We start from the raw sequence: 283,466 nt of genomic DNA on the forward strand, positions 1-283,466 counted from the left end.
TCCAGCTGGGGAAGTTAATCTCTCGGCAAACTGCACTCCTTCTCACGGGAGCTGTGCCCTACCACGCCCACTTGCCCTGCCTCCAGGGTTTAGCTGGTGTTAGTTTGGCAGCACAAACCAGGGTAAAAGGGGAACTGAGGAAGAAATGGGAGCTGTAGACTCCAAGGAGCAACGTTTTAAGGACGTGGCCAGTGTTACTGAGGGTACGCCAAGAGGCACTGACTCTGAACACATCTGAACATGCAAAGGGTGACATTGAGGCTGGAGATGGGCCTGACACAGGGCTGGTGGAGAGGAACTCAGTCTGCAAAAGAAAGCAATGTTTCAACGAGCTGCTGGAGGTGAAGGGACCATGAAAGGAGCCTGAAGCTAGTCACGGGTGGATCCTGGGACAGTGGAGGAATGCAAACACATTTTGCACTGAGAGGAAGGAGACAGAGGAAAGTGGCACATGAATAAGAAAAACAGGAGAGGGAGACAGAATGGACACAGCAAAGACCAAGAACCTAAGTGGCAAACTGAAGGTGAATTAGAAAATTAGATGGATCTATGACAAAGAAGGAAGTAGAGAGTTGTCAGTGAGGAAGACATTCTAACTTTTCACTGGAAAAAAAAAAATTAAAAATTCCATCTGAGGCTGGTTTTTTTTTTTCCAAGTCTCACAAGTGGGAATTGGCCAAGTAGAATCAGTTCCACCTAAATGAACATGTCGGAGTACGGTCTTTCTCTGGAGGCCCTCAAAGACTCTTACATCTCTCCATTGACAATGCAGCTAACTGAAGCACTTAGAGGACTTTTTCACCAGTTGCTTATAGATAAATAAGATGCCTAAATTAAGTGGACAAATCTCATGCATTGGCACTAAGGGAAGTGAACTGCATCATTCTGATATTCTCACAAAAACCAGGCTATTCTTACAGCAACATAGCTAAAGTTGTGAAATACTAAGGGCTTGACTTCTTTTTGATCTTCCCAGACTTCCTCAGAAAAGCCCCCTCTGGAGCAGCAAAGCAGAACAAGGACGGGCAGAGCTCTTCCTTGCCCCTGCATCCCTCACTTCTTTCCTCCCTGCAGTTTTGGTGACTGTGACAGGGAAGGGAATCAGATGAGAAGATAGTCTAACATCTTTGCTGTTCCTTCCTCACAAGGGCCAGGGACAGAGCTGTTACACTATTTGGACAGGGTCATCTACTCATTGCAAGATTTCAGCACTGAATAATACTGGAGTGAATTTTACTCTGCTTGTAAGCACTGAAGGAGGTGCATCTAATTTCACATTGGGGTAACCGAGAATTGGAAAATGAGATTTTAGATTTGTGAAAATATCATATTGCTTTGGAAAGGAAAAGCAGGTCAGGTCAGGTCACTCCAAATAGGTGTTTGGGAGACTGGGTCACTCAAGAAAATTGCTGTTGATATTATAAAATATGGTAACTTCAGAGCAGCTTGGGCCTGAAAGCACTAAGCTCTGTACTGCTAAGTGTCAGAACAGAAACATCTAGCTAATTTTCATGGCCCAGAATGAATACAGGCACTATTTTACTGAATTGATGTGCTAATGAATATTATCTGCCTCTTTTGAACTCTATCTGGAGCTTTGCCAGTAGATTTGCAAAATTTCTGCACAGCCTCAAGATCCTGCCATTGAATGCAGATCAGTGTTATAAGACAGCATGAGGAGGGATGTTGGCTGCGGGACAGAAACATTGCAATGAAAGTGTGTGAGGACTTTCACAATCACTGTGCTCTCCAGGACTGTAACACTTGCTGAAGAAGCCACATCTAATGCTGAGCCTGGACCACAGCAATGTGTGTCTTTCCTTTCAACAGCAATAAATTCAGCTCCAGCCTGAGCCTGAAGGGAAGGAGAGCACTGCCTTGTGACCCCATGGCCACGTTACCTGCCTTGAAACAACTGGTGTTAATAGAGGAGCAACAATCCCCTTAGCCTTTCACCACCCTTTGTCCCATCTCACCCCCTGCCACTGGTAAATCCACATCAGTAAATTCACACCTGCTTGAAGATTACTAGGCAAATAATGCACATGCCCAGCCATGTTGAAAAGATCCTCTAGAAATGTAAACACATGTTCATTAATAAACCTCCAAACACTAGGTAATTAAAGCCTTGTTAACCCCGTGACTTCTGAAACAAACCCCTGGAATTCCTAGTGTTCACACAGCTCCCAACCCCGCACAGAGGGGCTCACTCAGACAATTGCTCCTACCTGCAGCAGATGCTCTTGGTATTTAGGCAACAGGATCCTTAGGGACCCTGAGATGTACTTCTGCAGGAGCAAGCTGTGTAATAAATTTGAGTGAAACTCAAATGACAGTTGGGATTAATATTGTTTGCATTGCAGTAGCATTAGCTTCCATGGTGGTATTGCTAGTGCAGCGGGATGTCTCTTTGCCATTCTCCCAGTCTAAGGGTGTGTTGTTCTAGGTGTTGTTTGAGCACTTCTCAGATAGATGGTCCTGGACTGAGCAGCTTTTTGTTTTGTGGTAAGCTCAGAAACACAACCTGAATGCAACAAAGCAGTGGAGGACAACAGTGATGTAATTATTAAGAACATGAAAATTGGTGGTTATCACACGCCAGGTATTGCCAGGCAGTGAAGGGTTTCGAGGGTAAAGACAGGTCACCAGTGATTGATAGATATGGAGGAAAAGGGAGGATCACTGCTGAGGAAAATGTGGTTAAAAAAAGAATATAGCTGTCATAGTATTTGCATGCACATAGGTGGAGCAAAAGGTCCCTGAAAGAAGGAGCACCCTATGACATTGTTCATTTCATTTTTTTCTTAGATACAGGTTACTTTTTCATCTGAAAGAGGAAAATTTCACCCCCAAGAGAGCTGGGAAAAGCTTATTTCTTTGTCTAAGGAAAGCAATTTGGAAGATTCAGGAACTGGTTCCAAATACAGCTGATATAATTTCTTTTTCTGTTTTACTTAACATAGTTTTATTGATTTGAATATATCATTAACAGAAGTAATTGAGGGGGCAAGGAAATAGAACTGTCTACTATAATTTAATTTTCTGTCAAAATCTATATACCTGCTGCACTCCCAGTTTCAATATTTCAGTGTATTGCCACTGGCAGACTACTCACTGAGAAGATTCTGCTTTATTGACAGCAAAACACTTGTGACTTGTCCTATCACAGCTGTGGAGACAAAAATACATAGACTTTAACACAATGCTTAGCTGCAGTTTCAGTAGGGATACCAGGACAGACTAAAGGAAATGCAAGACGAAGTTAAACCAACAAGTCTTTTCTGTGGGTCTGATCCTACAACCATTCACCTATGAGTAATCTTCAAAGGGATTTTGCCTGTATGAATGAGGATTTGGCTTGTCAGTAAGTGAAAGCTGTGGGGTTGGATTCTCTGTTCCCTGTGTTGAAAAATGCAACAAAATGGTCCTTTTTTTACAGTTGGGATGGGTCTGTTTGTTACTGTATAAAATGACTGAGGCACTGCAATTGCAAATTTAATATCACAAAAATTAGGAATCACATAACTTAGGACTGTAATGCAAGCATCAGTGCAACTCTGATTTTTGTATTGTGCATATTAAAACATCCAGTCCAGCTTCCCAAAAACGTCCAGAGTGCTTCACAGCCTCACCCTGTACCCTGGATCTTGCTCAGACCAGTGTGAGTATGTTAGCCTAGATCTTGAGTCCCACTGCAGGCTCTCTCTGTGCTTACAGTAACAGAAAGCAGGACAATACAGTGGAAATGAGGGAAGGAGAGGAACATTTGGATTTTCAGCTGAGGAGCTAGCATCTGCATTTTCAGCTTCAGAGTGGAAGATGCCCTGGCAGAGCCTGTTCCTGGGTGGTTATAGAGCTCAGAGGCAACTCTGCTTTGGTCAGGAGCCATTGGCAGTGAGAGTCAGAGAGCAACTCTGACAGCCGAACCAACATTAATGGAGGCAAGTCCTGTTTCTGCCCAGGCATGGGCCAGTTTGAAGTGGCTGATGTACTGAGGTCTGGAAGGCCTTGTTAGAGGAAATTGTCCATTTTTTATCCCTGAGAGGGTCTTGTCCACTATGGAGATCTAGGCGTTATTTCTTTCAACTTGCCTGTTGCCATTAAAACCAATATCTTGTGCTTGTTTTCTAAAAACCAGTGGGAATGTGCCTTATTTAGCCCAAGACCCTCGGAAGGGTGGGATGGGAGGGAACTCTGCTCTGAGACTTTTCTGCAGTTTACAGGACAACTACATCTGCAGTGTGTAGCTTTCCCATTTTCAGGATTTGACAGCCTCTGCTGGTTCAGAGAAGTTATTTCATGCTTACCTGTCTTTTCCTAGAAGTGTAAGGAAGCCCCTCTTAACCTTGCCAGTGAATCTGAAGGCCTGCTGACCACGGAGGGGCCCCTCCTGGCTACAAGATTTGACTTGCACTCATCTTTTCCCCCAGATGAAAGGACAGATTTTTTTGTTCATTTGTTCAGCAAGACAGGAAAGCATTCCTGGGCTCCCAGAAGTATGAGAGGTACTGGGTGCTACAGTCTCTCATGGCAGCTCCTGAGTGCACAAAGAGCATTTCAGAAAAGCAAGCAAAGGGTTAAGAACCCTGCAGCATCTCACAAATGGGATATGTGCTTTAATGGCTAAGTTATTACTTGCTTTCTTGTTTTCTTGCTGCCTTGAAAGATCTTTACTGGCTGACTCTAGGTAACTTAGTGTAGGAAGAGTAGCATATCCACAATGGCAATAAAAGGTAAATTGCCCTCACTATGTCTATTGTGATAGGTTCCATCATGAAATAAGACATCCTGAAGGAGCCTGACTCTGCTCTCGGTGGTACTGGCCCCTGCACCACTGCCACTTCAGCAGAACTACTTACAGTCTACACCAGGGCACATGAAATCAGGCTCACTCCCCCATGCCACATCTTCCTTTTCCTTAATGCTCAGAGAAAGTTTCTCACTTTTACGATTTAGTCCTTGCTGAAAGGCAAATGAGTGCACAGGTTCTCTCTTCAGCTTTTTAATATCACTTGAATCTCTATGGGTGGAGGGCAGATTTTCCCCTCCAATAAGGGAAAGGATTAAGAAACTCAGATTTGGCAGAGTAATAGAAAGAGATTAGAGAATTCAAATAATTGGTACGGGGCTACAGCTCAGTTCTCGTAGCACATGAAAATGCTTTAGAAAGAATCTGAGAGGTCAAAACATAAAATTACTTTCTACCATGTTGCTAGTTTTCCCTGGCTGCTGTAGAAAAGCACACTGGAGGACCATTTTCCCCTTCTACTTCAAGCAATATTGTTTCTCCCATTACAAAACCACTGCATAAAATTTTGTGGTATGCCATGTCTGGTTCTGCTCTCTCTTGCATTTCTGAGAAGAAATTGCTAACTACAAGTGCAATAACTCTTTGAAGTTACACTGCCATGGAAGGCAAGGAGTGGGAAGAAAGGCAGAGTCCATGTGTTGAAACCTGTTCTGGAACAGAAAATGTTCAACTTACTTTATTTGATCAGGCATTCAGAAACAAGTCTCCTTCCTTTTTAACACAATACTGCTGCACAGAATGATTTAAAATTGATGTGACATTATTATACTGCAGTAATCTTCCAAAATCCATGCTAAATCAAATGCTTTCAGCGTCCAGCCTCTCATAGTCCCTTGTAGCTCTGTTTTCTACAGTCCTCCAACTGCAGTAATTTCCCTATCCTTCTCTAGACAGTGAGTACTCACAAAGCCTGGTGCCTGCTCTCTGTGAAGGTTAAGGGAACTGTGTTGGAGCCCAGAGGCAGTCACATGTAGTGCTGAACATGACTCTTCTTTTCGCGCCACCGCTGCTCCAACAAATGAGGTGGAGTTACGCTGACACGCACCAGTGTAACAGAGTGCAGGAACTGACCATTCTCTCGTTACAAGCCGATGTGAAGAGCTGCATAGAGGAAACCATTTGCAGTGCACAGCAATATGTTTTTATTGGCCCAATAAAGCACAGGAAACATAGTAAATATTTGCAAGTGCCACCTACTGGCACTTTATCTACTATTTACATAAATACAGCTATTTTTCATTTCATAGAGCAGATGAAGAGCTCTAGAAATTGGATAAGTCTCATCAGCTGTCTGGCCAACAGTTGAGCAGACTTCAAAGCTAGACATTACAGTATTTTGTGCACAGCAAGGATATCGCACCTTTCTCCTGAACAGTTCAGAGACCTGCAAACATGAACTAAATCTTTGTAAATCCATGTGAAGCAGATGCAATCAGTGGAAGAGCACTCTCATTGCAAGCAGGACCCACCAAGGACAGTACTTACCAGTTCTTGGTTCCACTGTAGACCTCATGATACATTTCTTGTGAACGCTCCAGCTCCTGGAGCCAAGACATTGCATGAGAATATAAATTCTATTCAGGAATAAAGTGGTGTATGTGTGTGGTTCTGGAAGGCGGTGGTGGGAACCTGAAAAATGGGACTCCCACCAGCCTAGAAAGCAAAGAAACAAGAGGTACCTACAGCCATTTTTTTTAATCTCAGATGTAGGTGAAGGGAAAAGCTGGTTAATTAATTTGCATACTGGGGCTTGGCAGCATTGCAAGAGCTGAATGATGAGGCCAGCATCTCACAGGAGCTCTGTGATGCAGCTGGCAGGAAATCCCAAGCTTTCTCACTCCCGAAGTCCTGCCTGCAAATTGTGTCACTGATCAGTACATCTGATTTTTACTAATGAATCATACTGAATATGGGACTGGAGCCTCGGGTTTGTTTGTTTTGGTTTTCTTGTTTTCGTATTAATACTACTGTCGCTTAATGTGAAATCCCTCTATATGGCTTTTTTTCTTTCAGGGCTGAAATGCCTAAAATGTTGCAAGAAAGGATTTTATAGACTTTGAGAGAAAATTAAATTAATTTAATGATGTCAGAAAACGATTCAACATAACCATGAGGTTTTAGGACAAATTATTAGCCTTCTGCAAAAAATCCAACCAAAATTTATATTGCCTGCAAAGCTCACTAATGATATTAAGGCTAGGGTCTTAGGAACCAGTTTAAAAGAAATTATAAATCTAGATGAGCACATCTGAACACGAACCCTGCCATTTTCTCCAGACCAAAAAAAGATTTATTATGAGAGTTATGAAACTTTGGACCCTATTATATATTAAAGAATCCTATTTATGACCACATAGTTAGGTCTGAAATATTCTAAACACTGCTTTTGCAAGATTTATGTCTCAATCATTTTATAACTTTCAGGGGTGAAACTTGCCATTCATAACCACAGCACAGGAAAAAAATTTCTTCTAAATTTTTCTTAAACACAATCAATCACACTTCAGACCTAGAGAGGTGAAAAAATGTTATTTTTTTAGGCAACCCTCCCACCTACTGAAGGAGGTTGCGACCATGCTTAGCTTTAAAAATTACTTAATTTTAAAAGCTATGATTTTACATCCTCGCTCCCTGAGGTATTCGAGTTCATTATTTACAGTACTGTTTTTCAAATGTAAATGTCTAAGAATTCTTTGCTGTGAAAAGCAGTTGTTGCATGCTTAAAACAAAAAGTGACATTAAAAAAATTATTTTCTTGCTGGCTGAAACAGTATCTGATTTGAATAAAAATAATTTCAAGTTTTGCCATTGAAATTTGGCACACAGTGCTGCTTAAGATCAACAAAAAAAAGGAGTGATTCCCATGCCCTACTGTCCAGGGCTACCAGACATCAAATCTTTAAAGAATTAACTGGGAGAAGTGTTTTTGATATCTGAGTCACATACTCTATGGACAAACCTTAATTACTTGTCTCTATAGATGGAATAGATAGCCAGGATGTGGTAGCCCTGCATTATAGCTGATTCCAGTCATTCACTGCTGTCTTGAATTTAACTGCAAATGTGGACTTCATGCATTCCCCTGGAACACCATGGTAGCTGGTTTTTAACCAGCCCATGACTTCAGATGAGAGATTTCTGTGAAGAGTAGTCCATAGGTTTTACTTACTGTTTACTGCAAGTAAACATTTGGTTGAAAGAACCATCTCAGTCTTGTGGATTTGTGTCCTCCCTGTGTCACACTTTGACTCTACTAAGTTTATCTATTTTCCCATTGTGATACTACATGTATTCTCCCATGGTTTTCTTTAGAGACAGAAAATCCTCTTAGCAATCGGGGCAGCTGGATTTTGTAGAGTGGAAATCTGGAGTTCATCAGTGCCTCAGCGGATTCACAGACCAACACTTAGAAGGCAACAAGCAACCACTGAACATGTTTGGGCTAGATTGATTTCCATCACCTGAAGATCTCACCTCAGGTACTTTTATGACATTTCTCTTCTCTTACTGTGGGATCCTGGCCCCACTAACACCTGGTGTGGCTCTAAGGATGGTTCTACCAGACCTGAGAAGTTCACCGGCCATATAAAATCAATGGGCATGTTCTCAGAATTTCTAGATGAAACTAACCATTTCAGATCCAAGACAAATCTGAAATTGGGGTAAGGGAAAGGTCATTGGGTTTTTTTGGAAAAAAAAAGAGGAAGAAATTCCTAAAAGGTACAAGGAAATCTGCAAATTATTGTTCTGAGACAGTGAAAAAGTTTGGTTTAGGATTTTTTTAAACAAAAAAGACTACCCAGCTCTTACACTCAGGGGCTTTAGCTCAGTCACAACTCCTATGGTTTGCAGGCTCCCACTTAATGCCTGAAAGCATGAAATAGAGTTCTCAGTGTTTCCAGGTAAAAGAAATCTGGTAGCACTAGGAAACTGGGTCACAACATTTGCTGTGTGGATGACCTGACATGCAAAGTGAGGTGTGTTTGAGTGCTAATGGCCACGTATCTGGTAACTACGTGTTTATCAAGTGTAATCTTCTAGTTTAGGGAATTTTTCCATGGTAGAAAATGCTGATTTTGAGCCCACAGTTGCACAAAAAACAGCTTCTGTATTACTAAACTAGGGCACACTAGAAATTAAATGTTTTTGGGGCAGGGGTGCAGGGGAAAGAGGTTAGGATTATGGCTGTTAAATGTGTGTCAAAATCCCACAGCACTATGAACCAGATCCTACACTTAACTCTCACACTTATGCTGAAGGCAGTATGATTGGCATGGTAAAGGTTTCCATGAACTGTGAATATACTCTTGTAAGTCTTCTGTTTGGTTGTTCTTTTCTCTTGTTTGTATGTTTTATTATGCAATGAGTAGGTGATAATAACGTTGTTAATCAGGCAACATCATCAAAGTGTGAGGTTAGGTGTAACAGCATGTCAGTGATGCAATGTCCTGACCTGCAGCTGCCTAGGCCATAGTTGAGTGAGTTTCAGAGACTGCACAAGTAGGGATTGTCTCTAGTTTCCTTCTCTTCAGATGAGTATCAAGAGTCTTCACTGATTCTTCGTAGCTGCTGATTGGTATCATTGACCATGAAGTATTGCTGGCATGTCTGGAAACCTCAACAAGGATGGGCAAAACAGTTCCTAAGGCTCCATTCTCTCTTGCAGAAGACCCCAAAGATAGTATTGGGCAACTGTTTGCTGTCCTGAGGGCTTGATTGTTCATAAGCATTAGAGGGCTCTAGCTTCTTGCACATCCCTGATCAGCGTGTGCATCAGGACACTGGTTGTACCCACTATGCAGACAACCCTCATAAAGTGTTCCCGTGTGTCACTTCTACCCGTTCTCCTACATTCCTTGTTTTCCTATGACCACATTCCTGCAAGGAACAGAACTGTTAGACGGGAAGATGAAAGGCAATATAGCAAGCATTCACAGCCTCAAAAATAAAATAACAAATGATGGGACCAGTTTCCCTGACAGTGTAAAATGGCATATCTCTGCAGACTTCATCTGGCCTATGGTTTGTATTTGAACCTGGCATAACACCTCTCATTGTACGTCTGAGTTTTGAAATGACTAATTTATTTACATGGTAACTATGCCCTGAGCTCACTGCAACAGAACCAACAGGGAAGCTGCCCTGGTTCTCAGGGCAGAAAAGGGTTGAGAATTGCAGGAAAACAGGCAGCAGGAGACTTCTCTGAGGTCAACTCCCTGGTGATTAAAGGCAGGCCAGAAACAACAACAAAACTTCCAGCCACTGTTTAAACAGCAAAGTCCCATAGCAGAATTCCAGGTGAGATAGTATGGACAAACAACCCTTGCATTGTCTCTGCAGAAGGGTCCAGTGGCAGCTATGAGGTGTTGAGAACATTTGCCTGTACTGGCAGGACAATGCATGAAATCCAACAGCAGAATGTCTCCTACATGCCATCTGTACATGGCCCAGTGTGCAGAATCACCAATGCCTCCCCTGCCAGACCTGCAAGGGGAACCTCAGTACTCCAGCAGGGAGAAGGTTAGACTGAGCTTCATTTCTGAAGTAGATTTAAGTAGGTCAAAGATTTACTTTTTTTTTTTTTTAATATAGAGTAACACCACCATAATTCTTAACATAGGCATAATTGTGTTTGGACAAAAATGCTTTAATAACTGTGTGAGATGTGACTGCCTGCGATAGCAGGGAGCTGGAGACAGTTTTTTGGAAGTGTGGTTCCCATCCCTCATCAGATATTTCATGTGCCTGTATGTCTGCACCGGTAATTAAAAATAATCAAGCCTAAAAGTCTGCACAGTTCCCCATTTACTCTTGCAAAACCATAACCAGCTTTCCCTTGGAAAGAAACTACAGCCAAATGAAAGTGATGTTGGTTTCAAATCGTATTAACTTGTAGAGCCTCGTGCACAAAAGGACCACTCACACAGTTGTTCCTATGAGGCATAACACAGAGTTTGGCCCTTTTTAGGAAACTCATTACTTAACAATACATTATTGTGTTTGATTGAATTGGCACAGATATGCTTGGCAAGGCTGCAAGAAGAATCTGTGTTGTCATGCCAAATGTTTTTCAACCTGTGTGTGCCTGTGTTCAGGTTTGATAAGGTTATCCGTGGTGCATATGCTTCTCATCAAAAGGTTACATTCTTGTACTGTCCATACAGGCTTCAGGGAGGTTGCATTTGATGCTGAAAAAATCCATCTAGAAAGGCAATTCTGCCCTAGCCCAAGGCTAGATCAGGCACCCCTTGCCCTATTCTGCTTATGTACCTGTGACTTGTACTTCCCTGGCTCCACCATCCCTCCAGTTCAACGAGAAAGTGGGATAGTGCCCTGCTCATCCTCATCTTCAGTCTATTTTGTGTGGTACTTAGGGAGGCAGACATGTGGGTTTGCATATATTTGGGCTTGATGAGGTGACTGAAGCAACTCCCTCATACCTTGTATACAAGCTTTAACCACTTTAGCCACTGTACCAGAAAAAAGGGCCTTGCCTTTCTCAAAGGTGTTGTGGAATGAGCCTGGACCCACTGCTGTCCATGTGCACTAGGCACATGCTGAACATGCCTACTGGCCATGTCTGACCAGAGGTCTTAAAGAGAAGGCTCTGCCTTTGGGTAGGGACAAGCTATCCAGCTCACCAGTCTTTTGTCCATATATACACTGATGTTTGTATTTAGGCATCTACTAGATTTCATGGGCTTTTTGCAAGCACGTCCCCGGCTGGGGACTCCTGGTCTGTGGATGGATTTCAGTGCTGCAATTTGTGGTCTTATTTTAGGTGCCACTGCAGGTACTCCAGTTCTCTTCCCAAAGCATGGATACACTGGAAAATTAGGGCTGCCTGGGCTGCCCGTAACGCCTGATCTAACCTGATCTGAACACAGGTTTTACATTGGCTTAACATAACTAAATGACTTTTTTTTTTTTTTTTTTTTTTTTAGATTGTAATACTGGTATAATTCTTACTATATGCACAATTATGTTAGGCTAAAGATTTCTTAATAATTATATCTCTTCCATGTACAAAGGAAATGGTATTGGGAATTCTGTCCACACTGGGATGTTGTACCTCTTTGACTATGTCAGACTTATCAAAACAATACATTTCTGACATCTTTTATAGACTTCAGAGTTGCAACAGTCCAGTTTTTGTGTCTGGCACTCTGATGTACAGTGTGCTGCATTTTGGAAGGACAAATGCACATTTCTGTCACTAGAATAGGACTCTTTACAGTCATGCGTGGTTGCAAAAGGTCAAGTTTGCTAACTTGACATTAGTTTGCATCCATTTTCCACCGGTTTCTTCCTTCAGTCTAAAAATGTTCCAGTTTCCAACCAGCTTCATTTTGTCTGCTGTCTCCATGAATCTTCTTTCCACCATTTTGTCTTCCACCTCCATTTTGTCTTCATTGTATACAGATGCGGAAGTGCAGGGAGTATCCTCGGTCTTCCTGACTCCTCTTCTTCCCATTCTCTATTTCTTTCTTCCTGTTCTCATTCCCTAGCATGAGTGAGAGAATCCCTGGCAGATTCCCAAGTCTCTAACCAGAATTTCCTTCTACCATTTTGCAACGTCTTCCCCAACTATTTCCTTACCACCCTACCTCTGACTGATTGTCTCTTTCTTGGCAAAATGCCTCTCTGATGTCAAGAAGAAAATAAAATCTCTGAATCTATAGTATTAGTTCTTACCTAGAAGGTTTTGTTTGCCAGCCTGAGGACTAGAAAATATTTTTTTTCTGTTTTTAATGCTATATCCTGCAGAAAAGCATTGTTAAGAAACAGCTGGTTGTTTAGGAACAGATGCTCTTCCTATGCAGTAATAAGAGCTTTCCTTCCTTCGTTGAGCAAGTTCTTTTTCCTCTGAAGGACTGGAACAATATTGACTCAATAAGCCCACTTCTGTAAAAGTTTCAGATCAAGGTCCTTTGTGAGTTACTAGCTTCAAAAGCAGGTGATGAAGAGGAAGCAATCTCTGAGTCATACGCTGACTGGACGCATGGTTCATGATGCCACCTCTGATCAATCTGCATAAGCAGCCATGGCTGGAAAGCACCTTTCTTGACCATAGCTTTTCTTGGCCTCCCCTCAGTTATTTGGCTGAACACAAATATCTATCTGCCCTTCCTATTTAAACAACTGCAAGGAAGACAATTGCTTTGGATGCCTTATCAATGTCTGTGGCAAAAAGCTGTGGAGGAAGATGGTAGTGTCTGCACTGCTGCAACCTCCTATAACAACCCTGTACATCATTCTGCTGTAATCCTGCACAAGTGAAAAAGAGTGGGGGCAAGGACCCTTCTCCTCTCTGCATCATTGCTGGCATTCAGACATAAAGGGAAGCTCCATGCCTCCCCCCTGAGTGAGAGCTGGGCCACCAATTCATGTCAGTCATGTTCTGCATGTTTATACATGAGAGTAGCAGCAGTTGCTGCTCTTTGAGCTCCCACAGCCTTGGTAAAAATGCCTTCAGGAGCAGCTCCCTCTGCACCTTCCCCCACTGCTGGATGTGGCTTAGAGCCACAATCCAGCCCTTAGACTGCAAATGGCTTGGAGCGGGGATTATGCTTTTCTTTTATGTTAAACAAGAGCAACCCACACGGAGTGTGCTCATTAAAAAATCATGTTGTTCAACACTGATCCCTTGGGCTATAGTTAGAGCTTCGCAATATAACATGCAAGAGACAGGTTGGATTCTCAGGCCAGCCAGGCTCAGAAAGGGATAAGCGGACGGCAAAACAGCGTATCAGAAGAATAAACCCCACACCCATGGTGGAAAACCAAGGCAGCCTTCAATAGGAGATGTTCTTAACAATATAGCTGCTTAAATGAATTTAGAAAGGATCCTAACAGGTGTGAAAGAGTGGCTGTTTCTGTCAACCAGAAAGATAAGTTCTTGGCCATGCTGCATCACAAATCACATTAAAACCCAAATTAAATAGTACCTTGTGCCATTACTAGAAGGTGTATTTCCTGGCCTTCCCTGCCCAGGAAGCCTACCCATCTCTAAAGAGCACATGCATATGTGGATAAATGACACAAGAAAGAGAAAAATGACTAAGTAGCTAAGCCTGTTGTGCATTGTATTAACTTCATAAATGTCCCTAATGATTTTGCTATGGGTGAAGTGCATGAGGGAACTAGCAGAGATAAAAGATATTAGAGTGCATAACGATTTAAGGATTCCAAGCGTAAAATAGATGCACCACTTGAGCTGAAAGCAGAATGATGTCCTGAGAAGAGCATTGAGACTTCAGGGTTTTTCTATCCTAAATATTACGAACCTTAAGTGAAGAGAACAGGATGCCATGCACAGTTGCTGCTCCAGATGTTTTGACCAGCTTCAGCCTCTCTGGGCAAACTCTTCCATGTGAGATCTTCCCATTGTAGCCTGTTGATTTGGCTGCCCCCACAGTCCCCCCATCCAGTTGCACAGGGCTATTTGCAGGAGAGAGATCTCAGGAAAGAACCGATGCACAAAGGAGGGAGGAACGAAGCCTGCTCCATTTGAATGGGGGCTACAAAACCATTTGCATTAATACTCCCTGTATTCCTTGGTACATCATTTGGGGATGACATTTGTTAAGCAAATATCTCTGCATCATGATAATGATGAGGCAGTTCAATAGTTTGAGCCTCAACTCTCTACCAGCCTGAGCTGAAGGAGGCAGAAGGGAAACTTGTCCATTGTTAAAATTTCAATTGTATGATTCGCTTTTGGGATAAAAAAGGCTGAAGCTTTAAAGCAGCTGGCAGAGACACAGACATCACAGAAAAGCAGTGTCTCTACTGGGTTCAGGCTGCAAGATTAAAAGGGTACATGTGACAGAAGGAGAGTTGAGGCCGTTTACAGCAGCATTTCTCTGCCTTGGTCTACAGAATACCAATGATCTATCAGATATTCAGAGATGATCCTCAGAAAGATTCTAACTACTTAAATTTCAAAAATAAAATCATTTCCCGTAAATTCTTCCCACTCATGCAGGTAAGTATGCCAGGGAATTGGGGGAAGGAAGCCAGAGGTAATAAAAGAATGCTCAGAGTGAATCCTATTGAAATTAGCCTGTAAATGAGCAGAGTTGTGACAGCGTTGCATGGACTAGTCCATGGCTGTCCTTTGAGGAAGTCAGATCGCAAAAGGCTGAGAAACACCAAGCCCTGCAAACAGTTCAGCATCTGACTTGATCAACTCCTGGGAGTTTCTTTTTTCCTCCAGGAGGCTTTTTGCATGGAGATAGCTGTATATTAAAGCCCAGATCACATGCTAATGGCCTGATCCAATGTTTGTAGCAATCCATTGCTTTTACGGCATTCCTCTTTTTCCTTCTCCTCAGCAAGGTGGACGCAAACCCTGCTGCTTTCTGTGGGCTCGGTCTGCAGGAAAGGAACTAGCAACTTTTTTATGGGAAGGCAGGGAAAGGAAAAGGTGACCAAAAGTCTCAGCTTTATCCGTTTGCACCTGAACAACTGGGGCCTGTAGTGGCAGAGCCTACAAGCAGTGGGGATGCACATGAAGGCACCACTTGCCCTGCAGAAATTTTGCTGCTGGAAAAAATGACGGACTAGTTAAATTACTCTCTTTCACTTTGCAGTGGAAAGCTGGCACGTTACCAGCACACTGCCCTCCTGCCTGGACAGTTCTGACAGCTGGGGCATGTAAACCATATTGTCCTAGAGAAACAGCCCGTGCTGCCAAATGCTCCATGTCACTGACGCCAGCTTTGGGACCAGCGCAGGAGAGGTCCTTCCTGAGTCCAAACGGGATACAAGGGACAGCCCCCCCCTTCCCTTCTGGGAAACCTCAGGCACATTTTGAAAGACTTCCTTGCTTGTGACTGGGAAGATAAGCATTTGGACCTAAATATACCATCAGTTTGGCCTGCCATGGTACCATCTGGAGATCATTTGTAATCACTATAGTTCGTGGGTTAGCGCACACCCCTTCCAATAGCTGGAGGAGAACTGATGATAACTACCATGAAAACCGCGTCTTTATTTATAGCAATACTAAGAAAGTGCTTAATTGGTTAAAAAGCTGCAAAATTGCTTTTCTTAATATAGACTTGAGTTCAGCAACAAAATTGGAAATAATTATCAGGAATCTCTTTTAGAAATACAATATTTTATTCATCTGGAAGTAAGTAAGTTCCTTACTAGTGCATGCCAAGAGGGTAGAGCGGTGTCCTTTCCATGGAGTTCCCTTTCCCAGGTGTTATTTTATGCCTCAAATGCTAAAAGACATTTTGCTGCTGCTCAATGGGAGAAAGCAAGCTTGTAGTGCGGAGTATGCAGGCAGAAGTGAACCAGTTTTTTCCAGCTGGAACTAGGTTGTTGCTATAGCAACACCCAAATGATAGACAGATTTTCTGAATGTGCAGTGGTCTACTGTGATAAGAGAGCTTCCAGGATTCCTACCAAATAGCTCCAAACTTGCTGGAGTGCAATAACACCAAATGCCACATCTTTGAAATAACACAAGCAAACAAAAACCAGAGCAACGGCAAAATCATTTTTTCATCTAGCTTTCAAATAAAAACCTCACTTAACACATGGCATTTATATTCCTAGACAATATCTTCCTGCCAATCTCTTTTTAGTGCACTGGCGTTCCAAATGACAGACCACACTCCAAGTTTAACACCACCTACGGGCAGATTCAATACGGTGGCATGCAAAGTCTTGTGTGCACAAGACGCTAGCTCCTTTGGAGTTTTTTTTTAGGCTGCATGCTGCCTGCACACCAGTGAGAATCCCATTGAGTCAGTGAAGCTTTGCAAGAGCACACCACTGTTCATGGCTGTATTTTGCAGCACAGAGACCTTAGAAACTAAATGGCTGGACACATGGCGGAACAAATATTATATTCATAAACCAAGCAAAGAGAAGTTTCCCAGGGGCCACTTCCATAAAGTATAAAACATACCTGCCTCGCCCATGTCCCCCGTGCACACACCGTGCACATGGTTTTCATTCAAAGCAGTTTCCTCCTCTGCTCTTCGTTCTTGCTCTGCTCCAGGGGAGGAGGGTCCAGGATTTTGGATTTCCAGGAAGAAATCTCTTCCTGAGCACAGCCGGGGATCATGAGCATTGCAGAGACATTTTGGCTGTGTCTCTTCATCATCCATTACCTCTCAGTGGGAGAGCTACTGCACCGTCTGCAGTCTGCAGCTGATAGAGTGTGTTTAATGTCCTTTTGCCCCCAGTACCCGATCCCTCCAGCAGTTCCTCTCCCTAGGAAGCTGCTGCCAATTATATTGGTGAAATCTTCCAGTGAACTTAGCCTGATTTCTGTAAAGGCAATTTCATCCCCATTGAAATGTATCTGTAAATCCAAGACAGAGGTTTTGACCTGTTTGTGTGTATGAAATATAGTCTGTACTTAGACTACCTTCACCAGCCTTAGATCTGTAACCTAGTTATTACTAGTGACTTTATTCTCACAAGAGATGGGAGACATAGGAAGGTTTTAATGGCAGCTTTGATGTAAAGGCAGCCGGTAACTTGCAGACCTTTGCACAAATGTTAAATGAGAAGTCTTGGGTGGAGCTGGAAGCCCAATTGTCTTCATTTCAGGGCTTAGATCTTATGCATACAGCCCTTCTGCTACTAAACATGCCCAGATAATAAAGAAGAAAAACTTTTCTACACCTATATGTTAAAATCTCACTGATTGCAAGAGGAATTATGTGTGCAGAAGGGTGTCAGAAGCAGAAAATGGCATGCAGATCTAGGTATGATAACAGATATATAATTTAGGAATGAATTAATAAATGAAAGAATAACTTATAGTTATAACTTATAGTTATAACTTAGAGTTATACACATTTGCTTTGGGGTTTTTTTAGTTGTCTTACTACTTAAGATTGCATTGGAACATGTTTTTCTTCTTGCTTACTTGGCTTATACAGCTTTGATAATGTCCTGCAATAGGGCTCAGCTAAATGAAAAGTTGAATTGCCTTTATGGTTCACAAGGCACTCTGGATAATTAATTACTCAGCATTTATGGTTTGGCATGTGGTCATCAATCATTCAAAAAATTCACATTTGTAAACATATCCTTTGCAGCTGGTCTTCTTATGTCAGACTTCAAAATGACTAGTGGAGATATGAGACCGCTATAAATGTTTTTCTTTGAAATTTACTGGTTGTGCTCCGGTTTATTTCTTGCGGGAAAAATTAAGCAACAGATGTGGGAGGACAGGAGCTCTAAGGAAGAATGGTAAAGCATCTTGAATGGTTCTCAAATGTACTTTCTTTTTCCCTTTTTGTTAATAGATGTTGGAATCCTTAACTGTTCCTTGTTGTGGCTTGGGTCTGTGAGCATTTGTTCTGGTTGCAGGGTGGCTGTGTGAAAAAGTTTTGAAAAGTCTGAGGTGAGACCTGTGGCAGAACAGGAAGAAAAGCTAACCAACAAAGTTTGCCTCCATTCAGCTCTGCTCAATAGAGGAAAGAAGTGTAAGAACCACAAATCCTGAAAGAATAGGCTTTATTTTTTATAAGAAAGACCAGCAGCTTCACGGCTTACAAAAAGAATTCTTAATACTCTCCATTGTAAGACTTAGAATCATCTGGTCATTACACAGCAGAAATCACAACCATCTGAGCTAAAATTTTTCATGCTGGGGGTGAATTTTGATACATGAGACAGATGTCCTACAGCTAGCTGATTCCCTCACTGCACAGTCCTGATTCATCGCCACCCAGGGCTGCTCAGTGCCCTGAAAGAGGCAGATATTCTGTGAGGAAAAAGAAATGCCTGCTCATACAATCAAGGACCACATGATCATTCAGGCAGATTCATCTTCAGGTTGCTTGAGTGATCTTATTTCTACCATTTTCTAAGTTGCAAACACTTGCCATTTCAACCTGTACAGTTTTTACAAAGTGATTGGCAGTCACTATATGTATGCATATATGTACGTAAATACAGAGTGTATACAGCATCTGTTTTTACAGGTGATACAGGAAAAGGGGACTAAACACCATTCCTATTTAAATTACAGTGTCTGTTAGTTTCACTTGTGCTTTTAAAATCAGATGCCAGCTACCATGCCACAGGGTGGAACTTTGATCTGCCTTAAATGTAGGCTTCAGCTATAGAGCTGTCGAAGGACGTATATTTAGAATTAGAAGGACCTCCCTGGTTGACATGAAACATCTGCATAGGCTGTGCTGAAAGGGTAACTGCTGTAGGGAAGAACTTCTCCTGGGAGGCCATGACCAAGGCTTTTGACCAAGAGTAGATGCAATTGCTGTGACTGCACAGGCTCCACATGCAGATCAATGTAAGTCTCATGCTTGTTCACTTTGACCTACTGTGGCAAAGAGATTTGTGTATGGCAGTTGTCATATCCCCAGGCAGCTCTGCCCCGGGGCTTGTGGCCCTGTCCCTTTGTCTTTCTCTTTCCTCCTACCCTCCTCAGGGTAGCATACTACCCTGTCACTAGGGTAAGCTATGACCCCACACACCCAGTATGTATTTTCCAATCCTGTTTTGGGTAGTGGAGGAAAATAAGTCTTTAGTACAAGTAGTTTTGTGGCTCAATAATATATTAAAAGGTGAGCAAACTCAGAGGTGCCAGTGTTGTTAGCACCTTGTCTTGCATCATCTAAACCCCCAGTCTGTCAATGTTGTATGCATGCTCAATTCCCACCACTTTGGGAGCAGAAGGGAGCCAAGAGTGGAGTAAGGGTTAGAGTGAGCCAAATTCTAGACACCGAAGAGTCACATGCAGCACGGACGCAAGGCAGGCCACGCTCCCTAGGGCTGGGGACACAGAGTGCTATGCTAAGACAGTGTAGATGCAGCCTACGCTGTCCATAGTAGAAGCAGGGAAATTCATCTTATCTGCATTTATCTTTGCTTGCCTCGGACACTGGTATGGCATGTTATTACAGGCTCATTTCTGCTGCAGCTTAGGGAAGAGGAAGGCATCTGGAAGACTGTCCTGCACAGGGACAGTTCTGCTAGCTCCAAAGTCTGGTTCATAGTGTCAGTTCTTCCCTGGTGAACAGGTTAGGCGAGCAGCGTGCTCTTAAGAGTCTGGGGAAGCCCCATGCAAAGGAACACCTGGACCCATCAGATCAACAAAAAATCCTTGAGTACCACTGTAGGGTGTTTTTTACTTACGTGGGATGGAGGTCAGAAGTGCATAGCTCATGCTGCACAGGACCCAAAGGCTTGGATGCTTGGAAGCAGTACTATGGTACGCAGAAAGAAGAATGCAGGGGGAATAAATCAATAGCACTGCATTATGTGTTATGAAAAACCTTCAGAAAGGTTTAACATAGCTATATAAACGAATGCAGTGATTGAATTTCAGCATAAATTACACAGTCATTTACTTCTCCTACTGATGCACATGATAGGGAAAGAGATTTTGCATTGCTAAATACAGACGGAATGTGAGGCAGAGATACTTTTGTATACCTTGACTAGAGCTTGCAGTTTACAAGTCAAGTCTCTCTACTGTGTCACTTACACTCAGAATACCACATGTTTACCTGCCATTTAGGCCTGGCCTGTGTTAGAGAGGCTTTATCCTGCTATAGCTATTTTCACTAGCACACAACGATATAGGCTTTTTTTTGTGTGGATGTTTGTTTTACATCTATTTCTGGAAGCTGCAGTTTAGGTGTAGTTATACCGGTATGAAAGTATCATTTGGACTAGAGGAACTCATTTGGCAGCCTGAAGCAGAATAAGCTCTACCACTAGAAGCACATCTAACTGGTATAATTGCACTGGGACCCAGGGAAGTAAGAGTGGCTTCTTTACTGGTGCAGTTAAAGCTGCAAGACTTGCTCCCCCAGCACACAGCTCCCACCGCACTCCCTGAGACCACTGCACATACTCTCCTGCTGCCTTTTCCACTGGTAAATTGTCTGCCCATGTTCTGAAGGACACTGCTTCAGCTAGAGCCTTGCCAAGCGCACAGCGCCTCAGCATAAAGAGAACAGACAGGAGAGGATTTACTTTAAATTGAGCAAACTTAATTACACAAGGAAGACAACTTTTCTCAGGGACAATGATGCTTTTCTCATGGCTGTCCTGGTTTCAGCTGGGATAGAGTTAATTTTCATCTTAGTAGCCGGTATGGGGCTGTGTTTTGGGTTTAGGATGAGAACAATGTCGATGATACACTGATGCTTTGGTTCTTGCTAAGTAGCGCTAAGCTGTTGCTGAATAGGTGCGAAGTGGCGCTCACACCGGTCAAGGACTTTTCAGCTTCCCCTGCTCTGCCGGGGGCACAAGAAGCTGGGAGGGGGCACAGCCGGGGGGAGGGCTGACCCAGACTGGCCCAAGGGCTATTGCATACCATATGACGTCATGCTCAGTATATATAAGCTGGGGGAAGAAGAAGGAAGGGGGGACATTGGGCGTGATGCTGTTTGTCTTCCCCAGTAACCGTTACGCGTGATGGAGCCCTGCTTTCCTGGGGATGGCTGAACACCTGCCTGCCGATGGGAAGGAGTGAATGAATTCCTTGTTTTGCTTTGTTTGCGTGCACGGTTTTTGCTTTGCCTATTTAACTGTTCTAATTTATTTTGCTTCAATTATTAAACTGTTCTTATCTCAACCCACGAGTTTTCTCCCTTTTACCCTTCTGATTCTCTCCCCCATCCCACGGGTGGGGAGTGAGCGAGCGGCTGCGTGGTGCTTAGTCGCTGGCTAGGGTTAAACCACGACAATGGCTTTTTCTGCTTTTGGGATCCTTTTTGCTTGATTTATTTTTACATTCCTTTTAAGTATGTGTGTGGCGCCTGAGGGCTTGGATTGGGACGAGTCAGTGCTACATATACTTGGCTAGCCTAAGCCATGCTCTGACATCTCCTTCACTTTCTCAGAGCTTGAGTTTGAGGGTTTGGGTTCTGGGCACTCACCTTCAGCTTCTGTGGACATGTTTGAAGAGGATCGTCCCTGGGACATCCTGTGGTCATGCTGAGGTCAATCCTAGAGGCCAAATGTGTATGTACGAACCACAGCAACACCTCCTTTCAGTGTCATTTCTCACAGAAGACCCAGGCTGTTGGCTTTGCCAGGAAACTCTCATTCTCATCAGCCAGTCCACTTTTAAATCTGTGAACAACTACTTTTTTGTTGGTCCATCTCTTCAAAGCAGCATTTAAAAACTATTCTCTTACAAAACTTCCTGCCTATGGAGATATGCTTAAGGGGAGCTCCAGTTCCAGACTACAGACACCAAAATTCTGATATCTACATGTAGGTGTTTATATGTAAGTTAGATCTCTAAACTCCCTCCCTACTCAGTGGAGAGCTAGTCAATACAGTGACGGAGCATGGGGAGAAATTTATCTCATCCTGAAATAAATGCCTATTAGCTGGTCAGCTGAAGCACTCTCCAGACTGCATTGAGTGCACAGAGTTAAAGGAGAAAAGAACATGGTTAAATCAAACTGAATACAATAGCTACAGAGACATTTTTCTTGACTCTCAGCAGAGACAGCATTAATTTGCTAGGCTTATCATAGTCTTGTGGATGCCAGAGAGGTGCAAAATTACTGCAAGAACTAAGAAACCAACATTTCTGTGGGCCAACTCAAACTGTTCGGTGTGGGCACAGATTTAAGACATCTGAGAAAAGAAAGCAAGCTCCAGGACTCAGAAGCTCGGTTATATAGACATGAACATTGTTTTTTTTCTCAAGTTTTTCAAGTTCACTCTCCCAGATTTTTGCCAAAAGTGTCAAAGACCTGTTCCTAGCAATAATCAACTGATTTGCAAGCCCTGCAGTGTTTAAATGAATAGTAAAGTTTTCAGAATTTAGGGGAGGGGGAGAAGGGGCTGTGTCTGGAGTATTTGGAGATCAAGTCCAAATCTGTAGTACACTGCATGACGTCCTGGAAATCTGGGGATAGACTCCCCAGAGTGAAAGGAGATGATCTGTCTTGCTTTGCTTAATGTCATTCATTAGCACAAGTTTTGTTTCATTAAAATGGATTCTCAACTCCTGTATGAAAATATATTTGTAAATACATATTCATTTCCCGGTCCAGCTCTTTTGAATGCATTAAGAATTGTTCCTAGAGACATTATTATATGAAGGCGTCTCTGAGGACTCTGAAAATAATCAGAAACAATAGATGAAGTGAGTAGAGAGAACCCACTCCCAACAGACTGCACTCCACACTCCCTGAAATCCTGTTCTCCGTGGAATACATACGTATTCCCTATGGAACGTACGCGGTGCTGCTGAACTTGCTGCAGGTACGGACTAGGTCCATAGAAATGCTTACTACCTGATACTGAATCTTGCACATTCAGTAGTTCATGCTCTAAAAGCAAGGAAAAAATTGATTCCCTTCTTTGCCCTGACCCCTAACCACTGAAAGCTGTACATAGCCCACATCCAGGCTTAACCCCTTCAGACATTTCACTATTTGAAAAGCAAAGCTAGCTGTTATTGTAAAAAATAAAACATCTACACAAACTGTTTCTTTTTTATTCTTTTTGGCAGAGAAAGAAGAAAAAACACACCCACTGTTCTAAAAGGTAGGGTAAGATGTTTGCAAGGGGCTGAATTCTCTTGTGTTAGGACACTGCTGATTTCTTGGCTAGATCTTACTCTTCTCATCTGAGGGGTGGCTACTGTGTGCTGCTTGTCTATTACAAAGCAACAGTAATGCTCAAATGCCCTAAAGTATGTCAGAAATGAATTTCATGGAACAGCTAGAGTTAATTTTTATTCCTTGATCCAACTTTGAATAAAGGCTCACCTAGAAGACTCCTGCATTGTGGCTGCATCTTTTCCCCACCAACAGGGATGGAAACAACAAATGAGTTTTTCAGAGATGTCAGAATGGGCATCAGTTTCTTCAGATTAAGGTGTTCATCCTCTTGTTTCAGGGACAAATGCAAATAAAGCACCTGAAACGATGTCAGTGGAATGGAAAGAAAACTGCAAGTGTAATTCATGGCTCTGCCTTTGAAATCATGTGACCATGCATGAAATAGGATGTCTCTGACTTCAAAACATATTTTCTCTTCTGAAGATCAAAACCCTGTATTTTGATTTAGTATATATAGTACCATAGATTGGTAACTACGTTTGTACAGAATCAAAAAAAAAAAAAAAACAAAGCCCAAACCCAAACCAGTTATGATCTTCTTTTAACTCTATTGGACAAAGTAACATGGTGGGGTCTTGAATGTCTTCTGTCACCATAGCTGCTCTGTTTCAATACAATCGAAGTGGAAAATGCCTCGCAAAAGTACCTGCGTCACCTCCATCTCTTACAGCTCTGTGGTACTGCCAGGGATGTGGCAAGATGCAGCTGCTGCCACAGACTTGCCAATTCCTTATGTGATACCCAACAGCTGTTGGAAGCTGTGTGTTAAAATTCATGCTGGGATTTGAATTTCTATATAATCTTCCTCAGGAAGTGAAAGCTGCAAAGCAATCTTTATGTCCCCTAACTCCCAGCCTGTGCTCCTATATTAAGCAGGATTCCACTTTGGCTAAGAACATGCACTATGCTATACCATTTTCTTTAATTCTTTTTCTGAACAAAACTACATTCTGGCATGCGATCACTCCCTCCATGAGCCTGCTCCACGTGCAAGTGTTTTCAGTTACAAAGCACTCAGATTTATATCTTACGTAAAAACGCACAGCTTCAGGAACACATCTCAGTGATCTATGCAGATTCAGGAGGCCGGCAGCTTTCTCAGGACCGGCAGCATCTGTATTCCCCTGCCTCAGCCAAACAACATACAGAGGGCTCAGCTCCAACACCATAATTAGAGTTGATGGAGCTGATTTCAGCCTCCCGTTCCATTTTCCAAAAGGTGCTGAGGGCCTCACCACTGATTCTCCAGCTGGAGAAGTGAGAACCCAGAGACAAGGTGCAGAGAGGAGCAAACAGGGAAGCTGTAGGTAGACCACTGGTCCCCAGTCTAAGCACATCTCTGCCAGAAAGGTTCCAACAAACTGCAGAAAATTCAGAAAGGGCAACAAAAAATTATTAAAGGACTTGAGGGATTCATTTCTAGAGAAGATTAAAAGAAATAAATATGCTTAGTTCAGTATCGCTAACTGACTAAAGGGGAATTGGATAACTTCATACAAGCATCTGCAGGTGCAAAGAAACTGAGAAACCTTGTTTAAAATGATTTAAGGAATAGCTAGTAACAAAAGAATGGCATTGATCAAAGGAAATGTAGACGAAATTCTTGGAAGTTTTTTGTAACATTGGTTGTAATGAAGCGATGGATCACTGAATTCTAGGAACTGATGGAAGTCCCCTTGCTTTGACCATTTAAAAAAAGACTGGAAAAAGCCTCCAGTACTCATTGGGAATGGACAAGATTAATAAAGTCATAGGGAAAAATATGTACCTTTTTTAAGAGGTAGGAACATACCACTAGGAAGAGGGTGTTCCTGTGTAACAGAGGTGCAAGGAAGGCTGCAAGGGCTCTCTCGGGCTCTCTCAATGTACTGCACCAGGAACTGAGCAGTTTGACTCAGTCAGTGTGCTTCCTTCCTCACTCTTCTCTCCCTGAGGCTTCAGCATCTGCCCTGATGTGTCATAGTTCCTCCCTTTGCTACCTGAGAGAAGTCCCTTTGGCATGTCTCAGAGTAGCAGAAGCCCACTACCCTCTGGTTGATCCAGGTGTGAGTGGCCATGAGACAAAACCTTTCAGGCTTGTTGGTCATATAACAACAAGCTCCTTTACCCAAGCAGATTTCTGCTGCTGGGATTAATGCCAGTCCCAGCAGTTCACATTTCAGACAGGAACTCTGTAGGAGGATGAATCCCATCCTGTCCAGCAGCCACTTGGATCCTTTTTTTTTTTACCTCATGTGGCAGTAAAGTAAGCCTGATCAGCGGAAGGACTATACTGGACAGCTGGTGCAGAAAGATGCAAAAATAGAAAGTGCCCTTTGTTGTGGTGAAGGAGTCCAAACTGCAATAAACAGAACTTGTGTTATCATTTTAGGATATGTATGTTACCAAATGACTAACTACAACTTCCTTCCTCAATACCAACAGTTGTTCAAGTTTGAGGATACAGGCTGGGGACGTTCAGCTCTGCTGAAAAGGAGCTGGGGGCCCTAATGGGGAGCAAACCAAACAGGAGCCAGGACTCTGCCCTTGCAGCAAGCCATATCCTGGGCTGCATCAGCAAGAGTACAGCCAGCAGATCAAGGGAAGTGATTATCCCACAGTACTTGGCACTTGTTAGGCCACAACTAGAACATTGTGTCACGGTTTGGTCTCCCCAGTTCCAAAGAAACATTGAAAAAGTGGAAAGGATCCAGAGAGGTGTCATGAAGATGATTAGAGGATTGCAGAACCTGACATGATGAAAAGTTGAAGAATTTGACAATTAAACACTAGACTAGTTTGTCCAGAGAAGTGGTGGAATCCCCCTCGCTGGAAACACTCAAGGCTTGGCCTGACAGGGCCCTGGGTAACCTTATAATCAGAGGCCCTGCTTTCAGCACAAGGCTGGACCAGAGGTCCCTTCCAGATGAGACTTGGCAAACTCACTTGAGTTATATGGCGAACTTAGATGACTTCTCTCATACACAGATGATTCTTATTCATTTCCATTGCAGAAGACAAGCATACCCCTACATTTCTTTCTATACCATTCCCTTAATTAGCTTTCTTTTTAAGGTTACCTGAGCAAAGACCTTTGAAATTTCATTTGTTCCTTTTTGAAGGACAGGTGAATTTTGCTTTCTAAGGTCCAAAGGAATAGCTCTCCAGCATGAGGTCTGGCCATATTCCTATGAGTTCCTTGTAGCTGGTTTTTTTTGCTCTGGGATGGAGACACATCTCCATATGCATTTGGCCCTAAAAGAGGCTTTAACATAAAGAACACTTTTTCTGTCCCAAATGGGGTTAAAAAAATGTTACTTCAACCATTTGTTTGAAACAATAACCCAAGCAAATTATCCAAAAGCATTCAGCTATGAGTTAATTGTAATGTTTGGTTTCAGCTTTGACATCTTGCCTTTATTATGTCTTTTTCAAGTATGTCTTCACCTTTTTGCATAGGAAAGGAAAAATAAATTTTGAAGCAACAAATTTCTATAGGTGATTTCAGCTACCTCGGTGTGAATCAGGAGATCTGGCAAAGCTGACCCTCTCCTGTGAAGTTTTCAAGCGTCAAACAATACCATTTTCCAATGCTGGACCAAAATACTTTTCTGAAATATTTCCAAGCCACTGAACTATGGATACTGACTTAGCAGAGTAATCAGCAGAAGTTCAGTATATGTTAGAAAGATACAACAGTTGTTTCTTTAAATGCTCCTATGGAGCCCTGCTGGCCAGGAGCACTGCATCCCACATATGAGCCTTTGCATATAAAAGATGACTGTGTCCTTTCAAAGAATAAAAGTGTGAGCTGTGAAAGAGGCAATCTACACACTCTAAGTTGAACACTAATGAAGTTACCTAGTCTGAGAGGAAGAGAGTGGATGCTCCATCTTCCTCTGTCAAGCCAACATTTCTATGGGCTTTAAAATTCCACACTTAATGCTGATATGCATCTTTGTAAAAGTGATATTTTTCCTCCTGAGCCAAGCATATTTACCAACCCCATGACTTGCATTTTAAACAGTTAGAGATTTGAATGCTTTAAAACAAACCAACGTGTTTTAGGTAGTTCTTCGATAAACAGGATCCAGACTGGGTCCTTACTTATAAAGAAGTAGCTATATTAACTATGCAACCTTATTAATTTGAGTGGACTTGCATATTTGTAAATAAGGTAGAATTTGGTAGAATTTGGACCATGTGCTATAATAACTTGTTGTTTAGCTGTTCACAAAGTTCCATCCCGATGCTGAAACCAAATCCTGGTACAAAAGATTTACAGTCCCAAATTCCGCATGCCCAAACATTTTCAGAGTCCTAAACATAGCTGCTTATGCTGCTATTCACCTTGCAGAAAAGCTGCATTCAAACATAGCAGGTTAACTGGAAAAGAAAAGAAAAGAAAAGAAAAGAAAAGAAAAGAAAAGAAAAGAAAAGAAAAGAAAAGAAAAGAAAAGAAAAGAAAAGAAAAGAAAAGAAAAGAAAAGAAAAGAAAAGAAAAGAAAAGAAAAGAAAAGAAAAGAAAAGAAAAGAAAAGAAAAGAAAAGAAAAGAAAAGAAAAGAAAAGAGAAAAGAAAAGAAAAATGAAAAAGAAAAAAGCCTAATGAAAATCTGGAGAAATAAACTCCTCATTTAGGAAAAAAAATGAATAAAACACAATTTCCATAGGCTTATAAGCACACATGCATCTGGGGATTAGTGAGAAATTTAATTGTCAGTGTACTGCCTTTGAGAGCTTTGCCAGATCCCATATCTTTGACTGTTCTGATTTTCTTCTAGCTGGTCTCCCTGCCTGAGTTTCTCATGCAGCTAATTCCTGGACTAAATCAAAAGAAGAAAGCTTAATTTTAACACCCTAGAGTCTTTGCAAGTGACTTTCACACTGGAACAAACTTGGAACTATTTTAATATGGAAGAAAAGCAATTAACTTTGTCAGTAATTTTTTCACTTGCATGTTTGGTATTATTTCAGCTGTGCTTTTAAATGAGTTCTCCACACCTCACTTTGCTTTCTACTTGATTTGCCAATGAAATCTGATCTCAGTGTTCGTCACATCACAACGTCTTTTGGAGGAGCTAACCTGAAGACAGATTTTACTACTAGCTGAACCTACATAAGTCTGATGGAATGTGATACCCAGCCACTTTGCTACTCACTTGGTCAATAAACTGTAATCTCCTCTGAGGCTGCAGACAAGTTGAATGATTTTGAGAAAAACTAGTTGGTTTCAACAGAGTATCTGTGCACTACAGCAAATCTGTGTGCTTTTGGGCTCAGTAGTTTGTCACGCTTTAATCAGGTAGGGTTCATACAGTAATAGACAGTGATGCCATTTTACTGTTTGCGTAGCTTGTATCCCTGTATTCCCAAACAGGGCTATGGGCTCCTGCAGGATTAGTAAGCCAGTGCTGGGTGCACTGCAACCTGGGAGGCACCCTGAGCCCAGTGAGTGCTAATGAGGAGGAAATAAAATTCCTCGCACATCCTAGACTTCAGAGTGTGTCTTCATCTCTGCTGCTGGCTGCTGGTGAGTAACATGGTTCTGCATCACGCCTTGGAAAAGCAGGGTGTCAGGACACAGCTAGGAGACTCAAATCATTACAGTCAAAGATAATGAGGCATTTCTAGCTTTGGCCTCTGGCACAGACCAGTAGAAGGGTACCTGTGGTAACATCAACTTTAGACATGAAAAAATGTCATGCCCAGTGAAAATCACAGTTGGTAAAAGTACATTTTTTCCCAAGTTTTGTATTTCCCATTTGCCTTCTGTTTGCAGGGTCTTGAAGGCATAGCAGCCTCCCTCCTTTCAAGACGTTCTTCATAGCTGCAGAGGCTAAGATTGTCTTCTTTTTGTGAAGCTGGAAGTGAGGAGTGCTTGGAGAAAAGTGAAATTTCCCTGATGCAGCCACACCTCATGCCTCCTAAGTGCAGCCCATGCCTCATGCTTACATTGCCTCAGCAGTCCAATGCCGCCAGCTCTTTCCTGGCTGGCCCATCTCTCCTGTCAAAGCTCAATACTGACAGTCAGTGGCTGCTCTGGAGCTCTTCATTATTCCTGTGTCCTTCCACCTGCAGCAATGCACCCTCCCCTCTGATTTGCGAAGTCCAGTTGTCCGCCTCCACACCCCACCCCTCCAGCTGCTGCATCTCCTCCACTGCTCGTCCCCATTCAGCCAGCAGGCTCAGGGCCTGATCCTGAACCCTCATGCCTCCTCAGCTTGGGGTCTCCTTCCATTTGCTGAAATCTCTGGGCTGTCTCTCATGTAAGTGCTGAATCGAATCTGTGCCTTTCCCAGGAAGATCTTGGCCACATGTCTTTTCCTAGATTTTTTTCTCAGGGAAGAATTGCTGCTTGGGAGGGAGCTGATGGACTGACTGCCACAGACCCTGTTTCTTCATATCCCTCACAGCCCAGAGCAGGAGGCACACAACTGAACCCTTTACCACCCAGCAGCTCTTTGGCTGCATTCATACCATATCTCCGTCCCAAGTTAGTAATGGTCCATGTGCATTATTTCTCTTGGTTAAGTTCCTGTGAAGTGTGCACTCCATCCTGCTTCTGTAGGAAGCATTTCCCTCATAATGGATGAATAGCTCATTTATAATTAAACTGAGCACAGGGACAGCCCTTAGTTTGGTTTGTCTGCTGTCTTCCTATTCAAGCAGCATCAAGGTAAGAGCAGGCAATGGCTCTATGGAAAAGATGTTAAAGCATATCTTTATCAAGTTCAAGCATTGCAAACATGCCTTGGGGGAGGAAGGGGATATCTTAACTGAACAGACCCCCTGGAGTCAGAGGCATAGGAGGAGAGACATGCCCCTAGGTGGAGATCCTCTTGGTGAGGGACATGCACTGGACCATGGCCTTGTTTAATCATTTGATCTCACCTAAAAGAGCTGCAGAAGCATCCTGGCAGCTGCAGGGGTCACAAAGGATGTCCTGGAGCTGGGCTAGCCTGTAAGGTTTCTCTTTATTTCTGTGCATCTGTCTGGAAATGCAGCAACTCCACCATTGGTTTTTGGATCACAAAAGTCAAGTCTGTCTTTCCTTTTACCTTCTCTTTTCTCTGGTGATCAGAGTGATTTTAGGACAACCAGCAAACTACAGATGCTCCATTTCCCACTGAAACAATAAGCCATAAAAAAAGCTTGCTGGAACATTCTTGCAATTCCCAGGACATCCCTCAAGACTTTGAGAGTAACTGAGTGCTTCCACCCTAAACAGCAGGTACCACTTTGACTGCTGGTAATGCAGGACATCAGCTGAGAGACATGTCCTCTAGGGATCAGCATTAGCCAGTGTTTCTTGAGTGTGCTGCACAGCGATGGGGAGAGGTTCAGGCCTCCCGCAGGTTTGTAACAAGAGCCAAGAGGGAATATGATTTTCCAAGGCTGGCAGAACACCACTTCAAAGCAAAGGCTAAATAACCGATGCTCCCATCTAGTGGTGAAACTGTACCGAATGGCTAAGACATGTCAAGCATCAACCTGAGCTTCCCAGGGGATGTGGAGTTGGATGGACCATGCCACAGGACAGTGCCACCCCTGGGAACTTCTGTAGGGTTTTGCACTCTGTGATAGACACCCATACACATTCAAAAGCTCAGGAGAATCCAACTAATAATCTCAGTTAAACCTACAGCATTAATAATAATACATAAAAAGATAACATCAGGATCAAGGGTTCTTTTAAGGCAAGGGAAGTGTGGACTAGCATTCTCAAAATTTCTTAAGCAACTGTCACTGAAATGTAAGTGTCCACATTATCTTGGCTTTGGTTCCTAAAGCATGGAGGCCCCTTTCAAAATGTTATCCAAAGTTAGTAATTAGCAACACATTATCATTTGTGTTGTTGTTATGTTGATTACCATGTAATTAATATGCTAATGTTCTAATACGCTGCTGAACGGATAATTATTGGCCAGAACAAAACCACTTTTTTTATTTTTTTTTTAGTTTACATCTGAAAACTTACAGTAAGAGGTGAACAATTACCATATGCTCAATTTGTGACATTATTGGGAGTCACCCCATGACACTATTGTAAATCACTTCACGAGGTCTGCTCAGTTCTTCCTAATATGCGTATTTTCAATTGTTATGCTTGGAAGCTGAGCAGATCAGCAGGAAAATAGTGCTGTTCTTCTCACTGGATCTTTTTTTTAAAGGCACAGCTGTTGCCTACAGGATATACCCAGAAGCAAAATTCATTAATGATGCTGAGACAGTACTTTGTCACAAGAATGAGCTGTACAATTGGGAAAGCACTTTAAAATATCACCTCATGTTAGACTGTAATTGTCACTGCTCTGTTTTGACTTCACTGCCCTTTTTTACTATACCTACATGTAATAATGCAAATAGCAAAATAGTTCTAACGCCAGTCTCAGATGCACTTTCCAACAACATATTTCAAAGCACTTCACACTGCCATAATCCCCATTTTGCGGAGTCATAATTCCCAAATCTCAATCCAGTACAACCTGTGATAGGGCTTAACATGAGCCAAAGGACAGGACACTCCCTGAGAGGACAGAGGATTCTGGAGTCCATGTCTACTGTAGGTGAAAGACAGAAAGGCAGCTCTTCTGATAAGCAGCAGGACTTCAAGCAACAGACAAAGCTTGGCTTGCATTTCACTGGAGGTCAAAACCGAGAAGGGACTACAAATTTATTTGTTAACCTGAGTGGGAAGGAGAGGGAGAAACATGGATAGTGCTTGGCTAGATGTTAGCTGAATGTCTAGACTGTTCTCTCCAAAAAGCTAATCCAGTATTGGCAAGCCATGAATTTAATGACTCCATACAAGATCCAAAGTGAACGCACAGAATGGCTTATGACAGGTTTATTAATGAAGGATTCTGTTTTTATTGATAGGGATGAAATTAATCCAATACTAGGCAATCTTTGAGACAAATTCAACGAGAATTAATTCAGGTTGACTGAAATTAAGCAAAAAGCATTGCTAAAACTATTGGTATGATGCAAGTGCTGCTAAAATCCATTTCCATCCAAAACATAGCTGGCAGCGTATGCATCTTATGTGGAGGTTATACACCTGTAAATGAAGGAAGAGTCTGTGGCAGATGAATGAGAACCCACAAACCCAGTGGGTGGCTGTCACAAGAAGTTATGCTGCCAGGGTAAAAGAAAAATCACTCTGCAAAATGAAAGCAATGCAAAAGAATGCATAGGTAGCAAAGAAACCAGAGATGCTGCCTTAGTGAAGGAGGAGGTTAAGGAAAGTAAAGACCGTACCAGGACTTATTTCACCTTGTCAGTAAGGTACCAGGTGTTACTGGTAGAGATTATTCCTAGGATGAAGTGCCACTGCAAAGCCCAAGCAGAATTACAGTGCACCAGTCAAAATAATGCTTGCAAAAGTGCATAAGCAGTCACAGCTTTCAAACCTTGCACAGGTGTCAACCAGAGATTTTTTTGATAAAGGACAGAACTGCTAATCATCATATTAAGAGTGTCCATAAGCACACTGCACGCACAAACACATACGGACCCAATATTCGGGTTGTATAAAACTGCCATTCCTGTACTAAAAACCTGAGAACTTCAGGCTGCCAGGATACAACATGATGCAAATCTGCATCATGCTCCAGACAGCTAAGAAAGGAACAAGTGCATCATCAGAGTGGAATATTTTCATCCTGTTCTTTTAGTTTAGGATAACCCTAAGAAATTGGCAGCAAGATGTGCTACTGTTGTTGCATGTTCAACTTAAAAAGATATCAGGGATGGCAATTCATCTTGCCAAGTTTTTACCTTACCTTTCAGAAGTCTTGGTAACACTAAGATCTGTTGAAGATTGGGTTTCAATGGGATGCTGGCAGGAATCCACCTTCATCGAAATGAAGTAACTAATAAAATTTCAGATGGATGCATCCAAGCAATGACTTGTGGCTCCGTTACTGCAGGTAGGGCAGTGAGTGGTTTATGTATGCATCTCTTCCACCTTTACAGTAATAACCTACGCACAGATTGAAAAAGAGATGCATGCAATTGTGTTTGGCTGTGAGGGTTTCCATCAATATGTGTGTGGGAGAAAACTGATTGTGGAATCTCATCATACGTTACCCATGCTGGCTGTATTGCAAAACCATCTGAAAACCCCAATCTATAAATATTTTTATTCCTATTTGAATAATGTGGCTTGTTGTTAAACACCAGGGCTCTAAAATACATACTCTAAGGAAATTTCAATTTTATATTAATTTAACATATCTTATTATTATTTTACCACTGTTAGGAAAGGGGAGGATGTAAGGGATCCAGAAGGGGTGGTGCAATAAACACATTTTGATTCATTTCAGCACAAAATTGGTATTGCTGGTGACAGAGAATCATCAGTAAATAAAATGACCTTGAAACCACCAATTGCATGAGGCATTAAAAAGAGGGAAGACATGAAAAAAATGACAGAGCATTTGACTGTTTATTTTCACCTCCCCTGCATTCCCCTGTCAAAAGATGAAGAACAGAAAAGCATAGCATCTGTGCTAAGGAAACGTCTATGAGCATTAATTAATTATAATGCTAGTCCTCTGTGTGCTGGATGTGGTGTCACTCTCTCACAAACACTTTACTCGTTCCTCTATCATCAGCTCAATTATTTGAGATGTTTCTCGGCAGGTGTATATGACACGTTCTTTCAAAAGCTTCTTTGTGATGAAATATTCTCAATGGCTTAATGCATATTCCCTTATACCACAAACTGTTAAAAGCCCAGTCACATCCCCAGTTCAAAAACCCCTTGGTAACATTCAAGCTAACAATACAGCAAGAGCCAGCCACAATGACAAGAAAATTTGTGACTTATATATTGACACCAAACAAACCACTCAAAAGCATACCACAGCCTAAGTGGGTTGAAGTCTATCCTTGCCTCATCCTCCAGCTTTAGCGTGAAGAGTGTGAGGTTGGGGTAGGAGCACTTGGAAAAGAGCAGGGCAGTGTGACTTGGAGCCTCCTCTCTAGCCAGTGTGGCTGTAGGAGAGAGCACACGCTTGGCACAGGTTGGCAGGCTCTGAGACAGCACCACTGGCTTGTAGCTGAATAACAGCAACCTGCTGAATAACAGCAACTACTAAGATCAATAGGAGAACATTGCACTGCGCTTGGGGTCCTATTTTACTGTGTGCCAGAAAAAACTCTCTATGCTTTAAGGGTCTCTCATGGTTCAGGTGAGACCTTTAGCTCTTGAAGAGATTTCCCTTTACCTTTGTCCTGCTACAGCCAAACGTCAGTTTTAAAGAGAGGGCTCAGCAGACACCAAAACCAAATCACAAATAACCATATATATGTCAATCCACAACTACTGGTATTGCAACTCCATCCTTGGTACCTGGATGCATGTGGCTTTTTTGCAAATAAAAATACTCCCCATATTTAGAGTAAAAAAAAAGAAAAAAGATAGATACCTTCATCAGTGTTGGCACATTGGGCGTACGTTATGTGTTCAGACACCAGGTTTCACAGCCAACTTCCACAAAGGCAGGTGACAGTGCATAGTACTGAGAGATAGAGCCCCCATTTGTTTCACACTCATACCTCATTAAAATCTTACCCTTCCCCATCCACTGCTAGAGACCAATCTGCTCCCATTGTACAAAACCATGAGAAAACTGTAAATGAGAAACCTGGCTACAGATATTCAGGAAGCCCCCTGCCAAAGGTTGCTCTATTTAGCCACAGTGCATTGTATATGTTTTACAGATGTGGAATATAATTAATAGGGAATATTACCTATCTCCATTTTTAAAGCTGTTGTTTCAAGATGATGTCACATACAGACAATACTCCCTGGCTAAATTATACTCCCACGGCAGCAGGGAGGGAAGAAATTTAGGGCTATTTTCTATACAAGCCCAGGTCCCATCGCCTCATTTTGCAATAGAAATGACATACAAGTAGGCTAGCTTGTGCTCAGACCCTTGTCTTATTTACAGTTCTTTTGTACTCTTATTTTCATATATTATGGGGCAGTCAGACCAAAAACATGTTGTTGTTATAGCCATGTACAATCTGTTCTTCCTGCTTTGTGAATGTTTACTTTATAAGGTTGTTTGTCAGCGAGACAGAGGACAAATAGGAGAAGCCCATTTTATACTGCTAAAACTAAATTCAGACCTGATAGGGACACAAAAAAGTGGTGCCGCAGTTCTTCCAGTTAGGTGTTTGATCCTGCCTCTGCGTTTGATCCTGCCTCCATAGAAAATAATAGCAAATTCCCATTGATCACAGGGTTAGAGAGCAGGGCTTGACTTCAAAACATCAGCTGAACTGCTCTCTGGTGAGTGGTGACATTTCTGACCCTCAAGCCCTTCATTAGGATGGTATGCTGTAAGACACTTTGCTTTTTAAAGAGTTTGCTGGCTTGTTTCATACATAATAAACTTACTGTGCAAGCATGATGTTCCTGCTGCTAAGGGAGGTAGCCCATGGATGATATACATCCCCACGAATTCCCGGCAGGAGTGTAGATGCACCATTATAATGCAGGTATATTTACAACTACTCCCATCCTGTTTGACACTCACTAGGCTTCTCTGTTTGCATTCCAGCATACAGGATTTATGTGCTTCTACAGTATTTAAATCTCAGTGTGCTCCTGCATCATCTCTGGTGCCAGGTACTCTAGCATATTTTCTTGGTCTTACAAATGCACCTTGGTCTTACACAGACATATGACTTCACTCATACCAGGATGTCCCATAGTCCCAGAACTCAGAGTCACCCTTTGCCCAAACCCTACCTGCTGTAATTTTACTTTGAGTTTACAACTTACTTCTTCTGGGACCATGTGATAGTTGGAGCAAGAGGGCATTGCTGGAGTGGAGAAAAACAACCACTCTTTCCTTTATCAAATACAAGAAATATATAGATCTAAATGGAACAGGACTATCAAGTCAAACTCACATTTACCATAATCTTTCCTTACCACTCTGAAGCTTTCTTTATCTTTAGATCAAAGCCTTGCCTTGCCTTGCCTTGCCTTGCCTTGCCTTGCCTTCCTTTCCATTCCCTTCCCATCTCTTCTAGCCAGTCTTCCAGCTCTCACTTCCAGGGTTTTTTCCTCTTTCTCCAAATTGCTGGTGAACGATCCCAACCTTAGCAACACTTCCCACTGACTTGACCTGTTCAGACTTTGGTAACAAACTCAAATAATTGTCCAGTTATTTAAGGCATAGCAGCCAGTTATTAGCCCAAGAGGATTTCCATGTAATGAAGAAACACAGATGTTCCAGCAGTTCCCCCTTATTAGGTGTGTGTCATTGCTCTTTTAGTCTTCCTCTGGCGGGCAGATGGGCCAAATATTCCAAGGGCTGCAATCTGATATAGATATGTATTCATGGTCCCTGATGAGAAACAGAATAAACTTTATATGGAGGCCCCAAATTGATACCATTGTTTGTTGCAAATTTCCCAGATGTTATGATTCAAATGTTTTCATGATGCAGGGAAAAACAGCACTTTCCCTGCAGTCAGAGGAACTCAAGGCTTTCCAATTACGGTCACATACTCAGTCTTATTAGCACAAAATTTAATTTGCGTTAATCAGACTGAGGTGGGTAGAGCGCGAAATTAACCTGACTTTCATTTTGCATCGTACAGTAAACCAACTTGGTGAAATCACTGTAGAAATCTGAGCTGTGAATGATGGACAAGATGAAAAAAAAAATGGAGAATAAACAGTGTTGTGTAATTATCACTGTACTAAAAGGGACACAATATTCAATTCAGTTGTTGGGAGAAATGCTTTACTTCCCTGGCAAATCAAAGGGTACATTGCCCTCAGCTGCACCCATGTTTTGCCACTGAAGCTGAGAAGAGAGTTTGGACCCAACTATTTTTCTTTAGCATCCCCTCTATTCTGAGAGCTATCTATGCTTGGTCGATCCTGCCAACAATTTTTCAAACTGTTACTTTTGCCGGAAAATTACAATTTATTGAAAATAGAAACACATTCGTTTCAATGAAATTTCCATTCTCAGTTCAAGCCTCTTGTTCAAAATCCAGAGGGAAAAAGAAGCATTTACTAGACACGAGCCAGAAGCCACAGAATGTCCACCTGGGGTATGAGCTTCAAGTGTCTGTTCCTAGTGAGGAAGAGTAAGAACATACACCTGAAATCTTCCACATCCCAGAGAAGTACACTGATGACTGGCTCTTCTGGAAGTGTGTTTTCCCTTGAACTTACTCAAAAGGCTTCTGTTTCACCTCAATGGAGAACAAAGTCTTGACATTTTCTTTTTCTTTTCTTCTCTTTTTTTCAAACCAGAACTCTATTTTCCAGCCAAGGCTAACATTAATTCCCTTTTCCCAACTCTCTGGAACCTTTCCTGTGTGGCTAAAATAAATGTCTGGGAGATGGAAGCTGTCCTATATACTGGAACCACAACTGCCTCCACCTGAGCCATTTCCTTATAAATAACAGGAAAAATAAAACAATGTTTCTCAAACATTGGTCTCCAACCTTTTCAGTAAGATTTTAACACTTTTTCTCACCCCTTTCCATAAGCAGAGAGATTTCTGTCTGGGAGCAAACTGCAGATTTGAGAAGGGTACTGGCACAGCAAGAAAGCTGCAGAAAAGTTTGGAAGATAAAAAGGGACAGGTTGGGGGGTGGGGGAGAGAGAAAGACAGACAGACATCCATTTCCTTCGACGAGAGCATAGAAAACTGAGAAACAGTAAAGTTCACTTTTGTGCGGGAAGACCTGGGTGAGATGAGGACTGGGGCAACTTCAGCTGGGGCACGAGAATCAGGAAAAAGGGTATGTGCTTACAGCCGTGGTGACACGTGCCCAAATGCCACCTGCCTCCTGACAACAGGAAAATCCTGCTCCTGTTTATACCCAGTGCTATATACAGGGGCAGAATGTTCCCTGCACAAAATGCTCTTAATTATTTTTTTCAGGAAAAGAGTAAATTTTATCACCAAGTGGGAAACACTGCTTGCTGTTTACTATCTTTAAACTGTGAAATGTGCTGGAAAATAAAGACTTTAATTAAAGTTGTCTTTTCAATGCCTATTCCTTGCAGAAAAGTGACACCATTTCAAAACACAGCTTTTCTTGTATGCCTCTATTTACTTTCCCATTTTTCATATAATAGCTTCTATTTAACCAGTTTCAGCAACATATTTAACATCTTTGCAGATGTAACTGCAACACATTCAAGTGCTTTGCAAAGTAGAATAAAGTTGTATGATATCTTCTAGGTCTCCAAAAAGGTGGGGAACACAAAATAAAGCAGCCTCAAAGTTGTTTTCCCAGATTAACGTCAGAACTCCGGCCTTTATTATTTAAACAAACCAGGTAATGTTTGCACTGTAAAGTTCTGATCTGAAAATACCAAAGCAAGATAGGAACAGGTTTTGCCATCTCTTCCTATTAATGGTGGAGGGTAAAAATTGCTGACTTGTTTTGTGACAGTAATTGGCTAAAACTCACATACAGTGCTTTTAGCTGTCTTAAAAAATGTATTTGCATATTCAAAGTATGATACATAGCTTGTATGCATGCAAATAGCCATTAAACCACAGCACTGTTCATAGTTCTTTATTTGTCTTAAAGCGTTTGGAAAGTATGCATGACGAGAAAGGCTTTGCTACACTGATCTATCTGCGCTCCCCTGCAGCGGAGAATGAGCCATGGGTTTTTTAGGCTATGTACAGCAGAAAGCCAAGCAGCATTTCCCAGTCCAGCTACAAAGTTACATGGAACAGTGTACTAGCAATAACTAGCTCTGGAGCAATGAATAACCAGCAACCGAGCTACTCCTGGGAAAGCTCCCTTGCATTTTAAATCAACAAGAAAACAATGACCCATTTTCAAAGCATAAAGTAATTCCTGTCAGAAAAGTAACTGTCTTGGGTGGTTCCTAACCGGGTGAAACTGGTGTACGTGACTTCTGCAAAGCTGCCATCCCACTTCAGGCTACGAATCCTGCCCTGGATTGCGCCTGATTCGAGAGACGCTTCTCTGCGTGCAGGAACATTGCACCTTGCCCTTGAACAGCAAGTGCCCATGTTTAGTGGCCAGATGACACTTGGGGGGACACTTGGAGTGGAGGCAGGCACTGAGCATGAATCTTTGAGAGCTTTTCAATCAAATGGTATAGGGGCACCTTTTTTGGACCTTTCAGTTACATCCGACAAACCCTTAATGCATGAAGGTGAAGGCTGGCCGTGGCAATGAGGACAGCCCGAAGGATCTTCCAGATCCCTTCAGGTACGGGGGCCCTAAATCAAACCTCCCCAGCGGTCAGTAGGAGGTCAGAGAAGGGGAAGCGACAGCAAAACAGGCGAGCCCTCTCCTCCTCCGAGCAGGTGCACAACTTGCTGCGGCGCCGCGTGCTGCCTGGCCTGAAGGGATTAATTCTGGCCTTGCACGCCGCCCTGGCCTCTCTCTGCACAGGTCAGGCTGCCTCCGAGCAGGCACGTGCTGCAGCGGGCAGGCTGGGCAGAAAGGGCTATCTGCCTGCAAGGGTTTCAGGGAGTGAATATGTATTTGCCTCCCTGCTGATAACACCATCCCAGAAAATAGGTATTTCTTCTTTGGAAGGAAGTACCCCACTATACACTGAGAAAGCTGTCATTCCAAAACTAATTTTTTTCTCCATTCTCCCATCTTGACAGTTCAGCAGATGTGGCACGGCTTTTTCTTCAAAAACCTGCTACATAAAAACATGTTTATTTCAGTTAACCTCTTCAACCAAAGAGCCAGCCCACTGCAGCTCTTCAATAATGCCTCCATAAATCACAACCGCACAGAGTGGAGGCAGAGATTAATTCTAAGTAATTTTGTGTATAAAATTTGCTCCAAAACTCATCTATCTCTAGACGTTTATTTACATACACAGCATATCCAGGTTTTGAATTCCAGTGAAGTTTGCACTGACTGATTTTTAATAAAAATTGCCTAAAGGCTGCAAATTACTTTAGCATCCTCAACTTCCATTGAAAGGAAGTTGACAAGGAGTTAAGGCACATAGCACCCAATGAGTGCTACTAATAGTAATAAATAACAGGGGGGTGAAATGGACAGAAACTTCCAGAGCTTCAGCAGAAAAGTGGGTGAGATCATTGTTCAAGTTCATCAAAGCAAGCAGCCTTTAGGAACGTTTTACTGCCCATGTCCTGAGGATGCTACAGTCTTCTGCTTGTGAAGGCTTTGCGATCTCGTTAATGTGAAGGATGGACATTTACAATGTTTGTGATTTTAATTGCATGACTCTACCTATAACGTTCATGCAGTGCCACAGAAACACTGGCTGGAGGATGTCAACCGAGGTTGGTGGGACGGAGCACCAGAGGGGACAGAAAGGAGCTCCCTGCCCTGCTCACGTTGAAGTCCCCACCCTGTTACCCACTTGTTTTACAAATGCAGCTGAAGTTCACCTTTTTCAAAGCTTGGGGATGACTTCTGCTGTAATGTGACAATTGGCAGAAAAATCCAAGCTGAAGATAGCTTGGGCACTTTTGTCTTTTCATTTCAGCTCTTTACTGTTTCTTATGAATCTGGCTGCTTGACAAGGGGAAGTCACAGAGGTGACGCGCATATGCAAGGGATTGAACGGACAGGTGACCCTGGTCTGGTTGAAAGTCCATGCGGTGCACACGGAAGTCTGTGCTTCCTTCCTAAGGCAAATATGAGGGAGAGGAAGGCAAAGAATAGGCTGTGACTCTGCTTACCAGCTTCCACATCTGAGCCAGCACTGAAGGATAAGAATTATTTATTAATACAGGCCAGGTCAGCACTAAGTTAGCACTTTCCCTCAAGAGCAGAGAAAACTAGAAAGAAATTGTGTCCCTCATATCTTTGAGTGCCAGGGCTGCTTCAGAGATGGTGCAGCTCACAGTTGGTGGCAGGCTCCAAATTCACACCCATTGCATCTCCTACTGCATCTTGCTGAGACGCAGCAAACACTGGCCTGCAACTGGGCTGGCTCATCAGACACACGTGCAACAGGATGAACATTTTTTTCAGAGATGATCTATGCCATGCTGGCAGACACCCTCCCCTTCTTTTTTTTCCCCTTCTGTTCTGTGCAAACAAAAGGAGTTCTTAGAAACACCCTGTACACACACCAGTACCCGTCAGCCAGGATGCAACAAGCCCTCTGAGCCCAGCCCAGTGTACGTACGCATCTGAAACTAAACCACCTCACCACTGAGTCAGGGAGGATTTCATCAGGATGTTTCTGAAGGGCAAAGAGACAGCTTGCTTTGGAGAGGAGGCAGTTCTACCAATCACCTGCCACGAGATGATATGAGAAAAAGAAACCAGGCCACACTCTCTCCTAAGGGAGAGTTGTTAATTGAGCTCTGTAGGCTCCGATCCTAAATCCATGTCTGCGTCTGAACAGCTACAACACCGAAATGCATCTGAGGTGCGCAGAAGCCAGCAACAGTATCTCCAGCTTATTAAAAACCTGCTTGATGATTAGAAACAAAAGGCAGGTCAGCACTAACAAGAAGCACGGCATGTGACGACCGCAGGTCCCTCTGGGCGCAGCAGGACAGGAATGCCCGGTTGGAAGAGCCTGACCCGGAGGCAGCGCTGCTGAAGGGCTAGGAGGTTCCCCTCCTCCCGATGTGAAGGGAACAGGCGGCAGCGTGCTCTTTCCTTCCCTGCCCCAAACGGGGATGGCATGCACCCCCGAGCTGTCTGAGGGTTTGCAGAAAGAGAGCAGTAACCCACCTAACGTGTCCCCTCCAGGACTGATGGCAGAAAGCTATTTTGGGGAATCGTGAGAAGCGGGAGATGCACGATCTGCAGGTACCCAGGGTTTACTCACGAACGTAACCTTAAGAGCACCTCTTCTGTTCAAAACCTGAATAGGTCCGAAATAAAATTGCAATTTCTTGGGTGAAACTCAGCTTTGGTAAAGTCAATGGAAAAATTCCCTTTTACATCAGTGGAGCCATATTAGCCAAGGATATATTTTGAAAAGGTTGAATGAGTTTGTGCCAGGGCTTTAAGGTTCTTTGTGCATTGTACCCTGCCAGTTTAAATGATGACTATGAAGATCTGTTATAAAACTTTTTCCAGGAGAGGCAAAAGCTTTCTCTGTGTCACAGTTTTTAATATACTGTGACTCTTACTCATAGTAAATTAGGTTATTTATCCCAGTTATTTATATGTACTGCTCTAACACTGTAACAAAACAAAGTGATAGATGCACCTATACCAGTAGTCAAACTCAATAACAAAGCAACAGCAACTGTGTGTAACTTTACCCTATTGTTATCAATTTATATAAAAGACAAATTCTTCAAGCTGTGAAAGTGTGAAAGTAAATTCTTTACCATTCTGGACTTGCCAGCAATTGCTTTGTCCTCTGATCTCAAACCCTTCCACAGGCTGCTCCGACATCATGGGGGCCTGATGCTGATCTCACAGACCTTATCCCAATTCACTCTCCTGGTTTCCAGGGAAGCTGTTCTTTATTACACCCCTGAAATTGAAGACAGAATCAGGGCAATGGTCAGAAATACAGAATGCAGAGCTCTTCCATTCTGGAGTCCAGAGTCCAAGCCAAAAGCAGAATGTCAAAGGCAGAAGCAAACCTTACTGGATTGCAGACTAACTCCACCTGCCTTCTGCAGCTAAATTTTACATTTAGATGTGTAGGGACGACTCCCACTGCAGTCAATAAAAATTGTGCTCAACCAGCGTTATTTGTCACCAATCCAGCTGCCCATTCTGGAAGTCTTTTGCTGAAAGAGAAGGGAGTCTTTGGGCTCTCCTGATACTGTGTTTAAACTATCTCAGTTTCCCATGTAGAATATCTTAGTGCTACCAGTTTCCCTGTAATATTCACTTAATTTATGCTATTCATTTACATTCCATTCCAAATTGAAATTCTGTTTCACTGGTCTATTAAAAATGAGCCCAGTAAAGAACAGCACATTTTAAAATAGTAACAGATGGAGAAGTCTGTAGAGTTCTACAAATTTAGATTTCTACTTTAAAATTAATTAAATAAATTAAAAAATCTAGTAAGCAGTATCTACCTTTCACTTTGTTTCTTAAAACACGTGCTTATGGTTTATTGTATGAGCCAGCACATCATTTTATAAACAGATGCAGCAAGCCTGGGCAAAAAATTACTGGGAAAATATCCATCCCTTAATTGCTAATTGTGTTTATAAATTTAGATTTTTTGAATGAATGCTATACAGGACTATCCCTCAAGCAGCAGTGCGCCCATAGAACCAATCTGTGCCTACATCTACATCGCAGTCCCTTTCAATAGCATTTTTGTTGCCTTTATTGCATGTATGTAAGAACACCCATTTGCATCACATCGTATCACATTGATAAATGAGGATTTTCGTATTTTTGAAGAAATTAGCTCTAGGTTTGAAAGTTGTTTTCACAATGTCCTAGGCTGAGGGGGGAAAATGGCATTTTTATTCATTAATTGCTTTGCAATTCATGAAACTTCTCAGTTAAATGGAATACATAAGTGGATGAACTTCTCTGGGATTTACAATCATTATTTGCTTTTGGCATGGAGTGTTATTTCAACAATCATATTTTTAAACTGTTAACCCATTCTTGATTGCGTTCTGTTTTTCACATCCTTGTGATTTTTCTTCTATTTCCAAGATGTTACCTCTTAATTTAGAAAATTGCATCTTTTTTACTTTAGTACTAATTGTTTTGATTTCAACACTTGTTTCACAGCTTTGAAGACATGCCTTTTGCAGGCATGTTGTTCCAATCACCTTACACCTTACAAATACGGGCACAAAGAAGCTACAGTCTTGGATGCATTTACACAGATGCTTAGCTTAGAGCACAGATTCAGCACAATAAAGGCTATCGATCATCGCACTGATTATTTGTAAGCAAAGACTTACTTAGACTATTTGCAAAGTAAACTACTATTCAATCCGAACAAAGACAGTAAAACATGCTTTAAGGTATTTTTAGCTCTTCAGCAAGCTGAGAAAGGATAGCAAGGATTGCACTGCAAACATTTCTCTTTCTCTGTGCCTCTGGATAGACACTGGAAGTACGACAGGGGCGATCAGTGTCGTTCGGGTCCAGCGGCGTGAGGGAGTATTTGCCGTAGTTCCTTCAGCATCTGTTTGATCTCTCCTTCCCTTTGTGCTCGCTGATCTAACAGCCCTGTACCGCATTGTTTTTCTACCCGCTTTATGAGCGAGTTAATGCGTTTCTTCTCAGGAGACCTTTAAGCTTAAAATATTTCCTTAATTAACGGAGCCTAATCTTAAAGAGCCAAAGCTGGCTGCGGCGCTTCCACGCCGCGTGGGTGCCAGAGTCCCACCACCCCGGCTCTCGGGGGCGGGCCGAGTAAAGGACCATGCCGTCAACTTTCCGGACCGGTCGCAGGGAGACCCCCCTCGCCGCGCCGGGGTCCCGCTGCCAGAGCTCGGCGGCCGCCGCCGCGGTGCCGGAGCCCCGAGGCGCTTTCCGTGCGGGGCAGGCCGGGGGAGGCGGGCCGAGGCGAGGGGGCTGCCGGCCCGGCCCCCGCCCGCTCACCTCCCACCCTTCCCTCCCGCTTTGAACTTCTCCGGCGGGCACCCCCGGACGTGCAGCGCGGCCCCCCCAGCCGCGCCAAGGCGGGGGAAGGCGCAGCGCGGCCCCCCCATCCCCGTGGATGCCCCGGCCCCACGCACTCCCCCCACCCGCGGCAGACGCAGCGCTGCCCCCAGCCCCCTGCCCACGCCCGGGAAGGTGCGGCGCTGCCCCCTCCCGCCGCAGCGCCCGCCCCTCCCGCCGGGGCCGCCCCGCCCGCCGCTGCCCTTCCCGAACAATGAGCCGGGACAGCGCGGCACGGCCCGGGGGCAGCCCCGGCATGTCCGCCCCTCCGCCGCCCCGGCCCCGGCCCCGGCCCCGGCCCCAGGCAGGCGGCCCCCTCCGCCCGGCAGCCAGCGCAGCCGCCCGCCCCAGCGCCCGGCTCCGCCCGCGAGGTAGCGGGGGCGGCCCCCATCCCGGGAGGGGCCGGGCAGCGGCGGGGGCGGCCCCGGCGGGCGGCGGCTCCCGGGGGGGCGGGGGGGCGGCTCCCGGGGGGGCGGGCAGCGGCCGGGGCGGGGGGGGCGGGGGGCGGTGCCGCGCCGCGGCGAGCCGCCCGCTGCCCGTTGTCAGCTGCCGGCGCCGGTGCCGCTGGGATCCGGCGGGAGCCGGGGTGCCGCCCGCCCCCGGCGGCTGCCCGCGCCCTGCGCTTTGTGCGTGCGGCGGCCACCACCATGCGGGGGGAGCGGCAACTCGTGGGAAGCGGCGAGGCGGAGCGCCCGCGCCGCCCCGGCTGCTGCACCTCGGGGGGCAGGCACCCCAGAGAGCCCTGAGCGCCCCGGCGGTAGGTAGGGGCACCCCGGGCGGAGAGCGCTTTTATTTTGGGGGGGGGGGGGAGGGGGACGAGGGGGAGGGTTTCGACTGTGCAGCGTTTGCTGGGAGGAAAATCCTATACGTGAAGTCGTACGGATTCTCAGTGGCATAGCTTAGTGGCTTCTTGGCTTAACAGTTTTCAGGCGGGGAGTGCGCAGGGTGTGTTTTCAGCAGGGTTCGCCTGCTCAGGAGAGGTTGAATAGATATGTTTAGAGAAGCAGCGCTTTCCAGGAATTTAAATGAGACCTTTTTTGGGGGTTGCTTTTCAAGGCTGTTCTATTAGTTCTATATTTGCTTTTGCAGATTGCGCTTATAAATAGTTAGGCAGTCGTATTAGCATGTAAAAATCGATATTCTCAAAGGGGAAAAAAAGGTCTCTGCGAATTTACCTCTAGTAAGCAGTGTAGATCGCTGTTGTGGTCTGCTTATATATTTTGTCGGGAACATTATCATCTCTAATACTCAACCACCATTTGTAGTTTATTCTGTCACGCTAATGTGTTTCAGCTGATACTAGAAAAAATTTTGATGAGGTTACTCGTTGAAGTGATTTAGTTGATAACTGTTGGAGTTAGATTTAGTCATCTCCTTTCTTCATGTGGAGAGAAATGTTAAGTGATAGGCAGGAGGCAGCAGCAAACCTCAAGGTTAAGGTTTTTGCTCGTTTTTCAATCTGATTTTCCTTTTTCAGTCTTGCAAACTTTCTCAACTTTAACTCTTTGCAATGAAACTTTCCAGGCGTGGTGTGTGCATCCAGGTAATTTTAATACATATATATGTATGTATCTTTTTTTTGTTTGGAAAACTCATGCAAAAATAATTCAGCTGCTTTTGATAGTGCCGGACTTCTGGATATGGGGAAAGAATTACTACGTTTTTTCCATTTAAAGATGAAGCTCTTGGAGGTTTTCTTAACATTTTTTATTATTATTATTTTAAATTTGAAGTGTAGTTTAGAGGTATTTTTTCTTTATATGTACTTTCTGCTTAAAATACTGTTTGACTGGAAATGCTGTGGTGGTTATCTACTGGTTTTTCACGTGTCTTGCTAAGACCAAGAGCTGCACTATTGAGAAAAGATGAGCTATTTGTTGCTGAATGAGAAGCTGTGATAAAGGCTCTGGAGGTGAGGTCCTGCCTGTGTATTCAAACCCAAGGGTGTTTGGCACTGATTCTGCAGCTGACAACAAAGGGGCGTCTTGGCAGACACCTCTGCTGAAGCAGGCAGGGCTCCACTTGCCGTTTGCTGTGAACGTGCTGGATTTGAGATCTTCTAAGTGAAGACTTTGAACTATTTGTAGGCAGAAGTCTTCGGTGATGGAGTTTAGGACCTCCACAACTGCCGATGTGGTACTTGGAGAACTCTCTTTCTTCCACAGTTCATCTGGGCAGAGGACAGGATTTCCCAGCATTGTCCGCACTGCACATTCAGAGTTGGAGGATGTATACAAAATGTTAGAGGTTTGTTGCAAAGTTGCAGACCTCTACATCTCTGGTTTGTGATGTGTTTTCTATGGAGGAAAGGAAAAGAAAGGCCAAACAATAAAGAAGGTGTTATAAAAACTTCGTAAAAGGAGCTTAAAGGGATGTTAGGATTGCATATTTAAATGTCCCAGTGGAAAGACGTGGATAAAGTTATGTGTTCACCTTATCTCTGTCCTTCTTTGAAATCTGCAAAATGATTGTTAGATGCCCTCTTAGATTAAACATAGAGTTGTGCATAAATAAAATCTGGAGATACCGGTTCCTGATTTAAACTTAAGAAAGCAAAATAGAAAATAATTGTAATCCTACAGAATGTGATTTTTTTTTTTCTCTATTTCAGATTAGTGAAATGAGAGAAAACAGCATCCTGTTGGTAACATCCTAATGATTGCATTGCGCATTGATGCTGTGTATGTTAGTTACTGCATATACTAGTGGAGCATGCTGGATTTTACATAAGTTGTTGGAATGCTACTGGTCCACCAGAAATTCTATGCAAATCTCTCTGCAGTAATTTTCAGTTTGTGTTATGGGAACTTCTCGGTATTTGCTAAGCAATTGGCTGGCCGTCTACAGGGAAGTACTTGGGCATATGGTGTTGGCTCATTTTCCATGTATTTAGCTACTAATGACATTAAAAGAAGCCAAAATGTATGAAATACCTCTCTAATATTAATTATCTTGCTAAGAAATTACTGCAAATGGTATTAAAATTGCAGATGTATACAAATGCCGTGTGATCAGGGTGAAGGCCAATCCAGGGAATAGGGTCAGTGGGAAATCTGTTGGGTCTGCGAAGGTCTGTTGAGATGCTGGTGCTGCTACAAAAAAAAAAGGGCTCCTGTGGCACTGTAACTTTGGAATAAAGGCGTAGGGACTTGATTCAAGGAATGGAAAATCTGGCTTTGGTGTTTTTTTCATAGTGCAGAAATAATTTTTGTCGAGTAAGACTGTTGGCTTCCTCAGAGTAAAGGTTTACAACCCTTAAACAGCTCTTCCTGACACTAAACAATATCCATTTCATGCGTTTGAAGCGTGTTAGAAAGGCTGGCTAGTAACATTGGGACTGATGAATGAAAAAGAAAGAAATTTACAACATCGGATACTTTTCTTTAAATTGTTTCCCTCCTCCTTAGTTATTACCAAGCATTAGACTGCCACACTTGAATATAATTAATGTAGTAAATGGTTTATTAGGCACCATCTGAACTTTTGTCTTGTTTAATTATATGAAGCTTAGTGCAGTGGTCTGTGTACAATATTCAGCCCAAATAATTGCTTTCAGACTTTTATCTGACCATGGTTATTTTTGGAGCAGCTGCATGCATGGCTTTTTCGTGAACTTTGCACTTTTTAGGCTCTCGTTTGCAGTCATGCCGCTACATTTCCAATTTGCATAACTAAAAGCAGTTGCGTTGTGATTTTGCTGGTAGTAATTCAGAGCAATTTGTCTGCATGCCGTCATATGGTAATATGTTTGGGTCTTCCTTAAAACTCTGTCGTTCATATTTAGGTATCCACCAAACCATGACACAAATGGGAAAGTTGCAATTATTTTTTTTTTCTGAAAGTTTTTAAACAGTTGCTGAAGTTAAGAGTATTTCTTCCAGTGACATTGTGTGTCTTGAAAATTATTTTAAGAATGCAAAAGTAGCGGCATGGGATGAAATCTGCACCACAAAGAATTTACAGTAAAGGGTTCAGCTACAGCAACCCCTGCTTCATGTGCTTAATCGTATATGTTAATTCCATAATAAATGGAATTTATTAGAACTCATGCTGTCATATTTAGGGTACAAGATCATATGAAAAGCTGACTACAACTACCATATTATACCTTTGAATAAGGTAAAAAAACCCTGATGTTTGTTATGGGTCTTATGAGCATTTTGTGTTTTAGATCCAGTCTTTTCTATGGTACAACCATAGAAAACTGATTTTCTTCATCAATAACACTCTGAGAAAAGCAATTTTGAGAAGAAATTCATACTTATTTTTATTTGGTCTGAAAATTTTACGTAGACTAGAAACAGTGCTTCAATAGTTGGTCCTGAGGGCAAAGCACACCAAAATCGTTATGTTTGTTGGATGCATTTTTCAAAGATTGACTACTTCCAAGAGGATAAAGTCTTGAAGAGTTAAATGTCAGGGAGCTGTTGCCAGTGTTCTTGATGAGGGTCCTTGACCTTGGGAACTTGCTCCTGAGAGATGCTCCAACAGAGCCTGTTTGTCCACAGGCCTTCAAGGCCCCCTTCGACGCCAGTCACTTTGGAGAGGCCAGATCTTCCATGTTGCTGAAGATGGCCAGAGGTTTGGTGGGAGCCGGGGAAGTGGAGCGGAGCTGGGCTCTGGGATGTGGTGGCCTGGATTGCTGTTACATTTCATTGGAGATGCAACCTTACATTTGCATGTGTGGTTGTGTGTGTTATTGCGTTGTGCTTTCTGGAAGGTTGCACTTCAGAAATCTAAATGTAAATTAAAAGTAAATGTTATTCATGGCATAGCTCTGCGATTGTCATCAGAATAGGATTCACCACAGGTTTTGTACAATCCACTGTTTATTGTATTAAATTGTCTAACTACTGTCTGAGATTAGGGTGTTTTATAGTTAGGGTTGTGAAGGGACTGCGAGTGCTCTCTGGGGACTGAACGTAAAATCACATGAACCAAATGGCTGTTAACTGTGGAAAGGAAAGCTTTTGTTCTTCCCTTGTGATATGTATCTGTCTGGGTGGAAGATATGTGGCCCAACACGTGGATTTGTTCTGCAACTTTGTGAATTCATTGTGTCTTTGATGGAGCCAAAGGTCTGGAGGGTGTAAAATTTGGTGAGGGATCTTTATAGGATCCTTAGTTTAAAGTAGCTCTGCTAGGCTAAGTTCTGCATTTAGTTTTGGTAGTGGAGTTGCCTTTCAGTCCATCACTGGAAGGGCTACTTTTGGTCTGGTCACTGTCCTATCTGTCCCTCAGCAAAGGCTCCGATCCTCTGTCTGTGAAATACCAAGTTTGTTCTACCTGTGATGTTCTGTTTGAGGGATAGGGACCAAAGTAAACACCTTTTGTGTATAAAAATGTGGTGATGTGCTCTACAATCGTGGTCCAAAATGCCCTCGGTCTTTGCATAACCGAGTAGTGCAGAACTTGACATTCTTTTATGAGGCTGATTCCTAGATAAGAAGATGCTGGTTCAAAGTGCAAATCTGAAAAATACTGTAGGTATTTTATAATTCAGTATGCAGAGCAGGAGGTGTTTGGCTCTGGAGTGGCAATGGGGTATCAGGCCATTCGCCCTTACGCTGCGGCAGTGAATGGAGGTCAGTAACAAATGAAAGCTGTTACCATCTGATGGCTGTTTAGTCACCTGTGAAATGTGGTTTCTAATAGACAGGTTTCACATCATAGGAGAAGCTATGGCAATTAGATGAGCAGAGCCAGTCCCCTTGTCGAAAGACTTGTTAGAGTGGCTAACAAGCACATCATGCCCCATCTCAGCCTAGACCGATCCCTCCAGTTAAGTGTTTCCAAACACAGCGTAGGGACCTGTGATTGCTAATCGTGTTCTGTCCACTGGTGGAGAAAGAGCACATTTTATTATCAGAGCTGCTGGCCCGCCTCTCCTAGAAGGGCTTAATCTGTAAAAGCAGAAAAAAGTAGAGCACGCAGCAGCATCCATGAGGTCCTGGCTCCATCTGAAGTTGCTTGCAAAATGTTCCAAGGCTTCATTGGGTTTAGGATTTCATCCTGTGGAAGCGTTGTAGAGGGCACGCTGTATCTCCCAGTGAAGCTAATCATGTCCAGACTTGATAGTAGTTACTGACAAATTGGCTGAGAAGTCAGTGATTAATTTTAACAAATGAGTTTTCTTTGAATGCAAGCTCACGCATGCCAATTATAACAGTATGCCTATGATAAAAATAGGGATTTTTTTTTTTTTGTCTTCAAGCTTCAAATCTGCTGGTGACTGATTATTTTTTCCAGTGTCATTGTAAAGGGGGGAAAAAAAAACCAGAAGTGCTCTTTCTCCCCCAAAATACCAAATAAATGTTCAAAGTGGTTGCAAATTTTTATTCTAGCGGCTAAGGAGTATTTAACATATTCTATTATACAGTCTGGAAGGCTCTAGTGTCTTCAGTGAAGTACAGGCCTGATACCTAGCCCCGTAAAATCGGGGAAAGGTCTTGCACTGCCTTTAAGTAGGCTTTAGATCTAGACCCTTGTGATTCCTACTTTGTATTCCAGCTGCAGGCTCTTTTCAACAGGAGACAATAAACTTGGGTGGTAGGAAACAAAGCTCTTAGGAAACATACGTGAGTTGGGTCATATTTTGATGTATTGAAGACGCTGGTTTTAAAACAAAACCTGCTTGGGCTAAATATATCATGAGGCATTATAGAGGAAGCATTAAGAATAAGAGGAGCGCGGGAATTTTTTGAAGAAAGCAGTGTACGCTATGTGATTATTTTTTTTTTTTCTGAAGGTTGTGGTGCTAATGTAGAAATTGCGTTATAGCTGATAGACAAGAAGCATTATTTCTTAGGAACACAAATGTGGTTTATAGGAAAAATCAAGCAGTGACATGTTTTTAGACGTTTAACTTGGATATAGTCTTGCAGATGGATGCAAGACTGTGCTCTAACTACCTTGACTTCACACACAGACCTTTTATTAGCACAGCTGAAGGGCACAGAATATCAAGGGTGGTTTTACACTGATGAGTTTGCATGGCTGTAGCTGTGTGGTGTTGACATTTTCTTTATAATATGCCACCTTTTTTTCGGAAGCATATCATTCACCCATAAAACACGTGTTCTGATTTAAAGCATAGTTAAAAGGTCTACTTAGCGGAAGGAGAAGTTTTACTAAGTATAAAAATGATTGCTTTGACAAAATGGAGAATAATGTGGCATTAACAAAGAGAAGTCACTTTTCTTTTTCTTTCTTTTTTTTTGGTTTTGTTTAACATGCATAACTCTCGGTACCCTTAGATTTAAAAGACATTTAGAAAAGGACATTTAGAAAACTGCAAGTCCCTTAAAAGATTGTTTCTTTCATTATCTTGACAAACCTTGAAAAGTAGTTTCTGTGCCTGCATAGTGATTATGTTTCAGAAACAGTTCTTAGGGATTTTATTATGTGCTGAAACATATGTTTATAAAAAAGACTATAACCTGGTGGAAAAAGTGTCTTATAATAATAAACCTGTCGATGGGCCATATGCTGCCATCAGTATGTTTGAAAAAATAAATTCTTCTACAAGTGTTAAGTAAGTTTACAGCCCAAGTGTTAAGTTAGGGTCAGACTGTGACTGGCCCGCTGTGGATTGAGAGGGGGAGGAAAGTGCATGCAGATCCTCCTCATGCTCTTTTCATTAGCTCACGCAGCGGTCGGCGAGGTGGAGTGGGGTAGCACCCCTTCCCAAAGGGCAGTGGAGGCAGGAGCTCCATCGGAGACGGCAAGAAGTCCTCCTGCTGCAGCTTTCCCTGGCGCTCCACAGGCTTCTGCCGGCTCAGCGCAGGGCTGTGTGTTTTGTAAAACTTGGCTGAGCTTTGCATAGTCTCTCCTGAGAAGAGCAAACCTCTGAGGTAGATTATCTGCATTTAAAAGGTGACAGAACAGATATATGAAGCCAGTACAAATAAAAGAGCTCTGATAACTATGCAACTGGATGAGAAATGTGGAAAAACTTCCATTCTTACTATCTACTAGGTAGATCATTTATATTTTATGGATTTTTTTTGTACTTGTATCACCAATTTTGTTTTTGAATGTAGGTGATGTGGTTGTAGCAAAATCTTTTGTTTCTGAAGAGCAAAAGTAAGATGCAGTAGATTGAAGAATGTGTCATTCTCAAAAAGCGCTTCTGTGTGGGATCAGCATTTGGTAAACGTAGACACTTTCAAGCCTATTCTACTTTGGATGCACTCGCATAGATCCTGTGAATGGGAGTCATGCGTGTGTCCATCTCAGAATACGTCCCTTTGTAACTGAGGCATTTTCTGTGTAGAAACATACTTCACCAAGACGTGTTTTTAATGTCCTAAAGTTTTCCACCACTGATCAGCTGTGCACTGCTTGTTTTCCTGGCAACTTGGCAGGTGACAGTCGTTGTCAAAGGACATATTAATGATTAAGGAGAATTGTTTAAAGCAGTTGACCATGCTGAAGGCCGACTCAAGAGATGCATGAGGTTGCCATAGCATCTGTTATCAAAATCAAGATTGTGAACAGAGCAGTCCCCACCAGGAGCGAGTTCCTTACCCACAGTCTTTCCAGGGTTCATCAAAGCTTTTAGTTTGCTCAGGGGAAATTTGCTTCTTGAGGGCTGAGATCTTTCCTGTGGGTTTTCCTGCCCAGAAGTCTAATGAGGTATGTTGTGTCTATGTGTATGAGGCTCCCAGTCTGGAAGAGGGCCTTGGAGACTGAGGGAGTGGAGCAGAGAGAGGGAATAAGCTGCAGAAGCAGCACCTAGACCCCAGCACGGAGTTTGCTGTCACCGTGGAAATGGAAAATAGGTTGGATCAGTAATCCATGGAGGAGGGGGTACTTGGGAGTTATGTGGATGTTCCCTGGGATAATTTTTGTGCACATCGGAGAGTAAGGCTAAGTATGAATTGAAGGAGTAGTAGGACGACAGTAAGTCTGGGGAGGAAACCAGCTGTGCCTGGTGTGTGCTTACCTTTCCAAAAGAGGCACTTTGGTACTAGCAAGGCTCGGAAGCACCTTGGGACCATTTCTCTTCAGCCTGGTGAAATGTAGCTCCTCCACAGAGACTGTAAAGTCCAGTCAAATTCTTACACCCAGTTGGACCTGAGGGGAGGGTTCTGGTCTTCGGCACTGCCTCCTGAGCACAGCTGATGAGGTGATGGAGGAGCCTGCAGTGGACCAGGCTGGCTTGCCTATGGTATATACAAGCCAACATGTGGTGTTAACAACTGCAGCGCTTAGAATTTGCACAAACCCACATTTAGTAATAAAATAGCCTGCAACTAGTCAAAGGCACCAGTAGTAGCCAAGCAAATTTGGAATGTCTAAGCCAACCATTTTTAAGTTATGATGAGCCAAAAAAAATTAGGACACAGTCCAAGAAATGGAGAACACCTCACTTTTCTGGAACTCTCATATCTCCAAGATGACTTGGCTGATCTACTTCAAACTTTCCAGAGAAGCTTTCCTTGGCACAAGACCATGACTGTGAAATTTCATGTGACTGGGTTTTACTTTGTTGAATTTATGAAGGTTAAAACCAGAGTTTGTTGTAGAAAGCTAATCTCTCCATTAGAAATATTTCTGCATATTTGATATTCATTCCATCGTAATTTTTCACTGCTATTTCTTGTTCAGGCTGATTGTATTTTTTCTGTTTATTTTAGGTTTGATTTTTTTTTTTTTTAAAGGGTACATTCAGAGCAATATAGCTTGGAGCCAAATTGTGTGTGGCTGTGCACAGGCGTATGTGGTAAGGCAGAAGCATTAGCCCAATATCTACTGGAGAAGGAGCCACAGTTGGAGTCCTGCTCCCACCTGACTATCACTGGAGAGCTTTTTGGAGTGTCTGGTTTGAGAACTCCCTGTTTAATACAGCTTTTCTCTCTCTGCTTGGTAGAAGAGAATGTCTTTGTTGGCCTAGTTATACTCTCACCTCCAGGTAAAAAATATTTCTGTTTGATGGCCATCTTGTTATTCAGGGTTTTCCTAGTGGCAGCCCCTGCTGTGGAAAGCCATGAAGGTGGCAATAGCCTATGACTGGGATCAGCATTGTCCATGTGTGCTCTTGAGCCGCTCTTCACTGTGTCTAAACATCTGTAGCCTGAAACATCCAGGTGCCAAAATTGCAAAATTTCAGATAGGCATTAGAAAACAGAGAAAATGTTTGTGGGCCTGGAAGTGCTTTTTATTTTTCAAGTTAGGGGCACCTTAACTGTGAGTTAATTCTGCATAGGAGTGAGACCTGGTTGTGCACCAGCCCTTTGCTCTGAGTGCTGTTTTCTGAATGATGTGAATACCAAAGCATGCCATTGCAGATACTTGCTATTGCTAGATGGAACCAAATGAGCAAAGGTCTCTAAATGCGCTGTATTTAAAGACAGTGAATTAATTTGACTGTGTTACTTCATAGACAGAATGAGCAGAGCTCGAACAGATGTCAAGCTGGAATGAGCCCTCACCCCGAGGCAGGGGCTGAGAGTGTTTGAAGTTGATGCTCGACTGTATTTTTCTTTCCGGGACTCGAGTTTAAAAGCGCCAGGAGAGACTCAGCAGAAGTCAGGAGGTGCTGCTCTGGGAAGAGACAAGGTGCTGTTGATCACGGTTTGGTAGGAGTCTCTTTGAGGAAGGATCACCCAGCACCTGCTGAGCTCTGCAGTTCATGAGGCCAGGAGGTGCTCCATGTCTGTGCGAGGTGCGGTCTGTGTCCTGTTTGCCATCTGTACCGGTGCTAGCATCTGTAGCAGAGGGACATCACTGCTTCTTGCTTAACACGCCCCACATCAACCATACAATTGTCTGTCAAGATACAGTAGGTTATTATGGGTTACATCCTGAAAAAGTGTGTCTGCATAAAATACCTATCAGAAGGTTTTCTATTTGCTCAGGCGTTTTATTATTAGGAGCACTAAAAAGACCAACAGAGCCGGCTAAAAAATCAATCTGCCGGTATATAGGCAGCCAATGAGAAGAGTGCAGGGTGGGTGTAATGTGATCACAGCTACTTAAACCAGTGATCAGATATACTGCTACAGTCTGCAAAAGCTGCAAGCAGTAGAGAAACCCTGCTGAAAACTCCTGGACCACAGAATTAAAATAATTAAGCCTTGCAGTCACTGGAATATGTGTTGCTCTTGCAAGGTCGTCATGAGATAAATAAGGGCACAGCTAGAGCACACTGTATACGTGGAACTCTGCTTTTGTCGTGTGTGGCGCAGAGGCTCTATTTTTTTTAAAACAATAACTGATTATAGTTGAAAGTGCCCCAAGGATTCTTCAGGTGATGCTGGCACCAAAACCATAGCCATCAAAGAGGAAATGCAAAGCAAAATATATAGATATGAGGATGCATCTTTTGATTCCTGAGCTAGCTCAAGCATCACTGCACGGCACTGTAGTGCTCTGCATAGACTCCCTGAATGATTTCTTCAGTAAGCAGGGCCCCAATGGAGGAGATCACCTCAATGAATTTTTATCTTCTTGGCATTTCTAGAAATAGTGTGTCTGTGCTCTTCAGACTGCAGAGCTGCAAAGCTTTGAGTTACTACTGGTGCTACTCCATCCCATGCTTGCAGATGAAAGTTTCCAAGGAGTCTCGTAAACCCGTTGCACAAGCTGAGAGAAGGGATAGAAAACTGCATAGCCTGTAATACTGCAAATATTGTAGTATTGTCTACTGCTGCAGTAACCCCTGCTGTGTTTGGAAGGTCTCAGGCATACCAGCACCATGTCTAATCAGTCAAGCAGCCAATAGTAATTTGTAGCCTTGACTGCCGAGAAATTCAGCATGGCTAAGATAGACATCTGATCCAGCTCAAGAAAGTAAAGGCCTCTTTCTACAGTCATTTGCTTTTTGATAGTGCCACTTTAACCCTGTTTCTGAATTTGCTCACTTATTTTTCTAAGGAATAGTTAAAAAGTATGACACTTTAAAATAATTAAAATACCTCCCATTAAATCCTTGCTGTTATTTCCTTATTTACTGACTTTTAACATTTTCAGTAAATGAGGCAGGAACATTAACAGCCAGACAATGATACAGCTGTGCAAAGACCATAAAGCTGTTAGGTGGACACTACTGGAGTTTTGTGACTCAAAACTGTAGGTGCTGAGTGCACCCAGTAAGTGTATGTGATAGAGTACAACGTCTTCCTTACCTTACCACTGGATTAAAGTCAGCTTCCTTATGTGTGATTTCCCCCTCCCCCCAGTTGTTTGGAATCAGCTATAAAGCAGAAGTGTGGTCAGTAACAGCAGAGCAACAAGAGAGTTGCTCATTACACCACTGTCCAAGTTTCTCAGAAAGTAATATTTAATACCACATCAGTTCCACTGTGGTTTTGGGATATAAACTGAATTTTTCATCCAGATTCACTAAACAAAGCAGTTATATTTTTGTTCTTTGAAATGCAATACCTTTTTAAGCAAAAGATTCCCGTCATTTTCCATCCATCTGAAGTGAGGTTACAAAAGAGGAAAATTGCAAGTCCCATGTATGAGAAGTACTCAGGAGAATGTCAAGTGACTTGGAAACAAGCGTGCTGAATAAAAGTGTCATCAAGAAAAAGACAGATTGGGTCAAGACTTGCACCAACGGTGACTGGTTCTTAGGTCTTGGAGATGGTTCAGAATAGGGATGCTACTTCTGAAGTTTTGGAAATCAGGAGGTGGTTACAGTGACGTGGTGATGCTGGAGGAAACACACGACTGTAATCTGGAGTCATCAGTCACTGGCTGAAATGCTAGAGAAGTAGCAGCTGTAGAGGGAGTACATAAAGTACGTATTATATTAACAATGTTACATTTTCCAAGAAAGACAGTGCTTTCAGAAAGCAAATGTCATGTACTAAAAGTCTATTTTTTTCCCCTGATTCTCTGATGTCCAAGCCAAGTGAAATTGATTTTAAACTATAGACACCGATGCGCCTGTTTCTTACAACAGTGTGCTTGGCAGAAAAGTGATATATTAGAATTCACATGAACTTAGATTTTCTGACTCCTGGAAAGGAAACTGTATACGTTACCCACAGACGGAAACGTGGGCTCCTCTACAGTGTGCCCTTGGGCATGTTCTATTTAAGTGGCTTGAAAATATGTGATTATTCCTCATGTGCTTGTCCATACTCGGTTCCTTTGTGGAGACAGTGACATTTACAGTATCTGCAGTCAGGAATACTGCTTTTGCCATAGCTTTTAATGATTATCTCCATTCACTAAAAAAAAAACAACTAAATGGAGACCTCGGCATGGTGATGGCATGGAAGGTTTAAGCAGACACAAATTGTTACCTGCATGTGGTGATAAAGTTAGAAAACACTTTAAAGAAAGCAAGCTTTCCATTTGCTTAATCTGAGCTATACAAATTCTTTTCCTTTAATTTCTCTTCCCTCATGATATAAAACTATGTAAGTCTGCTCATTCTTTCATCAAAAATGATTCAGACCTAAGGGACACTTGTAATTTGGAAGTAATTAGTAAATAAGCCAGATAAATACTATCCATTGAGAATTGTGAAAGCACATTGGATAGGATTCTTAAAGAGCTGTGTCAAATTTGAACAATTAAAGCTTAAGAAAATTATCAGTAGTTAGTATGATAAGTCCATTTCATCATAAATTAGTTCACTGTTAATAATTTCTGCTGCTTTCGGAGCAATCTGAAGAGATTTAGCAATCTCAAAGTAGTTAAAATAGAAGAAAGAGAAAATCTGTAGAAGTACAGCATCATTAGACTATGATGTGGTGGTATCCAGCTACCTGATTTGCAATGCGAACTTGGGGTGTGCGCTGGCAGTCAGTGGGGTTCTGCATCCAGAGCTGGACCTCAGGTCTGTGGGTGTGGATACTCCCTCCTCCCCAACTAACTTTAAACAGTATTTCTTTTGGTTCTTCTGGGGCACAACATGTTGCCTGTCTGCTTGTTTAAGAAAAGCGCAGTGGTGCTCATTTTCTTATGCTGAAGTCAAAAACCCCAGCTTGTGTGGCTGCTACTGTTCACAGAATTGGGCTCTTTAAGTGGAAAAGCAGAATGTGAGGTACAAGATACGTTTGAATAAATGCGGTTTCTAAGTAGACCAGTCTACCAGTGCTCGTAAATTCATCTTAAAATCTTTCTATTCCTCTACTTAAATGTCACTTCAGGATTGTGAGATGCTACAGGATTCTGCGGTAGCTTTGTGTCAGCGCAGGGGTGGCGTAATGGGAATGCACAGAACTGTGCCATTCCTCCCTGGGAATAACCTGGTGTCTCTCACAACCGTCCAGGGTCTGTTAGAGATAATATCAGATTTCATATTTGGGGTTTTTATATCATACACTTCACTATAGTTACTAGAAGTACTATTAAATTGTTCAATGCATTAAAATAAAGTACAAGTTAAAATGAATTAAGGAAATATACTATGCCTATGTAGAGTTCCTTCTGCTTTATTGAGTTGGTAAATTTTGTTTAATCAGCTCACCGAACTGAGTTTGATGATTGGTAGGTTTACTACTAGTGGCAGGTTTCCTCCCAGGGGGTGTGGATTACCAGCACTTTGCTATACTACCTCATGTCCAAATACAAATTCACAAGAATTTTACTCTTTTACCACAGGAGAACAGGCACAACAAAATGTTTTGCACAGATACTGAAAAATCCGAGAAGTTTGGAGTAGATTGGACACAGCTGAACACCAGAACAAGACTCTTGTCACTGTTTGGCATCGTTTATGATTGCTGCCAGTATATCTTTTTGCATTTTTATACCCATATTTAGCATGAACTTAAATGCGTTTTTTTCCAACAGTTAAAAAAACCCCAACCTGATGAAAGTAGGAAAATTTTTCTTTGCTTGCAGTCATCCTGTGTAGTATACCCTATACCTGCTATAGCAGTTTTAACTGTTAGTAAAACATCTCTACTATATGCTGACTAGAAATATAGATGCAAATCAGGAAATAAAAGCAAGAATCATGAAAATGTTAGAAATGTTAAGCACTAGTTTTTAGATCAGACTAAATGCATTTTTTTCACTTATTTAGTGTCTGAATGGGATTGAAGCAGGACTAAACCCCATCAACAGAATAGGTTTGACAGGATTGGGTGTTGCTAAGGAATCAATCTATGTTAAAACAAAGATTTCTTTTTCAGAACAGTCTCTTTTTATGTTGGCAGAGAAAACCTTCTGATTGATTTAGGGCAGTGAATTGGCTTCACTTTATTACTTGCCCTCTGCCTTTGGCACTTAAAAGCTGCAGACATGGATTGGGGCTGTATTATACTAAGCAAGGGGCAAAACCACTTAAAAGTTTGTCTTCATCCTCACAAACTTTTTTCCTGATTCTCCAGATGGTTGGCTTGAATGTTGCTGATACCCTTCCTAAATGGCAGATGGTGCCATGGTAAGGGAAAACTCACGTTTTCTGGGAAGGCCACAAACCTGAAGAGAAGCAAGCACTGGCGCAGAAGAGGCTTCCCGGGAAAGCAAGCAGGCAGATATGCTAGGGGAACATGGGCAGACCCCAGCTACTCCTTGCCACAGCCAGGAGGGGGTCTGTTCCCATGGGTACTGAGTTGCCAGTGTGCAGCAAGGGAGGAGAGGAAAGGGAGAAAGAGAGAAAGAGAATTTCAGACGTGTCTGACGTCTTGCCGAGAGGATGCCTATGCTCTGTGCTGGGCAAAAGGAAGCGCTTCCTCCGCATCTTCTAAGCAGATGCGTCCGCATCTTCTAAGCAGAGCGTGCAAAAGATAGGCAGGGGGTTTGCATGTCTTGGCTACTTAAAGGCAGTCTTAGAAGGAGGGCTTTTTAATGAAATCAGTGATATTTCAAAGGCCTGCCTGTTGGCTGAAAACAGAAAAAAGACATAGCCAGCATTTGAAATACTAACAATTATTTTAATGAAAATGTTGAGAATCCCACCTGTTGAAGAATTGGAGAAAGGGAATATATTACATGTATACTGATTAGCTTCAGACTTCAAAGTCAGTATTTAAATGGAGACTTTCCTCTAGAGGTAAAGGCAAGTCAACAACCTCTGCCAAGTACCTCAGTAAGAACGGCATTCACTCTTTCACAGATTCATCTGTAGTAGCTTGTAGATCTGAAAATACAAAGTTTTAGATTCTGGTGTCTCTTATGATGGTGCAAATTAGCATCAAATGGTAATTCCACAGTTGTATCCAGTGAGGATGGGCTCAGAATCTTATCCGGTCATTTCAACTTTTATAACAAAAACAACTAATGCAAATAATCTTGCAAACTAGCCAACTCTGTCTTGCCTCTCATTTACCTCAGTTTCTCACTGTTTTAATGGTGTCGGATCTTTCAGAGACCCTAATTTTTTTTTCTGCTACCTTCCACCTTGTAAAGTCATCTGTACTTGCAGGGAGTGAATGGCTAGCTCTGGGAGAGAGGGCTTCTTGTGCACTGCACGTGAGCACTAATGACTGCACGAAGCGGAAAGCTATGAAGAATCCAATCAACAACCTTGATTTAATTGTCATTATTCCTCATACTGGTTTCATGATGGTAGTTCTTAGAAATCCTGTTTCTCTGCAAAATTTCCAGACAGGTAGGATTCACGTTCCAGTGGTTTGTGTCAGGGTACAAACAGCTGTATCTGCCACAGAAGAGATTTCTGTTGATCTAGTCATAGTTTAAATTAATATTGCCCTGAGCCGTGCATAAAACAGTGCCAGAACAGAGAAGAAAAAGAAAAAAAAAAAACAAACAAAAGAACTTAAATACTAATACCACTTTATTTTGCTTTATGAAGCCAAACAAAACATCCCAGCTAGTGTAGGTTGGCTTGTCATCAGCATAGTCATCTTAAGTATTAATATATACAAAAAAGAGGGAAAAAATTGTTCCAGTCCAGGAAACTTCAATTTTGGATTGTATTTGTAATGTAACAAGGGCTAAACTGACTTCATCCCTCAGTTTGGCAGGCCTTCTTCCAGGGTGAAACTTTTCATTCAAGCTTTTAGCCTAGAGCAAATTAGCCTATAGAAGGCATGTTGTTTGTATGTAGTATATAGAAATGAGGCATTAACAATGATAACTTTCTAAATGCTCTCTTGCAATTATGTTGCTAACATAAACAAATAGGAATTGGCACTGAGATGGAGCTGAGAAAGAGGGAACAATTTATTTACCATTGTTCTTTTTTAGAGTTTTAAAACAAGGGCTTGCTTGCTTTCTGGAACAAATGTAAAAAGACAAACTGGAGTCTAATAAAAAAGTTAGTAATAAAAAGCAAAGCAAAACACAGTGCCTATAGGACTTGTTTTATTGGAACATACAGTAGAAACATACTCTGTGGAGGTAAAATTTACTGCTATAATGAGATGCGGATAATCAGTATATCTCAGCAACATTGTTGCTTTAGAGTGGAAAATCAAAATTCTCCAACCCTTTCTGCCTGGAAGAGTTTGAGAGTTTGGTCAAGTTTTTTGTGATAGGATTGAAACAGACCTTTTGTAACTGCGCTCCCTGTTCATGCGCGTGTTAGTATAAACGTTTCCTTCTTTCAGGAAGCAATTCAGATTGCCCTTTTTCAGTGCAATTACTGCTGTGTTAAGTTCAAGTAATATAGCATCTAAAAACATTTATGGAGCAAAGAAAAGAAGCCTTTTATTCTCACCTTGCCAAGAGCAGAAATAAAATGAGCTGTTGTGCTGGAAGTGTAGAACTGCATGAGGATTTGTAACGTCCTGTTTCTCGTGGTTTAGTCTTGTGTGCAGCCTGAGATTTGTGTGATTTAATGAGACTGTGATTCGTTTATCCTGTCAAGCTTTAAATAAAAAACCCTCCAAGCACTTCCTTCCTTTTTTGAATTATGTGTTTTTGCAAATACAGTATCAAAAGCTGTGCCTTAAAAAGAAGCAGGGGGGGGGAGACACACCAAATACAGTTATGTATGTTGGCTGGCTTTTTTTTTTTCCTTATGCTTTATTAGACACTGAGTAGACTATCCATTTCTCTGCATCTCTCTTTCTTGTTTCGGGCCATTAAGAGACTCCTGCCATCATGTTCAGGTACACATGACATCAGAACATAGGCATGGGCTGCTCCTGAACTGCACTTTTGCAGGGGTAAAGGGATTAAAACCTTCTTCTGTGGACAGGGAAGGATGAGTCCCACGGAAAGCTAGGCCGTGCTTAAGACGGGCAGTAACTCCTGCTTGTGTTGTGGGTCTTCAGGGACCAACCGTGCCTGTATTTTGGAGCATCTCTGCATGGGGTGTGAAGCGATGTTCACAGGGTAGAAGAGGGGAAAATAGGTGCAGTTATTATCAATGCTAATCCATTGCAAAACTCAGTATGAAGGTGTCCTGGTGCATAGGATGGGAGGGGATCAAGGGCCATGCTCCACTTGCGAGGAGCGCAGTCGGTGCCACAAGGTCCCCTTTCCCATGCACAGGGATGGTGGGAAGCAGCACATTGACCTGGGAAGGGCTGCCCAGAAGGAAGGGGGGAAGACACGGTGTGGGTACTGCTGCTCACCCAGACCTCCCGTCTGTTGCAGGAGCGTGGTGGCCTCTTTCCCATCAGTTGCTTGGGAGAAACAGGGTAGGATGCTCTGGGCCAGAGCCTGCCCTCAGCAGTAGCAGGGCTCACCCAGTGCTTCCCAGGGGGGAAGGATGTGATCATTCTGGTGGGAGGAAGGTTTTGCTTCCAGTCTCAACGCCTTGGTGCTGAGGTGTCCCTGCCTCTGGCAGGTGCTGTTTTGCTCTTTCACTAGCACTGCGGACATAGTTCCTTTTGCGTCTCTCTGCCGCTCACCCCTGCCTTCCTGCCCTCCGCGCTGCTCTGCAGCCGGGCTTCCTTCCCGCCTGCCCCAGCCCCCCCCAGCCCTTTCTTCTTCCTCCCAGTTGTCGGTGTACTCGCTTCCTCCTCGTTGACCTCACCTCAGCAATAAGTACACTAATAAGGTAGTTATGTATGAACAGAGGATGCACAAGTAAGATGGCCTTGTTTCCACACCTGGCTTTTATCTGCGGCCAGCTTGTTGTTTCAGCCTGCATGCCTCCTGCAAAGGCACAGCACTTGGCTTCCCAGGACCCTAATGCTGGTCAGGGGAAACTGCAGTTCCTCTACAACTTGCAGTTTATGGGGGGGAGCAGAGATGCACAAATGTAGCGCAGAAAAAACAAGGGCTGCTCTGTGGCCTGATCTCCCAAGGCTTTGCCTGTGTAGAGGAACTACTGAGGTGTAAGAGTGTAGCTAGCTGGGATGGTGTATGCACAAAGCTGGATCCGTCTGTGATTATCCAGTGGCGTACTGAATTTCACTTTGGAAAAGTGACTTGTACTGTCTTTGGATATTCGCAGTGGTTTTATACTGACATAGATAAGAGTTTATTTTTTTTTCCCCGGTGCTTGGATCAAGAGACAGTGCTGTGGCAGCTGAAATATGACTGAAAACTGTCCAAACCAGCCAGCTGGTAGTTCTGCAAGGGCAGAAAAGATACCTTAGCTACTTCTCTACTGTGTGTGAGGACATGCTAGGGACTATGGCCAAAGTGGTGGTCTCTGCACCCATGTCCCATGGTGGAACCAAGCACTGCTGACATTTGCTGCAACTTGAAGCAGCCTTGAACCTTTGCATCTCACTGTGAACAGGGCCAGGACACGGCAAAGGTATGGCAAGAGCAAATGACAAAAAAAGGGGTCAGAAGTAAGTAAGGCTCAGTGAGGGGCTCCTTGAGAGGCTGTAGGGGCTGATTTGAGTTATGTTGTGAAAATTGCTTATTTTCAGCACAACTATGTGACGCTTCTGCCCCTTTCTAGTTTTGATTGAAGAGCCTGGAAATGATTTACACTGAAGTTGTTCTGAATTTCACATGCAGTGATATGTGGCACATTTCTATAGAAACCTTCAGTTATGATAACAAGACTGTGGTCAGCTCATAATTGGTCCGTAAAAGACAAAGAGGTTGCATTGTATCCCCTGACCTGAAATTTGGGAAGAAACTCTGGCTGGAGTGTTGAAACTTAGTGGGTATTAGAGCAAGAGCTGCTGTCACAGCTTGTAAGAAAAGATGCTGCAAGTTGGATAGGTGGAGGTTGACCCGAGAGGTGCAGTCAGTCACTACAAATACAAGTTTTCCCTGGCCCTTGATTCCGTGACGAACATTTCCATTGCCAGTGGGAAAGTCTGAATGTGAAGGCTAAGAGCTGGTATGGTTATTTTTACTTCCCTCCTGTCAGCCCACACTCGCATAACCTGTATGTGGTCCCTGGGCTGTGCAGGCGGCACTGTGGGCTGTAGGAAAGTGATAGCTGGCTTCAATGCCAGGCAGCTTGAACTTGATGATGGAGTGTGGAGAGTGGGTATCAGATGCATAGAAGATAGCTTTGACCTCCCACTAAAACCCGGAGATTTATGCGTCTAAGCCCCCATGCTCCTACAGAATAATCTAGGACACGTTCCTTGGCAGAAACCCCACTGAGCATTTCTCCAGCTGCCGATTTGCCAGCTCGAGTGAGTTTTACTGCAAGTCTCACTATATTTGGTAATTTTCTTACAGTCTGAGCTCCTGGAAATGGGTCATTAGTAAAAGAAAAAAAAAAAAAAAAAAAAAGACACTCCAACCCCACTTCCTTTAACTTGAAATCCTAGGTTTTATCAGTGGACCTGAGAACAGGCACACGGCCTGCCTGCATCCCCAGAAGCAAACAAGAACCTGAGACTCTGCTTTCCAAGTGCCCTGGCTTGGGACGCTTGGCTCACATTTAATGGGTGACTCAGGTTAGCAATACCATCGTTTGCATACCTCCCAAGGAATTTTCCCTAAAAAGATAACTAAATATAGGTCAAAAAGGCACTGAGCAATATTGGGGAAAAAAAAAAAAAATCTTCCTTCTGAGTTGTTTGGATATTTCTTCTTTGTTTCAGAAGACATTTTCTTATGTTGCCACAAATAATACTGAATGCAGCTTGACTCCTCTGAAAATAATGTTGAAGGAAAGAGCCAGATTTATCGGGACTAACAAGGAAGTTGTCCAAAAGAGATTCATTAATTAGGAGGCCTAATCACAGCCAATAAGACAAGTGCCCAGGCCATCAACAGACTAATATACATCTTTTGGCAGTCACCACTCCCCACGGGCTTGCCTGTCTGTTGCTGCCTACTGTATGGCTTGCACTGCAGAAATGATGTGATAATGCTAAAACCAATTTGGCACTTCCCACATGAGAGGATGAGTGTGTTTCCCCACCCTGGAAATGCAGCCTCCAGCTGTCTTGCCCTATGCCAGAGGTTTCTTAATACCCTGGAATTAGCTGACTAAGAGATGAAGCAAACTAAAGGAGCATTTGCTATCTGTTTAGGCTGTCTAAGCTTTCCATCAATAAAACCCTGGTCTGCTTCTCAGCCCTTTGGGAACGGCTGCCCACAGCTAACATTTGCTACCCCGAATAACCCCGAGGTGACCTTCTTGCTGCAAAGCTGCAGCAAAGAAAAACCCTGTTTAACATAACAGTGCACATCTTAGAACATCAACTTGAACCATCCTGACCTCTGAGCTGCTGGGGTCTGTACAAATTAATTTAATAATAGACAGTGTTGAAAGGGAGGAATGTTTCAAAGGAATACAAAAAAAATCTCCCTCATCCATCTCTTCTCATTTAAGAAATAGTCAGGAGGCCTACTTTAGAAAAATTAAAAATGCTCCTTGTTGCAAAACAATGGGCTACATAAGGGGAGGGGGAACACACTGATTTCTTGCATCTTAGTGTAGCGAAATGAAATTCCCCATAAATGGGTGCTGCTTTTGGAAAATCGTCCTTTAATTTCCACTGGGGAAGAGGCTTTATTTCCTGGGATGCTTCAAAGATACCCTTGGAGTTTGCCTTTCTTTTTCATAGCTGCTGCTAGTACTTCTGTTAAGCAAATAAATAAGTCTCCCCTTTCTGCCTACCTCACTGGTTTGTACCTTGCCTCATGTTCTCCATGGCTTTCATGCAAACAACCAGACTGGATAAGAAAAAAGCCCCTCTCCGTATGGTAGTTGGAGCTTAATTCAGTTAATGATTGAAAGAGCCCATCAGAAAGGAGATATGTAGGAAAATGAGACCTTTAGCCTCTGGGGCAAACACGTTTATTACTTCTGCTGTAGAGGAAGCTGGGTTGGGTTAAGTTGGGTGTTTTCCCCAGGTGCAGACTTATTCCTCTGGTCCTCCACAGCAGGAGCTTTGATTCCAGCGGTCTCATTGTTTGTAAGTGGGGAGGATTATTATGGCAGGGGTGGTGAAGTTGGAGACAATAAGCAATGTTAATGATAATTTTAAAATTTGTGTAGAATTGCTTTGATAGCTTGAAAGCTCTATGATGAGCATAGATGAGAGAGAAGTTTCTTTCTAAAGCATCCAGTGGACTTCAATAATTACACCCATGAAACCGCCTGGTTTTCTTTATTTAGCCAGCGTAATTCATTATGATCATCATTTCTGGTTTCCTACGCAAATGTTTTTCTCTTTGCCATTGAGATGTGCTGCCTCCAGGAACACAGGGCATGACCCCAAGCACATCCCCAGGTGGTACCGAGGGAGATTCCCCAGGTCTGCTGCCAAGGGGGTGGGGGGGACCGTGCGGAGGGGCTGCCCTCTCCTCCCAGACATTCCCAAAGCCGGGGACTGGGAGGTGTGAGAAGCTGCAGGGGCTGTGGGGGAGAGGACTGGATGTTTAGTGCAGAGAGCGATAAGAAAAAACGATATTTCTCTGGACTTATTGCAGCTTTCCATGCACAGCCTTGAAGATCCTGTGAGGTTGTAGGGGTCGTCTTGCAACTAATACAGTAATGACCTTGAATTCGCTTCCAGCTCAGCTGTACTGCTGGAGGACAAGGCTTTTCTTGTGAGCAAAAAACATTAAAGCAGCACAGAGATTTGCCTGCATAGCTCCAGTCTTCAAGAGATTTGAGTATCCTTTTTGAGGCCCCACTTGCAACAAGGGATTGTAGATAAGCTTCTGCAGTAGTTAATGTGTAAAGTTTTCGGATTTATTCTCACTGGTGCCTCTCCTTTTGTTCGCAGTGTTGACAAATATACTGGTGTATGCTGATTTTTTTGTTTTACACAGATAATTTTTTGCTGCATGAAAAAGGTAATAACGTGCATGCTCATATGTGCGTGCAGACCAAGACAAGTGTGCTTTTATGACCTTGTAAGTGGGGAAAAAAAATAATTCGCTTAATTTAAAAATAATTAATAATGCAACTCATTCCTTTTTCAAATTGTAACCTGAATATCAAATTTAGGAGTCCAGACTAATTCTTCATGCTGAGGCAGTCTGCTGCACCAAGCACATGTGATCACAGACAATTAGAAACTTTCATAGTTTCACACCTGAATTAAGACTAAACCCTTTCTATTTCTTATCAGCTTCTGGTTAGAAGATACAACAAAACTTGGAAAAATTGAGAAAACCTGAGATTGTGTTATGGGTTATGTTTAAATTGTGTTTGGACTTGTTACGTGACTCAGTGGAAAATACTAGTGACCTCTTCCTTTATAGCTTCGACTTCCTGCAAGCTTGTCTGTTAAAAAGATTCTGCAAGATGCTTCCTTTGCGGATCCTGAAAGAAACGTATATTCAGCAGGAGAAACATCTGACTGAGCAAAGACTAACGTACACAGTGGTTTGGAAGCCACGTGTTGAAAAGTGCTGGGGAAACACAGCAGGGAAAATGATAAAAAGGGATGAAAGGAGTTCAGATGGGCGAAGAATGCTGATTTAAAAATGCAAACCATCTGAACACTGATGAGTGGGCAGGTTGCAATAACTTCAGGGCAGACCTAAGTTGCACAACAGTCATACACTGTAAGTCGACTCCCACAGGACATCGCCTGCAGTGATTTAAAATTGGAGGGGGGGTGGCATCGAGATGCTGCAGAGAGCAATCTTGCAGCAGCAGAGTGCAAGTAGGAAATGGGTCAGTTGGAGTAATAGCTTTTTTTCCATGTGGTTTGTGTGAGCCAAGCCAAATGTGTGTGGAGCACAGGGTTATCGCACTCATGATTTTTTCTTTTTCAGTGTATTAGAAATGAATGTGTTTGCAATGAAATTTGGTAATCCAAGTGTGATATTATGAATCCTCTGTCTGTTCGGGCACTGCCTTGAGTCCCAAAGTCAGCTTGCTTTTTTTCAATGTTCTAGGCTTTGTCTAGATCATTAAAATAGACTGTGTTTGGAAATGTAATGCTGTGGCCTCACATTCCCAGAAGGTCAGCAGAAATGCTAGTCTGAAGTATCCCTGCTAATACCACCTGCGGTTTGTTCTCGCCTCTGCGTTGTGGTAGGCAGTCTCCTCATTTGTGCTGAGGCAACTGGATGTGTGACCGCACTGAGGTGGATTAAAGGGGCTGACCCAGTTTAAAAACAAAACAAAACAAAAAAACCTTCTAACATGTATTTCCTCACCCTGACCACCTGCTGTATCCATTTACTGGTCCAGTTTGTAATATGCCAGCCCCATACACAGGACTGTTGGCCACGGTGGAGGCCTGGTGCAGGAATGAGGGACAGAGCGGAGAATGCCTTACGTCAGTCTTATTGCTGGTTTCTTTTCTATGTGAAAACACAGTCTTAGCTACAGGTTCGGTCTCAACTTTGCACTCAGCTTTGATGTACTTTAGTAGCTTGTAGCAGGGTGATAGCGTATGGTGACTGTGTTTTTGGTCCCTCCTGATGGTCAGGTATAAGCAGGCAGTGTGTTATCAGAGGTGTGTAAGCTGTGTGTGCTGTTCAGATGCGGTGTGAGGAGATGGTGGCTGTTAATGAAATCCAAGCCTGTCCCCACTCCCGTTCCCTTTTTCTGATCACAGCTGGCTGGGACAAGTGGCTCTTAAGTCCCACCATTAAGCAGTCATTGAAACAACTGGGGTTAGGAAGAAAACTCCAGAAGAAGGGGCTTATTTTTAATCCAGATCAGGGAAGTGACCTGTCACTAAGTAGTACACTGAGTTACACTGCAGTGTAGCAACTGAGGCTGATGATGACTATGGTGCAGGGAGGTGAACAATAAGGCCAATGATAGGGGAGGGCCGGACTTTCTGCAGCCAGCTTTGCCACTGATGCCCACACCACTTGATTAAGCGAGTGAGTTCGTGTAAGGGCACAGTGTGCATGATGGTCCAGCAATGTATTAGTATATTTTCCTTGGAACACAGCTCCCTCCGTCAGACTTTGCTTCATTTTGGACCATGCATCCCTCCACTAATGCACAAGCTGTTGAAAATCCACAGGTATTAGTAGAGCACAGATTTCCAAGTCATGGTCTGACATTCTCTACCCACCTCCTTTATGTAAATCTCTATCATTATCCTAAAGGCGTGTATTTAGTTAGTTTTGCCATCCATCCCCCTTTTTGGAAAATGCCATCCCCTCACGCCTTGACATGCAGAACTCCTTCATGCCACCTCAGTGTGCACGCAGCATCTGTAGCAGAGGTACAAGTCACTCCTGTCTGGGTCTGATCCTGGGCAACAAATGATGTAGCCCACTGACACTGTGCCTGTTCATACCAGCTGAGGAAAAGAAAATGTTCCCCTCCGACCCGCTGGTGTGATTCTCTCCCCTGCTGCCCTTTGATGATATCCACAGAGCGCCGTCCTTTCCAGCCTGTGGGCAGAGGAGGACTGAGAGTTTGTACTCCCTGCCTGGTCTCTTTGGGGACAGGCTTGCTCACAGCCCCACTGCCTGAGGACTTTCAATGGCAAAAGAGAAGACAGCTAATATTGTCCCCACTGTGCATACAGCCAGGCATGGGTTTTGCTTTTGCTCTCTTAATGCTATGCTGAGTATAGCAGAAGCAGGCAGGCACATGATCTCCCTGAAGGCAGGATCCAGTGTTACTGTAGAAACTGGCCACCAGCTTCTTCTGTAGCTAGCAGCTGTCACTGTGTGGTTACAGCCAAAGCGTGTCACTTCTAGTGCCTGTAGGCTCTGGAGTTTGTTTCTGCTTCTGAATCCTCCGTCCTACAGCTTGGAGATTAATTCTGCGCATTCTATCACAGCGTGTTAAGATATTTCTGAATTCTGTCTATTTTTAGAACCATTCTTGATTAATATTTGATGTTCTTTCCAGGTTTCATTTTCCTTCACCGATACTTCAAGGCACAGAGGAGCTGGTAAAGGCATTGCCATGAAACCTAACTTGAAGCAATGGAAACAACTCATGCTGTTTGGGATCTTTGCATGGGGTCTGCTTTTTCTGGTGATATTCATCTATTTTACAGATAGCAACACTGCTGAACCAGTTCCGAGTTCCTTTTCTTACATTGAAACTAAGAGGCTTCTGCCCCTTCAGGGCAAGCAGAGAGTCATCATGGGAGCTATTCATGATCCATCATTCTCTGAAACCATCGATGGGAATGAGGTGGGACTTAATGAAGATCTCTTAGGTACATTTAAATCGGGGACTGGAAGTATTAAAAAATGGACTGATTTAGAAGATGCCTTTAGAAATGAAGATGAGTTTTTTCCATCCCAGATAGGGAGAAAATCAAAAAGTGCTTTCTACCAAGTGAATGACGATTATTTATTTGCTGCTGGTCAGCCTCGGTCACACAACCACCTTCAAGAGATAGCAAAATTCATCTCAGCCGATGAGGATAATCCAAAAGTAAATATTTTACAGAACAACTGGAGCCATCAGAGAAGAATGAGGAGAAGGAGCACAAAGCACAGGAGAAGCCAGATGCTTGATGAATCTGATGACTGGGATGGGCTATATTCCACAATGTCGAAATCCTTTCTTTACAAGCTTTGGAAAGGGAATGTCTCTTCCAAGATGCTAAACCCTCGACTGCAGAAGGCGATGAAAGATTATTTGAGCACCAATAAGCATGGGGTGCGGTTCAAGGGGAAACGAAACTCCAAGTTGACAGGAGACCAGCTATTCTGTGAGCTAAAAGAAAGAGTGAATGTGAAAACAATAGATGGCAAGGAGGCTCCCTTCTCCACTCTTGGATGGGAAAAGCACGTTCCCCAAATTCCACTGGGCAAATTGTATACACATGGTTTTGGGAGCTGTGCCGTAGTTATGTCTGCTGGTGCAATACTGAACTCCTCTCTAGGGGATGAAATAGGTGGGTGAAATGCATCTATTCACATGTGTGTATACGTACCTGTGTGTGTGTGTTCATGTTTGTCTTTCAAAAGGTTCATTCTTCTCAAGCATAAGTCTGTAAAGTCTGGTTGTTCTCTCTCACCAGCTTTACATGAATGTGAGCTTATGGACTTCAGTGAAGCTGTTCCCTTTCAGGACAGTATAACTGAAAGGAAAATCAGGCCTGAAGTAATAATTTGATTTAAAGAAAACAATGATGCCTTCTTATCACATTACAGCTTGTAGTATAAAGGAGGCACTGGTTTCATCAGATCTGCCATATTTGACATTTTGCTGCAATGTGTGTTTATTTCTTCAGCAGATTAGAGCCATGTTCAGGTTTTATTCTGCAAAGCTGTGTTGTACCTGTCTGTACTTTGTGGTGGGTCATAGAGAAACTGCTTGTTGTATTGCTATCCCAGACTGAACTTTGTCTCCATGCCAAGAAGCGGTAGCGCATCCTCTTCATCTCTTACATGCTTAGAGTTCACAGACATACAGAATTCAGAGCCTTGAGCAGCCTCATGCACTGAGGTCAAGTCCCCTGACCTCTTTTCTGAGAATGAATGTAAATGAGCTCCAGTGTCTCCACCCATGGTTTCCCCATTGCTGCACTCAGTCAGTGAGGTTGCAGGTGTGCTGAGATGTCAACGTCACACAGAATTCCCTGCTTCAAGGTGGGAGTTTTGTGATAGCTATTCAGAAAAGGATCGTGGAGCCATAAAACTAATCCAGGTCAGTTTTATTTTTTTCTTTTCAAAAATGAGTGCTACTACTCATGTTAACGTCTCGGTAGTTCTTCATTTTAGTAGTACACGTGCAGTATGCTAAGAGCGCTGAAAGGATGAAATCTATGTCTCAAACTTGCTTCTGGAGCAAGAAGAGTTATCTCCTTCAGCTCTTTATAAAAACCTTCTGATGTTCACTCATTAATCCTCCCATCTTCCAGGATTTCACATCCCAATACTTGCTTCATTGCACTGTATCATCTCTTTGGCACATATGGGTTTCCTTTAAATCACTGGAATATATTAGAGCTGCTGTCATTATCAAACTACTCTAGTGGGCTTCCAGCACAGCATGGGTGCCCAGCCGGGCTGCAGCTAAAATCACACCAGGGTAACCCTCAAGTTCACAGGAAGCCCCACTGATTTAGAAATCTTTAGGGTGAAAAAGCTTAACAGTTCCTCCCTTCTCCAATGTGTTATCCTTGTCTGAAACAAAATCTTCTGTCAGTGTTCCCCACTACACCCAGTTTACACCAGCATGGATTAGTGCTGTGCTGGAGAATCCATAGCACATTGTGGCATGTTTACATATTACAGCATGCATCATGACATATTTGCACACTCAGGTGCTGCCCAGGTGTGGACTTCGGTGTTTGACATGGTACCTGGGGCCCGTATGCTCCTGTGTGTACCCGTTTTCTTGGGAACACTCTGGGCACAGAAAGTTTGTGCCATTCTCTGAGGAAGAGCTTTTGATTTAATTGGGAAATTGTCATCTGATGCTGCCGAAAGGGGGGAGATGGTGTTTGGTAAGGCCTACTCAGAAGTTTCAGATCTCCTCCTACCTGTTGTACAGGAAAGTATGTGGGGCAGCAGGAGTCACAGGTTTTTTCTAAGTGTCTTCCAGGCCATGGGCAGGTACTTGTGTCTGAGCAGAGAGTTTGTCCCAGAACTGGGGGGGGGGGGGGGGGGGGGGGAGGGAGGGGAGCAACTGAGTGCTTACAGCCATCCTAGAAGGGCCTGGTGTGAACCTATGGGTCTTAGTGGTCAGCAGTGCGACTCCTCGGAAGTGCTAATATGCTGGAGACACCGTGCCAGTGTTTCCCACTTAAAATGGAAAATGGAAGCTCCAGCATCTGTTTGTATTATTATTCCTATGGGGAAGAAGTTATGCTTCCCCTGCAGAGTCCAGATAGTACGCGTTACAGGTGAGCTCTTGGCTGTGCCTTTCCACCTCCCCTCTAGTCCTTGAAAAAGTGAGAAGAGTCTGACTGGGAAGAGAAAGAGCAGACTGTTCACGATGCTCTTTTTCCCTGTGCATGCACAGCTGTAGGAGAAGACTATCCTCTCCCAGAGCTGGCACCAGGGCTGCCGGCTCTTGGTTGAAAATGCAAGCAAATTGCCAGTTTGGAGGCACCTTGGGTGGCTGGTGGTGCTGCTCTATGGAGTCAGCCTCGCACCCGTGCTGAGCTCCTCCGTATCCACAGAGGCATGGCAAAGTCAGTGTCATTAGGGAGTGGGGAAAAACACGCCATGCATGAGTTTTGGTTTTTGTGCCATGGGCTGTACAGCCTTGGTTGATGAAGTTGCTGCACACAAAAGGCTTTTATTATTTATCCTCCCAGAAGAAAAAAAAGGCTTAAGAGAGCAGCAGCAGAGGACTTTTCATGGGCCTTTAGCTCCCTCTTCTGTGGTCCTATTAGAAACGCAGACAGAAATGTTAATTTGTGTTCTGCCTTTTGCCCTTCTCCCTCCCATCCCTCCGATTGTTTTTGAGTGAAACTACATATGGAAATACTGTGCAAGTACAGCAAACACTCCCATCGTGATCATGCTATTTAATGGGAGACCCAGTTATTTTGGCATCATCAGGAAGGGATCCACATCAAACCCCAGACTTTTTATATCTTTAAAATGGTTATCTTCAAATACTTAATACGATTAAAAGCAATTGACTTAAAACCAGCTGTTACCAGTGTTAAGCTGTGTCCTGATCATGTATTTTATGGTGAAGGAAAGGTGTTTACTCTTGATATGAAGAACTAGCATGAATAATGTTGGAAATGCAGCACACTGTCTCTCAAGTTATGAACCATACAATTCCCATTTCCCAATCCGATTCCCAGTTCTCAGTCAACAGATTGTCAAAAAGTTGTCAGATGTACGTCCAAATTTATGTACTTAAATTCATAAGCAGGTTTCAAGTATAAATGACCTTTGTTTTTCTTTTCCTTCTCCAAAAATGTACCTGCAGCTTCTATTGACTTCACGTCCTCTAGCTCCTGTACAATCAAGATGTTTATGTTTAGGCAGGTGAAGGCTAGGTGTTGAGGCTAGGATTGTCCCTGCATAGGCACATAGAAAAAGCCTCCACTCCTTCTTAGCTTCTGAGGAGTTGCACTTGATGGACATTTGGCAAAAATCTCTCTTTTCAGACACGACATGTTAAAGCAAGGAAGTATGGCTGAGATTGGACTGCTAGCTTCATGTCACACAACGCTTTCTTGTCTGGAGTACAAGAAGTGTGAAGTAAAGCTGTGAAAGGACAGAAGATCCCAGTTTGATAGGATCAGGCCTGAACTCCATTGAAGCATGTTGGTTATCTTTGGAAACTTCTGCCTCCTCCATTTTTGAGCTACAGACAACCACATTTTAAGTGACTAGAGATAAACAGCAGCATAAAGTACCTATGGGTTAAGGCATTACACGCCCATTTTGGCCTGAATAATATTCTCTGCTTCCATCGATAGAAGGGATGAAATGGGGATATATATAAAGGGATATAATGTCTTACTCTCCCTCACACCTTTTGGGCTTTGAGATCCCCTTAAAAGAAGCACTGGGAGGGTGATTATCTTTTATCCAGCAGAGGCTTGCACATAGTGTCTACCCTTGACCTATACTTGACCTATAGCTGCTTTCTGTTCTGCATGACTCCGAGGTCAACAGCTCATGGGGAAACTTTGACAGTTGAGCTCTGTTAGATCTTTGCTACCAAGGGATCCCCAGGTTTCTGTGTGTGAGCAGGTTTGTGGGCTGGCTTCCCTACAGAGACACTTTAAGACTTGTATTGACCTTGAGAATAAGTACACGGTATGATTAATAGGTTTGGGGTAGTCCGAGATTTTCAGATATTATAAAATACTGTGAAGCACAAGCTTATAGTTAAGCGTTGTTATTCATTCAAATGTGCAATTAGATATCCTTGCAATTAACATGCTTTTGCATGGAGTAATTCTTTGTAAATTTTGCAATAGAAATAGCGAGCAGTTGCGTGTACTGGGTGTGCTAATAACCTTCCCACACTACGGTTATCCGATTAAGAGAAATATTTAGGTATTGCAAGCTAAATTAATAGGTGATTCTCAACTTTTTTTCTGGTAGATGTTAATAATGTTAATAACCTATGGCAGATGCAAGAGGATTTTTGTTTATGTATAGTAGAACGCTTATCATCCTTAGAATGTCAAGATTAGGAGAAATGTGTAAGTTTTACATTAGTTTAGATAATTTGTTTTATTTTACTATTCTGTATTACTAAGAAAAACAAATTACCCCCCCATTCATGCTCCTAGATTCTCATGATGCTGTTCTAAGATTTAATTCTGCTCCAACACGTGGCTATGAAAAAGATGTTGGAAATAAAACAACCATGCGGATCATTAACTCTCAGGTAAGATCTTCCTTTTGTGAATTCAAGTCAATGTCACTTCTGTACAATATGACATTAAATTAATAACTTCTGAGAAAGTGTTGGGTAATCTGGGAAACAGCTAGTGATTTAACAGTCATGATGTAGAGCAGGTAAAAGTTCGCCCTTGCAGGGATGTTCACGCTGCTGTCAGTGTAGAGTGATTGCAGTAGTTATTTGATATCCTTGTTTCAAAGAATTGGTTTGTAAAGTTTCTCGTGTGTCCTACATCTGTAAAGGCTCTGCAGGATGCCAGAGCCATCAGTACAGAAGACTTTCACCACACTGCCTCTGGGATCTTCACAAAGCCCAGGCTGTGGGGATCCCAAAGGTCTTTTCTCATATTCTCCGGTTCCCCAATTATTTCCTTGCTGGAAGGCAAAAGAAATGAGAACTGAGTTGTTGTAATACCTAACTTTAGGCAAGTCATCATTCTTTAAAAATTTGGAATGAACTAGTAAAAAACTTGAATGTACACTGCGTATTACACGTAAGGTGAGTTTGTTCATCTGAATGGAAACAGAAAATGGGATTTTTTGCATATGGGTGTCAACAAATAATTGTGCATTGAGCTATAGTGACACCTTATGGTTAAGAGTAGTTTTTCAGTTTTGGAAAAAACTGAACTCTGGTGGTGGGCAAACCAAGCCTCTCCGCCAAAAAGCAATAACAGAATTACTGTGAAATTTTATGACATATCGAAATGGTGAGTTTAATTAGTCAACACCAGTAGTATGGCTGGCCGTGTGGCATGCCCTATACATACTGATTCTTGCTGAATGAGAGCAAAATTCTTATTCATATAAATTCATTTTTTCTTCCTCTTCTTCGAGTGACTGCCCATGCAAAGTCTATGCTTGGTGCGTGCATTCTCCGTGTGTATAAGTTCATGTTCTTTGCCACCACAGAGAGGACTGTTCACTGTCGTTCCCTTCACACTCATTTTGTAGCTCTTTGTGAGGCTGTAGGACAGACCAGATCTTTGAAGTGATCTGGGTCAAATATGTCCCCTTTCTTTTGCTCAGGGGAAGAAAGCAGAAATATCTTACTCTGGATTTAGTGCTGAAATCAGGGTATCAGAGAACATTGATCTTAATGTCATTTATTTATTTTCCTTTTTTTTTTTTTTGGCTGTTCTTTGTTTTACTGTTAGCCCAAACATCCTGATTGCTGATCATGCCTGAACTCCTGTGCTGGGCAAGGAGGAGGGTTTATAAACTTTATTTAGTTGACTAGTCTCACTAGGCTCCCTGTAGGAGAAGAGAGAAATACCTCCAGGGAGTGATCTGAGCTTTGTTAGCTCCCCAGCGAATTCGGAGAGACTCAATGGGTAAAGTAGCTGTTCTCTGCTGTTCGCAGCAGGCTGGGCGTCCTCCTGACTCCCAGAGCTGCTGCAGTACGCTCGCACCAGAGTGGTAATGGAGGGTCCCATGGTCTTCTCTGCTGTGGTGTACGTTGCTTGCTCTCCACAAGGCCTCTCAAGAAAACACAGGACATGGCTAAAATTCAGGCCAGGCCAGCTCACACAGCTTCCTCACAAATGTTCGTATTCTCACCACCTTTCTGCTCTTTCAAAGAGGTCAGAAGCCACCCGTGATGCTCTGGCCACCTGCTGACAAACTGGCTTTCCCCTCCCTGGGGGAGAAATCTGCACAGCCCACTTGATAAAAGTTGCTTTCCCTACCAATACTGAAGATGGGTTACCCATGCAGGTTTACTGACCCTCCTTCCCTCCTCGCTGTTGGAAATTCCTGCATTCCCTTGATTAAAAGGCTGCTGTGGCTCTCTTCTTCCCTCATGTTCTCTGCTGTGAAAGCCCAAAGGACCTGAAGGAAGCCAGTGCAGCCACAACAGATATTGTTATTCCAGAAGAAACTTGTCTCATGCATATGAATGCAGGCTCACTAAGAGCGAAATTTGTGTGGACAACACCTCCAAAGGACTCTTGCTTACTGAAAGGCAAGTAAGAGCTCCTTTGTGTGATAACTGTGGAACCAAGCTTTTAAAAGCTTGACCTTTTGGTCTGTTTACTCTGTACTCTCAAAAAAGGAGTTTAAGTTCTCAGGCAAAAACTACTCTGATAAATGCAGTTGGGGATGCTGATGGCAGCACGACTAATTCTGTTCTTCTTGTAGAAGGCTGATGAAAAGTCATTAAGCTCAAAGTTTATGGTAGGAAGAATATTGCTATGGCAACAATATTATTTTTCTGAAGAAAAATATGCATAATCAAATATGGCTCATTGGATCCTAAAGGGAAATGAAAATTAGTATGAATTTATTTGTCTGGAATGTTGATTAGTTTAACAGCTGGAGCCAAATTCACGCTGTTTCAACCAATGCTGAAATCATTCAGCTCAATTTTGCCTGAGATTGGATGCACCAGGGATGAGAGAGATCTGGTTAGGCATGGAGGGTCTGGGAAGGGATGAGGCAGCAGGAGTGAAGAGTATGCTTCCAGTGGGGCGGGAGGATCAGGCAGAGTACCAGGAGATGTGTGAGAGAGTTATATGAGAGCAGTAGATCAGAACAATATGACAGTTACTTCAAAAATAGGCCTATCGCGTTCCTGTTCCTGGAATTATTTTTCTAGGTATACCAGCTTTTACAGTCGTGGTCTAATTTGCCTTTTTGGGGTTACTTGAAATGAGACTGTTGTGCTGTTGAAATGAGAAAGCAACAAAAGGGGGGTGGGGGGGAACAGGGGGAAAAAAAAAAAGAAAAAAAGACACTATCCTTGGGGGCTGTAGCCTTTCAAAGAAGGCTGCTCTTTGTCCAAGAAGAGGATCCTGTGGGCAGTCTGAAATACTGTAGCTTTCATTTTCAAGTTCCAGAATACACAGTAGTGTTGATAGACAATTATGCAGCACCTCAAGTGGTCCCATCGCATCCCTCACAGATGGAGAGTAATTCAGCATACTGCTACTTCAAACTGTCATGAGTGCTGTTTATGGCTAAGCTCATTTTTATATATTTTTTAACAAAACAAGATGCTTAAAATCGACCAGAATTAAAGCAGAACAAACAGCAGTGTGGGGAGGACTGTTCATTTTAAAGAAGGATGTTGTCATTTTTCTGGATCCCACTTGCTTTTAACGCTGTGCAATTTTTTGCATCTGTGTTTGCAGATTCTCACCAACCCAAACCATCACTTTGTTGACAGCTCCTTGTACAAAGATGTTATCTTAGTAGCCTGGGATCCTGCCCCCTACTCTGCAAATCTGAACGTGGTAAGATGTCTGTTTGGGCCTTTCTTCCCAATCAGTCTGAAAGCACTGGAGAAAATGAATGTATTTCGTACTGCAGTCTCCTGGTTCTCACTTGTCTCAATGAACCCCAAAGTCTGGTATTTCTGCATGAATTGGTCAGAATTGGTTTATTGGTCAAAAGCTTTTTAGTAGCCAGTGCCTGTACTGGAATAGACTGCTCTGAGATGCTAGGATAGAAGGATGATAGGATTTTTGATAAAATATTGCTATTTTCATATAATAATGAGTTTTCTGTGTGTTTGCCAAGGAGGGAACGTGGCTAGATTTCAGAAGGAGATTTTATAAGGAAAGGTGAAGAATTGCATCCATTTTTTCCCACCTTCCCCTCTACCTTCCCAGACAAAATACAACACCCTAATGAAAATATCTCTTGGCGCCTTCCCCATTTCTCAGGCCTCCTCCCCACCAGTCTTCCCTTTGTATCCACACCCCCACAGCCATCTGTGCCCCACCGTCCGCCCCCTCACTGAGAGCAGCAGACGTCCATCTGGTTGTCACTGGGGGAGTCTCTGCTTTGGCTGGTGCTGCAGCTCCAGTGGACCAGTTGATCTGATGGTTCTTGGCAAGGGGAGCTCGGAGCTGAGCAGGCTGCAAAGTAGAAAGTAAACCTTCATCTGCTGAACTCCCTTAGCAACAGATGCCAGAGGCTGCCTGCCTCCTACGCAGGCTGCCGTCAGGCTGCTTCATGTGCTGCTGCTGCCATCAGCAGGGACAGGGACACTTTCAGAGGAAGGTTCAACCCCTCGCCTGGGTCTTCAGCAAGGCTCTTTGAACCCCTTGTTTAATGCGGGCCTGTGAGTGGGAGACGAGGTTGGCTCATCCTGCTGCAGTGAATTGCTTATTAGGAGTCTCTGTATGAAGAAAAGAAGCAGAATAGCCCAGAGTGAGGACTGGCTTTCTAGGAGAAGCATCCACCAGTGCAGGCTGCTTTGCTACCTTTGCCTCTGTTCTGAAGAACCTGAATGCAGCTAGTTCACGTTATTTTGCGTGTGGTGTTCAAAACACGTTCGATACCATAAGATTAAAAAAAAAAAAAAATCTCATTTTTTTGTTCGCAGTGGTATAAGAAGCCAGACTACAATCTGTTCACTCCCTATGTACAGCATCGCAGGAAGAATCCAAACCAGCCGTTTTACATTCTCCATCCAAAGTTTATATGGCAGCTCTGGGACATCATTCAGGAGAACACTAAAGAGAAGATACAGCCCAACCCTCCTTCTTCAGGTTTTATTGGTACGTGTATCACAGATGAGCCTGGTAGACATGTTAGATTAAAAAAAATTAAAAACTGTAAACATGTACATTGCATGAGGATCAAGTCCATATACATGTACTGTTTGTTCTTGGTGCTCTATACAGAAGCAATGACTAGGTAAAACACACAGTATTGAGAACTATGAAATAGCTGGGTGAATTTAATGTTCTGCTTTCTTGCCCTTCACATCCATAGTATGCATACCAGATTTATAAAACATACATGCATCTGTGAGAAACTTGTATTATTCCATATTAATTTATCTCTTGAGAACCTACTCGATTCTGGAGTTCTTTCTTGGGATCATAAAGCAGAGATGTATCAGACAAGTGAAAGCATATGGCAGATCATACGAAGAGGATGAAATCACTGATGCGGTCTGACAGGCCAAGCTGTATTCCCTACACAGGTCAAGGAATGGGATTTCACATGCCCTGTCACGGCTTCCAGTGCTCAGTCTGAAAGTGCCCAAAGCATCCCCCTTCTTCTTACACTTGAAGGAATAGAGTTTCACTGTGTTTTTTGGTCCTTAGTATTTCTTGGGGGATACTTTGGCACTGTGCCCACAGTTCATACAACATAACAACTGACGCATAGGAGGTCCTGATATGAATGTCTAAAGCATGCAAGTAGTCAGAGTAGCAAGGCTGAGTCAGGGTCTTCCTTGCTCATGCTTCTAGAGACACAGAGGACAGTAGAGTTCCAAACACCATCTTCCACTTTGGAAACTCCATCCTTTCTTCCTTGACATTGTGTTACTGGTCTGTGTATTTGCTGCAGGCAGAAAATGCTGTTATCATTCTTTCTGTCTGAATCTGAAAGTGAAGATACTTGCATCCAATGTGGGAAAAACAGTTCTGAGGAGTTATCTTGGGCTCTGTATATAGTAGTGGCATCCCATGATATTGTGGAGCCCACCAGAGGCCTTAGGGAGGATGCTGAGGCTCTCAGGGGAATGACATAAACATGTCTGGGAGATGTCCATGTATGACCTGAGTGGGTTGTGCTTACCTGGAGCATGAGTGGAAAGAAAAGGAGGCCTTGTGTGTTGGAGGAGGATGCCTTGGCAGTTAGTTACTTCTTGAAGTGAGATTTTTGGAACCTGCTTGTAAAAATTCATAAGGAGAAGTCTGCTCATGTGGAATGATCTCACCAGCAGCATTCACATTTTGCAAAAGCATTTCTTGGAGTAATGAAGTTGCTGATAAAAATAGGTTAACAGCTGCTGATTATAAGAACAGTGAAGAGGACCATTGTGCTGTCAATGTGTATTTCCACCATATATAAGAAACACATCAAAAGCTTTCTTTGAAGAAATTGAGTTAATTTCACTATAAGAATAGAACAGTAATCTTCAACCCAAAATCTAAATGTTCCTGACAAAAAATATCCTTCAAGCAGAGAATGCTTTGAAAATATCAATCATTAAACAAGCAAAAGCATTAACAACAAAAGCTGTACAGATATATATACTCTGTGTGTACAGATGCAAATTTGCCTCCTTCACCTCTACTGGGAATTTTATTTATATTGTTCTTTTCCAAAGGAGATGCTTAGACATTTTGGTAATGCTGTTATTAGCTTTAAGAAAACAAGGCAGTAAGACAAGCTTATTGGGAGTTATACCCACCTCGTTTGATAAATAGCTCTACTGTTCTTATAGATGCATTTTAAATATTTTATTAGGGAAAGGCTTCCTATTTTAGTAACCTTATTGAGTGGATGTCTATGCATTGCATATGTTACGTAATAGAAACTGGGAGACAGCACAGAAATGCAACTGCGTATTGTCAAAGGTGGACATAAAGGGCAAGATAAAGCATAAAAGGTATAATACAGCTTGGCGGAAATCTGAAAAGTCATGTTGGTCTTCAGATCAGGTATCTCTCAACAACTCCTGCAGCAAATATCCAGTTGGAACTGAAGCTGGCAGACACAATTGAGCGCACCTGTATGAAAGGCGTATCCTGTATGTTGAGCTTCTACCTGATTCTTATAAAATGTATAAAATTATTTCCTATAAAATTAATAGAAAGAATGGATAAATGATGACCATCATAAAATATGAGTGTCTTAATTTCAAGAAGATAGGGAAAATGGTTTATTAAATGGCCACGCTGCTAATACCATTGTGCTCAAAATAGCTATATGAAGGAAGACAGGCTGTTGTTAAATAGAGGGTATAAATTTTCACAGGCAGAGGGACGTATATCCCTGAATCTAAGCTCTTTATAGCATGGACCATAGGGATTCTAATCACTTTATTAGAATAACTCATTGTAAGTCCATGTGCAATGCTCTGCAATTAGAACAAATACAGACTGTGCAAGGATCTGGTTTGTCCGTATTTACACTGGCAGAAAGTCAGGCAGCCTTCTTTGAGCTGCGGTTACTTGTGGAGGAAGAGCAGCAGTTCTTCACATCGCTGTTGCTGCCAGTAACATGGAAAAGGTAAAAAAAAAAAAAATGGTTCTGGATCAAGTGAAGCACTTTTGTTTAAAGCTTCTTAACCCTCTTTAGCCCCAGTTTACAAAATTGGACAAATGTATAAATTGAAACATGGAAACATCAGACTATTTCCTTTCAGGAATGTCAGGAACGTTTGAGGGTGGTCTTAGAGTGTTTCTTCAGTAATTACATTTTTCACCTGACAATTGTACCTATTTCTGCCGCTTAGCACTATTTATAAGAAACGTGAGTCTTCCCGAAGGAAGGATGCTTGGTGGAATGTGTTCTCACGGTATTCTTCTGCAGCAGTGAGTCACCATCCTTCAGCAGTGATTGGTGTCAGGGGAATCTTTTAACATTGTTAATAGCTGTATTAAAGTACTTAAGTCACAATATTACTAAGTCTCTTGGAAAAGGGGCCAGTGGGTCATTTGTGAGGAAGAGGTAGTCTCTTGCATGCTTTAGGGGAATGAGAGAGAGAGGAGGTAGGATCTTTTTCCCCTGGTTTCCCCACTGCGTGGGGGCTAGGAAGAAGAACATTTTTTGTGCTTCCTCTGGGGTATGGGATGCCCTGTCTTGGCATAACTCCTTCCTGGAGCCACTGGTTCCCCCAAACCCTATGTACATTAGCTCTGAGCCGGCATGTTGCTGAGGAGAGGCAATAGCACTGCAATAGCTGGTGGCTGCGGTGAGGGAAGGATGGTCCATGTCCCAGCTGAAGAGGAGGGGAGAGGAGAGGATGGGGAGAGGAGTGTGGCACAGAGCAGGATTGGTTGTGCTCTACAGGTTACGTACAAAATAAGGCACAAGTCTAGAATGCTTTAGTAATACCACATTTTGTGTACGTTCACTTACTGTTTTAAGCCTTTTAAATATGTCACTGCTTCCAGCCACTTCCGAAATGGTAACATACAACACGCACTATGGAGGTCTAAAACCAGGTGAGATGAGTATTACCCAACACGGATCAGCTTCCTCCAAGAACAGAGTTTCTCAGTCCCTCTACATCAGGTTCTAACCTGTAGATGTTCCTGTCTTCGGTTTTCTTCTAAACAGGGTGTCAGCTCACGGCAGCCCATCTGTCACCGGTGCCAGGCTGCACCGTAACAACGCTACATGCAGACCCGCAGTTGACCACAGTCTCTTCCACTAAATTTGTTATTACTTTAACATTGTTTTCTATCCAACCTAGTGATGGGTGTAAGTTCAGGACATAGTTGAAAGTAGGCTGAACTCATTGCCTGTCAAATTGCGGCCTGTTTGTTAGATATTACTTCCTGGGCTATACCATGTCTAGGAAGGATTAACTTGACACAGACAAGTCACCCTTTAGTGTGGTATTTTCTAGCTCAAAGGCTATAAATAATGACCAAGAAAACACAGAGACTGTTGTTTTGTTGTTTTTTTTTTTTTTTTGTGGGGAGAAGTTCACCAGGGTAAAATAAACCTTTTATTTTAATCTGTGAGTCTTTTTTGGCTTGTTTACTGAGACACTGATGTGGACTTTCCCTGGCTTGTAACTTTGCCTTATGTGGCATGTCATAGTTTAGCTGATGTCACTTCTTATTATAATTTATTTACTCTTTGTCTCCCTAATCTAATCCTTAGATGAGCTTTGAGAGCCCATTCTTGCATATTTTTGCATCATTTTTGCATCATTTTTGCAGCTGCCACCTTCATGCTTTTAAACAAAACTCTGCACACTATTCTCATCATCTTGCATTAGCATTAGGCAATTGCCATGGTGGCTTTTTGCAGTTAAATTTGTTGGTTCACATTTGGCTGAAAATTGGGTTTGTTAAATGAGTATTGATATGTTTACATCTCGTCTTGGACTTCGATCTACTCCATTTTTCTCAGAAGAAATGTAAGCATCCAACCACCAAATCTAGGATTTCAACTCCACTGGCAAATCCTAAATTGATGTGACTGTTATTAGGGAAGGATTTGCCCTATCTTTTGGCAGCAGAAGTAAGTGTTACCTGTTCACTCCCCACATTTTTCTCTGTGAAATATGAACTCAGTCTTCCTTCCCTCTTTCTGAACATATCAAAGCTCAGTTTTTAATTGAGGCTGATGGTATATAAATCGTCAGTCTCTATTTTTACCATTCTGCTGTAAGAAAACTGTTCCTATACCCTCCTTGGTAGCTTATGTAAACAACTTAGTTCTGACCTTATGTGTTTGTTATCTGAAGACCAAGACTAAAACTGCTTCCTTGAGTTTCTCAAGAGCAGCATTCTGTGTGCATTGGATGGGATGGTACATTAGCATTCAGAAAGTTTGGGGGCTTTTTAATAATGTCTAATTACATACAGGCTTCCCTATGAAGATTTTGCTCCTGTCTGTTGTTTACTAACTGGATTTGCTATGAATTTCTACTTACCATAGTCCGTCAGTACCCTTTGCTAGCTTACCTCTTCAGAGGTGATTTTACTTGAAATTCGCATTTATATAACCTTATATACCCAGCAGCTTTTGTCTTTTTAAAAACCTAGTTGAAAGCTCTGACTGTGGTATTATTTTTTTACTCCCAAATCAAAACATGGTCTGTGTAGAGTTTTACATTTTAGGTTGTCTGTGTAGGTGGTAGTCTTTGCTATGTGTTGTAGCTTTTAGTGTAACATATGAACCACTGAACACAAAATGATAACTAAACCCAGATTACTTTATTGTTGGGAAAAAGAAAGGCTTGTTTGAGGCTTTACAGTTGACATTATAGATTTAACAGTTACGCGTCATTAATAGCTGATAACATTATCTTAATCTTCATTTGCACGCATCGAGACAATAGTACAAGAAAGACTATCATTACACTGCAACATTAGCAGATCATTGTATGACTAAGAAATGTAAAATGGCTTCAGAGAGCATGTTGAATAGAAGAATGCAGCTGATCTCCAGCTCTGCTTAGAAAAAATATACTTGCATGAACTGAAAGAAACAATTCAACATATTGAGTTGCTTTTGTTACTGTTACTTACTCAGCTGTTTGCCAGCAGTTGGTGAAGGAACAGAATAGTGCTTACTCTTTCCAGCTCAGTTTTGTTCAAGTATTATCACACAAATAAATAATACCTCCAAATACATAAGCTCTAAATTCTTATTATTATAATAAAAAGCACTCTGAAATTTGAGCATCTTCTACTTCCTGAAATACAGAGATAAAAGAGCAAACTCTCCTCTCACAGCAGCCCAAATCACATCAAAAAATCTTTACTATTCTAGTGAATCACCCAAATTTGAATAATACATTTAAAATTATATTACTGGTCAGCATTTCCAGTCTATGCTCACATTACAGAATATATTATTGTGATTAATGTATGGTTTTTTGCATTCAGCATTAAGTGATAAATATGTCATTTTCTAGGTCTACTATACAGTGCGAGTATCTATACATCACAGGTGACAAATATTGCACAACTTATTTAGCTAGGCACAAGGCCATTTGGTGACAATTAAATTCCTTAATAAATATTTGGTTTTCTGTAAATTTAGGTAGTGTTTTCTTGTGGTTAGTATTTGTAATAGTTCATGAACTAAACAGAGGTAAAAGAACCCTTTTTTAGAAACATAGTATTTTAAAAAGCCAGACCTATTATTACTGTATGTTCCAAAGAATAATGGAGGCACATTTGGCCCAGTTTCAAGGAGTGACAAATTTTCCTGTGGTACCTGAAATCCAATCAAGAGAGGACAAACAGAGACTATAGAAGTAGACTAACGTATAGAGAACTAAATGCTTTATGTTTATTTGTAATGCTTTCAAGTGCACATGTTATCAAACATAAACTTACTGGTGTGTCTAGCTAAATTCTTTCCTGTAACTAAATTTGTGGTGTGTGTGAAATGAGACACATGAGTATAATAATCAGATTATGTGTTTTTAAATGTTTTCAGCATCTCTTACATTTTGTTAAAATGATGCTGAGTTCTTGCTGAATGTTCAATTACACTTATTATTCTAGATGCCTTTGTACAGCATCTGTTGTATTCAGGTATATTAAACTATATTTTATTTACTTGTAAACTAGAGGACATTCTTTTTAAATTAGTGTGCTAACCACAAAGCCTAATTGTACTGTACAAAAGATGCATGTTGGCAATTCAAAACCTCTTGAGTCATTAAAATTGCCAAGAACAAACTGAAAAACATTTTCTCCTTTTGATTAGAATCCATAGTATATGTTCATTTGAATAAACTCTCTGTGCAAGGAATTTAATCTTAATTTAATTCTGGTTTAAATGTTTTCAGCACAGATTGTAAAAGCTCAGGAGTTTATTTGTGCCAGTTGGACTACGTTTAAACTATACCCAACACTTCCTGACACCATAGATATCTGCCAAATAGGAAAAAAAAAGTAGCACATCTTTGTGAGGATTTTGAAATACTAATATATAATATTTTGAAATACATAATACTTTATTAGAATCTAACTTTGTACTGTTGTAACAAACTTGCAGGTAGACTGTTTCTCTGACAGCCACATCATTTCTTTGGAATAATACATTTTAAAATATTTTAAAAAGAATATTCTATGCTCACAATCCTTTTTTTTTTTTTTTTTTTTTTGTCCAATATGGTTATCAGGAACATTGTCATTCAACTATAAAACATTTGTAAAGCACACCTTTGAATGATAAAACATATAAAACAACTTTTCTCCACACAGGCAGAATTATTTTGCATTTTTTTATTTTCACGGTTGTAATTCAAATGGGACTTTTGAAAATCCAGCAAGGGTATTAGAATTAGATTAGAGTAGCCTATATAGAAATAGCTTCAGTTGTGATTTTGAATGTATGGTTGAACCAATCGTGTTTGCCAAAGCTAAAGTCATGCCAGATATACCCTGACTTCTTCCTTACTATGAAATTTAGATTGGATATTTAAGATCTAAACGTTTTAAAGCTTAAGCATCAGATCTGGAAGAGACCAGGTTGATAGTCATTTTCACACCTGCTTGCTGTTTTGAGAGTCATGCCTACAATATTATTTTTGCATGCTTCAGTAAACTTCTGAAAAAATTCAACAGCTCCATTTCCATCCTTGGAGATACTCAATACTGGGCTGGACAGGACCCCAAGCAACCTGATCTAACTTCAAAGTTGTCCCTGCTCTGAGGGGACTCTAAACTGCCCACGCAATTCCCTCCAGCCCCCTCCACAGATCTCATGTCAACATCTTCACTCAGACTGGCAATATTTCTGCTGGTTTGTACTGGAGCTTAACAGGTTCTTGACCAAATCCCCTAGGCATGATAGAAATACTGCTACTACTAGATTAATCTACTTAATCTAGTTTTTTACTGAGCTTTTTTAGGGCCCACTGATGAAAAGCAGACTTTGCATTTTGCCCCATGGACTTCTCTCAGCATTCATTCTAAGGAGTACTTCACTCTTTTTTGATATTTACATGCTATAGATGATAGCCTATAGCCTTTCCCTTTCAGGTTTTACTTTTTCTTAAGTTAAGTTGTGCATGTCCTCTGGTCTTCCCTAAATACTTTGTAATTCTCTGCTTTCGTTCCTATTCCCATATCTTAATCCTTATGTCTGTAAAAAAAGCCTTCTCCTCTCAGCTTAATCCTTGCACATAAAATTGACCTGTTCATGGTCCATGGCTAGGTCAGTCAGAGAGCAGGACTCATGCCACCTAGCTTTAGATGTCTCTGGTGCAGGTCTGTATTTGTGTTAATCAGCCTCAGACTTACTAGAGCAAAAATAGGCACCTCTTAAATATGGCTGTGAGACCTCTGTTCCCCTCTACATGTGACATTTTCATCCCCTACTGGAGCGCAGGTGGAACTCGTGCAGTACAGGTTCCGTGCTGCTACTCAGGCTTCCCCTACAGTCAATAGAAAGAAGCGGGAACTTCTGGGACATGACTTGTATGATCCATTTTTAAATGTCTGCTCTGGGATGAGTAGACATGTGCTGCTTCCTAAAAGTGCCCACTTTCTTCTACTGACAGCAAAGGAGCCTATCTCTGGTGTGGGTAACTGCACCCGTGGGTGCATTTGGTCAGATGAATCACACCTTGTTTTCATTTTTTCTCACAGTGCTCCTGGAAAAGCCAATTACATTATTTTTTCACAAAGCTCCAAAAGCTTCTGACCTAGAAAAGTGGAGGAGAAGGTACTTGATAGCAGACTCTATTTTCAGTTTCTGCCTAGTCACTGGAGGGGAACAACACTTACAGGGAACAATTCATCCCATCCTAAAGTAGATATCTAAAATAAGTCAGGTGAATTGAGCCCTACAAATGCCTGTCTCCTGCATTGTCTTTAAAGAGTGCTTTAGACCAGCTAGGTCGGAGATGGGCATGAATGTCTCGGTGAGATTAATTCTGTCCAGTCTATAAGGTGTTGGGACAACGATTATCTCATCATGCTCATTAATGTCTCCTTAGGTTGTATGGAAGCCAGTCTGTGCTGTTTTGTATGTAGTAATTGTGCATTGACTGAAAACTAACTTAAGGACTGTGAGCAAAGACAGATATTGAAGTGTATGATATGGAAATTCTTCACCCTAGAGGCTATCAAACAATTTGGGTTTCATTCATACTGATGCTGATGATCGTAGAGGAGTGCCGAGGTATGAAACAAACTTGCAGATGATACTGAATCAGGCAGTGATGTGAAAAGTACACAGACAAAAGAAATAAGTAGATAGGCATGTACTCTGTGGGCAATATAGGAATATACACATGTGGGATGAAATGCAAAGAGATTCAGCCACAGAAAAGAAACCTAGGAAGCGATAATACAGAAAGAGATGTGTAAAGATAACAAATGGGATAACAAATGAGAAGCGAGGTAGGACTTCGCAAGCAAAACAGGTTAACAGAAGGAAGGTCAAGTCAGCAAGCAGTCAGGTGCATACCTCTTCTTTATCTTTGTGATTACATCCAAAACATGAAAGTTTAAACGTAATATAAAAAATATTTGGGGGATCATGTAAGTGCCAAAAAGCTATTAGTAATTTCAAAAAAATTATAAGATCACTGAAGGTAACTGGGGGAGAGAAGGGAAGATGGGGAAACTGAGTTGTGAGGTAGATGAAAATATAGACAGCTTGGCACACTTATACTTGCTGGATACAGATGTCAGTAACTCACTGCAATGTCGTTATCACCAAGCAAAGAGAGAAACCACTCTGAGTTAGAGTGGTACTAAAAAACATGGGCTGGAATGCGAGACCCATAGCCCGGGGAGCTCTGTTGGCAGCCCTGTTTTAGGGACTTACGGGAAACAAGGCAGCCATGGCATTAGAAAGTAAAGAGAATACAAACCGAATATATCCTAGTACATGGACTGGTGTAAATGTCCTCATGGTTTAAACTGCTGCTGTTCTTTTAAAGACAGTTGATTCATGGTTTTTGTGAGCTTAGATTTCAGTAACAGCTCTACAACACTGGGGCTGTCCCCTGTGGAGGGGGGTTCACATCATCTAAGGCATGGGACAGAACTGAACCCATTTATTCCCTATTTTAGTGAGGATTCTATTCATATGAAGAAAACAGCTTCTTTTCTAAAAAAAGCTTTTTTCTTTTTCTTTTTTTTTTTTTTTGTTTGCCTTCCCTCCCTTCCATCTTTAGTATAGTGCTATCCCACCTTCTATTTTTGAACAAAACAGCATGAGCAGATCATTCCAAGGGAGAATCTGGGGGCTGTGCAGTTAAGTGGAGGGACCTACTTCCTTGGGTTCATGTAGACTGACTGTGTAATCCTGCATGCCCTGGCATCTCGCCCATAGGTGGCTGGGATGGGAGTCCTGGTTGTACTGCACCGTTGGTCTCTTTGGCTGGAGGTCTGTGGTGTTAGAGATGCTAAAAGAGAGAAAGTCTGGCACTGACCACTGTTTTTCCCCAGAAAAACAGTTTGGGCATTTGACATGTGCACCAGATCTGGAAGTCTCAGGAGTACTTCCATTTCCACCAGGACAGATAAGCCTCTGTAGCCCAGGGACACCTCTGTATGTGGTAATCTCTACGTGTCTTAGCTCATATTTCAGTTTGTTGACCCTAGACGCAAAGATGTGCTGTAAGTTGGCTGTTACCACTCAGAAGCTAGCGTGTCGAGTCACTGTCTTTCCTCCCTCAAAACATCATTGTCCAAAATGAACAAAAACTTGAACAGCCTGTCAGAAATTATGGTTATTTATGAGCAACCTAATATGAAATCCCAAGACATAGACTGGATGGAACAAGGCAGGAAAGGCAAGGAGCTAAACGAGATAGCCCAGTGTGCCTTTTAGATTGATTCTGGAGGACATTGATCCACAGATCACTAAGAACTAAAGTGCTACCACTTCTAAGTGCCCCATTAACTAATTTACAGGGAAGTCAATGATATTGCTTAAAATGTTGTCATTACTGAACCATACCTACAGTGATGTGGCCATCTTTAGTGTTATTAAGGAAATGATAAGAGAGACCCAATTTTTGTTCTTGGCAGTTCTCCTATCCCACAAATGGCAACTTCCTTTATTTATTTTAAGGTTAGCTGGGTAATGTGGCAGTGAAATGAAACACACTCTGGTTAAGGCTTGTACTTTCCCTCAAAGCCAATTTTCCTAAGACATTGGTGGTACAGCTTTTGAAACTGGCTCCAGGCTTGGCTCTGGGTGCAGGAGAGAAGTCATTTTACTGTCTGTTTCTGGACGTGGTTCGTTATTGCACGCATTTTCACCGTCTGTCCTCTGATTCAGCTGGATAACGGTTACCTTGGAGTGGCAGGTGGGCTCTCCATCATTGGAGGAAGGAGGTTGGCAGTGGAAAAGCTGACGAAAGCATTTGTAAAACTGAAACAACAAACAAACAAACAATTCTAGACATAGTTGCTAGGCAGGCTGCGATTCAGAACATCTCTGTAACAGCTTGGAGGCAAGGAAACACAGTTTAAGCAGCTTGTACTTTTTGCTCAAATAGGGATTAAATATTTTTTGCCATGAATCCATGTTTCTTCCTGCTGAAGACTAAAGTTCATTTAAATTTGTGGACTTTTCCTTTGAAATTGATCTGCTTAGCTTTTCTGAGACCATAGATGCTGTAGCGTATAAAGCTGTACAACAATCTGAAACATTTTCAGAACCTTTCATTTATGATAAAAGAAGATTTAATCACAGAAGTAATTGTTTTTCAGTTACTTCACACATCAGGCAGGGAAAAAATCATTTTGATAATCTAATGATACACAGCAGGGAGAACATAAGGTTCTTTTCATTAGCAAGCCATTGAAATCTCTTGTGTTCCCAAACTGCAAACTAAACTTCAGAAAATGGCTTTGCTTAATTAACAAACTAAAATAATATTTTTTGTTAATTCATGTCACTTGTGAGAATTACCCAAAACACCTTTGATACTTTATGATTCCAAAGCTATTGTACAGAAAAAAACAACAATTACATCAGTTCTCATTTGTAAGTGCAAAGTGAGCAGAATTAGTACAGCTGTCTCCTCTGGGAGTTGACAGTCATATTCAACAGACAGGGATACCAGTAATGCAACAAGTGCTTCAATACATTTTCTATGTATTTTTGGTTTTTAAGTGAAACCTTAAATAAAATGGTGTCCAATGCTTACTTCGTCATTATCCTTTCACATGGCTATGGGAAACAGAAAAGGATCCGAGAAGCTGTGATTGATATGAAAGTATTGCAGTTTAGACAGTGCTGTTGATCAATATCTGGTATCAGTCCCTTTTAAAATACGTGGCCACAATAGCAAGTTTTCCCTCATTTCAAAGCTATAAAGACCTTTTGTTAGTATGGATTTACAATTGTGCCATAGAAAAACAAAGTTTGCATAAGCCCACCTATCTTCCTTCTGAATCTGTCCTGTTCTAGTTTTGATCTTGAGCATGGGATAAGGAGAGTAACAGCATCTTAGGACTGCGCCTAAGGTCAAAGCGAACCTTTATTTGGCTTTAAACAGGAAATTAATTTCCATATGGCCTTTCTTAGCTGCTATTGACAGTGCTGCTGATAGTCTGCCTTTGACATACGGCGGGCAAAAATGGGTTGGCACTTTATGGATTGCTCCTTACTGAGTAGGAGGTGGTCAGGGGCTTTTACCCATGACAGTGCTGCTCTAAGAAGGAATTAACCTTCTTCAGCCTCTCTCCATGAGACTCTTTACAAAATTCTTAGAAGCTGTGAGCTTTTGTGCTACCATATAGTGGTATGTCCTTCTGGATGTATTTAGACTGCATTCTCGGTAATGTCTTCCTGCCTAGAGAGAGGCAAGTGGATGGAAAGTCGAATTGGTTCAATTCTAGACTAAGAAAGACCAACTTTGTAATAAGGTGGAGATGTTTCAAGGAGTGTGTTGATACCCTAATATTGACAACAATCTGAATGAACCATCCCAAAGTTGTCAAGGGAGGAAACATGGGTGATACGGGCCCATCTTCCTATTCTTGTTTCCCCTTGCCATGGTATACAAAAAAGGAAAGGGAAATCACTCAGATTCTTCATAGCCTTGAAGATTAGTATGTATGTAAATATTTGCAAGACACAGATATCCAAAAGCACAGAGGAGGATAGGATGGGCATACCTGGAATTTTTTTATATCTCCTGTACATGGCAGGTCTGAGTTTAGCTGTGGAAGTGGTAGAAGTACCAAGAAGAGCTCCTTAAAAACACCAGACAGCTGTTCTGTGTACGTGTGTGTTCTGTATTCTGCAAGTGAATGTAAAGACCTGGTCTGTCTTGCTAAATAGCTTCAAGAATTGATAATATACAAGGAAACCAAGAAAAGTTATCAGCTGACTCTAAAAAAATTAGCATGCAGCTGCATTAGGTCCCTGATTCTTGAATGGGATGTTTTGTGGACAGGATAGGGTAAATGGGGGGAGGGGGGAGAGAGCAGTCTTCTCACTCAAGGAGGCTGATGGGGGTATGCAAGCCCTTTATAGGCTTTTTACTCTTTCCTTATGATTGTTGTCCTACCCCATTGACTCTACAGGGATCGCAATCTTTATGTCTCAGGGACAAGTGAAAGCTGCTCTAATAAAAGGAACTACCATTCCACTTAATTTTACAGAAGTAATACTTCAGGTATGCAACACCACAGGAAAGCAAGAAAGAAAAACAGATTGGGTGACTGTAGGGAAACTTCTGTAAGAAAGCAGAAATCTGGCATTCACTTTTGTTTTCATTTTCTTCTCCAGGTATCCTCATCATGATGTCCATGTGTAACGAAGTGCACGTGTACGAATACATCCCTTCTGTCCGACAGACCGACCTATGTCACTACCATGAACTCTACTACGATGCAGCTTGTACCTTAGGGGCCTACCACCCACTGCTCTACGAGAAGCTTTTGGTGCAGAGGATGAACAAAGGTTTGCAGGATGATCTGTATCGGAAGGGGAAAGTCATTTTGCCAGGGTTCAAAGCTGTCAAGTGCCCTGAACAAAATAATTTCTCACACTTGTAGAAGAGAGTCCTTCAGAAACAATGTGCAATAAGGTACTACTGTCGTACTATAAACAAGAAGAGAATACTTGAAAAATGTATCTTAGACCAATCTAGTCTTGAGTCTATAAATTGTAATTAAGTAGCAGGCATGAGAAATACTTCTTTTCTGAGCCTGAGTATTTATTACCGCTTTGCAAATAGCTAAAGAAAAAAAAAAGGCTTAGCTCACAAAAGGTGCAAAGGACATACTTAGGCAGAAATATAATGTATTGTTGTGGGTGTGACTGTCAGAATTTGTCGGTGGTCTCTTATGCCACATATGCTAGACTGTAATTTTTTTTTAATGAACTTATTTAACTGTTAAACCTGACATTGTGAAACAACCTCTGTTGTTCATGCACAGAGCGGCCAGTTGAACAATGCAGTGTTTCTCATGGCTCCATGGGATTTTCACACTCTCCAAGAATGAAGTAATCGCTACTCCGAGCTGTGCAGTCATTGACTGGAGTAGACTTAATTCCCATTCATACGCAGGCTCAGTTACAGACCTCCAACTGTACAGGGGGTCTTATGGTGGCTATGAAGACAGTGCAGATGGGAGATGGCTGTACACACAGTTAAACCAGTTAAACTACTGGATGTACTTTTGATGCCAGATCCCCATGCTCACACTGACTGCAGAGGGCAGAGGGCAAAGAGAAATGTCTCATTTCTTCAGAGAGCCTATCAAGAAGGTGTAAGTGAGATGGAAATGATGCCTTCCCCTGGTCTGCACAGATAAAGAAGATGCAGAGAAAGCCCAGGGAGGCTGTGCAGCACTCACACATCACACTGAAAGCAAGCATTGAGGGAGCTCACCTTTCTGCAGCAAAGATAGCATTCGGGATTACAGACATCATTTGTTAGGTATTTCACTGGGATCCAAATCAAACTCACTTGTTCACAATTTACTGCTGTTAAGAAAGTATAGGGAGTTTTCTGACAAAAGAAGAGGATATCAGCGTTTCTTATTTAACGTTTGAAAGACTATACCCCAGAGAAGCTGTAATGCCTGCAAAAAACCTGACTACGGATTGCATATGGAGATAATTTGATATTTTCCTTCATAACACACAACGAGAATATTCTCTAAGGCACTTCTAAAAATCTGCCTGGTTGCTAATATATTTAAAACATTATTTTTCATGGCAAGACTTGAGTTTCAGATTTTCCGAGTGGCAGGAGGTTAATGTTTTGGGGTTTTTTTCACACAACTGTACCCTTTCTCTTAGGGTAAGTTTAGCAGGAACATATGTACACAAAAGCACAACTATATCCTACTCATGTCGATTCAGTAAAAAGGCAGACGGTTCAAAGAGGCACTGAAAAGAATATCTGAGTGGTTGTGGTGGAAGGTGTTTTTTGTATTTTGTCTTAAGCAACAAAAAGGCAATTGAAGAGTGCACACAATATTAAAGACTATTTCCTCTTCAATAGTAATGTAAGTGTAATCACAGAATCTTTTTTCTCTCACTCTGCTCTTTGGGTCTGATGATTTTCCTTCCTCAGAAGTGAAGAACATGTGTCTTACATAGGACTTAGCCTTCTTTTCCCATGTAGTCTCCTAATTTGGGCTTTATGATCCTCTTGAGATTCCTCTTATTAACAGAAACTATGTCCTGATGATCTAAAAGCTGTACTTCTGAGTTGCGTGGGTAGTTATGTCCATAAATCATTCTGCTACATGTCAAAATGAACAGGTTTCACTCAGCCTTAGATTCTGAATATATTACATACTGATTTCTTTTTAATGTTATGTATGGCAGCAACTTTTATTCTTAATAACACTGTTATTTAATCTTGTGGAGAAGAGATAACCTACATAGAACTAATCTATTTTTCCATGTGTTTGGTACCCTGTTTGCAAAACATGAAGTCTGAACAGTGCAATCAAACATGTTTCTCTTTCCTGTACTCTGGGTTAGCTACCACATGTTTGTAAAGGAAGGGAGTTGATTAGCTTTCTAGAACTAGTGAATATGCTACTTGTCCATAAGCAGGAAATTCTCAAGTTCTGAAAAGAAAAAAAAAAGTATATCACTTTGGTCTGCAACCACTAACCTTTAACTTTGATTTTCACAAAGAAGAAAAATACTAGCTGCACTACTCAACTACCCACAGCAGGATTATGTTGTATTAATTCCCTCAGTTATTTGTTTGAGACATCATAAAATGAACTGTGTAGTTTTAATTTACTGGACTGTGCGCATTCAAGCCCTCCAAGCAGAAATTTTTTCTTTGCTCTATCCTGATTTATATGGCAGTCAGTGCTCCTTCCACAAGTGCAAATGTTGGTGCTGTAGCACCATCAACTTAGAAGGTGCTGCAGAGCTGTGCTGCAAACGCTTGCTCACAGAGGAGGAAGACAGACTTGTGATGCCCATCTTCTTGAAAAAAATAAGGATCCCCTGGCATGGCTTCCCAAGACTGGTTTCCACTGTGATGTTTCATTGGTCTGGCTGCTCAAATACCTTGTGGCTGCTTAAAGAGATTTTACTCCCCTATCTTGTCCTGTCCTCCTTCGGTTTTTGGCACAACCCCAAGCGTGCCTGATTTACTAACTGAGGGCTCACCTCCACTTGCTGCAAGAGGGGAGGGGGCAGAAGTAAAAAGGGAACATGGAGGATCTGCAGAGGTGCTCCCCTCACCACTGCTTACACTCTGTGGCATTGGCACTGGTGGCTTTTATAAGAACCCCCCACGTATTTATGGGCGTTTCCCCATCCTTCGCAAGGGCAGAGAGATCTTTACAAAGAATCACATTCAGTAAATTGAAAACAATGAGTGAGTGTGTAGTAACACTGAACCATGTATCTTTTAATAATAATAACACATGAGAGTGCTGGTTTTAGATACATATACTAAATGCAGACAATGTGAAAAGAAATGTGTTTTCCCACACAGATCATGGGGGGTTTGGGGAAAAAGATACAGGCATGGCTTTGTAGCTCTCCCACGTGGCTGTCGCACCCTAACAGAGTGGAACAGCACTGTAGGTGAGAGGTTTGCCTAAACCCAGCTCAAGGTGCATCATCAGCCAAGCAAATGGCTCTGCTAGTGGACCCCTGAGCTCCCTTCACACTTGCTGCAACGATGCAGGTTTTAAATTTATGGAGTTTTGCTGACAAGTAGGAGTAAGTTGCCTTCAAAAGCTATCGAGCCTCATTTCTATGCCCTGGTGCTGTGGACAACAGTTGCACTTATCTGAAACAAACCAGAAACGCAGCAGCAGCTTAAGGAAATGTGCTGAGTTTATGCTGAATTTCATTATGCTCTTTTTTCCACTGTGAATTCTGTAGCTTTTCTGACTTGCGGTGCTCTATCATTTTATGCATTCAGCCTTTGGATGGTTAAATCAAGGTATTCTTCTGTTTATTCATGAAAAAAATATGAAAGATTTTTCTTCATTTTGAGCCAAAACCTTTTTTGCTAGAAAAAATTATCAATTGTTCCATTCCTTTATAGTTCTAAAGCTTACCTGAGCATAAACTCACAGCTCAGTCAGTCATTCCTTGGATTAAACTACTAAATCTTCTTTTCTTACCTTGCTGTGCAGTTTTATGTGGTTGAAACTCTGGTAAAGTCAGTGAAATCACAACGATACAAGAAATAGGTACCTTTGGGGAGAGAGAGGGCAGTGATTTACGCACTCTAATCTACACTCTGTACAAATTTAGCTAAATCATTGGATGTCTTTGGTCAGGACACTTTCTTTGGTGAAAACATCCACATTCTGAACTTGTTGCTGTAGATCTCTTAGCAAAGTCAGCAAAACTGAGACAGTTTTTTTCTTAAATGAAGACAAGAGTCTACACTCGATGGTTGCACAGACTGCACACAGTCATTTTAGAAATTGATTGAATTAAACAGGAGTTCAAAACACATGTAGACCAATCCAATCCATAGTGGGGTTTTTCTTTTTAATTTCCTTTTTCTTCAGCAGTTTTTAAGGGTGGAAAATGCCATTTGGACAGTGACACAGATGTACCATGAAAGGAATATTAAATGCATTGACTGCAAAAATAAATGGCTACTATTTTTCCCTTCATGCTCTGTAAATTGATGCGTATTGAATAAATGAAATTGTTTTTTGAAGTACGCAATTCAGAAGACTGTCATTAGAAAGCATCTGAATCTTTCCTGGGAGCTATCCTCTCACGCACAAGGAGGATACCTGATTTAACTGTTTGAAATTTAAAGTAGCCCATGTCTGGGCATACCTGCATCATTGAATGCATTTTGACACTGCAAATTTCTTCTCTCTGGCTTAGTGATCAGATTCAGAGTTTTGTTCTTGAAATAAGAGTTGTGTGTAAAAGCCTTACATTTATCCATATCATCTCATCACTCTTATAATATGTAGTCATTGAACTATTCAAATATAGACTGTGTACTTTTTTAATAGCTTTGAGAATTATTTTGTATGATGATTTTTTTAAATGAATGTGTTCTCTAATAACAAAGCTTAAGATTTTACAGGAGTCACATTTTTAAGCAGTGTTTGTATACATTTTAACACTTTTTATATTTTCTATTATGATTTTGTATATTTTTATGTATGCACAGTGTACAGATTTTTTCCTGTAAATAAAACATTTGTTTTCATTTGTTTAGGAGTGCTGGTCTTTTCATATTGTCTGGAGTGGATGACACTGAACTGCAGATGGCACAAAACAGGGAAGGTGCCTCTTGGTTCTGCCCACAATTGCAATGAAATCTCAAATGGAAACGGACAGATAGGCTGACAAGTAGCTTTCACAGTAAACTACGGAAAAGAGGCAAATATTGTGAAGCCAGTTTTATTCTAAAATGAGCACGCCTACCCGAGCAGGTGCTCTAGGATTCCCCTGGGAGATTATACCATACTGCTCTAGCTTTGGCAGTAAATTTCTTGGGATAGTCAAGCCTTCTAAGGATGTCACGCTCTGGTGACTTGACATTGTACTCAAAATGCTGGTAAACTTCAGCTAAATGGCTGTGACACCCGTTCAAGGAATCCAGCATCATGTCTTAAAGAACAAGAACAGACTTCTTTATCAATTATTAATTAAAGTGAAAAACAACTTACCAAAGCGAAAAAATAACTTGCCATTCAGTCTGTGATGAAATGCCATATAATTTAACCACTACAAGTCTGCTTACATCCATTAAATGTGAGGCATCCTGCTGCTTTTGGTAGTCTTTAAACTACGCAGTGGCTGGAGTTGGGCCAATGGAGGTGACAGTCACTGTTTTCATCCCAGGGAGTTACTGTGAGTACATGCTGACAATAAAGCCAGCTACACATTAGTGGAATGACAAAAGTTGGATTGCTGTGGCGTAAACTCCTGGCAGCCAGTAATCATGCAGCTCATCCTGTGTATTACACCACCTCCTGGCAGGCAGTGTTGAGGGGATAATTACTATATGTCACGATACGCAAGTAACACCTCTCAGAAAACTCAGAACAATAAACTATACTAGGGGATAAACTGAATGCTGGGATGCATGAACGAACCAACTAATTGATGCTTTTCAAATCCATCAACTTTGCTTTTACTCTGCTTTTTTTCATTTAAAAAAACAACAACAACAAAACATGATCACTGTATTCCATATGATAAAATGCTCAGTAAACGTCATTGTCGATGACATAGGAGAGGACATTCTTGTCTCATCACATAAAAACCCATATCTCAGTAGGAGGTTGAAACCCATGAACTATATTGTGTTAGGTACAGAGGACATCTTGCTGTACTCCCTGTTCTTTAGCAGTGACAGCTCCAGGAGGTGTGACATTACCTTTCTGGTAGTGTCTCAGGGAACCTGGAGGCAACTCATTTTCAGGTTTATTCCCAAAATTGGACTGCCGCTTTCTGAACAACATGCCTTTGAAGGAGGTATCTTTTCTCTTTTTGTTCATAGAAGTCAGTTGTGTTTCACTCGAGCAGCTCTGAGGGGTCGAACTTCATACAGGCACTTTGGTCTGTTTATCTGCATTATTAGCTCACCTGTTGTGATCTGGCTGAAGGACGTGTCCCAGAATGCCTGCTCCAACTTGCTGTCTTGACAGTGGTATGAACCCATCGAAGAACAGCTAGACAAGTGAGGGAGGAGCCAGCCTTTTGCTATAATCACACCTGCCACCTTCTTCTGCAGGAAACTGCACTTGTAGTGATGATTAAGTAGTGGCTTACTGGGGGACTGCTTCATCAATCAGTATGAACAGTCCACTAACACTTGTGGTTTGGCTGGACTTCTATTCTAGCTCTCCTAGCATCTTGATCTTTCCAGGGTGAGAAGTGGATAATTTGATTGTTTCATCCGAATAGCATGGATTTATCTGCTGCACCCCAAAACCTACCAATGTCCACTCCATACATGTATCTTTCCTTATTTTTAATGTTTAGATTCTACTTTCTTACAGTTGTAAGTTACTACAGATAGAGCACTTCAAAGAAATCACTGCACTTTTGTGGAAGTTAAGTACAGCCTGACCCCTGAGCTTCATGCCTTGATACCAAAGGCAAGTTAGAAGTGCATGCCCTGTTACTTCTTTTTCCTAAAAATATGCTAATATTCAAGTAAATGCTTATTAAGTTTGATGGAAATGCTAATTGAATATATTAAAATGACAGGGAACTAACTCTAATGCAGTAACATAGTGGTTTTTTTTTCCCTGGAGCGAGAGTAGCCACCACAGAACTGGCAGCCCAAGTAGGTTGTGACAAATCACAGGCGGAGGCATTGCTAGTGTGATTGCTGAATTCTTAAAAATTATTAAAGAAAGGGGTCCAGGGGAAGGAAGGAGAAGAGACAAGGAATGATGAAGCACAGCAAGGAAGCAGAAAGAAACAGCTAGAAAGATGTACCATACCAGATGCAAAGGCAGAACTGCTGCTTTTTTCCTAATAGTAACTTAATTGGTTTTGGCTGTTTGTTTTCTCATTTTTTTCTGCACATTTGGAGAGGAACCCAACTCATCTGTTGGTCCTCATCTTGCTGCTGTCAGGTTTAGTCTGGTGGCACGTGATCTTAAAATGAAGAATTAAGGTAGAGTCATGAACAGGAATTGACTTCTGCTGAGGCTCAGCTTCTTTGTAAACACGTGAATCCCACAAATTAAACTGAGAAAAGACTAATGCCAGCAGAGTTTTGGGGTTCCACTGCTACACTCTGAACAACCTCCTCCATGTGCTTATAGCCATCTGTATGATACCTGAAATAAGAAAACCCATTTCCTCTGGTGACCTGTTTCTCCGCATAGACAAATACAAACTGAATACCCTCTTGGTTACAGGATGCTGACAGATAAGGGATAATTACTGTAGCAACAACTCCTTATATGCTTGTGAGAGGACTCCCGAGGGGTTCAGGAGGGCAGGGGATAGACATCACAGCTGCCTTGGTTTTGTAGAAGCAGCCAGAGGGGAAAATTGCTACCAGTGCTGACTCCAGGCTGTGTCAGCTGCTGTTAATTGCCTTGTTCCCAGACAGTTGCCTGACTGCAACTGAGCTTCCTGATTAAAATATTTTGCTGGCCCACCTTCTAAACAGTGGGGTTTTTCCACCCTCAGTCCTGGAGTGCTGATGCATGTGGTGTACTGGCTATGTCCTGCACTGTTGCTACCATGTGCAGCAGGTATGTCTCCTGTGCAGGTGAGGTTCTTGGCGGGGTGAGGGGGGGATGCAAGAGGTTTGGGGGATTCTGGGTTGTCTTGTATAAAACTAGAAGACTTTTTTTTTTTTCTTTTAAGCATAGTTTAGTCATTCGTATAGCAGTTCAAGGAAGCGTAACATGAACATGCCTGAAGAAGCTAGAGTTCATGACTTGTGAGTTGTCTGATGTTTTGTAGACTAGGTGGCATTCCTGATCCAAAGTATCTATGCCTTGGATTAAGACAAGGACAGCAGGAAGAATTTTTGGCAAGTTAAGGCAGGAAATGTGAGATGTGTCTCTTGTGCAAGCTAAAAGTGCCTGAGGTTTACCCCTAGGCCCAGCCTTCCTGCCCATGAGGCACATGAGCCAGGAGGCTCATATAAGGCGCTATATCCTGAGCACAATGAGGACAGATGTATGGGCAGATGACCAGGAAGGAAAGGTGGGGAAAGTTCTGCTTTGGGCCTGTTTCTGAGCCTGTTATTTCAGAAAAGAGGACAGGAGGATTTGCTGAAGCTTCCTACTGGATCAAGCAACATTATTTTTCTTCCCTACCACTATTCCTCTCTGGAGGTGTTGGGTTGTTTTTCAGTTACTTGTTTTCTTCTATACAAATGAATTATAAGCTATCTGATGATCCTAATTTAGACTTTACAAATGCATGGGGCTGAATGTAGCTATCAGGCCATTAGGCATTTTAATGAGCAGCTGGAGCATCCCAAGAACAGTGGAGATGAGAAGAAAACAAATCAATAAGCTGTTACCAAAGTAATACTAACAAAGTTGTTCTATGGTAGAAGAGCAGGGAAAGCAGAAAAAAAAGAGCATACACCGATGTCTGAGAAACATTACCTTATTTTCATGGATATAGCATACTACTCAGATAATCCTTGATCACTTAAAAGTACTCTTTTTAGATAAGTCCTCATGACGTATGCTCTCATATAAAGTGAGAGATCAAAGCTGGAGGGATCATAAAGTGGGGATAGCTATTTTGTTAGAGGAAACAGAGAGAAACTTTTCTTTACCCATACTTCAATGTAACCAGCATGGCTGCTGAATTTCAAAGGGATTGGCTGTGCACAGGAAAGCACAATATTAACAATGCTACTGTGTCTTTAATGGCCATTGGTTTAAGACAGCACTGTTGCTTTCAGTGGTGTTTATCACTGCAGGAAAAAAAGACCAATTGTCATATTTATCTCATACATGCTCTTCCCTGGCCTTAAACAGAGCTACTAAAACCCATACAGTATACCAAAGGGGCAGCATATGTGCAGTTAATTCCTCCTACCTAAAAGAAACTTAAGAAGAGTTTCCTAAAGCAATGTGAGGAACAAGAACAGGCAAAGAACTTCAGTGAATAGCAACAAAATGGATCCTGCCTCTATTTCCTCTTCCCATTTCATTAAGTCAGAATTGTTTAGGGTTTTGCAGTGTGATTGATGGATCCTGACTGACAGAGGCAGCAGCAAATTTACCAGTCCCTACAGTAACATTTTACTTCATGATGAGAAATGAAGGGTCTATTACTACTGTAATATGGGATGAGTGACTCCAGATCATTTTGAAATAACTCCCGTTTTGCTGAAAGTTCAAAGCATAACAATATGAGAAGTATTTTGACACTTGAAAAATGTATGTGTTTATATAGTCAGAGTCAATATGCTGTTCTGCCTACCCAGTTTCTTCTTGTATTTTCAGTTCTTCACCCATGGACTCTGGATCAGCCCACAAAGATTAAAAGAAACACTCCAGCTGACTGTGATGGGTTTATGCTGATATATTCCTGCCCCAATTCTGCTATGACTAAAGTACATTAATAAATACTTGTAGAAATGTGATCTTATTGTGTTCTTTTTTGCTGTGGGTTATGAGCTGCCTATCCTTGGCTATGAGTGTAATGCATGTTTAGGGAAAACAGTTCTTCCAGATGTTCCTTACAGAGTTTCACTTAGGCTGAGACCAAGAACACCGCACAAGGAAATACAAAGCCGTATTTTCCTGAGGTTATTTTTGTAGTATGATACCATTGGCTGTCTTCCCTTGTGAAGGGAAGGGCCTTTTTGCTTGAGGGTGGGTCACTATCTTACGTTCTGCTAACAGTCATGCACACAAAAAAATTCCAGCAGCTCTTTGGCATTTTCCCTACTGAGTCTTCCTCAGCACTATCTTTCATTCTGCCTCTGGCTAAAACACAGGTTCTTACGAGCCCTCCCTTCCCCCAGATTCCCATACCACCTGCCCTGTTGCTACAGCTTCTGTTGTCCAACATGATCTTTCCATCAGTTGCTGGGGATGACATACTGGAGGTGCTCTGATATGGGAATGCTGAAAGAACCTTTTAATTACCAGATACACATCCTGCTGCTGGATGAGGGCTGTTGTTACAGAGCTTACAGTGCTCTTCAGGCAATGAGAGCTGCAGTGTGGTAAGTGGTGGGTATTAGGGATGGGAACCAAGTCTTTCCAGTTTTTTATCTTTATTTTGGTTTGCAGCCAATTAGGTATTGGTTTTACCCAAGACAGAATTAGAAATTATTGAGGGTGGTTTGATTTGTGACTGTGTTGTAGTAGCAGTTGTTTGGTTTTATGTATAAGTAATGCAACAACAGAACCAATTGGGTTGAGAAATCAGAATTTCTGTTGTGATGGAATTTTTAATTCTTCTATAACTTCTTTCTTATCTCGGACAAAACCAAAACAAATTATCAAAAAATTCCAGACAAAGCCTTGGATTGTCAAAATATCCAATTACAGGTAGATGCCTTCAAGGAATTATAGTTCAGCTTCATTCTGCCTGTTCCCCTATAAACTAGATCTCTTGACTGGGCTACATTTCACTGCATGTCCTCCCCTAGCTGAGCCACCGCTGTTCCTGCACTGGTGCATGGGGATGCAGTCTGGTAAGCGAGCTTGATCTGCCTGGTTGAAGGATAGTGTTTTTCACTGAAGATATATTTTTACAGGAATCAAGGTGTAGAAGCTTAGGCATGGAGGTCTGGCCTGAAATGGGATGTCTTGTCCTTATTTTTTTCCCTGCTAAAAATAAAATTGGCAAAATTAACAGCTTCTAATTTTGCAGAAACTACATTTTGCACCACGAAAATGCTTTAATGGGAAACTGCCTAACAAGTTACGAAATTGCCTAGTTTTTGTTTTATAACTCGTATAGAAATCCATTGATTTTGATGTTGGTCATCACTGAAAGAGAAGGCAGTGAAGGTGAAAAGGAAGACAAGTTACATATGTTTTTGGTTAACCTTTGAATCCTACTTGTAGTGTATTTCTATTGGCCTAAAGGCAGCATACACAGAAGTCTTATAAAGCCCTGGGTGAGTTTTAAGGTCTTGAGTAAGTATTTCCCCTAAAGGGATAAAATATTACATCTGAAGCAAGGTCATCCAGAAAGTACTTGGTATACAATAGTTGTATCCTGTATAATTGACACCTGCATATTTCTATACACCCATTTCTGAAAATCTGGTCCTAATTTAGAGTAAAGGAATTTAAGAAGTCCCTGTAGAGCTGATGTTCTTGTTTTCAGTTCAGATTCTGAAGATAACAACAATCAAGAGATTTAAGCACTGCAAACAAAACAGAAACAAGAAATAACTCCTAATGCATTGAAGTGTTGGTCCTCTACTAACATCCAGTGAACTCCTAAGAAGTTGTTTCCCAGGTGAAATACACAGTCCCAAGCATGATTACCAAAAGGGTTATGATTTGAATAATTGGTTTTTTCATTTGAATTTTTCATAATTTCAGAAAGCTAAAAGAGATATTACAAGGAAAAATAGAAGAGGAAAGCACTGTGAAGCCAACGTGTCATTCACCAGGGTGTTGCTTTTGCCATCGCATGCCCATGCCACAAGAGTGGCCCATTGCTTATAAAGCAAGGCAATGCAACTAATGAAAGATAGGACTGCTTTTGCTATGACTACACAATAGTGATGACAACTGGGCATATTCTTGGTCACAGGCATTTACACAGTATCAATAGCACTGACTACTTTTGAGCATGAGATTATGTATAGCAAACAGTAGTACTAAAGATGTTTGTAATTGTGTTTAGATTTGACATCGAGACGATAGCATAGAATTGAATATTTTCAGTTGGAAGGGACCTACAATGATCATCTAGTCCAGCTGCCTGATCACTTCAGGGCTGACCAAAAGTTAAAACGTATTATTAAGGGCATTGTCCAAATGCCTTTTAAACACTGTCAGGCATGGGGCATCAACCATGTCTCTAGGAAGCCTGTTCCAGTGTTTGACCACCCTCTCAGTAAAGAAATGTTTCCTAATATCTAGTCTGATCCTCCCCTCATGCAGCTTTGAACCATTCCCACACATCCTGTCACTGAATACCAGAGAGAAGAGATCAGCAAAGATGAAGAGCATAGGTCACTGGAGGAAATGAAAAGAATTAAACCAGTTCGGCCTAGCAATATGGAGATAGGAGGTGATCTGTTTGTGGTGTCCCAGTATGAAGAGAACACAACTACCAAAGAAGAAGGGCTCTTTGAGAAAATCAGGAATAAAGGTTTATAAACTGGCTACAAATAAATTTAGTTTGAAAGCAGTTACTATGCTAAACATCAGAGGAACAAAGCTCTGCAACACCTTCTACTTCAAAAGACAAGGAACCTCGAATTTGTTTTCATTTGGACATTGTCAAATTTCTGAATTGCATTAAATGATGCAGTTTATAATGAAAAGGGATTTATTCTAATGAATTACAGGCCCAGTATAGTTTTATGTTGTATTTTCCATACTGTGGCAACCATTATTTCCTTGAGTACAGCAGCTTTTTCCCCCTGAAAGAAGGACATCATGATTAAATCATAAAATAAAGTTCTACAGATTTGAATTAGACTCACTATGCAAGTTCATGAGGTTTTGATCCTCAAATTTCTCCTGCTGTAAAACTAGGATATATTTATCTGCTTTACAAGGATACTGAGGATTAAATCAATTAACAATATTTGTTTAGAAGAGGTTACATAAATGCCGAAAAATATTCTCTGACTAGGAAATCTCATTTTGTTTTTCTCTCCATCCACCTAATCTGAAATTATTGTTGCTTGAATTGTTAGCTGGATACATGACTGCAAAGATATACCTGGTAGACATAGTAAAACTCTGAGAAGTAATGTCAACTGACACAAAATGTACAAAAACATCCTGCTCTGGAGAAAATTTTAGTATTATGCCACTGCCACATCACTAGAGATTATTCAGTGATTGAACAGGAGAGCAAAATGAGAGGTTCTATTACCTCCAGGGTTACACTTACTTTTTCAAATCTTTTTCATCATCTGTTGAATTTGGTTGTCCTCATAAAGGAAATAAATTCTTTGTTTGTATAATCTGTTGCATTTCATTAAAGATTCTGTTTCCTTCAGCTGACCTATGCCTGCATTCAGCTTTGAAATGGTAAGTTGCAGCAAATACATAGCTGGAGACCTATCTGTAAAATGTGGACATATTATAGAAAAGCAGAAGCATTAGAATTAAAACAGGGAATTCTGAGGCTAAATTAATGCTTGATCTTAGGCAGACCAAGGCACGGGCTAAAATTCAGTCTGATCCCTGACCTGGCATTGCAGCTGAGATCACTGCAACAGAAGGTCCTGTAACATCTGTTCAGTGCAGCTTGGCAATGCTATTCTGAAAAGCAGCATAAGTTCAGTCTACCTGTAGATCCTGTTCGTCTTTGGAGGACCTTAACTGTCCACACCAAACTTGGAAATCAGTTCAGAAAAAGAAACCAAAATGCCAAGTGCTTATACTCAACTTCTAGATCACACTGAAGCAATGGCAAGTGAGAAACAGCACAGTCATTAATACCTTATCCTTTTTTTTTCCTGCATTTCTCTTAGCATTGACTGAGCTCTTCACCATCCATACTCTTCCTTGAGGACAGATATACATGTGAAGACAGCAAAGATATACTGCTTTGATTGAGTTTCTGCTGGTATATACTTGCAAGAGCGAACAGGATACCAAGGGTTCTTGCTTATAAGAATCTTAACACCTTTTTTTTAGCTGTGAATATACCACATTCCTTGCTTCTGTAGTAATCTCTGGATACTGGAAACTTCCATTTATCTCTCAATCTGTCCTGCAGGTTTAATGTTACAGGTGGAAGTATATGAAAAATAGCTGATTGTAAATGGTGTCCTGAAGCTCCCAACACAACTATAGGCTGATCACGATAGGAAAGTGCAAACAATTTGACTGAAGCTGTTTTCCCTGTACTGGAGAAAAGTTGAGATGTGTAGCCCTACAAATTCTTGGAATCCTTAAAAAGCTTGTTGTTTTATTGCCTTTTGGATAGTGACAGTGGTTTTAGAGGTCAAATATTTTCCTACAGATATTTCCCTGCTAGCCCTCAAACAGGTAGCAATGTTAATCTCCTGTCATTCAATCACCGCTAGGGTTTCCCTGTCTCTGCAATGACCCTTTCTATTGACCAGCTGTAGAAAGTAGCTGGTCAATAGAAAGGTGACTATGGTCTATAGCTGGTCTATAGTAAGTAAGTGTGACTATGACCCTTTCTATTGACCAGCATCACCTGCAAGGTTGTCAGGAAACAGTTGAGGCAACGGTCTCACTTTTCTAAGCTAATTTCAATGAAAATGCACCACAGTGGATGTGACCTCTTAAGCTGAGATTCAACTACATTTTTTTTTTGAAAGTTGACTTACCCAAACAGATCAACATGTTTACCTGCATCATGCCTAGGGGCCTATTCTAAATGACACTGATCACTCAAACCTCTGAAGAAATAGGTTAGTGATCCGAGTTTACAGTATATGTGGAAGAGACAAGAAAAGGCCTAATAAGTGTGTTATATGACAAGATTACTTTCTACATCATAGAATGATAGAATGGTTTGGATTGGAAAGGACCTTTAAAGATTACCTAGTCTAATTCCCCTGCCATGGACAGGAACATCTTTCACTAGCTCAAGTTGCTCAAAGCCCTGTCCAACCTGGCATCAAACAATTCCAATGACAGGGCATCCACAACTTCTCTGGGCAATCTGTTCCAGTGTCTCACCACTCTCATCATAAAAAAATTCCTTCCTTACATCCAATATAAATCTACCTTCTTCCAGTTTAAAACCGTTGCCCCTTGTCCTGTCACTACAGACCCTGGTAAAGAGTCTCTATCCATCTTTCTTATAAACCCCCTTTATATACTGAAAGACCACAACAAGGTCTTCCCAGAGCCTTCTCTTCTCCAGGCTGAACACCAAATCTCTCAGCCTTTCTTCAGCGGAGAAGTGTTCCAGCCTTCTGACCATTTTTGTGGCCCTCATGTCTGTCTTATGGTGGGGCCCCCACAGCTGAACACAGTACTCCAGGTGGGGTCTCACGAGAGAAGAGGGGGGGAGAATCAACTCCCTTAACCTGCTAGCCACGCTTCTTTTGCTGCAGCCTAGGATACGACTGCCTTTCTGGGCTGCAAGAACACATTGCTGGCTCATGTCCAGTTTTTCATCCACCAGTATCCTCAAGTCCTTCTCCACAGTGCTGCTCTCAATCCCTTCATCCCTATTCCATATTGATACTGGTGATTGCCCCAACCCAGGTGCAGGACCTTGCACTTGGCCTTGTTGAACTTCATAACATTCGCACAGGCCCACTCCTCAAGCCTGTCAAGGTCCCTCTGGATGGCATCCCAGATATTGCAAGTCATTATATAGTCCAAAATACATGTGCTTATCCTGTGTTTTTGTTCATTCATGTGTATTAGTTTCCAATTTTATTTAATATTTTGCTTGCATGAGAGGTAGCTTGACTGCCTGCTTCCTCCTTTTGCCCTGGGTCTAAAGAAGCGAGTCCTAAACCCTTCTGTGTTGTGGAAGCCAGTCCAGCCCCCAGAGAGCATCCACGTGGCAGGCGGGACAAGGCTGAGCTCATGTCAACATACTCAGCAAGGTTGTACCAAGGATGTAGCCTGGGGCAGCATGAAGGCTGGCTGGGGCTGCTTGGGACCCTAGTTAAATGCCCATGTTATTTGTGTGAACTGATCGTTTTGTCGTGAGCTGCGAGAGAAATTCCTAAAGTAATTTTGAACTCACTCTGTAAAATGCAGTTATACCTTATGACAGCAGCAAAGGTGCCCTTGAGACCTTTCTTCTCTTTGCCCCTCAACTTTGAAAAGTCATAACACTGCATATTGGGAGAGAAATAAAGTCAAAACATTTCTGAACTGTACTATAATATTGCACTTTTAGTGTAGTGTATTCTGCACTAAGAGATCATTTTGACTTGGCCCATTTTCATCTTAAGATCTCGGGTGTGCAATTCTATTTGGACAAAAGTTCTCACCATTTCCAGATGACTGAAAAAGTAATGCAGCATCACTTCTTTATGCTGGCTATTATTTACTCAAAGTCAGTCCAGCTACCAGTGAAGAGATGAAAAAACAGATCATGAGTATTAACATCTACATGAGTTTTAATGAAAAATTATAACAACTTATGATAATAAATCTTATGGTAAGCCCACGAACCTCTAGAGAGTCATGAACTAAACAAATGGGGTCTCTTTTCAGGACTTAATAGGTGTGTTCCAATTTGTGCATAAAATGAGGCTTGACACAATTGTCCCTGCATTGTATACTGTCTTTCCAGATCTGTAGTTTTGTGTCCTCATGCAGCTAAAATATTTTAGTTTTCTAAGTGAGAAAATGAGCAGCTTATAAACAAAAAACCAGCATTAACTTATCCACATACTCCTGCAGCTTTAAAAATGAAACATTACCTTTTGTTGGAAATACTGAAAACTGCACAATGCCACATGAAAATTGACTGTGAAAATACAGCTGTTATACAGCCAGATGGGAAATGTTAAGGTTATTATTATTTTTTTGATGACTATCATGTGTAGCTCTTTCCCAAAGTGCATATGCATTTCTCCCTGCTCAGTGCATAAGATAAGATCAAGAAGGACTGAAAAGGGTTGCTAAAAAACTGTATATAAGGCACAGACATATTATCATTAAAGAAAGAAGGACTCCTTGTTCCTCGTCTGGCAGCAGGGAAGTTCCAGGAAGGCCCTGGAAAAGGGGGTTGGCATGGGTAGCGACCCACTTGGTGAGAGGCAGGTGGTGGTGGTACAGCTTCCCAAGGACCACTGCAGCCATAGCATGCCTGGGGGTGTCTGACTTGTGATCTGAGGCAGCACCAGTTCTCTGGATGGTGTGCTATCGGGCATCCTACTGTAGGAAAATAATATGAAAATGCCTTTCCTTTTACTCACAGTTCTAACCTGCTGGGGAAACATGACGTCCCTGCTGGGTTAACTCCTGCTTATCGCACATCTGATTCCAACACCGTTCCCTGGCTTCTTCACAGCCTTTCCATAGAGGCTCTCAGTTTGGGCACAGGTGGCTATTTTACCTGGTGTGCATGAACAATGAAGATAAACCTGAAGACAATTCAATATGTGAGCAGTCCCACTGTAGCATCGGGGCTGTGTACCTGAGTAAGTGCTCACTCGTGAGAAGCATGGTTGCACATGCTGGGCTCAGGTCTCACTGGGGAATGGTCTTAAGTACATTATTATTATTTGAATCTCATTGTCCACCAGAAGAAAAAAAAAAAAAAAAACAAACAAAAAACCACAGACCAGAAGTCTCTGCAGTTGGCTTAGTTTGTTCTTTCTTTCTTTCTTTCTATTTAATTTCTCCTTCACCCAGCCCTCCCTCAATACATGATAAATTTGGAAAGGTCACAGTATTATTTATTTTCAAATAAGTGTGTATATTCTGTTCAGCATCATTTCTCCAAATCCTTGGGGATAATGACAGGGTCAGCTTCTCTTTTTATAAGTGCAATGATTTTAATACAAGAAGACAGAGAGTAGAAATCAAACTGCTAATCAGGGACTTCAACTCACATCTAATACATCCCTTCCCTCACACTCTCCCTCCTTACTTTTGCTTAGAGGCACTTTCTGACACCAGAAATAGCACATTGCTGATCACAGGGTTTAGGTGGGCTTTTTTCCTAATTGTAATATGCAGTACTAGATGTGATAGTCTGAGTTTCAGTAGTCCAAGGAGCCTTAGGTGTGCTACCTGAGCGACTAAATGTGTGGAAGCCCATGAGCTGCAGTGGAGCAAGGCTATTTTACATCAAAAAAGGTTGTGATTTATAATATCTGATCAGTGGCTTCCAAATGATTGGTTCTGTAGATCTTTGAGAGATAAAGGTTTAATTTGACTTAAATTTGGCTGACAGTAGCAATGCAGCAAATGTCTGTTTTCTCTCAATGATAACCTGAAGTTATGTGAAACAGCAAGTGCAGATTCAGTCAATCTCACTGTGTCTCATCGACAACCATACCGTCTCAAGCACTCATTATTCATATCTTGACTTCTGTATCAATAAAAAATGAACTTCTGATACATAAGATAAGGTTAACCTCAAAAGCTGCCACACCATTGTTATCCAGCTAATGATCCCTGGCTCTCAGTGCAGTATGTCCTCACGTACATTTACACCAGCCAGAAAGCTCTTCCATGTCAGGGTCCCTGTGCCTTTTTATGGAATACATGAAAGCAAGATGCCCCAAGTGATCGTCTCCACAACAGCAAGCCCATAGCTACAGGGAAGCTCCATATCTTTCAGGTGAATGCTTAATACCTGCTTGCATGTAATTCCTGAAAGAGCAGGTTTCTGTCAGCACCGCCATGGTGAAAGGAAGGTAGTTGAAGCTGTCATTAAAAATCTGTTTGGGGTGGCTGCATGGGTGGAAGTTTGAAGAGAGGCAATGTGAACTTGACAGGGAGCTGTGATGGGAGTAAAAGACACTGAGAAAGGTAAGAGAAGATGAAACAGAAAATCTGCACAACTACATTAACTGTACAACTATAAAGGACTGATGCACTGAAAGCCTAAGCATGCTGACCCTGCCCAGCTTGCTCCAGCAACTGGAGGTAGCAGTGTCAGCCCAGTTGGCATGGTACTTGGCTGTGTGCTGCATTTTTGGGGGGCCTGTCCTTTGGGGAGGGCTACCCCAGGCACACAGGGCTGTGTTGCCAAAGGCTAAACGAGCTATCCATAGTGAGAGAACAGGGAAAGCGGAGCCTCCTTCTCTACTGTCTCTCCCAGCTTCCCCCCAAGCATCACTTGGTCTCAGGCAGTTTACTGCTTTACAGCTTTGTTAACGAAGCTTAATGTCTGCCTGGCATGATATCGGCCCAGCAACAGTCGAGCTTAAATGGTGCATCTCTCTCCTCCTGGAGGAGAGCAGAGGAAGGAGAGCGGCATGCCCCACGCCATCCTGCCTGAGGGAGTCCCTGCGACTGGAAAGAAATTCACCGTTTCTCCCAGCGTTTTATCGCCTCAGGTCAGTGCAGAAGGCAACGGCAAAGACAAAACTTTTTCTGTGGTGTTCCTGGACCATGAAAGTGACTCAGGGCCTGCTTGAGAGTTAATTTAAAGGTGTGCTCTGCAGGAAGAGTTTTAAGGCTGACTCAGAGACTGGTGGTTCCATGATATTCCACACTGATTTATGATAGCTGGAATCTAACACCACAGCTGCAGTCAGCCAATGCTGCTTTGCAATCTTTGGGACAAGTACCAAAGCAAAAAGGTTAGCTTATGCACAGAGAACTAAAAATTAAGCCATATGTTCTCAGTGTATTTATAAGACGCAGGAGTAAATAGCCTACTGTGGCATCTTGAATCTGTAAAGAGAGGACCGTGAAAAATGCAGGCCAGCTGATTTCTGTGTTGGGAGGCACCAGCCTCCTGTGACAATTCTCAGCTAAGCATGAAGCCCAGAAAAGCTGAGTGCCAGGAAGAAGACAGCTTTTCCTGAGGTGTTAAATTTACAAAAAAGAATGAGAACAACTACAGAGTAGCTGAGGTGCTGTGAACGCTGGTGATGCATCGGATGAGGGTGTTACTATTGTTCCTGTTCTGAAAGGAAGGGGAACAGACGGAGGCATGTGTTTCACCCTTTTTGAGTGAAGCTCATTCCTCAGTGTCAGATAATTTTTTTTTTTTACTCTTAATACACAGTGGTACAGCAGATGAGAGCTGCAGGTTAATGCTAGGCATTACCTATTACTTTGGTTTTATGACAGTGAAAAGTATTTACCCCAAATCTGACTGAGCTCCTTTTCAGGAGTGATTTTTGTCATGATTTCTGCAACAATAAGGAAGCCAGCTATGAAAAAAACCCAACCCATAGAGCGACTACCAACTGGCAACTAATGATCCACCCTCTGAGACTGATTTGACTTTGCCCCCTTGCATTTGTTTGTTCAATGGAGGCAGCTGTGGAACAGTAGGCAGTGGGAAACAAATGAAATGTTCTCAGTGTTCAAAGAGACAAATCTAATACCTTGGTCTCACATGGGACTGGAGATGAAGGAAGGACATTTAAGAAACTGTTTCCAGTTCCCTGCTGTGGTGCTCCTGAATTGTTGCACAGCCTTTCCAGTTCCTGCTGCTAAGAAACTGCTTGCCTTGCCTCAAAACTGTCCTAGCAGAATCTTCCCCTTGTAGACAGATCATCCCACACTGATCTTTCCTTATAAGAGATGATAAACTGGATCCAAGGTAAACCTCGTATTGAGAAACAAGTTAAGCATTCAGAAGTATTTCCTTTATAGCTGAAAGAGACAGCTACTGCTGTGCAAGTGTGATGTGCAAGCACCCTGGTTTTATTCTTGCTAATCAACTTTTTCTCAACAGTGAGCCTTTGCTTTTTGCCTCAGCATACCCACAGCACTGTGACTGTCTCATAAGCCTTTGATGCTGCAGAATACACAGTTCTCAATAACTGCTTGGAGCACTCGGAGAATATAAAAACATCCTGAATTGTGTGTATATCTGTGGATGCCAGGTTGTCAACACAGGTAATTGTTCATGTGATTCTGTTCTCGAGACAATATGGAGGCACTCAAGGCTCTGTACTGCGTTAATGTGTTTTAGGACCCATATCTTTCCCCCGGTTTCCATACTCTTGCTATTTGGGATGTGCTCCATGTGTAAAGACAATGCCAAAATGTATTTGAGATCTCTGTTATAGGCTGCTCCAGTAATCACAGCATGGTCAGATGATCTCATAGAAGTCAAGGACCTCAGTCAAAGTTCTCAGAGAATAAAGAAGCAAGACAGATGCTGCTGTTGAGAAGTTTCCATAAGAATTGTAAAAGGTAAAGGGAGGGAGAAAAAGTTACTGTTTTTTTGCTTCAGCATTAGCACTTTTCAAATGGAGTTCTGTGTCTTTTCCAACATCAGCTCAAACTAGACTTTGGAAATGAAGTCCTAGCCTTGGGGGAGGCACTAGTACTTTTCCCTTCTGATTTCAATGAGGTTTCATGGCTTGCCTGAGATCTTTCCCTCAAACTCCAGGAGTAGACTCATTCCTTGTTTAAGAACTTTACGTTAGATGAACCAGACCAAGAATTATCTCAGGCTGTGGAAAAATTGGAATATTTTTCGTTGTTATATTCAGCTTTTCCCTCTTCTAGGCTCCATAATAAATACAATGCTGCTGTTGATAAATACAAGGTAGGCTCCAGCATACACTAAGCAAGAAAGGATAAAGGGGGTTTATTTGCTTTATAATACTATAATGAACATAATGAAGAAAGGAAATTGAGAACAACATCTAACATGTAATGTAATCAAAAAGATAAGGCACTTTCATAAACTATATGTGTTTTCCAAATTTCTTACTTGAAAAACGCTCTTAAAACTTCCAGATCTGCCATTATCAAACTTTAGAATCAGAGTTGTCAACACAGAAATATTAGCAAGTTCACTTTTGTGTACTGAAAATGCTATTTACAGGAATGAGGGACCTGAACTGGATCTAGGCATTTTAGAAGTGTTAGAATTGGCCTTGGTCCTTATGAGACAAAATTCATTATCTATTTTGGCATGTATCTGAGCTGGGAATTTAACACAAAGGATGTAGAAGTCCACAAAAACCGTAATTGCAATGACCATTTTTTTCCAACGGGATTTGTCATGAAAATGGTATTTACAAATGGTCTCCTCCTTTATACTGTTTTCAAGGTCATGAAAACCCTTCCTCTTCTTGTTCCTCTTTTCTCTCCCTCCATGACTCCCAAATGTTTGAGTATTCTTCTTGTAAATAAAAGCCGATACCTTTGGTAACTCTGCAGCATATAAATTAACGCCCAGTGTGTCCTCAGAAGAACACAAGCAATTTCAATAAGCAAACGTTTATCTGTTCTTCCTATCCAGCAATATATTATGTTGACTGCAAACACTTCCACCCCAAGACTCCAGTGATATTGTTTGGACAAGCCTTGAATGGCCTTCTCCCAAAGACACATCTATAGGACTGGTAGTCACAGTGGTCAAGAATGCCTGACAGACCCTGGAGAAAATACAATTTAAAAATAATATATGTCTTACCTGCTTATTCATAAGTATGTAGATAATGGGATTGCAAACAGTGCTGCTTTTTGCTAGGATGGAAGGTATGATGCTTGCAACTGGAGTCACCACACCTGGCTTACCAAATGTTGCAAGTAATGCTATAACTCCATAGGGAATCCAGCACACGAGATAACAGATAACTGTAGTGATCACCATGAACAGTACGTGGTATTCTCTTTTGCGGGCAGCGTTCTTGTGGATTTTTCCAACCTAGAGGAAGGTGAAAAAAAGATAGAATGTAAGAAGCTGAGCTGTTGGACTGATTGCTTTAACAGCCTGGGACTATTCGTCTTGGATCAGCAATGATAATCAACATGTAGTTCCAAAAGCAAAACAAACACAAACCCAAAAGTGAGCGAATGCAGTGGGAAGACTTTCGTTGTCTCCACCAGCCACCAGGGGAAGCCCTGCAGACATCGTGCTTCATGCAAGCATAAACCAGAGTCCCAGTGGAGGCTGGAGCAAAAGCAGAAAGGTGATGAAGTTAGCATCTAGTCCTTATTAGCTGGTAGGTCATCTCCAGTTGCTTTTCAGGTATCGTATTTTGTATAATTGTACAATGTTTTCACTCAAGTTATTCCAGTACATAGGACTTGCTTGAGATGGAGAAGCATTATGAAGCGCAAGTGAACCAGCAGAAGCATTTTCTGTTCGGAGTGTGGAAACAGCAGAGCAACACTAGGACTGTGCTTAGTACCTCTGTCCTTGGATGTTTTCAAGGCTTGGCTAGACAGAGCCTCAGCTGGCCTGGTGTAGTGTTGGCAATGGTGACGTTCGGAGTCAGAAACTAGAGAAGCCTTGCAAACAACATTTTATGAAGTTTTAAGCAGTAGGAGTTATCCTTTCTACACTATTTCTTCCAGGTAGTTTACCATTTTGATAAAAGGGCCTCACTCCTGATAATAATCAAAACCAGGTTTTTTGTGCTCTTAAAAAGCGTGCCAAATACTGACATAGTTCAGCTATTGTATTGGGTTTTTTGGGGAAATGGTGTAGAACTGGGTAAACAGGAAATGCAGATTTAAATGATCCATTTCAAAGTGATGGTACAACAGCCCATCTTGCTATCATGAACTTAGCAGCAGTTACAGTCTGCGGGCAAAACCAACTCTGTTGTGGAAGTATTTAAAGCATAATATGTGCTTCAAAATGTACTCTTCTTTGATCTGTTCTGGACTGAAGCATCATGCCCTTTTGGAGTCTAGAGCTCTAAGATGGAGGTTAAACGGTAAAATAACAGCCCATTTTTATTTTTCTTAGGAAACATTCAAAAATATTAACACCAGAATAGCAAGGCTGGTCTCCCTAAGCATCTTTGCAGCCAACAGGGAAAAGCAAACTGCAAGGAGGCTAGGTTTGGAGCCAGTCTCTCTCCACTGACTCTAGATGGAGCCTCAGCACACTGGTCTCCTGAGGTTACGGTTAATTCCTCAACTTCCCCCCAGCGTGTGTTTAGCAAACCCAGATGTGCCAGCAGGATTTCAGGAAGTATTCAAATGTTTAAAGTATATTGATTGAGCCTTGTACTCAGCCAAATGTAATTTATGTCCACTTTAAGATCTTTTTGCCTCCTGAACGCGGTACTTGAGAGTAAACTGCACCCAAAGGAACTAAGCCCCTGTAAAGCTACAAACATAAATAAGCAAAAAGCCAGCTCCCTGGAATGCAATGCATCCAAACTTTACCTAACACACAAAAAAGAGTTGGAAACGAATGGGTTTAAGCTGAGCAGGAGAACACTGATGTGCACAATTCTGTAAATGAATAGAACACAGTTAAAGGTGGAAGCCACTAATCACCCGAGTCAAATGTCATCTCCTGTTGCCTGGTGTACAACTTGCACATGCTAATGCAGTGGAAATAGTCAGAGCTTTACCTACCTCTTTGTAGTGTGGGTGCTTTTGCATAACATATGTGTTTATGTATCAGACTGCAAGTTAAAAACATATATAGTAACTGGGTAAGTACATATGGAAAGCAAAATAATATGGTGACAATGTTTGTTTTCAGTTAATTATGATTCTAGCCTTCTAGAGTGGTTGATTCTATTTGGAATTTCAGTAGAAATGTTCCTGTTGAAAGTAAATAAAACACACATCAACTTGGTCTGCTAAAAAATAACAAGTATTTTTCCTGTGTAGTCTTCCAATGATTTTCTGCAAAAAGGCAATTACAAAAAAATTCCATCCTTTCTGAAAACACTGGGGACTATTCTTTTTTTTGCAAGAACAGAACTTGTTTATCTCATAATTACTTTAGCTTGAGAAAAAGGATTAATAATAGATAATGGTCCAATCCTGTATTGCTTATTTGAACTACATTTTTCATGACTAATGGGAATTTTCTCTGACTGAAGAATCCAGGATCCCATGTTAGCTGCAGCTACTTTACAAGTTTAATATTAACTGAGGAATGCAAAGCCCCAAGCTAGCCATCGCATCCACAGCTAAAGATCTTCAATAAAGACAGAGGCACCAGTCAGCACATTTTCCCTCCGTGTTTAGATAATATCTCTGTCCTGAAGAGTTTGCAAGAGTTTACCCTCTGCACAGAAAAAATACAGATCAGAAAGAAGGGAAGGAAAGATGTGTGAAACTGAAGTGACTATGGCTGTGATTTCGGTATGTAGCCTTCTATTTTCACATCTTTAGCTTGTTTGCTTAGGAAGGGAAGCCTACATTGTCACTGTGTCTGCATCAATATGTTAATAAATCTGTCTGTCTGTTGGTCCCAATATCTTCCTTGTAAATTTGATTGAGGTTTTGAAACTTATTAGGTGGACAGAGGTCTTTCTTTGACACTGAGTTCTTCACATGTCACTAAAGCAGAAGGACCCCTTATTAATGTTCTCATCAAGAAGAAAAATGCAACGTGAAAAGAACTCAAATTAGACAACAGAGAATCCACTCTAGTTTAAGTTCTGTTTTGATTTTTTTTTGTATTTTTTCCTCTCATCTTGCTCTTCTGATAATTAAAAAGGAGAAAGCTCTGATCACAGCTGTTCCTGAAATAGGACATTCATAATGTGTCCCCAGTGTCTATTAAGAGTGACCTTCCGCTGCAGTCTTCTATAATTGAGTTTAAAAACTCATTTGTCATGAGACAAACCTATTGGAAAGCAAACTTAGTTAGCTGTCATGCTCATAGAGTCTTTCACTTCCATGTTTACACCAACGCAGGCAATTGTTTTGATTTTTACGTGCCTCATATTATAATCCTATAATATGATTTACTTACAGTCCAGATCCTGGGAACGAGCAAATTAGAACTTCAGGGTTTTTGTGAAAGTACTTTATTTTTTTCAAAAGTACATTTCTGTTCTCACTGTTGCAGAGAAAAGATTAAAAGTACAGAATTGCAGTAAGAAATGTGAGCAATGGACCAGAAGTGGGGAAGGATCATAAAGTATGTCCTTCCTTAATGCTCTAAATCCCAGGTGACCTGGATGTCCCAGCTTTCCAGAGAGAACAAGGATGGTATGATGAGTCCAAAGGACAAGTGACCTCTAGGCATCCCTTGTAATGAACCCCACATGTACTTGATGCTTCTCTCGATTTTCGTTTGATGTCCAGAGCTGCTGTAGCTGTTAACTGTATTTTATGCTTAGGTAACTCATCTGCTTCCTCAGTGTCAGTAATCTCACTTTTCCTTGGTGTTCTGGCTGCCAGAAAATTGCAGCACCAAAGGTACTGTTTTAATTAGATATGCCCGAGGATGGAGACGGCATGCCGATGGTTTGCTTGGCTTGATGCACAGGACACATGAGGTGCTGGAGTTGTGCTTGCACAACTGAAGGGGTGGGAGAAGAGTCGTATTGCTTGGTGCCTCTGAGCACGCTGCCAGGCTGTTGTGTGACTGTCCTTCCCCTAGCCTTGTGCCACGTCTTGGAAAACAGATATGAACTGTATGATCTTGTTTGCTATGCTCCTTCCATCTCTCCAAGTCACTTCAGCCCAAACACAGCTGCTCTGATAGTGGTGAAGGCAAGCAGCAGAGTCTCAGGGTGGTTGTCGTATCACCCTGACACATTCTGGGATATGTTAACGATGCAAGCAATGCCAGAGGATTTTGAGAAGTGTTAAACTGCTCTCTAGGAAGTGCCCCCAGGGTTTTGTTTTTGAAACCATATACTATATTTATGTACACACTCTTGGTTTCATTGTCTTTGCAGCTTCGCAGCCTACCTTTAGAAGGTGTTATCTTTAAAAGTTCTCTGTTTATAGGTGCTGCAAGGCCTCCAGCAAAATATAGCTCAAGTTCATGTAACCTACAGAAAAATTACAGATTTGCAGGTGAAAAAGCAGTAGACAATTTAACACTAAAATTATTCTCTTTCTTATTTTAAAACTACTGGACAATTTAACGCAATTGCTACACTGTATTTTCAGTAGTCAAATGCAAGTGCCTACCAGAAAGGCCTAGCATCTGGACAGCCAGCTGATAGAAGAGCATCGGATGGTGATGAGAAAAAATAGATTCAAATAATGTTCTAGAACAGCTGAGTTTGTAAAGCCCAATCTAAATGTGAAGATATAGGGTATATATAATATACATTTAAAATACATAGAAGATCTAAACCACATCTTAAAAATGACACAAGAAATACTTGTTCATTGGGATCAAAAGCTGTTTATTTAGGATGGCTGGAAAACACATCTTTGCTGTAAACTCAGCTGTTTTCTCTGGGACAAAGGCCATCTCCTGCCTGATTTGGGACTCCTGTTCTAATGTAGGGAAAGCATTATATTTAAAGAAAATAAGAGCATTGGGAGGGGGTGGTTGTTGAGGTTTTTTAATGAGAAAATGGTGTGTCTCCCCTACTTTCATCCTGGGAAGTAGCAAAAGTGTTTTGTTTTTTCAGAACTCAGCCGCAGGCAGCAACAGGCAAGCTTGTCTAATCTCAGGCAGAGTAAGACTGACACAATTAGCTCTCGCCTGGATTTGCCCTGTAGCCAAGCTGCATCTCGCATACATACCCAATACTCCCTTTCACTCTCCTTCTCCACTTAATCTGACACGCGAGTTAGACACCACTAGTTAGATGACTACAGCAGTGTGCTGAGCAGATGCAGTAGATGCGACAGACCACAGAGCGTGGGAGATGCCACAGGGGTATTCAGTGAGGAGGATGGCAGTGGTAGAAATGTCCTCAAAAGGGGCACGAGTGACGCCTTGCTTGGTTGGCCTCAAAAGCTGCATACCCTCCCAGCTGACAAGGTGTAGCAGATACATCGCTCACCAAGTGATGGACTGCAGTGCTATTTCATGCACCGGAAAAGAAGAAACTGGGGAGCTCTGGGCAGAGCATGGAAAATTTCAAGAGCGCTGGTCTAAGTCTGGAGGGGTCATAAACCACTGAAAAGGGGAGCTTACAGTAGGAAATGGAGGGGGTTAGTAAAAAGGGATGCAAACAGCTTTTGCTGTAACTGTGGAGCTTGTTAGGTTGGAGGTTCAGGAAAAGGACCCCAAATATCTGCCGTGGCAGGTATTTTGCCAGGAACCTCAGGGAACAGCCTCCAACTGGGTGTAGGCAAACGTGTGGGCATGTCACAACAGGGACCTGGGGAAAAGTCATGACCTAGAGGAAGCTTGGCTTCCTCAAAAGAGAACGGGTCTGTCCTTTTCCTTGCAGATGGCTAACGAGCACCTTTCAAACACATGAACACTGTTGTACAATGGTATGGGAAAGAATAATAATATGGCTATGGGCCATATAAAATGATTTTAGAGTAACAGGTTCTGGTTACCTGGTATAGGCATACAGGGGGTCAGTCCACACCTCACTGCTGCCAAGTCAACCACTCCAGTCAGCCTGTCGCTGGAGGGAGCAGCCAGGTGGCAACCAGAGCTGAGCCCACGGGCTTTTTCAGGCTAAACGCTGGAGCTTTCCAGCCCAGACAAAACAGGGCAGCAGCTCCCTGCCTCCGGGGAGGAGGTTTACTGCTTTTAATATTTTCCTTAGACACCACGTGGCTCCATATGGGAGAAGAGCCCTGGGCAGTGCTCTGCCCAAGGGGACAACCTGCCCCCTCCTGTGCCCCAGAGCCAAGAGTTTGACCTACTGCAGCCCCTGCTCTGCTCCCTCTAGATTTAGCTGGCCATGAGTTGTGGGAGCAAGGGAGTACTGGTGGCACTTCACCTGCTCAGAAGGCAGCACAGGCACCAGGAAAGACCTGAGGGATGGTTGTATACAGAGGGGTGTTTCTGCATCTTGCAGGCAGCTGCAAGGCCCACAGTGCCAGAGACACATATCCAGGTCACCCCTGTAAGGCATTAACATGTACAACTGTGCATACTCCCTTCATTCATGGGGAAGCTGGTTTTTTTATATATGTATAAGGCAAGGGAGTTGGGCTAAAATTAGCTATTAAGAAGAGAAGGCTTCAGTGAGAAGATCTAAGCTGATTGTTTTAATGAATTCCCCTGCGTTTTCTTTTTCGCATTTACCCTAGTCTCTCCTCCTTACCTAATGTAGTTATGTGCTTTCTCTCACAAAACATTTCCTTTGTATTTTAACAGCTCCCAGTCATTTTCAGTTGTGAACATCTTGAAAGGTTATGAAGAATATATGGCATCCCACTCATCTAACCACTAGATGGAGAGACGATACAGTAAGAATCCAGCATCCAGAGCCACGTCAAGTTGGGGACGTGTACATCATAGCATCTTAAAAATCAGGGGGGCTGTTTATGCGTTTTGTCCTTCAAGTCAGTGTGTCTTTCTCCAACTATTTATTAAGATGGAAAATAATAGCAGTTATTATACTCTGTGCACCTAAATAGTGGATGCCGTAATCGTCCTTTATCTAGCCCACTCTAAACAAGCAATATGGAAACAGGGTGCAAAGTGCTTTTTTTATCACAGCTGATGCATTATTCTTGGATCTGTCTTTGTATATTTTACACTCAAATAGCCATGTTTTCTTCACTACTTCAGAACTGCACAGGAAAGACAAGGCTATTTATGAGCAGCAGTGTTTGTTGCCAGCCTCTTTAAGTGTCAGTTGTAAGTGCTTGTTTTGACATGATTAAATATTCAACAGTACTACCAAAACCAGAGACAAATGAAATATTCATAATCATCTGAGGGAAGCCTGCCAATCTTTGAACATTTAGTCTACTACAATTTCTTGAAATTAACAGAATGGAGCTAGGCTTTGTAATGTAAAAGCTGCGGTAGAGGAAAAAGCTAGAAAAAGATCATTCTTCTTCCTTCATGAACGAGTCAAGTAAGACAGCCTTCTCTGTTATGTTTCTAACAAAAGGAAATTAGAACTGCTCTCCATTTATTGGTATGAATAATCCTCTACCAAACCCAGGAGTGTCTCAAACCAAGCAGTGATTCAAATATGAGTTATGATGAGCTTTCTCCTCTCCCATCTCTATGGATTCTATCCTCAAGCAAAACCAAGGAAAAAAGCAAAAAAAAACCCCTAAAGCATGAAAAGCTTTAAAAAGCTGTAGGAAACGGAAGCTCCAAGTAATCTACTTTTCAGCGTGGGCTACCCCAGAACTGATACTTTATGGATTAACACTAAGATAGATGAAATACTTTGTTGTTTAAGATAGACAACCATGGGAAAAGAGGGCTTACTCGCTTAAAAATAAATGCCTTCTTTTTCAGCATTTAGGTGGCTAAGTTCAAAACAAGAGTGAATACTGAAGAGGTGTACAGTGTCTGTGGAAGCAGGGACTAAAGAGAAACATCTGCTTTGGGTCATCTTAGAATCCAATGGCCCCTGACTCTACAAAGCGTTTACACTTATACGTTTACTGACTGAACTGAGATGTAAGCATGCACGTGAGCATTTTGCTCAGTTGGGGCCACATAATCAATTAACAGCAAAAATACAGAAGGTGGAAGCCATAAAATTACACAAGGGGCTTTACAGTTGATTATTTTAATGTCATTATTAAGTTTGGGAATTGAAGTCCATAGGAAGGATATTTTATCAGCTGAAGTCTGGCTTTATTGGGAATTTTTGTTGTTGAAATAGTCGTCTTAATGCCTCAAGGTGAAACGAAGCTATGCTTTAAATACAAAACTTAGGGCTTTGTACACTGCCCTTGAAGCATAACTGTTCTTGCTTCTAATATCAGTGAAGTTCTATTGTGGACTTAAGGAACACTATAATCCTCTTAGTTGCAGGATTTTTTCACTGCACTAGCTAAAGGGCTTTTAGCAGCAATTTGACTTACACAGTGAATACATTCCCATGCACTAAACAAGCAGCTCATGGTGTCACTTCCATCATATACAACTCATGTTTTATCCTGACCTTCTTTCCTCACTGTGGATTTTCTAGCATCAGTGGGCATGAGAAAATTAACAGTGTATTATGCACAGCTATCATTTGGTTTGCATTAACAGTTTGGTTTTAGAAAAAGAAGTACATTAGATACCCACACCTTCCCCAAGTGGGGGCTATCTTCTTTCTCTCTATAGCTACAGACGTACCCAGAAAGGACAATGGCTACAAAAACATGAGCGTGGGCTTCCCATGCACTGAGTTAGCAGGACACTAGTCAATTCCAGTGCAAGAGATGAGCATGCACTGCACTTGGCCGTGAGTAACAAGCTCAGCCTGCCTGTGAGTCAGCCTGTGCCCTGGGCTCAGCACCAGGCTAACACAGACGTGTGAGGTCTGGAGCTGCCTTGCATCCCACCAAGCTGGAGTACAGGCAAAGTGTGCCTGCCCCTACAGCAGCCAGGCCAGGCAGACCTGAGCAGCCACCCCCAGGAGCTGGGGCTGCTGTTACTTGTATGGGAACTGCAGGGCCAGAAGTGGTCTGCCTCTGGCACACTGTAAGGAGCCCACACCAAATGGAAAGGGACTGACCCATTGAATGGTCCAAAGGTATGACAGCAACAAGTAAAGCAATTCCAAAATGTTAAAACCTATGGCCAATAAAGAAAAAAAGTCCTTCTGAGCTGAAATAGAATCACCATAACACTGAAGAGCCACCAGCCCTGGCAGCTCATTTAAGCAGATATAGTGTATATGATGATACGCACTTCTCAAAAATGTTATTTGTATGTATGTCCTTCAGTAATTGTGGAACTGCACAGAGCTGCTCTCTCTGATATTGTCAGTGACACTTCTATGGCACTTACCTGCCTGAAACAAATCAAAGATGTGTAGAAAATAAGATCTGTGGAAAATGGAAACTGAAAGGGCAGTGAAGTGTGCTTGCTATCTGGAAGATATAGTTAGTTGAAAAAACTTGGGGATGAAAGAAGCATCAAATGTTATGTCCAAAGTTATTTAAACTCTAATTTTCTATCAAAAATATGATCAAAAGAAATTGTCTGCTATAAAATATTAAGGTTGATGGAGTTTCATGTGTCTAACATGACTTATCCTATTTTACAAATTCCCTAGATAGTTTCAGAGACTGTAATAAATAGTAAGTCATTCCCTTGAAGCCATCAGGTCTAATTTTCCCAAACTGATAGCAATCACAAAGTGTATTACTTGCTTGTATTTGATTGCTTGTCTAAGTCCATTTCTAGTGAGCATGTTATAACTGGCATTGACTCACACCAACTGACATCCCTACCAATGGGCTTAGGAAGACCATGTTGGCCTAAATTAGCCTAAAACCAGATTATATCCAATGGATGATAAAGAAACTACAAAGCTTTAAAGGCAGGATTCACTACTTTGCTTCCAGCATGGAAGGGGATAAGTCCTCCTTGATCAAGGAAGACACCTATTTTGGCCTGAAAAACCATTGAGTCAAAGCTGGCTCTGGTTCTGGGGGTTGTGAAAGGTGCAGTGGCCCCTACATAGGGGTTAGCACTAAAAGTTTAGAGCCCTGGAAGAACTGAATGTTGACAGGCCCTCTCTGATAGCAAATACCAGTTGTTTTTTCTGGTCCTGTCATTCAAAGTAGCTGAAAGTCAGTCCCAGGCCATAGGTAGTGTTGCAGTTCCCTGGATGTAGGTCTATCTGCACCTTTTTCAGTGAAGAAGGAGGTTTTGGTACATATTCTGATGGCCAAAAGCCAGAATCCTTTCTGACCTGGTGCTGAGCATCCAGACTGCCACCATCAGGCACCTGGCAGCAAGAACTACAAGGCTTGAGCAGATCCACTGTCCTCCTTTTGACTGCAGAAGCCTAGAAGACTAATTTGGCCTAATCTTTTGGTGGCTAAGGATATGCAAACTGAACCTCACCCAGAAAAGAGCAGAAAGGGGACAGACAGGCAGCTATTCCTATTCCCATTGCATAGTACCATGTAAACCTGGGATTTTACACTAGTATATGCCCAGAAAGCGATAACATTGCCAAAACAAGTATTGAAAAAGAGAAAATTATGTGTTTTTCAGGGGGACACGAGGAGAATTAGAGACTTGGCAAAAGACTGACACTGGACAGGCTCTGGGGAACTAACTAAGTTTGTTGGTGTCCAGGTTTATCTATCCCATGGTTAGAGGACTTTCATGGTAAAACATATCAACACAAGTGCAGGCTGCTTTTATTGTAATGGCGTGGAGCGGGTATTTCAAAAAACAGCAGCTTTTGTTGCATGGTTGAATTAAAACAGAGTTAGGTGATAAAAGGGATGTTTTGTCAGCAAATACAACACAGACTCCTGAAGGAGATTCAATAGCTGCTGAACCAAGTCAGGACTGAGAATGACCCTATACCCGTGGCTCATAATACTGGGTTCATCTATGACGGCAAAACTGAGGAATTCCATCTTGGGGAGGGAAAAACTGAAGGTCTGAAGGACACTCTCAAATAATAGAATAAAAATGCAGATAGTTTTGTAAAGATAACATGTAAGAATATTACTACATGTGTTGCTGCTTAGCAACACAACTTGCTATTGTAAAGGCGGAAGCTGCTGAGATCACTTTCAGAAAATCAAGCCAGTAATTTAGTTTGAGTCCTCTTTTTGAAAAGCTTGCCAACAATTTCTATCTTAAACAGATTTACTTTTCCAATAACCAACTTCTGGATTTTTTGGTTTAATAACTTCTGCAATGGCTTGGACTGACCTATGGCTTGGACTGACCTAGCAGCCCAGCTGAAGTTAAGGGAAAGGAAAAATGAAAACATATTTCTGTTTTTTAAAGCTGACTTCAGTGTATTTTGCATTGAAGGATTCTGGAGCAGAAGGGGAAAATATCAGACATTAATTCCTTCTTGTTTTCTGTGTACTTTCTTCCAGAGACAGCACCATGCAGAATGTATGTCTGCAAAATTGCTAATATGGTTGAACTCTTCAAAAAGAGATGAACTGACAGGTGTAAAATTTCTTTCCAGGTTTCAAAGTTACTACTTGATGCTAAGGAATAAAATGCTACCATCTACATAGGAAAGTACACATTGGCCCGCATCTAAAGGAAAAGTGTTTTCAATCAAAGGTGACAAAAAATAATGCTTTGAAAGAGTGGAACACTGATATAGCTAAAGCAGGAGATAACAGCCTGTGTAGTGTAATTGGCAAGGACAATAAATATAAGAGTCAGAGTAAATGTCAGCTGAGATCGGAAAACTTATTCAGCTGGAATCAGAAGACATTAAAACCTTCTCCGCACCCTTCAGGTGTGTTTGCCGTTTGGTTTATGACCTCTCCCTTCTCACTGAAAAAGGCAGTGTATGTATGAATGTGTATATATATTTGCATATATGTAAAAATGTATACACACCACATACTGTATATGCTATATATATGTATATATACACTATGTGTGATATATACACACACACTATACATTATATAATACACACACACACGCATACATAAGTGTGTGAAAAGTCTTACACAGGAGTCATCTGAGGCTGGAGAAGAAAGCTATGATGCAAATATGACTCACTGCCTTCTTCATCTCTTGATTTAGATTAACAACAACCTTTTCTACACTAAATACCAATACTTCTTCTGAATCTGGGGCGTGAATTTAAAAAAAAAAGTGCCAGGATAATGTTTTCTCTAAAAATGGAGTTTGGGTATTCCCCTAGATCCATTTTTGCATGCACGTATAAAGCTCTCACTCACATTTAACACTACTTTTCACCAGGCTAGCACATGTGGGTGAGAACTTGAGCTTTGCCTTCCTTTGGACTGGTAGCTGCTCTCCTTGCAGTGAAATTAGATGCTAAAACCTCTCAGGCATCAGCAGTCTTTCAGCACCTAACCACAATTACCCCTTTTCCTGGGAAGAGGTCAAGTTTTCCCACACTTTACTGCAGGATGCCCTCCCACCCCCTTGAAAATTTCTACTGACATATAAGATAAAGCAAGGCATCATTAAGGACATGTGGCTATGCCTTTGACGTGTAGCTATTTATATTTAAATAAGCCTAATATATGTGCTCGGATCTGCCTGTCAAATTCTACAGACTCTACACAGAATATAAATCCAAGGTGGTTTCAAAGCTCTCAACTCATTTGCATATTTAAAAATATAGCAATTATGCTGAAACTGGCCTGAAAGCATTCTCTTCCATACTCATGACAGACCCTTTCCCTCAAATTATTATACACTTATCATGGCACAGGTGTATTCAGTAAAAAGCAAATCAAACCAAAACAAACCCAACCCTGCAAAGTCTGGAAGTCTTCAATCCCTCTCCTCTCAGCGGGAGCCTCAACACCCTCTTGAATTTTAATCTCACTCTACAGCACATCGTCCTTTTTTCAACACAGAATGACAAGTAGGAGGGAGAAATGCATGTAAACGGCTAAGTTAGATGAATTAAATTTAAGCAATAAGACTGAACCTCAGGTGTGCACATTTTTTTTCCTCAGGAGATTGTGTAGCCAGGATTGTGCTGTACCTGAAGAAGTCAGGTCTCTCTAGCCCTCACTCTGATATGCCAGAGAGGGTAAGCAAGGGGAAATTGGCTTAGTGAGTTGTAACCAGCCTGGGTGTTTATAAACATTTATCTTAGCTCACAGAAAATGAAGATAAATTCCTTCTCTGTAGCTTGTGTATCACAGACAGTCCTCTATAAATTATGTATCATTTTAAGACTTCCAGCTAGGAAACTGTCATAAAGTTGCATATTTGTTTTAGGCAAGGTAAGCAGAACCAAACTGTTACAATTATATGAGTTCAATACATTACCCTGTAAGGCAGTCTTTGCACAGCAATTTGTGCTTGTGATTAAACACAACATAATCCAGGACTAAACAAGACTGAAACCCATACTAAATATTCTGTAATCCTCCCCCCAAACTCCCTACCCATTATATGGGGGAGTAGGGCAGCGTCTCCAAAACACGGTGTACATGCAAATACAGAACGGTCCCACCGCCTGCCAGGCATACCTAAGATGCAAGCACACGGACAGCACGGTGAGAAGGCACTCAGTTTTTAAGGGAGTTGTTACGGTTATGCAGTACATTAAAATATTTCTCTGCGTCTCGTCAGTTTGCACAAGCTGATGCTATATTGGATATATGTATAGGTATGGTAGAATCGCATGTATAGAGATGGCCCCAAACCTGTTTATTGTTAATAAAGATGGTACACGTATAATAAATATGGAAAAGTAGTTTTCAGTTCTTGATTTATTATTCATGAAGAAGCTCCTATACAAGTAAAACAAATCTGCTCTATGGAAAAACCCTGTTCAACAAACTAATTGCTCCACCTTGTGAGTTCAGAAGCTCTGTCTTCCGTGGCTATTCTAAATAACCAGAGTATGAGGTGCTTTGGCTGATTTTTAGATCTACCTAGAATAAATTCAGTTATTTAAAAAAAAAAACAACAAAGCAAAACAAAGCAACAAACAATTCCTTTTTCTAGTTAAAAGTTTAATTTCTGTCCCCACAAAATAAAAAACTCATACTGGAATTGGGATATTCATAATATTAGACCAAAGATTTGATGCTAAAAGGGGAAGATAGCATAAAAAAACTGAGAGGAACAGATCAGGGAATAGGTAAGGAACAAATACATGATTCGACATGGAGGAAGTAACATCCATTCTCTACTGCATATTATGTGGCCTCTTCTCGTGATTCTTCCATAGAGGTTTTCCTAGTCTGGTGCTACAAGCTCTGCCTTTGTAATGCTGCCCTTCCTGATGGCATTTGCACCCTTGTAGGAGAACAGTCACAGCTTCAGTCTGGGAACATCTACTCTGACTATCCCTCTAACACTACTTTGAGGATCACCTCCATGAAGCAGTGTTCCTCTTCGCATCAGGGCCCACCAAAAAGGGAAGATAGGGGGCCTGTTAAACCTCTCAGTCTGAACAAACACACACTGCCAGAAACTTTCTCTAAGAGGGGAGAATCCTGTTCACTGTGGGCAGCCAGCCATCATTCCGCATGAGAACAAGATGTAGGAAATTGTGGGTGGGAGTGACTTGTCCAAGCCCGCAACACTCATGATCATCATGACTTCAGAAAGGCAAGCTTCACTATTTGGAGAGATCTATAAACTTCAACAGCTTTTACAGGACTTTTAAGACATGCTACCCCCAAAAAGGGACAAGAAGCCACCAGAAAAACAGGTGTAAATGATGGGAAGGATTTTGAAGGTGTCAGATACAGTGTAAGGCAGCTGGAGGGCAGCAATATGACATGGAAAGAAAGGGATCAGAAAAACAAGTCCTGGGGTGCCAAATCTAAAAGCAGTGACCGGAGTCTATCCACGCCCAGTTGACTTGGAGACATGAGATCCAGCATTTATACGTTCTTAACATAAGCTTGTGATATACAGTACGACATGGGTAAAAACAGACTACGGCTCCTAGAAAATACAGAAAAGATGGGAAGCTGGATTTTAAATACTATTCCTTGTTAGAATTATGACTTAAAAGGATGGGCTTGCTGACAGACTTTCAATTTCTACCCCACATATACTCTCTGATGGAGTCTGTGGAAGCAACGATGCATGAAAACTTATACCTTATAGATACAAATGGGTGAGGGAGGATACAAATGCCATTTTTTGCTTTGTTTCAGTTTTACACAAAATCATGACTTAAAGTGGAGCCATCTAGATGTCTTCCCTGCAGAGTCAGAAACATCATTACAAAACAGAGCAAAGGAGTATGACAAAACATATGTATGCATGGGTTTTTTAGTAAAATTTCTCTGAATTATATTTTTACCAGCAGACATGATTTTTCAACTCCAGATTAAGCCAAATTTTGTCGTTTGTCTATCTTCTAAAGTTGGATATAATATTTGAAAAGGAAATACATGTTTTCTAATGCAACAGAAACACTGAAATATGCATCACAAAGTATAACAAACATGTCATAAAGTATTCTTTAACTAACTGAAAACAAATGCCAAATGTGACAGTCAGCTCTTTCTGCAAAATTTTGGGTTATAGCTGTTGTTACATATCGACAAATCTGGCATTCTGAAAGTTTATTTTACTTTGTCAGATGCACATTAAAATAAATAGCAGCTGGTGGAGGCAAAGGATTGGATTTCTCTGCTTTTCTACCATTTCATTTTCATATTGCCATAAACTACTCTAGTACTGTAAATTTCCTGTTACCTTGATGAATTTGTTTTACAATCTTTGCAAATAAATGTTGGGAATGCCATGAATTTTAATGCATTTAAAATCATACAGCCAGAGTGCTGGAAAGATTCTTAAGAGATTCGGCAGTGTCCATCACTCCCACTTCCCCAGTACGCAGTAAATGCAGGACAAGTATTCCTCGACCAGCCTAAGAGTTACTGTCTAATAGAAAGATATTTCATATCCCTGAACAACCTGCTCCACGATTTCAGTATTTATATCCTTACAAACCTTTCAGTAGCATCTGATATAAACCTTCATTTCTAGAAATTGCTTCCTTTTGTCTTTCCATTAGTGTAAGGGTGTGTAAGCACAATTAGTCCCAAGTGCTTTTCTTTAGTAGCAGTGTTTTTACATCTGAAAACAGTTCACATCTGTTCTCAATATTTATGTAACTTGGTTTAACAAAACCAGCACACAGAACAAAGCACACCTGAGGCTGGGTGTTCCGCACCTCTGCTCACCTGTCCCACCATAAGATCTGTTTGCAAAGGTATCGTGTTCCCAACCCCCCATGTTGATTGTGACTCGCTATTCAAATTAGATCCTTTAGACTGTACTGATTCCCAGCCTGTGTTTATCCATCCTGTATGATTTCTCCCATCTAAGCAAAACTCTGCACTTGCCTTGACCAATCCTGATGTTCACTGACAGTTTTAGACATAGATTCCTACTGCACCATCAAAATTGGTAATGAAAATGCTGAAAGCACTTGACAGATCTCCATTAAATGAGCACCTTACAGGCACTCCTTTTAAGACAGTATTTCCCTAGTTGCTAAGAGCATGTAATGTGTCAAGAACTTGAGTTATATCACAACTACAGTTTCCCTTCTATCCACTAGACCAGGTTACCTGTCAAAATGAAAATGAATACAGCTCATTTTGGCCAACTTTTGACCAACCCATGTCGGCAGTTCTGACCCAGAACATTCAACTGCAAAGGGACCAAAGTGTTTTTTAGACTAGTGAGAGAAAGAAAAAACTTAAAAAAGGAAAAAAACCCTCTACCTCCTGTTTGGTGTGGCCCACTCATAATTTAATGGGGTATCTACAGAAAGGAGGTAGTTGAAAATGTCCAGGTAACAGATCTTTGGGAAACAAAACTCCTTGGCTGACATTTCTGTAGTAAATGCTCAGACTGCTGGATAGCGAAGTTGGTCTTCTCTTATAAATCCTTATTTTTTCATAACTGGTGAAATTGCTCTTTCTTGTCATGAGCAGATATGAGCTCCAGCTCTCTTTTTAAAAATTATGTGAACAGCCTAAGCATTAAGAAGTTCTTTGAGTGTGAGAAAAACAGGAAGCCAGATAGAAAACTGGTGGGATCATGTGATGATCAAGGTATAAAGGATGTACTCAGGGCTGAGAAGGCTCTAGGGCAGACGTGTCATGAATTGCTTGCATCAGTCTTCACTGCTGCAAATGTTGGGAAGATCCTGTGAATTCTTTGTAGCAGATATGTTAGAGGACCTAGATCAATTTGCGGTAAAATGGAAGAAGTATTAGACCAAATAAATATGTTAGTGGATATTGGGGAGCCGGAGGGGAATGGGCTGCAGAGAGGGGCCAGGTTTGCACACACTTCCTAGACAGCATCTGCCATAGTCACTGTCAGGAGCAGAATACCAGGGTGACGGACTACCTGTGGGGCACCCCTATGCTCCAGGGGAATGACCAGGGGAACTGCATACAGAATTCAGCATAGAAGACAATGGTCTCTTTGCAAACTTTGCCCTACTATGTTTATAAGAAAAAATTAAGCTAGAGATTAGGAACACTTCAGCTATTGGTGTCTAAGATTTTTCTGGATCTTTAAGATTAATCCCCTTCCACGATCTACTTGTATTCCAGAATAACAGACGTTACATATGTCACTTTATGCTGAAGAGGCACTCCTGACTTCCTAATTTATTTCATCATCTATATGTACTTACTTGTTCCTAGAATGACATTTTTTACATGCATGCTATTGACATCAAGGAAACAAATTAATCCTCTTCTGAAGGCAATAGCCACAATTATTTCATCTTGTGGACATATAATAAAGAGGACAGACAAAAACGGATTTCTGAAAGACTTTTTTTTCCTCTCATAGATATTTTTGTGTAACTAACCTGAACATGAGGTTAGGCAGCTACTAAGCTTATCAATGCCAGCTAATTGTTAAAATTGCCTATAGCACAGAGCATTCATCTGAGAAGGGGGTACCTACAGAATATTTGCAGCTGACTTTGCAACATGCCACCACTGGTCTTCACTGAAACAAAGTTCATCAAACTTGCTTTAAGGCAGGTCAGTGATTTCTATAGAGACACCAGCATCACTTAGGGAAGAAGTGGCAGTTTTATAGCACTAATAGCCCAGCTAGAGACCTACTGGCATTTCTAGGAGAGAGCCAAGCGTTTGTAAAAGTGATGAGCTGTGTTAACTTCACCACACTTAGATAAATCCTTGTCTTTTCCCTGCAGAAAGAGCACGATACAAATAGTGCTGAGGCACAATTGTAAAGTATACTGACGCTGAATTATAGTGTTGATAGGGAAGAGAAATACATTACACGTTAAAAAGTAAAATGTGCAACTTTGCAAAAATTGGTTAGTTGGCAAACTCCAGTTTTATCTGTGAACTGTAATCATATGTAAAGTAAAATGTAGGAGACAACTGGTTTCTGATAGGTATACTCACTTTGGAAGGAAACAGTGAAAAACACCAATAGCCTATCACGTTATATTGCCTTTGATACTACTCTTTCTTTTGAATCTTGACAGCTCCAAGTGTTCCGAGCTTGTAAACTATCATTATTACGGCAAAGAAACAATTTCAGTAAGAAAACAGCTAAAGTAATTGTCGTGGTTTAACCCGGCAGGCACCTAAACACCACACGGTCATTTGCTCACTCATCCCTGCAGTGGGATAGGGGAGAGAACGGGAAAAAAGGTAAAACTCAGGGATTGAGGCAAAGACAATTTAACAGGACAGAAAAGGAAGGAAAAATAATAATAATAATGATAAAAGAATACACAAAACAAGTGATGCACAATGCAATTGCTCACCATCCATTGACCAACACCCAGCCAGTTTCCGAGCAGCCACAATCTGCCTGGCCAGCCTCCCCAGTTTTTTGTTCAGCATGACATCATATGGTATGGACTAGCCCTTTGGCCAGTTCGGGTCAGCTGTCCTGGCTGTGTCCCCTCCCAGCTTCTTGTGCATCTCCAGCCTTCTCGGTCAGCAGAGCATGAGAAGCTGAAAAGTCCTTGACTTACTGTAAGCACTGCTCAGCAACACCTAAAACATCAGTGTGTTATCAACATTATTCTCATCCTAAATCCAAAACGCAGCACTATACCAGCTACTAGGAAGAAAATTAACTCTATCCCAGCTGAAACCAGGACAGTAACCTCTTAGAAGATGACTGGGATATAAGATAGCTGTTATTGAAACTTTTGTTCTAAATAATATTGGTTTTCCCTCAAATTTGTTTCTAGTTTGTGGAGGGCGAGGAGTATAGCAAGTGCATTACTATATTGTTGTTACTCTGCTGCTGTACAAAAGGTAGCACTTTTATAAATTATTTCTGCAGGTAGCACAGATTTGTGGGTTATAGGGGAACAAGAAGAGTAACACAGTACTGATGACAACTGAAAACAGTCAATACAGATTCCAAATTTTGTATCCAAGCAGAAAAACTGTTACCATACTGTAATGGTTTATTTGAGTTATTTGCCACGCATTCTCACATACCCCGAGGGGACAGACATAAGGGTGCAGTAGCAGACTTTTATGAATTAAAACTAGATGATGGCTATTCTTTAGCATATTTTAATATTTCTGTGTGGTGGTTAAAATCCTGTTAGAGTGAAGCAGCAGTTTAGCAGATGATAACAAATTGGTCTTCTGCCAGTGAGACCAGTGAGACTGACTATATCTAAGAAGGTATCAGTTCACACAGCTGCAGGTTTTGTTCAGGAGCAATCTAAGAGTAATCTAATATAGGGGTTAAAGATATAGTGTCATTAGAATGATTCAGTCAGCAAACAGGATGAGGTAGCTATACCTTAACCTGTGCATTAATTTAGATGAAAGCAATTGTTATAAGCAACCTTTCTGTTGACCAACACTAACATGAACAGGAAAGAAAAGGAGGGAAAAGGATAGGAGAGGATGGAAGAGGAGGGGGAAATGGGGGGGGGGGGCGGGGGAGGAGGGGGGCAAGGGGGGCAAGGGAAACGAAGGAAGGGGAAGAGCAAGGGCAAGGGCAAAAGAAAGGAAGGACTCAGTGTGACACAGTCAGCTCTTGCTTGCTTATGGAATTATACATGGAAATTCAGAGCTGACGCCCTGCTTCTGAAACATTATTTGTATACACAGGGAATTCAGTGGGACTGTATACGGGCCAGGCTGCTTTCTAGTTTGGATCATATTATAATCTTGGAGTCTGGGTTATCAGCTTGAAGTTGTTGAGTGCCTCTTCCTAGGCTTCTCTTTCCCCCAAAAATATTTCTTTTTGGTCCCAATTAGTTATTCTCAGTGATTCAGTGACTGGCCAACTAAGTGATCAGTTTCTCAACAGCAGTTACGCCTGTTATCTTTTCCTCTACAAAGGGCATACTGAACAAGAAGAAATGTAGCAGTATGAGTCTGTATCCTTTTTGCTTGTTGATTTTTTAATTTAAAAGGTCTGAAAAATTAATCATAGGTTTTACTTTAAAGATAAAGGAAATGCTAAGCCACATTTCTGCCATTTTCCTAATCAGCTGTTTAAATTCATTTTGGAATGAATTTTCTCTGCTGAGATGAAAGGGTCAGTGCATTACATCCTTCACAGACAAATCTTTTCTCTTAAGTATTTTAATAAATAGGCTTGGTCACAAAGAACCAATTATAAAATAAATAGTAAGTTTGAGTAAATTAATACTGTTTTCCATTATATTTAATCTGGAATCACATTGCTACTTAACAGTGTTGTAGTTTTCCAGTTGGCCATAGAAAATGCCAAGACTAAAGGATTTCATACAGCACTTGGTATCCAATGCCATGAAAATGAAGTGAGAAAAAAAATTTTTTTTTCAAAATAAAGGTTGTCCTTTTTATCAATTGGAGAGATTAATCTCTGAATCAGGCTTTCCAGGAAAGTAGTAGAAACCTTCTCAATCTCCTTACATCAAGGATGGATGCATTTCTGGATGATGGACTTATGCTTTGTCAAACACGTATTAGTTTGAATGTGGAGGAACTCAGAGAAACATTTTGGCCACAGGCTGGAAGACTAGATAATCTAAGAATCCTTTCTGGAGTTGAATTCTTATAAATCTGTGCATAAGATCGCTAAAGTAAACAGGATCTGTGAATGTAATGTGAACAATAAGCAAACAAAACCAACAACAAAAATAATGTAGAAAACCCATCTTAAAGAAACAGAGCTTCTTGAGCTTTGTTTTCCTTTACAGGTTACATTTCAGAAACTGAAGACAGCTTCAGTGAAAAGAAGTGATTATGTTTAGAATCACAAATAGAGCTAATTATAAATACTGGTTAATTGCTATGATTTAACCTGGAAGGTAAGTAAGACCACTGAATCTTGTCACCAAAAATCTATGTACATGGCAATACCTTTGTTTACTTGTATGGCAGAGTTTTGACACATAGCCTGTTCACGAGGATTATCAGCATACCACAGCTCGTAAAAACCTCTAGTTTTTCATAGCAGCTATTTTAGCTTAATGAACAACCTTTTCTTCTTGTATTTCCTAGCAATTCCTCTTTATGTGTACAACTATGTCACAAGCACCAGAATGAAGGACAAGGAGTCAAAATGTCTAACTACCGTGAAATGTAGCACCACAATTGAAAGACGATAATGTTTGAATGCTGGTTTCTAAGGATGTTTCTCTCACTGTTTAATCTTTCCTTGAAAGCTACTTTTGTAGCTCTGATTGCACTTGTTACCCTTTTTTATGCCTCTTCTGTTCCTCCTACGTCCTTTTCAAACAGAGAATTTGAATTCCTTGCAGTATTCAAGCTCATACAATGATATAACAACATTGGAGGTGTTTCTCTCAATCCCTTTCATAGTACTTTCTAACATCTTACTTATTCTTTTGATTTTCCTGAACAGAGAACTGATTTTTTTCATGAAATTACTCAAACTGACTCCATGATCTCTTTGAAGAGTGGTGAGAGCACTTCATCATATATGTACATATACGTATGATATATGCTACAGTTACTTTTCTCTGCACAAATAACTGCACCTCAAGTGCTGTTATCACCTACTGCCCTCATAGGCCTTGTAAACTCTGTTCTTCTCCTCCAGCAGTACCATGGCCGGCGTTGCCCACCCCACCCTTGATCTGTGACACCACTGTCAAAGCTACTCACTCCCCTTGTTCTCAGGTTTCCTGCTTCAGACAATCATTGTTGGCCATTGTCCCTTGCTTTCCTAATCAACTGCACTCATTCCCCAGCTGATGATCTCCATGGATATTTACTATAATAACTGTTTGGTTTAACGTCTGCTAAAGGGGGCTGTTACAGAACTACTGGGGATGTCACACGCTGAGGATGGAGATTCTGCATCCCTGCACATGGCAAGTGGTCAGACCCTGGTTTCACTCTCTCAATCTGCAAATTGATACTACTCCCAGTTGCAAAACATGTTCTTTATCTTCCAAGGAAGAGGTTGGCACTAGTATAATATTCTGTTACAGCCTAATTTTGCTCTAGATATGCAGTTTTTACATCCAGGAAAAGCAACACAGGTATTTTAAATAATTCTCTAGATTTCCTTCTAATTCCAGTTTCAAGGGGTCCAACACATGTCTGGGACAGTTAGTATCTAGATAGAAACTATTGTAGCAATGATTCACTAATAAGCCCAGGCCCCTTCAAGTCAGTATTTGTTAAACATGGATATTGCAAATTCAGCTCACTTTTGAGCAACACTTTAATTTCTGAGTTTTGTGACAGAAGAATCCTTCAGAGTGCAATGGGTAAGTAGGGATGGATAAAGTCAGAGACAGTATGAAGCCTGTCCAGTGTGAATTTTATCACCTCAGAGAGAAAAGGATGATGTAGTCTTATAAAATTCCACCATTCTTCTGGAAAGACCAAAACTAATCGAGAAATACCTGGACCTCCCTAAGGAAAGGTCAAAGTAAAATGAATACTGAGTTAACAAGATGATTCAGCAGGCTGGAATCGTATTTCTTTTAACTTGACATTTAGACTGAATTAACATCCTGAACTTACTCAGCAAGCAATGGAGCTCAAAGCAAATCCATTTAGTTTTATATTGAGAAAATCCAAAATGTGCCAGGCTGACATGACTGAGCACCTACTGAGCCTTGACCATCTTGGAGCACAGAAGCATGACCAGGGCAGAAGAGCTTTTTCACTACTGGATATTGAAAGAAAACATGCAAAAAGAAAAGGCTCCCAGGAGTATTATGCAATTAATAAAAGGCCAAGGCCAGATTGCCAACCACTGTTACAAATTTTCTTCATAAGAGCTTAAAGATTGATGCAGAAAGGCCAAGTTGAAACGATGTGAAACTCGGTTCTTTCAACTTGACATTTAGACTGAACTAATATCCTGAACTTGCTCAGCAAGCGAGAGAGAGAAAAGTATCAGGTAAGGCCTTTAAAGGCTTTTAGTGAGTGCTTGCAAGCCATACCAATAGAGAAAGTAGAAAGCAATATCCAGGTGAATTAGTTGAGTGAACTTTCCCAGAGACATGTGTTTTTAAAGGCCCAGCTCCTACCGAAGGCATCAGAGCAGAGCGGAGTGTTACTGGTGTTTAACTAGGGATAGCTACAATCAGAAACTAGTGGCTAACACTCATTCTATTTTCTGTGCAAGGCAATGGCTTGTATGCAGTGCTTTACAGACTTATAACCAACCTTTAAGCATGTTCAATGGGATTGCTAATAGGAATAAAAAAATGCATATAATTCAGTGTTTGCCAGGTAGGGAAAGCTCCATTCGTCATAGGAGTGTTTGCTCAAATTTTTTTTTCAATTTAGGCTCAGAATACTTATGAATTTCTTTCTTTTCTACTTCTGTGCAGGTTAGTTTTATTCACACTTTGTTTATATTTAATCTTGAATAGGCCACACAGAAGTAGCAAGATTGTAGCTAAATGGAAATTTCTCTTTCCACATGTTTGGGGCAGTTTCAGGCGAAGTGTTACATTACCAGATAAAATGGATGTTACAGCCTTCTGAAACGCTGCAATGTTGTGCCTCTTCTGCCTCGTATGTGACTAGAAATAAAACAGTCCAATATTACCGAGATCCCCTTAGTAAACACCTTACATGCCTTTTATTATCTGAGAAGCTGTTTAGTTGACAGATCTCCCATTTGAATTTAGATTATCACTCTTAAGTACAGCAGAAGGTCTGGAATATACCCTAAAAGCAGCCCTAGCACATACTCAGCTGTGAATAATCTAGCTGCTTAGCAGATGTCAGTTGTACCACTAAAAGTCAAACAATCACCCATTCATTGTAAGCTCAGATGACTCCACCTCAAGCCAGAGACCGTTTTTCATTGTTTTAAGATGCGTATGGTGTAGACATTTTAAAAGAAGAACCATGGAAAAAAAGATGCTTAACGAACAGGAGAGAGAAGCCTCAGACCCCTGAATCTTAAAAATTAAGAGTGAATGTTCATCCTTTTTACTTTTATATCTTGTAATAACAAAGGAAGAATGAATAAAGGCCATAAAGGGGACAGTCGTTAAGTTACAATGAAAACTGTATGAAATAGAAAAGTTGGAGAGTCAACAGATTAAGCGTCATCTTCTTAAAAATAGCTTGAGAAATAGAGTAATACATTTTATGCCTATTTCTCCAAAGGAAACATTGGCTACTTATGATAATATTTTTTTCTTTCCTATCACTCACCTGTCCAGAGGGATATTGATTTACTACATAAGGATTCCTGAGATTTTTCAGTTGAAGATCTCTATAATTAAGCAGCTGAAGAGTTCATCTGACAACTGCATCACTAGTGAAGAGAAATTCAAATGAAACATGTGCTTGATAAGAAGAGATGTAAAACTATCTATCTGGTGTGATAGGTTGGTATCATTTCTCCTGGGAAGGTTCGGACAAGCGCTCCTTCAGTGAAGAAGACTCTTTGTAAACCTGAAGTGTCAGGTGCAAACTGGAAAGTACCTGAACAGTATCTCTTTTCTTCCAGCAGGACTAGATGTTTTGAAGAGCCATATGTTAGTATCTAATTAAAAAAAAAAAGCCTCAGCAGCCTCTACTCTAAATACTTCACAAGGACCGTTCTCACTCTGCTGGAAGCTGCTCTCCGTTGGGGTGCAGCGTGTTCGCCCCAGACCTGCCCAGGCGCAGCTGCCTGGCCCGCACAAGCTGCTTGGAGTCTTTGCTGCTGTCAAGGCAGCGGCACCACTCCTTTCCTTCCACTCCAGCTTTGCCTTCTCACCTTATCCCCCTGCCATGCGTGCAAAAATAAGATTAATTTTCAGTCAGCTGATTGCCCCAGTGTTTAATCCAACTGAGTTACACTGGGTATTGAGTCCTGTAGGATTATATTCTATCAAGACTGGGAAGTAAAGGCACTCAGAATACTGCCAATCTATTTTCATTGACTCAGATTAATAAAATGCTGCCTGAAATATAAGTCTGTGTGTTTAAAATATTATTGGCCCTATTTTTGCCATCATTTTTCACTTGTGACAGTGGCCCTCACTTTACCATCAAGCCCACTGAAATAAGTAGAGCCAGCTGCATAGTAAGATGTTTGTAAATTGAAGTATGACCCCAGTTTTAATCTACTGCAGAACACAGAAGCTCGTTTCCACTGACTCCCCGTGAGACAGAGCCAAGTAGTGTGCAAAGCAGCAACAATTTAGTAAAGGGGAAGAATTCCATAAATTATCCTGGCTGTTTATTTTAATAACAAAGGAAAACACAAGTATAGACCAAAAAAAAAAACCAACCAAACGAACTCCTGTAATAACACTGATTTGGATGGACTGTATGAATGTGACAGAATGCATAATTACAACGTGAAAATTAGTGTGACTTTTCAACACTTCTTTGCCATACTGATGAGGCTCAGTAAGCTGAATACCAGTATTTGCACCTTTACCCTTGTTAAACCCCAAGGGCAATGAACTATTATGTGAATGTGAGAGCTGCACATTTATTACCATACCACGCCATGCATACTGAACAAGGTGGTGAAGATAGAGAAGGTGGAAAAAGGTTTAGGTAGAACCACAGAGACCCCCTTGGCATTTTTTAAGCCGGCTGCACTGCAACAACAGAAGTGTTTCATTTGCAAAGAGGCAAATTACAGATCAATTAAGGTCAAAATTATTCCTAGTGTGTCATTTTTGCACTGGGAAACTGAATCACAAAAATGAAAACATCCTGTGGGAACATGCAAATTTGAGACATTTCTGGTGGTACCCAAGTTTCCCTGGGCTTCTCTCTTGTTCCTTGACAATATGCCTGACAGAGATCTAAAATGCCTGGGCTTTTAGTGCCTAGTTACCTCACAGAGCTATTTTATTCAGAACACTGGATCTCATAGGCATTTTAGCTCATCAGCTCCAAGGATTTCCAGGCCCTTTTGTTCCACATCATTTTGGCTAAGCAATTGCTGTTTAAGGGCACCAGGACCCTGAGTGGTTTCAGGGTCAAAAGGAGATTATTTTATTTTTAACATCTAAATGTCCCAGCAGAGGATTATGTCAAAATAAAATACTGCTGATTTCCTGATCTGTGAAAAATAGTGAGGTTAAGATTTGTGTGACCCCCCCTGCCTTATTGCAGGGGGATTTCTTGTCTTATTCCAGACAAGAAATCTCTCCATCAAAAAATCTCAAACTGGAAAAAGACCAGAAAGTCTATTTCCCAACCAGCTCTATTTAAAATACTACCCACAATTGTCTAAAGTCAATGAAGAAAGCCAGAAACTTAGATTCATGTGCACATAATGAACTTTCTTACACAACAAGCAGCCATTAAGGAAGAAAATTCCAGTTTTCTTAACACACATTAAAATTAAAATTAAACCTCCATGGAAAAGAAAGACATGGAATAGGCGCGTATTTTAAAAGCATGGATAGCTATGTCTATACTACTAAATAGAACCATTTCACCAAGTGAGATAAAGCTCTTGTCCCTGATCATCCATCCTGCTTAACTGTTGGCATCCTTGGCTCCCCAGCACAGATTTGCCTCAGCACTCTCTAAGACAATGCCCTCAAGCCACTATGTGAAAGACAGAAAGCATCAGTGACAGGTCCCAGTAGGTGGCATGGACAAGGTTACACCAGGTTTGGCTCCCTCCTTTCTACATAGTCCTCTGACTTGTGCCATAGACATGCACTCACCAACACCTCTGCTATATAGATCAGGGCATAGCATATCAACTCTCAGCTCCACACTGTAACAGCTCCACACTGCAAGAGCTGGAATGCAGCCCTCATGTCATTTCAGACACTTTGATTTGGGCAAATAAAGAAAATATGAACTACCATGTTTGAGGTCCTCAGGGACACTACATAAGGTCCAGAGGATGCTAAAGGCCAAACACTGTGTAGCACAGACACAGGCAGCTTGTACCATTTGCTTCAAGGCCAAGGAAGGTCCCTGACCAGGTAAAAACATGTCAACATGGAATATGCACAGTTATCTGCATGCATGCTCCTGGGTGCAGAGTCCACATAAGCATGAAAAAAAAAATTCGGCTTCTAGAGTGTGTACAATTTGAAAGAGTGACCTGTCCACTTCACATAAATGTTAAGTATTAAAGTATATACTGTGAAGACAACATAACCTCGCATCACTACCAAAATGTTGTACTTATTCTCATGTAATCTGTGATATTCATATTACACATGGGATTGCCTCCACTGAAAATAAATGTAGGTTTCATAGAGGAAGTATACATGTACCATTTAAGTCTAACTCTTTAGCCGGGTATAATATTCACCATAAAAAATATAGGATATAGTAGGTGATAAAAATACTAGAATATGATTAGTAGTTCAGTAAAATGAGTATCTATTACAGGTAGGTTAGGTCACCTTAGCTTTAGTGACATTAAGCTGAAGGTACAGGATCAGAAAACATTGGAGATGTAAGACAGAGATGAACTGGGCTTTCTCACCTTTTGTTTGTGGATGAAACAGCTTTAGTACCAAGTAGCTAGGGAATCTAATTTTTACCTTATTTTAATTGTGGTTAAAAAGTACAAACAATCTCATAACTTTATATAGTTTAATACATTTCTATTATTAAGATAATAAAAGCCTGACAGCTCAATTGCATTCCTCTGGCCATAAACCTTGAATACATGTTTATGCGGAGGTTCTCATGCAGATGTGCAAGTTATTCAACTGAGTTAGCCAAAACATCCTACTTAGCCGGTAGGATTAGAAACCAATGAAACAATTTATTAGAAACTTTGAAACAATGTTTGTTCTAGATTTTATGCATTTACCTTTCTTTTACATGTTTTTGATTTTCATTCTGTAAACACATAATCATTAATCGCATCCATTTCATATCTCTGTGGACTTGTCATGTCATACTGGAATGCCATCGTTCTTCACTATATGACTAAGTTCTCAGGTAGAATTCTTTCCCTCTATTACTGCCAACATATACTGCCTCAGGCACTATAGCTTGAGCTCTCAGGATTTTCAGCAGTGGAAGGGGGGATAAAACAAGGAACTAATGAATGGTAATAGCTATTACAAACCTCCATGGCCACATCCTGTAGTTGCAAGTAACACAGGACTAACATGGAGGTGCAATAAGAGTGGAAAAAGTCAAAGCAAACATCTTTGTTAACCATCTTTGCTCCACCAGGAAAAAAGCAGAACTACATTTTGGATTGGGACTGAAAACTTCACTATATATGTTTGGTTTACGTGCAGCGAATGAAGGCTCTCTGCTTTGACTTCCCACACGACAGCGCTAGCTGGGGACTGGCATAAACACTCTCACACAACAGCACAGTTAATGTGATACCAAGCGCGTGGTGGTCACCAGAGAAGGAAGCCCTTTGGCATTGCACATTGGTTCTTTTTTCACTGCACAGCAGTGTCCCTTTGAAGATACACCCTCAGAAGTGTTTCTCTGGGGGACAACGCCGCAGTGCTACATGTAAGACAATTTATTTTGCTCCAAGCCTTCTGCCAGAGATTCTGCCGGAGGTCACAAGTTGGTCTCTTAAGTGGAGTCAAACTACAGGAGAGTAAGTAAGTGTGGCTCAGTTCTCAGTGCTGAAATGTAAGTACACAAAAACACATTCTTTACCCTGCAGAACACCCTGTACATTTAACCTTTCCAGTTTTATAACTGGTGAGAAAACAAAAAATCTTATGCTTTTACTTATCAGGAAAACCCTTTACTTAAACCTGATCTGAGACATCATGAGTGCTCAGTATTGATGTACACCATTTGCTGTAAACCCAAAACTTGTGAGACCACAGCCTATTCTTTATGGACATAAAGCATCCAGAGATTAAAGCATCAGATCTTAAATTTCTATTAGCTTGTTATTAAAGATTGTGGCAGGCTTATTTCCTCCCTAGTTTATCTAAAGAATGAAAAATGGCAAACCCAATGAAATCCTATTTTCTGGCCAGCCATTAACTTGATTTACAATGAATTTGTACAGTGCCTGATTTATGCCAACATTGTATTACTGCTCCTCTGCAAAATACAAACAATTAACTAATGATTTACGCTTATGCAAGCACAGGAGAAAGACGATCATAATCTTTTCTCATGCCTGTTTCCCTTCCAGCATGCTCAGACCTCAAAAAATGAAGACTAATCTGATCACGTGTGCTTCAACAGTCAGTCGACACTTTTTAATTAGAAATACAGAGAACAACCCTGGGTGACCATACCCATCACCCATGAGCTAGACATGTGTCTATGCAAGACCTGACAGCAGCTGGTCTCTAAACACTTTGAAAGGTATTTTATGTTGGATTGACTCACCATACCTTTACTCTCCTACAAGCTGAGATGCTGAAATTCCAAGCCTTGCAGCTATACACAAAGAAAAAATGTTAGCTATCTATCTCCTCTATTTCTCAGGGTCTCACAGGGTTTCACATTTTTCTCCGCTGTTACAGAAAACACTGGATTTTGCACCCTTGGGACAGACTCCTTCAATAAAAAAAACGGTATTAATGTAGCGCACAAAACTGAAATCTTTTTACAGTTGAAAGCAGTGAACCCTCAAAATCAATGCTATAGTTATAGTGTCTTCGTGATAGCTACATAACAATCTTATCACCTCCTGGGCAAACCCTAATAGTTATGAAAGAGTACAAGAATAAGTTAGCTCTTTAAAAATTAAGCATGCTTGTAAATCTTCTTCTAAGCTAATCAAAGCAACTTTTTATTCCAGCAGGCTTCCCATTTAAAAAAAAAAAAAAAAATCATCAGCTAACAGGAATAATCAGTGCTTGCTTCATTGTAATATCATTGAACAGAAATGTAACGATAGATCTGTCTGAAATGTGAAATGCTGACATCTGAAAACTGCTTATGAAAGTGAAAACAAGTATTTTAAAGTCCTCATGAAATGAATGCCAAAATTCAGTGTCAAAATGCTACAGATTTTGTTTCAATAGTTATGCTTCTATTTTATATTATGACCTGGCATTAAATAACAATGATATAATGGCATTATCATTTAACTATCATACCATTTTTCTGAAAATCATTGAAAACAGGTACTATTTTTTTAAAGAGAAATGATTGATACACTGTATCCTCTTTTCAAGATGAAAGTGTTTCCTTGTTTTATTGTAATACAACAATTTACTACTTTTAGTGGGACTCATCTTACATGTCTGCAGCTGACAAAAGTTGTCTACTTTGGGAAAAACCTCCTTGGATGTGACTTTCTTTATTCACTACGGAGGGAATGTAGACAAAAAATTAGACTACACAGATGCTGAAAATGCCTTAAGTTCTCACAGTTTTCAATACTACATGCTTTCCTTCTGTAAAGTAGGAATAGTAGTATCATCATGGTCTGTGAAAGACAAGAGTGGTTACAGAAGTGATCAGAAAAATTTTAAGCAGAAACAGAGTTGATATGCTAAGAAGTTTACATTTATTTAAGAAGTTTACATTATGTAAGACCATTTACAGATTGTGTCCTGATTCGAAACAAATTACGTATTCAACAGAATTAATTAACTTCTCACGAAACGGAGAGAGCAATAATTTTTTGCCTTTTTTTTCCAAGTATTCTATTATGTTTTTATTAATAATTTTCAAAATAGCTGTCCCAGATGTCACCTCACCTACAGGATTCTGAGAAATTTCATCATGACAGAAGCCAAGAAAACTTGAGAATAACCAGATCTTCAAAGAACTGATCACTGATACATACTACATGCAGCCCAATGGATTTCAGTGTTCCTTGTCTTTGAAACAGCAAAAAAAAGTCAGCTGCTTTGCTTTTCTACTTGCAAAATGATCTAGAAATTCAGAGAAAACATAGTATTATATAGGAATGTCAATTGCTCTCCTAATTTAAAGCCCATTCTTCTACCAAAAATCCCAAATCAAACAATAAAACCGCATGTCCTGAGTGTTGTTATCACAGAATGTTCCTGTTATCACAGATTCCAAAAAATGACCTGTTACCAGCTTTGTGTTTTAGCTGTGCAATGACTTTCACATGCAGAATTTGGCAAAGGTCAAACAACTGCCCAGTAAGGACATGTTGAATATTGACTGCTGTGTGTCAGTTGAAGGCTGTACAGAAGACCTGGAAATACCAATTTTGATGATGCTGTTTATACAATTACATTACTTTGCAACACTGGATAATCCAGCAGATCCCTTTCATTACATTTTGCTAAGATTTATTCCAATTCTCTCAGCCTAACATGAGACTTATATTTTAATTAGGTTCCCATATCCTCATGATGATGTGACAGAAAATATCTATCAGTTCATATGCAAATTGAATCTCTTTTTGCTTGTGAATTATATGTAATTATTATATTTTTATGGCAAGGTTTAAAAAGGAAAGGTAATTATTTATCATTCTTCCTCTAGTCCACCAGAAGCTAGGAGAGAAAGTATACATGAAGACCCAAAGGAAAGAAATAAAATTTATGCACATAGAAAAAAAAAAAATAACAAGATATGGTTGTCTAATGAGTATAGCTGACTGTCTGAGCATAGATGCAGTTAGGGTCAAACATATTTGAAACTCAGTCAAATCCCAAATGTACTTAATCACATTTGAAAGACATGAGCTACAGGAACCAAAGGACCAGGTCTACATCATCTTCACCTGAATTACATTTCTCAGGACTTCTTTGTTTCATTAAATAACTAGAAAGATTTTGAGCTTTGTTTCTAAAAGAAGGCCTATGACTACAGACCTGCTTTTATTTAGGGCTTTTAGAAGATCGAGTTAATGGTACATAACTGCTTTACCGGTTTTCTCAACCTAAGTCATAACTTCAGTGCCATCAAAGATAAACCTTTAGAAAATTGAGTTTCTCTATAAATAGGCATATGAACCATATGAAGGAATGATGGAATAATTATTACTTTTCCATCCTACTCTTTGTATTATGTGAAGATAGATAGTTTCTTTTCAGTTTAAATCATTTAGCATTCTGCCCTAATGTGTTGTCTTCCCACAAACAATCATTTCCAAATGAGCTGGAGAACTGGAAACAGTCACAGGAGTGATCCTTCTACTTTATAATCCTTTCCTGACTACTTTAATAACAATGATGCAATAATTGTTTTTACAGATATTTTTAACTATTCCAAATAGTACAGACATAAAGCAGGACTAAGGAATCAGAAGTCATAAAAATCTACATCTCTGCTTTCCTTTTTCTCTCAGACTTTCTTTGAAGGCATGGGAGATTTCAAAACCACCACTGTTGTTTATATCCAATGCTTTAAAAAATACACTAGAGTCAAAATCTCATCACACAGAATTCAAAATTAGTTTCTTCAGGTTTATAATCGAGTCACAATTTCACTCTGGGGCAGAAGAGACAGAAGCACTTTCCTCCACTAAATTTGGTAATTTGAAGTCTGGAAGAGGAGTAAAAGAGAGAGGATCAGGCAGCTCTCTGCAGCATAACCCTGACTGGCCTTGTTCCCCTACAAGGTGACAAGACTCAGAAAGGTTCAGGGGATGGGATAAAAGAAGGTGATCTGGTTCTCCTATGACACATGGAAGTCAGAAATTATGTGGCATTTTTCTAAAGAAACACAAAGGTTGTTGTAAAGAGAAACAGTCAGGTAATTCCACTACCTGAACCCACATTTTAGTCACTAGTTAAACTAGCAGTTTATGCGGAATTAACCATTAGTAGGTGCCCCACAGGGTGGAAGACAAGGCATACCGGTAAAGCCAACTTCTATCTCATATGGGCTAGTCTTAAAATTTTCACAGAATATTTTTTTCTTGGTTTTTTTTTTTTTTTTCCAAAAAAAACAACAAAAAAGTCGAAGTAGAAATGGGGTAATGATGTGAAAGGATGTAATAAATGTTTTCGATCTCTATGTTTTCCTCAGTGTTCTCAAGTATAAAGAAAAAAAACCCAACACCGTAGTACCATCAGCTCAGGTCACAAGTCCATCTACTCCAGAACCCCATGAGACAGTGTGACCACTGGCCCTTTGCCCACTTTAACATATGGTCCGTGTGTTACTGAGCAAGAATTGCATGGTCAGATGTGTTTTACACTATGTGTTTGAGTCTTCATGCTTTGTTTACAATCCTTTTTATTGTTTTCCGTGTCCTACCTACATTCCATAAAGAGCTGCTGAGCTTTGTTCAGTCACAGCCTTTGATGAAACAAGACTGGCAATGAGATGAGCCTCTATGAAATCAGTCTGAAAACTTATCTTGAAACAATGTTCTGGGATACTTCTTGTCCTTGGGCAGGATTTTTATGTGCAAATGGGAGATAATGCAGACTGAAGAGATCTCTTAAAAGTTTTACTAATTTTCATTAGGCTGGCTCATATGAGTTCTCTGGGCCCCTCAGTGGAGGATTTTAATCATATTGTGCCTTCTGCGCTACGGTGATCGCAATGCTAATCTCTGCGATTCCACATTTGGGAGTCCACTTTTCAAAGTGCAAACAACGGACACCAACTTCATAAAGAACATTTTTCCAGAGAGAATAGAATGGTAGAGTCATAGAGAAGCATCATAAGCCAAAAACCAAAAAAAAATCTAATTGCATGAGGAGAAGTAAATCATTCTCAGTTTCCTTCCCTTGTCCTGTAGACTGTGCATCAATAAAATATATGTGAATAATATTTTGAGAGGGAGAAAACTTTGCCCCTTTCTACTTACAGGTATCAGATGCATCATCTCTAAAGGAAAACTTAAAGAAGAAACTGAATTTCAGCATCTGCAGGAGTGGAAAAACAGGTTTCATAAAAACAGGAAACAAGATCAGCATGAGTGAAAATATGGACTCAGAGGGAAGAAAAGTCTAATAAAATATTTGTGTTTCTCTATGTCTTAAAATCTGATGCACTGCCAAATTCCCTAACAGCTTCTGAAAGCACAGGTTTTCTTCAGCTCACCATTTTGAGCATTATTTTGCTTAGCACCTCTGAAATGCTCTCACTATTCAAAGCTAACACTTCCCTGGGACTTGTTCAACCTGCCCCACCTCTCGGGCCAGGCTGAGCTCGGCTCCTCTGAGTGTGTCGCACAAGGAGGGCAGCACAGGCCATCTGCAGAACCAAACTCAACTGTCCAGATAAAGCCATTCTGGAAAAAAATGCCATACCTTTAAAGAAAATAACTTGAGCAATTCCTAAGGGTCTTCAAGCTTGATATATGGCAAGAGCTCTGAGATAATAGCACAGTCATGCTGTAATACTGTTTAATGGCATTTGCTGTTAACATTATTCATACAGGGATGCTATTGACTTGTAATTCCTTGAAAAGATGATCTTTTATAAAACCTGTATTACTGAAATCCTTGTGCCTTTTACCATTACACAGATTGCAGATGACTTCATAGGATCTATTAATGCCTTAAGTGACAGAATGCTCCAGCACCTGACTAAATTTAGAGCAGAAAAAGAGAAAAGCAGACCTATAATTACTGTCCCTGCAAAGAGAAAATGCAGGCACTGTGCCAATTCTTGCATTAACTATCCCAAATCTATTAAGATATTTCTTCCACCTCAATTAATTTACATTGCAGTATTAATAATGCCGTAACTTCTGCACTCTTGATCTCATGGTGCAATACCATTAATGCTACGATGCTCTAACATAAAAACTTCTATGTATCTTGCAAAAATATGAAATGCATATTTTAGAAAATTTACCAAGCAGCTGAAGCTAGGATAATGCACTTATGTTTGCAATGCTCGCACATTTCTTCTAATATATCACACAGAGGGTCATAGAAGGACTTTAATCTATGAGGCCAGAACATTGCAAGATAATGAATTTTTTGCCCACAGCAGAAAGTAACAGCATTATAATGGATATAGTAACCTCTTAACTTTTTTTGTATTACCCTACTTACTCTTTGTAGTTTTATGTAAGAACTACTATACTTATATTTGCATATTACTCATCTCTTCCTTCAGTTTGAAACACAACATACTTTAGCATTTCATAATCTACCCTGTTTATTACAGAATAGTTAGAGGACCTCAGACTGAAGGAAAAAAAAAAAATCTGTATTTCAGTGACTGTGTCATGATATGATCTTTGGAAATTTATATATATGTCACAGGAAATCTATAAAATGCAAGCTTCCAGGATTATGGTACTGGAGGTACACACATCACAGAAAGCTGAGGACTGATGAGTTTTCTGATTGAGATTCTTTTCGCTGAAATAGAACTTATCAAGGAAATCTTTTACAAACACCAGGAAAGCATTAGATGTTTTGCGTAAAAATTTAGGGTTTAGCTATTCAAGACTTCACAAATGCTTGGGCAGCTGTTATGACCGTGAGTCATAACAACTTTAGAGAGGAGATACGATCTAATCCTGATTGGAGTTCCTTTGCATTTAATAAGCATTACTTCCCTAAGACCTGCCCTCCAACAGGTTATGCAAGATCAGGTTCCTTTCTTTTTCACTTCCACCATTTACAAAATTTCTCAGGGCTCTCTAACCTCAGCATTCCAGAGGCTTCTTGATCACTCTTGAAAGTACATGGAAGATGGAGGAGACAGGATTGTGGAAAATGCTATTCCTTCTCCCATTTTTTTCTCTGGACAGTCAATTAACCAATCATCCTAGTCTTCCACCCAGTCTACTCAGCCTTCATGTCTAAGTACAAAATGACTGTAGATTGCACATATCTTTTCTATGATACTTTGTTCCCTCAGCATGTTTGCCACCACTTCTTGAGACCCATCAGGCAGATCAGTGAGATCTACTAATACTTTTAATATAACTGAATAAAAAAAAAAAGGGGGGGGGAATAAAACAACACAAGTCTACATTTAGAACTAGAAGCTAAAACGCATGCTACAGAAGCTTCACTCATACAAGTATTTGTATGTTGTGGGTGATGCCTGTTGTCAGGAATGGCAGTGAGGGCTGGAGGAAAGAAGAGACAAAAGTTCAAGAAAGTTGTATCTTCTGTGTATTAGTAGTAGCACATGTTCCAAGATCCTGCTCCTTCCTTTAAGGTGATGGTAAAGGATACTGCTGCCCAGGGACCAGATATGGTCTGCAATGTCACTTTAATGGTTTACAATCAAGAGAGATTTTTTTCTGTGTTACTATTGCACAGCATTAAGATGAGTACTAATGTGTGATTCATTAAAGGGATTTTACTCGCTCACTCAGCACTCAACCAGGAAAAGATTTCCCATTTGGGCTTCAAGTGTTCTGAAAGTTTTGACAAATCATGTAAAAGGCACGACCTTAATTCTTTATGACTAATCAAAAGTAAATGACATCCACTTTAATTCTGTATGAGAGCCTCTATTCAGGGATTTACCTTTTTTTTTTTTTTCCATTTAACACCTTTAGTTAATTCATCCGAACATTTTAGAGAATTGCTTTCAAGAGAACACCTATACACTCATTCCTTTCTCATTATTCATTGTTAAACCATTTCATTACTGTCCCAAGAGTATTCAAAATTCATTAATACCACACCCATTGGCAGGGTCTTTTGCAACATTCGTTTTGGAGTATCTGCAGTATCCCTTAAACCAGTCAGAGGAGTGTCAGAGTAGCAGCAGTCATAGTAGTAGTGGTGGTAGTAGTATTTAAGGAAACTTTTAAACATGGCCTAGAATTACAAGGAGAAGCTGATCCCTGGGATAACTCTGCAAATTGCAATAGAACTGCATTACTGTATTTAGGTCTCCACAGATTAAGAAGCAGAAATTATTAAAATGTCATGATCAAAAATGAGGAAGAAATGTTTGCATGGATGTCTTATTTATAGACAGGTAAATGTGTGTTGGCTTAATTACAAATGCAACCTTCACCCAGATATCCTGTTTTTCCTAGAATACAATATTTTCAAACCACAAGGTCAGTATCTGCATGGATGTTATCTGGTCGTTCTAACTGTTTGGAGGTCTAGAGTGTGAAAAAAAAATCGGTGAAGACCTCCTGACCCTTCCTTCAGGCTTTCTGTGGTCTTTTCCATTTCATTTTGCTTTCTTGTTTTGCTCTCTATCATCAGTGCTTCCAAACTCGATAGAAGAGACATGCAACATATGTCTCAAAGTAGTTTCCACTATCAATAGCATACAGCAGCTTACCTGTTTAACAGCATAAAGGAGGCGACCATAGCAGTACACCATGACCATCACAGGGATGACCAAGCAGAATATGAAGAGACAGATGATATAGGATGTGGACTCAGCTGACTCCGAGGACCAGCGTACTGAACAGCTTGTACCTGCACCTTCTACCCCATAACTGCTCCAGCCGATCAGAGGTGGCACAGTCCAGACCAGGGAATAAATCCATGAGCCGCCAACTGCCAGCAATGCCTTCCGGTAGTCAGCGCTCCGCTTGTTGCACAGGGTGAGAGTGCTGTAGCGTTCATAGGACAGGACAGCCAGGGAGATCAGGGACACAATGCCTGCAATGAACCAAGCAATTTAAATGCTTACTTTCATTATTTTGTGCATTATCCATTTTAAACCCCAAGAAATGAGAAGCTTTTCTCGCTATTGCATATTTGAAGCAACAGTGAAAACTATTTCCATTATTCTCTATGCTTAAATGCCCACTGGACCTGGTTGCTCTGTCCATCATGTCAAATTTTGTTTAACTCGTATTTATCTTACATTGGAAGATTTTTGTACTTGAGAGCTATTCCTCTTCTAGGCAGGTGTTCAGATTTAGCTGTTTTAGTGTTACCCAGGGGAAATCCATTTTCTACATGAACTAATCAAATGTTGAAAGATTCCCTTGCTAAGAAATATTCAATTTTTAACATCCATGCGCATTTTCAAATATTGCATTGACTTTTATCTATGCAGAAGGCTTTATATTCAAGATTGGAAGCCCAAAAATGAAAGAAGCTTTTGTACTTCTGCCCCATCAGCTAGATATAGCTTCAGTTCTGACCACTTGTATATGGAAACAACAGACAACCCTTGGCATGAGTGATGTGGCAGGTCATAACTTTATTTACATATATATCATATAGGCAGTCAAAAAGTGATATAGGTTAATACTGAGCTCTAGGTGTCAGAGGCCAGTTATATCCTCCAGTGGAAGACTCAAAAATCTGGGTTGTAGGACATTTCCACTCTCTCAAGGTTCAGGGTCCTGACCCCCTCTACAAATCTTTATGGATTTGCATGGCAGGTTCTTAGTCATGACTTGGGGGGGAGAGCCTTGCAACTTCCTTAGAGTTCTTGGTGACACAACACTGGATACCACTTCCCAGGATTTATGACAGAAGGAACTTGTTGGAAAAAATTTGACACCATCTTTCCCAAGGGTTACAGGCCCCTCCTTTTGGTCCTGTAAGATGAAAAACCTGAATAGACCTATGTCAGTCCAGCTCTTTCCAGGATTTTTTTTTCTTGATCCTTGCCATTAGTAACAGCCAACTATACAGTAGCACTGAGATCTAGCCTGCCAAAATTCTCTGATTTTGAGATTAGCTTCCAGCAAATCTGTTAACAAAAAGGATGATCTTTAGGGGAATCCACAGCTGTAATCTATTTTTTCCCCCATTTAACTGTCAGCTTCTCCATAGCTCCTTCACAGGTGCAGGACAGAGGTGAGTCAGAGACTCCCCTGGGGACAGCACTAGTCTATCCTGTACCTAGGCAAAACACACCCCCCCCACATGCCCACACAGGGCACAGTAGCATCCTCTCCCCAGGCACAGCAATTTGTTTCTCTTTCCCCCACAATTCAGTCACTCATTTCCTAGTCAGCTGGATGCGGGCACAGCTATTCCTGTCATCCTGACAACAATTTGCAGTTACTTTGTGCAGAGCTGAGTATGGCAAAGGACCCAGGGGGAATGCAAGCACTGCTTGCTGCAATAGGATGACTTATTTCTCAGGGGAAGAGAAGGCAAAAGGGTGTGAGGAGAAGGCAACTTTTGATGAAGAAAACATCTTCCTTGTTAGAAGAGCCTACTAAATTATTTTCTCTATATTACTGGGAAGTCAGACCTAAAAAGTAGATACACTTACAGCTGTAAAATGACACACCTCTACTAAATTCAACTGAATTATACAATTTAAGAGTCTAACTTTAAACCTATTTTAAGGCTAGGCTATTTTAGAGGCAGGGGAGACTTTCTGATCATCCCTCATCTAATCTGATTTCCTACATAACACAGCACTTGAAAGCCCTTGGCCATAATTCCTGCATTAAACACATATCTCAATATAGAAAAAAAATAGTGGATTCTGAATTACAGACTCAAGAACAAAGAATCTACCACTCTCTTCTCGCTTCCAGCCCACACTTATTTATCTTCACTTTCTCAGCATTACTTCTTTCCGTGCTTTTATCTGCTTGACTGAAGAGCTTCTTGCTATCAAAAACATTTATCTCCTGCAGGTACCTAAGGCAAAAATCCAGATTTTATATTTGAAACTTAGACCTCAGTAAGGTGATATAGATCTACTCATGCATTTCAGATTAGACCATCGTGGACTAAGGGAAAACAGCCTTGGGAACAAGAAATCTCTCCCCTCCCAGTTGAGTGCTCCACAGCAAGGTTATGCTATTCTTGCTTTCCCTCCGACGGCAACTGAGGGAACAATGTCCCTATTTTGATGAGATGGCAGGTGAGACATACTTTTGTTGAGAATATCTTACAGTCCTGCGGGTGCGGTGTTGCCTATAAAACCCAGATGGGGTATTCGGACTTCCCTAGCTCAGGGCCCTGCTTCCTGGATGGCTGCTGCAGCCATTGGGCTCTCAAGTCAAGCCTGGCTGCCAGCTCTGCCTGCTCGTCCCTGTGGCTGCGCTACTGCCCAACAGCTTCTCATGGTTTATATTATCACAATTCACAGCACTCGTTTACACTTTACATTCTTGCCTACTGCTTAATATGAGAAAGATGCTCAGCTTTTCTCATGCTGCTATTTATGATGGACAGCTTTACGGAGCAGATCTGAAGATAACTGGCCATGAATGCAGTATTGCTTGCTTTGAGCCAAAGAAGAGCCCTGTCTTTAACTGGCATAGAATTAATGCTCGTTATTAAATTAGGACCATGGCGATGTCAGTAAAAAATAAATCAACTATTAGCAATCAGACAAAACCGCAGAAGTTTCCATTAAATTATAGCAAATCATTTTTCTTCTCTACACAGAAGAAGATTGGAGACTCTTAATTACACACCTCGGCAGGAGCCATTTCATCTTTACTCACCTTTTATTATTGAGTTCCACTGACATGACGCAAACTACATTTTTCTCTGGACGACAAGAACTGTCATATAAGGAATCTCAAACCACAAAAGTTCAGAAAGAAAATCAATATTTATCTTTTTCCTTTTGTCATAGTAAGACTTTAAGGTCTGTGCTATACCTGAACTATTAAATATCACTGAAATTAACACCACAGTGCATTGACTTCTAATGCTTTCAAAACAACAAGGGAAAAAGAGGAAAGCACTAAAGGGGTAGTTCATAACAGATATTAAAAGTTAAAAGAATTCAGTGTGGCTCATGTGGTTAAAATATACTAAACCAGGTTAACTACTTAGAAAAATTACAAATACTTTGAAAGAATGACACTGGTGCTTTGAAAGACAGAAAATGATGAAATTAAGAGCCATAAAAAAGAATTAAACTTTTTTCCCAACAGTGAGATAGATACATTCAATTGAATTGGCTGCAAGTAATGAAAACACCTATTACCCAGGTGAGGAAGAAGCAAAAACAACAGAGGCCATGGCAACCCTCTCTCAGTCTACTTAGTGTGACTTTGCACAGTGTACACAACGTCACAAGATGTGCCCGGACCCTCTACGCCCCAACACTGCAGCTCCACCCAACCTTGCTGATGAAAGGTACATGAACCTTAAAGACAGAAGCCAAGACTGGACAAAACCAATATAGGATGCACATCAAGAAATAACCCTATTCCAATATTGTGGTAGATTATCAGCTCCAATGTCTCTGTTCGCTAAGAATATCCTCAGCTTTTTAATTTAAAAAAAGTAATTTTTTTTTAATCTCACTCCTTTATCAGTTCAATAGCTGAATCCTGGGAAGATACCACTATCATTTGATCAATTATAGCAGATACACAGGCCTGATTTGTTGCACTGAAACAACATCATTTCATAACAAAGGCAAAACCAGGTTTTGCATCAGTATTTAGGTTGACACTGGGTAGAAGTAAAAAACGGGGATCAGGTTTGTTAGCGAATGAGCTTCCAGCAAAAATCTGATGATTGCCTTGCCCTTTACATGCCTTTCAATAGCACCTAGTATGATCTCCATATTTTTTCCAGGTACTGAGGTTAGACTCACAGGTCCATAGCTTCCTCGGTTTTCCCTCATGCCCTTCTTGTAATCAGGTTTGGATAAAGAAGAATAAAGTTTCTCACTTTTCATTGTGCCTCCTATTTTTGTATATCAGAGTTTTCTTAATGTCATATGCACTTAACTGTTGTGGCCTTTGTCAGAAATCCTGCAGTTATCTGGTATTCTATTTCACGCCCTATCTATTGCAGTCATAGGAATTAGTGAGAATCTCAGCTTTAAAACAAAAAGCAATTAAATACTTTAGAATTATGGCTGAGGAAAAGACTTGAATGTAATCTCCATAGCCTTAATAACCAGAAAACAAATTTAAAAAATTAATGTAAGTTATAAAAAGAAGAAAATAATTGTAATTTTAAAGCTAATCACAATGCTTTATGCCAACATTTCATTCGTATTTTGCAGCAACATTTATGACTGGGTAGACCGAGTACATTAATTTCAAATGAGTAACGTTTTCTAAAATTGCAACAAGATTAGGTTCAGGAATTGCACATCTAAATAGAATTTTCCTCCAACAAATATTTAGGGCCTCAAGCTGGTACCTAGCCAAATAACTCCACAGGAGTCAATCACAGTGAGAAATGTAATTTGTTCTCCCAACATTTCATGCATATACGTGAACAAAGCTGAGGTTCCCACTGAACAGTACTGAAAGATGACATAAAAATCCACTGCAGATTGCATTAGAGGAACAAATAATTATGCAAAAATTAACCATGGAAATAAGTGACTTTGAGACAAGCTGGGTCTGAGGCATGAGCCTTTTCTACACAGCAATTAGTTGCAGTGAGTAGAGTGCAAGAAATTCAATTTCAAGTCATAAATCAGGACAGGCATCCATTTATAGGACTACCATCTGAGACATTATCTATTATTTACTTTTATTTAAAGATCTGTGCATTTCTTCCTGGCAGCACAGCGCAGACTATGGCTCTAAGTGAAGGACACAGCAAATAACTGTTTTGTTCCCACGAGTCTCAGCTAAGAGCGTTACATTTTCACATTAGTTTTTGCTGTTTTACACTGCTCACTGATGTAGTAATTGGAAATGGGATGCAGCTTGCCAATGGTCTGTAGGTTATGAAAAACTGCAAATCCCAGAGATTCAGCCTACACTAGGTAAATGTTTTGGCTACTAACTTATGTATATTTGCCCTCATAAAGCTACTGAAGGTCATTATCCTACAACTTGATTAGAGTCCTGGAGCATCACAGTTGCGTGATGTAATGTATATCCTCCATTGCATTCTGGTTATAAGGACCAGGTGCAATGAAAAGAAGCCACAGGTAAGCTTTGGCAGACTGAGCTTGGAGGAATGCAATAGCACCATCTTCAACAAGACATTAATGGATCAAAACTAAATGCAAGCTGTCACAAAAGGCCAAGATGATTTTATCACACCCAACTTCCATGCAGGTTGATTTTACCCACTCACAGTCATCCTCTCACAACTTTCATCCCCTCACACTCTCACAACCACAAGCACAACTGCATTCAAGAGGTCTGCCCTGAATCTCTTTTGTGCAACAGGGAGAACAAGGCAGTTCAGCTATCAATTTGTTAAACCTGTTGCTCATGGGTACCTCCTTGGCAACAAATTGGGGTTTGGATAGAGCTTTCAAACACTTTAGCGGTCCGCTGTTGTTATGACATGGTCCATTGCTTACAAATCCTGCCCACAGGAACCTTGGTATGTCTCAGGCAAGGCTGCTGCTCCCTGTTTGCATTTCCTCATGTGGAAAGTACATCTGCCTGGAATGTACTCACCTGCATGAGCACCATCTTTTTTGCAGTGAGCTACCAGGGAAAGAAATGGCAGGTGTGACATGCTGTACCCTTGATGCCCTGCTCCTTTCGGTGGAGTGCAGGGTCTCCACCTACAAGCTGTTGTGCTCTGCTCTTATTAGTTGGGAACAGATTTCTTCTTTACCTGCACAAGCTGTTCTTCTAACTCTTCTTCTGCAGTTTCTTCTGACATTTACACCCGTTTCCCTTCACACATCAGCTGTACCAACCTCAGTAACTCCATGGCAAGTCCCTACACTTCCCCACGCCACTGCAGCCAGCCGCCAAGCCAAACCCAGCTGCCAAGACCGAGCTGGGGCGAGACCTGGCTGCAAGGTTGGTGCGAGGCAGGGAACTGGAGTCTGCCTGGCCATGCTGCTGCTGAGACCCAAGGCATCATGGAGCCAGCTCAGCCCTGCAGGTAAGCATCAGACCATCTGCCAGCCATGTACAAAATGCAGGGGGGAAATCAAGGGGATAGTAAGTGCTGGGGTTCCCACGTGCCATCTGCGAACCCTGTGCTAACCCCAGAGGAACCTGACAGTAGCAGAGGTTAACCAACAGCAATTCTGGCCACCACTGCTCAAATGTGTTGCTGAAGGAAGAGAAAATGGTGATGCTCCATATATTTATGAGACTCCATACATATATATGTGTGTATATATCACCTATTACTGTGAGGCAGCTTTAACATAATATCCTGGTTAAGGAGATCACGCACCTGGGAGTGGAAGAGGAGCATGAACTGGCAGCTGGCAGGCTAGGACTCACCAGAAGCCATCCCTTGCACCCCTCCTGTTGAAGCCAGGCCACCATGCAGTGAACAGTGAACTCGGAGAGGCAGCAAGCAAGAAAGAGCACAGTGCAGTAAGGACTTTTGCAGGGAAGGAAGAAGCATGCTCTGGTCTCCACCTAGAAATGCTGTGTCGGTAAATACCTAACGCCAGCAGCAGGTAGGTTTCTCAGCAATGATGTGTCGTATGTAACACAGCTGCATTCCCTTCCCGCTAGTCCCTCAGTTTTCACCTAATAAATCTGCTGCTCCATTAGCTGGAGAATATGCTAAAATTCTCTGTGGCACTATGAGATGGAGATAAGTAAGATGTAAAAGGAGGAAAAAGGTTTTGTGACTAAATGCACCCCAAGTTGGGAATATTGGGGAATCCTGTGCTGAGGTATTCTGCTGTTTTTTCTGGCTGACGTCTTTCATTGTGCTTGCCCAAGGACTTAAAGGTAAACACAGAACAACAGCAGTAAGAAACAGCCCTCTTCAACTGAAGGCCCTTACTACCTCAGTTTTAAGGTTTCAAGTTTAATTCCAAGCTGTGCTGCCGAATGGTATTACATAAATATGTTACTGAGTTACACAAAACTAGTTTGATCAGTGAGTCAGTGCTGTTTTCAAGGGAAATATCTTTCCTGAATTTAAATGAGAGCCTTTCTATTAGTTCTCTACAGAAATAAAACACTCCACATGTGGAAATGAAACAAACAATTTAAGCAACTTAAAAGACATGACCTTTCCAACATATTTGCACTTCTATACCTCCTTAGAAGCCTTTCTGAAAACATATCCTAGTATCATCCCTCAGGGACTGTGCATGAAATACAATTTATAAGTCTAGTATTCACAAGAGAGGTCTGGAAGCAGCAAGAGGAAAAAAACAACAAGCTCTCTTCCTAATTGTAGCTTAATCTTCAGGCGAAATACTGTCAGCTCTGGGCCAAAGTACCTTACCGAACACCTGCCACAGCATCAGAGACTTTATGAGAGTGCACATGGAGCAATCCGTTCTATCATCAGCTTTGATTCCATTTTTTATGTACTAGTTAACGTTAATACTGATAAGGAAAACTTATCAGTAAAGTAAAAAAAAACTAAGGCTCTGCTTACCTTAAAGTCAAAGCATTTCTTCCACAAAAATACAGTAATTTCCACCACAGCAGTTGCTGCCATCAGAGACTTCCTTGCAGGTGAGGAGGTAAGAATATTATAACGATAAAAGCAGAAACTTTCAAAAGCTGACTCACTAGGCAGAAGGGGGGAAGCATTTCTACAATTTGTTGACCTGATCACTGACGTCCTCACAGCATATGGTTTTTTGCAAAAAATCAGGAACTATTAAGGCACAGCATCATGGGGGAAGAAAGAACTGAACTTGTTAATTATTAAAAAAAAAAAAATAAAAAAAATTCCATTTTGCTTTCTAGCTCTAAGTCTTACAAGACACCCATCCCTCCTATGGTCAAGATAGGGAAAAACCTGTCTCATATAGAGTCTCCAGTAAGGTTCTGCAGGTTACATCTCCTCTTCTTGCATGATATTGAATTGCCACCAGTGGCAATGGGAATGTTGATCAGCCTGCACAATCTGGGATAGGCAGCTCGGAATGAAACAAACTCAGCTAAACTAACAGAACACAGTGAAGTTAGTTAAGTTAGTTAACAACTTCCACAACTACTGGGGCTAGTGGGAAAGTAGCTTCAAATGAGCAAATCTGAGAGACAAAGAAGTAAGAGATTGTGAATGTGGAATTTCACAAAATCATTTTTATCAAGGTTTTGGGTTTTTTTTTCACTTTTTGAGAAGAGAAGGATGAATGAATATTCAGAAGGGATGGAAACCGGTCTGGAGAGTGGCAGACATACGTGGCTGCTGTTCCTTCCTCGCTAGCCCCCAGAATATTATCCTTTTTCCTTTTACCTCCCAAACAAAAAAGAGATACGTATTTTATGGGCCAAAATCCAGCTGCCAACAGATTTTGGCAGAAGACTCCAAACATTTCCAGAGTTTAAAAGAAAGCTCGCTGAACCTAGAAGACTTTGCAGACTTAAGATGAATAGACAAAGTGAGCACTGGCCTTGGTGGACCACCAACCAGTACTAGCCTGACTTGCTTGAACTTTCCAGCTCAGTATCTGCACTTCAACAAATAAACAAATCACAATAAATCATTTTATGATACAGCAAAATCACACTGTGAATATAACAACTCCTGATAAGTCCACTGCTAATATAAATGATACAAACTGCAGAGGAATGCATGGGTGCCTCAATAACTGGCAGAAGCAGCTGAGAATGGAATGTGCTTCCAAAACACCATTGGCTGTATTTGGATATGCCTACTAAATAGCTACATAACAAAACAGAATAAACGGTCAAAGCAGTCAAATATCCTTGCACTTGGTGACTCTTATTCTAGGTGAATGCTCCCACGTGTTAGTGATCAGATCACCATTTCCTTTTGATTTTTTAAGGCAGTAAAAGCACTTCTACTGATACGGAATTTAGAAAATATTTCCCACAATCATTTGTTACACATTAGCAATTACAACCAGTTTTTAAATGCTGGCAGTCTAGGCTTTCAAAATACAGGCTACTTCAAATATCAACAATACACTTTGAATAGAAGTAAATACACCAATCACTGTTTATCTAATGCTTATAATTATTTGTTTTCTTTTGCTTAGAGGACTTGTAGTTGTGAGTGCATTAGAGCAGGCAGTCATTCCTTTCCCTAATGAATTCTCTTCCTGCTTAACTCTAATGGGAGTCACAGTTTAACTCTGTGCTTGAAAGAAATCACTGTTGCATCCAAGCCTGCTGGGACAAATCTGACAGCAAACATTACCTGTCCTGTTCAGTAAATCTTTCCTGCTCTTTTCTCAACAGTCATTTCTCTGTTTCATCCTTTGTATGACACACCCTTCCTTTTGTGTTTGGTGATATCTTCAATACAGACAGTATGTATTACTTTCAATAGTAAAGAATTATCAGGTTTTTTCTTTCTTTCCCCCCTTGCTGAATTTTTAAATGTGTATATGTTGTGCTTTAAGGGTGATCTTAATTCTTAGCTGTATCTTGTGACTTAATGTGCATCACTGAGTAGTGTTATGCTTTTCTGCTATGTTATTAATATGCCTACCCATCAACCAACCAACAACTACTCCTAGTGGCATAAATATAGCAAAGAATTCCCTTTTGCATCTCAATGATAGCAGCACAGTACAAAAAAAAAAAAAAAAAACAAAAAACAAAAACGAATATTAATTTCAGTCTCACTTTCCATATGTCATGGAGGATCCCTTTGCATTCTGGCAAGCAGGCTAGCACTTGCAAATTCAGCCTCCTAAATTGGCTGAATCAGTGTATTTATCCAGCTGCCTTAGGGAATCAGAATAAGAAATAATGTCAGCACTAGATGGAGCTCCTGTACAGCAACATCTCAGGAGAAATCTTCGGGGCTTGTGTGCATGTGGGAAGCAGAGATGGATGTACAGTGCTGGCATAGCAGGAGGATGCTCTCGGGGTGGCCAGGTTCACTGCAGCACCCTCATGTCCTCACCCGTGCTGGCCTGCAGGACCCCCATCTCCTGCCAGGACTGCTCCTTTGCTTTCCAAACAGGGAGAGATCCCCAGAACCTTCCTTCATGCTGAGCATCTGCACAGATGTAATATGTAGCACGCAGTCTCAGGGTTTTTCTACATATGGAATATAGCATCAAGTAAGCTAAAAGATGCGAAATTACAGTGTATTATCATCTGCCAGCCAGGGAGCCGAACTTCCACCACAGCACACCTAGCTAACTTCCCTCCTATGAGCCTCTGCTTTTTCATTGACTGCAACTGCTCATTTTTAATAATAAAGGTATATTTCTTGAGATTTTGAAATTATTCTATAATCTACTTTTTTCGGCAGTTACCATTCCTAGAGATGGAACACACTACAAATATTTATTCTTCTGCGTCAAGTTTCTGTCATAAGGTCTAGTGGCCAAATTGATTTCTATAATAACTAGCTATTAATGGGTCAATAACTAGTCATATCTGATAATATGAATGCAGTGTCAAAATGTAAACCAGTCTTTACACTGCCCTTGGGCCAAGAGTTTCTTGTGCAGTTTTACAACCCAGCAACCCCACATGCTATGGAGGTGGGATGAAAGACTGGAGAAAGTTGCTCCTACCTCTGTCCAAGACGACTTTGCTGGCTAAAGGATGTGCAGTGAGAAGTGGTATTCTCCATTCCTTAACCCCTCAGAAGGGCCTCAGAAGAGGAGAACTTTTGCTACATCCATTAAGAAATGGTTTGTAACTGATGCAGTCAGAAATCCTTTGCAGTACATTTCATCCAGCCGATGAGTCTAATCGGCAGCCCTGGATAGATTGGTGGAAATTGCACTAGAGAACACAGTAGTGGATGTATAAGGAGGTATGACATATTGGGACAAGCCAGCATGGCTACTGTGGCGGGAAGCCACCCCTCACTAACTTGTTAGAGGTCCTTGGCAGTGCTATGCAGACAGGGGTGATGATACATTCAATAAAGCCTACTTGGATTTCCAAACAGCTGCCTTGCAATAACAGATATTCACATGGATAAATAATTGATTAGAGGCAGGAAATAAAGAACAGGAGAAAATAATTCGTCTTCTCAGTGGAAACTATGGCCAGCATAGTCCCCTATGGATCTGTGCTAGGCGCTGGGTTATTCATCACATTAATAAATGATCTGGAAAAGATGGTAGAGAGTGAAGTTTGCTGATTATACTACGCTGAATAATTCAAAATCAACAAAAGCTGACTGAGAAGTACTGCAGAACAACCGCATGAAACTGAGTCACTGAGCAGATGAAATGCAATACTGATGTAAACTGCCATATGCGGAGGAAAACAGTCCTAGCTTTAAATACACAAGCGATTGTTTCTGACTGACTTACTGCTCTGCAAAGAGAGTTATGATAGATAGCTTTATGCAAACCACTTCCACTAAGCAGCAATGTTCAGCAGCATTTAGAAAAGCAAACATCAGGGCTTATTAGAAAAGGAAAACAGAAAAGAAGAGAAAACGTGAAAAGGTGGATGGGGGAAGATTATTTAGCGTTTTACATAAGACAAGAACTGTGTTTTCAAATGAAAGCATCAGGTTGCAGACTCAGAATTAACAAACAGGAGAAGGTACTTTTCTTTGTATAGTACATAGTTAATAAGTGGAATTCCTTGACATGTTATAATGTGCATACCAAAATTCTGCAGGGCTCCTGAAAGCAAGGGGCCTGGAAGATAAATCTGGGAAGACCTATTAGACTCAAAAGAACTACTTCAGGGATGAAGTCCCTACACCATACATTACAGGCTGCTGGGACTATATACTGGGAAAATATCATTGGATGCTGAAAGTTATCCTAACTTTAGTATTCTAGAAGCATAGCTGGGCAACATACTTCTGAATGGCAAATACTAATTATGTATATACACAACCCTTTGCAAGCCACAACTATTATTTAGTTATTGAAATGATAAGAAGAAACAATTACAGCACAGTAAGAGGCCATTACCTGCTTGTATCTACTATGAATATTTCTTTCCCCTTGGCCCTCTTGCGCTGCCACATGCTCTTTCTCTGAAAACTGAGCAGACCAAAAACAGAGAAAAATTTGGCAGTTTTGATAAATTAAGGCAAACTGGTGGAATTTGTTACAAAGACTTGCATGGAAAAGAGCTGTTTCGTGCACCATAGTCAGCGTACAGAATATATACATAATACACACCCAAATACCATGTAGGTACTCCACCGTTTCATTAAGAGGCAGAATTTGTAATTCCTTACCCCTACGGTATCACTTCCTACCCTAGAACTGTTTCTAATTAACTCCTGCTGAGCTCACACCGAGGCAGCCCGCTCAGCCACGGGGACGGCCGTCAGCTTCCCGCGCAGCGCAGGGGAAGGCAGCGCTGCCGACCACCACGCGAGATCCCTGCTCCAGGATGCTCTGCCCTGTGCTGCCTGCTGTGCAGTGCGCTAGCAGCTTGCATAATTTCATTTGGGTGATTAAACGTGTCCGTGTAAAGAGGTCCCTTGGTAACTTCATAAACAGCCTGAACACAGAACAGAAGTTACCAACAAACTGTAAATTTGGCAAACAATAATGCTTTAGTGTTCATATGCATGTAAGAATTAAGTCTAAGAATGCAGACTCAACCATATTCAACCATTGTGTGTTCTAAAATTTTCATAAGGACAAGTTAAAGGGGATTATCTATGCTTTTGTAAAATTCATACCATTTCTCAGGTCAAAGCAAATCTTGCCAGATGTTAGTGTGCTATTTCAGTACTCTCTCAGAGGTCTGTACTAGACTTGGACAACACTTAGATATCAAGGAATAAAATGTCATGTATGTGAATTAACTAATGGTTTTAAATCTTAGAAATTGTGAGAGTCCTAATCTAAGCAAAGTTTTGCCTTGCTGTTGATTTTTAAAAAGAATCAAACTATTCCTTATGAAAAATTTTCACAAGTGAGTCTGCTTTTTTCTCCCCTTTTTTTCTGATAGTTATTTGGCCCTGAACAAATTTCTACTGTTATAAGCCTCTATGAAAATAATTCAATTTCCATCTATTTACTTGTCTGAAGCCTGCTCACTTTCATCCCTTCTTCCCATAGTTATCTACTATTTCTGCTCTGGATTGCATTAGTGAAACCAATAAAAATAACAAAACAATAGGGAAAAATAATAGAATAGAAAATACAATTGAAAAACAACACTAGAAAATTAGCATACAGTGAACCTCTGCCTCTAATGAAACACTACGGAATACATGTAAAGATTTTCAGCTTACCCCAGTGAGTCACTAGTCTTCTGCATTGTGGCTGCTATGCTTTCATAAGGAAGAGTAAAAGCTTGTATCTGGCCATAGAATGAGACTGTACTTCCAACATACTGGCATCTGTCTGTGAAATGGTTTTAAGAAACCACAAGCAGGAGAAATTATGTAATTTTGCCACATTTTGGGAAGAGTTGTTCGTTGAAATTGCCCAGAGCAATAGAGCCTGATGCTGATAGCTGGCATGAGAAACCTTCAGCTGAAGGACATGAAGTCTGGCACAGTTATAACACAGCAGTTTTAAAGATGGTGCCCAGGTGACCTTGATTAGAGGCATTACCATCTGGACCACTGAGAGATGAGAAGGCAGTCGGGCACTCCCAGGGAACTTGAGGCTTCACCCTTTTATGGGGTGAACGCTCGCTCATCTGCCTCCCCTGATCCACACTGGGCTAGCACAGCATGGGGGGAGAGAGGGGTAACCAGGTCCCAAACCACTCAGGAGTCAAAGCACAGGGATTCTGCACAGAAAAGTAATGGTGGGATGCCAGAGGGAGGCAGCGGCTACCTGGAGTGGTCCTCCCTTGCATTTGGTGTCTGCAGATATCAAATATTCATCCTGCCTGTATCAGTTGCAGGGAAATTTACAGCAGCCAGAGGTCATTTTGACTTAGTATTAAAAAAAGCCAATCAAACCAAAACAAAACCAAACCCACAAACCTTCCAGGAATAGGAGGCATTTGGATTATTTAATTAGTGACTCACGTTAGCTGTGAAATCAACAGAAACAATAAGTGGTCTGTGAATCAATAGAGGCTGTAGGTTATTAACTTATTAGACATTTACTGAATCACTGGTTTCAGAAACAGTTTCTCAGCTAGTGTCGATGCCTAGAAAAATAAAAATGTAAACAGGATAGCTCCAGATTTTGAAGAAACTTATTTTTCCATGTCAGCACGCTCTTTTAACAAACTACTGCAAATTATTTTCTCATCTTAGTAAACATTTCTAATCAGAAAAGTGGCAGACACACTAACAGAAACAAACAAATGAACAAAACCCTAGTGATTAATTTAAGTGTGAAGTATTGGCCATGGCTGAGAAAAAGGTGAAAAAATGAAATTGATAGCTATTACCTATTATTATGTCATTATTTGGAACTATGCCAATGGTCCTGTATCCCTTTTATCACTGAAAAGCCTATAAGTATTCACTTGCTTGCTAGACTGGAAGATGTAGCATTCAGCTTAAATGATTTCTAAAAAGAAATGGACATAGAAAACGAATGTCATCAGTTAAGAAAAAGCCATGAGGTATATAACTTGGATTTAAATAGACAGAGGTAATATCCTCTCTCTGGTATACTTCAGGGACTACGAGAGAAGATTAAAAGTTTTCCAAAATATTACTGAGTTCTGTTCAGGTGAGTCAGCACACAGGTGGTCTTAAGAGTTACTAGAGTTTATTAAACACATAGTTAAATAGAATATGATTTAATAGCCTTTCACAAGCAAAGTCCATTGCCCTCTAATACACTTTTTTGGATTGAGTATTGCTTATTTACTGGGCTCTAGTTTATTTAATTTTACCCACTGAGGGACCAGAAACCCAGCTACATTTTAGGAACATATTTCTTCACGTGTATGTGGCCTGACTGCTGGCACAGCTGGTTTCTGCTTTTTCCTAAGGTAATAGAAAACCGACATCAGGCATAGTGTTGCCTGGGTTAATGCCGTGACCCAGGATTATGGAAAAGGACTTGCAAATGCAAATGATTAAACTGAACCCTGACAGAAATGTGGTTTCATCAGCTTGAACACAGCTTACAGCCATGACCTTTTAGACTCGATTCACCGTCAGGATAATTTTGCAAGAAATCCGACACGGTCTTTGCCTTTAAGCTCCTATTCCAGGTCTCTATGTAAAGCGATGTTATTTGTGTACTTCCTTGCATAAAGTCCTTAGCATTCTGCAACATGTGGCCATAATGTAGAGCGATGTCCCAGAACCAAAAGTATGCAACTGAACTGCAAGCGTGGCTGCTCAATAAGGAAGCATCAAACATTGGCAGAAATTTGTAGTCACTTGCACATGCACAGAAAGAGACTTCGGGAATGGACAGCTAACAACTATGCACAAAAACGCCAAAGAAGTTATTGATTTCCTTATAGAATTCTTCTGTCCTTCTGTCCCTCTTTCCAGGGACACATACACAAGCTGCTGTCCACCCTTCACTGTTGGTATCTCTGCATGTTTTTTGCTGTCTTCTTTTGGTCAGGCATTAGGAAAATAGGCTCTAGATTATCATACAACAAAACACAGCAGAAAATGTTAAGGATGGCAGCCAAGGGAAAATACGATGACCCAACCTACGCATGGCTGCCGGTGCATGCTGAGGGCACCTGGGATCAGCGCCCTGTTCAAAGCACACTCCAGCTCCTGTTTGAGCCATGTGCTTGAATTTCCACTGTGCTGAAAGCTGGGAGGAGTGTGGAGGAGGGAAGGTGGGGGGTTCTGGTGCAGCCGACAGTCCCACTGCAGTACGGCATGGAGATGGGGCTGAGCTGGGGCTGCCCAGACCAGGGCAGAGAGAAGCAACCATGCCTGGTAATACAGACAGTGACTGCGCACCACAGGATCTGACCTAACACAGTCAGCATCAACACCCATGGTCTGCAACGACTTAAAAACACCGGCAAATTGAATGAGACCTTAGGTGATGCTCTGCCGTAATGAAAGGAAAACCTTCCCTTATCCTAAACTGGTGTTAAACCACCTACCAGAGTGAAGGCTCTCACTTCAGGAATAATGTTCAAAGCACCACATCAGGTCTTCTGCCACTTTCTCTGCACGATTCTGATTCCTTCTTTATCAGGTTTTCCAAAACTTTTGCCCAAGCTGACTCCCTGCTTCAAGCACTTAAATTGCACACAAAAGCCCAATACTTGTGCTCTACAAATTATCTGTAGGGAGAGCAGACAGCATTTTCCCTACACGATGAATGTGGTTTCTCAAGTTCTGAAAGAGTACTTGGGCACCTCTTCATGGAAACACAACAGGTGTCTTCCAAATACTCACTCTTGGACAACTATTCCAAATGATTTCAACATTATACAGTGTTTAATGCCTATAGGAACTAGAAATAACCTAAGAAATAAACCCAAGATCCAGGAAAAGGACACTGAACTGGAGAGGGAATTATAAGCAAAAGTAAGAAAATGACAGAAAGACAAAAGGAGCAATAAACACCCTATTTGTGAGGGTCATCTCATGGCTCCAGACAGGTACAGAGCAAATACCTACCCCTGAGCCTGGGCTCCTTTCATAGCTGGTGGAAATAAAGGGGTGCTTGTAGGCAACAGCTCGTATCACCGTGAAGAGAACATCTCAAATACGTCAGACAATTCGCATGCTGGCAGTACAAATTTGGTTTTCTATTGATTATAAAGGAAGCCTGGGGGATTGGAAAACGTCTGGTTTTAGTCAGATGATTCCCATCTGTCTCTAAGGGGTTCAGCATTTCATTTTTCCATGTAAATATGGCCCTCAGAAGTGTATTTAATAATATACCACTACCTCATTGATTAATTATTTAAATGAAAAGAATAGCAGGCTAACTTTAGTTTCCCTAGAGACCCGATGCCAAAGAGGAATTCAGATTACATATCTCCTGAATACGTACTTTTGTGTTTCCATTTACTATCCAATCTAATGCATATCAGGTGCTTGAAATTAAGTGGAAAAATTCAGGACAAACCATGAGTTGTAACACTGTATTGCAGTAAGTAAAGCTCTCTAGGTAATGACAACATTTCTCCTTTTTTAGAGAAAGGACCTGTAATCACCTTTGGCCTATTCCCATTAGTCAGACCCCCTTTCCCTCCTGCCCCCTTTGAACCAGCAGAGTATTTCTAACACTGAAAAACTACCTAGGAAAGCTTGCATGGATCACGTTGACTGCAGGCATAACAGAGTCTACACACTTCAAACAGAGAACACTTTGGGGGTCTGATGCAGAACTACATTTTCCTAAACATTACTGATTAGTTTTGCTTGCTACCAGCTTTATTTGTAGAAATATCACTTTTAATCCCATCCCAAGCCCACTGGAAAAGGAGCTATCCACATTCAGTGGGCAGGTGAGGAGCTGCTAAGAGTGGTTTTGCACTGGGACATGAATACTTGCTGTATCAGGGCTCAGAAAACTTCAGACTTGAGCTCTTGCAGGATCAAGCCAAGGGAGATTATGTCTTTATTCCTGGAAATAAATGTATCTTCTCACAAAAGAGACATTCATTTCACCTGGGGTCTCAACTGCATCTCGTAAGCAAAGTGTTTCCAATATGTTAGAAGTCTGTACTCCACATTTAAGTACCTTAGTTTAGTGCAGTGAGTCTAAGCCACAGCGTATAAAATCAAGGTAAAAGACTGAAGAAAAAAAGAAGAAAACTATTTGTTTAAGGCCACAAGGCAGCTGAACTTTAAAACAAAAATCATGAGCAGCTCCATTTCTCATTCAGTGTGTTCTCTGGCAGTTTACAAGGGAATAAATCAGTAACTGCTTTAATGTGACTGAAAAGATTATCTATCCATATAGTTGAGTACTATGGAGTTTCTGAAAAGATTTAGGTCCTCATTTAGACAGGGCCTTGGTTTATCAATGGGCATAAAGACACATATACATGCCTTCAGTTAGAACAGGTTTAAGAACTTAGCCCTCTCCTGAATCCAGGAGAGACAGGACACTGTGCGGGAAAACACAGCCTCGAATCACACAGCTTTCACATGGCATAGGCATCTCTGTGTCCTCTTGCATAGTGATGTTCACTTGCACAACACTGATCTGAACTCAGTTTTTAAAATGAAATGTTGGAATCAACTTCTCAGGCAAACTGCCCAGTATTTTAACTACCACGAAGGCTGAGGAAGAGAAAACAACCAGCAGACACCCGAAAACATGAGCTAACAGTCACAAGAATATCCTTGCTACTGATGTGCCTTGGAACTTTTCCAGCATTAGAATCTAGTGTTGGACTTCCTGAGCCAGACAAAGCTTCATCTTTCCCATTTGTAGTAATCTATTTAATATTTAATCCTGATATGGCATGGCATAAAGTAGAGATTCTGAAAATGAACTCATCTGAGCCCAAATTGTGCCTGTCCTACACGTTTGGAAAGTCTACATTAGTGCAAGTATCTTGGGAAAAGATGAAATGTTTCTGAGAGTTTTCATCTGTCCAGAGATTTGAAGTGTTTAATAAGGCACTGGAGAGATTATGTGTGAGACGGTCAAAGCTGCATGACAAAATTCATCTTAGGATGGCATACCACTTCGTGTATATATGGTGTCTATGGGAGTGTGTTACTAAATAATGTATTTTCCTAATTTAAAATCTAATGCTTAATCATTTCACGATATATTTAACAGTTCTTATTTCAGCTTGCTTGCAAAGTTTAGTCAGAGTTCAGCTGGGAAAATGTGTCCTGTCCCTGTGTCCCTTTCCATGTTTGCTTAAATGTATAACCATGAGCCTGTCAAACCGTGGCTAAGTGGTGGGTAATGGGAGCAAATTTAGCAAAGCCATCCATTTCCCCAACTCAGCGACGTGCAGTTTCCACTGCAGTGACCTACTTGACGGAGCTGCAAACACGCACAAGCACCACAAATCATTTACGCTGGGAACAGCCCATGCTGTTCCTCCTCTAGCTGCATTTCTAATGCTCCCCCAGATCAAGACCCAACATCTCTTACGCTTCCGCAGCAGGTCTCATGATATTTAATGTACTCCTTAAAATCCCCATCACACGCTTATTGATCAGCATCTGCACTTCCCATTAGCTTCTAAAAATTCTGCTTTCTGTCAATGGTTTGAAATCACAAAGCAGACGTGTGGAAAGCAGCAAGTAAATAAACCAAACACCTACACTTTGTCCATATTTTTTTCCATTATGCCCATGGCAACCCCCCGGTGCTGGTTCTTGGGTCGTGGTTTTTAAGTGCCTGGGGTAGGCAATGGATTGCCCAGTAAAGAACTTACAGCTCGATTCCACAGTAAGCGACATCAATGTACATTGCACTGTCGATATTGCTGGGAGGAGAATCAGATCTGCTTTCCAGATCACCTCCCAGGGCAACAGTTATGTGATTTTAAAAACGGTAAGACACTTCAGAGAAAAAAGAGTGATCTTGCAGCATGCATTTACATTTGAAACAAATCTCAGCTTCCTGCTTTCACTGGCTCAGGTTTCATCCAGACCACAGACCTGGGGGATAATACCTTCACTCTCAATTTGGTTTTAAACAGGAAGAAGGAGGCTTTCATAACATCATAAAACAAAGTGGGAGGGGAAAAAAATAACCACTAAAATACAGTCCTTCTCAGAAGCCTTTTAAGAATGAATGGCATTTGAAATTAAACAGTTTGAAGTTGGCTTAGGTGTGTTTTACACATCATCAAATACTCACCAAGTCATGAAGATTAGTTGCCCACTTAAAATTTCTTCATGATTTAGGAAAATATTGCAGTTTAAAAAGAAAGGTACATACCTTCATTTGGTACAAGAGTGCAATTCTACTGAAGCCAGTGAACTTACTGTAACATCATCCAAAATCCTGGCCCTATACTGATGTTTATCCTAGTAGGATAGGATCTATCCCATGAGAAAAAAGGAACAGATAAGAACATTGAAGTGTTTATTCTTACAAAGCTTGATGTTAAACTTCAGTTTTTCTTAATTACCTTTCCTACTACACATCTCTCTTCTGGACGCCGAGCATTAGGACCATTCCTCTTAGCCTTGACAGGCCAAAATCAGACATGAGGCACAAAGGAGGGTAAGCTAATTTTTAGTGAATAGGAAGTATATAATTTTTTTTAAGAATAGCTAAGGGATTGCAAGAAAGTATAAATAACACAAAGAAATGTTCTTCTCCCAGCCTATACAGCTTTGCCATTTGTGTGTTCTTACATGCTCCTTTTATACCATAGCCTCATATAGTATTTTGTAGTCATTGTGGCTTTTGCATTTATGTTTTTAAATCTAACCAGCTTTGCCACTCACAAGGTAGTCACAGTGATCAGGCCAAAGGCTATGATCAAAACTGGGCTACTTAGGTGTCAAAAAATACTCTTGCTGACAAAAAGCTTCCTTATCCTCAGTAACTACACTGCACCAATCAGTGAGGTCTTAAGCCACCAGCTTATGACACAGAATATACTTGATTTTCCACCTCTTGAGTTTCTGAATCACTTTGATAAGTTTTATATAATTTTTCCAAATCCACAGAAGACAAGGAAAATAATCCTACAATGAATGAGATGCTAATTGTTTTTTCTTTTAGCAATAATACCTGCAAGTCTCAATAAAAAGTTCACAACTTTCTCATGTCACTTTCCAATAGCCATAAAAAAATTAACCATTCCATTCAATGGATCGTTGTTCAGCCTCTGATGCTGATAGCACACACTGAATGCAAAAAAACCCCAAAACATTGTATACTTAAGCATTTTGTTTTCAAGTACTATAAAGACCTGGAAAAGCCATCAAGCTCTTTTTTAGCACACTTCGGAGTACAAAAATTCAAAAAACCTGATGAATAATGGTATTTATCGGCAGATATAATCTGTCCATAGAGACATAAATGTTAGGCAACATGCTACTATTATTTGCTTTTACTCATGTTATATTCCAGTGAACATTTTTTAATTATGACTCTGCAAGCAAACTTCTTCAGTATGCCCTTTATGCACACTAGTGAAAGAAAAAACATTGTGAGCACTGCAAGACTTCGAGAAAAGAATTGCAAGAGTTTTTTTTTTTAACACTGTCACGAGAAGTTTCCATGTGCACAAGTCAATAACTACCTGCATTTAGGCTGCCTCAGCCGCCCAGGACACCCTGCTGACAGCACCAACCCCACTCAGAGGAGCTGAGGTCACCTTTGGCATTCTGGGTTTTCTTTGCTTGCTTGTACCTTGATGATCTAATCAATGTTAAGAATTATACCAGAAACTCTCACATGTACACAGCTGTCACAATAGCACCAAAATCTGCACTCCTGCTATCCATCTGATTTATATAGATCTGACTTAGAAGAATTTTTCCACAAGCAAGTCACCCCAGAAGAAACTTACCCATTTGCTGGTTTACTTCCACAGTTACCAGGGTGCTAACACACAGGTATCCTGACAGAAGCCAGCAGGCTCAAAAGGTGCCTTCAACATACTTTTTTCTAATCTCTTAAACACATACCTTTTTCCCCCTCCCTTCAAATGCTATTCTCCCATCCCACTCCTAAATAATAAAAAGGAGACTAAATCAAAGGATGGAGGAAAACCAGTCCTAAATTTTTCTCCCTGACAAAACTAGTTGCTGAAATACTGGAATTCGTAAAATTCACAAGAATGGAAATGAAATGTGGAAGGAGAAGATATGTCATTCCGCTCTGCACAGACCATACCAAAAACAGCCTGCCAAAACAAGCCAAGGTATTGTTGATAATGGGGTCTATTTTTGGATGGCCAAAGTCAGTGCTTTTCTATTATATAACACTGTTAACTCCCGAGAGCTCACTTTGGGCAAAGCAGCAGTTTCCCAGGGGAAGCTGCCAGGCTGAGTTAACTGCCATCAGTGGAGCACGCCTTTGAGGAAGGGAAGGGTACCAGAGACCACTGGAAATGGCGAGACCATGTAATTCAGGTAGAAAACGTGGGTTTGGATCCACAGCCTGACTCTACATCAAGGGCTGCAGGAGCACTTCTTGGGCCAAAGTGCCTGCACGAGATGCATCGCAACTCCAGGGTGGGAGAAGAGCCAGGGATGCACTCGGTCCTGTTCCGGTGGCCTGGAGGGACCAAAGCAAGGACATACAGCAAGAAAGAGTTGTGCCAGCTCCTCCAGTCTGGGTGAGATAAGGATCACGTCTAGATGTGCACCCACAGGCCAGTTTATGCTTTGGTGAAACTTTTTTTGAACGTAGGAATGAATGCAGAAAGGGTCACTGCTTGGTAATGTAATTCTTAAAGTGACAAGCCACCTTTGATGGATGAAGGCTGCCCTCTGACTGTGCTTTTTCCTTTATCTTTTTTTAGTAATTAAAATAATTTTCAGTTAAAACACTTAAACCTAGCGGTGCAAAAGCTGGTTACAGGAAAAGTTTTATCTGGACAGGAGAAGAACGCTGAACATTGTTTTACCGTGGCTTTGATGCACACTCACGATTTCCGACAGATCTATTCCTGTGACTTAATTTGCTATTGAATCTGCAAGCATGTAATTTTAAAATAAAGGTTTTGCTTCAGGCAAGAACAGAAAGCATCTAATGATGAAAACTGTCATTATCTGGGACATGAGGGAATTCATATTATAGATTGATAGATAATTACAAATGGTAAATGGAATACTTTCAGGAGGCTTTGTTCATGACAGAAGCAGCACTGAGGGGTCTGTAGTTCAGCATTGGCACAGATTTTCCTGAAAAACAGGGAAGCATTACATATGTTCATACACTTAGTCAAACTCCTTCAGTGGCTTGCCCCTTTCTAGATGCCATTTTTAGCTCTTAAAAACAAGTAATTTCAAAAATGGGATATGTGAGGAAATATTTATCAGATTTGTGCTACTCTGTCATGAAGTCTTTTGTTAAAATGTTTTAAACCATGCATTTCACTTGTATTTGACCATAACAAGGCAATCAAAGCATCCTTCTGTTCACCATAGAGCAGCAGTGACCTCACTAATCAAGTTGCTTCATGCACCAGTGTTAAAAAGAATAAGAGAACTATCACTGAACTCTTACCAAAGCAGGAATTGACAAAGCCATACCACCTACAACCATGCTCCCCTCCAATCCATTTGCCATGGATGTTAGATGCGAAACTGAGGGTAGTGCCTGAGATGCACACTAACATGTCGCTGATACTGATGTTCAGGAGGAGCATGTTGACTGGGTTACGGAGGGTTTTAAACTTGCAGAAGAGGATGAGGACAATCAAGTTATTCAAGAAACCAAAAAACAAGATAAATCCAAGAAAAACAGCCACTACTGTGTGCCCATTTCGTGAGAGTCCGGCTCTTGGCTCAACAGGATCTGTAGGTGCACCAAAGCTCAAGTTGTATGTCCAAGTGTGGTTCATTTCGGACTTTGACACGGATTGGTGAGGGCAAAGATGCCAGGTGCCCTGTGCTGAAGTTCTCCAGCAGTTTCCCAGAAGCGTCCCTCCATCACAGGTCAAATCATCTCAGGAGTTTTGAGACCTTCACTCAGCTGAGATACCTCTTAGATGGTTACACAGGTGTGAAATACTGTATTTCAGCACAGGAGTATTTCCCTGCACTGTGCCTTTCCAGTGGTCAGCTCTCCAGCTAACTCCAGGGCAGAAGAACCAAGCAAACAATCACCTCAAATTCATCTTTGTTATTTAAACCCAGGATCATGTTAGATGATCTTTTTTGTGGCTCTGAATGGAAGGTATCTTAAAAAGGTGCTTCAGCATGGTCTCTTCCTTCAGAGCAAATGGGCAGCCCTTCTACCAAAGGGCTGCTACTGTTGTTTCTTCTGACAATGGGTGTCCTTCTGAAAATAGAGAAGAAAACAAACGGTAAAAAACAAAACAACCTTTTCCATACCAAGACCAAAAAGTAGAAAAGTAGGTACATGATTTACTAACAGTTCTTCCCTTTCTGAACCGTAACAAATATTTCTCAGTCTTTTCAGTTTTCTCTCTGATTTTCAACAGAAAAAACAGTTTGTTGATGTTTCCTTAGCTGTTCTAAACAGTTTTTCCCTAGCTCACAGTTTAGCATGGAGAAGGCTATTTGCACCTTTCTAGCAAAGTTGCTCAGGTGAGAAAATGCATGGTAAGACATACCTTTTGCAGCAGCTTCCCAGAGGAAGAACTGTATCTTCCTCTACATTAAGTCAATCCACACCAAGTGAAGCTTTAGTCTTGGCTAGAGCTTAATTAGAACGATAAAAATTTTAGGAGAAGGAGAAAGTATTTCTTTACCCAGAAAAACTATTTTCAAGTGCAGCCCCTGAAGCACTCATGTGCTTACAAAGGCTGGCAGAGCTGTGATACCAATTTCACTTCTCCCACATTTACCAGTGGACAGATGTTCTCCTTCATTATTTATAAAGCAGCCAAACACCCAAAGCTTCACATCTCTCTCTCACCACAGACATGAATTTGTATACCCGCATGCAGTGAATACGCTCTCTGTGTGTGTGTTGTGAAGCAATAGCAGAGTGCTTAATGTCGACACGTAACTGCTTTGCCAGCCTTCCGCACGGTTGCAGGCAAATTCTGCACAGATATTTCTATAAAAACGGAGATGGATATATATAATGTGTATATATATATATGTAGGAATTTCCCTTCCTTGGTACAAAATGCATGATACCCACAGTTTGCTGAACTAAAAAATATGAAAACTTGTCTTTCATGAGTTGTGTACTCTTAGAATGATTACACACATTTTAAAATGGAGCATCTTCTATATTACTCCTAACCACTGCTTTTTCAAAACGGTTTTGTAGGAAAAGATGTGTTAACCAACTGGAAAAAAATGAGAGTTCAGAGTTTACTGAAGACACAGAGATTGTTTGCATTTTTTTTAATCATACCTTTGCGTCATGGTGAACGTTTATAGCAAGTATTTCTTCTTGCTATTTCCCTACTTTCACAAACTCACTGTGCTAAATATGTCTCAGTGATTTTGAACTCTGATGTATACAGTCTGTCTTTATTTTCTCTTCCAATGAGTAAATTATGTACACTTTGCAGACCTTCTACTGTTTGGTCAGTGACAATCTGAAACGCTGATGCTTTCTGCTTTTTCCCCCATTTAGGAGGTATGTGGTAGTTTAGATTGGTAGGAGCCTCAGCTAGCATATCTAAGAGAAAGAACATTTGAAATCCTCTTTCTACCATTTTGAAAAAAAATTACCCCCTGTCCAATTCTGGTTGCAGCTTATAGAAGGAAACTAACTGGGACTAACCGCCAATATACTTAAATTTACTCATAATTGTGTTTAAAGGCACAGAGTTAAAAGTTTAGTGGAACAAAGCATAAATGAAGTAACAACTGATTAAAAAATATGATGCTGAGCATTTCTCAGTCGCTAATTGTAGGACTGAAAAGGCAAATAGCTGCACTTTTTTTGGTAAGAAAAAAGCATGGTGGCATTGTGCTAAAGGAGAGCTTCAGAATGAAGAATTCACAGGAAAACAAGATGTACCCTTCACAGAAAGGTTAGTCAGGCACTGGAACAGGCTGCCCAGGGAAGTGGTTGAGTCCCCATCCCTGGAGGTATTTAAAAGACGGGTAGACATGGTGCTCAAGGACATGGTTTAGTGGTGAACTTGGCAGTGCTAGGTTAACGGTTGGACTCGATCTTAAAGGTCTTTTCCAACCTTAACGATTCTATGATTCTATGATTCTACAGTGAAACTCAATACGTAATAATTTGTAGATTATTTTTTTTTTTAATAATTCTGCTTAAACCCTAGCTTCTACCAAACTAATCTATTCTTTTTCCATCACTTCAAAGACAGTTTTGTCTAATCTGTTTGCCCATGACTGTTTACTGAGGAACGCAGCTAAGGTCAGTCCTATCTGCTCCTCCCTTCTGCAAAGCATATTGCAGAGTCTGGCTTCAAAATCTGAAGAGACTTAAGTCTGATTTACATGCAGATTAATTTCAGTTACAGATGCAATATTTTTTTCCAAGCTGAACTGGTTACACATAGATAATCTGTAGCAAAGATTATAGTATGCCATCATAAATGTTTCTATGTGGGAATTAACTTCACCAGAATAATCACAGGCAAAGGGTCTGAATAATATTATCATTAAACCATCACAGCCTTGGTGTTAGACAAAGCCAAAGGTTATAAACCCCTTAGCAAAATGACTAACTTTATAGGTGTACCTCTCTTAAGCTCAAAATATAAATAATAAGATGTAGAGCTTTTATACACAGTCACATACATCCTGCATTCTTAAAGACATATTAAGAGTTCAGATGTACAGTGCTTGTAAAAGGACATTTACTCCCTGGATGGGATTCAGCTGACTACAGTTTAGCAGTCTGACACCAGGCGTGCAGGCGCAGCCCAGTGCCCAGCTCATTTCTCCACTGACCACAACCCACCCAGCTTCACTGGGACGAGTTCTGCCCTGGCGCGCCAGGGAAGGATGCCTTCACCCCCACGCAAGAGGAGCAGGCCCTGGCAATTCAGTGTAAGACACATTTTAAAAAGTTAGTACACACACTGTGAAGGTCAAGCCATGCAGCCACTTGAAATCAAAAGATGACAAAAAGGACGCATGAAGATGTGCTTTGAAAAGTCTGGGGTGAACTTAGGTGTCTGCAGAGGAAAACATCTGAAGATCTCGGCTGTGTAGGAGTAAGTCTCTTATTAGTAGCTCATGTATAAAGTGCTAAGTTTTTTACACCTTTGGATGAAGTACAAGCCAAATTCAGATTTCAATAAAGCTTCTAAACTCCCATACAAATCCCTTGAAGAATAGCTCTAATTCTCACCTAATGTTAGCATTTAACTGAATAATACACATTATTGCTGAAAAACACCTGAAGATGGGCTTGTGTGCTCGAAGGTTCACTTGAATTTTTTCTCCAGACAGACAGCTTGGTTAATAGAGGTTACTTTGCAACTCTGACAGCCCTCTCTTACAGGTGACACTCTGTGCTCCCCAAGCCTCCACGATGTCGCAGGACATCCTGAACCCTCCTAACTTGGGGCAAACTCAGGAGCTTGCAGGACTGAACTCTACCTAATTCTGCCAATTCCGCTTCTCAAAAAATGTTAAAAAAACTCCAATAAAACCTACAATTGCATTCAAAACAAATAAATTAGTATCCAGTTTGTCTCCTTGAATTTGTTTTAGTTGATGTGGAATGGAAAACATACCCAAAGTGATACAAAACATACGGCCAGGTGAAACAGGCCAAAAGTTCATTTAACCTCACCAGTTATTAAATGCTTCATCTGTTAACCGGTTCTGACAGTAGTAATCTAAAGATACAGCAAAACAGACACCCATCACTGCTTGCACTTTTCTCTGAAGCAGTCTGTTGGAAAAAAAGGTTTCAAAAGATGTTATATCAGCTCCTGGGAACACGGGCATTAATACTGAGGGTGCAAGGCTTCTTTTTGCACTTGCCACCACGCATTAGTTTGAGCAGTATCCTACACCAGTGAAGCTAGGGGGTTTTTTTTCTCACTTTGCCCCAAAATAAGTACTAGCTTATTGAACATATTAGCTTTAAGGGTTTAGGATTGTTTTGATTTTTTTCTTAAATGAACTCTTTCGTTTTTTCTAATTCGCAGATTCTTTACGATCTTCCCTTGCAAAGTTGTGCAACATGCCAAAGATGATGCTTAGTTCACTTTAACAGCTGATGAAATTGCATAAAATAAAGTCAAACTTCAAAATTATTTTGCTAAAAAATTTACATTACTCTTACATTGTACTTACATTATTTTCTTGTGATATAGAGGAACTATAAAACCCCCTTATATTTACCCATGCACACAGCCTTAATCAGCCTGTTGTTGAGTTCATATTAAAATCAATTTTAAAATGGTGATTTTCCTTCATTTATGAACTTAGCTTTCTACTGAAAACTTAAAATTTAAAAATATTCGTAAAATTTCAGAGACATTCCCAGCTGAAATTTTATGAAGGAGGAATCAGCTGTTTGACCTGATGCCAGAACTATGGCAGGAATAGTGTATTTTTAAGTTTTTATACACTAAGCCTTGTTTTCCAGATCAGAAACTGAATTATTCCTAACAGCAAGCAACCACTACCAGAGGTATGACCTGAAATAATTTTTTCAAACCCAGCTGAAAGATGGGGGACTGAGTGGGACTTTGCAACACTGAAGACAAAATACTTGGACTATTTTTTCCATGCCTTAAGTCACATTGGGAGATGTCAAGAGACCCAAAGGTAGGTCTTTAGAAGTAATCTCAAAGACAGAGAGGAGGCTTCAGATGTTTAGGTATCTCCCAGCTCCCAAAACCATGGGAGAACCTCTTGCATGCAGCCTTACAGACTTACTTTTAGGAATTCACATTCATGAAAAAGACAAACATGAAAACAAGAACAACAGACGTGCAGAACCCATGCAATGAAGTCCGCCACTATTTGACACATTTGAAGCCATACTATTTACTCGAGGGAAAATTCTAACAGTGTGGCAAAACAGCGTGAGAAAACCCTGATCCATTGCTTTTGGAATAAAAGCTACTTTTATATAGTATTTTAAAAGTTAGGACAACCCCTCCTACGCGCAAAGAGGAATTTTTTGCCCAGAAATGTCTGTGCTGACAGTAAATGTGACGGCCCCACTCCTGGGCTGCGCTGAAGCCATCGGAAGCGCCTCTCCAGAGGCTGAGCCGGGCTGGCTGCAGCAGAGGCAAGGGGGAGCACCTCCTCAGCGCCCCGGCTCTCCCCCAAGCTTTTAAACATCGCAGCAAGCAAAAGCCTCTTCAGCCAATCTCAGTTTATGATTTCTCCTGCACAAACTTTTTTACACTTATTTGAGGGGGGAGAGGGGGTGGCACAGAAAACTGGAAGAAAAACCCACCTGCATCTACCATCCACGGCAACGCGAGGTAAAAAAGCCACCTGAGTCCCCGGCACAGGCGTCCTGAGCGGCGAAGCGCAGGAGCCCCGGCTTCGGCACCCGCCGGGGAAGGCACGGCCGGGCCGGGCTCCGCCGCCGCGGGGGCGATGCCCGGCGGCAGCGAGGAGCGGGCTCCGCCGGGACGGGAAGCGCCCGCCGCCCCGCGGATCCTCCGCGCCCGCGGAGCCGCGGCTCCCCGGGGCGGGGCGCTTACTTTCCGCGGGATGGACGCGGTGGGCTCGCCCCGCCCGCGTCCTTCTCCTTCTCCCCTCCTAGGCGGGCTAAGACGACATCCAACTTCGGGATGGCGGGGGAGAATAAATAGATTTTTTTTTTTTAATAAATTAAAAAAATAAATAAAAATCCGAGTGCCGAGGCACGGCTTGCACCGCTCCCGCCCGCGGCCCCCCCCCGCAGACCCCGGAGCCGCCGCGCTCCGCCCGCGCCGGGGCGGTGCTGCAGCCTGGGCCGCCCCCGCCCGGGACCCGGGGCAGCGGCGCAGGGGGCCGTAGGGGGGCACTCAGCGCCCCGCATTTTGGGAGCCCCCTCCGGCTGCCCCCTCCCTGCTGCAGGGGTGCTCCCCTCCTGCATCCCCCCCAAGGGTCTGCCAGGGCATCTCTGGTCCTGGGGCTCGTCTGCACAGAAAGGTCGGGAACTACGCTCTTCGCACTCTTACTGCTCTGAAAGACTTTTTTTTTTTTTTCGTAAGCAAGCAGGTATAAATATCTGTTCAGCACCAGATCAAGACTGCAATTTAAAATGTGTCAAAAACGTAACGGACATGTCTTGTGTGTAATTTATCGGTTGTCTGCTTTGCCTGTATTTTTCACGTGTATCTTTACATTTTAAGCATTTACAGATCGAAGAAGCGCTATGGCTACTGTGTGCTGAAATCTGTGTTTTCAGAAATACGTGTATCACAGAAATAGCACATGGCTGGAAAACTATGTAATACTGTGTCTTTCTGTTGCTACTACTATCTACTACTACTCTTTCAGACTTCTACTGCTCTTTCTACAGGAGAAAAAAAGCCCACGGGGAACGCAGTGCTGGATAAAAACACTGGAGGAAAAATATTCCAGAGTATACCTTGCTCTGTTGAACATCTCTTAGCTCTGGTTCTTGCTGAACTTCTAAAAAGAGTCTTAAATTTGTAGATCACAGTTACAGCCTGTAAAGTGGTCATGATCATAGTCATATTATTCCACCTCAGCTAGATTTAACCTCTTAGCTGATCACACCTAGCTTTTTCACCTTCTCTGGCTTAAAGACAGGCAAACCAATGCACCTATCATAGCAAAAAATATGCTGTGGAGTCTCTTTCTTTGTAAAATCTCTTTCCCAGTGGAAGCGTAAAGGTAGACCTCCTAGGTATTACTTGTTGTACTAATAACAAGATTTTGTTCAAAAATTCAGCTTAAGTAAGACTATTTCATTAAATAATGTAAGAATTTTCTGAAGAAATAAACCAGGAATACACCTAATACCATCATCTTCATAAAATCCACGATATCACGACTTTGCTGATTAGACCTCCACTGTAAACTGAGAACTGCTTCTCCCAGAATACACAAACAAAACCAAAAATCATGTGCTAATGTTGCATTCGGAGAGACAGCAGGAGTGTACCCCTTTAGAGATGCCCAACTAAAAATAAAAATATAAAGGGTCATTTTTTCAATGTCACTTATAAAGTGTGTACCTCTGAAATTCTCCACTATGGCATCGAGATACAAAAACAACCACAGTTACCAATTGCGCATACTTCTAATAATTTTTCAGCAGCATGAAAATGTGCTTCTATAGGTGTTAAATTATGCTTCATTACCTGGTGCAAAGTCAGGTGAAACCGCTTACTAAAGATAGCTGGGTTAAAAAATGGTTTGAAATTCATTTACCTGTTACAAACTTGGAAGTTTTCAAAAAGTGGGTTGTACCAGCAAAAAAAAATTGTCAACACAAACAAATCGTCAGGCAGTTTACATACCTGATTCACTGAATCTCCCTTTGTTTCACGGATGATGATTCAGAGCAGTTTGGCAGCATTCCCGATTGCCAGTGTGTGTCAGTGAAGAGCAGGCAGGCTGCCATGCTCTGGATGGTGTGTGTCCATTTGGGGTTGTAATTCTGAGGTCCTGGTGTGCTTCAGAAATTAAACTGGGGCATTTGATTTGAATTCCTTGTTTGTTTAACAAAAAATAAAAGTTGCTAGGGAATTCCAGCATTTCCCATGGATTTCCTGCTTACCTCCTGCTTCCAAACAAATGCTGTGAGTTTTAGAGTCTCTAATATCACACAGAGGGAGGGACAGTAAATGAATCAAGTGGGGAGCAATACTGAGAACGCCTGCTGTCGTGTTCCCCCGGTGCAGCAGTCAATAGCTGCATCTCTACTGTCCTTCACAGCAATACCCAAGAGCTCACCCTGCCACTTCCCTGGCTGCAGCAGCTGGAGATGCACAGCAAGGTGGAGGACTGGGTGTACACCAACATGTAAGCCAGGTGGACAGACGAGGGATGAGGATTCATGTGTGAAGTTGAGATTGTGTCCGTATGCTAGTTATATCCTGCTTTCAGAAGCTGCCCTTAAATTTGACAGAACATAAGCGATCTTTACGTTACTTTCTTATGTTCCTGTGATAACTGCTTTTAATGTCCTCATTTATAATCTCTCTAACTTTCCCATTGTTCTTTGAGAAAGACCCAGTTGGTCCAGCTTAGAAGTGACATCTGTGCTGATGTTCTCAAACAGAAAAAAAGTTTCCTGACTTTCCCTGGTTTTACTAAAAAGGCTTCAAATTTGCATCAGTCATCATAATTTCATTGGCTTAACATATGTTGTTGAGTGGTTGCTTAGCTCGGTGACATACTGTGCATACCCTGAGATACTAAACAGTGGTGGCGCATTACATGGTTTCGCCAAGTAGTGGTTTCGTTAACAGTGGAACCATTTTGTTTTGCATGACAGTGATAAAATAAGGAGAAGCCATAAGGGAAAGGGAAGGAAAGTCTTCCCTTCTCCCTGTCCACAGCTGCAAACATTTATAATTCTTAAAATCCTTACTGCAAAGGTATTTACCAATGAATACTGGAAGTGAAACTGAAGTATCCTCAGATTTATCACAATATCTCATAGCCTATACCTTGAAACCCAGCTAGTTGAACACTTACAAAACATGGCAGCAGATAACAAATGCATTGGCCTTGATTCCATATTTAGATGTTTTGGATGGCACAGATTTCACAGTTTGTGAGTCTGGAGAGAGAACAGTTGATGTGAGTCCAAGACTGAAATTGCTCATAATCCCCTTGTTCTGCACAAAGCATACCATGATAAGACTCTGAAAGCAGCTACTAAAATTTAGGGTTGGATACAAAAATTTAGTTATTCCTGTTTTGGAATTAAGAGATAAGGGTATATTGCATCATAATAAAACCACTGTCAGAAGATTTTGAAATGCCTTCTGAACAGTGTGGAGGAAGTTTATTTCTTGTAAACTCAGAGAGAATTTGTGAGTCAAACCCAATTTTCTTTAACTAGAAACAATCTTTAGGTTCAGTTACCCACACAGAGGTATCATCTAATGTGTTTTGAGACATCTTTGAGAATTCTGTCCAACACTCTCCTGCTAAACCAGAGGAGCGTGGGTCTCCCAAAGGTGGTCTAATAAAAGACATTATCTGTATTTGAAACAAGAACTTGTGTGCATAAAGCTTATCTAATTTTCCAAGGATACTATCTGGCCTAATAAAAGATGTCGCCTCTGTCTAGAAACCTTGTCTTACCTGCCCTTTAACTATCACAGCAAAAGCAACACGACCATTCAGTGAGCCAGTTCTTCAGTTGGTGTCTTGTTTCTGGGGAATGATTTTGCTTAGGCTTTTGCAAGGCTCTGAAATGCCTACATGAACTTCTTTCTCATTTTTGTACTTCATCTGAATTTCTAAATCACAATCAGCCAGTGCTTATTTTACCTACAGATTCTAAAGACGCACCTTAGTTGTGAGACGCAGGAGCATTTCCCAGGGCCTGGATCTAGACAGCAGATCCCAGCTGCTCCCTGACTCCACAGTGTGTGAACATGAGTTGTGGTCATGTCCCCTCTTCTTTCTCTAACCAGTCCCAGTGACCCCGCACCTTGGGGTGCCCGAGGGCACTCCAGCTTCAGGGGTACCACACAGCATATCTAGGCAGAGAGCAGGAACAGAATTTTTCTCTTTCCGGTGGTTTTCTTTCTGAAGGTCATAGTAAATTTAAGCCATTCCTTCTGTAGCTTTGCACTTTAATAAATGCTTACTTCAGATTATTTTGAAGTTGCCAAAGAAGATCCTGTGCCTTTTCTATTCACAACTCATCCCTGGAGTTTTCTGCCATCAGCAGGTAGGGCGAAGGCGACAGGAAAGCTTTCAGAAATCCAGGCACAAAGTTAGAAGTACCCTCAGAAGGCATGAGACTTCAGGTAACACGAACATCTGTGCCTCGCTTCATTGTTGTAATGGGGGATATATAAGGAACATCTTTCTTTGCTGCAGTAGAGGGGAAACCAAGGCAGTAGAAGGAACTTTTTATTCAAAAAGGCAAAGTGGGAACTATGGAGGAAGCTCAGATTGTTATTTGGGCTTTATCCAACTTCCCTTACTTTTATGCAAGATGGGAGTTAGCTTATATTCTTGTTCCCTGGGGATCGTGTGTTTCTCTGACCTGCTGTCACTCAGAAAGAACAAGGCTGACTAGAGCCAAACTGGGGGTGGGAAAGCTGCAGGGCCTGTCCCGGTTCAGGGTGTAAAGCACAAGTTTCATCCTCCAAACCGTAGTGGCATCACTTTCACTCTTTTCCTTGGGTAGCCAAGGGAGGGCACTGCATGCATTGCTGACACTGGTCCCGGGAAGACAGATGTTCAGTGCAGCTGCTGATTGAAGATAAAAGACAGCAGAGAAAAAAAGATCAAAGGACTACAGAAGACAAGTCAGGCATTCTACATATTTGCATTCGGCTGGCAGAGCCTTTTCCCAACAGAAGTCCCTCGGAGATGTTCTCCATCCTGCCTCATTGCCAGGGCATACCCTAGAAAACCACATTACAGGCATTTCTCTCTCCTTCCATGCTCTGTCAGCTCCGTCACTCCCAGTGCTCCCACTGGAAATCAGATGAACCACAGCCCCACCCAGAGGCATCTTCTGTTTCCCTGGTTGCCTGACCACAATAAAGGTGGCTCAGAGACAAGCAGGATTTTGGATTGTTATTTTGCAGTATGCCAAATAACAAAGGCTCAAAAATCACATCAGGCTCTCTCTGACAAAAAGGACTTTTTAAACAAAGGCTTGGTTATTTGAGCCCTCAGCTTGCATTGCCCTTCTGGAGAGAGGTGTGTGGCTGTGTATGCATGCAAGCGACAGAGAGAAAGAGAGAGGAATATTTGTGATGCCCACTGTTCCATATTTAGCTCCTGCAAGCACATCTGTTCACTGTGTACCAAGGAATGAATGCTATCCCTAAATGGCCTCCCTAACAGCCTCTACTACAGATGCTTCTTCAGAGTGATCCTACAACCCAAAGGTTCTCCTCATCAACCGTGTCTGCTTCCCAAATTCTCATGTCAGTCCCTCTTGCACCTCAAGGAGTTTTGCATCCACCGTATCAAAGTCCTAGGGGCTGCAGGAAGCTAAGACACAGACCCAGACCTCTTCACCTTTGCACCGTTTTCTGATCTGATTTTTCTTTGAGGAAAGATTTTTTCCTGGGCAACAGAAAGGGAACAAAACTTGTGAGTTTCCTGATTCCTATTCAGAGACCATCTCTTGAGATGAGGAAGGGGAAGTGCTATTTTTCTTTAGCTTTGCCCTGTCTGGCCATCCTGCCCCCCACCAGTGGCTGAGACAACTGGGTAACAGTCAGAGCTTGTCTGTGATTTGGTAGATGGCTGGGGTAGTTTGCTTTCTAACATTATCTCCAGCTCAGCTGAAATCTGGTATCTCCCTACTTATTGTAAGACCTGGCAGCATGAATGTTAATGGAAAATACTGGGTAATTTGTCAGTCCAAGCTAGCAATGCACACAAATGTCAGATCTGCCACAGGGAGAAGGTAGGGCACTGAGCTGTTTCATATTTCTGAACGTGCTCTTGCCAAAGTGCTACATCTTACTTTTCTTAGCAACCACTTAGTGGCTCCTTTGAATCAAAGATTAATTTTTTTGCAGCAGTTACATTTCATACTGGATGTGAGACTTACGCTTGCTTCAACCAACAATCTGTTTTCAGCAGAAGGAAGGAGGCAGCCGTAGAGCCCACCAAGATCAGAATTAGATGTACAGAAGAAGAATTGACCAGGGTGAAGAAAAGAATCAGAGGAGGATGAAATTATGTCTTAAAAGATTGGCACGAGTCTTAAATTTGTTTCGCAGCATGGAGATTAGCTGGTAGCTAGAAGGTTGTGTCTATACTACAGTGGGAAATGTTGTACCCTGTGGACACTTGCTTTTGCTCCTGTCATCCTAGCTGTCCTGGGTAACAGGTTTTTGTAAGTGACACTGACTTGGGCATCAGCCACCTGGGCCTGGCTGGTTCTGGACAAGCCCTGAAATATTTGCTGCCATGCTTTCACTAACAGTACCTGCACTAATGCGCTTAAAGCCAGGTCCATTATTTCTCAACACAAGCCAGGTGCATCTTATAGCAGATGGCTGCCCACTTTGATTTCTCTAGGTTTTCTCACATGTATAGGACTCTCTGAATTTGTCTAAGCTACAGAGCCACAGAGACCTTCCATGCTGTCAGGCCCAAGAGTATACCTTGTTCAAGTCCCAGCTCTGCTCAAGAGTGAGACTCAGCCCACAGCTCTTCTGACTTCTCCTGTACCTTGGTTTTAGAGGAGAACTGAGCATATAAGTCAGCCGCTTGTCCTGAATTACCCCATCCACGTCCCTGAGCTGGACAACCAGGAGACACAGGGCAAGTAGTGATCAACTGAGACACAGGCTAATGCATGTCAACACCATAACTGAGTAGTACTTATGTAATAAAGGTGGTGGGAACAAGGGCACAAGGGGTTTGGGATCCGTCCCTAAGAATTTACCAGCTGCCGTTATTGCTTAATGTTCTGAGTGGTATAAAGGGTCACATCCATGGTCAGGACTTAAATTGGAGTAGAGGTAGAACTTTTTCCCTTATGTTCCTTATGTTCTTGATGATGAGTACCATATTTTTTATCATTATTTCCTTAAGAGGCTTGTTGTTGCCTTTTTTTTTTACGTACTTAAATTTCTAGTTTCTAGATTAATTTGGTTCCATGAGAATCAAAGCTTTCATTTATAAAAGCTTTCACTTATTAAAGATGTTTTAAACATCAGTTAAAAATGACCCACGAAAAGTACAGAAAAAGAACTTCAAAGTTACTGGTTATATATAGTGTGTTTTTTTCTAAAAAGGAAACTAAAAAAAAAGTCAAATAATGTAAGCAAATCTGGAAGACTCAGAAGTTAAATGAAGTTGAAGTTACTAGAGGTTTTAAAATGGAATAATATGCAACAAGCCCAATAGTGGATTTACTCATTTGATTTATAGGCACATAAAAAAGAAACATTTTGTGTCATTCTGAGAACTTTATTAATATTCAAAGAATCTGGCTAGGGACTCAAAATCACTACCTAGTGAATTTTTGTGTCTATATAAGTCAGGAGCAGAATCTATATTTCTAAAGTTCTGTCCTATTCCTGCCTCTTTCTTAGCAATTGGTCCTGAAGGGGTAGTTTTTCCATCAACATATTCTGTTTTCTGGATGATGAAAATGATTTCCATCCATTTTAAAGCAAAGCACAGTCTGCCAAAGCATAGTAACAAGATTTCCCATGCAACACAAATTGAGCTTCTTAAGAGCAGGCATCTCAGAGAATTTTAAAAGAATATTTTCAACTCCACAATTGTAATTATTCTGATCACTTCCAATCCATGTCCTTAGCACTCCAGCCTGTCATTATGGAAAAAGAGCTCTTCCTCCCTTGCTCACAAGTCCCTCCAGCAAGATGCTTCTCTACTAGAAAATATGTAGTGTCCTAGTTGGAGACAGATTCCATTTTTGTCAAAAATATAGGTGGAAGATGGATAATGTGTCTGTCAGATGTCTTTCTGTTGCTTTAGCTCCACTTTTTTTTCCCTAGAGTCCCTCCCAAACTTTCATTTGCTTAGTCTTCCTGTGCAACCCTTCTTCACGTAAAATCTCAAATCTTCTAAGCCTTTCATGATGGAGTGAAGCTAAAATATAACGTCCGATGTTTAGGGTAAGCTTTCATTTAAGCTTAATAAAAAAATAAATCTTTTGAAGTTTTTTCTCTGGAAGTTTAATGCTTAAAAAATAAAGTTGGTGCAAATGGAGGAGGAATATGTTTTCACTCTCAGAATGTTTCTCTCAGAAAAATGTATCAGATGATGTCCCACAAAAATATCAGCTCTATGACATTTTTCACCACTCAGTAAAAGCAACATTTGCCATATTTCTCAATTACTAGCTCGTGAACCTGTAGTAGATGATGTCTCTACAGCTGGTCTGTGGACACATGCTGAGCAGTGAAACTGATAGTCATTATATTCTAATTAAATTAAAAGTCAATGCTAAGTGTGCATTTTTTTCTATGAGAAATTGAGAGAGCTATTATTTCTTTGATTCCAGAATTAGGAATCTATAGTCTCCTACAATTTCATTAAATACCTACAAAAACTAACATTAGCTTTCACTAACATTCTTCATGAACAATATATCCATGCATCAAGTTCATCTTTTGACATGAATTTCTCATCAACATTTGCCCATACAGTTCATGTCTGCCACTCAGATGTACCCAAGACAAGATTTGTGCTAAAATTATAGAAAACAAAATTCTGAATTGCTATGTTTCAGGTATTACAGGGATTTCAGAGTGTTACAAATTTAGAAGCATGTTTTAACCAGGAATCATTTGTAAAATATATATTTGCTTTCTATTTTCTATTTTAGATCTAGTTGTAGAACAAGATTTTGCATCAGATGTAATACATGCTGCCAACAAGAGCAGCCATGTTATACAAGAGCAAGGTTTCTTACAAAATTCAGCAGATTTTTAGCAAGATGACAGCTGTTTTTTCTTGGCATTAGTGATTACAAATTCCTAAGAGAACACTTGGAAGGCTTTATGACAATCCTGGCTAAAAATGTAATTGAATGAGGAGATCGACATTCACATTCTGCAAAACCCAATTTGCCGAACACTTGTCATGTTCCATAGTTAGCATTACCACCTTTGGAAAACAAGAACAGACAACTCAGTCAAATGGCTGCTGGGCATGTGTCATAACTTTAACAGCAACCAGCAAATCCATAGTAGGATTGGCTGGCTGATAGGAAACCAGCCACATGAATACCCATGTGTAAATACCGGGTGAAGAGTTCTGTGCCAAACGCAATGATCAAGGTGAACAACAGAGCAAGGGCTACTGAGGTGTTTACTTTTATTATGTAAAAGTTTGTTTTAGGGGAGTATGTGTGAATATTGCAAATGCCCAGTGTTTCCTTCCTTCTCTCCTCAGCTAATCCATGGGAGGCTGGGGCACACTTTCCTTGTACTGGCATCTGCTGGAAGATGTGAGGGCAGGATTGCTCTGATGTCTCAGGATGTGTCCTCAGGCACAAGTTCCTCTCCTAATCCAGATACATGATCCGGATTGTAAGCATTAAATGGGTACTCAGGCACCTGGCTTTGGGACTCAGAAGCTTCTGAAAGTCAGCACTGCTTATATTGCTTTCTTGTGTCCCACCTGTAATGGAAATTAATGTATATTAAGTCCTGCTGGTCAATGGGCTATAGAGACTGAGACAGCAGGACTATGCAAGGAGGAGGTATTACTGCTATGCAAACCACCACAGCTTCTGTGATTCATTTAAATCATAGGACTTCAGAGGTGCAGAGCATTAAAATGTTGCTGTCTTTGGTTTTTGAGAGTCAAAGAGAAGAGACTTCCTTGGGTTTTGATTTAGAATCATTCTCCCAGAACTAGGTTTATCTCCTCTTTGCTGTTGCCCTAGAAACTGAGCTGTGCTCGGGGAGGCAAATGGGATCAGACTCCGGGGCTTGAAGGAAGAACAGCTTCTCTCAGCCAGGTTTCTGCCAGGAACCTGGAAGCACAGCACAGTAGCTGTTTCCCCTGGAATAGGTCTTTCCTTGGATGCAGCTGCTCTCAGGGGTTGAGAGGACACATCTGTTGCTGACTTACGGATTCAGTGGTGGGAAAGTTAAACTTTAGCCTTTATGATTAAGATTAGGTTGAGTTTGGTAAAAATATGGACAAGACAAATATATACTTCTGGAATAATACCTGTGTTAACAATTCATATATTTAATCTGAGATTTGTACATTTGAGTACGTTTTCTAGGTGGCTGTTTTTTCGAGTCTGTCTCAGAAAATACCAACCCATCTTCCAGGATCCCTGAATGCTTGCAGGATGCCAATCGGCGTTAATTTTCCAGTGCCTAATGCATACAACACAACCCTAGCAAGCTAAATGCTACAAAAGCCTCAAATACAGGTGTATGCATGCAGGAATAATCCTCAACCTAATAAGCAATGATCCTGGCAAAGCATAGGCTTTTCTGACAGAGTGAGTCCCTGGACAGTATTAGAATATAAAAAGAGAGTTGAGAAATATTTATGTGCTGGGCAGATGCTAACTGCTGCTGGGTGTACAACTGGCAATTACATTTTAACAAGAGAACAGACAATTAATTTTTTTTCCTACTCATTACTGTGCAAAAGGATAACAAACAGTTGAATGGTAGTGCTTAATCACCACCTGGATTTATGGATTATTGTGTTTTGAAAACAGATATTTTTCCTATAGCATGCTGCAGATCTCTGCGAGTGAGAGGTGTCATTTGCGTCTAGTAGGAAAGGCCTGGAGCCGTGCTTAACGTAAAAGACAAAAATGTTGAATTCCAAAATGGAAGAAGAGGAAAAACAGCCTCGCATTTTTGCTTGTATCCTAGGGTTTTCTGTCGTTAGATGGATTCTCCTATGAAAGGTACTATCATGTCATTTAAATTAAAGTAGCAGAAGATAATTTCCTGAAAGAGGAAAGGTGTTAAACTGTAAATGACTTATTTCACAAGGGCAAGTGCACATGAGCGCCTTCATCTGCAGAGACAGCCCTGGGCAGTGAGCTCCCTTCAGCAGCCCCATGGCTCAGTCTTTCTGATGTCTTCAGGAAGGGAAAAAAAATCTCTTTTCAGGGAAGTTCATTTCCAAGGCAAGGCCCGTGTCTGTGCTAGCCTTGCTTTACCTGTAGAACAACCGTTAAGAAGATGGGGAGGAAAAAAATAATCCAACAGTAGTGGTATTTAGAATTTCAAGATAGGATTTCCTCAAAATGATTCCTATCAAAATGAGTTTAGGCTTTCCTCAAAATGATTCCTATCAAAATGAGTTATGCTCCTTCTACCACTTATTTAATGTGGGCATTTTTTTTTTTTAAAGGCCATGAAAAAGCAAGCTCCATGGAGCTTAGTTTTAGAGCTGAGAGAACCCATTTAGTGTCTAGAAACCTCTCCTCAACCCTGCAAGTATGCTGAAACCACTGCGTATTATCCCTACATGTTTGCTTCACAGGTTTGCTGTGCTTCTACATTTGTCTGTCTGTCTCTCTCATTTTTTGGTTTTGTTGTTGGGGTTTTCAGGCTTTTTTTCATTATTTGGGAACAGGACCACTTTTTGTTCAGGGTGTATACAGCACCTATGGAGTTACAGTCCATGACTGAGGACAAGGATAATGGGGTTATAGCCAATGACTACAGTCTTAGGAGCAACTACTGCGGAGGTAGCAACTGCTGCTTGTCTTTCTGAAGATAAAATCTTGGTCTTTTCCACCTGTTTCTGTTGAGTACAACCGAAAGATGGCAGCATTTTACTCAGCATCGGTGTGTGAACCTTGCAAATGTTTACAGGCTGCAACTCTACACCCTCTCTGAGATGAAGCAAAAATAGCAACTTCTAATTGAATAGTCAGGATTTCATTATAATCCCTACTAAATATAAACCATTCCAGAATGCGTCTATAGCATAAATAAGAAAAATTACTATCCTGGAAACATATTTTTTCAATAATTTTACTTAAAACTGTTTAACCATTGTTTCGGGAGATTAGGAACACAATGAGAGTTGTTTTAGTGTGGTCAGGTTTATTTTCTGCCTACCTTGTCTTTCCCACCAACCCCCAGCTGTAGTCAGACCTGAAACTCAGTTTTGTTAATTTTGGACATGTGAAAGGAGAGACATGGGAAATTTTGACAACTCCATAAAAGCTTTTTCTGCAGTGAAACCTCTAAAAATTTTTTGTTTAATACTTCTCACTTCCAGCAAACTTTCCATTCCTGTGAGATGCAGTTCAGCATTATTTCAGTCACAGGTGTATAGAAAGTGAGGCAAATAGAGTTACCTGGCTTCTTAACAGGTGCCGCCTTGGCACCCTTCTTCTTGGTTATCTGCAGACACTTTTACAAGTACCACAGAGCACCTCTGCATCTGTAAGGGGAAAACACATTTGAAAACCCAGCCTGAAGTGATGCTGTACTAAAAGTTTATGCATGCAATTGCCTTTGCTTCTGGACCACATTATAAAGGCACCTCTCAAAACCTTACAAATAGCTTTAAAAAATAGGTAGCTTAGGTGACACTATTGAAAACATCAGGTTATTTATATCTCAATTTTTTAAAAATAATGAACTTTTTATTTTTTTTAGTTTTTTCCTCCCAAAGTTTACAAACAATAATGTATTTGCTAAAGTGCTTGCAGTTAATTTCCAGTCAGATGATATCTTGCAACTTCATGTAGGTAAAATAGCTAATCAGTGCCTGGAACACATGCACTTGATTAAGTGTACCTGGATTTAAGAGTATCAGTGTGCAATAGTGGTAACATTAACACTTTGTCTTAAAACCTTTCCCAGTCACTCAGCTAATTCAGATGAAGGGACAGAAACCACTCTTCTTAAATCTATTGTCTCTTTGTCTTTAGGCTCAAAAAGCCTCCTGGGTACTGGTTGATATTTTGAGTCCTATCAGCCTAATTAGAAGGGCTGCAGTTTCAATTTGTAAATGCAGCCTGGGTGATGTGTGCTGAATACTTCACCTCTGATGCCTGGTAGATGTCTGCACGTGCTGCTATTGGATCAGTGCACCAGTGCCCGCTCTCGGCACGTGTGACCATGTGCGTGCGATTGCAGCAACGGCACTCAGATGAAAACTGTTCAAAGAGCCTGGGAGCCATAGGTTACCCATCACTACAGAGTCCCCGCAGGGGCTGTGGTAAAAGGCTGTCACCAGCACCCTGCGGTAAGTCTTTTTGTTTGCTGGTTTTCATCATCTTTTAACACCATGGCTGGGAAAAATGTTTTCAGCTTTAAACAAATGACAGGCTGTTTTGCAGCAGAGCACAGAGTTACTGTGTGGAAGGTTAAAGATGGTCAGATAATCCAGCCTCAGTGTGAGAGACCAGTTAGTGTTGCTGACACTAGCTGTAACAACAGGTTTCAAGCTTTTCAGGAAATCATTTCACAAGATGCTACAAAGACAGCTCACCCTATCAAAAAGGTTCTTCATACTTCATTTATGGCTGAACTTCACTGAAAATGAGTATCATGTGTAAGAGGCTGCTCAACCCTGGTAAAACTTGCTCATTTTCATGATCTTTATATCTTTGCTATAAGGAAACTGAAAAGAGGTATTGTCAAGGCAGATGGGACCGATGGTGTGAGTAATCGCTGCCTCATGGGGCAGAAGAAATGAGGGGGATCTGGAAGTCCTCGTCCCTTACCCTGTGACCTAGCCAAGATGAGATAATCGTCTGCTCTTCACTCCTCATGGGCCTGACTGCACCCTCACTTACCTTTGAGGCGATGGGGAATAACGTCACTGGTGTGTGGAGCTTTGGCCATGTGAGGTTAAGTAGTCAAACTGTGGGCTGCTGAGGGGATGCCAGGGAAAATAAGCAAAGCTATGAGTTCTGAAAGGATTAATAAATCAAACTCAAACAAACAGATGTTAGGAAGTTTTCTAAGCCATCCATTGTTTTTAATTTGGTTATTTTTAACTGTCAAAGTAAAGCTGAGAGTAGCTGTGTCTGTTAGTTACATTGAAATCACAATCTCATGAAATAAGGTCTTGGCAGACAGAGTGAGTTAATCCATTTGAAAATAATTCTCAGCACAGAAAATATTCTCTAGAGATTAGCTTATGGCCAGTGAGCATACAGAACGTGCCTGTTCTGCCAGCCACAGCCTCCACCGGGAATGGAAATGAAGCTGTGGATTAGGATTGTTAGATCTCCAGCCACAAATGGTTGGAAAGAAAGAAAAGCTGTGGATCCACCTCTTTCTGCAAAGCTGGTTTGATGGCATGCGTTATTCTTTCTGGAGACTGCAGAACAGTTCTTCTCCAACATGTTTTTTTGTGTATTTGTAACATAATTCCACCCTGTCCTGAATATGGATCACACCAGAGTTGATGGAGAACACATACATGCTGGATGCAATTTGCCTTCATGTTTCTAAACCCATAGTTATTGGGAGCCTTCCCCTAGTATCCATTGGCCAGGCAGCAATCTGAGAAGGTAAAAAATGGAAAATCAAATTATTTTGAAACATTTCTCTATGCCACAGTTTTGTGCCTCTATATTTCTGTTGAGTTGTATCACTTTGATTGGGACCTAAAGTCCTAAAAAATGTCATTTATGCAAAAAACTTGGTATTTTTAGATGCAATTCCAAGTCTGGCACCAAGGCAACTGGGCAGAAAAATGAATTAACTTCTTTTCCTAGTTTTTGTGTCACTGAGGTGTTGATTTAAGACCCCGATTTTCTTCCATCTGGAAAAAGAAACTAGGTTGGTGCAGTTTTTCTCATTCCCAAAGCTTTATAACGTATGTTCCAATTGGTCATTTTGTCACAAGTGTTTCTATTTTATTTATATCTATTTTATTTATATCTATATATACAGTCTCAGAAGTACTGGAGAAAAGTGACAGATAGTTTTGAAAGTAAATGAAGTTCAGTAGATTTAATATAAGATTTTCAATGCTTACCTAGTTCATTCCTCATTCGCAGCCTATTGCATCTAGTAGTATTTTACCTACTAGAATAGAAGGCAAGCCACCTTTTATTTGTGTGAAAATCAGTGTACAGGGTGTTGTATGTGTTAGAGAACTTCACAGTTCGTGCTCATTTCTCCATTACTTCACTCCTAATTATATTGCGCTAGCAAAAAAAGTGTTAAAATTCTACCTGAAAGTTCTACTGACTTCATTAGCAGCCTTGATTATCCATCAAGCACAAGATTTCCAAGATTTCCATTTATCATGAAGAATAATAGTTGCTTTCTTTTGGTCTTCTCAAGAGGACTGCCAGAAAGATGTCTGCAGTTCCTGATAAAAAGTGAAAGAATACTGCTCCAGTTAAGTGGCTGAGAAGTAAAAGCTGGTAAAAAACTACAATAGGTTGCTAAATCCCATCTGATTAGCAGGAGATTACATTTTCTTTTGCTGTCTCTCTGTATATAGCTTTCCTCCCTGTGCTTTAATTAGCAGTACAGCTAAAATGGGCACTAAACACAGTTACATGCTTCAGTCATACATTTCTATTAAGATGATTTTCTATAAATTAGTCAGATGTACTCTTGATGATTTTGTATGACTCCAGCTGCTAAATAAAGGTGGTGCTGGCCAGCAGAGCAGGGTTAGCTTACATCACCTGTAACAATTGATGTTCTCCTCTAGAAGCACTTTGCTGCTCCAAGCCTCTGTTGCAGTCAGTGCTACCAGTTCTATTGAACTGGAGGAGGTCCACTGAGTATGGTTTAAAAAATAAGGTTTCCATCCAAAGAAAGGCTTGGAAGGACTTTGGCTGCAACATCCAAATGCATGAATCAGAGACCTTTGCTCCATGTCCACCAAAATCAGAAGGTTTCCAAACAGGATCCTAGACATCTGTGTGTTACGGGAAGTTTCTTGAGCCCTCTGTGGCTTTGTTTCTGCATCCATCCAGAATGGTGCCAGTCAAGCAGTGAATGACCCACACTGTCTGGTGTCTCAGAAGCTAGCAGTCACTTTACACAGTGCAGTGAAGAGCAGGGCAGAGATACCTGAAATAGTTCTCATACTGATAGTGCTACTATAGCCATATTAGCACCACTGAGCTAACTGGCCCTGTTAACTCCTCACTGCACTGCAGACCATCACATAGAAGTCAAATGCCGTTTTCCTCAGTATGAGACAGTGGTTCCCACCTCAACACACTCAGCTGGAGGAGTCTTCATTCATGCTGGATCCATCCTTGGGTTCCTGGATTCATCCTTGAGGGCATCTTTGTCTTTTACATTGAATGGAGCGTAGTTTAAAACAAAAGCTGAACCTCAAACCCCTCCTCCATGACAGGTGTGTCCTTCAGGCGCCCTCTCTTTACATGCCATGCACCTTCTATTCCCTTGGCACAGAGACAGAGCTTCAGTGGGGAAGGAGGAGGTGCATGGTGTGGTAGTTGTTGCCACCCTCCTTGGTGGTGGAGGGCTCAACTCCAAGTGCTGTAAGTGTTAAGCTAGAGCTTCTCGCACCTTCTTCCCTGTGATTCCTTTTTGTTAAATAAATACAATTGAATGAGGTCATGCCTGAAGCTGGTGAAAAAGGGCGAATGGTTCCTAACTCTGTACCACTACCTCTTCTCACATGGGCTGTAGCTGTTGCCTCGGGCAGAGGCACACTGGCCTGCTTTCATGCTACTTCCCACTCTGCTGGCAATGTCACCTATTTGGCAGCATCCTGCCACTGTGAAAAAGCAGCTCCTGCCAGGTGCCCTCCTAAATCCTTGATGCTCACTCCAGGGCACAGTGGAGAAACATGTGCCACTGCTTGCAAATCTCCGCACCTCTGGCATAATATGGACATTCAGAATATGGATAACTTGCAGAATATGAGGCAAAGAGAAATGGGATACCAACACTTTCTCTTTTCTGAATTCAAAAAGAAAACTTTAGACATTCCTCAGTTCCTTCAAATGACAGCAATAGGTGCCTGCCTGCAGGAGGTCTGACTCTGAAGCCAACGCAGGCAATGGGTGGCCCGTGTTTGTGCTTCATTTCACATCAGGAGTGCACTTTTTGAGTAAATATCTCAATTGTCACTACTTAACTACACTTCGGTTTGCATTGCAGAGGGGTCTCTCAAAATGTATGCTTTCAGATGACACAATGCCAAAAGACACGCTGCCAGAGCACACCTAGCGTGCCTAGTCCACTGTAACCCCCCAAAATACAAATGGTGTGAATATGGGATACTCAAATCCAGCTGTTTCATTCTGCAGGACTCTTCTCATTGTGCCACGTGTTGTCCTTGGTAACGTACCTGCTCCCAGCCTTGACCTGGGCACCTGAAGCGTGGAGGGGACGGGAGTCCTCGTCCACCCCTGGGCTCAGCCTCTCCTGCCAGCCAGCTCTGCCCCTTTCTGTGTGTGAAACAGGTACTGGATGGGGACTTCACACCTGGATTCTGCTGGAGCTAGCCCTGTGTAAGGACCATTTACAGCCCCTAAAAATACAATAAAAATGAATGTTACAAACTCGCTCATCCTGAAAAATTCTGGAAAATTCCCAAATCAGGAAAGAGCTCTGTATGGGTTATAATCTGTGTAGGAAGCAGTCGTCTGACGCACAGCACTTCAGTAGCCAAAGTTTTATCCATAAGCTAAGTCATGGGATTTTCTGTGTTTGTACAGAAAAGGCAAACATCTGCTTAGGAACCCTGTTTGGTCTTTACTTCTAGAGTTTTTTTTTAATCTAAATAGACAAACTCATAGCTACTGGTTGAAATAATATGCACTTATGTCTTTTGGTTCTAAAACAAAGAAAAAGAATATGCATCTTTGAAAAACTGATAAACTGTAGATATTTTTTCTCTCTCTTCTACATAGTAGCCAAAAGAATTTTGTTTTTTAACCACTACTGCTGTTAATTTGTCTAAAATAAGCCTCCCTTAATTGAGTCACGGTATTTTGCCACTAAACCATGGGAAACCATTTAGAGCACAAGATGACAAATAATGCTGGAGAAACAGAGAAAATTCATTACCAGCACCAGAACCATCTAAAAACATCAGTCTGGAAGGAACCTATTAGGTTGTTTAGTCCGTTTCAGTCCGTTTCCTGCTTTCCTCAGAAAACCTGTTATTTTAGCCTCTCTCATAATCTAGTATCACTCTATCTTCCAAATGATTGTTTTGCCCCTTTCAAAAGGCTGAATAGAAACCCACCTCATGACTAGGTGTCTGTGCATTTGATCTTATGCCAGCTTTCCACTTTTACATAAACATTTCATCTTCCCCTGATATTTACCCCATTGAAGTAGTTTAACAGAGCAATCATATCCATCCTCAGCCTTTGCTTTGCTAGACTATATAAACTATGGATATTCAAGGGTTATCTATCCCTTCAGTGGAGCTTATCATGGATGACTTTTATTGCTGATTGCAATAAGTAAATGCACAAACTGTTTAGGACAAAGATTGAACTGCTGGAACCTAAGAGCAGCATAGACGCATTCATGGATTGCTGTGCCTGACCTAATAAGTCTCTCAGCTGGCACTATTGCCCTTACCAGATTAATTTCTGCCATGTTCTTATGACATAACATCTTTCAAAGAGTTTTTAAACTTTCTTCATAAACAATTTGCAGTATTGACATGATAGCTTTGATATCTCATTCCCGTTCACCTTCCTGGCACCATCCAGAGATGGTCTCAAGATGGGCTTTCATGAAAATGATCTCTGAAATGAGACTAGGAGACTAGGAGAGCACCCAGAGCTTCTGAAGTTGTGTGAACTCTCATCTCCCATGGGAAATGTGTGAACACACATATTCTGTTCAAAAAGGCTGAACAGAAGGCTTTTTTACCACTTAGCTCCATCAATATGAAGTTAATGTTTCAAATGTGCAATAAAAATGTGTCTGCACTGTAAAACACATAAAAATTTACCAGGATCATGTAAATAGGAGCAGTGATAACAGATGCATAAATAAACATGGTATCATGGCATTCAATTTTCATTTGGCAGCTATCTCAAAAGCTGTTCCTCTGGGAAAGTTATCACACATAAGAAGTCTTTACTAACCCATATAAATAAATCTGTCTGATTCCAATTTGCCTTGTTACTGATGTAAGTTGGAAAATTGCCATCTTGGAGAGCAGACTTGGGCTCTCAGCATTATTACAAAGTCCGCTGCTTTACCCTGAAGTGTGTGGTGTGCGATGGCTCTTGAGAGGGCAAGGTCTGTCCATGCACATACCAACAGCAGGGTGTTGATGCCTGAAATTCACAGCAAGTCCCCTTCTGATTGTCAGCTGTTTTCACATAAAAGCATCTTTCTATACCATGTCTTGTCTCTTTCTCTCAGATGAATACATACACATGAAATTATTTCAATTAGCTCTCTCTGTTTAGAGTATTAGGTAGCTTCCTAAGTTGTAACTCCAATAACCATACCAAAGAGAACAGTTCTCACATTGTAGAAAAGTGAGAAAAAGTCATAAATAGAGAAAAACAGTCATGACTTCTTTGTACTAGCATCATTTGTGGTCAGGTTTTGCAATTTTTGGCTTTTTCCAACAATGAATCATTGTAGAAGAGAGTCTGTAGATACGACCTTGCATGAGGTGACAGACAAATATTCAGGTTTTTGTCTCCCTGGGGAAGGAGGGAAAGGTACAGAGAAAAAACTATTTTTCCGTAGTAGAAAGACACACAGGACTCATGAAACTGTAGCTTATAGGCTCTAACAGGACCATATACACTTGAGAATATAGCAAATGGTGACTGGAGAAGAGATTGTTTGAAAGTCATTTTTATGAGAGTTATAAAAGCCTGGAGTCAGGAAAGAGAGAGGAGGTCATAGTGCATATCTTGTTATCTAACAGCTGGAACCTGCATATTGATCTGGTTTTGAGCAGCGATAAACAAAGCCATGAACGCAGTTGAGGCAGATCGCAGTTTGGCACAATCATGCATCAGTCATTATTTGGGATCTTATGTTAGCGACACAAGCCCAGTTAAGAGGGAGCTGTGTGAGGCTGGAGTTTTGGGTAGCTTTATTATAGAAACAAATTTGGGAAGCTGCTTGGATCTCTGTCCCATGAGATTGCCTTTTGCAGAACTTTGGACAAATATACAGGAAGCCACAAAAAATGCAAAGTGGTATAGGCAAAAAAGGAAAGAAGAAATTTTCAGGCAAAAATAATTCAGAATAAAGTCAGGAATAATTTTAAAATATTTTTACCATTTTTAATCATATCTTGTCTTCTTTCCTTTTCACTCCATTTTCTTCATTATTTTACTTTTCTTTCATCTCCAGTCCTCTCTTCACAGGATGAGCTCATTAGGAAGGTTCATTAGGGCAGTCAAAAGCTAGTGGATATTCAGACTTTGTCACCTCTCAGAGCAAAGTCGGAGTATGAAATCTCCTGAAAGGTAAGATCATTCATTGGTGTCACCTGTTGCAAAGCACTTCCTGCAAAGTTTTGCTTTCTGATACTAAATTAAGAGAAGTGCATAGAAGAAAGAAAGAGCAGGATGAAATGTAACTTGTAGAGACAATTTCAGAAATGTAAAATAGAAGGTAAAAGCCTATAAAGCACTCTTAAATTCAGGCTACTCTTTGTGTCAAACATGAGAAAAGTCATACTTTGTAATTCATCTAGATGCTCATACCCCAAGGGATCTATATTCAGCTGAAATAAAGAAAAACAGATGCTAACTCACATGCAAACAGTAGCATGAAGAACACATATTCTAAAGGCTATTTGTATCCTTTTCTTCTCCTTCCAGTACATTTTTCTTGGTTGCTTTATAGTGTAGCTGGACCACATGGGGCTCAGATTGAATACAATATTGGCTATTTATGCTCAACTTCCCCTGTGGTGTCTCCTACCCTGGCTGCCTTGCTTGCAGCACCTAAAACCCATCACTTTAACTAGAAAGTTTGGGGTTATCAACATGATGATCTACACGAGAGTACCCAGATATGGTGTCACATGTCATCTGAGGAAAACTTTTATAGGGAAGTCTAAGAAAATGTCTTACAAGTAATCCTGCCAAGCTCAGCAAAGTATCTTGAGAAATTCCTATACTGATAAATACCCTGGTACTCTCTGTAGTATTTGAACAAAAAGCATTTTCTCTTACTTCTATACACCACCTTTACTCTAATATGAATACCCATGGTAGGGTATATCTCATCTCACTTTAGACATCTACAATAAAAGCAGTAATAACAGATGTAGTTGTAAGTAGTTATTCATTTCAGTCTGAGATTTATATACAATCATAGAATCAGTTAGGTGGGAAAAGACCTTTAAGATCATCAGGGCCAACCATTAAACTAACACTGCCAAGTCCACCACTAAACCATGTCCCTAAGTGCCACATCTACACATCTTTTAAATACCTCCAGGGATGGGGACTCAACCACTTCCCTCTGCAGCCTGGTCCAATGCTTGACAACCCTTCTGGTGAAGAAATTTTTCCTAATATCCAATCTAAAACTCCCCTGGTGCAACTTGAGGCCATTTCCTCTTGTCCTATTGCTTGTTACTTGGGAGAAGAGACCGACCCCCACCTCACTACAACCTCCTTTCAGGTAGTTGTAGAGAGCAATAAGGTCTCCCCTCAGCCTCCTCTTCTCCAGACTAAACAACCCCAGTTCCCTCAGCCGCTCCTCAGAAGACTTGTGCTCCAGACCCTTTACCAGCTTCGTTGCTCTTCTTTGGATGCATGCCAGCACTTCAATGTCTTTCTTATAGTGAGGGGCCCAAAACTATGGAAAATTTACATTCCAAAAAAGCCTATTTCTCTCTATTTATTGTGGGGAATATGCTCAGGTGAGGACATCAACACAGCAAATGCTTTCCAGTCTAATATTTTCAGTCCTTATCTCTTTTGTCTAGACATCTGATCACCCTTGCTGATTTTCTTCTGGAAGTGTCTTGTCCTTGTTTTAGATTTGATCTCACAAATCCTTTGATTTGTTAGACTGATATGAATTCTACAGTAGCTTTAGCCACCAGCCTTGCAGAACTCTTACTAGTGGCTTGTAGTGGTTTCTATCTGATGGTTGTGGAGGTACTTCTGACTTATATCAGGGTGAATGTGAGTCAATTAATTAAACCCAATTAAACTGAAAGTCAGCCTCCTGGTTTCTAATTATTTGAAACAGCTGAGTAAGCAACGTGTTTGGCTCAATGCATACTTTTTCACTGCATACAAGGCTGATAATAAGTGCATTTAATCACTTTTGCTACATTAAAAATCTTCTTTGAAAAGCAAGATGTACTTTTCAAAGTTACTGTAAGTAATCACTCCATTTTTAAAAAAAGCTTTGAAATCTTTGGCTTGCTCACACATTTAAATGGCAAGATAATTCTCTGCATCCTGCAATGTGTGCAACAGCACCAACAGAAGTATCAGAAGCAGTTCAGAGGTGGTAGCATCCATGAAGATGATGTGAGAATTGCTTTGCTAGTCTGTGAAGTGTTGACAATGCTTTGTTCTGTCTAGAGCTTCTGGAAAAATGGAAATTCATCCCATTGAAAGTCTACACATTTCAAAAGCATGGTTCAGTCCTGAACTGGAACTATTGAGGTTTGTGAGCTGCATGATTGGAAAGATTTTGCTAATTTTGGAGAAGATTTTAGCAAAAAAAAAAATGCAATTTACTGATTTTACTAATTTTTAGCTATTTATTTAACATTGCAAGATTTCTTTGAGAGTTCTTGTTTAATATTTATTATTCCACTATCGGATACATCCAGAACTGGAAATTCCTCCATGTTACAGGCTTTTGCTGTTCCCCAGCACTACTCTGGGATATCCATGTCTTTTCTTTTTGAAGAAAAATCAGTTGCAGCTAAGGAAATAACAGGCTTACAGAGTTCCTATGCTGCAATCCCAAATTTCCATGCTAGATTCTGCTTTTCAGACTGCTCTGGTTAAAACAGCCAAACATCAACTTATTCCATTGGTGCTTTGTATTTCCCAGAGGCTTTAAATTGTTGACTATTCTTAACCCCATGTGAAACAGATTATGTACAATTAAAAGCCCAGTTCCAAAAATATGCTGGCTACTTCATTGCATCTGTGCAGCAAGAAGCCTTCTTGTGGGAATACCCTTGAGGTCTTTTTGTCCAAGTGTTTCTGTGATATGATTCACATATATGTGAATATTGGTGATATTTTTAAACAATAGCTAATTTTCTACTTTCCTGCTGGTGACACTTGTGCAAACTGTCAGGAAGAAGCCTGGGGTTTCCTGTTTGATTTGTTTGCATCGCACCTTAACCCCCACAGCTCCCACCTCGGAAATGCTGTCATTCATCTTGCTTTGTATAAGCCATTAAGCAAAGCAGGATGTTGTTCAATAAATGCCTGCAATGAAGATGCAAGGGCCCTCAGGGGCAGAAATTCTGTCGAATATGGCAATAAATTCTTACTGATGCTGTGGAATACAGGAATTATCACGCTGTTAAATTTGCTATTAGATTTATCTGTGGACTCAATAAGGAAGCTATTTCTTAGACTGAGGACAGATATTAGCACCCCCAAAGGGTTGCACTTTTCAATTTGAAACAATAATAAAATATATTCTGAGGTGTATATGAGTTTTCATTTGTTCCTTTTCTTCACATTTATGTGCTTAATTTCTTCAAATCTTGGTCCCAGGCTTTTTGTGATTAAGGTTTTGTATCAAACTTAAGACTGTGCATTCACGCATTGTATTTAAATAGATTTTGAGTCCTCTGCAAACTGTCTGGTTTTGGTTCATTTTTTTCCTATTTAACAACTTACTAAATATAATTCCAGAGCTTGGCTCTAGGTCAGCATGTGCTACATCTTCAACCCATGAACCAGCACGATGGCTGGCTTCTGGGTGAGCATCTCTGTCCCCCTCCTCCCAAAGCATCAGCCCACCCTGCCCACCAGCAGCAGCCTCACCAGCTAAGTGGTGCTGTGGTATGTCACAAATCCTGATTTAGGATCCTGCCGACTATGCCAATTTGTCACAAATGGGTGATTTAGAATGCTTAAGGAATCACTGACAAAGGTATCAGCAAAAGTGGTTTTAACATGATGATGTAAAAATGCAACTTTAGAAAGGGCGATGGCAAGGTTCACTCTAGTAATTACTGTATGGAAGAACCATACAAAGGAAAATTGAGTTACACTCGAGTTAGAATGATTCACAGAGAGACCAGAGATGCAAAGAATAAGGAAGACCCTCCCGTTGAGTCACGAGGTTCAGAGTAGACCCCTTGCTTTCTAAACTCATGATGGAGCTTAGGTGTGGCTAGGTCCAATCTTAGTCTCAGACTTGGACAACGGTTTATGTCTAAAGGAAGAAATGCAAAGGGTAAGGAAAACCATTCTGTTGAGTCACGAGGTTCAGAAAGGACCCCCTTGCTTTCTAAACTCCTTCTCAGAAAGGAGTCTAGGTGCAGCTGGATCCAATCATAGTCTCAGAATTGGTCAATGGTTTATGTCTAAGGGATTGTACGTGCAAAATTTATATAATGTTTCATTAGCATCAATTCATCATGTAATCAAAGTTACCAAGACAAAATCAAAGTTACCATACTACAAAGTTCTGCGTGATATCTGTTGTTGGTAAAAGGAGCAACCTTGAGAGGTGTCCCAGCTCAAGGGGAGATCACCACCACGCAGCCACGCTGCGTAGCAGGGAGATCTCAAAGAAGGTTCACTTAGGCTGTCGTATTTATAGGATAAAGTGGTTGGCTTGTAGTCAAATTGCATGCCATGGAAAAGGTATGTGGGAGACTCCTTGTACCCACAACTTTCTTTGTTCCTTGATAAATGAGTCTTGGAAAAGCCACCCGCTATTCATGTGTCAATCGCATGATCGGTGTTCCAAGCTCATATGCACCGATGCTCACTGTGTCACTCTGCTCCTTTGTGGGTTTTCAGAGAACAGATTGAAACTAGAGGAGTTTATAGCCCAGCTACAGCTCAGGCCTTTACCTCTTCCAGAGCCTGCATCAAACCACCACCAGTCTGGTCAAGGGGTCAAGCGCATCCATCACATGGTATGAACTGGGGCAGTCCCACAAGCCCCTGCTCCTGTGGTGCAGACGCTGCCTGGGTTTGGCCCAGGCTGGGAAGCTCTCCCCTAGCCCAGCCCAGACCCATGCAGGACACAGAGCAGCAGTGTGGGCTGGTCCCAGCAAGCAGCCTGCTCTGTGCTCCTGCAGCCCTCCAGGAAAAGAAAGCTCGTGCTTGCCGCTCCCAGCTATCTGAAAAGATGAGAGAAAGATGAGAGAGGCACTGAGGAGGATGATCATCACCCAGGAGCTGAAGCATGGGCTGGGCAGGATAAGATTACACCCCAGAGGCAGCCCCAGGACCGGGGAGCCTCCCCCATGCACAGCAGAGCCCGTGCTCACACCAGTGGCTGTTCCACGGCCATGATGAGTGGGACTATCTTGGTATGGCTGAAGATGATGCTGGATCCCAGTGTCTCTTAAAAACAGAGACACGAGAGAGCAGGCAGCATTGCGTGACTCCTTCCCCCAGCCTTCTTGTCCCGTGTCCCAGGAGGTCAGAGGGTTTTTCCCACCACCCCAACCTTGAGTCACCTGCATAGAAACAGAGAAAAACAAGGACGTGGCACTGGTCATATGCTGTAAATGGCTGGTTGTTGCAAGGCTGCCTTACTGTCCAGGCCAGGCCGAAATGCATTGGTTTCAGCTGTGGTGCAAGCCTCCCCACATAGAAGTGGCCCCACAGGTACAAGGGGAATTGCCCAGCTGGCTGGGGAGAGCTGTACCACAGCAGTGGGGCTGGCTAAAATTTAGCAGCTGCCTAACTACGCTTTGGAGGGTGAGTGAGTCACATTGAGGATAGATGCTGCATCCTAAGCTGTGGCAGCTGTTGGAAATGAAGCCTTGGATGAATTTCTCTAGGTCTGTCACCTTCCATGATAAATTTAGGCAGCTGAACCTGCACGCATTCACTTGCAAGTGACAGCTGACATTTTCTAACACTATTACATGGAAAAACTATGCCAGATGGACAATCTTTCAGGAGCAGCATTTGCTCATTTTCTTTCTCTGCTACTGTGCTGAAATTCAAGATGACTTGAAAAAAAATAAGAGCTGTATTAAAAATGTGCAAGTTGCAAAGCTGCACACTTAAGAAATCTCTAAAGTGTCCTTATGGACCCTTCTACACATGTACAACTATAAATCTTTAATTACATGCTCACATGCTGTTTTTCACTGAACCTTGTCTTGGTCTGTAACTGGATATTCAGTGTTTCTCTTCCTGTCATTCAGAGGGGCCTCGTTTAGCACATTTCACCCAAACTGAACACAAAAAATTGTACTTGATGAACCTGTGATGTTCCCACCATAGTAACTGAGTGTGTCATAAGTCTTAATCATATTTCAATGATATTTTTCCTTATTTAAAATGGGGAAAATGAGCTACAGGTGGAGAGTGGCCAAAGTTGGCAAGTATCCATCAACTGCAAGAGTTCAACTTCAGGATGATGTTTTTTCATAATATTTTATTACAGAGCACAACCCACCCTTTCACCCCTCTCTGGTGCTGCTGATGTGTCCTAGCTCCTGTGCTGTGGTTCCCAGGACACTTCAGTTATTCTTTGTGGGACCAGATTAATTCATTAGCTTGTACCAGCTAATGTCAATAGCTTGCACCTAAGCAGTCAGAAGTTGCCACTTCTGTAATTCTTCACTGGCAAGTGTGAAACATGCAAGAGTCTTCCTAACACTGCTCTGTACAAGAAGGTCTGCACCACCTCCCTCCTCAAAAGCTGATGCCTTAATGGCAACTTCTGCGAAGGGCTAAGAAATAAGCTTGGACTGCCTTTCACGGCTGTCACCCTCCAGAATGATGGCAAAGAAGAGCAAGCATGGTATGCTTCATTGCCACTACCCATGCCAGATCACACATGTAATCTGAGGCTGTCAGAGTCTTGTTTTGAGAGTACAAAACGTTTTCACGGGGTTCTTTGCCATACATTCATGATTAGTCTTCACTGAAATTTAGAATTTCAGAATCACCTACAGTTCCCATCCTGTACCATCATAGGAGAGCAGAGAAGAGAGCATGACATGAAGTCCAGAACTGAGCCTGCCCAGAAGCCAGCCTTCTAAGCACCGTTTCCCAGAGATGCTGTAGCAGCATAATACCATAGTGTGGTTTCTGTTCTACTCAGTAAAGCCAAAAACCTTGATGTGGAGTTCTCTTATTCAAAACATAGTATTATATTTCACCTTTCCTGCTAGAATCCTGAAACATTCAACGCGGAAACTGTAGCCCTACTATAATCTTTTCAACTTAGCATTTTCTACCAATTCTTTTCAAAGGAAATAACTCTCCCATTACTAATATTTATTAGCTTTCATTTGAATGTTTCTCTTATGTTTCTGTCTTCCAAAAAAGTCTAGTACAGTATCCTTTTCCAGTCTCCCAGGAAACTCCAGTACCTTCTGGGTACATCTGTTTCCCATTCTTTTCCTCCATATTCATATACCAAAGCCTGCTAGCCTTAGCATGAGTAAAATGACATATGTGAAGGTTTCACTCTTCCCTTGTAGTTTCTAATAGAATGAGCACTGTATATTTTCATTTAAAAGTGCTCGTACTCTTTATTTTCAATACGTCTTGTGGGTATTCCTTTTTACTCGCCTGCTGTTTGAGGAAGAAAGTCAGACTGCTTAATGAAATCCTGAAGCTGGGGGTGACTTAGTGAGAGGTGGAAGAGTGGATAACTGCCTGAGCCCTGGTAAGTTATCACTTCAAAACATGCCTCCAGTTGGTAGCCTGCTGAGTGCCCTGCTACTGCTCCACTAGCAAGTAGTGGAGCACAACAGGAATGGGTCTGTAGATCAAAACGTCTGGTGCAGAGTGCAGAGCGTCGGCATGGTACATGCTCAGGGGAGTTTACTTTCAACTCATGCTCATCTGAGCCGGGGAGCTGAAAGCCCACCCACAGCTGCAGTTTGTTATGGGCTGTCTGCTGGAGGACATCTTGTGGCTTAGCTTGGCTGAAAAAGGATCCATGTCGTATGCACTGAGATCAGTCCGTGAGGGGAACCAAGCCACAGCAAGGAGGACAGTTAGGAGGTTTGCTTCAGGAGTGCACTGCCGATCTAAACTGGAACATCATTGTGGATGCACCGAAGGCTGACTTCCTGGCACAACAAAGCCTCAAAAACTCAACAGATATTCACATTATAATAGTGTGCCACTTCCAGTGCAAAATATCCAGATTATTACCGACTTGCATTCAGCACACCTGGGTTCACAACCCTAGCAAACAGCCCTGGCCATTTCACACTGACGTTGTTGATTATAACATATGGAACAAAACAAATAGCGTGCTTGCTTTTGTAACACTTTCTATGTGTGATACCTTCTTAAGTTCATGGTTGATTGTGAAAAAAAATCAGAACAGAAAAAGGAAGGCAAGTATTATGAATCCTTTTACACATCTTTCATTTTTATCAACAGGCATGCGGAATAACTTTGCACTGGCTTGTGTGGAGGCACAAACGAGCAATGGTGCCTCTTAGAGGAGAATCTGTGTCAGTGTTTCCATTTTATCTGGGCTGTAACAACAGCTAGCTAGCACTCCTTAGATGTATTCTAGCAGATTCTTGTTCCCTAAGTATTTTTTCCCTAGTGCTATGTCGATTTAACAGCTCAAAAACCTACAGTGTACTAATGTTGAATTGTGAAGGCTGCATTATTCCTGAAATAAACAAGGGGACCTGAGAGACAGGCTGCCTTACAAACAGCAGCTATATCTCCCAAAGCACCACTGCATTCCTACAAATATTTGCTAGGACATCTCCTTCACCAAGTCTTCCAGACTACTATTCCCTAAATACAAGGTGATATTTTTCCCTCAGGAAATCATTAAACAATTACATATCAAAGTCATGATGGAATTCAGAATGTCTGAGGGGTTTACATTTTCATCCATCCCCACCCCTTGTTTATTAGAAAACTACATTTTACCTTCAGGAACAGGACATGCTTCCCAATCTCCCCTCAGTTTCAACTAAGCTGTAAGCATGACATGCTATCTCAATACGCCAGACAAATAAAGTTGTATCACATATTTGTATAATTCTGCTGTACATCACAAGAAAATTTGCTGTCACATGAAGTGCTTTTTGCAGGGTTTAAAGAGATGTTGACCTTTAAGTAAGTTTTTAAAACTTACCTTTAGAGTTGTAGAGTATTACATTTGATCAGCCATTTGTGCTGAGCTCATCTTAGATTCATTCCTGTGTGTTTGCAAAACACTGGTACAATCTTTAATTCCTACTTCTCTTTCATCCTCTGCTATTGACACAAATTTGAGAACTCAGGTTGCAAAATGTTGCAAACTGGTAATCTTGCTGTGGTTTTTATTGAATTAGTATCTTGGTTTGAACTATTAAATTTATATGGTACACCTCTGTGCCTAATTCAGAGAGAATTTCACAGTATTTAATTTGGCAACGTCGTTGGAGATCTAGTACTCTTAAAACGGAGAGCCCTCACTAGGAAACAACTGTGAAAAAAAATACCTTTTCATGCCCAGAAGGCAGCACTCTGCAGCCCTCTTTCCTGGTATTCTTACAACTGCTAACGAAGGACATCATGGATACAATCCCACAGGAATGTTCCCTAAAACTATAACCTAGAATGTGATATGCTTAAAATAACTAAGTAGAAGATGACTTCAACATTTAGAAAGCTTAAGGACCCCAGAAAGGTCAGTGGGATCACAGTGCCCATCCTGCCCTGACTGTTCACCAAACGGGACTTCTCTTTAACATGTGAACACTGATCACATTCTTTTCTTCTTTACTACCTCAGCATCATGGAATGGTATTAGCAGATTTGCTTTTTTTCCCTGAGTGAATTATATCTTTCTACCTTTTATGTCTGGTGACTTCCATAAGTAACTTGAGGCAATAACAGATACTGGCCTCTGCCTGTCATGGACAACTTTCAATTCAAGATTTTAGTTTGGAAGAAAGATGAGCAAAACAAGAGATTCAGACAGATGGGGCATGGCTTGAACCTAGTTGTCTAAAAGTCAAGCAGTAGCTAGAAAACTGCCATTTTATTTTTCATAGTGTAGTATTTATTGGGGAAAAAGCTATAGGAATTATGGCAGTAAACATAAAGGGAAAAGTGATAACATTAAAGACAATCTTCTTCAACATTAAAAAGAAAAGAATGCTACCCGTCCATTTACTAGGGAAATGAAGCCTTTATATGAGTTGCCAAGAACTGCAATCATTCTTCCATGGACAGACTATTCAAGTATAAAGGAAAGCTGAAGAAATGTTAGTGCATTCCTGTCTTAGAGGCAGGACTGGTAGCTCTCCTGGCTGGAGGGAAGCCAGAGACCAGGAGGAAAAGCAGAGAATAGGTCTTCATCAGCTCCTTGCTAGTGCATGGGCAAGGTTGAGAAAAGAGCTACACTTTGCTCATTAAAGGAGGAGAAGACATATCCTGGAGAAGAAGGCAGGATCACTGTTCATGGAGGCAAAAGATGTATCATGTAGTTATGGAATGGAGGTGGAAAAGGGAGACAGACTAGTTGGACAAGGAGGTGAAAACTGGGAGATCATACCAGTCCCAGTGAGAGAACTGGGAACCTACAGAGGTTAATGGAGAGAGGGAAAAGCTGGCACTGCAAAAGAGGGAGAAGAGGTGAGGAATAAGAGTGATGAGGGGATGAAGGGCAGACATCAGGAAGAAATGGGACCGACTGAGACAACAATCTAGACAAGGAGAGAAAAGGAAAGAAGGTGAGACAGCTTCTGAAGGTGTTGGTGAAAGGAACAAAGAGTGAAGTAGGAAAATGGGTCTGGGAGAAACAGAGGGAGCAGAAAGAGCCTGACAAGTGATAGAGCACCTGGGAAGGAACTGGATACGGGAGGAGACCACAGCTGGGAGCAGAACAGTAGGGGAGCTAGAGGAGATAAGACTGGAGCTAGATGGATGAGAAGAGCGGTATGGTCATGGGAGGAGAGGGACAAGGAAAAGACCACAGATTAATAGAAGGAAATACCAGGTCAGAAGGATGGAAAGGAATCAGCAGAGGAATACCTGGACACCAGAGCACCATCAGGCAAAATCTAGAGCTGGGCTGTGACTAGAGCATGTCCTGTCTCCTGTCTGCTGAGTGCATGTGGGTTCTCTTCACTGGAAGCCAAGATGTGATGGAGAAATCAGGGCAAAGCCATGTCCAACAGGAGATTACAGCTTAGCTGGGTGAACGCCTGGATCCAGGCACTTGGAAGTATTGCCAGATCCACAATTTAAATGCAGCCTCTGTAAGTTCAAATGGCCAAAGTCTGTGTTGTCAGTCTGAAGGCTCAAAACTGTGTTGGTGGCACAAGTGAGTAGAAAAACTTAGAGAGAAGTAAAAATTACTGATTGTTTTCTGAGAACACTATTGTTATGACAAGGTCAAATATCTTTGTGACAATGAATGTCACCCATGCAAACTCAGTTTGAGCCCCTTGTATTGTGAAGAAAACCTTAACTGTGTCTTTCTATACTATTTTCATTGCAGAAGCCTTGCCTTATTCAGTGTTCTGGGGACATATCAGGACACCTTATGAAGCAGTTTCTTTTCTGTCAGATCTGTATTTAACTGGTTCCAGAATTCACATTTCACTTCATGTTATTTTTCTAAGCAATTGTACACAATGAACAGCCAACAGTCAAAATACAGAGTTTATAAATGTGCTCTGTGCTGAAATTTATTATGGTAAATGTTCATTTCATAATTATGGAAAGTATGGAGAACATTCATAGCGATCAGGTTTCACAGTGCTTAGTTCAACCAAATCTAAAGAAGGGCTGACATGAATACTACATTTTTTAAGAAACTCAGAATGAAAAACATACTTTTAATTTAGATTGCTTTTAAACACAGAATTCAGCTACACCTCAGCGCATCAGCTTGAAAGCACAAAGGAATGCGTTCAGAGCATTCAAATTGCATTCTCATGGTCTCTATTGCTGTCTAGCTACCTCGTTTAGAGCTGAAAGTGGAACACAGTTTTAAAGGATCAGTAGGTTCAGTGAATAATTTGAAAATTGGTGTGATAAGAAACTGTAAAAGGAACACATTATTCGAGCCATTTGGATCACAGTCAACAACACTCCTGAGTGCTCCTCAGAGGAACTCATAACCATAGAGCACACAAAATCACCCAGGCACATGCATTTTAGTTGCTTCCTGGCTTCTCAGGAGGGCAATTTTTTTAACGTAGAAAGATTTTGGTTTAAACAAGAGGTCAGTACCTGCTGTCTCAAATTAGACATTAAGTGGTACCTTAGATGCTGACTGAGGCATAAGCAGGCTGTAGCCACAGTTTATGTTAGTATCTAAAGTTCATCCTTGTGTGACAAAGGCTGTGGAGACAACAAGAAATGAGCTCAGCAACAGCAGTTTTTGCAAGCAAATGCAAAGTTTGAACTCTGGCACAGTGGTTCCCCAAGAAAAGGCAAAATCTGAGCCTGAAGCGCTTTTCAGAAATACACTTAGGTCATCACTTGGTTATAAACTGTGAATTCAGTGGATAACCTGGAGGAACATTCTCAGCAACCACTGATAAGCAGCCACTGTTCCTTTTTCTGCCCATCTTTTTCTTATCACCAGATCAATCAGCTCAGGCTAACTGAGGCAGAAATGATTATTTTGAACCGAATCCAGCTGGGCAGGCTTTGCAACCACCGTCTGACAGTGAATTCAGTTGCAAAAGTAAGCAGAGACAGTTCCCATCATGGCCTGCCTGTGCTAACACAGAAAGACATGACACAGTTCTGCTGGCATGGATGAGACAACTGTTGCAAGCAAACGTGTCCATCACCTTCTGCACAATTTTTCTGTATCCTGGTTGCCGAAGGGACTCGAGGTTCCCTACTGGGAAAAAACCCAAACCTTCTTCCTTCTAGTAGAACACGTCTTTCAAGATTTATGAAAGATTTACCTCTGCCATATAAACAATCTGAGGGATGAACACACTCTTCCATGCCTTGTGTTCCTCTGGAAATGGAAATAAAGTGCTTTAAATGTCTTTCTGTACATTGTTTTAGAAGCTTGTCACATGTGGCCACCATGAGTTTCCAGGTCCCTTATACTGACGCTTTTAAAAGATAATTGCAAGATAATTAACAGTGGCTATTCAAGATGTGCTCTTAAGAGGTTTTTTTTTTCCCAAAATGACTGTTATCTTTATTCTGTAAAACTGTCTGGGTTTTTTCTGCTGGTATAAAATGTTTGTTAAAAAGAAGATCAATAGAAATGTTAATCTAGACCAGAGTTCCCTCCATTGAGTCCAACATACAAACCTGCCGGTAAAAGGCAGAACTGGATTTCTGCCCAATTCTTCATCAGTGCTCATACAGAAAAGAAAGGGAAGACCCTGAACATTTTTTGAACAGTAGTGAGGGGCTTTGGGCTGGGCCTTGTCAGTAGAAGCAATTTACTCATTGATTGGCCAGAAATGTGCAAGAAAAATGTATTTACCGTGTATAAGCTTATATCCATCACATACTTGCATGGACTCATTTCTGCTCTTGACATACTTCTTTCACTTGCTCCACTGTTATCATATATTGCAAGGATTCTCACTAATGATGATGCTTTTTTACAGAGGTAGGCAGCTGTATGATTTATTTATACTACATGTAGAATAAAGTTTAAATATTTACTAATACTACTACGGAATTACATGGCACTTGGGAAAGGACTTAAGAAAGGTATAACTGCCTCAGCTGAAATTCGTTTTCACCCTGGACCATTTCACCATCAAGTATGTTTTATAAAGCAATGAGCTTGAACTAGTTCTGGAAAAAAAAAAAAAATATATGAGCTTATCCAAAACAAGGGCATTGGGAGCTTTCTCATGGAAATAAAGAATCTTGTTAAAATATGCTCACCAAATGTCATCATGCTTTGTGTGAAAATTGGAAAGTATTTAAATTCAGAAGAATATAAGCAAAGCAGCTTTCTTGTGAGAGAAATGGGATAAAGATTACTAAAAGGAGAGGAAGACAGAGGGAGAAACAGATGTAACTCAAAATCTGCAGTTGAGAGTAACAGGCTATTAAACTATCCAGTATGCAGATTCAGGCTGAAGGCAAGGCCTACAGGTTAGAAGTTGAAGTTCCTTCAAGACCTTGTTTTGCCGACACTGAAAACAGACTTATCAATATGCTAGGGAGCAGCAGTAAGGGCATAAGATGTCAGAAAAAGTTATTTTTGTGCCCTAGGAGAACAAGTTTAGACATCTGAGGATGTTTACCAGTTTCTGTGGAGCCCAAGGATCATACCCAAAGGGAGAAAACACAGTTACTATTTGAGAACAGGCTCTGGGGAGAAAAAAATCAAGTCATGTGTGGAATGGAAAAGTTCCCCATTGCATTTATCAAGTTTTTAAGCAGTGTTAAACATGGAAGTAGATGCAGGTTAGCAGCTGAGTGATCTGGCTAATCAGTGGCTTTGCAAGTTGCAGTTATAGAAATGTACCTTGGATAGTATGTATAATGGTTTGTGTGGAAATAGGGAAGTATTTGAATTCTAGAGAACATAAGCAATAGCAGCTTTCTTGTGAGAGAAATGAGAATAAGATTAATAAATATTCTTGGACATAGAATAAGACACATTTTTATTACTACAGTTATTATTTAGCAATAAAAGCATAATTTAGCAACACTTGGTTTTGTTGGAAGGTGTGTGTGGAACAGATAACGAAGTTATCCTGTCACCAAGCATCCTGAGAAGGCATCTATGAGATCAGGTAATTTTGATGTCAATATTTTTAACGTACTGATTCAGACAGATTCTGATATTATTATGACTGTAGAGTTGCTGTTCATGTAGAAGTGATGTGAATCCTGTTCTAACAAAAAAATAAAATCCCTCAAGTATACTGTGGGATAGCTGCCTACCTTTAATGTACAAATTCATAAATTAGTTGGTCTTGGGGAGAGCATAGATCACCATCTGTTCCCAGTAAACAGTATGGAGGAAACAGTTCAGTAAGATGAATGCAAGCCATGCTCTATTTTATGTACTGGTAAAAACACAACCTTAACAAGCACTCTGCTATTTGATACTACACCTGTAGTCTTAAATCTTGCAATGAAACATGAAGGTTGTTGTCAAATATTTTTCGGTGTTTTACTGATGAACTAAATAACATAATAAGAAACAGTCACCCGTGCTGAGATTGTTGGTTCTGTAACCAGCAAAGAACATTGCTAATGTAAAGAAATGTAGGAGCTCCATAGCTGCATTTGGGTGGATGTTTCAGGGCAGGTTACACTGTGAAGAATCGCATGATATTAAGATACAAGATGTAACAACGAGCTACAAGTTGATATGGGAGATATAAAATAAAATGAGAGGAAAAACCTTTCCTAAAGGTACATTCCCACCAGGAATTATAACAAAGTCCAACCAATTGAGTGGCCAAATAAAGACCTTGTGACAAACGGGGCGAACTGAGCAGGGAGGAGGATAGTTAAGACACTGCTCCCTGCGTAGTCTTGGCAGCTTCTTGGAATACTCAGCTACCAAAGCCTGACCAGCAAAACACTGGGTTGTCATACCCAGAGAGAGGATTGGCATGCTGTAGTCTCTACATACTGCAAGAAGTAAACCAGCAGAGGTGGTATTTTGATCCAATGCCCTGAGTGATTTGCGGCAACGGACCATTAAAACACTCTGCCCAGAGACTGGCAGAAGTATGGGCAGCAGTGAACATTTAGCAGCATGACACTGTTTCTTTTGCTATTATGAAGAAAACTGCCAAACTGAAACAACAGGCAAACAGATCATCAGATGGCACCAAAGATGATCTTGATTGAACAAATAATGTGAAGATTGCTAAATGACAAGAAAGCAATAGAACAGTGAATTCCAAGACTGAATAAAATTCAGCTGGGGACTCGTACTGGCATTAAAAACAATGAAGCTTCATCAGTGATTATCATGGTTAGATACCACTTATTAAAGATGCTGGTGAAACAAATGCCTATTGAGAAGTCAACATTATGTTCATTCACTGCAGTTTCCCTTTACACTCATTGACAGAAGGAGGCCCTTCTGGGATACAAAACTTCTTATCCTAAGGGAGGCATCTAAAATAGGTGTGAGTGTCTTTCCGGTGCAATAGTGATGAAGGGAGCCTCGGGTCAGGGGCTATGATGTAGGCAACACACTCTTTTCAACAATTTGACAACTATGTTGCAAAGGTCGAAAACTAGATAAGGCTAAACCCACTCCCTGTGATTTCACGATCTAGCTGGTTTGGTAGACACTGGGATACTTGTTGGCAGTTTCTGGAGGGAAGGAAAGAATAGAATCATAGAATCACAGAATCGTTTAGGTTGGAAAAAGACCTTTAAGATCATCAAGTCCAACCATTAAACTAACACTGCCAAGTCCACCACTAAACCATGTCCCTAAGTGCCACATCTACACATCTTTTAAATACCTCCAGGGATGAGGACTCAACCACTTCCCTCTGCAGCCTGGTCCAATGCTTGACAACCCTTCTGGTGAAGAAATTTTTCCTAATATCCAATCTAAAACTCCCCTGGTGCAACTTGAGGCCATTTCCTCTTGTCCTATTGCTTGTTACTTGGGAGAAGAGACCGACCCCCACCTCACTACAACCTCCTTTCAGGTAGTTGTAGGGAGCAATAAGGTCTCCCCTCAGCCTCCTCTTCTCCAGGCTAAACAACCCCAGTTCCCTCAGCCGCTCCTCAGAAGACTTGTGCTCTAGACCCTTCACCAGCTTCGTTGCCTTTCTTTGGACACGCTCCAGCACCTCCATGTCCTTCTTGTAGTGAGGGGCCCAAAACTGGACACAGTACTCGAGGTGCGGCCTCACCAGTGCTGAGTACAGGGGCACTATCACCTCCCTGCTCCTGCTGGCCACACTATTCTTGATACAAGCCAGGATGCTATTGGCCTTCTTGGCCACCTGGGCGCACTGCTGGCTCATATTCAGCTGGCTGCCGACCAACACCCCCAGGTCCTTTTCTGCCAGGCAGCTCTCCAGCCACTCCTCCCCCAGCCTGTAGCGTTGCATGGGGTTGTTGTGACCCAAGTGCAGGACCCGGCACTCAGCCTTGTTGAATCTCATACAGTTGGCCTCGGCCCATCGATCCAGCCTGTCCAGGTCCCTCTGTAGGGCCTTCCTACCCTCCAGCAGATCAACACTTCCACCCAACTTGGTGTCATCTGCAAACTTACTGAGGGTGCACTCGATCCCCTCATCCAGATCATCAGTAAAGATGTTAAACAGAACTGGCCTCAATACTGAACCCTGGGGAACACAAGTAGGTCACAGTTAAGGAAATACTATTGATATATGAAGAATAACTATTCTAAGAGTCACAGAAGGATGGTGAAAGCAAACCGGGAGCAACAACCAGTAATTCTGCAAGCAGACCCTGCTACTCTGAAGAATGAAGCTGATTGTGTCTTGGCATTTGCCGTTGTCAGTCTAGTGTCCAGTAATTCAGGGATTCAGATTCTCTCATAAGCACCCTGAATCTGACAACACTTCAAAATAGGTAAGCCTTGATTTTCCAACACATTCTGGGAAGATTATTGGGATATATTATGCCATAAAATAGCATACATCCACACTAGGTCCAAAAACCTTTGCATCTTACTGTGAGGGTGACTGTCTCGTGGTTGTGAAAATAACCCAGTCTTTGGATCCAGCCCCTGGCCAGATGAAAATCATCTGTCTGAGATCAAAATGCCCAAGAAAAAATGCAAATAACTTAATTTGTATCCTATAAAAGAGACTGGTGACTCACGTTGTTCTGCTAGATGATTTATGATCTACCGTAGCTGGAAGACAGAAAGATATTTTATATGTATGCAACAGATACTTAAGGCAGGAGCTGAGCTAATTTTTATATCCTCTGCTGTTGTTACACAGGGCATAGTCTGTGCACTTAATTTCTGCTGAATTAATATAAAGATGTAGATTACATCAGATTTCTCTTAAAGAGCTCTTTTGTCTCAGAACACTATTCATTTTAGATATACAGGAACTGATACAGGGACAAGACAGGTTTTTTCTCTGCTAGAAAAATGCAAGGTTTCTGAGATTGACTGAACCAAGGAAATGTCATTATTACAAGGGAATTAATGGGAATCATAGAATCATAGAACCATTTAGGTTGGAAAAGACCTTTAAGATCATCAAGTCTAACCATTAACCTAGCCCTGCCAAGTCCACCACTAACCCATGTCCCTAAGCACCACATCCACACGTCTTTTAAATACTTCCAGGGATGGAGGTATTTAAAAATGAGAAATAGAGGTATTTAACATGAGAAATGTTTATTTCCGTTTCATTCCACAGGTAACCAGTTTTTAACACTGGTGTCCAGCTTCATCAGAGATCAGGGAAGATGACAGTTTATTCACCAGACCCTGCCAGGGCTTCCTTGCTCCTGCGCAGGCCTCTCCGCCAAAGGCGTTTGGGAAACCGGGGCGGGGGGTGCCAGGGACACCGCTCCCCAGCGGCTCCGCCGGCCAATATAGCAAGCCAGCTCGCTCACAAAGTGAATTCCTTAAACTGATGTTGAAAACAATTTCTGCTCCTCATTAGCAGCAACTAAAGGATTTGTCAGGTGCCTCCGAATAAGCTACTCTGCTCGCTGCACCTGTCCTCCTCCTGCTGTCTGGTGGAAACGCCAGGTTTCATGCTTGACAGAAGACTAACAAAGTTGTTTTAAAATACCCGCAGCCCGACAGGGCAGCGTGTGCAGGGCACCGGAACGGCACGCTTACGTTCCTGCCGGTGCCTCGCCACCACACGACAGGGCCGAGGGCAGGCCGGGGGAGCGGGGCCCTGCCAGGCCTCCCCGCGCCCTCCCGCGGGGGCCGGGACGCTCATGGCGGGAACACCTCGGCTTGAGGCGGGCGCTGACAGGGAGACCTCTCCAAGCCCCGGAGTGACTGGGTACGAATGGGCAGCAGGAGGAGCAGGGAGCCCGACGGTGCCGAAGCGCTGAGGGGGCCACGCTCACCCCGCCGCTTCCCACCCTTCCTTCAGCCCGCGCCTTCCTCGCAACCGCATGGCGCACAGAGGATAAACCATGAACATAAAGGACTAACAGACTGGGTAAAGAATTGTCTGTCATAGATTTAACCTGGCAAGCAACTGAAGAAAATTATGAGAAGTCGAGACCAAACCTCACCAGCTTCAGTGCCCTTTTGCTTTAAAATAAGATCCACAATTAATATATTTTCAAGTCCTGTCACACATTTTCCAGGCTATATTTTGCCATAGGCAGACATAATGTGATGCAACTTGACAATGTGCACAATGCCTGAAAAAACACAGCATGTCAATGGCAAGGCATCCCATCAAAGACTGGAGATAAATATCTGCAAGGGGTTGTTTGCGTGCGCGTGCTTGTTCAATTTAGGAATATGCTGCAAGGGATATACTCATTATAATACATGTTCTACTTTAAAATATGTGAAATTAATTGGAGGCAAAGAAAGAGGCTGAAGACCTTTGATACCTAGCAACTGCATCGGGAGGTGTGTCCCTAAAATGCTGGCAAATGGCATGTACCTCGGACAGAGGGATATGTATCTGAGAAATACACAACCGGGAACCGAAGCTGCCACGTCGGCCACCTCTGCACTGCCAAATACTGCAGTACTTAGTGCTTCTGTGGGCTGCCTGAAATGTCATTGAATGAATAGCTGCCATTTCTTGAAAGCCTGTTCTTGCTTGAGCCAGCTCTTGGTAGAGCATCAGTACAGCAGGACAAGAAATCGTCCTTAAAAACACACTGATTTCCTCAGACAAGAAATGCAGCAACCTGAAGCAAAGAGAGGAAAGCCCAGTAGTACTGAAAATCGAGGCACTAACTGGGTCTCCTGCCTCCTGTAGGAAACCTAGCTTTTTAGTGCTCTAGTCACAGAAAGAGCTTGATTAGGTCCAAGCAACTGATAATAAGGTAGTACTTGAAAAAAATCTTCCTCGTATGCTGTCATTGCCAAACCTCCATAATCCTCATCCCAAAATAGTAATCCTGGAGCTGTGCAGATCATAAGAAACATTCCCTAGTTGTGCACAGTGGCAAGTGTGTGCTAGAGCCCTGACTCTGCCCCCAGACCCTGACATGGGGAAATAGATTTGACCATGGACAGACTGGAATAGAAAGCAGATTCCCAAAAGGGTGCAGGGTATAATGAATCTGCCAGCTCTGGGCTCTGCAGACCACCCATTTCCATTGCTCTCCTGGTTATTGCAGTTACACACATCCATGCTTCCCTTAATAATCATCACAACTAAAATGACACAACGTAGCCTTTTGTATTTTTTAAAGGTACTGAGATCTCTTTCCTCCAAAGGCAGGTTTTCCCTCTTCCCTTGTACTGCCCCATCTGAGCTCTTCAAATACGGTTGGGCTGGTTTGCTCCCCTCCTCCTCTGGTTCTAGAAAGAAGGAAATAGTTGAATTAGCCAGCTGGCCAGCTCTGCTTTCCAGCTCTCAGTGACTCATGCATTTAAAAAAGATAATGATAAACACAAATATTTGAATTCTTTTCACAGAGCCGACCAAGCAGAAGAGGGTGGCATGGCAGGGGCTGGAAGTCCCTGCCTGCAAAGAGCAAGGCAGCTCATGGGAGCACAGCACAGCCCAGGGCTGACTCTTGTCATAATTGGGATTATGGGAGGTGAGAAGAAAGGTACCTGCTCGGCAAAACTTGCAGCAAGATCTGGGAGCAGAATGGTTATGTTGGCCACTCCCCTGCTGTGACAGCTGCCTGCTTGTAAGAGCTAAGCTAAATGCATACACATTCTCTAAGGTACAGAAAATTTCATCTGTTGTTACTGCTCATGTGCTCTTACGGCACATTTGGAGGCAATTCTGCTTAAAACTGCTTACATAAAGCCAGCTGCATTTGATGGATATTACATAAAAAAAATCCTCTGTAACTCTTTCAAATAAGGCTGCATTTTTTATTGCCCATCCTTGGTTGCTTATAACATTCCTTATAACTTAATGGAATTAGAAAAGTTTATGCCTTGCAATTTCAACTCTCAGACACTTTGAAGTGAATTAAAGCTAAAGGTGTATCCAGGAGGATCTTGTCAGGGGGAAAGGACTGGGAAGAAGAGGAAACAGATGTGCTGTGGCTATACCTTGCCCCATGTTTTCTAATGATACACAGTTGCATCAGAAAAGTAGTCAGAAATGGTAAATGTTTATTTCATTGGTATGCAACAGCTGAAAGTACAGATATGTTATAATGAGCCACTAGGGAGTGCTGGAGGAAAACTCAATATCCAGGAATGTAATATAATTTTCCCTGTCACAACAGTACTGTATTTTGCCCTTTGGTTTTTGTGTTTTTTTCTTTTTTTTTTCCCCAAAGCCTGGATTAATTAGCTAGACAATAATTACCTGAGCAATTTCCTGCATAGCAATAAATGGGAAATGTGTTACTCTCTCAGAATGACGCTGCTGCAACACATCTGTCATCTACAATGACTGCAACTGCAAAGAACGTTGCAGAGATTATTGGTATTACACCACAGTTTATAATAGGTGGTTGGTCCAGTTTTATACATCTGACAGCCTATCAGGTAGAGGACGTCTGTATAGCAAAAGAGATTTATTTCCTTAAGTGCTAATTGTTTTGATGCAAGTACCAGAAATGGAGCAACAGTGTGGCATTATCTTATGGTTCATTTGTTTCAGAGGTTATTCATCAGGGAAAACAATCCTTAATGCCATACATCTTCATGTGCATATGTTTCATCTGCTGAAACCACCACTGGCTTTCAGTCTTAAAACTAATGTGTGTTTTAACTGGTTACTCAGATGCAACAAGCAATATTTTAAGATTTTATTGCCTCTCGTTATCTTTTAAGCTTTATAGAGCATTGATAGTTTTTCAGGATAAAGAGGAAGCAGTTTTCGGCAAGCTGGGAGAGATGAATAAAACCGAGCACATCGTTTCCTAGGTTGAATATCCACTACCATCAGCTGTGGGAGAGCAGTGCTTCTGCTCCCTCACATACTGACATCCAAGGCTCACGCCACCCCCAGTTTGCCCTCTGAATCCACCCATAGTGTCTACTATGTTGCTTATCCTTATGGGGCATGTATGCCGCCCCAAATGCACAACCCCATCTCTCTGCCCCCCTCTGGCTGCTCCATTGTAGGCATTTGTAGGGACCATAAGCACTCTCAGCATAAAATGCCTTTTTCCTTTAAAGATTCTAGTATGTTGCTCTAGTCATCAAGTGGGGAAAGCAGAAGCAGTGCAGGGCCACCAGCTGTTGTCATGCAATTTTTCCAGAAAGAAGAAAGCTTTAGAAACCTTTAAAGTAATTTTCTTTTCAGTATTTTCAACCCTGCCTTCCACACAAATGTTCTCTAATTTTCTATTTTTTATCTAAGTGATTCAAATCAACTTTAAATATCACTACCCAAATGTAAGAACACTCATCTGGAGTTAATAGCACAGTGTAAGAACAAGCCTATTGAAATCCATGGAGTTTGACCTGTTTTAAACTGATGTAAATGTCATTTCATCTCACGTAGAAATAACATTTCTCAAGGAAATGTATTTATTGACATGACATTAGTTACGTTCAGGTGGGAAGTCCTGTGTTCTTGCTGGCAACCAAACGGAGAGTTTTGCAATGGCATGCAGTGAGACCACAATTTTACAATTGGTACCAAGTAGCTAATGATCCAAAGAACAGCATGGCAGAGAGCTTAGATGGTTTAATTATAGCCCCCAAACTAAGTTATAATACAGTGCAATGACTCTACTTCACTGGTGGTGGTGGACATACTGGTTTTTTTCGTCCTCGTGTCTACAATATATGCCTGAAAGAACTCACAGACTAAAAAATATCATTTAAATCGATGTTTAAAATATTGTTTAATATTTTTCACATGGAGAAGTCTTGCCTGGCAGGGGACTAACAAAAGATAATAAGCGATTGCCAGCATATTGTCACTGGCCTCCAAATACACAATAAGGTCTTGATTTTGTTTAATGCATGTGGTTTCTGTTTTCAGAGTTTTTATGCATGATGTTTCTGGATGAGATGTCTGTGGGCAAAGGAGCGTGTACTGCATTTCTCTGTGTTTTGCTGCCAGATTTGTGGACAGCTGCTAAGGATGCTCCAGCTCCTTCATGTGTGGAAACCTTTTTCTAAACAGTGGCTGCTGGCACTCAGGACTAAATCCTCTCTTTAGATATATTAAAACACATGGGCAGAGCAGCTTGAGTTCTGCCTAGCCTCTCCCCTTTTCTGTCTCTCTCCCCACTCCCCGCTAAACAAACTCTCATGGCTGTGGGAGCCAACATTTGGACTTACCCAAACAGAATAGAAGAAGGAAAAAGAAAACACAAGCACAAGTCACTCTGTGAATGTTAAGTTTTCCCAGGCAAAACCTGCAGCACACAGCCTTTGTCTCCCCTGTGAGTGGCAGTTGGAGTAGCCACCGTGCAGCCCACAGCAGTTTCTTATACATGGCTGGCGACACTGAGCTTCTGTAACCCAGATGCTGACTTGGATGATGCCATACCTGAAAACCACATTAATACTGCTTTTTGTCAGCCACTCCTGCTAGCAGGCTTGTGGCCAGGTGTTCTTCCCAGTCTAGTTCTCCACCAGCCAGTCCTGCAGCCTGTGGCTTGTGCCAGCTGTGCCCCTGAATTGTAATCTCCCACTCGTTACTGTCTGCTGCCTGCAGTTTGTGGAGACAAGTGGGAAGCTGGGGTTCATGAGCTAGAGCCCAAGAGAAAGTCCTGGACAGGCAGGTGCCCACCACAAGATGTGCATAGCTTGAATATAGGTATTGCTTGAAGGGTAGGAATCAGTCAAGCTTAAGACCTAACCTAGGACTATACAAATGGTGTCTACAGCACACTAGGGGATTGCTTCAGTTCCTTTTGGTGGCTTCTACAGTTATTTCATGCCATAGCTGTCAGTCTAGAAGAGCACAGGTTTCCTACATGCCCTATGTCATATCCTAGGGCATCTCAAAAGACTCTGTGTTCCTACATGTTGCCAACCAAACTAAGACCCTCATCAGTAGAGTCAGTGGAGAAGGCATCAGATGAGTAGACATGAGGTGTCTACTTCAGGGTGAATTGAGTTGTGCTCCAGGCTCCATTGGCTGGATTGATCAGATCTCCATTGCTTGTAAGGACAGATCTAAAACAGTGTGCTTGCAGGTGCCCCGCACAGAGGTTTTTGCAGACAAATGTGTTAATCTCAAACCAAATCCCACCAAGGCAATCTCCGTAAAATTGTGCTACCTACAGTCATGCTTTGAGCTGGGACAGCACAGTCCCATAGCTGGACATGTCACATCCCGTGGTGTGCTGTGCCCCCGTGAATGTCCCAGCAGTGGCACTACGCAGAGATGTGATGCAGTCCTTTGGAAGTCAAGCTAGCACAGAAGTTATGCCACTTAACAGCTGTTTTCAACTTTTGTCACAGCTTTAGGCTTTATACCCTTATACCTTGAGATAAACTATTCAGTTGTGAGGCAGAAGGTAATTTGCTTGACTTTGCTAGCTCTGCCAATACTAGTAATGCAATCAGCTATGCATACAGCTGAGGTCAGGATAAGATATGTGACTGTAGACTCTGGAAGTAAATTTTTAGCGTATGCCTTCTTGTATAGCTTCCTTTTCACTTGCTGTGCATGACACAAGTATTAGCTAGGAAATTAGATAACTCACATATGGTGCATAGTGCAAGAATGGAGCATAGATGCTATTTTATACCACACAGCAATAGTATGATTTTAAATATAATCATAATGGCATTTAGTGAAATAAACCATCAAATCTTAGATTAGCTTTCAGGTGTTTCAGGATGACAAACTGCCACCATCAACACCTGGCATTATAACATTTTATAAAAATATTAAAAGTGAATTTTTATAAATGGTGAATAATGAACTAAATGAATAGAAAGTCAGCCCATGATGAATTTCCTTTTCTGTACGGTATTTTCATGCAATCAGGACCACAAACAGAAGTCCTCCATGAAACATATTAGAAACATGAACAACTTTGGTGATGGCCACCTTTGAATTATGAGTACAAGTGCTGCCAAGCATATTCCAATTGCAAACTGCAAGTCTGTAAAGCTAAGAAAAAAATTTCTATAACATGCGACAATGAAAGAGTGCTGTACACTTTAACAGTCACAGGATTTATTTCCTCTCTGTCTTAATAGCACTCATAAAAACATTGCCTATAATCCCTCTTCTTTGGGGACCTATGTTTGATGGGATAAGCCCATAATGCATTTGTCCAGCCATGTGATGTTGATACTCTTAAGTGTGAATTTATGTAATACTTTTTGATCCAGATCCTATACAAAAGCGTGAACCACAGGATGGCATATATACAGAATAGATTTCAGTCATGCTAGAAGGATGCTGAGTTTAGAAGTGCTGAGTTTAGGAGTGTGCTTTATGTTTCTGACTGCTCATTCTAATTGCAAGTGCATGCTAGTCTAGAAGAGGACTGGTGTCTCCATGAGAAGAGCGTTTTGGCATTAGTATCAAAATGCAATATTCCTGTATTTTACTTTTCACAAAATTATCAAACCTTTGGACATGGTTTTCCATGAGAACAATCACTATCAGCATTTTAAGGCTGATAGGGATTATAATATGCAGGCAGTTTGGGGGAGTTTACCAAGAAACAATACAAGCCCACCTACTAGATAATGTTTATATTCAATGCTCCACAACTCTGGGTCATCTCAAGAGATGAAAAAGTCCTGGGTTCACCTCCTGTGTAGGTACCTGTACAAAGAACAATCTCCTGGAGAGCCGGTCCAGCCCCTGAGGATGGGGAATCCTTCATACACACACCGTCAGCCCTGCCATGTGTACGCAGGCAGCAGTTTCTGACTATTGGGCCTTGTCAGTGGCCCATGAAGGGAGAACATACCTCTATAGCAGTGGGAATAGCTAGCAGGATGCAACAGGACAGCAAAAATCAATTAAGATCAATACTGAATACAGTGTCCCATGCAAGAAACAAAAATGTATGAGACAGCAATCCAAATTACTGAATTTAGTGGGAGGGGTCCCGTGTGTCAACACCCAGTTTTCCCTGGGTGCCTAATTCCCCATCAATTTTCATTCTCATTCTTGGTCTGTGAGTGCACAACACCAAATAATGAGGTGTCTGTCTTCATCGGAGTGCCTGGATGCTATGGAAATACAGCTAAGTCTAAATCCAAAACTCGGCAAACTTTTTGCTATTGAAAGAAAAGCTTTGGTCTTCATTTGTAATAGTATTCAAACAGTACAGAACATATTTTGGTTTAGAAACTGTATTTTTGAAGTTTTGGATATAAATAGTATCTTATCTAACCATGGATCCCTCTGGCTCAGTGATCCTTCAGGCTTTGCTACATGAATAGCCACTGTTATATAGTCCCTACTGTAATCACTTTGATTCTTTCATTTGCTCCCAAGTAAACCCACCTTCCTAAAACAAATACAAACCTCCTCGATGCTCTCCCAGGTTAATTTACTCGTCCAAGCAATTCATAATCCCAACTAGCAGAAACACAGTCTCTGCCATGAAATTCTTCCCAAAGGACTCAGCTTGTTTTCTGTCTGTTCCGCATCCAAGCATACGGCAATGGTTTCTTGTGCCTTGTTGGTATATGAATTCGTAGTAATGTTTTCTATATGTGAAAAAAAGATATTGGAAAATAAACATGATCATACATTTCATTTCTTAAGAGAAACCAAATAACCATTTCAATACAAATAAGCTATTTTTTACATATCAGTGAGAAAACATAACCAAAATTAACACAGTCCACCGAACAGAAACAATGTTATTTTGTTCAAGTTATTATCGTTACCTGAGGTGTAATAAAACTCCTGCCTGATTAAACAAATTTCTTATTGTTCCCATCCTAAGTAACACTCTATTTTCTGCTCTATGGGCTCTTTCAGAAGCAGTCCGGCGTGTCCTCAACCAGCTCCGTCTTCCTCGCCTGCGCTTCAGATAACATCATGCTCAGCAGCAGAGCAGGGTGCAAGATCAAAGATGAGACGTTCCTTCAGAGCCTGCATTCTCCATGCTCAACTCTCCATCACAGGTAAAGATCATTAAAGTTTGCCCGATTCCTGGAAATGATGCCAACAGCAACACTGCAGTCCCTGAGAGTCGTCGAAGGACTGGGTGGGGATGAGGTGCTCACAAGCCCAGAGGAGCAAGGAAACAACAGCTGCCCGTTCTGCAGGGAGGCCCTGTTAGAGAGAGATCCAGCCATCCTTGCACCATGGAGTGTGAAAGCTTTCATGTGGCCAGGAGGAGCAAAGCAAGCACACGGCAGGCAGGCAGCAGGGGCGGACCTCTGGGACAACAGGAGGATCGACCCCAGCCCCACCAAGGATGATGCAGAGAAAAGGGGGCTACTTTCTTCTTTAAGAAGCTACCCAAGAGAGTCAGAGGCACCCGCTGTGCCAGCTAATAACACTGTAGGAGGACAGAGGCATGAAATATCTGAAACTTCTTTTCAAAAAAATTTTTCCAGAAGAATTTCAAAAGAATTTTCCAGGTCTTGGGCTGCAGGGAGCGCCAGAGCCTTTCACTGGTAATGGAGGGCAGTAGTGAGAACTGCTGTATGAGGCATGACCAGGTGGATGATCTGCTCAGCCTGGTGGCAGAGCTACAAGAGGAAGTAGAAAGGTTAAGGAGCATCAGGGAGTCTGAGAAAGAGAGAGGCTGGTGGAACCATGCTCTGCCCTCCCTGAGACAGAAACAGGAACAGCCACCAGAAAAAAACACAAGATCAAGGGGATCCTGTATCCTCCGCCCACCAGGCTGAAGGCCGTAGCTTAAAAGAAAGGAGTGTTCAGAAGGGACAGGCGAAGAAGGAAGGGTGGAGGCGTTGCCCTCTACATCAAGAAATGGATAGAGTGTGAAGAGCTGTCTCTGAAGAATAGCCACGAGCAGGTTGAAAGCTTATAGGTAAGAATTAGAGACTGAGGCAACAAAGGGAATCTTGTGGTTGGTGTCTACTACAGGCCAACTGATCAAGGGGAGCCTATTGACAAAGCTTTCTTACTCCAGCTACAGGAGGCATCGTGCTCACAGGCTCTCGTCCTGCTGGGGGACTTCAACCACCTTGACCTCTGCTGGAAAAGTACCACAGAGAGCTGTAGGCAATCCAGGAGACTCCTGGAATGTATCAAGCATAACTTCTTAAGCCAGGTAATAGACAGCCCTACGAGAGGGGATGCAATACTGGACCTGTTGGTCACCAATACAAGTGAGCTAATCGGTGATGTCAAGATTGGAGGCAGCCTGGGCTGTAGTGATCACGCACTGGTGGAGTTCACAGTCCTGAGGGATATGGGTCAGGTGTAGAGTAAAGTCAGGACCCTGAATTTTAGGAAAGCAACCTTCCAGCTGTTCAAGGAGTTAGTCAATAGGACCCCCTGGGAAACTGCCCTCAGGGACAAGGGAGCAGAGCAGAGCTGGCAGATCTTTAAGGACGCTTTCCATAGAGCACAAGAGCTCTCGATCCCCACGTGTAAAAAATCAGGCAAGGAAGGCAAGAGACTGGCATGGCTGAGTCGAGACCTGCTGGTCAAACTAAAGGGAAAGAAGGAAAGGCACAGGCAGTGGAAGCAGGTATCCTGGGAAGAGTATAGGGACGCTGCCTGGTTGTGCAGGGATGGGGGTAAGGAAGGCCAAGGTCTGAATGGAGCCGAACTTGGAAAGGGACACAAAGGATAATAAGAAGGGCTTCTACAGGTATGTCAGCCAGAAAAGGAAGGTCAAAAAAAGTGTACCCCTCTTGATGAGCAAGACTGGCAAACTGGTAACAACGGATGAGGAGAAGGCTGAGGTACTCAACAACTTTTTTGCCTCAGTCTTCACTGGCAACTTGTCTTCCCCCACCTCTTGAGCAGATGGCCCACGCAAGGCAGGGACTGGGGAAGCAAAGTAGCTCCCACTGTAAAATGAGATCAGGTTCATGACCACTTGAGGAACCTGAATATACATAAGTCTATGGGACCTGATGAGATGCATCCCAGAGTCCTGAGGGAATTGGCTCATGTAGTTGCCAAGCCACTCTCCATGATATTTGAAAAGTCATGGCAGTCAGGTGAAGTCCCTGATGACTGGAAAAAGGGAAAATTGCACCCATTTTTAAAAAAGGTAGAAAGGAAGACCCTGGGATCTACCGACCTGTCAGCGTCACCTCTGTGCCTGGGAAGATCATGGAACAGATCCTCCTAGAAGCTATGCTAAGGCACGTGGAGGACAGGGAGGTGATTCAAGACAGCCAGCATGGCTTCACCAAGGGCAAGTCCTGCCTGACCAACCTAATGGCTTTCTATGATGGAGTGACTACATCAGTGGACAAGGGAAGAGTTACGGATGTCGTCTATCTGGATTTCTGTAAGGCCCTTGATGCAGTCCTCCACAACATCCTCCTCTCTAAATTGGAGAGATATGGATTTGACGGTGGACTGTTCGGTGGATGATGAATTGCTTGGATGGTCACATCCAGAGAGTAGTAGTCAAAGGCTAAATGTTCAGATGGAGATTGGTGACAAGTGGCGTCCTTCAGGGGTCTGTACTGGGACCAGTACTGTTTAATATCTTTATCAATGACATAGACAGTAGGATCGAGTGCACCCTCAGCAAGTTTGCAGATGACACCAAGCTGAGCGGTGCAGTTGACATGCCTGAGGGACAGGATGCCATCCAGAGGGACCGGAAGAAGTTCGAGAAGTGGGCCCATGTGAATCTCATGAGGTTCAAGAAGGACAAGTGCAAGGTCCTGCACATGGGTGGGGGCCAGCCCTGGTATCAATACAGGCTGGGGAATGAAGGGGTTGAGAGCAGCCCTGCAGAGAAGGAGTTGGGGGTACTGGTGGATGAAAAGCTGGACAACAGCTGGCAATGTCCACTCACAGCCCAGAAGGCCAACCATATCCTGGGCTGCATCAAAAGAAGCATGGACAGCATGTCGAGGGAGGTGATTCTGCCCCTCCACTCCGCTCTGGTGGGATCCCACCTGGAGTACTGCATCTAGCTCTGGAGTCCTCAGAGGAGGGCCACAAAAATGATCAGAGGGATGGAGCACCTCTCCTGTGAAGAAAGTCTGAGAGAGTTGGGGTTGTTCAGCCTGAAGAAGACAAGGCTCCGGGGAGACCTTATTGCAGCCTTTCAGTACTTAAAGGGGGCCTATAAGAAAGACAGGGTCAAACTTTTTAGCAGGGCCTGTTGTGATAGGACAAGGGGTAATGGTTTTAAACTAAAAGAGGGTAGATTCAGACTAGATATAAGGAAGAAATTTTTTACAATGAGTGTGGTGAAACACTGGAACAGGTTGCCCAGAGAGGTGGTAGATGCCCCATCCTTGGAAACATTCAAGGTCAAGTTGGATGGGGCTCTGGGCAACCTGATTGAGTTGAAGATGTCCCTGCTTACTGCAGGGGTGTTGGACTAGATGACCTTTAAAGGTCCTTTCCAACCCAAACCGTTCTATGATTATATGATTCTATGAATTTACCATTTCCTGCTCTGTCTGCTCCACTGAGCAATCTAGATGAAGTCTGGGGAAGCTGCAGGGTTTTCTTTTCTCTCAAGTCACCTTCCTCCAGCCTCTGTGTGCACAGGATCACAGACTGAAGGCACAAAGTAGCGGGTAGAATGGGGGAGCTGCTGAATCGGTGAGATATTGTCCATGCGGACATGATTATGAGAGCTATACTAATGGTTTTCAGAGGAAGCAGATGGTGGCTTTTATCCTGGGGGATATAAGACAGCATAATTTCATCCGAGTTGCTTCTCTGCTGCAGATAGGCAATTAAACATCTTCATTTTGTGCAGCTTGCACTAAGAAGCTAAGTGGAAACTAGTATAGATCTAAAATAAGTCCTGTAAAACTCAACAGATGTGCCAGTCATTGCATTGTTCATCTTAATTCGTTAGAAAGCTGGATGTCTTTTGATCTGATGCTTTAACACACTGAGGTTGTACAGGTTTTGTGGTTACAGGAAAAGACATAAAACTGCAGAGCATGAAAGATTTGATTCAGAAGGAGGTTGAGTTTCAGCATCCTACCCACACATCTGTATCTGGACATTTTTGCACTTAGGGGAAAGCTTTCATCTCAGCTGTCTTCAGCCATCTGAGTTACATGCTGAGCTCCATTTAGCAATCCAGCTACCTTCATAGTAGTTGGGAAAGACAAAACCTTCAGCTACTTGTCTTAGGATGGGATGAATAACTCTGCAAAGAAGCCTTTCTTTAGTTGACTAGCTTATAAGAGCAGCCTGTTTTTCAGGTGAGTGGGATGAATCCCACCTAAAATGTCAACATCTAAGTCTGTTGTTGCCAACAAGAGACCTGTGGATGTCAGTGAGGGCTGCTCCACCACCCAAATATCTGAAAAAATGCTTTTTGTACCTGCCTTAAAAGTACCAATGTAGAGCAAATTATTCTTACAAATTTAAGAGTTGATACTAAAGCCATGGCCTGGCAGAAAATGGCCATAATGGCAAGCAGAAGAATTGGAAATAAGATTAATCAGATATCAAGTGAAAAAATCGTTCCCTAGGGTCACCTCTGTGTCTTATGCTAAAATGGAATCCTGTTCCTGGAGATGCTCCATGAACTTGTAAAATTTTGCTCCTGAAAGGGCTATTTATTCACTGAAGAAGATAAAATCTACACTGAGTCTGGTTTTTCCTTCACTAAACATCCACAGTGTTCTGCCCCCACTGCAGGCATCCTCTGCGGTTACACAGCTGCTGGGCTGAGCGGTGGCGTTCCTGTAAATCATTTCAACACCTGGAGAAGACAGCTCTGCTGTCTTCAAATACAGCCCTGAGATGTCTCCAAGAAGAGGGGAAGAGAGAAGCAATATAAACAGACACTTTTACAGATTACATGCAGTTTTTTCCTCCTCTGACTGAAAAGAACCAAAATAGCACTTGGCCAACTCAGCTGGGGACTGCATTCACCTCTCCCACAGACAGCACATGTGCATCCCACTTTCTGAGGTCCTGTCGGACAGCGGTTGTCTAAGGATGTGAGAGGACACAGCAACTGTGACCCGTGCCAGGGACAGGAGAGATGCACAAGCTGCCCTTCAGCAAACACCTCCCATTCCTACATTCTCCCTCTCCCGCGTGCCTCAGCCCCCCACCATCAGCAATGTTCACACCTGGGATACACCTCTTCTTGGCTTCAGGATCCTCTTTCCAGCCTGATAACCTGATGGTGGTCATGCAGGAACAATTTTCCTGCCTCCAGCCTGTGCATTAGCTCCCATACCTGAGCTTGCATCTGAGCCAGGACACCAGCGTGCGGCGGCTTCCTCCACCCTGGCTGGCAATGGCAGAGTGGCAGGACTCCCCTGATGAGCTGATCCATCATGGTCTCAGAGCAGGACAGTTCCTTACAACAGTACGTCGAGTGTTGTTTTCCTCTCTCTTTTATTTCTGCCTCCTTCCCATTCTTCCTTCTCTCCTCAGTTTGCCTAGGAGTTAAATTTATCCAACTATGATTTTAAGTTACATAAATACATAAATACATATATAATATGTGTAGCATTTATAGCCACTGTATGAATTATATGTGTACACATTATTTAACAAGGTATCATGTGACTTGTTTTTTTTCCCTTGGAAGCACAAATACAAATAATTAGGTCTTTAATCTTCCTTTCATGTTACAGATGTGTTCACTGTGTGCTTTACACAAGCTATAAGAATGTTATAAGACATCCCTGACTGTATATTATGCATTCCTTAACTTTATAAGGGATGTCAGGGGCTTTTTAAGGTGATCAGATATTACACATCTGAAAAATATAAATCTCGAATACCCTTGGCTTTTAAAATCCATTAGGAGGTCATATTTTTAAGGGCTTTTTTAATTTGAAGATAGGTAAGTAAACTGACAGATAAACTCTCTAGGGGTCTGCAGAATGCATTTTAATTAGTCATGAAATGTCATGCCTCTACAGAGAAATAATTTTACATTTGGAAAGACGTGCACGGCCTCTAGGAACTAAAATAACTTCAATCTCTGTGCACTGATTTCAGTTCTCCTGCTTGCCTATAGCTCTGTACTATCCCTGATCCACAGAGACTTTTAATCTCTTGGACATAAACACAGTAAGAACGATGGTAATTCAGCAGCTGTTGTTCCCAAGGTAAGGAGGAGATTCTATGCACAGACTGTGCACAGACAGTGAGAGTAATATTGCTGTTACACACACACATACAAACTAAAAGTAATGCAAAAATTTAATTAGAGAAAGGCAGAACTCCCTAACTTCAGAAACTCATGGCAAAACTAGATTTGTTTTTCAAGAATGGCTGCCTTTTTTTTTGTTTCATAATTAAATATGCAGTAGATGTCTTAATAATCAAATAATAAAGAACAGTGCAGCTTTCTTTTGAATGGACTGCAACTTATGGTAAAGGTTGCAATGGAGTATCTAAGAAGCTCCATTGTCATTCAAAGTATCTGTTCAATTTTTTCTTGATTAGGTAAAAAATATTGAGAAGATTATTTTGGTTGTAGACACAGAATTTATCATATTTTTTCTTCAATAAGATTCTTTTTTCCCCGTTCTGTGCAGACATCTGTATGACTTCTGTATGACTTGTAAACTTATCATATAATCGCACCGTATAATACTAGGCATCCACCTATTGCATCTAGCCTTTCCGGCAGTAGGAAAAGGAAGAGGGAATATGGTGAAGGGTAGAGTCAATTTCATATTTTTATTAATATTAAAAAATATGTTGGGCCAGTTGTGTAATACACTTCATCTGTACTGTACCTAACCAAATAAATTTTGCACCTCATTTCACTTGTGTTACATCTGCCAGCAGATACAAGTGAATACAATTTTCAATCAACAATGTATAATTTTCAAATTTTTGCAAAACTAAATTTATCTTAGCTGTGTCTCTAAAATGCCCTTTCCTGTGAGCAGAAGCCCTGTGCTCCTCTTCAGGGACAACATGGCCAGAATTTAGAAGGACTTGCTGTAATTGAGTTGGAGGGAAAGGAACTTAGAGCTAATTTTATTAGAACGAAACCTCTGCAGGAATGTGTTTTAGCCTGAGACGTCTGCTACCAAAAGTCAGAGCTAAGTACTCCTTGTACTTGATTTAATTAATTATGATAATTATCTTCCAGCTATTTTTTTCTTTTTTCTGAACAGCATTTCCTGTTTTTCTGGGCTAATAAAAAGATCATAGTTCAAGTTTATAAACTGATGCATTTACTCTGTGTGAAGATGAAATGTGATAAACAAGGCCAAAATAGTTTGGGTAGATCCAAAAAAGATGTCTACTGGTATGGAGACATAAGACAGGAGTTAGCTTAATTTTATGGACAGATCATAATAAGATCTGGATAAACAGAAGATTCTAGCCAGAAAAGTGCTAGCCAAAATGTTCCTCTTGTTCTTTGAAAATTCTCAATGATTTCTTACCAACTCTGCACAGTTTACAAGCACAAATCTGTTTTCTAACTACCAACCGTAAAAACTCAGCATGAGATTAGAAAGTCAGGCTGTGGTGGTTTTGGCCTACATACTGTCAGGACTAAAATTATTTAAATTGAATTAATATTTTGCATTCTTCCACAGATCAGCACCTCCAAAAATCCAACATGATTTTTTGGCTCTATGGTGGCGCTGGCTTGGTAATACTAAAAGGACTAAAACGCCATTGTTGATGCCGCATTTTAAGCTGTTTGTAAAATACTCAAAATTTCTACTTACCCTTTCTCATGCAATCTTTTAAAACCATTATTTTTGTTGTTAACTGGCACATTATACCATCTAGCACTGTTGATAGAAGCAGATCTCCACTATAGTAAAAACCGTCAGCCTTGTTGAGGCACAGACAAATAGCATAATACCTGTCCAAATCTTCTGTTTTCACTGCACAGGCTGAGCTTGGAAGGACAGAGGGGAGTAACCCTGACCGGTGCCTTGGGTCTGCCCTCTCGCACGGCTCCCCGGGCGGCACCAGCCCCTACGTGCCCCTTGGTCAGCACAAACCCCACCACGACCGCATGGCTGTGTGCTCAGGCATGAACAGAAGTTGTGTGCCTTCCTCTGCCACTGCCATCATGCCCTGGCTGGAAAGGAAATATCTTTTCTGCTTTGAAGAAAGTGCCAGAAAAGAACGACTCACGTTCTTTGAGTATTTTCATCCACAGATTTAACACAGCTGATCTGAGAGACAAAGGCTGAGAAAGGACGTGGAGGGGCGGGACTTTTCCTGAAGTAATCATCATTAACAAGTCACTGTTTTCCATTAAGCGCACAGAAGGGAAGCCACATCTCTTATTTAAAGGAAGCATGAAAAATAGTTTGGCTTGGGTTTCACTGTTCCCTGTCATGATCTGTAACCAAGTTATATATTCTGCACTATGTTTTGCTTTCTCTTCCTATTTCAAAACTGCACAGACCTACAGATTGTTGGGACTTCTAATCTCTATGCCTAGGCACTTTTTTTAACTATTAGAGAGTTACAATTTCCGTGCTTATGCCTGGAAATTCATACAACTAAGAAAACTATGTAAGTTTTATGAAATGGATAATGTATGATGAGGCTAGTGGGTTGTTGTTTCAACAAAACCAGTATTAAACTGTATTTACTTCCTTGAAAATTCTTCTTTTTCATTATTTCTCTTAGACTAGGTTGCAAAAGAAAGACATTAAAAGATCTTTCATGAGTAGATGTAGCCTTTTGTGCAATTAGAATAGGGTTAGATTACTCTGGTTTTGCTATGATCAAAATTTGCATTTTTGCCTGGCAAAGACGGAGCTAGTTGATATGAGAGTTTAGAATTGTCTTGCATAACTGATCCACCACTCTGACAACAGTCTGTCTTTTGTGATTATACTCCTTCTGACACTAAAACAACCTCTATCCTTTTATTGCTAAAGGTCCCGGACAGAGATATCTAACGTAAAGCAATTAACTTTAAACATGTTCTTAAAAATCTTACCTTCCAATTCATGCCATGAACATTTACGCAAGTCATAAGCTTTGAATGGGTTTGACATAGTTAGTTCCCAGAGCTATAAAACATGCAAGAAAGATGTTCTGTATTCAGAAACCACTGTTCCAGCTTTTAAACGAAAATGACATTGGCTCTCATGTTGGCACCTACCCAAGCTTCCCAGATGCTGCTATATTATTCGCAATTAGAACCACATATTTTTTCAGTGATTTTGTTATAATACTGTAATTCACACACACAGTAACATAAACGTGAAGGAAAATTAATTCCTAAATAGCACTTCATTTATCAATATACATTTGTAAATGGATTTTGCATCCACGTTTACAATTGCGATCTAAAAGATTTCGAGAAAGCTGGAGGTTTCTGGATTTTCTTTTTCTCCTCACAAAAGAGCATAATAAGAATGAATTCCACTCAGAAACAGTAGCACAAAGGTTGCAGGTGTGCCACACAGTTGTCTAATCATTGACCATATTGTTTATCAATACTATACAGTGCTCAACATAATGGCTGGATATGCATACTAGCTGTTTCCCCTCTCTCAAGAATAATCAAGAGATTGCCAGTGTGTAAGATTAGGGCCCTAATTTATGAAAGCAAAACTGGGGGCAAGGGGAAGGGAGCCAACTGTCACCATTGCTCACACCAATATGATAATACAGTTTGTTCTGCAAATTTCGCCTGTTGGGGTGGAGAAAATTTCCTGACACCCAGAGATGGCTCAGCAAACCTTCTTCTAAGCTTTAAAAATGGTAATCATTTCATATAGGAGCTATGTGAGTGCAGAGAATTTAAGCCTAAAAGGCTTATGAAGATGTGAGAGCAAACCAGAAGTTGTTCTGTCGCCTTAACTACAGAAGCACTTACCTTTGGTGCCTGTCCTAATAAAAGAGAATTACCCCAGGCTGCTCCTCTGGCTTTGCTCTGGACCCGCTCTTAGTTTACCTGCACATTACAGCCAAGGAGGTGGATCGGTCTCCCTGCACTCAGCTCCAGAAAGGATCTCATCCACTCCCTGCTTTTGCAAGCTACCCGAGTCACTCACTGAACAGGATCTCATTAAAACTAGCAAGGTTTCTTGACCCTTCTGCTCCCAATAGGAGCCAGCCCCTCCTCACCTTAGACCCTCATTACACTTACGCTAATATTATCCATTCAATTGCTTTCTTTTGCACATGGCCTTAATTATATTTAGCATTTAGGCTGGCCTGAAACCACTTTCTGCTCTGGAGAAGCACAAAAACACTCCTTATCATCTTTCCCACAATGGGAAAAAAGAGGCATGACCCCACAAGAAGATCTGAAAATGCATATGACCTTGTTTTAATCAAGCTAGCTTAGACTCCACTAGAAATGAAATCATATCTGCATAGACTTCGGCTTTGGCTAAATAAGTCAGGAGTGCATCAGGCCTACAGCACCACCACCAGCCAGTGCTCACTGCATTAGAAACAGCCCGAGTGCACATTTCTGGGTAGCAGTCACACCTCCAGCTGCAGTGCAGGGCGGCCCATGGGAACCGGGACTGTGAGGACCCTTGGTGCTCAGTCCACGATGCCCTACAGAGATCTTGTGTGTGCAGTTACTCTGTTAGATGGTGTCTGGCAGACGAAAGAATAAGTTCCACTTTTACAGGTTCCTAACAAAAATACCACAGCTGTGGTGTCACAAGTATATTCACCATCACCCTTCTCCACAGCCCCATGACACCTCCTGCTCTGTGCTGCGTGACGAACTAGAGCAGGAGAATGGCTGAGTTGAAGAAAAGCCCTGCAGAAAGAAGGCTTTATTCCCCTCCTCCAACAGATGGGCTTCTTGACCCAGCCCATTGACCAACAACACAAATGCTGGTGCCAGCACAGCCCAAGGGCCATGATGGTCTGGACTGGCCAAGGAAGAGAAGTTGATAGCTGAGAATATGAATGACAGCATTAAGGTGTTTGAGAAGTTCCTCCCTGTTCACAAGCAACAAGTTTGCACAAAGGGAGTTCAACAGAAGATACCAGGGCAAGCACAGACAGTTGCAAAATAATCAACAGGAGCCAAGACTGCCACTTCTCCACAGCACGCTGTCACTCCCTGGTACCTTCCCTGGACAAGTGGTAACAAGGCTCCCCTTTCTCATTCATTTATGACCACACATACACACACACATTCCCTGGCAGAGTGTCCAGGGTCCAGCTTTTGGGAACATCTGGCTCACAGCTGTAAAGGATGCACTGTGCCAGCAGAAGTGATCATAGCTTCCTAAGTGGTGAGCCCCCACCCTGCATACCACGTCACCACACTCCCCGTCCCTTCCCTGTTTCCCATCACAGATGACCCAATGGTCAGTTTGAAAACATCAACACTAGGCAACACTTAGGGGCAAGAGCTAGCAACACTTAGCAACACTTAGGGGCAAGAGCTGAGGAAAGAAACTGTATTTCTGGAGGAAAGCTGCATTTTTCTACCTTACAGCATTAATGACAAAATTTAGAGAAGTCATAATGGTATCTCTGTACATGGCTTACAACCTACTCTCATGCTGGGTGCATTCTTCAAACCATCCTCCCTGTTTCACCAGCGAAGTCAGACAGGGGAAAGGAGATTGATCCAACATCAGTGGAGAAATCCAGAGGAGGGACCCTCTCTTCCTGAATACTAAGAGCTGTATGAAGACTTTACAGCTTTCTCAAGGCTGAAAATCTTTGCTCTTTTCAAGAAAATGTTGATGAATTCCCATGCAGTTCCACTGCCTTCGTTACAGTTTTCTGAACACAATTGTAATTCAACTGAATGCAACTCTAGGTATTATAAGGAAATGTGGGGAAAAACATATATCTACAGGGGGATGCACAAAATTCAACCTTCTTCAATTCAGAGCTTCTCAAAATCACCTTTATCAGGTTTTATCACTGTGGCTTAGTGTTCCAGCACCTGTGTGTCTCTTACTGCTAGGTGAATGGAAAGAGTGAGGGTTACCTTAAGGGAAGATTAGAAAATGAGTTGTGAATTGTCAACAGCAGGAAACAACTTTACATAGGAATACATAATAAATATGAACTACAGAGATGAGGGCCTTCTTACAGATGTTATGGGGGTAAATATGGATGAGTATACAATAAGTGGAGACATGATAATTAAATCCATAGGCAATGGAATTTCCATGCTTCAAAGCCCAGCATAGGACAATAAATGAAAGGTGAAGATCCTGAACCACAATCCAGAACATGTTCCACAGACCTCTGCCTGAATGCATCTGTCCACCCAACCCTCCTGCTTGGGCTGAGGCTGGGCACTTCAGATGAATCCTTAATCTGGCGGCAGGTTTACAAAATGGCGGGAGCACTATCCAAAACACCAAAGATCTTCAGACATGAAAAGGTGATATTCTGAACTTTAGCTCCCATCTGGCAGAAAATGTGAGTCTCACATGCTCCTGCTGAGACACTTTACTCTGCAGTCAGGCTACCATATTCCAAAGCAGGTCATCCTGAAGGTTGTCTCACTTGATTTAAGGGCACTGCAACAATTTAACATGAAGGAAATCTCCAGGAGAAGAAGACCCATCATTCTTTCTCCACAACCTTCCCAAATTCCATTATTCCTCTCTTTTGCTCCAGGCTTCCCCTTCGCCTTTTCCCATCCATCTTTTCTTCTCCCAAACAGCTTCCTTCTGAGAATAACTGATTTCATTCTGGTGTAAGCACAACATATTCACAGATATCATCACTGAATCAATCTCAAGCTTCCTGCAGAAAACCTCAGCCACAGTAGAGACATGTAGGGTTAAATGCATTCCTGGGAAAGATCACTTTATGTCAAAATAAGTTACATTGAGGCTGAATTTATCCAACAATAATGAGAGCTGAAAACATGTGTTAACAAACCAGAAAAGCATAGAAGTGCTGCAGTGTATTTCAATTTAACTTTTAAAGCTAGACATTTTAAAGATTTTGCTGTTTTCTTTACATTCAGAAAGCTGTCTGTCTAGTGTAGCATTCTGTAAGAAAGAAATCAGATTGCTAGTTACAAATGTCAACAGAAAGACAAGGCTGGGAAATAAAGCCCATGATGTCATATGACCACTAATAGACTCATTCTCTAAGTAGATTTAAAATAATCTATAACAATGTAGAATACAAAGGAAATTTCCTGGCCATAGGTGAGCTGACAGCTGGCCAGAAGTTGGGGAAAAGCAAGGCATTTGCCTCCTGCAAGTCTGTTTCTGCCACCAAGCCGTCAACAGCCTGAAGTAAGCCCATGAGGCACTTATGCACCTGACACTCAAGGGGTCAGACGAACGTGAATCACTGTAACTGTCATTCACTTGTTTGCACAAAAGCTAGCTTTTTGGGGACAGAGGAGAGAGAGGCATTCACATTTCTATCTTAGTCTATAGTCTACCCTCATACAAAACATGCTTTCAAAACGTTGCTACCACTGAACTGTACCTTCTGCCCTTCTACCTCACTGTTCCCCTGGCTCTCTCACCTGAAGTGTCTGATATTTAAACTGACAAAATAACTCTCCTTCATACAGAAGCTGGAGCTTGAACTTTTTAGATGGATTTACCCTGAAGAATTTATGACTTACAGTTCTTCCTGTCACCGAAAACAGGTCTAGTTGACCTACTGCTGTGGAGAGCCTTTTCATAACATTCCAGGGTCCTTCTTTCTTCTCTCTCTTTTTACCTTAGTTGAGAAAACATCTTCCAGATAACTCTGTATTCTTAAGACAGCTCTTTCTCTCTCCTTTTTTTTTTTTTTTTTTGTCTGGCTTCTTCCACCCACATATTTTTTTACTAACAGAATTCTCAGGAAGCCAGTGATCTTCTCTCAATGTAGTTTCAATGTCACACATCTGATTTCCCTTTGGCAGACTCTTGCTATCTCTATTTTTTTGAGACTATTCATTACATGTCTTCCTTTTTGAAATTCATAATACGTTGACAAGAAAGGAAAACCATATCACAAGGAAACTGGGATGATGAATGAAAATGGCATAAGCACACTTCTTTTTCCAGATTTTCGTATCTTACTTTTTCTTATTCACCTCAACAATCATTGCTTCACTTTAATTAGGTACAGTAGTTTAGAATATGCACATTTGAATATGGCTATTTAGCTTCTGTGTTTCTGATCTAAAACGCACTAGACAATGGGCTTAATGGCTTATCTATAGTTAGCATACCATTACATACATTATATAAAGCCCTTTTATTCTGTATTGGATAATAGTTTGCTGTGAACTGCGGACAACAAAGATTATGCTTTCTTTTGCTTGAACAGTGCTTTGCTAAGCACTTTTCTTTGCTTTAGGTGCCATCACAACCAGTGAAATAATAATGATCTCTTGCCTTTCTCTCCAGCTGTTTAGTCTAACATATTTTCTACTCCTGATACACCATTAAGTCTTACCAAACTAGGGAAATAATTGTGGTTTTCTTGTTATAGATTTGCCATTGGAAAGTCTAAATTTCTGAGTGACCAGTGGATGTTTTCCAACAGAAAATCTGAATTAAAAAAGGAAACAAGAAGGACCTCTTCAGAATCACTTGCATTCAAGGCCATGAGACAGCTACAGATGGATGCTTGCTTCAAAAGACTTCCAAGTGTTCAAGTTTATGGCATCCCATAATTGTTACCAAATTATACCAGTGGCTGAGTTTCCTCTCTGATGACTTTAACCACTTTAAAATTGCACAGGTGAACTGAACTACCTATCTAAAGTCAGTAGGAACAGATAACTACTTCGAAGAGCTGTTCATCTCACACTAAGGTATGTGTATAAACTGAAAAGGTTCAGTCACCCTCTCGACATGCTCTAACTTCCAACACTGAGTGAAACTTTAAAAAGCTCAAAACAGTTGAAAGAATACGATATGTTTAAATGGCCTATAAAGAAGTTTTGTCTCACATAGAACATTAAGGAATGGCTTGCTTCCGTTTGGGAAGAGAGAAAGATTTCCAAATAATGGGCACCCTTAGAAATGGAAAATATTGCTCCCAGGAAACCCCGTTTGTTTATGCCACTTCCAAATGGAAAACCTGCAAAACTGTTTTCCATTATTGCATTAATCAGGGCAGGAAGGCTGGATAAGGACTCCCACCAAGGTACCACTGCTGTTTATTCTTACCGTAAGAAACTGCCCTCAGCCTCTGTGCAGAGAAAAAGCTGCCCATGGGTGGACAGAAGGAGTAGGAATCAAGATGGTGGTACACATGCCAAAACCACTGTACAATTAAACCATGGCCTGAGTCTTCCTTAAAGCCTCACTGCCTGGTGTTTAATTGTGAGATAAAACCTAACACTGGACTCAAAGGGGAGGAGCAAAAGATTAATTGGGTTGACTAACCCAATGTAATATCCTTTTCCTCCTCTGTTAATTCTCAGTACAAGAGACTTCATGACACTACAAGCTGCAGGGCTGGACGCTGTGTGTATATGATTTCATGGCTCTACAGCAAAATGCCAAGTGTCTTAGTTTTCTCCATAAAGTGGGTTTGGTGCCAGTAATGTCAGGTGTATGTTAAGTATACATAAATATATTAAATGTCCTAAAACAGTGGTGTTAACTTTCTTTATGCAGATAAAACTTTGCAGTGGTATCATTTTAGATACTTACAGGGATTTTTTCAGCCATAGTTTGTTTTCTTTCTGTGCTACTAGTCTGTGAACTATCACTCATCTAATTTACCTGTAGTGTCATATAACTTGTTCCCGCCTGCTGTTTTTTTCTTCATCAGATGCACTTAATGTTTTCTTTTTGCCAGAGCATGTATATCTGTGAAAACTGATATTTCAGACCTGAGGAGGAGAGTGATTTAATTTTAGGTGGTTGGTTTTTGTTTGTTGTTTTTTTTTTTTTTTTTTCTACAATATAACAAACTTTTCAGAAATTAAGAGAGATCCCTCTTGGTAACTATCAATTGTTCATTTCTTGCAACAAAATGAGAGCTGATACTATTAGGTCTCTTAAAAACATGCTGTTAATACCTATAAACAAGTAAAAAGGCCAAGCTGTACCCACTGTAACGTTCTGTTTTTTCCTGGTGGCTTGTAAAACACACAGTACAATGAGCAGCACTAGAGGGTGTACACTGTATTCTGAAATCTTGTATCTCTGCACTGTTTTCACAATCCTGTTTTCCTGTAAACATTTACAAGAATTATTAAAATGAATATTTGATATGCAAAAAAAGGCCTTGCATTTCTCTGAATTACTGTCATGGGGAAAAAGGAATTATAATTCTGCTCTGCTGTATACTGTAAATTAGTCAAGGTGTTTCATTGTGGACCTACATTATGAAGAGCCAAGTGGTATATATTTCCATTACCTCCTTTAGGCTATAACCTTGCAGATGCACAGTGCACTTCGGTAGTCAACACAGGCTCAATCCTTTTCCCATTGGCAGCCAATAAATCTTCCCAAAAGATGTTGCTATTGTGGAAGGCTTTCAGAGTGCTTGACTGTCAGATGTTTAAAAGACTGGGTTGTAAATATGACTACTTTTACAACAGCAGAAGAAAAAATAATCAATTTTTGAACTTCGTAATGAGCATTGTCAGTCTGGGTCAGCATTTATGCCAGTTAAGAAGCTCTATTCAACACAAAGGGTTGAGGTTATTTTCCTTCTCAGAATACAAAAAGGCAAGTAGAGGGGAAAAAAAAAGCAGAGGTCTGAAGACCTCCTTTTGCAAAATGACACATGAGCAGCAAAGACGGGATGGTGCCAAGTAGGATTAACATCATTGTGCCAAAACAGAATTCTCCAGGCAACTTCACCCACATTCTCAAAGAATTTGCCTGGAAGTACTATCTTCTCAGCATCTTCTGGATAGAGTGATGTTTACAGACACATAAAGCATTCCCTCAAGTGGCGGTTAAACACTAACAATCTGTTAAGAAGATGCACTGACAAAACCTTTACAGATCGTTGCCACCACCCACTTAGCCTCTAAAAGACCTTTGAGTAGTACTCAAGGTTCACTGTGTCCAGAAGAAATGTTCCAAAGCAAGGAAAGAGGGAAAACTCACTCAAAATTTCCGGGGCACAGAGTGTTTTTTAGTCACTGCTTTCACAGCTCTATAGCAAGAATCTGGAAACTTCACTGGGACAAAGCAGCCACAAAACCTCAGAGACTCATGGTCTCAGAGCCTCATGGACACCAGATATCTGAGGATGTCTGTCACATACCTAATTTTGCATCAGCTTCTCTAGAGGTCTTATTAGAAGGTCAAAAGAGTGCAGGAGAGTGGGGGCAGATCTTCATGGTGTAATGCAGTAGATGCAGAGGGCGCAAGAGACAGCTTGAGAACTGAGAATCTGAGAAGACGGTTTATGAAGCGAGGTGTGATACTGGTTGACATTAGATTATAAGCTTACGTTGCTGCACAGTGCTGAACAGTGCCATGTTACCAGGTTGAACTCATCTCCAGAAATAGTGACACAGTTTATTTCAGAGCACTTAAATAACCAAGCCACTCTGATTCCTATTTATGCTTTTTTGCAAAAGTCCTTTTAGTTTTAAGGGCCCTGCCTTATGAACACTGGTGAAGAGATGACACCGTTTGCCCTTCTTCACTCTGTGTTGCTCAGCATCTCTGAGGTGTTGCCACATTAAGGCTTCCTGCAAGAGGAGCAGTTTTATCTCCATCTGAATCTGAGTAAGGGCACAACTGGTAGGAAACGTTTCTCTGAGACTTGCCACCCAGCAGCCTTTGTATCCCTTGCATCTCTTCTTCCTTATGTCTTCTGAGGTACTACACTTACGGTGTCTATGAGGTTTTTCTCACAACCTCATCTTGACAAACCTCCTGCTTGAGATGTTTCATCAGGTAGAAGAGGATTCACAACACTAATAGGTACTTCTCTTGGGAGGGTGTTTGACTACTTTTTTTTTAGGCTATGCACTGCATAATCTTTCTGGGTGAATGGATATTTTTTCCAGAACAGGTATCCTGCAGCTTAGGACAGAATTAGCACATATCTCACATTAACATTATGATTTGTAGTGTAATTTTGTACCATGAAAAGGCCGTCATTTGTCATATAAAGAAGAAGGATTTGCAGCTGGAAATGTTTAATTATTTGTTCTTGGAATGACCTGGTCATTCAGTGTCTCACAGGATCTTTACCTATTTGACAGAAGGAAATTAATAACACCAATAAGATCCTAGGAAGTTAGATAATGAGCTCACTAGGTATCAGCTCTTTAGTTACACTCATCTTACAATTCCTTGTCTTTAAGTTTAAAGCTCACCAGTTGGTCTTACTTCAATGTCTCAGTGTTTGTAAAAGAGAATACATGGAACTTCAGAGCCTTAAAATGAGAGATGCTGGGTGCATCTCTACATGTGTTTTAATAGCTCTCAGGCCATTTGCATGGAAGGTTATGAAAACTTACATAGAAATGAACAAACTATGACTACAATGTGAATTTTAAAATGTGATTTAACTCTTGGTCTAATATGGCAATGATTTACTCATTTGCAATTCTTTTGAAAAAGTAAGGCTGTATGCAGATAAAGTAAGGCAGGTTTTAGCCTTAACGTCATTTAGTGAGCCCATTCTCTCTGTTAGACTGGTTGCTGCATCGCTACTTAGTACTGTCATTATAGTAATTACTGAGCACGTCCATCTCATGGTGCTACTGACCCCTCTTCTGTTCTTCCTTTTCAGGTCTGCAGGCTCATCCTCTCATTTCTTGTCTCTTTTCAAAGTCGGCTAAAAGACTCTGACCCTTTAGCAATTCTGCTTTTTCTTCTCCTGGCATTTTTTGATCTTAATCACTTCAGTTCACTAGAAAAAATAAGATGAAGAGCATTAATGGGTAATCAAGTAGTAGAAATTACAGTTCAGAGTATCTTCACAGTTGTAGACTGGTATCTTTTCTCTCCTCTCCCTTTTCCTTTGTAAGATATTACCATGCTGTTTATTTGAAACTAAATCTAAGTGAGTAAGTTCTCCTGCAGCTAAGGGATGGAAATTGGCTTCAGACACATCCTGAAGCCTGCAGAAACCTGGTGAAAGGAGCACAGGCCATTCCCAGTGCCACCAAGCCACCTGTAGCTCAGACATGCATTTGGGTCCAGATTCCCCTACTGAAGGTGGAGAATGGAGCCATGGAGCTCTCCTGGCATGGCAGGATAATGCCTCCCCCTGCATGCCCTGCCCTTCTCTGCAGTATTGCCATGGCCATGGCTTGAACCATTTCTCCCTGCAACTTTAAACCCAAATTTCAGCACAGTTGTCAAATGTGCTGTTCTCATAGATTTCATGATGCAAGGTATAGAGGGAGGTGAGAGGAGCACTTTGTGTCCTTTGGAGCCTGTGCCTTATAGTCAGCCTGCAGGTAACATCCAGGGGTATCAACATTCAGGTATCTTTGTAAGAGAGGCAGTTATGAATGTCTTAAATAGCTAACGGTGACAGGAAAAATATTTTTTTAGTCACTGTTTCTATCTATCTGTCCAGGATTCTGGTTGTCTTGGAAAAAAACTGTCCTGGTATTTGTGTGCACAGTACCTAGCGCAAGAGAGCCCTGGTCCCTCAGTGGAATCCTTAATTTTTTTGCAGTTGAAATACCAATGCTATGCACAAGTGAGCTAAAGGTTTCACACTACATCCCACGAGTGTTTTTATCAAATGCTGTAACAGCCTTTCATTCTTTAGCTGCCCTGTCTTCATTGCCGACTTTTTTCCTTGAAGCCAAATTCACTAAGGAGACAATTCTAACAAGCATATCAGATATGAAAGCATAAAATATTAATGTTTTTATTTCAATTCCTTACTGTTAATTTGCTTTTCCTAGTAGGGTTCCAACAGTCAACTGCTTCTTTTTTCCTTTCCTAGAGGAAGTTTATACTCATTTGTAGCAGAGATTGGTGAGTCAAGTTTAACTCTGGGAGAGCAATAACAGCCTGCAAACACAGTGAAGAGCAGAACGGGTGTATTTATCTGAACTATCACAACACTTAATAATATGACCATTAAAAAAACCCCTGAGCTTCCAAAAAAAAAATAATGCTACACATATGATGGAATCTTTCCCAGAGAATATTTATGTAATAACATGGTCATTCCCAGCTCTCTTTTCTATAACTCTGAGCGGCATTTCCAAGTGCCTTTTGCCCAGAAGTGAGGTGCTGGCCTCAGTGACTAGGGCAGCCGCGGCGGTGGGAAGCTGCGGTCGTCGTGTGACCCCTGCTGGCAGGAAACCGTTGATAAGAAAATGTGAGAAGAAAAGAGATTTTTGTTTGCAACGAATAAATGACGCGCTGTGACTGAATGAGTAAACCACATGAATAGTTGCAGTAGCAATAGAAGGAATAAATAAAAGGTCCTGCCGTTGTGGAACAGAAGACAGGAATGAGTAAAAATTGTTAATTTAAAATGTTAATTAATTGACAACTGCATTTTCTCAAGAGAGGACGAACGCTTCTGCCAGCCCACCTCTGCACTAGACTTGTCCTGATGCAGCATGCCTCATATACATCCCCGAGAGCCAAAGCCTCCGGTGATATATGATGTGCATGACAAATTGCCTCCTTGTGCAGCTAAAGCCAGTGCTCAGAGAACTGGCCTTCTGTCCCCAGTGACTGCGGTTAATACGGGCTAGCATCCAAGCTGCTGCACAGGAATGTCTGAAGCAACACATGAAGGTAACGTGTAAGTGCCAGTCTTTCACAAGGTTACTGGAGTTTCCTAGTGGTTTTAACACTACTACTGGCCACAACAAATCCAGGCTTCAGTGACACAGAGTTGAGCGTGGTCCAGAACTGACCCCTACTTCCCAGATGGATCACGCTGCAGTCAATAGTACGCCATAGCGGATTTCATGCCGCACATTTGCTTGAAGCCAAGTAAAACTGAAGAGACACAGAATGGAGAATGCTCCAACAGACTACCTGTGATTTTGTTATTAATTCCTGTTAGTGTATAATAAGTATCTTAATTTGGATTACACATTATTTCCCTTTCAAAATGCAGTTGATTTCCAGCACTCTTAGACTAGTTGCATGTTGATAAGCTGTCATGCATTATATTGGTAACTGGTGTTACTAAAGCTGGGACTGACTCATGAGCCATCAGTCCAGCACGCTGCTTTGGTGCTTAAGTCTCTCCCTGTTCTCTGGGCCAGCCACTGAGGCACAGCCCCAAGCTGGAGGCCTTTCCCATGGGGCAGTCAGATGACATCTCTGCTGTGACTCACAGAGATGAGTCTTCTCTGAAACACTTGCAGGATAATGATATTCATTCAAAAAAAGATGGATGCAGCTGAAATAGAAAAGAAACCGTATAAAAGGGTTGGTGTACCTAGGTTACATCTGCCATTTACCTGGGGACGAACAACCCCAGGCACCAGTATATGCCGAGGGCCATAGATTTGCAGAAAAGGACCTGGGGGGCTTCGTGGACACCAAGTTGAACATAAGCCAGCCACGTGCCCTTGCCACAAACAAGGTGAATGGTATCCTTGGTTGCATTAGACAAAGTATTGCCAGCAGGTTGAGGGAGATGATCCTTCCCCTCTACTCAACACTGGTAAAACCACACCTGGAGTTCTGGGTCCAGCTCTCGGGTCCCCAGTACAAGAGAGACATGGACATACTGGAGAGAGTACAATGAAGGGCCATGGAGATGATTAAGGGACTGGAGCATCTCAGACTGGAGCGCTCTCAGTCTCTCTCCAGAGGCTGAGAGAGCTGGGACTGTTCCACCTGGAGAAGAGAAGGCTCAGGGGGATCTTATCAATGTATATAAATACCTGAAAAGGGAGGGTACAAAGTAAACGGAGCCAGGCTCTTTTCAGTGGTGCCCAGTGACAGCATCAGAGGCAGTGGGCACAAACTGAAACACAGGAGGTTCCCTTTTTTACTGTGAGGGTGACCCAGCACTGGCACAGGTTGCCCAAGGAGGTTGTGGAGTCTCCATCCTTGGAGATACTCAAAAGCTGTCTGGACATGGTTCTGGGCCACTGCCAGCTGTAGGTGGCCCTGCCTGAGCAGAAGGGTTGGACCAGATGACCTCCAGAGGTGCCTGTCAACCTCAGCCATTCTGTGATTCTGGGATGAGCTATGCCATGAAGGACCCTGGGGGTCTTGATCTGCGATCAGCTTACTTTGGTTTAAGAAATTTCCATGTTTTAGCTGACTTGTGGTTACTCCCCAAAAGTGAATGCTCATAGTGTGTAGCAAATGCTTATAATTCCTGTATGGCTCATTCAGCTAATTCAAAGTACTGTGTATTTGCCAGGCTAAATTTGCCAGCCCCCCCACTGCCCAAAGAGAGGAAGTCTGACTATTTACAGACCATGAGGGTCAAATTATCCTGGTTATCTGGTTGATTCATTGAACTGACTCGCCCTTTCCAAAACTCCATTTTACATATCAACTCCATGTTACCTATCAGCATATAAACAGTTTTACACATCTTGCAAACCTGACTCATAAGGAGTGTTCCCCATCAGATACCTGTTCCCAACTCCCATAGAGACATGGAAGAACTATAAAATATATTTCTGTCCTGGTTTCGGCTGGGATAGAGTTAACGTTCTTTCTAGTAGCTGGTATAGTGCTGTGTTTTGGATTTAGGATAAGAATAATGTTGATAACACAGGGATGTTTTAGCTAGTGCTGAGCAGTGTTTACACAGAGTCAAGGCCTTTTCTCCTTCTCACACCACCACATGAGTGAGTAGGCTGGGGGTGCACAAGAAGCTGTGAGGGCACACGGCTGGGACAGCTGACCCCAACTGACCAAAGGGATATTCCATGCCATATGACGTCATGCTCAGCATATAAAGCTGGGGGAAAAGCTGGCGGGGGGTCCACTGCTTGGGAACTGGCTGGGCATTGGCCAGCAGGTGGTGAGCAATTGCATTGTGCATCACTTGTTTGTATATTCTTTTATTATTATTATTTCCCTTTCTTTTCTGTCCTGTTAAATTGTCTTTACCTCAGCCCATGAGTTTTACCTTTTCTTTTTTTGATTCTCTCCCCATCCCACTTAGTGAGTGGGGAGTGAGCGAATGACTGTGTGGTGTTTAGCTGCCTGCTGGGTTAAACCACAACAGTTTCCTAAAGAAGATGTCCCTAGCCACAACCTGAGACCAGCTATGTGGGAGTTACCAAGCGAGACTGCACAGGAGAGGACAAAAGAAGATGCAAGTTTTCTGTGTGGGAAGGACAGCCAACAGTGCTCTGGCTTCCAGTGGGGATTTGAGCAATCCTCTTTATCAAAGGGCTGATCTCAGGTGAGCACTTTGGCCTAGCAATGTTTGCATTAGCTTTCCCAAGTTTAGGGAAATTCTAACATGACATGGAAACTAAGTGCTGTCTGCTAGAAACTCCTGAGTTAAAGCACTACAAGACAGAGGACATACTGCAAGTCAGACTGGTGAAGGGTCTCATCAAAGACATCACTCCTCAGGTGAGTCCCAACAGCTGGAGTAGCAATTTGGATGCAGCGAATTGCATTCAAAATAGAGCTAGCCCTCCACTCAGAGAGCTGGAGAGATTATTTTGATTTACTTCTCATGTGTTTCTCTGCTTCTGCATCTGCAGTTTAGATCTATAGACACTGAATATGTGTTTTCTATAAAAATGGACTCTTCAGAAAGATGGCTGTGGAGAATGACTTTTATAACGGATGCAAATGTATGCAAATATATGCCTGGAAATTGCTGGTCTTCAGTGGCAAGCTAAGGGTCTTGGAAGCATTATAGCATTTGTATCTGATTGCGTGTTTAACCAGCTGTTGAATGCTATTCTGACACACTATTCGCAGAGTAAATATTTCTTTGTCTTAAACACAGAGGCAAATATTTTGCAGATTTGTGGGCTTGCAGGCTATAATTATTAATGACTACCTTCCGTGTAACTTTTAGCACTGAAGTTCTTAAATATTTTAGTCAACAAAAACAGGCAAGTGGAATTTGTTTATTTTTTATCAAAACTAATAGGAAAGTTGAACTCAGGACAGGTGTGGCTTGGCCACCCATACCAGGTGAGAGTAGATTCATTTTATAGAGCGAGTTTATAAAGGAAACATTGATTTCCTTATTTTAACAAATTTTTACTAAAGAAATTAATGTTCTCAATCTAGAACATCCCAGAAGAATAAAAACACATGTGAAAATGATATGTGTATTGGTGGGCAGAAAGAAACTAACGGCTGAGGTCATCTGGACAAAACCCTACCCCACCACGAGTCACGTTGCGAGTTCTCCCACATGATGCAGTGGCAGGGTCACAACCAGAGTGCAACACAGACACAGGTGACCATAAAAGCACCGGTACAGGAATCAGTCAGCCGTGGTTTCTTTTGTCTCTTTTCACACTTTGCACATTATGCTTTTACAAATGCCTCAACCCTTTTAGCTGTTTTTAGCACTTTCCCTATCACAACATTTCATGTTGCCATTCCAAATCAATTCCACTCCTCTACGCTGGATTCTCTCCTTTTCTGACCTTTTATTTTCAGAACAAATTAAGATAAACACAAACAGGCATATGACTCTGGGAAAGTGTGTCCCCACATACAGCTAATCAGCAATAGCAGCAGTACATTGAATTCAGACTTGAAAGAAAAAAGTCAATTTAAATTAATTTTCAAGTAAAGATATGCGTGGAAAACATTTTAGTTCGATTTTCAAGGATTTAATAAAGAAAGAGTAAGTACTCACTACCGCAGCTCTCTTATTATCCTTTCTCTCTAAAAAATACAAATTAAAAGGTGCATTGAAACAACCATCAGAGGGTGCATATACACCATCAGTTTGGCTTGATCCCTATTTCACTCTTAGGTCCTGGTACCCTAGCTGCCCATACGGCGTTCATACCAGCTCTTGAACACCAAGCTCCCACCAAGCTCCACTCACTCCCCCTGAGGATTTAGCCCCAGCCTGAAGGATGTGGGCCAGATCTCATTAATTAGTCTGAAATGGCAGGGCTTCCAGCTCACAAAAATTGATGGATATACTCAAAATCTTTGTTTCCTAAAAGAGGAGGACTTAGCCTTAAAATTTATTGATTGATCCAAATGTGAAGGATGTTTCCATCTCTGCTGATAGATGCTTTGAGATAAGAACAGACTTGCAAGGTATAAGTCATTTTTTAGTTGCTACTACAAAGCCCATGAAAAAAGAAAAAGAGGAAAAGGATTTAAAATATAAATGTGGTGATAATTTAAATTGCTGCGGTATCAATTCAGGGAAGCATTTTCATTCAGGCCAATGTTGTAAGTCTCATTTAAAGTAGCAGACTTGAAGGTATGTTTAAATATTTGTGTAAATACACTAATAATATTTATATACTACATTCTAGGACTGTAGAATATCTGGTTGTTAATAGAAGAATAAAACCCTGGAAACTTTGGGGTCAGCAATTTCCACTTGTATATCAGTAGCACACACTAATTAGGCATCCAGAATTTTATTACTATATTGAAGGAAATTATAGACACACATATGTTGTATATATGTAGGTCTATACATACATATAAACATCATCAGTATCAATACAGGCTAGAAGATGAAGGGATTGAGAGCAGCCCTGCAGAGAAGGACTTGGGGGTACTGGTGGATGAAAAGCTGGACATGAGCCAGCAATGTGTGCTTGAAGCCCAGAAGGCCAACCGTACCCTGGGCTGCATCAAAAGCAGCGTGGCCAGCAGGTCGAGGGAGGTGATTCTCCCCATCTGTTCTGCTCTGGTGAGACCCCGCCTGGAGTGCTGCGTCCAGTTCTGGGGTCCTCAGCACAGGAAAGACATGGACCTGCTGGAGCGGGTCCAGAGGAGGGCCACAAAAATGATCAGAGGGATGAAACACCTCTCCTGTGAGGAAAGACTGAAAGAGCTGGGGTTGTTCAGCCTGGAGAAGAGAAGGCTCCAGGGAGACCTTATTGCAGCCTTTCAGTACTTAAAGGGGGCCTATAAGAAAGACAGGGTCAAACTTTTTAGCAGGGCCTGTTGCGATAGGACAAGGGGTAATGGTTTTAAACTAAAAGAGGGTGGATTCAGACTAGATATAAGGAAGAAATTTTTTATGGTGAGGGTGGTGAAACACTGGAACAGGTTGCCCAGAGAGGTGGTAGATGCCCCATCCTTGGAAACATTCAAGGTCAGGTTGGATGCGGCTCTGAGCAACCTGATCGAGTTGAAGATGTCCCTGCTCATTGCTGAGGGGATGGACTAGATGACCTTTAAAGGTCCCTTCCATCCCAAAGCATTCTATGATTCTATGATTGTATGACTTGTGATTTCTTATGCCATCATTACTGCTGTGCGGAATAGATTAATAGCAAACCCCTGGCTACCTGGCTCTAGCTGGCTTTAAGCCAGGTCCTGGGTCTCATGTTATCACATCAGTCGGATACAGAGCCAGGCGCTACCACAGGTAGAGAACAGGAAACCCTGTCTGAATCCTAAGTTTTACACCCTTATGCATGCACTTGAGTCCAGGCTGCAGGCAGGAACCTGTGAACGAACAAGATTCCTGGTCTATGCGCCTGACTGTTTGAAAGAAGGCATTGGTCATCCTTTCATAAAAGGCCAGTGCCTTCTTTTGTGTATTGGTAGTGCCTGGAAGACCAGCCTGAGAGTCCACTTCTCACATTGTACTTCAGTATGTCACTTGCCAAACTGCCCTAGATGCCTGGCTGTTAGCTGTTCTGAGCAGACCTGAGGCTGGGGGAGGTAAGTGGCATACTCAGGATGAAACTTCAGCTGCAAATTCAGCTTTTGGTAGTCTTTAATCCTAGGAACTAGGATCTTGGTTTTTTCCTTTTTTTTCTTTTTTTTTTTCCTTGTATGGAGTTTACACTGCTCTCAGTGCAAGCAGCCACCAGGAAATACTTAAACTTCCTCACTGCCCGGAGCTCATTGCTGGAAAGTGCTATAAATGAGTCATATTCAGACTTGTCTATGCAATGGTCCAGATACCACGATGGTCCACAAATATCGAAAGCTGTTATATTAAAACTGAACGGAAACTTTAAACTATAACAAGAAGCAATCAGCCAGGAGAAAACCAAGAACTCACGCAAAAGTTACAATGAGAGATTTATGATTTTGTGGCTGTGGTAGTTCTCATGATTACTGATCTAGCCATGACTGTATTTCTATGGCTATTAAAGAAAGAAACCCAAACTTGTCTTGTTTGGTAGACTTCATTAACAAGGTGCTTTGTCCAGCTACAAAACAAATAAGGTACAAGTTCTCCTATCACATAAAAGGAGACAGATAGAAATTTTCTCTTGGACAAGCTCACTGGTATGTATGTAGATTTATTTCACAGTCTTGTTTCCCATGATTCAGAGTTTTACTCAGGTCAACAGGGAAGTGACATACCAAGTTTCATCTTCAAAATTTGGCTGCCTTTCATTTACGGCTGCCAAAAGACCATGAAAACAATATTGTTATGCTAGAGGGGGAGATGATTAATTTTTCCACCCTCCTCTTAGTTAAAAAAAAATAAATTGAGAGTTAGTCATGTTTTTCTCAAGCAATCTGTTGTTGGACTGAAACCAAGACAGAAAGCCATAAACTGAAAAGCAGTAATCTGATAATCGAGTTTTTGATCTTTCACTCTTAATGTCAGTGGTAGTTCCACACCCTTACTCCAAATTATGTTCTTTGAGCCCAGTTCAATACAATATGTTGGACAACGCTTGAAGACAGACTTGTTCTGAAGTGTTCTGGCAAATAGAGGTAGTTTCGTGGCTTTAACCTATGCACACACCCCTACTGCTTTGTCCTGTTTAGCACATCCATACATCCATATCCATAGATGTGCTAAACATCCATAGATAGAGCAATGCTTAGAAGTATAGTCCAATCACAGAAAATGTCTCTTTTATAGCAAATATAAAATGTAGTAAATTTTAATAACGGGTTAGGTTAAAGAATCTACATACAGATTCACAGAATTGTTGAGGTTGGAAGGCACTGCTGGAGACCATCTAGTCCAACCCCCTGCTCAAAGCAGGGTCAACTAAAGCAAGTTGCTCTGAACGCTGACCAGGAAGGGTTTGAATATCTCCAAGGATGGAGACTCCAGAACCTCTCAGAGCAACTTGTGCCAGTGTTTGATAACCTTCACAGAAAAGTTTTTCTTGTGTTTAAATGGAATTTCCTGTATTTCAATTTTTGTCCGTTGCCTCTTGTCCTATCACTGGCCATCACTAAGAAGAGAGTCTGGCTCTGACTGCCTTACTGCCTCCCCCAGATATTTATACACTTGAATAAGATCTTCCTGAGTCTTCCCTTCTGCAGGCTGAACAGTCCCAGCTCTCTCAGCCTCTCCTCATACAAGAGATGCTCCAGTACCTTAATCATCCTAGTGGCCCTTCACTGGACTCACTCCAGTAAGCCCATGTCTTTCCTTTACTGGGGAGCCCAGAACTGGACCCAGAACTCCAGATGTGTTTCACCAGTGTGGAGTAGAGGGGAAGAATCACTTCCCTAAATCTGCTGGCAATGCCCTTCCCAATGCAGCCTGGGATGCTGGAACTACCGTACAACTTTCTAATATTTACAGTATTAACATCCTACAGAAGCTGTTCAAAAAGTCAGTGTCTTCACATGCATTTTACTTTTTATACAGGAAACCCAACTGTTTACATACACAACAGTTATATAACAGAATCCAAATAAAAGAAGACCTCTGCTCAAGAATGTACAGCTTAAAGAAAAATCCAGTCTCCTCAATAACAAAAATCCTTTGCCTTGAAGCAACTGGGAAATCACACAAGCCCCAGTTATCTTTAGACAACAGCATCTCATAAAAATCAAACCTGATAGCCTAAGCTATTTATAGTACCTAAGTTTATGCAACTTAAGAAAAAAGTCAGACATCAAGAAACAAAACTCTGCCTGGTTTCCCCAGTGTATTTCTGAAGTTGTTTGATCTAGATAAGCCAAATAAATTTAATTAGTTGAAATAAAATAATAAAACTGTAAATACGATCAGAAACATCTTTCTTTCACCAGAGACCCAAAACTGGATGCAGATATGGTACAACATGCACTAAGTAAAAGGGAATAATCACTTCCCGTGATATATGGCAATACTTTCTGTATGCTTTTTTGGATATTTCTGCTTCAATTTGCACTGGAGAAATGCCCTAAAGAGTGGCAGAGGCTAAAAATCTCTATCCTTAGAGGTTTTCAAGACTTGACTGAACAGAGCCCTAACAAATCTGGTCTTATCAGATAGCTGACTCTGCTTTCAGCAAGTGGCTGGCCTAACAAACCCCCCCAAAGCTTTCTCTCAGCCTCAATAATTCCATGATTCAATGCTTCAGGTGATTAGATTTCTTCTCTTGCAATATATATATAGTGTTTGGAGACCTGAAAGGCTATGCATTCCCATGTTGAAAAGAAGCTCTTTTTGCAGCTTTGCTGTACATTTCTTACTTTATCTGTAATTCTGCTGCATCCAAAGGAGCAAGAAACATTCTCATTTGAAAGTGGAAATGCACTCAGAAAATTCATTGATGCTATTTATATTATAAATATTTTCTTCTTTTCCTCAACAGTGCCAGCAAAAGATGAATAAGTTCTAGTATGACCATCTGAGGAGATTTTCAATTTTTGCAACCTGCCAAAATGGGAGATGGGAAAATGTATCAGAGCCTTATCCTACAGGATCTGAATGTCCTCTGTGTGTCACAGAATTAGTTCCATTCCTACCAATGTTCTCTGCAGCCTCTGGTACTCAAAGAATTAGGTTCATCTTCCCCTGCACCCCCAAAGTAAATAAGACACGGAATAGCTCCAGAAAGAGAGGTACCTCTTTAGCTTGAAACACATGTGCTTCCTTGAATATGCTTGCATCTTGGATAATAATTTCACAAAGATGGAATGCAGAATTTCACATTATACCAAAGATTTTATGAAACAAACACAGCCGAAAAGCTTTTAACAATTGGGGGGAATAGGAAGCTATTCTCTATAGAGAAGAACGTGTTACAGGATAAGAAAAGCTTTGATAATGCAATCTAAAGCCAAACAAGATCCATTTCACTTCAGACTTCACTCTTTCCTCCCAAGTGTTTTGTAGAGCTTTACAAACAGAAAAATAAGTTTAGTACAGAGTAACCTTGGGGTGAAAACTCCAGAACTTAGGTTTGGAATCAAAATCATTGTTTTAATCAACTTTTACACTAAATCTGTAAAAGTGAAATTTGCAAAGAACTTTTCTAAGAAATTTTCCATTAGGAAATAAGCTGGTTTCTAATGTAAATCATTTAGATAAGGAAGAAAAAGGATTCAAGAAATTCTAGCCAACCAAAACGCGAAACTTCACACAGCTTTGTCTGTAAAGGCATATTGATCTAGTATCCCTAGAGCATCATACTGTTTTGTTTAAGATTTGCTAAGTATCTGGTCTGCAAAGCAAACAAACTAGTAAATTACGCCAATATAGTTTAAGGAGTGAATTTAGACATAGCAGAACTAATTCAAAAGAAGTATGAAACTCTCCATTTGATAACAACAAAAAATGCAAACAAATGGGGAAGGTGGAAGGATTTTTTTTTTCCCTTTGCTGTGCCTTCACACACACATATTACTGACCTTCTACCGTAACTTGCAGCTCCACAACTCTCTTCATTCTTCTCTTACACTCTTTCCCCCTCCAGACAAGAACCCAAACTTTGTAACTCCTATTTATCTCACTTCCTAATCATTCCCCCACAATCCTTACCAATTGAAGTAACCATCTGCATTCTCATGAAAATAAGACTGTGTCCACATGGTCCTTTTTCAGCAATTTAACTATGTTGATTATAAAAGCCAATTAATGCTATACCCATGCATTTTTTATATGCTCAAACCTTCACAACCAGCTGTGAAAATTGAAGTGGGTAACCAGCAGGTAAAGCCACATTGAACTCTGTATATATTTCTGCTGTTCAAGCCAATAATCTGCATTGGCATTGATGATCTTCATTACAATGGAGTGGTTCCTCTGCTCTTAGTCTGAAGCAATGGAAGTGACATTGAGCAGCAGTGCTCAAGAGCTGCAGCTACAAAGGCAGGCAGAAGAATTTCATATATACCGCTTAGCCTTTTGACAGGTTTATCTGTGGACAGACAGCTTAAGACAAAGTACATTTCCCTCTTGGCATGTCATTGTCAGGCCTCTGAACACGGGAAACCATGCGACGTCTAAGTGAAAGGGTTTCTATCGCATTCAGTCTTTGGTGAGCAAAGAGATTCAGCCTTGCACGCTTCCTCTCGTCCTTATTTCTGAGCATGTGGGTGCTCATAACACCCTGTGAGACCCCCAGGTCTTTTGGTAGCCATCTGTGTGTGTCAGTGTTTATGCCAGAGGCAGTGTCTCTGTGTAGATGCCATAGCCAGGGCAGCTTGAGAAGGATGTCTGTCCCAAGAAGAAAGCAAAAGAGGGCAAACTTATTTACAGAACAAAATCTTCATCTTTAATCTGTGTTTGTACAAGGGGCTTGTCAGGCAGGATTCTCCATATCACATTTTGTTGAATACAGTTTTTCTTTCAAATAAGCTTATGAGGCAGAGCCTTGGTACAACAGTCCGTGTACGTGCTGGGGTGTACCAGCGAGGCCACGGACCTAAGGCCTTTCCTGCATGGAAGCGGGGAAGCTGGCTCAGGACTTAAGCCCCTGGCTTTCCTGTACCAGAGATCAGGATGGTGAACAGCTACAAATACTTAATGAACAGGAGCAAACAGGTCCCACAGGGGAAATGCAAAGAAGCAGTTTTTAAAAGCAGTTTGCAAATCCTCTCCTTATTTTTTTATACCTGGAATGGCAGAGGCCAAATATTGAAAGAGGGAAGTGTCATCAGGGAGTGACTGGAGACCAATAAATAGTCTGCCTTAGAAAGCAAACAAGCCCAAACAATGTGCTTTTTGCCCTGTGACTATTCCCTGTAGGTCTCATTAACTGTCAGAAATTAAGCAAAGATATAAATATTTTCCACAGTGGCTCTTGCTGCTGGGAGCATTCACATAGATGTCACCATTTCTGAAGTTATTCAGAACAACTTGCAGGCAGCGGTCAAACGAACCTTCCACTGACAATAATACCGTCTGCTGTCATTTTACATCTTAATTATGTTCCCTCTGCTGCGGCAGTGCTCAGCCCATGTGACCTTCCTGGTACCGAAGTGTCAGACAGAAAAGCCCAGGCATGGCTTTTATGTTTGTTTTTGATGAGTTCTAACACTGACCTTGCTCACCCTGGGGAGAAATGGGCCAAAAGTTGTCCTTTGTTGTTACCATTCTTTAAACTCCGTCTCTCTAGCAGCTTTGGGAACCCTCAGGTAGGCAGTTGTTTTTAGGACTGTGCCATGCTCTCTTTCAGCTCAGCTCTTCTGGCGCTGGGGTAAGAGGGAGTTACGCTGGGACACCTCTTTTATTTCATATTCCATGCCTCTGAGGCACCGATACTCAAAAGGACATCAGTGGCTAATGCAGCCTAAATAGACACCCTGGCAGGCCCAGGAGGTACCGAAACATTTTAAAAATCCAGGTGAACTACAGAGGATGAACACACATGGGTCAAGTTGAACACAGCTATGAGTACAGGAATCTATCCTCTAATAAATTTTGTGCTTTACAAAAGGAATACCCTTAATAAAATTAAGGGGCTACCAGCCAAGCTAAGAAACAGCTCAACAACTATGTTCTTTATGGCATTCAGCTCTTCTGCTTCTCACTGTACCTGGCATTACCGCTCCATAGGGAAGCTGGTCACAAATAGTTTTCATCAGTGAAAAGAGAACAGCAGGATGAGGAACAAGAATCTAGGGCACAGAGTCACTGTGGATAAGAAGAAACCAAACAAGTTAGCTGCTGATTTGCCATTTCTCAACTTGTTTCAAAAAGCAGCAGTATTAGTGATCTACATATTTTTAAAAGGAAGTAAAATGTATATGCTGAATTACATGGGTGTGGCAGTAGCCCAATTAATATGTCATCTCTGCTATATCAATCCATCTATTGTAAGCAATAGAAAAATTTTATCTGTCTGAAAAATTTAATTAAGCCTCAGAATGAATTTTCATCACAGTGCTCAAAGAACCTATTAAACAGGATAAAAGCTGAATCTAGAAAGGCCTGCTTTTCTCTTGATGTGGGCACCATGCTCTCACCAATCCTAAGGAGAACTGTGTCCCTCTGACAGCTTGGCTTCACTTTGGATTTACTGTTACAAGTCATATAGTCAAGATCAGTAATTATTCTGTGAAAGAACAATTTAACAAACTTTGTGTAATTGGCTTTTAACTTGAAAGAGGGTACCTGAGTATAGCTGCAATCAGGAGTTTAGAGCAAATACCAAAAGAAAATGATGACTTTGCCTACATTCTCCATCAGCTGCCAAGGGATTGGTCTTGATTTTGTCTGTTTGCAGCAATGAAGAAGTGAGCAGTGAGAATTTTTTTAACACTTTAAAATCTAAAAGAAGTTTGCAGTACAATTTTGTTTTCCGAATCCAAGCCAGAGCTTTACAAAGCCCTATTCTAGTATGGATTTATAAATAATAGAGCTTTAAAAGTCCTATAAGCTCCATTTTAAAATAGCTTGGAGTGATTTCTTTCAGAACTGAACCTAATTGGATATGCCAGATGTTCTCTCAGCATTTTCTCCAGCACAATTTAAACAGGTAAGAAAAAAACCTGTGGCCAGCAGCTCAAAGCAAAATGAATAAGATGATTACTGCAAATGAAAACATAAAGTTTAGCCAGGTCACTCTTTTTGTTGCACCAGCTATTAAACAGAAAATGACCTCAGAGTCAAGCAGGAAATCCTGTGTTGTGGTTGGAAGAAACCCAGGCATGTGGAGTTTACCTACATATCGTTTGTGTAAATAATCCATTTTTACTGCCCAGCTTTGTATACACCAAACAGATGAGTTTTCAGAGGAGTTTTAAGAAACCACTACCTCTGAGGAAGGCACCCACTGGTCACCTCATCCAATACGGCTACGTACTGCTCCTCCATGCTCACCATGTGTAGTTTCATGAGAAAGATTGTCCATGTATCCTTCCGAATCCATTAAGTAGTGACAGGGTGTTGGTAGGAAAAGTCAAGCCTCAGTCATATGCAATTTATTATGTATGTAGCTTTAGCAGTGAAAAAGCAATCTGGGTAGAAATAGAAAGCAGTAGTATACAGGCACATGTATATGAAGATACTGGCCAGAGGCAACTCTAATTTAGATGCATTAAAGCAAAATCATTTGGGTTTTTTTTTATGTACCCACAGGACTACAACTCACACCACTAAGTAATGCAGCACAGGAGGCACTGATGAGGACATGACAGCAGTTGTGCCTGGCTCCCTGAACGGGATGTAACCAGCAGGGTTTGGTGGTCGGCTTGGTGGGGGATGTGGGAGAGGGCTCTGGGGGAGGCAGCTCTGAGGTTGGCTGCTGGATGCATTTTTAAACTGGTAAGAGTCTGTATCTTGCTTGGACAAACAGGAGGAAGTTACAAAAAAACCTTCACTGCAACCAGCTGCTACCTAGAGCACAATGACTGTGATGCCTCTTTTGCTTGAATCCTTAGGTAAATACTTTGCACTCTCAGGGCAAACTTGACTGGCAAATTGTCAGGTACCTCTGAAGGGTTTTTTTTCAGGCAATATGTTCTCTGCCACACATTAAACCGGAGTACAGCAAAATGTGTAACCATAAGGGATGTGCTCTCTTCTGCACCTGGAAATGTCTAGCTCAGTACATTGGGCTGGAATGGTCCTGTGAGATTTCCTACCCCTTTGTCTTGTTTCTGCAGGACTTACTTATCACACAGCTCTTTGTGTCATGTAGTCTTCTGTTGCACATACCAGTAGGCTGTCAGGACAGTATATTATTGGATATGCTGCCTCCAGAGAAAGCAAGCAGTAGAAAGAAAGATCTCAGCAGGATCAAATTCTCATTATTTGGAAAACTTAAATCAAAGCAAGCTGGCAGAAGTAAAAGCAGACATAGCAGATGGAATGCTGCACTGTATAAGACTTGCCTCTCCCTCAATAGCTAGCCACACAGCCCTTTCTTCTCAATGCATTCATCCCCACCTTTCTTTCCAGGTACCCTTTCTTCTTGCTGGAGGGTAAAAAAGGAAGGAAGCTACTATCAAACTCTTGTGCAGGTAGAGGTAGAATCAATGGCAGAGTCTAGTACCAGACACCTAACATCTATTTATTGACTACGGATGGAATGAGTCTACTAGAAGTCCAGCCCAACCTGTATAAGTAAGACCTGAGGTTACTGGAACACTAACTACTGATGAGGCTTGTTATCGAGCTTCCCTCTATAGTAAGTGGAGAGAGGAAGAGATCAGAAGAGATGTTTCCAGAGGACAATATATATGTTTTTGGATGGGAATATAGGAGGAATCACCTAGAGGCATCTAGCTCTCCCCAGAGTCTGTACAGTGCACATAAGCAACAGGTGTAGACTTCATGCCTAGGTTAAATGATGCATGATAAATCTAACCCTAACTCTTGGTAATATCTTCAAGATCCCTTTCAAACTTTCTATAGCTAAGTAACAAATAGCCTAAGATCTCTCTTCATCCTCTTATGGACTGCAGATTGGGAAGGGAAACCATCCTTCTCCTACCTGGACAGGATGAAGAAATGGGCTGACTGGAATCTCATGAAGTTCAATAGGACCAAATGCAAGGTCTTGCATCTGGGATGGAACAACGGCATGCACCATTGCAGGCTGGGGGCCAGCTGCCTGGGAAGCAGCTCTGCACCGGCAAAACCAAATCTTAAAACACCTTCTCCCTGCCCCTCCCTTCTTCCCAGGCTAAACTTTGTTCCCGATTTTCTCTATCTCCTCCCCCACAGCGGCACAGGGGGATGGGGAATGGGGGTTGTGGTCAGTTCATCACATGTTGTCTCTGCCGCTCCTTCCTCCTCGCTCCTTCCTCCTCGCTCTCTTCCCCTGCTCCAGTGCGGGGTCCGTCCCACAGGAGACAGTCCTCCACAAACTTCTCCAATGTGGGTCCTTCCCATGGGCTGCAGTTCTTTACAAACTGCTCCAGTGTGGGTCCCTTCCACGGGGTGCAGTCCTTGAAGAACAGACTGCTCCAGCGCAGGTCCCCAACAGGGTCATAAGTCCTGCCAGAAAACCTGCTCCAGTGTGGGCTCCTCTCCGTGGGGTCACAGCCTCCTTCAGGCGCATCCACCTACTCCGGTGTGGGGTCCTCCATGGGCTGCAGGTGCGTATCTGCTCCACTGTGGACCTCCATGGGTTGCAGGGGGACAGCCTGCCTCACCATCATCTTCACCATGGGCTGCAGGGGAATCTCTGCTCCAGCTCCTGGAGCCGCTCCTCCCCCTCCTTCTTCATTGACCTTGGTGTCTACAGGGTTGTTTCTCTCACATATTCTCACTCCTCTCTCCAGCTGCTGATGCGCAGCAGTTTTTTTGCCTTCTTAAATATGTTATCACCGAGGTGCTACCACCGTTGCTGATGGGCTCGGCCTTGGCCAGCAGCGGGTCTGTCTTGGAGACAGCTGGCATTGGCTCTATCAGACATGGGAGAAGCTTGTGGCACCTTTTCACAGAAGCCACCCCTGTAGCCCCCCCACTACCAAAACTTTGCCACGTAAACCCAGTACAATGGGAAATTCTGAATAGATATTAGGGAAAAAAATTTCCATTAAGGTAGTCAAATACTGGAACAGGTGCCCAGAGAGGCTATGAGATTTCCATCCTGGGAGATGTTCAAGACTCAACTGGACACAGTCCAGAGCAACCGCATCTGAGTGGACCTCTGAGAAGGGGGCTGGATCTCCAGAGGTCTCTTCCAAGCTAACATTTTTGGTGACTATATGTTTCTATGAAAGTATTTTCCAGATCCTCTTCTTGATCTGGACAAGATCTAAACAAGAAGAGGATCTGGAAAATTTCCAGCTACTATGCAAGGTAAATGCTAGAGAGACAACTCCGTTACGCCTGAAACATGTTGGAAAGGAAATACAAACATGCAAGTGTTCTGCATAGCAGAGAAACATGAGACTTGTAGTCATATGTCAGAGATAATCTGAATACAGATAAATAAAGATAAGAATTTGCTTTTAAGCTAAGAAAATACCCAATATTGGTCAAGAATTTCTTCAGCTTCTGTCCCAGCACTAGACATAGCAGCTTTTTACATGATTATAAAATGAAATAAAATAAATTAAAAAAAAAATGCTATTATAGAAAACTATGAATAGGGATGCTTCAAATGTTAACATATAAAATGGAACCAAACCAAAATTGTTAGTGATTGAAAAGGAAACAGAAACCTAAGACATGAGAAATAAACCAAATAAGGCTTCTAGTCTTAACTAAAATCAGTTCTCAAAAATTGGTCAAAGATGTCCCCCTTTTGAGATACATGTCTTCTTTTAAAGAAAACCTATTTACAAAGACCCTGGAATTAATGACATCACATTGTTTTGTACAACAGGACAACTGAGTTCTGCAACTTTCAGCTAGCAGCATATTTTTTGCAAAGCATAACCTGTAAAAAATTAGTTTAGTATCATATACCTGTCACTTCTCTAAAAAATGACTTTCAGTAAACAAAAAGGTAGACATACTAATATTTATGAAGTGGCAGCAGCACAAATTTGACAGCCTTTTATCGCATTGTTGCTGACAAAATCTATTCAGTAATCCTGTTTTAAAAACATTATATTCAAACACAACGTTCCATTTCCTTTCAGATGAATGATGAAATTATTCTGCTTAACATCTTTTTGTACTCTATCACGAAGCAGGTCATAATTCTCCTGCACACCTCTGAATGAGGATAAATACATAATCATATGTAGGTAACATTTGAAAGTACGTTACCTAACAAAGAGAGTAGAACAGATGTGCTTCCTGCAGTACCTGCTCTTTACCACTTTGAAGTGATGGGAAGGGTGACCTGCAATTGTTACAGAAGCTAGATGCCCAACTTCCACAGTATTTCAGAGTATTCGGCATGCAAATTCCTTAGGAACTCTTGAAAATCCCAACCTGATTTTTCAGTTCTGTGTCTTTCATGGAAAACCAAACTAGAGGCACGATTTGGGATAGCTACCATAAAAGTGGCCCAGCTCCCAGTGACCCCTCATTAATTGCACAGGACATTGGCCAGAGAGGCTAGGAATGGAGAAGAAACAATAAGAGTAATTTCAAATGAAAATTATTCAAATCAAAATAATAGAAAGCTGAAGCACCGAAAGAGTTTACAAAAGCAATAGCAAAAAAAAAACCTGTGTTTTTTTGCTTAATCTACTGTTAATATCCGTAGGCAAATATTGTTGTTTTTAAAATACACTTTTGACTGGACTTTATAGAATGTTGTTATTGTTATTGACATTTTGCTATTGAAAAGTCTCATCATGAAAAGCAGCTCTTTCTGTCACATATGGAAGGACCATGCAGGGATGTGAAGAATTAAGTTGCAGTTGATTGTAACTACAAGCCCAGCAAGATGTTGCTCTAGCACCTAATGGCAAAGACAACAAGGGAAACAAGTGGAATTAACCTGATATAGAATAGGTGCTTTTGTATTTCCAGATTTACTCTGGGAATTTGCGGAACTATAAACAAACAGGCACAACCATTATAAAGGCTAGGACTGATTTTCCCTAACCACAAGATAGAAAGTTACAAAACCAGCAAGAAATACAGCCAGATTCCTAGTAAGTCAAGAAAAAGAAAAAATGACTCTGAAAAAGCTCAATTCACTCGCTAAAAAGACTGACATACTTTTCAGAAAAACTTAATTGCTACTTTATTGCTATTTATCAGGAGTACTAATGTCACGGGCTATATGCTGAGCGGTACCAACGGGGTACAGCTCCACTGACTTGGCCACAACTATTCATGCTCAAAGATTTGGACCACTTTCTTTTTGTTATTTACAAAAATATCAAGCATTGCAACTCTTACTATAGCAAGCCTTTCTGTAACCACTTTGTATGCTAGATGGGCAACATTAAATAACAGCCTATGCTACCTTAATTATGCAAAATACAGTGCTGGGTACTGTCTCTAAAAGTGAGAATCATGATTACGTAGGTCTTCATATAGGATGATGATGCTATGCATTGTGAGACAAGCTTTTTATAAATCTTGCTCCTCACAAAGCATTCTGCTTTGACTGTGAAAGCTTAACTGTTCTCATTAACCATTTGTGCTGGACGGTTCATTACTTTATGTTATTACCGTAACAGCCATTCAAGGCAGAAATGGCACAGGTGCTTTATTCTGTATTATAATAATCTTACCATTCCAGATGTCAAAATCAATCATTCATGTGTACTCTGGGTGATTGCAACTGATTGACTCGGGTAGGGATTTTGAAAATGCGCTCAAGAGCTCAGTCAAAAATAGATTTTGATGATGCATTGTTGAGTTATAAAGTACTTTTCACAGCTTTCAGGACGCTGTGCAAATACCTTAGAGTAATACACATTCAAATCAACCAAGCAATATTTAAGTTTCACCCTACAGATATTAAGCTGATTCATTTGAAAAAGTAAATAAATTAGAAATTATCATTAGGAAAAACCCAAAATCTTTAGCCAGAATTCACTCTGGCACTTCTTAGGCAACAGAATTTTGTAAGATTGATTTAAATAACTTCTGTGAAGTGTGAATTACTACATATATCAGGTAGGTTTTGGTGGCTGATGCAGAAGGCTGAACAGTATCTTGGGAATAGCTGGTACAGACCTTCCATTCCCCATCCTCATTGGCACATTCTGGCTTAAGAGCATGTGCTGCTTTTCATCCACTCTGCATTTCTATATAGATAATGCAAATTCTGGTCCAAGTCTGACACAAAATTTCTGCCTCCTGCCCAGCCACTCTGCTCTGCATTCTCTCCCTTGGCAAAAGGGACTGGATAGGAAATGGACCGTACCATGCTAATCCTTGGGCTTCCCTGAAAGATGGGATTTGGACTTAGGTTTGTGAATGAAATAATACAGATTTCCTCCCCTGGTTCACAAAACAATTTTAATTAGGATAACAGCATGAGCAGTGCATTTGTAAGAAGTAAGGAGTGCAAAAGTCTCATGTAACGAAATATAGCAACGTACAGCAAAATACCAGAGCTCTAACACTGGAGATGTCAAGTGAGGTGAAAGAATAAATCTCATAAAGCATAACCACAAATATTCTGTCTCTGGTCATGTAGAAAATTATCTCCTCTCTGCCCTTCTCCCTTTGGACCCTCATGTAGTGAAGATACTATGCAAAGCTTGCAATACAAGATACTGTACAAAGATCAAGCTAAAACTACAGCTCCAGTGAAGCACAAGAATTTTAACATTACTAAACTATGTGAAGTGAATCAAATGGAAAACAAATTAAAACAAATTCTTTCAGCACACTGATGGGTTCATACATTTCCTTCCTGACAGATGCTAAGAAATGTTGAATTGCAAATTCTATTTGTCTTCACATTTAGATCTGTTTACGGTTTCACTGTACATAAAGTTTTTCACAGGGAGAAAGAAATACTGCAACTGCATCTTTTAAGAGTTTAAGTTTTGTATTGTAAGTGTACATAAAACCGGAACAGATTCCTGTGACATGGCTCTGAGATGCCTTATTGCATTAGAGGGTTAGAATTTTGTAATCAAGGCCATGTGGGCAGAGCTCTGTTGATTTTAGGCTCCCTGTGGGCACTGGGTTTGGTACCTAATTATCCAGTCTCAGCAAGATCAGGAACAAAACCAAAATGAAATGTACAATGAGATAAACTGTAAGGTCTTTAGGTAGGTAAACTCCCATCTGAAGGTCCCTTCAGATTCAGTGCTATGCTAATCTTCCACTGTTGTGCATACACAAAGATTAATGTTTCTGCAGTATTTCCTCCTCCCCCACCACTCCCCTTGGTAATAGCATGTAATCAACTGTTTAAACTAGGAAAGGGCCTATTTTTAGTGTGGTTGTCTAAAAAAATAAAGCTTGTGGAATCATGTGTGTTTGGTGCTCCCGTTAAGGCGCAGTTTTGCTCTCCATTAGACACCAAAAATTCCCCTAGTAGCGGTGAGGAAGGAGGGAAGAGATGACGAGAAACAGACACTGGGAACTAGGCTACTTCAGTTCTGTTGTGCACAGAATTACTTGCTTCTTGTGCTTTCATTGAGAGATGGTCTTGATAGACACAGTTTTCATCCTGAATGACTGTAACATCTGTGCCTTTGAAGAGTTAATTAGAAATGCATCACTGCAAAATACCTTTTCCTGTGCCCCTTTGGGAGCTGAATGACTAAGGCTGCCTTTGGACCATGTCCCTGGGTTTCTCTCCCTGAGGCTTTCTACACTTCCGAATCATCCTGAAGCTGCTACGTTCTCCAGAAATTACAAGCTGAGGTGAAGCAAGAGTCACCACAACACAAGCCAAAGCAAGACTATCTAGTCCCCTACGTTGATTTCTGACACCTCAGGGAAACAAATTGATGTGTGCAATTTGGGGGACAAGTGGCTACCTTTCTATCAGGCTGTGTCCCCAAAATCTACCTGGAATGGTTGATGTCCTATGAAAGCTTGAATCTCCCATAAGAGAATTATTCAAACTTCACGTTGCATTTGTGCACTCATCTTTTTACACAGCTTGTTTATTCAAGCAGTCACTAGTTTTATACAAAGTATAGTTCACTGAAGAAAGACACACTCTTTAATCCCCTCTTATCAGCTTTCATGGTCCAAGCCCTCTGGGGCTTCCTCAAAATACTATGTGACAACTGTGCAATGTGCCACCTCACAACCTATGCTTATCTGTCCTTGTGCAGTAAAAGTGTACTTAGCACAGTCCCTAACAGTCACACCTTTCTATAAGGCTTATCACTGACATGCCAGGGCCCTCTATTCACAGCAGCTTTGCTGCTGCCAGCCACTGGCAGAAAGACCACACTCCAGGAACAAATACTTATTTCACTGTGAGACAGCATGGAGAGATTTATTTCTTGCTGGTTTGTATGACAGTTCTCACTGCCTAAACCACCGTTACAATAGTGTTGGCCATCTGAGAGGGACCTGTATTTCTTGCTTTTGCAATGGCCCCTCTGAGTGACTGCAGAGACACAGGGGTACTTCGTTTAAAAATATTGACTACTTGCACGACTGCACCCCATTCATTCCCAGCAAGGGGACCCCTGAGCTGTGGGCACTGAGCAGGACATCTGTGGCACTAAAGATACTCATGCCACTCTCCGGACAGTATGAAGAAGAGCTCCCAGGCACACCATGCCTGTCAAGATTCCTGCTGAGCAGGGGACAGATAGGCTTTTCCCTCCTCTGCCCCCCAGAGAGACAGGCCCACTATGGCTAGGCAATGCAGCGCTGCAGACTCTCCTGCTGTCACCTGGCACACCACACACAGCCGGTCAGTGGGTGTTTAGATCTGTTCCCGCACATGGCACCATTCACCAGGCATGCTCCCTGCCTCCGGACCAGATGCAGCAGTGTCTCCTGTTAGAGGAAAAAATCTGGGAGGCCTTCAAATGGATGTTTTTAGAACACAAGAGATCTACACAACTAGTATCTTTGAGTGAAAGAGAAAGATGGTTTCTTAAGATGGTGACTCAAAAGTAGTTCTCCTCATTCCTCTGCTCTACAAGCACTCTGCCTCCCTCAGAAAAACAGAGTTATGAATGAAACAAACTCATTGTAGTCCACGTAGAAACACAGCTGGGCAGCCTTCCCACCAATGCCAGGAACACTTGCCTGCTTCCAGTTGCACAGCAGCTCTTGCAAACCCCAAAGAATCCCTACTCAAAAACATGGGAATTACTCAGTCCCTCTTCAGGGTACCATTCCCAGGCAGTAATTCCATGTCTGCAAGTACCAAATCTGTACAGAAGACACAGAAAGGCAAATGGGACAGCATCAATATGGGAAAAGTCATATACTACCTATAAAAAAATAATAAATGACACTCTCATCTTTATGGTAACTTTGACTCAGTCCCTTGCCCGTTGCAATGGAAGGAAACATCCTTTCAGCACATCACCACTCAGGCCCATTTTCTCTCTCACTTGTCTGCCCTTTTGACTTGGGTGCCACTAGCTTTGGTAGAGGAAGGCACTCAAGCAAAGCCACCTCCACCTCCTAAGTTCGGCCGGGGCAGCGGTCTCCCCCGCCCCCCCACCAGGATGGCCAGGAGTTGGGGGCAGCGAAGCCGGCCCTGCCCAGCCCCGCTGCGCCGGCCCCACCGGCGGTGGCAGCTGGTGGAGGGAATGACGCGTCTAGTGATATGTATTGTGTTATAAGGAACACACGGCTTGCTTACTGACCCCTCCGGTCAGACCGCGCGAGGGAGGGAAGCAATTAAATTGAAGCAACCGCTCTGTTAATTTGTTGTTATCCCAGCTCTATTAAATGAAATGTGGGTGCTGGTATTTGCTAATAACACACATTCAAAAATTATTTTTGCTAATATTTGCTAATGAAGATACATTCAAAAAATATCCTACAGCCACTATTAATTTATAGTTACCACATAAAGCATTCATTTGTTTATGATGTAGATTATGGGGGGGAAGCTGTATATATAGATATAGGTATGCATATGGTTTTTACATGTGTATAAGTAAATACAATATGTAAATGAACTACGTTGTCCAATTTAGTCATTGAATTGGATTTATTTCAGAAAAAAATGAGAATTGATAAGATTAGAACACAGGAAAAAATTAACAATGGTAACGATTCAGAATAATAGCTAAGCCTTCTGCATATCTTGAAAACACTGACACCAAAGTGAGCATTTGATTGCTTTCAATTAGAACTGGCTCCAACCCACCAGTCACTTGCACTCCAAGGAGATTAGCAGTCATATGAATAAAAAAAAATCTCCTTTTGTAAAAAAAATATATTAGATTATGACTTAGATTTAGATAGATTTAGGTTAGTCCAAGGAGCAAAGGTGTATAAACAGGAAAAGCCAGAGGTGACATCATGAAAATAAAATGCAAAATACAGCAACATTCTGCTTTTCATAAAATACAAAAAATGCTGTGCTAGCCAGCTAATTACCGTTTCATTTTTTCCTGAAGTGTTTTCCCACTCCGATTGTCCGTTTGTTCTTTTTAAGCTACTACTTCAAATCCATTCAATTATATGATTGCATTTGTAACACATATAGTAATGCAGTTGGCATTAAAGGAAAAATCATGTTCAGAACAAAAGTTTTAATTAGATCTAAATACAACATTATAGTGCCACTAGTTATTTCAAAAGGCTTTTGAATCATCAAAGGTTAATTGTCAACATAACACTGACATGATTAAAGGGAATAAATATGTCACGTTGACTTGGTTCAGCAATAACCAACTAAGTAAATCATAAATTATTGCACTCACTCTAAATCAGCCTGGTTATTAAAAGTAGGTTCTTAAAACACTATGATGAAATTATCTGTTTCTGTCCCAGAGATTATGGCAATGGTGTTCTAGATAATTGGAACACTAAATATCTGAACGAGTTGTCAATATATGAAGGTATTGCACTGATTTAGCAAAGCACTTGCTAGGTTGGGAAATGCCACGGGTTTCGAGTTCTTTCTGGGGCATTTTGCTTACATGAGGACAAGTTACTCAGTCTGCTGCAGAGCTGAGCCCCAAAACCCTTGACAGTGTTTAATTTGGATGTGGATGTTGTATCACTGAACTCAACTATTTTTTCAAAGAAATCATGAAATTATGCCTGGGGCTGCTGAGATGACAGAAATTGCTGTTTCCAAATATTCACATTAGCAGCTGATTGTCCAATATCAGGATTGTCCTAGACACCTCTAGAATAAGACTGATTTAAAGTATTGGCCCCTCCCCAACTTAATAAGGGTGAGCATTTCTCCCATCGCTGGGATTGGTGGGAATATCTTAAGCATGGAAGGCAGTCCTTCAGGTCGCCTTTGTGCAAGCAGAGGGAACGAGGCACTTGCAGATGGAATACATCCCCAGCTGGAGGTGACGATCTTGTTCCCTGGACTACAAGGGGAGCTTGGAAAAAAGACCAGACATTTCACTTGTGGATTGCTAAAGTTAGCTGAGAAGATTACCGCTTTGTGGGTCTGACTGGCTCTAATGCGATTCTTCTAACTCATATTATAAGCAGACTGGTGTCGGATCAGCGTGCTCAGCAGAGGCAGGCAATGCCCTCGGGAGTGCCTGTTGTTCCTTGCTGGTGCTTAGGAGGACAGCAGACACTTAGTAAAGCAACTGACTGGCTACCGCTGCCATCCCAACAACATCTGCACTCGGGGCTGCGGGTTCCCATTTCCCCACAAGAAAAGCCCCAAGGACCAAACAATGGAAAGGACACAAGCTCTCCTTCAAAAAATCCTGTGCATGCTCTGTATGGATTTGTAGCCAGCATTTTTAGCTTGGTCTTGCACTAAAAATAGTGAGGGCTTTGGGTTTTTTTTAGGTTTGTTTTTTGGTTGTTTGTTTTTTCTGCATTCCAACACAGCAGGAGGGAAGAGTTTTCTAAGTTCAGCACATTTCTAAATTCCTAGAGCAGGGAGGCCCTAGCATGTCTGAAAATACGCTCCTCTCTTTCCAGCTATTGCTGCAAGACCAATCTAAAACTTGCGAAGCAACTTTAACAATATCAGGTGCAACCTGTCTGTCATTGGGCTGTACCAGTACCTGAATTTGCTGTGGCTGGTACCACTTTATAACCACTATACAGAAGACTGCAACTTTTGCATATACAAATAAATACAAAAGCTCCAGAGCATCTGAGGAAAAATATGGTTGTAAGAAACTAAAAAGTAGCCATACAACACAAAATTAAAGAAATCTGGCATCCACTGCTAAATGTAGGCCACCTCCTCTCTGTCCAAGAAACATCTCTTCCCTAAAGGGAATCCTAAAGGGATCTTGTTTATCTGCTTCTAAAGATGCAGGGGAGAGAGTAGAAGGGCTTCCCTAGAGATACTCTGCAGGATGGATAGGGAGTAGAAAAGTCTCTGGCTCACTTTGTGAGGAAGCACAAGCTTGGAGGGCTGGAGCTGCAGCTGGTAACCACTGGCAGAGCCCACTGCTGTCAAGGCAACTGGGGCATCCACAGGACAGCGAAGGCGTCTGAAGTGGTCCTGGGTGACGAGAAGCAGATTCCTGAGAATGGATAACAGCAGGCTAAGCAGGTATAATATCTCTCCCAACTATCACTCCACATCCTGCATTTCGCATTTGTCTTCTGGCAATTTGTCTAGCCCTCTCTCACACTCATGTAAATTTTAACACCCAATTACACTGTCCAATAATCTAAAAAGATAGCGTGGGAAGGAGATTGAAGCAAAACCAGTACAAAAGGTTTAAGAACAAACTGCTTACACAAACTATAGCCATGTATGAGTGGCATATAAACAAAATCCAGTCAAGGGCAGAGATGAAGGCTTGCTGCAGTTTTACTTCAAGCATATTAACATTTAATAACATTTCCTGAATTATGCCTTTGTTACGCTTTTGCTACACTGTAATATGTAATGTGTTAAGGTCTGCGAGTAATCCGCTGAGAGTTCCTTGTATTAATGTTCCCAAAGAATTTTTGAACATCAGCTATTTCAAAATGTGTTAGAAATGTAAGCCAAGGGAAGAAGGTAATTTATAAGCAAGTGGCTTCCTCATTTCGTGCCACTCCACTTAACAAGGCAATGGGCATTTCAAAGACACAAAAGTGATAAGCAAAACTTTCCAGGAAGGATAAAAAGAAAAAATGGAAAGTGATAAATTGTGTTCAGACAGCACATGTAAACTGGAAACTGGAGAAGTTTTTGGGCCACTGGTTTGCTTCCAAGAACAAATCAGAAAAAACATGTCCTATTATGGCAGAGGGTGAGTGTATCTATTAATAAAAAAAAGGGAAACACAGAGGCATGTAAGAGATGAAAATAAGGAGATTAAAATACTTCATAGAAAGGGAAGAATCAGAGGCAATGTCTACTTTAGCCGGTACTTGGGCATAAGAGAAGTGGCTCAGCATGGAAGCAATCAATGCTTGTCTTATATCGCTATACAAGACAGTACAGGGCTTCTACTTCAGACCGGATTTTATCCGTCCCCCTGGCTGTGGACTGAAGTTGTCCAAAGGATCATCATTGATTCAGACCCTTAGGTCTGTTAGGGTTGGGGTGCACTTGATGCACAGCAGGAGCACAGCTTCTGGTTTAATATTCGTCAGAAGAGGATTGGGTTTGCATACATCCAACTGCTCTACAAGCCAAATCAATCCATGCACAGCTGGGGACAGTTGGAGGCATTCACTACATAGCTTCAGTACTGTATCAAAGCAAAGTATAATGCAGATGCTCTATAGATCCCCATAACATGCTCCAGCAAATGTCAAGTAATGTCTTGTATGACCTGCTTGTCTTTAAATCAGGAGAATTAGTACAGAACCATTGAAAAATTGGAGATCAAAACATAACTTTTTGGTGTGAACAATAGTCTTTTTTCATATTTGGTAGGAATGTAAAATATTCATGAAAATGAGGAGCTTTTGGGGGGAGGAGGGGATTATGGAGATGAATCCCACTACTACTTTCAATTTAAAATCACAATAAACCCAATACAACTTTATAATTTCACATGGATTTTTGGACAGACATCAAATCATAAGTAAGTCATATTGGATAAAAACTCAACTTGCCAGAAAATTTCTTTAAAAGCAGAATAAACAGAATCTGCGAGGAACTGCATAATTCTTCTGTCATTGTTCTCCTGGTTGAAAAGATTTAGAGGTTATTTGCTGTGCATGTCATCAGTTTTGTCTGTCACATTAAAAAATAAATAAATCACTTTTCAGCCACAGAATTTTTTCTAGGCTGAACTTTCTGTCTCTGCAACATGTTCTCAGCTTGGAAATGAAATCCAAACTCTTCCTGTTACTGATTCCACAAAGCAGGTTCTTGTTTAACTTCTCCCGGGACACCTCTGGAGAGCTGTTGTGCATTATTAAGATAATGAAAGAATACAATAAAAATAGAGCTTGCAGAATTTCAATTTCCTTGTTGCAGACAGCATTTCAAAGTCCAAATTTGTGAGGTCCTTGTTCTTTTTGTATGAGTTTGGGATCAGAGTGCGCTATTAGATTTGTGGAGTCACATTGCCCTTCACATTCAATACATGGTTTTTGGGGTTATATTAAAAAATCCATTAAATTTGGTTATTAATTAACCAGACTACAATACTGGATTTAAATACATATGCACCTGGTTTCATAATTTCTCCTTCATGTTGAATAAGCAGTCCCACATGACTACAGTTTAAAATATGTATTCAAACTTTCTTCATCATTATCTGCAAAGTCCCAGAATAAAATTGCTTTGTAAGCAGTGGATTGAGCACTGCCTGGAAAACTGGGCAAAATAGGAAAGATGCATCAGCAAGTGGAATTCATTGCTTTCTGTTTCCTCTCTGATTCAGCATTGCCAAATGTGCTGAGCAACTGATGCCAAATCAAACAAGGCCAAGGTGGAAAGTGGAAAATAATGACTAAATAGCAAGTCTTTGCTTCAATATTATGTTTTTCTTATCACTTACCATGTGAAAAACTAGGTGTTATTCTTGGTGAACATGTTATCCAACTATCTATCTATGAACGTAAAATAACCTTTCAGTTTAACTAACAGACTACACGAAGAGTCAGTATCGCTTACCATCACACTCTTGTATTAGGAGCATAAAAGCAGGGAAGACAATATTCTAGAAAACATTAAAAAGTCAGTGCTCTAATCATCATAGATACTTCCTGCTGGCTAAAAGAACTGTGTGAAAATTTTGAAAAAAAAAAAAGTTTTCAATTCAAAGTTTTCAGTCAAAATCATGAACAGCAGCAAATCTCACATTTTTTTTCTGAAAAAAAAATCCTGAAAAGAAAAAAAGAATTTATTTTTTGAGAAATTAAATATTTCAGTAATCAAAAGGATCTTATTTAAGAAGCCCTAATGTAAAACCTCATGAGAATTCATTGTCTCAAGTGTCTTTGTCTTCCTTGGGTCGGAATCCCAAGCATGATTCCATTTCCCAGTATGGATTTCATGTGGGTACTCCCAGTGTAACCTCAAATGATCACCAGGATGGGAGACCATAAAATTCATCTTGGGCTTTATTTGAATCAAGGAGCCTCACTGATACAGGAAAGTATGCCATGAGGAAACCAAACAACAGTTCCTGTGGGTACCTCTGAGGTAATCTTAGATATTTTATTTTTAGTATTTTTTTAATTTTGGAATTTTCTTCTAATTCCTCCATAGGTAAAAAAATTCCCTAATAAAAACATTGGCATAAAATAATAGAAAACAAAGTTGAAGATTATCAAGAAGTCATTCAGTTCACAGTATCAAGTAGACACAGCCCAGTTCCACAGAAGCTAATCTACCATGTTTTTTTGTTTTCAGTGGTGTAGTTTCATAATGGAGTTTAAAGAGACACAACAAGTCCCAAAGTATACAGCAAATAAACAAGATGGATGTTCTGCAGCATGAGAAACATTTTCCTTAGCAAATATTCCCCTCCCTGCTGTTGTGAGGGAAGTATCTTAGATTCTGGTAAATTCCAGAGCCTTGAAACCAAATGCTGCAAGACCTGTATTTGTTGACACGTATGCTACATGTCCTGTCAGTTATGGCCAGAAGGGAGAAGACATCTGCCCTGGGAAGTGCCTCACGATGGAGAAGAGGTGGTGGACAATCTGTAAAAGGATATGGCTATTCAACATTTGAATGTTATCCTCTCCATCATTTTTGACTGACCTTGTCCATTCACTCATGCTAGAATTTGAAAAGTTTTGACAAATACAGAGCTGCAACATGTGAAACAGACCTATGCTTCCCTGTGCTGTTAAAATTTGTTAAAAAATAACCTTTGTTCACTTTTTAAAGAACTAGTAAATACCTCCGGTAGAGAAATTCCAATATCAAACTCATAAAAAAGTGCTGTACATCACCTCATTCCGAAAAAGACAAGGCTTACCCAAGTACCACCCAGCTGTGAGTCTTCCTCCAGACTGTAATGCCTGGGCAAAGTCACTAAATAAGAAATAATTGCCAAGCTGCAATTATATGCAACAGCTGCTTACATTTTGTATGTCTTAGAGAGGGGGCTCAGGTGAGGGCAGAGAGAAGTCATGGTGCGCTAAGTCACTTTTTCCATGGTCCTGTGGATCTCTGTGTCCACCTTGCTGGGCTTCTTAGCAACTGAGTACTTCTCAGCAATTGGGTATTTCTACCTTGCCCATAAGAGTATGAAGAGAGGACCCAGCAAAAGATTTCAGTCCTTTCTCTGCAGCAGAACTCAAATAGGTTTGAAAGAGAACAGTTCCTCCTCTCTGAAATTCTTGCCACTAGAGACTTGTAGAGTTTGTTATTTTTGCTTCTTCTTTCCAAAAGCATAAGACCAGAAGATGCTGTGAGTTTAGCTATGCTGTCGTAGTGTGGCTCATTCTCTGCTGATGGAATCCCTGCCATTCCTGAAGCTTCTGAATCAATCCTTCCTCCCCAAAAAGCAATCTTGGATGGAAAGCAGCTGGTTCAAGGGAAACAACAGTTATCCTGAAGTAATATGGCCTAGAAATAAAAAGTGTTTTGAAGAACTAAATGTACTGGAGATACAGTTTTCCCTTTCCATTGGAGGAATGGGACTAGTGCAGCACTTCAGTAGATTGCCTAAGAGCTCAGAGAGTCCTCATGAGCTTCTCAGCAAATAATTCCCAGGAATGTAGGGTAGGGGAAGTGGGTAGGTGAATCCTGAAGGCTCCTTCCAACCCACTTTGCCACGCTACTCTGAGGGCAATCCAGCATTCTCCATAGTGGAGAAGACCTGGAGATTTTGGTCATCTTTAGCAGACTGTTCTTCCCTGATTGATTGTCACCAGAACTGTTGGTGCTGCCATTAACATTACTTCAGAAATTGCTGCTATTCCGAAATTTTCATCTGCTCCTATGCCAGAACTCTGGAATGCTTCAGAAACTCTCAGCAGAGGTGTCATAATCAAACCAGCAACATCACAGTCGCAACAGGAACCAGCATGCTCAATTAGTCTTAATGTACTGTATTTGCGTTCCTAATTCAATAGCCTTGCAACCTTTCCTGCAGCAACTGTTAGCTGCAGCAAGGTCATCGACTCTTTCATTAGTGCTGAGTGGCAGAGAGAACTGGCAACGTGCAGAGTCTACTCAGAAGACCCAGTTTTCCTGAGTGTCACTAATGCTTACTAGTACAGATAGCACTGCTTTCCTACAGAGTCACTCTGCCCTTTGGTGGGATTGGAACTAGGTTAGTAAATGACAATTCTTCAAATGACACTAATTCCAAAGATGGGAAATTCAGTGAAGGAAGGACTATAGACAAACAAAAAAACAAGGAGTTTAATAATATGTACCTTACTTTCTCAACAATAGGAAAAAAAAGTCAGAGAAGATGTGTAAATCTGCAAAGTGTCGAAGGTACTGGTAGGGATCACTTCTGAAGCTTCTAATTAGCTTTGTTAGAATTCAGTTGCCCATAAGGAAACCTTGAAAGAAGTGAAAAATAAAGTAGTTAGCTCAATTAAAACATCTAAAGCAGCAGCATGGGCAGGATAATCCAGAAGAAAACATGTATCTTCTCTGGACCAATTGGACATTGGTCATCTAAACTGAGGTTTGCCATGGTCAGCTGGTAATTTATTAATTCTAATTGTTTAATATGTAGACATAGAAATATATATGGAACTAAAATCATGGAACTGTGGAATTTCACAATTCTGGTGCACCCATAGGTGTTAAACAAGATATTTTTATAAATATAGACTGCTGAAATGCTATTTAGAAGAATAAGAATAGAAAGCAGATGAATCAGCACAACTGATATTGCTCTGGTTGTCGCTGTCGCTGGAAGATGTTACAGTACCCTGAAACTGAGTCCATAGTTTAACTGGTGAAGCCTGCATAGGGCAGCCCCTCCAGGAAAACAATCACCCCAGCTGTCTGCCAATCTCCAGACTTGATAACACACTAAAAAAAAATTGTTTTCACCAGATCAGTTCCCAGTCTGGTTCACTGCAGCTGCATGAAAGGCAGAATTGCTTCTTTCAGCACATGTATGGTGCCTTAGAGTATACAACAAAAATGAAACAGCTCAGCTCTCCAAAGCTAGGTAGGCCATTTACAGCCATGCTCTGCCTCCCTTACTTGAGCTGAGTATCTGGTCAGTAGTCAGGGAGAGCCATCAGGGAAGGAAGTACTCGGTAACCTGCACAGAGGAGTAGGGTATGGCCTTCTTTGTCCTTTTTGCTTCAGTTCCCTACTCGTAAAATTGGAATAAGAGCAGTTCCCTATTCTGTGAGGCTTACTGTAGGTTGCCAGTGTCTGTGGGGCATTCAGTGCCTCAGGCAGCTTGTAAAATCATTGGCACCGGTGCAAAAGGAGTGTAGCTAAGCCTGATGGCTTGATAGAGGGAAGCATGCAGGACAAACCTGAATAGACATTTGGATATTTCGAGAGGAACTCTGATATACCACAATCAACTCAAAAGAGATGCCTACTAATATCGATTCCTGTGCATTCTTGATCTAGGTAGGCATCTTTACAGATAGTGACTGCCTGAAAAAAAGCAGATTTTGTGCTTGTTTAAAAACATCTTTAGCTAGGACAGGTCACATTCCAAAACATATATCCTGTGGTATAAGGATGGTGCCGAATAGCGTTGAATTCTCCATCTAGTAAAATG

At 41.5% G+C, this 283,466-nt stretch overlaps 2 protein-coding genes across 3 annotated transcripts; one reads left to right on the forward strand and one right to left on the reverse strand.

Annotated features, from left to right (window-relative positions):
* Positions 1 to 45,273: 45,273 nt before the first annotated feature.
* On the forward strand, positions 45,274 to 94,885 carry ST6GAL2 (ST6 beta-galactoside alpha-2,6-sialyltransferase 2; the record flags this gene model as incomplete). Of its 2 annotated transcripts, none has more annotated exons than XM_082333717.1 (6): positions 45,274 to 45,352; positions 71,026 to 72,028; positions 76,352 to 76,449; positions 79,595 to 79,696; positions 80,794 to 80,968; positions 94,617 to 94,885. In XM_082333717.1, the coding sequence occupies 5 exons, from the start codon at positions 71,083 to 71,085 to the stop codon at positions 94,883 to 94,885; spliced, it is 1,590 nt and encodes a 529-aa protein (XP_082189843.1). The 2 variants fall into 2 exon arrangements, with proteins under 2 accessions (XP_082189843.1, XP_082189842.1); XM_082333716.1 differs by lacking the exon at positions 45,274 to 45,352 and adding an exon at positions 46,492 to 46,524.
* Positions 92,019 to 178,034, reverse strand: LOC309600996 (pinopsin-like; the record flags this gene model as incomplete). The annotated part of the gene is made up of 4 exons (XM_082333737.1): positions 92,019 to 92,246; positions 116,970 to 117,203; positions 154,286 to 154,611; positions 177,698 to 178,034. 4 exons carry the CDS (start codon positions 178,032 to 178,034, stop codon positions 92,019 to 92,021), a joined length of 1,125 nt encoding a protein of 374 aa, XP_082189863.1.
* Positions 178,035 to 283,466: the final 105,432 nt, after the last annotated feature.

The sequence above is a fragment of the Platalea leucorodia genome, assembly GCF_965183815.1.
Source record: "Platalea leucorodia genome assembly, chromosome: 2".
Lineage (NCBI taxonomy): Eukaryota > Metazoa > Chordata > Aves > Pelecaniformes > Threskiornithidae > Platalea > Platalea leucorodia.